At 37.0% G+C, this 288,358-nt stretch overlaps 4 protein-coding genes and 1 non-coding gene across 12 annotated transcripts in view; 1 reads left to right on the top strand and 4 right to left on the bottom strand.

Moving 5' to 3' along the window:
* GK5 (glycerol kinase 5) overlaps positions 1-19,325 on the bottom strand; it is an 84,883-nt gene extending 65,558 nt beyond the window's left edge. Inside the window, exons 1-3 of one of the 2 annotated variants that reach the window (XM_065942851.1) lie at positions 19,076-19,325; positions 7,386-7,479; positions 5,688-5,763 (exon numbers count right to left, since the gene is read on the bottom strand). In XM_065942851.1, the coding sequence (XP_065798923.1) occupies positions 5,688-5,763; positions 7,386-7,479; positions 19,076-19,222 (317 nt within the window). In that variant the 5' untranslated portion in view covers positions 19,223-19,325. The remainder of the gene's footprint in view (positions 1-5,687; positions 5,764-7,385; positions 7,480-19,075) is intronic. The other variant, XM_065942852.1, reaches the window with a different exon arrangement.
* A 21,074-nt stretch (positions 19,326-40,399) lies between these two features.
* On the bottom strand, positions 40,400-40,506 carry LOC136173833 (U6 spliceosomal RNA). The gene has a single exon (XR_010664313.1). It is a non-coding gene; the product is annotated as a U6 spliceosomal RNA (small nuclear RNA).
* A 12,846-nt stretch (positions 40,507-53,352) lies between these two features.
* XRN1 (5'-3' exoribonuclease 1) lies at positions 53,353-167,623 on the bottom strand. 4 transcript variants are annotated; one of them, XM_065942913.1, is made up of 43 exons: positions 166,998-167,623; positions 155,280-155,512; positions 148,134-148,231; positions 146,797-146,906; positions 146,594-146,704; positions 145,018-145,100; positions 143,707-143,794; positions 143,457-143,625; positions 142,507-142,574; positions 142,048-142,185; positions 140,385-140,451; positions 140,069-140,174; positions 132,860-132,949; positions 130,809-130,965; positions 129,150-129,269; positions 123,484-123,653; positions 122,351-122,471; positions 122,154-122,252; positions 118,179-118,282; positions 115,448-115,579; positions 112,402-112,564; positions 111,593-111,706; positions 107,242-107,340; positions 104,464-104,579; positions 103,830-103,976; positions 98,571-98,660; positions 98,051-98,186; positions 94,788-94,844; positions 94,523-94,655; positions 91,545-91,614; positions 86,214-86,421; positions 85,641-85,736; positions 78,897-78,999; positions 72,037-72,098; positions 70,551-70,661; positions 70,273-70,395; positions 69,667-69,826; positions 67,666-67,844; positions 65,889-66,002; positions 65,693-65,795; positions 59,148-59,186; positions 58,635-58,795; positions 53,353-58,163 (listed from the first exon to the last, which is right to left on the bottom strand). In XM_065942913.1, exons 1-43 carry the CDS (start codon positions 167,070-167,072, stop codon positions 57,864-57,866), a joined length of 5,223 nt encoding a protein of 1,740 aa, XP_065798985.1. In that variant the 5' UTR covers positions 167,073-167,623; the 3' UTR covers positions 53,353-57,863. The 4 variants fall into 4 exon arrangements, with proteins under 4 accessions (XP_065798985.1, XP_065798987.1, XP_065798988.1 ...); XM_065942915.1 differs by having other exon boundaries at positions 58,635-58,756; XM_065942916.1 differs by lacking the exon at positions 166,998-167,623 and adding an exon at positions 166,450-166,964.
* Positions 152,010-154,451, top strand: LOC136173483 (antizyme inhibitor 1). Its single transcript, XM_065943152.1, has one exon. The coding sequence runs from the start codon at positions 152,597-152,599 to the stop codon at positions 153,941-153,943; it is 1,347 nt and encodes a 448-aa protein (XP_065799224.1). The 5' UTR covers positions 152,010-152,596; the 3' UTR covers positions 153,944-154,451.
* A 387-nt stretch (positions 167,624-168,010) lies between the features above and the next one.
* Positions 168,011-283,137, bottom strand: ATR (ATR serine/threonine kinase). 4 transcript variants are annotated; one of them, XM_065942909.1, is made up of 47 exons: positions 282,964-283,135; positions 268,877-268,968; positions 267,592-267,741; positions 265,242-266,119; positions 264,196-264,374; positions 263,392-263,583; positions 262,174-262,364; positions 261,553-261,705; positions 260,663-260,855; positions 260,174-260,436; positions 258,264-258,454; positions 258,071-258,171; positions 257,712-257,883; positions 256,793-256,963; positions 255,009-255,203; positions 253,660-253,845; positions 242,978-243,070; positions 241,350-241,480; positions 239,843-239,986; positions 237,801-237,894; positions 236,680-236,805; positions 231,308-231,514; positions 226,643-226,756; positions 222,825-222,940; positions 220,043-220,163; positions 218,342-218,479; positions 216,487-216,697; positions 213,184-213,362; positions 209,426-209,590; positions 208,274-208,365; positions 203,187-203,278; positions 202,772-202,949; positions 201,216-201,395; positions 200,629-200,788; positions 198,676-198,855; positions 194,661-194,803; positions 186,700-186,797; positions 185,715-185,947; positions 184,625-184,759; positions 182,940-183,140; positions 179,070-179,213; positions 176,484-176,634; positions 175,731-175,887; positions 175,436-175,589; positions 174,032-174,183; positions 169,926-170,031; positions 168,017-168,705 (listed from the first exon to the last, which is right to left on the bottom strand). In XM_065942909.1, exons 1-47 carry the CDS (start codon positions 283,020-283,022, stop codon positions 168,532-168,534), a joined length of 7,935 nt encoding a protein of 2,644 aa, XP_065798981.1. In that variant the 5' UTR covers positions 283,023-283,135; the 3' UTR covers positions 168,017-168,531. The 4 variants fall into 4 exon arrangements, with proteins under 4 accessions (XP_065798982.1, XP_065798981.1, XP_065798983.1 ...); XM_065942910.1 differs by lacking the exon at positions 184,625-184,759 and having other exon boundaries at positions 168,011-168,705; XM_065942911.1 differs by lacking the exons at positions 168,017-168,705; positions 169,926-170,031; positions 174,032-174,183; positions 175,436-175,589; positions 176,484-176,634 and having other exon boundaries at positions 175,745-175,887; positions 282,964-283,137.
* Between the last annotated feature and the right edge of the window lie 5,221 nt (positions 283,138-288,358).

The raw sequence follows: 288,358 nt of genomic DNA, 5'->3' as shown, positions 1-288,358 counted from the left end.
GTATTATATCATCTGCAAACAGTGGTAGTTTTACTTCTTTCCTTCCAATCTAAATGCCTTTTCTTTTTCTGGTGTGATTGCTGTGGCTAGGACTTCCAATACTATATTAAATAGAAATGGCAAGAGTGGGCATCCTCATCTGTTCCTGATCTTATAGGAAACACTTCCAGCTTTTCACCATTGAGTATGAGGCCAAGTGTTGATAGGTCATATGGCCTTTATTATGTTGATGTTTGTTCCTTTTATACCAACTTTGTTCAGAGTTTTTATCATGAATGCATATTGAGTTTTGCTAAATGCTTTTTCGGAATCTATTGAGATGATCATGTGATTTTTATCCTTGATTTTGTTAATCATGTTAATTGATTTGCAGATATTAAACCACCTTTGCATTCCTAGAATAAATACTACTTGATCATGATGTATGATTTTTTTTAATATATTGCTGATTTGGTTTGCTCATATTTTGTTGTGTATTCTTGTATCTATTTCATCAGAGATATAGGCTTGTAACTTCTTTTATAGTATCTTTATCTGATTTTGGTATCAGGGTAATGCTGGCCTCATAGGATGAGGTGGGAAGTGTTCTCTCCTCATTAATTTTTTAAAACTGTTTGTTTGAGAAGGCTATAGATAATAACTCTTCTTAAAATTTTGGTAGAATTGATCCATGAAGTCATCTAGTCCCAGACTTTTGTTTGTTGGGAGTCCTTTGATTGCTGATTCAATACTAATAAACAATCTATTCAGATTTTCTATTTATTCCTGATATTGTCTTGGAAAACTGTGTTTCTAGTAATTTATTCACTTACTCTAGGTTATCCAGTTTGTTGGCATATTACTGTTTGCTGTATTCTCTTATGATTGTATTTCTGTGATGTTAGTTCCAATTTCTTTCTCATTTCTTATTTTCTTTACATTTGAGCACTCTTTTGATTTATATGTCTGACTAAAGTTTATCAATTTTATCTTTTCAAAAACTACAGCTCTTGGTTTATCTTTTCTATTTTTTTTTTTTTTTGGTCTCTATTCTATTTCCACTCTGATCTTTATTATTTTCTTCTTTCTACTGATTTTGTGCTGTTCTTTTTTTGTGTGTTGCTTTAGATGGAAAGTTAGGTTATTAATTTGAGATTTTTCTTATTTCTTGAGGGAGGCTTCTATCACTATAAATTTCCCTCTTAGAATCATTTTTGCTGTGTCCTATAGATTTTAGAAGGTTGTATTTCTACATTGTTCATTCATCCCAAGGTATTTTTAAAATTTCTTTATTGACCCAATGGCTTTTGGGTAGCATGTTTTCAGTCTCCACTTGTTTGCGTTTTTGCCAGTTTTATTCATGCAATTGATTTCTAGTTTCTTATTGTTGTAGTCAGAAAAGAGGCTGGACTTAATTTCAATCTTCTTAAATTTACTGAGATTTTTCTTGTGGCCTAGCATGTGATCTATCCTGGAGAATGTTCCATATGCCCTTAAGAAGAATGGGTATTGTGCTGTTTTTGAATGGAATGTTCTATAGATATTTATTAACTCCATCTGGCCTAATATGTCATTTAAGCCCATTCTTTCCTTATTGGTTTTTTGCCTGATCTATTCATTAATGTGACTGGGGTATTCAAGTTCTCTATTATTATTTTATTACTGTCAATTTCTCCCTTTATGTCTGATAATATTTACTCTATCTATTTAGGTGCTCTTGTGTTGGGTGTATAAATATTAACAAGTCTAATATCCTCCTCTTAGATTGAGGATCCTCCCTTTATCATTATTTAATGCCCTAAATAATGTCTTGGTATATATTTTGTTTTAAAGTCTACATGAGTCTGTCTGATATGAGCACTGATACCCAGGCTTCCCATTTCCACTTGCATGAAATATCTTTTTCTAATCTCTTCACTCTCAGTGTGTGTTTTAAGCTCTGAAGTAAGTCTTGTGTAGGTTGCATATACATGGACCTTGTTTTTTCATCCAGTCAGGTACCCTATGTCTTTTGATTGGAGCATTTAGCCTATTTACATTAGAAGTGATAATTAATAGGCACATACCTTTGGCCATTTCGTTACATGTCTTCTGGTTGTTTTGTAGTTCTTTGTTCTTACGTTCTTTTTCTAATCTCTTCTCTTTTGGTTTGATAATTTTTTAAAATTATGTTTGGGTTCCTTTGTCTTTGTTTTTGTGTATCTATTGGAGAACTTTGATCTGCAGTTACTATAAGGTTTATATATACATATCAACCTATAAATATATCTGCTTATTTTAGAATGACTTCCCTGGTGGCTCAGATGGTAAAGCATTTGCTTACAATGCAGGAGACCCAGGTTCAATCCCTGGGTCGGGAAGATCCACTGGAGAAGGAAATGGCAACCCACCCCAGTACTCTTGCCTGGAAAATCCCATGGACGGAGGAACCTAGTAGGCTACAGTCCATGGGGTCGCAGAGTTGGACACAACTGAGTGACTTCACTTTTCACTTTCTTTAGAATGATAGTCATTTAAGTTCAAACACATTCTAAAAGCTCTACTTTTTTAACTAACCAGCCCACAACATTTTATGTTTTGGTGTTATATTTTATATTTTCATGAATATCCATTAACTGTTCCCTGGTGGCTCAGACGGTAAAGAATCAGCCTGCAATGCAGAAGAACTGGGTTTGATCCCTGGGTCAGGAAGATCCCCTGGAGAAGAGAATGGCTACTCACTTCAGTATTCTTACCTGGAGAATTCCATGGACAGAGAAGCCTGGCGGGCTACAGTACATGGGGTCACATAGAGTTGGACACTGCTGAGTGACTAACATTTTCACATTAACTGTTTATTGCAGTTATAGTTGATTAATAGTTAACTTTGCAATTTTGTTTTTTAACCTTCATTGCTGCTTATTTAAGTGGTTCATCAACTGCCTTTACAGTATATTTACATATGTCAGTGAGATTTTTTTCCCTTCAAATATATTTTCTTATTTCTTGCTATAGGCTTTTCTTTTTCACTTAAAGATCCTTTAATATTTCTTGTAAGGCCAGTTTAGTGGTGATTAACTTAAGTTTTTGATTGTCTGGGAAACTGTTTTTCCTTCCTTTCTGAACGATAACATTGCTGGGTGGAGTATCTTAGGTTGCAGATTTTTCCCTTTCAGCGTTTTAAGTATATCATGCCACTTCATTTTGGCTTACAAAGTTTCTGCTGAAAAAATCAGCAGGTAGCACTATGCGGGTTCCTTTGTATGTGATTTTGCTTTTCTTTGCTGCCTTTAGAATTCTCTCTAATGTTTGCCATTTCAATTATGATATGTCTTCATGTGATCTCTTTGGGTTTATCTTGTTTGGGACTCTCTGTGCTTCCTAGATCTGGGTATCCGTTTCCTTCTTCAAGTTATGGAAATTTTCAGCCATAATTTCATCAAATATGTGATGAAATATTTTTATCTCTATCTCCTTCCAAGAGCCCTATAACCTGAATGTTAGTATGCTTGATGTTATCTTACAAATCTCTTAAAGTTTCCTTTAAAAATTGTTTTTTCTTTTTGCTGTTTTGATTGGTTGGTTTCCAATATTTTGTCTTCCAAGTCGCTTATGCAATCTTCTGTATTACTTAATCTGCTGGAAATTCTTTCTAGTGAAATTTTCATTTCAATTATTGTATTCTTCAGCTCTGACTGGTTTTTATATTTTCCAGTTCTTTGCTGAAGTTCTCACTTGGTTCCTCTATTCTTTTCCTGAGTTTGTGAGCATTTTTATTATTGTTGTTTTAAACTCTTTATCAAGTAAATTACTATCTCTGTTTCATTAGGGGTACTTTTGTTTGTGGGGAAGTTATTCTTTCGTTTGGAATATAGTCATTTGTCTTCTCACTTTTTGTTTCTATCAAGTTATGTGAAACAGTTACCTATCCCAGTCTTAAAGGCATGTCCTTGTGTGGGAGCATCCCTGTGCAATCTGCAATGTACCCAGTTTTTGGTGAGAGACCTGGACCTGAAGTAAGCAGTAACTGTGTCTTCATTTGGGGTGCATGGGAAGCTGTCACCTTAGCAGGGCATAGAGTTGGAATAGGAATGCTTAGAAGTGGAGCCAGATGTGAGCTGGGGCCTCTCCCAGGGTTAGGGCAGGCCCACAAGCAAAGGGGTTAGAGCTGTAAATCTGAGCCAGCACCTCTTCTCTCCAGTGTGATGGTGGTCACTCCTTTGGCCAGAGGCATGGCTGAGGCCCAAGGGGCTGGAACCTTAAATCTGAGCTAACTCAACTTCTCCCTGGTACAGTGGTTATTTGTACTTGGTTGGGAGCAGTGCTGGAGCAGGCAAGGCTGGAGCAGCAACCCAGTGCAGGGTGGGACGTGTTCTGGAGCAGTCCTGGAAAGGCAACCCCAGACCATGAGGTGTTTTCAATCCGCTCCTTCTGCACTGGAACTGGGAGCAGGTGAGTCTGTAGCATGCTCTTCAAGTCTGGAGTCTCGGTTTCTACAGCTCTCTGATAAGCCCTACTGGTTTTCAAGCCAAGCAGGCTTGTATTCTTGGTGCTGGACTTCAGGGTTAGGATGCCCAATATGGGACTAAACCCCTTGTTTCTTAGGGATGATGCACAAGCCTGTATCCCCCTCCTCTTCTGGGTCACCCACTAGGGGTGTAGATCCTGATTAGATTGCTTATCTTTCCTTCCTCCCAGACTCCACATGGTCCCTCCTTTAATAACCTTGGTTGTAGAAGAGCCTTTCTAATAGTCTTCAGACTGTTCTCAGAAAGTACTCAATAAGTAGTTGTAGTTTTGATATGTTTGTTAGGGAAGTTCAAGGTCTACCTATTTCACCATCTTAATCCCATACAATCAAATATTTAAAAATTTAAACTTCTTTCTCTTTCCCAACACTGAATTAAAGGTAAAGCTCTTGTGAATTCAGCTTGATTATAGTTCTTAGACTTACCCTTACCCCTTACATCCACCACTTTTCAGCCCCACTGCCCCAAGCTCAAGATGCCCTTTGGAGCCTAGAGCTCTGTAACAAATATTTTATAGTGATTTTGTTGTTTTTCTTAAAATAACAAGAAATACATGTTGAAGGAAATATAGGAGTCGTGGAAAGAGTATATTTTCTGGAACCAAAAAGATAATTTCGAATTTTGGCTTAATTTATTAATGAGTGACTGTGAATAACATAGTTTTTCTCTGAGCTTCAGTTTCTTTCTTTGTAAAATAGATGTAACAACTAACAAACTAGGTTTGTTTCTAAGGATACTGAAACCTGAAGAAAATATCACAAGTATTCACTGTATGGTATCCATTATACTATTATAATCGTGTTTAATTCATACATACCTCATATGCTGTAAGTATTTAAAATTAAATTTGAAATGGACTAAAATATAAATCATTTCATAGTCTTGTATATCCAAAATTTGTCAGGTTCTCCTGAATCTTTTTAGGTATAAGCTAATTTTTTAAAACTTCAATCCATGCTTTATCTGAATTGTATTGAAAGCAATAGTCTTTTTACTACTATTACTTTATATAAGTTAAGCCCAGGTGACATGCAGAGAGCTTGTATAATAAGCCAGAAAGTAGACCCAATTTCTTCTCTCTTAATCAAGCAACACTGTTCTTTCTTCACAAACTTTAAAACTCCCCAAACAGGTTTCAAAGCAATCTGTTCACCATGGCATGAACTTAGCAATAGAGTTCTTATCACACAATGCACTTACTTGTCCCATGTGATAAAAGTTGCTCTCTGTGTTGAAATGCCAAGACCAACAATTTGTTTCATTTCTATTCCTGCAGCTAAAAATGAAGATAGATAAAACACATTTAAAAGCCAAGGAAGTTTTTCTCTATAATAGTATCATATGGAAAAGAAATTATTTAATATAATCTATGAGAAAAGCAACTGGGTTCAGCATTTTAATAACACAATTGGAGCTAATAAATAAAACATTACTAGGATGATTTTGTAGTATTTTTTTTTACTTAAAGGGAAAAGAAGTTATAATCTAAAATAATAAAAATGGACTTTTTGCTTGAAAGATTAGAAAGAAAACAAACACTGTTTAAAGTAAGTTACATGCTATTTTCTTCTTGATAACACTAAAAAATAGGATCTTCATTTAAGCAACGATCAACTATAACAGAACTGGTTGATGGCAACAAAGGAAACCCTCATGGAAAGTAGCATAAATACTGAAGCACAGATCTTATTTACTACACAAACTCATGCTAGGATGCAAATAAAAACATGGATTTTGCAAAGTCCAAATTTCTTGAAATACAGCAGCTCACATGTTTCTGTGACATTCTTTTAAAAAAGCAATTTGTCCCACTGAACAAATTAGGGACAGCTTCAATTTGAGCTGTGTTCAATTTAAGGATGACACACCACCTCCTGTATAGTACTCCTTCCTAACCTGAAAATAGGAAATAACCAGACAATCCCCAGATGCAGGATAGTCTATTAAACTGATCTGTACTTTGGAAAATTGTCAGTGTCATGAGGACGTGATCTATACTAAAGGAGACTAGACTGACTACTAAAGGCAATGCCTCATCTTTGTTGGATTCTGGATTGAAAAAAAAAATATTCAAGACTGAGATAAGAGGGGAATACTGAGGATCAAGTATTAGAAAATATCACTGGGTTAATGTTAAATTTCCTGTGTGATGATTACATCATGTTTATGCAAGAGACTACTCCTTATCTTTGGAGATAACGCTTAAATTAAGTATTTGAGGATGACAAGTTATTACATCATAACCAACTCTCACCTCGGGCAGCTAATGTGAGTCTAGGAGAAAGCACACAAGTATTCTTCCAACTTTTTAAAAAAGGGTTTGAAATACTTCAAACCAGAAAAGTTACGAGAAGCAATTCAGTCAGAGAAATGAAGTGAAAGACCTTTTTGAAATTACAAGTCCTCTTTCGCCATGTTCTTAAAGAAGGCTGTACTGAGACTGTTCTTAAAGAGCTAAGATTCTAGACTCTGGCTGCAGCCAGGAGAACACTTGCCCTAAGAGGTTGCAGAGGAAAAAAAACAAAACAAAAACTTATTTTACAATAAAGGTAACTCAAATGTAAACTCCTGAGAGCAGGAACTGAGCATTGCAATTTTGTTTACAACTCTCTGATATTTTGTACGAAACAGGAAATGGAATGGGCACTGGCTACAACCTGGAATAAACAGTAACGTGAGCCTTTAATACTGCAGCTCAAAAAGACTTCAAGCAGAGGAGTTGCTGCTACCCTCCCTTGACAAAGTGGGTTCACTATAAACCACAAATGTCCTTCCTCCCCAAACTACTGGGAAGCTGCGACTCCAATAAAATATTGTATGTATAATTTAGGAAACCCACAAAATTCTTATTATATACAAAATACACATTACCATCTCTACTTTTATAAATCCAATTACCTTTGACAGATTCTTTTATTACAGCAACAAACTGAAGCCAGAGAGCATCAGGATCAATTTCAACCCAGCCAGCCTGAGGATAAAGACTTTCTACCTATTAAGGAAAAGAGAAAATTTAGTAAAAACAAATTAGAACAAGTCAATAGCATCCAGGCTGTAAGGGTACCAGTTAAAATAATTAAAAACAAGATTTTATTTATTACCTAATTCACTTTTATTGTTAAGATGGAAAAAAATATGAAATAAAAAAGGATGATACACCAAAAGAGCAGTTTTATTCAGTTCATGAATTTACAGAAAATTTATCTTTATTTCCCAGGCTTTCTACAATGAAAATGCATTATTTCTGTAATTAAAAAAAAAAGTCAAACTTAAAAAAAAAAAAAAAACCTGGACAGGATGCATGGAGCAGCTATTTGTAACCTCCAAAACGTATATAGTGGCAGGCAGGGACGGAAGATAAGAGTTAGAGTACCACCAAAGTGGTAGTGAGTTTCCCATTTTTCTTCTAGTATCACCTGGCCTAGACTCAAGGCAGCCTGAAAACCCAGAAGCAGGTACCAAGGTGCACTGGAAAAGCCAGGAGAATGTTGGTTACCACTCAGAGAGGAACAGAACAAATCTCTCACTTTTCTTTTTTACCCACCATCTTCACCCTTTTATATGCTGGCTATCTCACAGTGGCAGCTACAGCAGTATCCACAAGCACCCCAAATACTGAGGGAGGTAAAATTTCCTCTCTCAAAATAGGTGCTGGAGACCCACCAGGGTGAGGTGAACCCCCTATGGCTTTTTCCTCTTTGTGTCCTCCTGATGCCTAGCCTTGGACGTGGGCATAGGGAGTGCACTGCAGAATGGGATGGTGAAAGCTCCAGCCTCCAAATGAGGCGGCTCAGGGAACCACAAAGTCCCAGGAAGATCTCAAAGAGGGAAGAGCTTGGAACAGCTACTCCAGAAAGACGTGGATGAACTCCCAGGCTCTCCTGGAAGCTGCACATGTATGAATACACTCCTAGACAGCATTTTGTTGTTGTTTAAGTCGCTAAGTGTCCAATTCTTTTGCAACCCCATGGGCTTGTAGCCCAGGGCTTCCCAGGTGGCGCTAGGGGGTAAAGAACCTGCCTGTCCATCTCATTAGAACTGATTCAAATGAATTCTTTTTAACGGCTGAGTAATATTCCATGGTGTATATGTACCACAGCTTCCTTATCCATTCATCTGCGGATGGGCATCTAGGCTGCTTCCATGTCCTGGCTATTATAAACAGTGCTGCGATGAACATTGGGGTGCACGTGTCTCTTTCAGATCTGGTTTCCTCGGTGTATATGCCCAGAAGTGGTATTGCTGGGTCATATGGCAGTTCTATTTCCAGTTTTTTAAGAAATCTCCACACTGTTTTCCATAGTGGCTGTACTAGTTTGCATTCCCACCAACAGTGTAAGAGGGTTCCCTTTTCTCCACACCCTCTCCAGCATTTATTGCTTGTAGACTTTTGGATAGCAGCCATCCTGACTGGCGTGTAATGGTATCTCATTGTGGTTTTGATTTGCATTTCTCTAATAATGAGTGATGTTGAGCATCTTTTCATGTGTTTGTTAGCCATCTGTATGTCTTCTTTGGAGAAATGTCTGTTTAGTTCTTTGGCCCATTTTTTGATTGGGTCATTTATTTTTCTGGAATTGAGCTGCAGGAGTTGCTTGTATATTTTTGAGATTAATCCTTTGTCTGTTTCTTCATTTGCTATTATTTTCTCCCAATCTGAGGGCTGTCTTTTCACCTTACTTATAGTTTCCTTTGTAGTGCAAAAGCTTTTAAGTTTCATTAGGTCCCATTTGTTTAGTTTTGCTCTTATTTCCAATATTCTGGGAACTGGAGCCCATTATACAGAGTGAAGTAAGCCAGAAAGATAAAGAACATTACAGCATACTAACACATATATACGGAATTTAGAAAGATGGTTATGATAACCCTATATGCAAAACAGAAAAAGAAACACAGAAGTACAGAACAGACTTTTGAACTCCGTGGGAGAAGGTGAGGGTGGGATGTTTCAAAAGAACAGCATGTATATTATCTATGGTGAATCAGATCACTAGCCCAGGTGGGACGCATGAGACGAGTGCTCGGGCCTGGTGCACTGGGAGGACCCAGAGGAGTCGGGTGGAGAGGGAGGTGGGAGGGGGGATCGGGATGGGGAATACGTGTAACTCAATGGCTGATTCGTGTCAATGTATGACAAAACCCACTGAAATGTTGTGAAGTAATTGGCCTCCAACTAATAAAATAAAATTAAAAAAAAAAAAAAAAAAAAGAACCTGCCTGTCAATGCAGGAGACTTAAGAGATGCAGTTTCAATCCCTGAGTCGGGAAGATCCCCAGAGGAGGAAATGGCAACCACCCCAGTGTTCCTGCCTGGGAAATCCCATGGACAGGGGAGCCCGGCCGGCTACAGTCCATCGCGTTGCAAGAGTCAGAGACAACTGAAGCAACGTAGCACACGTGGACTGTAGCCGGCCAGGCTCCTCTGTCCATGGGATTTCCCAGGCAGGAGCACTGGGGTGGGTTGTCATTTCTTTCTCCAGGATCTTCCCGACCCAGAGTTCAAACCTGTGTCTCCTGCATTGGAAGGCAGATTCTTTACCACTGAGCCACCAGGGAAGCCCTCCTAGATAGCATAGCAAAGATGCTGAAAGCAGAACTTGAAACAAAAAAAGAAAAAAACAGATCACTGCCCAAGTCCTGGGGCTTTCTAGATGGTGCAGCTGGTAAAGAATCTGCCTGCCAATGCAGGAGACACGAGACACAGGTTTGATCCCTGGGTGGGGAAGATGGCAACCCACTCCAGTATTCTTGCTTGGAGAATCCCATGGACAGAGGAGCCTGGTGGGCTGCAATCCATGGTGTCGCAAAGTCAGACACAACTGAGCACGCATGCACGCCCAGGTCCCAGACTGACCTCTAGGTGGCATAGGACATATCTAAATAGCACTTCCAAGATCTTAAAAGCAGAATTAACAGTGAAATCAAAATCCAAGGAAGGCTGGTCAGACTGTGTAGCTCGAACACAACTGCATTAACTGCCTATTAAAGAAAAGTATCAACATTTGTCAGAGGCCTTATATAAGACTTAGAGGTTTATAACATGAATTCAAAATGTCCAGGATACAATCCAAAATTACAAGGTACATTAAGAATCAGAAAAATTTCAGCTCATATAGCAAAAGATAATAGATACCAGTATCAACATAACAGATAATTTTGACAAAAAAAAAAAAACTGGAGAAGGAAATGGCAACTCACTCCAATATTCTTGCCTTGAGAATCCCATGGACAGAGGGCCCTGGCGGGCTACAGTCCATGGGATTACAAACAGTCGGACACGACTGAGTGACTAAACTCAACTCAACTTATTATAAAAATGCTCCAAGAAGTAAGGGTGAATTCTTTTGAAACAAATAGGAACATAGAAAATTTTAGCAAAGAAATAAAAGACATAAGGAAAAACAAAAATCTCACCATTTTGAAATTAAAAATACAATAATTAGGGACCTCTGGTGGTCTAGTGGCTAAGACTCCATGCTCCTGCTCCCAGTGCAGCGGCCCTGGGTTCAATCCCTGGTCAGGGAACTAGATCCCACATGCTACAACTAAGAGTTTGCAACTAAGAAAGACCCATCACAGTCAAATAAAAATAAATATTAAAAAAAAAAAATACAATAATTAAGTGGGGGAAATGGAGAGATGTTGGTCAAAGGATACAAACTTTCAGTTATAAGATGAATAAGGTCTACGGACTTAATTTACAGTATGGTAACTAGAGTTAATAATAATGTATTATACACTCAAAATTTGCAAAGAGATCAGTTAAGTGTTCTCAACACACACACACACACACACACACAAATACAAATGATAACCTTGTGAGATGAAGTGGTTTAATTAACATTAATTATGTTATTTCATTAACAATGTATATGTATGCCAAAAGATCAATTTGCACACCTTAAATACGTACAACTTTTGTCAACTGTACCTTAATAAAACTAGAAAAAATTAATTAGAAAAAGAAAATGATTAAAACACATACTTGATCAGCTCGATGGTAGAATGGAGATAACCAAAGTCAATAAGCTTAAAGACAGATCAATAGAAATTCTCTAATCTGAACAACAGAAAAAAAAAAAAAAAAAAAAGAAGAAAACCTCAGGGATCTGTGGGACAGAGAAAATGGTCTAATATTCATGTCAGCAGAGGCCTCAAAGAAGAAAAGAAAGACTTCAGTGCCTAAACAAATTACTTAAGGGAAGTAATAGTGCTGAGAATTCCCAAGCCCAGTAAAAGATTTAAAATCTATATATTCAGGAAGCTTAAAAAATCCCCACCAGGATAAGTCCAAAGCAGTTCACAGCCAGGTTCAACATAATTCAAATGCTAAAAACTGAAAACAAAACAAAACAAAACTGAAAGCAACCAGACAGAATAAACACACAGAATAATAATTCAAATGACTGTGGACTTCTCATCAAAATGAAGACCAGGAGGAAGCGGCTCGACATTTTTAGAGTGCAAAAAACTTTCATCTACAATTCCATATCAAAATTCTAGGATTTTTAATAGATATAGATATGATCATTCTAAAATTTACATGGAAAGGTGAAAGAACTAAAATAGCCAAAACAATACTGAAAAAGAATAAAATTGGAGGACTCACACTATACAATTTGAAGGCTTACTCTAAAGCCATAGTAATCAAAATAGTGTAATTATAAAAACAGACAAATAGATCATGGAGCACAAGAGAATCCAGAAGTAGACCAACACGAATATGGCTAGTTGATTTCTGACAAATACACAAGGCAATTCAATGGAGAAAAATAGCAAAAAAAAAAAAAACAAAAAACAAACAAAAAAAAAGAAAAATAGCTTTTTCAACAGAGTTGGAATAATTTGACATCCATATGCAAAAAAATTAACCTCAATCTTAAAACACCTCACTTCTTACACAAAAAACTAACTCAAAATAGATCCCAGATGTAAATGTAAAACTGTAAAATGCTTATAGGAAATCACAGCAAAAAATCTTTGTGACTTAGGATTAGGTGAAGAGTTCTTAGACATGACACCAAAAGTATGATTAATAAAACAATAAAAATTGATAAACTGAGTTTCATCAGAATTAAAAATGTGTACTCTGCAAATGATATTGTTAAGAAAATGAAAAAGCCAAGTACAGACTAGTTGAAAATACCTGAAAATCATGTATTCAACACAGGATTTATATCCAGAATATATTTTTAAAAATTGCAAAACAACAGTTAGAAAATAATTCAATTAAAAAATGGCCAAATAACTTGAACTAGCACTTTATCAAAGAGTACATATGGATAGAAAATATGCACATGGAAATATTCAACATCACTAGGTAAATGCAAATCAAAACCACAGTGAGATAACACTACATCTAAAATAAAAAAAATACTAACAATATCAAGTGTTGATGAAAAACAGAATTCATAGACATTGCTGGTGGGAATGCAAAATGATAAGAGTCACTCTGGAAAAGTTTGGCAATTTCTTGTTAAGTTAAATATTCACCTACCATGTGACACAACAATCCCACTCCTACATATTTATCCCAGAGAAATGAAAATTTACATTCACATTAAAATCTGTACACAAATGTTTACAGCTGTTCTATTCAAGATCACCAGAACCTGAAAACAATGCAAATATACTTCAACAGGTGAATGAATTTGGTATATTCATATAATGGATTACTACTCAGAAATAAAAAGGAATGAATTACTGACACACATAATATATATGACTCTCAAAGGCATTATGTTGAAAAAAAGTCAGTCTCCATAGGTTACTTACTGTATTTTTCCACTTATAAGATATTTTCAGAAGGACAGAAAAAAAAACCAAACCATAGTCATGCAAAACAGATCAGTGGTTTTCAGAGATTAGGTGTGGGAGGAAAGTGACTATAAACGGTTGCACAAGGGTTTTTCGGTTACTTCCACACATGTGCTAAAACTCACAGAACTTATTAACCAAAGAAATCTCATCTTACTCTGCTAATTTAAAAAATAAGATAAAAAAGAATCTTTGGCTTCAGGTTAAAACAATGGCTTGAACATAAGTGTTTTATTTCCAATTCCTCTCAAGACTCCCATCAAACTAAAAACATGAAAAAGGTTTATGCAGAAAGACCAGAAGAGAGCAAGGAGGCTCAGACCAGGTTTTAACAAATGTCTTTAACACTATCAGTGAGTGGGTAGGTGGTACAGAGCTAAGTACAGAGGAGACAACTGAACACCTCACTACCCACTCAGATTATACATCTCTGCTCAACCCCGGGCAGAATCTCAGGTTGAACTCTGAAAATTAGAGATACCTCCGAAGAGTGGGATGCCAGATGCTGCTGAACAGAGGAGTGATTCAATCTTTATAAGGACGCTCAAACTCCTTGTCCAGTCAGATCCACTGTCCCTCCCTAACACAGCAGAAGGTACGAGATTTACTCTCTGGAGAAGCTAAACCAGAGACATTCTTTTTTTTTTTTTTTTTTTCAGAGACATTCTTTACTTGCAAATACTAGAGAAAAGTAAGACATGGTACTGAAAATATGAATGGATAAACAACCAAAGATCATCATTTAAGGAAAATCTCTAACACATAAGAAAAGGCCAAAATAAACAGAAAAAAGGGAACTGTGAGAAAACACTGACAATGTGGGGAGCGTGAGGGTGACACAGAGATGATACGAAAAAAGAATCTATATTATCAATCAATCAATATTATTCCCCAGTGAGCCCACTGGAAATAAACAGATTTAACAAAATCTATTCCCATTCTTTAGGTACTTCCCCAGTGACAATTGAATCCCAAAGGAAATCAATCCTGAATCAGTCCTGAATTAGAAGGACTGATGCTGAAGCCGATGCTCCAATACTTTGGCCATCTGATGCAAAGAGCCGACTCTTTGGAAAAGACCCTGATGCTGGGAAAGACTGAAGGCAAGAGGAGAAGAAGACGACAGATGAGATGGTTGGATGGCATCACTGACTTAATGGACATGAGTTTGAGCAAGCTCCGGGAGAGAGTGAAGGACAGGGAAGCCTGGCACACTGCAGTCCATGAAGCTGCAGAGTCAGACATGACTTAGTGACTGAACAACAATTCCCCTTCTATCAAATAACATTTCTCTTCTTTCCATGCAAAACTTTCATGACCACAGACTGTATGTAATGACTCAACTGTAATAAATACTTCCGCATCCTAAAAAATTCAATATGGCCATCATGTCAAGTCAACAACTTAAACTTGGCAGTGGCACTCCAGGGTCACGTCCCCCCACTTCACCAACCCAGACAGCTCACCATCACCAAACATGTCACAACAGTTTAGAAGATCAAACTGAAATACAAGATCAAGAATATATTCAAAGCTAAGAAGAAAACGTGTTCTGTTGATTAAAAACAAAAGACAACAACTAGTTCTTTTCAAGAATGTACAGAGGGAACACAGTATTGGAAAGTCCAGTGTTCTTCGGAGTGGTCTTTCTGTCCTGTTCTTCCAACCAAAATCTTATTATCTTTTACAGTTTCTCACAATGGCTTGATGTTCCAATGGGGAACATGATGAACTTTCTTTACTTTGAAAAACTAAAAACATCAAACATTCACATGTAGGATTCCCAAAACTCTGAACACTACTCTCGTATATAACACCAATATTTAAGAGTTCACAGAAAGATTTTTTTAACTTATGGGGACTTTCCTAGTAGTCCAGTAGCTAAGATTCTGTGCTCCCAATGCAGGGGGCCCAGGTTCGATCTTAGGTCAGGGAACTAGATCCCACATGCTACAACTAAGAGTTCACATGTTGCAACTTAAAAAAAAAAAAATCCCACATGTTGCAAGGAAGATTGAGGATCCTCAGTGCTGCAACTAAGAACAGTAGGGTCAAATGAATAAATAAAAATAAATATTAAAAAAGAAAGAAAAAAATACAGCTTATAGAAAAAGGCTACAAATGTGGGTCTCTGCTATTAAAAAAAGAATACCATAAGAGATAAAATTAAAGTCTTCTGAGAGGCCTTAGTACTAGCCTTCTCAAGTAAAAGTTCCTGTTTGGGATTTCCATTTTAATGAAAAGACCAATAAAGCCTATTTTGTTCATATCTCTAAAGAGTGATTTCTTCAGTTTTTCTTTCTCAAGCTATTTATTTGGCAGTACCAATCAAATCCTATGCTAAGTGTGGGTTTCTATTATATATTCTTTCCAACATAATTCAGCAGAGGTGTGATTTTCATTTGAGAAAACAAATACAAGTTCTGTGTCTAATCTATAGAGTCCCATGAAGGAAACTGATCTCCTAATATTTTCCTAATATGACTAAATGTAATTCAATTATTTATTCTGTACCCAAGAAATAATAAACTAGGCGCTAAGAAGCTGGATTTAGAAAAGGCTGAGGAGTGCTCGCTTCGGCAGCACATATACTAAAATTAGAAAAGGCCAAGGAACCAGAGATCAAATTGCCAACATCTGCTGGATCATAGAAAAAGCAAGAGAATTCCAGAAAAACACCTACTTTTGCTTTATTGACTACACCAAAGCTGTTGACTGTGTGGGTCACAACAAACTGTGGAAAATTCTGAAAGAGATGGGAATACCAGACCACCTGACCTGCCTCCTGAGAAATCTGTATGGAAGTCAAGAAGCAACAGTTAGAACCAGGCATGGAACAACAGACTGGTTTCTAGTTGGGAAAGGAGTACATCAAGGCTGTATATTGTCATCCTGCTTATTTAAGTTATATGCAGAGTACATCATGCGAAATGCCAGGCTGGATAAAGCACAAGCTGGAATCAAGATTGCTGGGAGAAATATCAAAAACCTCAGACACCCAGATAATAACACCTCTATGGCAGAAAATGAAGAGGACCTAATGAATCTCTTAAGGAAAGTGAAAAGGAGAGTGAAAAAGCTGGCTTAAAACTCAACATTCAGAAAACGAAGATCATGGCATCTGGTCCCATCACTTCATGGCAAATAGATGGGGCAATAATGGAAACAGTGAGAGATTTTCTTTTCTTGGGCTCCAAAATCACTGCAAACAGTGACTGCAGCCATGAAATTAAAAGATGCTTGCTCCTCGGAAGAAAAGCTATGACCAACCTAGCCAGCATACTAAAAAGCAGAGACATTACTTTGCCGACAAAGGTCTGTCTAGTTAAAGCTATGGTTTTTCCAGCAATCATGTATGGATGTGACAGTTGGACCATAAAGAAAACTGAGTGCCGAAGAATTGATACTTTTGAACTATGGTGTTGGAGAAGACTCTCAAGAGTCCCTTGGACTGCACGGAGATCAAACCAGTCAATCTTAAAGGAAATCAGTCCTGAATATTCATTGGGAGGACTGATGCTGAAGCTGAAACTCCAATACTTCCGGTCACCTGATGTGAAGAACTGAGTCACTGGAAAAGACCCTGATTCTGGGAAAGATTGAAGGCAGGAGAAGAAGGGGACAGCAGAGGATGAGACGGTTGGATGGCATCACTGACTCAATGGACATGAGTTTGAGCAAGCTCCCGTAGTGTGTGATGGACGGGGAAGCCTAGCGTGCAGCAGTCCATTGTGTGCAAAGAATTGGACACGACTGAGCAACTGAACTGAACTGAAGAAGCAATGGAGGCCAAGAAGACCATTTTTCCCAAAGAAATCAAGATATCTGAAGCAAAGGACCAGTTGCTGTTGGGTTTTTTTCTGATTTCTAATTCATTGTAGACCAACAATTTTTAAGACATAATTAAAACAACTTTCTAGGGAAAAAATGACATACAAAGTAAAATCCCAAATGTTTTATTACTATGGTCAACAAATATAAAATGACTTTGCTAAACTGCTACACAAGTTTCTCAATCTTAGTTTCTCTGTTGCAACCCCCACAGCCTGCAAACCACGCTTTCAAGAAGCACTGCTGTAACCTTGTATCAGTTTGAGAGGCATTGCTTTCAACTCCTTAATTTAAGATACAATGCTTCACCCTTGAAGGGCAAGGAATTTTTGTATTTTTATTTACTTACATACCTTTCCAGACACCAGTTTCAAGTCTGGGCAAACCATTCTAGTCTCCTGCTACTTAACAGCAATCTTGATTCATCTTTGAGATTCTTACCTCATTTCTAAAAAAAATAATAATAATTTCTCCCAAATTATATAGCAACTATGAAATTTGTTATCTTCTTACAATTTCTGTATCCCTTTGGTTCTATACACTTCAACTTCTTTTTAAAAAAAAAATCACTGCTTAAAACAAAAGTACTTTGTGTCTAGAATTATAAGGGAGACTATGAAAATATCACTGTGTTCTGATTAAGACTCATAAAGAGATAAGGAGCACATAGTGGCTGAAGCAGAAAATCCACCTTTCATCTGTCCTTTCAGGTGGGATTAGGGGTGGGGTATGGGGTGGGGTATGTGGTGGAGAGGTGGGCAGTGTTCATGCACAGGTGAACAGGTCTCTGTTCAGGTCCTAAAACCAGAATGAGGAAGTCCTCAAACAAACAAACAAAAATGCTCAAAGCATTCTTTTGAATGGACCTGCTCCTGAGCAACCCCTGCGGCTGAAAAACACTTCTAAGGGGATGGGAAGAGGGGTAGAAACCAAGCAAATGAGGGAGTCCAGTGCTGCTGGGAATGGATTAGGTAACTAACAGCTTCTGTACCCCTGAAATTACTAACATAAATATGTTGAGGGTCTTCCCTGGTGGGCCAGTGGTTAAGAGTCAACACTCCCAATGCTAGGGGCCTGGTTGGGGAACTAGATACTGCATGCTGCAACTAAGACTTGGCATAGCCAAATAAGCGCTTTTTTTTTTTAAGATATTGGTGTTGGAAAGAAGAGTAAATAAAAACATCATATGGAATTCACATTATTTTTTGTTTACTGGCAACTGTCAGAAATCAACACTTCATGGAAACAAGATCAGACGAATATCAATCTGTTAGTTGCCTTACTAGTAACAACTAATGACTTGGCAGTTTTCTCAAACCAGAAAAAGTTCTTTTCATGAACTGTCAAAGACGGAAAGGAGAAAGGTAATGACAACACAACCTTCAAAATTTGTGCGATACTTATATTCCTGGAAGTCAGTTGCTCTGCACTTTGAGAAGCAGTTCATGATGACAACTGAATGACAAACATAAAGTTAAATTCCATTAAGTCTTGAAAATCTCAAATGTAAATAAAGACAGGGTTGGAGGTCTATCAAGGAAGTACAGGAAAAACCAAGCAAATCAAAAAGCATCCTCTCTGGCTGGATACGCGTAGCCAGCCCTGCCCTGCCCTGTCACTCACCGCAGGGCCACCCAGGTAAGGCCAGAGAGCCGAATCCTCAGGTGAGCGGAAGCGAGTGAGTGATCCGAGGTCACCATGCGAGCCCCTAATGTCTTCAGCCAGGACCGAAAGAGCGCGCAGGTTTAAGGCTGGCCCGGGGAGGGAAGGCGGAGATCTGGCCGGTCCAGGCTCGCCGCTCAGGACCGGGGGCCCGCGGTGCCGCAGGTGGCCGCGTCCAGGCCAGATAGGCGGTGCAGCCCTCTCGTCCCCCCAGCGACCAGATCCCGGGTGCCCTGCGCGACCTAGACCCGCTGCCCCGACGCCCGCTCCCCGGTCACCTTCTGCGCGCTGGAGCCGCAGATCCGTGCCGCGCGGTCATAGACGTGGCAGCGAATCACCGAGCTGCCTACGTCCATCCCCAGCACGAAGCCTGCGCGCCGCGAGTCCGGCGCGCTCTGCTCCGGGATCGTAGGCTGTTCTGACATCCCGACCCGCACGCCTCTCAGCCGTAGCCGCCAGCTAAGCCGACGCGCTCTGAACTCCCGCACCTCAGGGCCCGAGCGCGCCCCGCCGGGCCACCGCCCCCGGTCCGCCCCTCGGCAAGATCCGGCAGCGGCCCCGCCCCGACGCCGTGACGTCACGGCTGCGCAATGACTCTTTGCAGGCGAGCCCGCGGGCGAGGCGGCCTCGCGGGGAGTGGAGGTGAACGGGAAAGTGGTGGGTCCTCGGAGTCCAGGCCACCCGGCTCCGCCCCGTTTTCCAAACACTAGCCTCTCTCAAAGTTACCTTGGCCCGTAGTTTTAATGATTTCCCTCCTAACTCTAAGCGCCCTGCGACAGTGCCCGCATTTCTTTTAACTGGTTACATATTATGAATCTATTAACGAAAATAGTAACCTGAAAAGAAAAAAATTCGGCCGAAGGTATTTATTCATAAACTGAAAGTTTCTCCCCAGGACTTATCCCCCAGAAAACCTGGTCAGGTTTGCTAAATGGAATAACACTCTAGAACTTCCCCAGCCCTCTGGTGGGGCAAAAGGGACAAAGTGCCGGGTGGCTGTTTTTACCATCAACCTCCACCCCCAATGACTGCTTTTTCAGGAGTCTGAAGGTCCCTCGGGGGGTCCTTTACCTTTCACTCGGGCTTTAAGTGCTTGGGCTCTTCCACGCATGGGGCAGGAAGGAGGCCTGTGGGAATTTCGAGTTTCCTGCAGCTCTGGTCACCAGCCTGGAGCCCAGGGGGATTACCATGTGGCGGTCCAGCTCCCAGTTACTTATCTGTGGACAGTGAGACAGTGTTCATGTCTTCTTCGGCTACTTTTCCACCAGCACTACAAAAAACCCAGTGCCTGAACATATTCAATATCTTTTAATAAAATTATGAAAGTAATATGGATATGTGCTCTTGGTGAAAAAGTTTTAACAGTGTAGAGTGGTATATTAATTAAAAAGCAAAAGATACTCGTTTTGAACCAAACAGTTCTTTTGACCAACTTGTCACGTTAGCCCACTTGCTTTCAGCCCATTTGACCAAATTGGGGTCTTTGGCCATATTACTTGAAACTTAGAACAAGCACCTGGGAGAGTATGGTTTGGGTTTTTGCCTTTGTATCCTCTTCTTGTCTCGAAAGGAGAAAGCTTAGTCCCTCAATCGTGCCCGACCCGTTGCAACCCATGGACTGTAGCCCACCAGGCTCCTCTGTTCATGGGATTTTCCAGGCGAGAATACTTAAGTGGGTTGCCATTTCCTCTTCCAGGAACCCTGTTCCTGCCTAATAGTACTAATTTGTTCCAAATGGTCCCATGTCTGCTTTCACCAGTGCTGGCCATTTGGTGAGTCATCTACTATGTTAATCCCCATATTGTAATTTGAAATAAATGACTAATAGGTCATGGAGTCCAGCCAGAGTTCTATTAGAAAGAGAACTAATAGGATAAAGATTGAGATAAAGATTGAGACATATTTTAAGGAACTGGCTCACATGCTTCTGAGGACTGGCAAGTCCTGGAACTCTTAGGGCAGGCTGAAAGTCTAGAACTTCAGATAAGAGTTGATTTTACAATTTGAGTCTAACGTCTGCTGACAGTAGGCTGGAAACTCAGGTGGTTTTCCTACCTTGCAGTTTTAAGGATAATTCTTCTTTGGGAATGCTCAATCTTTGCTCTTAAGGCCTTCAACTAATTGGATGAGACCAACCAACATCATGAAGGGTCATTTGCTTTACTCAAAGTTTATTGATTTATTTTTTTAATTTATATTTATTTTTGACTGTGCTGAGTCTTCATTGCCGTGCAGTCCTTTCTGTAGTAGTAGCGAGCAGGGTCTACTCTAGTTGCAGTGCGTGGACTTCTCATTGCAGTGGCTTCTTTTGTTGTGTATCTCAGGGCTTCCCTGGTGGCTCAGACAGTGAAGAATCTGTCTGCAATGTGGGAGACCTGGATTCGATCCCTGGCTTGGGAAGATCCCCTGGAGAAGGAAATGGCTACCCACTCCAGTTTTCTAGCCTGGAGATTTCCATGGACAGAGGAGCCTGGCAGGCTACTGTCCATGGGGTGGCAGAGTGGGACATGACTGAGTGATCTTTCACTCACTTCAAGGGCCCTAGGGGCCGCAGGCTTCAGTAGTCGAGGTTCCTAGACTCTAGAGCTCAGGCTCAATAGTTGTGCTGCACAGGCTTAGTTTCTCCACAGCATGTAGAATCTTCCCAGACCAGGGGCCGAAGCCGTGTCTCCTGCATTGGCAGGTAGATTCTTTATCACCCAGCCACCAGAGAGGTCCTCAGAATTCATCGATTTAAATGTTAATCACATCTAGAAAATATCTGACATCTAGGTTGATGCTTGTCCAAACAATTGGGCACCCACACAGTGTGCCCACTAGCCTGGTCTAGTTGACATATGAAGTTAACCATCACAGATATCCTTTCACAAGAGAAAACTGTTTTGTATTCCCTGATATGAATATTTAGTATATTTCTCAAAGTGATAATTCTTGGGCTTCTTGGACACCTGCACTTTACTGTGTGATCATTTTTATACATTCACATCAAATATCTTGAGTATTATCAAAGAATCACAGACTATGAAAATAGGGGATGCACGCGTGCTCTCAGAAACATGGTTTCTGGGAAGCTACTGCTTTTCTAAGAAGCCGTGGTGGTGGGGTGCGATGCACAGGAGGGAGGAGAAAGGAACTAGAAGTCCCAAGTCCATTTGCTGATCTGGCCTAGTTAGAGCTGAGAGTGGGAGAAGAGAGAGCTCGGCTTCCTTCAAAAGGGACGAATTTACCTTGAGAAGATGACAGTAGTGAAGAGCGCATTTATCTTCCACGTTGCAAGGACTCCTCTGTCTATGAGTTTAAAGGCCATAGGGTCTGCAGTGAGGCATGCTGTGCTAGTAGTGGTCGCTGGGATGTTCCTTTACGCCTGGACGAGGAACACTGAAAGATCATGCCCTAAGAGGTCCTAGGTTGACCACAGGTAAAAATGAACAAGATTCATCCCTAAAATGAATTAAAAGAAATCCTCTCCTAGCCCCCTGCAGATTGGAGAGTCCATCTTCCTGGGGTCAGGAATTCTTTGAAGCAACATTTTATCTTTGGGGTTTGAACAAAATCAACTTGTGGGCAAAAAAATAAATTCGTTGAAAACACACACACACACACATACACTAAATAGGGGCCTTAGAAACCACTTAGTCTTATGTTTCTTAGTCTGTTTCTGATCTTGAACAACTTAAAAAAATTTTTTTAAATATTTATTTAGCTGCACTGGATCTTAGTTGCAGCATGAGGATCTTTAGTTGTTTCATGAGGACTCTACTTCCTCAACCAGGAACTGAACCCCGGGCCCCCTGCATTGGGAGCTTGAAATCTTAGCCACTGGACCACCAGGGAAGTCCCTTGAACAACTTCAAGACCCTGGTGAATGCTGTCTTCTCAAGAACTTGCTTATATACACAATATTTGGCATGTGGTTTTAAGCAGGTGTGGGATAAACGAAATGTGAAGATCTCAGATTAAAAATCTAGAGCCAGTTCCCTAATCTGGACAGACCATTGCATAGGAGAGGCCTAGGGGGACAAAGGGTTGCTGTATTCCTTCCAAGTTCCTTGTTCTCTGCTGTCTGTTCTAACCCTGCTCTGTCCTCAGGAAAAGGAGCAAGTGGTTACAGGGCTCAGAAACTCTGAAAGTCCCTTTGCTAGTGGATTGGTTTATTGTTCTTCATTAACTGCGCGGAGTGGCATATGGAATCTTAGTTCCCTGACCAGGGATGGAACCCATCCCCCTGCGTTGTGAGCTTGGAATCTTAGCCACTGGACTTCCAGAGAAGCCCCTCGGTTCATTGTTCTTGATTCAGAGAATTGCTCTGAACTCTGTCACATGGTGGTGTGCATCTGACTCGGTTGCTGCTTCCCCTCCATTCTGGGCTCAGGCCCCAGAGGTGGCCACTAAGGCTTTCTTCCAGGCTCATTCTCAGCCACTGTCTGTCCTTACACTTTCTCGTCTGGTGGCAGGTCCAGAATTAAAACTTGCAGCAGCCTCCCACGCTCTTGGGAAACGTGGATTCATTCCTCAGGGCTGGACCAGAAAGTCTATGAGGCCACCATTCCTTGCCACTCCCTGAAGGGAAATGAATGGGGCTTTAGGGCTGAACCAAGGGACACCACCCTGCCTACGCCCCCACCACCACCCGATGCCCTCCTCCCTCCAAGGAAACTTGTCACTGTCCCTCCCTCCTAGGGTGACCAACTGTCCCTATTTGCCTGGTCTGAGGGGTTTCTTGAAACACGGGACTTTTGATGCTAAAACCAGAACAGTTTTCCTCACTACTCAGAGACTCTTGGGGTCCACAGGTGACTTCCTTTGGGATCCTGGTTACTTCGCGCTTAGGTGTCAGTCACTGCTTTTAGACAGTGAGCACCCTGAGCACAGAAACAGGTCCTTAGTCTTTTCCCCTCCAAGACGCACAAAGTAACTGCTGAATGAATAAGTGAACAAGTTAATATTTGCAAGTCCTTATCAGACCTTACCTTCTGCCTGATGTGGTCACAAGACGCAGAGAGCAGTGCGACCTTCCTAACGTCTGCACTTCATCTGGGCATGTTGTCATCTGACCACAGATGCAGCCCTTCTCATGTGGAGGGGGGCTCTGGAGCTGCCAGCCCTGAGCCTGGCATCTGGAACACCAGGACTGAGCTCCAGAACCCCACCTGAGCCTCCTTTCTCTTCACTGTTGTTCATGAACTCAGTCTAACTTGGGTTGGGCTCCTGCCTCAGTACCTCTGCTCATGACTGTGTCTGCAGTCCTGGCCGCAACACCTCTATCAGACACGGGTAGACTTGGGTGGTATGGCTTCATGTCCCCCACTTTGCAGAGGCCCCTGCCAAGGCCCTGAGCAGAGCCCTAGCAGACAGTTCAGTGTCCTGTGCTAAGTTATGGCATCTGCAAAAGTGGATTCTTTTTGTATTATTTTCTTAATCGGTGCCCTCCAAATTGTACAGGCTTCAATTCCCAGAGAACCATAATCCTCCCACCAGGGGGAAAATGGGGGAAGGGAGAGATAAATTGGGAGATTGAGACTAACATATACACACTGCTATATATACAATAGATAGCTAATAAGGACCTACTGTACAGCATAGGGAACTCTACCCAATACTCTGTAATGACCTATATATGGCAAAAGAATCCAAAAAAGGGTGGATATATGTATATGCGTACCTGAGTCACATTACTGTACACTCAAAACTAACACAATCTTGTAAAACAACTATACTCCAATAAAAACTGTAAAAAATGCCATAATCCTCCCCATCTTTGCAGAACCCTCAAAGCCTGGACACCCTCATCTGGACCCCCAGGTGGTCTGGAAAGCTGCCTGCACACACTCTGACTACCACAGTCCCCGATTCACCATTCAGAAATCCCCGAATACTGACATCAGCAAGGATGAAGGCTGTCCACCGTATCCAGACTACTCAGAACTGGCTTCCTCCATCTGGGCAAATATAAGATCCAGCCCCTGACAATTCTCCCCATTGTTCTGCTGAGGTCCTTGCTTGCCTGCTTGTTAAGCCCATTCACTCCCCAAAGCAGTCAAACTGGAAAGGTGGGAGGGGGGGAATCCAGAAATTCAAGTTCTCAGGCTAGATGTCCATCAAGACCTGAAAATAAAAGAGGACTTTGGGTCAGACCAAAATCTAGGGGAGAACTGGAAACTGAAATTGAAAAACTATACCAAAAAACACCAGCTAAAGGAAGTTAATTTTTTAATAAAAAAAGGAAAGCTTAGTTCCTTGCTTCCTAGCAAACAAAGTATAAAGGGAAACATAAATTTCATATCTGTGCAGAGAGAAAGAAGTCATGTGAGCAACAGTTGTGCCAGTCGCTATGACCTTACATGTACAATCCTGAACTAATTCTCTCCAGAACCCAGGGAGGTACACTGTGCTGTTACTCTGGGGAAAAAAACCACCCCCTCAAGGCTGCACGGCTTGTTCGTAAAGAAAGCAGGCTTCTTCCCCTATAGAGCAGGCCTTCAGAGAGCCTGAAATATCAACTTGTTTCCAGAAGTAAACAAGAACATATCCTGCCACCTGATAGGTCTGTACAAACTCCACGGCATAGTTGCCACCGTGTGAAAGGTGTCTCCTATCCTTAGCTGAGAGGGAGTTGAAAAGGTCCATGTCATGTCTAGACCTTGCGGGGGTCCTGGTGAAAAGAGTGGCCTCTACATGACTGAGCTGCTGGGAGCCTCAGAAAAGATTGCCATCTAATCTCTGGGAAACCAGAGCCACAGCTGCCACACCTGCCCAGGTATCTGGCCAACTCCATGCCCTTCTGAGGCATTCAGTGTAAGAAACATGAGCTGACCCATTTGTCTGTGTCTTATATTCTTCCCTCCTGAAGGGGATTAAGTGCCAGGAAACCTTTTCATTCACTCACCTGTCTGTATACCTTGTGGGAGGAGAAGGAGCCTTCTGTGACCAGGTTTCTATTTTTTTTTTCCTGTTTTAAAAAGTGTTTTGCTTATTTTTTTTTTTTCATTTATTTTTATTAGTTGGAGGCTAATTACTTTACAATATTGTAGTGGTTTTTGCCATACATTAACATGAATCAGCCATTACAACAAAAAGAATAAAATACTTAGGAGTATATCTACCTAAAGAAACAAAAGACCTATACATAGAAAACTATAAAACACTGATGAAAGAAATCAAAGAGGACACAAATAAATGGAGAAATATACCGTGTTCATGGATTGGAAGAACCAATATTATGAAAATAAGTATACTACCCAAAGCAATCTATAGAGTCAATGCAATCTCTATCAAGCTACCAATGGTATTCTTCACAGAACTAGAACAAATAATTTCACAATTTGTATGGAAATGCAAAAAACCTCAAATAGCCAAAGCAATATTGAGAAAGAAGAATGGAACTGGAGGAATCAACCTGCCTGACTTCAGGCTCTACTACAAAGCCACAGTCATCAAGACAGTATCGTACTGGCACAAAGACAGAAATATAGATCAATGGAACAGAATAGAAAGCCCAGAGATAAATCCATGTACCTATGGACACCTTATCTTCGACAAAGGAGGCAAGAATATACAATGGAAAAAAGACAACCTCTTTAACAAGTGGTGCTGGGAAAACTGGTCAACCACTTGTAAAAGAATGAAACTAGAACACTTTCTAACACCATACACAAAAATAAACTCAAGATGGATTAAAGATCTAAAAGTAAGACCAGAAACTATAAAACTCTTAGAGGTGAACATAGGCAAAAGACTCTCTGACATAAATCACAGCAAGATCCTGTATGACCAACCTCCCAGTGTACTGGGGGGAAAAAGCCAAAATAAACAAATAGGACCTAATTAAACTTAAAAGCTTTCGCACAACAAAGTAAATTATAAGCAAGGTGTGACCAGGTTTTTAAACACAACTTTCATGCTTGTGAACACCCAGAGGCTGAAAAATTCTGAAGCAATGCCACTGCTTTAAAAGGAGCATTCTGCCTCCCTTCCTCATGAAGTCATCCTGTTTTCACTCATGGTCAGAATCCTTTATTCAATGAGTTGTTGTTTAGTCACTCAGTCACGTCTGACTCTTTGCGACCCCGTGGACTGTAGCATGCTAGGCTCCTCAGTCCATGAGATTTTTGAAACAAGAACACTGGAGTGGGTTGCCATTTCTTTTTCCAGGAGATCTGCCCAACCCAGGGAACGAACCTGGTTCTCTGCATCTCCTGCATTGGTGGACAGATTCTTTACTACTGAGCCACTGCAGAAGCCTTTCTTCAACTAGGGACATTATAAAATATCAGATAAATGAGTTCTGTGAGTTAAGATTTAAACCACATTCAAGAATGGCTGAAAATTCTTGGATACAAATAAAACTTTGTTTTTGGAGGAAAATTCTGAATTTTTGGTAGAAGGCAATTTTAATTCCAAAATAAAAGATGATACTGTGGAAGAAAATGTGGAAAACTAGCTGTTACTAGATTTAAGGTAAGTTTTCAAAAATAAAACTATCCCAGCCTTTTGACTAAGAATAAGCCAAACTAAAGAAGGAAACTCCTCTCTACATACTGCTTAGCTTCTGTTGGCATTATTTTCTTCCCAAATTCCACAGGATTCTTTTTTTTTTGAAGTCATATTTATTGAGATGTACAGTTCGATGAATTTTGACAAACATATGCAGCCACTTAACCACAGCCACCACCATTAAGATAGAAAATGTCTCCATCACCCTAAAAAGCCCCTTTTGCACACAGTACCCCACATCCTTTGCTATAAGGTGATGTCATCTACATATGTAACTCAGAACTCTTTACTTTAGCTGATTGACCTCAGTCATTTTAGATGCACCCCATCCCAAAAAGAAGTTGCCAGTTCTTAAGAGCCAGATGTTTGACCCTAGGGGTTTTGGAGCTTCCTAGGTTGCTGTAGTGGTAAAGAAACTGCCTGACAATGCAGGAGACATAAGAGACACCAGTTCAATCCCGGGGTTGGGAAGATCCCCTGGAGGAGGGCATGGCAACCCACTCCAGTATTCTTGCCTGGAGAATCCCATGGACCGAGGAGGCTGGCGGGCTACAGTCCACAGGGTCACACAGACTTGGACATGACTGAAGCAACTTAGCACAGGCACGGGTTTTTTTTTTTTCAGACACAGATTTTTACCAAATGAAATTTTTATGTAAAATTAAACATAATAGCTGGAAAATTCCTGATTAATTCCTATGACTTGAGTGAATCCACACTGCTTGATATGATTCTTAGCAATGAACATTCAGTAGGCATGCTTACACTTTATCCTGTCAAGGAAGGAAAAGCCCTCTTTTGTAAACTCTAGATATTATGCTTTAATAAACTATTATGCTTAAATATTAAGATAGATCCTTTAATTATAAAAGGGATGAAACTCAGAATAAAATCTAATTAATTCAGAACACAAAGTAAAGAAAGTAGAAATAAAGCGTCATAAAGAGTAAACAGTAGATGCTAGGTTAACTGAAAAAGAATTGTAGTAGACTCTCATAATTTGCAGTAGTTATGTTCTATAAAGTTATGACCAACACTGAATTGGCCAATCCTGAATCATTTCTCCCAGAGGAAATACAAGGTTAGGCTCCTGCATTTTCTGGTCACATTTGCAACGGCTTGTCAATATGCAACCTTGTTCAATGTGTGTTTCCATTTATGTGTGTGTGCTCAGCTGTTCGGTTTTTAAAGACATGTTATTTAATATTGTCAATTCATTACCATTGAACTTAGAGTCAACAACACTATAACTGATGCCTGAGTGAAGTTTATCTAACACAAGTATTCTCCCTGCAGGGCTTATTGTGGCTTGTCTGGGCTGAAGAGAACTTCAGAGCATTTCAGTACTATACTTGGGGCCATTTTAAACATAAAATCACCAACAAAAAGCACAAGCATGTGAAAAAATGTGGCACTGAATAGACTATAGAAAGGACATCTGTTTACAGTATGAAGGCTGAAACAAGAAGGCAGAATGTCTTATTTGAGCTCAGCTAGAATGTGCACTCACTGTCTCTAAGTCTCTCCATATTTAGATTTAGTAACACATTTATTGGGCTTCCCTGGTGGCTCAGATTGTAAAAAATCTGCCTGTAGTTTGGTCCTTAGTTCGGGAAGATCCCCTGAAGAAAGGCATGGCAACCCACTCCAATATTCTTGTCTGGAGAGTTTCATGGACAGAGGAGCCTGGCAGTCTACAGTCCGTGGAGTCACAAAGAACTGGACACGACTGAGCAACTAACACTTTCATTATCTTATTTTCTCAGCAATGCTTTTCATATCTCAGTCAATTTTCATCTTTCTAGGCCAGTTTCCTTTTTCTCAGATTATACCAGTAAGTAGTGTCATGGTCCATGAGCAGCTTGGAAAAGAATTTCCAGACATGAGACAGAATGAGAAGAGAATAAAGTTTATTAGAGAGGGAGACATGGTTAGAACAGCAGGCTGGCTCAAGGGAAAGCTGAACCTTTTTGCAGACTAGTAGCCAATTGTTATAGCCTCAAGACAGAGAAAATTCCTACTAGAATGCTGGCATCAGGTCATTGATTAGGATGTTATAGGCCTTGGACTACAAAGAGATCCAACCAGTCCATCCTAAAGGAGATCAGTCCTGGATGTTCACTGGAAGGACTGATGGTGAAGCTGAAACTCCAATACTTTGGCCACCTGATGTGAAGAGCTGACTCATTTGAAAAGACCCTGATGCTGGGAAAGATTGAGGGCAGGAGGAGAAGGGGATGACAGAGGATGAGATGGTTGGATGATATCACCGACTCAATGGACATGAGTTTGGGTAGGCTCTGGGAGTTGGTGATTGACAGGGAGGCCTTGCGTGCTACAGTTCATGGGGTCGCAAAGAGTCGGACATGACTGAACTACTGAACTGAACTGAACTGAACAGGGTGGGTAATAAGTGATTGTTAGTAGCTCAGTCATATCTGACTCTTCGGGACCCCATTTACTGAAACCTGCCAGGTTCCTCTGTCCATGGAATCCTTCAGACGAGAATACTGGAGTGGGTTGCCGTTCTTTCTCCATGGGATCTTCCTGACCCAGGTCTTCTGCATTGTAGGTAGATTGTTTACTATCTGAGCCACCAGGGAAGCCCAGGGTGGGTAAAAAGGTGGGTACTTTACTTAAAATGGAGTCAGGGAACTTGCTGGTTTAGATCTGGCTCATGGCCACAGTTGTTATGGGGCTTGATCAATTCCAGAAATTTTTGTCCTGTGACCCTGATGCAGGGCTCCACACCTGTGACCTTGATATAGGTCTCAACAAGCAGTTCTTTCAGTGAGGATCTTAGAGGAATAACCCACATTAGTTTCTGAATATCTAAACATATATCTTCACTCTTAAAAGATAGTTTGACATAGTGGAGAATACTAGTTTCACACTGTTGGCACTCTGAAAATATTGTTTAATTGGCTTCTAGCTGTAATTACTAATGAGAAGTCTGTTGCCAGTTTAATTCTCATTGTTTTGTGGGGACTCCATCTTTTCTTTCTGGGGCCTTTAAGATTTTCTATTAAAACTCAATGTTCTGGTCTTCTTATGTGTGGTCTTCTTAGGTGTGATTCTTCAGATTGAGGCCCCGGCCTTTAGTTCTGGAAAATGTACTGCTGCTTTGTACATGTTGCCTCCTCCTATTCTCCGTAATTTCTCCTATTTGAGATTTGATTTTAAAAATTATTTTGACACAGCTTCAGACTTACAGAAAAGTTACAAGATAGCACAAAGAATTCCCATATACCCTTTACCCAGATTTCTGAAACATTAATATTTTACCATATTAAACTTATCTTTTTCTATTTATCTATTTACCTATATTTTTTTCTGAACTATTTGAAAGGAAGTTGCTGGCATGATGCCCACTTGTGTCAGACCTTCCTAAAAACAAGTATATTCTCTTGCATAATCATTGTACACAAAGCCATTAGCTAATCTAGTGTTCTTACTCAGATTTCACCAATAGTCACAACAGTGTCCCTCACGGAAAATGAAAATCCCACATTGTGTGTTGCATTTAGTGTCATATTTTTTAATCTCCTTTCGCTTGGGATGATTGCTGTGCTTTTGTCTTTAGAGATACTGACATATTTGAAAAGTATAAGGCAGTCATTTTGTAGATAGTCCTTCATTTTAAAAATAATTTTAAAATTTTATTTATAATATTTATTTGGCAGCACCTGGTCTTAATTGTGGCATGTAAAATCTGTTCCCTGACCAGGGGATCAAACAGGAGTATGTGAATGTGTTAGTCACTCAGTCGTGTCCAACTCTTTACGACCCCATGGACTGTAGCCCACCATACTCCTCTGTCCATGGGATTCTCCAGGCAAGAATACTGGAGTGGGTTGCCATGTCCTCCTCCAGGGGACCTTCCCAACCCAGAGATCAAACCTGTGTCTCCTGCACTGCAGGCAGATTCTTTACCGTCTGAGCCACCAGGGAAGCCTGGATCAAACCAGGGCCTCCTGCATTCAGAGCGCAGGGTCTTAGCCAGTGAACCACCAGGGAAGTCCCAAAAGTCCTTCATTTTGAGTTCATCTGATGTTTCTTTGTGATTTGATTCGGGTTATGCACTTTGGGCCAGAGCAGCACAAAAGCAACTTCTCTTCTTAAACAGGGCTGGGACTTGGATAAAGCAGAGGAGGTACCCAGTGCACAACATTTAAGGAGATATTCTTTCTTAGCTACATGCAAATACAAGGTCAGCCCTAAATGCCTCATTTCTCCCACCTGAGTCCAATCCTGCTTGCCAGTACATCATCTTAAGAAGTATGTGGTATCTATTAGTCTAATATGATGTTTGTTGGTCTTTTGATAATGTGGTGCCAGATTTCTTCATTATACAGAAATCTGAAATGAATAAATGTCTTTTACAGTTAATAAACATCTGATACGGAGATACTTTGAGACTATATCCTATCACTCTTCAAACTTTCACCCAGTAAGTTTAACATCCATTGATGATCCTTGCTTTAATCAGTGAAAAAAAAGTGAAAGTGTTTGTCACTCAGTCGTGTTCAACTCTTCGTAACTCTGTAGACTTTCAGGCTCCTTTGTCCATGGTATTTGCCAGGCAAGAATACTGGAGTGGGTTGCCATCCCCTCCTCCAGGGGATCTTCCCAACCCAGGGATCAAACTTGGGTTTCCTGAGTTGCAGGCAGATTCTTTACTGTTTGAGCCTCCAGGGAAGCTCTAATAAATTATTAAGATGGTTGCCAAATGGTGATATTTTAAAATTCCATCATTCTTTCTGCATTTATTGATTGACATTTTTACTTATTATTGTGTGTGTGTGTAATAAAGTTTTATTAAAGTATAAAGGAGATAGAAAAAGCTTCTGATACAGACATCAGAAGGTGCAGAAAGAGTACCTGCTTGCTAGTGTTAGCAATGGAGTTATATACTCTCCAATAAATCCAAAGAATGTCTGGAGGTTGTAAAGACCTCACCAGACCTACTCTCATGATTTACATTTTAAGATAACAGGATTAGCCAGAAGGTTTAATCCAGAGACTGTGCTCAGGCAGGATACACTGCTGTTATACAATCCTAAGGAATGTAGAGGGGGGGAAAGGTTGTCCTTTCTTCCTCCTTGAGAATTCCAGACCCTCCTCTCCTTGGGGACCCCTAGACTTCTTATCAACCTACCTAGGAAATGACTCTCTCATTCCCCCCTTTTCTTTTAGGAGAATTATGTTGCCAAGGGAAAGGGGTGTCGTTTTCATTCCATAACTACTTCCTGCTGTTTAGGGGCTTGGTCCCTAAATGGTTGAGGCAACATATTCTCCTAACCCTCATATTGATGGTCTCTGATCCGGGGGCCCCAAGCAATAGTTAAAGGAGGCTGTGGCACTCGTAGGAGCTTGGACAACCTTTTGTAACTTAAAAGCTTTTAGACAGTTAGAAAACCCCATTATACAGTTACAAACGTAAGGCAAAATAGTCATTAAGCCAAGTAAAAATCAAAATGAAAAGTCACATTATGTCCATAGTTGCATCAGTCCATCTTAGGGCTGTTAGATGTCATCAGTTTAAGAAGAGGCATCATATGCGATTGTTGTCGAAGGTGTTTGCAGATTTGAAGAAAGTCTTTTCCTTGAAATGGAGATGTCCACCATGGAAGCCTTTCACTGATGAAGGGGGGAGTGCTCCGCAGACCCAGCAGTTAGACTGATTATGAAATGCAGCGTAGGAGTGAGCCCAGGACAGGAAGGCGTTGTCTTGAGGATCAAACAGCAGACTCAGGATTTTTGGAGTCAGCAGAAGTAGGCTCACATAGAGATTATCTGGCCCATCTTTTGACTTGTCCAGACAGTCCCATTACAGAAGTGAATCGGGAAGAAAGTGGGCCAGGGGCTTCAGTAAGCACGGAGTAAGTTGCCCCAGTATCTAAAAGGAAATCGATGGATTGGCCCCCCCCACAGCTATTAATACCTGTGGTTCCTCAGGTGTAATTAGGATGGGAGCTTGTGTGGGGACCCCCAGGAACCTTCAGACCTTATTATCTTGAGAGTCCGACCCCTGAAACCTACGCCTCTGGGGGCAGTCTCTCTTCCAGTGTGGTCCCTTGCAGACTGGACATGGAGTCAGGGGCGGCTTAGATGCCTGAGGGCAATCCCGCTTGAGGTGCCCCTCCTTTCCACAGTAATAGCAAGCCGATCACTTTTCACCTGGGTCCCTCTGGGCATTTTTCTCAGGCTGTTTAAGAACCGGTTTTCAAAGCCATTGCGAGGGCTTCCGCCTGTTCCTTTGTCTTTTCCTGCCTTTCTTTCTTTTCCTCATATTCCCTACCATAATAGACGGTCTGAGCCAGTTGTAACAGATTATCTACAGACTGATTTGGTCCATATGCCAGTTTTAATAGCTTGTGAGGGGTTTCTGTCAGTCTATCTGGGAATTTACCAGGAGCTTCCTTCTCCTCCTGTTCTATGTTTGCCAATTTGCCATAGTTCAAAGGCTTAGCCTGCGCCTGCCTGAGTCCTTCAAAAATACATCTGACAAAATGAGTCTGATCCCATCGTCCTTTAGCTGTGTTGTAGTTCCAGTCTGGTTCTGTAATTGGGACCGCCTGATTCCCAATGGGGAGGGTGGTTATCTTGTCCTCCCTCTTCCCTACTGATTCATTACCAAGTCATTCATCTCCATAAGCAACCACTTTTCCCAAAACTTGGGTTTTTGAGTTGGGAGTCAATGTTTGTCCCAAGATATACATCACATATTTCCAAGTAAGATCATAAAGCAGAGTAACACCTTTAAAAGCTCTAATATATTTTTCTGGGTCCTCTAAATAGTCTCCCAGATCCTCCTTAATTCTTCGTATTTCTTGATAAGAAAAAGGCTTATTAACTCTCATAGACTGATTATTTCTCCCGGTGGGTGCTTCATGAAGAGGCAATAACTTCTGTGGCTGTTCCTCAGTCTCCCTGGCTGCTCTGCGCATATGATCCCAGGGATAGATTGCAGAAACCTGCTTTTCTTTATCTGTTTGTCTTCTGTCTTCCATCTCATCTAGCAAAGTAGGAGGACAGGAGGGAGCTGAAGGAGTCACATCCAAATCTATACCCTTAGGACATAAGTCTGGCATATTTCACAGAGAGAAAAAAGAGCAACACATATGCTACTTCTACCCATTTCCCTTGTTCTCCACAGAACAGGTCTAATTGTAAAACAGTTATTGTACTTCAGAGACCCTCCAACTGGCCACCATTTGCCGTCCTCCAGTGGGTACTGTGGCCATGTAGTATCACATAGGAAGACCAGGTGTGTCTTCTTTAAGCCCTGGGGATCAAATGTATCCCAGTTTTTCAGGATACAGTTCAAAGGAGTGAGGCTGGAATTGTTAGCTCCCGTCTTGTCCTTCTTCAGAATCTCAGATGAGCCTCCAAGATGAAAGATTGTTGCTTAACCTCTAAAAGATGCCGGGATTCTTGGCCTCTGGAGGAGAGGAATTCAATCTGAGGCCAGAGATGAGGCTTGATTGATCAGAACTTTTGTGTAATAAAGTTTTATTAAAGTATAAAGGAGATAGAGAAAGCTTCTGACATAGACAGCAGAAGGGGGCAGAAAGAGTATCCCTGGTTGACATTTTTATAATGGAAAAATTCGGGTTCATCAAACAACCTATATGTAACAATGAACTTCCTCTCCCAGACTGAATACCAAAATGTTAAATGAAACATGTGAGATTGAAAGAGGAGTCCATTCTTTCTTGCCCTGTTTCTCATCTGTAAGGTAGATATCCAGATAAATTTTCCTTAAGATCAAGGAAACTTTTTTTAAAAAGAGATATCGATATAAAGCCTAGTTGCACTCATGTTTCTAGACTAAATAAATTTTATCCTTGTTTATATGTTTTGTGGCCACTTATTTAGCACTTGAAAGTCCAGAGTCTATTCGACTGCTCTGCCCTGTTTTCCCGCTTTGAGAAACTGTGGTCCCTAAATGGGTTGAATTCAATTGATACTTACTAGAAGTTCGTTTTTGTGTGTTCCCTGATGCTTGGGTGTTTGCAATTTGATATATACGTGAAAATTAAATCCCTCAGTTGGTCATGTTGGCTGTGATTTTCCTGATTATGATACAGTTTGTCTGATGCAGGCAAAAAAACTGACTAGAATTATAGTGGCAAAGGCCTGTTTTTGATTAATTTTTATAGTATTAAAATTTAGCATTTATTGCTACAGCTTGATGGGCTTTTGCCCACATTTAAAATATGATTTGGAGGATTAATGAGGTTTAATTGAGGAGACTCATCGCTTCTCCATTGTATTTAGCATCTCTGGTTACAAGAACAATGTTGTTGCTACCTGTTTTGATAATAAGATAAGATTTGAATTTCAGTTTAATGTAATGCCTCCTAATCATAATATTCAGTTCTTTTTCTGAAAACTAGAATAATGTCATCTGAAAAGTTGATCCTTTTATGTAAACAAGGCACACATTTTGTTTAAGCATGTTTTAAAAAATACCACATGTTGGAGTAAGCAAACCTTAATCTTTTATTAAGTTAGAATTACAAATGCAGGCAGGCTTCCTTTATAGTTTATACTTTGCAGAAATTGCATTTTGTACAAACTGAAGGTTTGTGGCAGCCTCATTTGACCATATATAACAGCATCATTTTCCCAATAGCATTACTTTTAAATTAAGGTATGTACATTGTTTTTTTAGCCATAATGCTATTGCACACATAAGAGTCTACAATATAGTGCAAACATAACCTGTATATGCACTGAGATACCATAAATTGATATAACTCACTTTGTTGTGATACTTGCTTTATTGTGGTAGCCTGGAACTGAACCTGCAATACTGTTTTTATCTCCGAGGCATGCTTATATTGAAAATAAGAGGAAATTATTTGGGGGAAAAAGTTGCTTAATGGAGTTAAGATAGACAAACAACCCAGTTTAGTAAAGGGCAAGGGAGTTGAATTGACAACTCTGCAAAGAAAGTATGCAGATGGGTAACAAGCACAGGAAAAGTGCTCACCATTATCAGTTATTAGGAAGATGCAAATCAAAACTGCAGAGAGGTACCACTTCATACCCACTGTCATACTTAAAAAATGGAAAACAATAAGTGTTTGTGAGAATGTAGGGGAATTCGAAACTTTGTACATTTCTGGTAGAAATGTAAAATCATGTAGCTTCTGGGAAGAACAGTTTAGAGATTCCTCAGTATTCTACCTACCACCCAGAAATTCCACTCCTACAATTATACTCTAAAGAATTGAACGTAAGTATTTATTTATTTATTTATTTGAACGTAAGTATCTAAATAAAAACTTTTATGTGAATGTTCATAGCAGCACTCTTCATAATAGCCAAAAGATGGAAACAATCCAAAAATCCATTACACAGATGAAGGAATAAAAAATATATCTATACAATGGAATCATATTCAGTCATAGCAAAGAATGAAGTAGTGACACATGCCACAACGTGGATGAGGCTTGAAAACACTGTACTAAATGAAAGAAGCCTGACACAAAAAGTTGCTGTACTATATTTCACAAGTGTCTTGACCCAGTTTGAAGTCATGGTGAAAATTCTCATTTCCTCTTCGTGGGCAATTTGCTAAGCCTCCACCCTAACTGCTTCCTTCTGAGCCTCTGACACTCCTGGGGTATAAATGCACATTCCCTGTTGCCAGAGGTCCCCAGATACCCAACAGCAGTGACCTCTTAGACCTACATGATTTTTCAAAATTCCCAATTCCCAGGAAGCCCATAAAATCAAGTTAATCTCACCCTGCTTGTTTTATGTGAGATGTTTCCTACAGCTGCAGCTTCTTCCTACCCTGTCTCAGGTGCAAACCTAGTTTGGTCCTTCAGGGAAGCCTTCTCTCATTTAGAGCAGGAAGTAACGAAGTGTTCTGCCTTTCCTCTACCCAGAATGTCTTTGTGTTGTGTCCTGTCATCCAAAGAATCTATAGTTATACTTAATATCTTGTAATTATTATCCTATTTTTATGAAATATCCAGAATAGGAAAATCCATAGAGATGAAGATCAACTTCGTGGCTGCCAGGGGCCTTGAGGAAGGAGAAGGGAGAGTGGCAAGTAGGGTTTCCATTTGGGCTGATGGAAAACTTGTGCAGCCACACAGAGTAGCGGATGCCCAGCATCACACATGTCCTTAATACCCCTGTGTTGTAAACTTTAAAATTGTTAAAACGCTAAGTGTTGCTGTGTGTGTGTGTGTGTGTGTGTGCTTAGTGTATTTTACCACGATTTTAAAAAACTACAAGACAAAAATTAAGACCAAGTCAAAAAAAAAAAAAGAGATAGGCTAGAGGTACATATTTTAAAGTATGTCAGTTCCGGTGAGTGCAAGAAAAGAAAGTCTTAACTTCTTTGACGGTACACTTTTGTTCTAAAACTAGATTGACTCTGGGAATTCCCTGGCAGTTCACTGATTGACTTCGCCTTAAATGCAGGGAGTGTGGGTTCAGTCCCTGGTCAGGTAACTAAGATCCTGCACTTCACAGGGTCAAAAAAAAAAAAAAAGAAAGAAAGACTAACTTTAATGGCAATGCATTTATCAAAGAATAAATAATACTCCACATTCCAACAGAATGGCTAATATTAAAGATGACTAAAACAAAGTTTGGTGGACATGTGGGATAAATTGAATTCTCACCCATGGATGGTGAGATGGTATGACTACTTTGAAAAAATTCTTGCAGTTCCTTATGTTACTAAACATATGCATATCATATAACCCACAAATTCCATTCTTAGGTATTTACCCAAGATAAATGAAAACAAATGTCAACAAAAAGACTTGTATAAAGACATTCATAATAGCTTTATTCATAAGAGCCCCAAACTGGAAGCAGATCAGCTGTTTATCAGTTGGAGAATAAATCTCAAACTATGTTCTTCTCACAATGGACTACTATTGGGAAATAAAGAAAATCAAATTACTGATATACACAATAAGATGAATGAATCCTAAAACATTGAGTAAAAGAAACCTAGCATAAAGTGTGTATACTCTATATTGAATCCCTATTTTTATACATCTGAAACTAATAATATTGTTTATACTTCAATTTTTAAACTCTACTTCAGTTTTTTTTTTTAAGAAAACATACTGTATTTTTCTGTTGACATAAAGTTCGAGAGCTGACACAGTTAATTTTTGGTGAAAAAATTTCAGAATAATGGGTGCCTCTGGGTACTTGGGAATTTATTGGGAAAGGGTGCAAGGGAATTTTCTGTGTATGATGTTCCTGTTCTGTATCTTGGTGATGATTTACATTGCACATGTGTTTACTGTTTATCAGACCTCACAGCCCACTTAAGATTTGTACATTTCATGGAAATTTTACCTGTAGAGAAACAAAAATGAACCACAAAATATTGAATTCTATTTAGTGATACACATGCTGAAGTGTTTGGGGGAAACAAACTAACATCTGCAACTTACGTTGAAATGCCTACAACAATAAGATGGATTGGTAAATGGAAAGAGAGATGAACTGATGCATAGGTAATAACATAACAATAGTAAAATATTAATGGTAGAATTAGGTGATGTGTATATGAATGTTCAGAAGTTGTTTAATTTTTTACCTTTTATGTATGTTTGGAAGCTTTTTATAGTAAGATATAGGAGGGACTTCCCTGGTGGTCCAGTGGCTAAGACTGCACTTTCCCAATGCAGGGGCCTAGGTTCCATCCCTGGTCACGGAACTAGATCCCACATCCTGTAACTAAAACATCCTGCATGTGGCAACTAAGACCCAGTGCACCAAATAAGGAAATAAATAAACTTAACAAAACAAAGGTATTGGAGAAAATAGTAAAATATACATTGTCAAATCCACCCTTATTGTCTGGAGTCTTAAAATGTCGCAAGAAAATTGGACAAATATTCTTTAAAACTAGCCAAGTATCCCAAATTCTAAAAACTGTTTCTCTTTGTCTAAAAACCTCAGTGATCACCAAGAGCTGTTACAAAGCTTCTTTGTCTATCTGGACTGCACGGATTTTTGACAGCTGGGACAAATGTTCAGAGTCAAGCTTCTTCGAATCAATTACTAAGCTTTAATGGCCAATTACATTGTGAACTGATGAAACCCTGATGAAATTTGGTGAAATGGATCCTTTACTGCCTAAGGGTAACTACTCTTCATTGTCAGTCTCCATTTCCCTACCAGCCAATATCCAACTGTGGTCTTTGCAGCCTCCTGGTTTTTCCTCTTCCTCCTTTTTCACATCTGTTGCTGTCAGCTTTCTTGAGAAAGCGCAGAGATTACTGCTGAGTTGAGTGCTCTCTATGCAGTAATACTATACAATAGAAGATGACCGATTCATGATACGTAAAGGAAAGGTTCCTGAAGCAGATGTGTGGTGATCCTAGACCTGGCCCTGCTGCTTCGTAGGTGTGTGACCTTGGGCAAGTCACTCAACTCCTCTGAGCCTCACTTTATCAATCTCTGCAATGGATGAAGCAGGCTGAGAGGTTCTCCAGGCAAGTTTTAGCCCTAAAACTCACCTGCAATTCTTTTCTTGGCCAAACTTTAGCGCAGTTCAGTCACTCAGTCGTGTCCAACTCTTTGTGACCCCATGGACTGCAGGACACCAGGCTTCCCTGTCCATCACACACTACGGGAGCTTGCGCAAACTCATGTCCATCCAGTTGGTGATGCCATCCAACCATCTTATCCTCTGTCGTACCCTTCTCCTCCTGCTTTCAATCTTTCCCAGCATCAGGGTCTTTTCTAGTGAGTTAGTTCTTCGCATCAGGTGGCCAAAGTATTGAAGTTTCAGCTTCAGCATCAGTCCTTCCAATGAACATTCAGGACTGATTTCCTTTAAGATTAACTGGTTTGATATCCTTCCAGTCCAAGAGACTCTCAAACATCTTCTCCAACACCACAGTACAAAAGCATCAATTCTTCAGTGCTCAGCTTTCTTTATGGTCCAACTGTCACATCCATACATGACCACTGGAAAAACCATGGCTTTGACTAGATGGACCTTTGTTGACAAAGTAATGTCTCTGCTTTTTAGTATGCTGGCTAGGTTGGTCATAGCTTTTCATCTGAGGAGCAAGCGTCTTTTATTTTTATTTTTTATTTATTTTTTTTTAAATATGGAACGCTTCACGAATTTGCGTGTCATCCTTGCTCAAGGGCCATGCTAATCTTCTCTGTATCATTCCAATTTTAGTATATGTGCTGCCGAAGTGAGCACACACACAAGTGTCTTTTAATTTCATGGCTGCAGTCACCATCAGCAGTGATTTTGGAGCCCAGAAAAATAGTGTCTCACCGTTTCCATTGTTGCCCCATCTATTTGCCATGAAGGGATGCGACCGGGTGCCGTGATCTTCGTTTTCTGAATGTTGAGTTTTAAGCCAGCTTTTTCACTCTCCTCTTTCACTTTCCTTAAGAGACTCTTTAGGTCCTCTTCATTTTCTGCCATAGAGGTGTTATTATCTGGATGTCTGAGGTTATTGATATTTCTCCTGGCAATCTTGATTCCAGCTTGTGCTTCATCCAGCCTGGCATTTCGCAGGATGTACTCTGCATATAAGTTAAATAATCAGGGTGATAATATACAGCCTTGATGTAACCCTTTCTTGATTTGTAACCTGTCCATTGTTCCATGTTTGGTTCTAACTGTTGCTTCTTGACTTCCATACAGATTTCTCAGGAGGCAGGTCAGGTGGTCTGGTATTCCCATTTCTTTCAGAATTTTCCACAGTTTGTGGTGATCCACATAGTCAAAGGCTTTGACGTAGTCAATAAAGCAGAAGTAGACGTTTTTCTGGAATTCTCTTGCTTTCTCTATGATCTATCGGATATTTGCAATTTGATCTCTTGTTCCTCTGCCTTTTCTAAATCCAGCTTGAACATATGGAATTTCATGGTTCACATACTGTTGAAGCCTGGCTTGGAGAATGCTTTTGAGCATTACTTTACTAGCATGTGAAATGAGTGCAATTGTGTGGTTGAACATTCTTTGGCATTGCCCTTCTTTGGAATTGGAACGAAAACTGACCTTTTCCAGTCCTGTGGCCAGGACTGGAGTTCTCAAAATTTGCTGGCATATTGAGTGCAGCACTTTAACAGCATCATCTTTTGGTCAAACTTAAAAAGTACTAATTTCCAAATGATATTTCCCAAAATTGTAATGTTTCTCCTGTTGACTTTGACCAATTTTATTTTATTACTTTTTCTCAAGGTTTAACATGTACTGTGTAGATAGAGTTCATTCTCAACAAGGCTTGTTTATGAAACAGCAGCCCACTCATCCTCACATTTGTCCCTCCTCAGAAGGGACCTGAATAGTCCTCATCTAAAGGGCTCTTGCTGACATCTGACCATGCTCCATCTTTTTCTACACTTCTTTTATGCCAGGCCATTTGAAAGTGGGAGACACATATATGACATTTCACCCCTAAATACAACAGCGTGCAACTTCCAAAATTATGAACATCTCCTACATAACTGCAGCATCATTGTTGTACCTGAAAAAACTGACCCTAATTCAATGGGGTCAGGTCAATAACATCACTCATTTTCAAAGATACCCATTGTTTCATAAAATGCCTTAGAAATGTGAATTTTTCCTAACCTAGGTCCAGTCAAGGTTCACACATTGCATCTGATTGTTGGTTTTCTTTCAGCTCTCCCTGTCCTCCCTGCCCCTGAAGAGAGCAGGCCAGCTACCTGGCCTGGATAGATGCCATAAAGTTTCCCTCTACTAGAGTCAGCACAAGCATTTTTGGCAAGAATACCACATTGGAAATGCTTTGTCCTCCCCTGACATCATGTCAAGAAGCACGGAAGGTCAGTCCTTTTCTACTATTTTTGCAACTATTGCCACACTCAACCACATGCTTCAAAAATAGTGCCTGCCACTGTGAAGGTACCTACTCCCCTTTGTACTTAATAAGTCATCTGTGGAATGATATTTTTGAGACTGTGAGAACATCTAATTCAGGATTTTTAAATGACTAATTGTTCTTGAGGTGGTGGTTTCACTTGTCAAATGCAGAATTTTCCACCTATGGGCCATGAGAATAATAATAATAATAATGTGTTAGGGCTGAGAAAGATGTGAAAGATCTTCCCAGTTGATTTCTTTATTGTTCTATTTCATTTTCTCATAGGCATTCATACTAAATCTTTCATATTTCCTTCCATTAGTGACATATTTGATCAGTTTTGGGGCATGATTCTTTCACCATGGAAGAATATACACATATTTCTATCCACCACCACATATGTGTACTCTTCCCATCTTCCTAATTCAGTTATAACATGATGTTGTTTAGATCGTTATTTGGCTTCCATTATTACACCATATGTTACAATATGGTTATTATAGCCATAATCCACAGTTGACCCAGTGTATCTACACTATGTTCTATCTCTTCTGTTTACTTTTCTAGACTCACTCTTCATCCTTCTCCATCCCACTGTGTCTTCAAGGTTGATAGGCATGAACTCCACCAAAGGGGTTGCTTGCCCCAGAGTTGCTCAGTTGGTTTTGACCAATAGAAAGCACCAATAGGAACTGGAGAGAGAAACAATGAGGTCATAGTAGTTCTTCCCCAGATCCTGCATTGCTAGGTTGGCGTGCATTAGCTGCTTAGTTCTACAAAAGTCACAGTTCGTGTGGGGCAACACCCTCTGCATGATAGTCTCCTTGGAGTTGAGTGATGGCATGTTCCTTTTGCCTTTTTTGTCCTGGAGTGGTAGCATTCCTTAGGATTCCCAGGCGGCACAATGGTAAAGAACTCACCTGCCAGCACAGGAGACACAGGAGGCTTGGGTCAGGAAGATCCCTTGGAGTAGGAAATGGCAGTCACTCCAGTATTCTCGCCTGGAAAATTCCATGGACAGAGGAGACCGGCAAACTACAGACCACGGGGCTGCAAAGAGTTGGACACAACTGAGCATGCACATCCAATAACAATTCTTATGTTGTTATTAGTCTTTTTAGTTTTCTTAACCTACCTACACCTTTACCAGTTTTCAGTGTCTTTATTAAAGTCTCCTGAATTATGCTATTTTCTGCTGTACCTAAGCTATGATTATTTTCCTTTCCTGGAAAAGTTTTCTGTTTTCTTTGGAGTTAATATTTAATCTGATTTTTCTGTTTTTCTACAAGTTTATTATTAATTCAACCCAAATATCTTTTGTAATTTTCTACATCTCCTCTTAAGATGGTCAGAAACATCAGGAATTTTGTTTCAACTTCTTAAAGCCATCTCTTTTGGAGCTCTCTAACTTTTTCCAATTTGTACCAGTCAACTTCTAGACCTGATGGACAACTTTCATATTGGGATCTCACTTTGTTATCATTAAGGAATTTATCTTGTGTAAATTAGAATTTCTCTTTCCATCTAGTTTAAATCTTTAGTCTTGGCTTGCAGTTTCATGTTGTTTGTGCATATCCTCTAGTAGTTTCCTCAGAAAGGACACTTAAAAGTTACACTATTTGAGGTTTTTATGTTAGAAAATTTCTTTCTTATATCCTAACATTTTCTTGATAATTCAGCTAAGTATAGAATTCTATGTTAGAAATTATTTCCTTTCAGAATGTGGAAGAGATTGCTCCACTATACTCTAGCATCTGGCACTGTCTTCCAGATGCGTGTGTGAGTGTGTGTGTTAGTCACTCAGTCATGTCCGACTCTTTTTGACCCCATGGACTATAACCCACCAGGCTCCTCTGTCCATGGAATTCTCCAGGTAAGGATTCTGCAGTGGATAGCCATTCTCTTCTCCAGGGGATATTCCCAACTCAGGAACTGAAACCAGGTCTCCTGCATTGCAGGCAGATTCTTTACCATCTGAGCCACGAGGGAAGCCCACCTTTGAGATATCTTTGAATCATTATTATTCCTAATTGTTTGTATGTGATTTTTTTTTTCTTGAGGCTTTCAAGAGCTCCTTTGTCTCAATGCCATTGTGATAGACCTTAGCATATGTTCATTCATCGCAGGTAGTTGAGGAAAACTTTGATCTGAAGAAATCTCAGAAAAAACTTCAATCTGAGGTGGTTGAAAGGAGGAGTGAGTAGAGAATTACTAATTAATGAACATACAGTTTTAGTTAAGTTCTACATGAATTCAGCTTAGAGGAATAAGATCTAGAGTTCTGCTGTACAATACTGCATCGATAGTCAACAATGTCATGTTGTACATTTAAAATCTTGTAAAGACAGTAGATCTCATGTTGTATTTTTACTGTAACAAAAGAAAAAGCTGGGAGAGGAGCTAAGATGGTGGAGGAATAGTACGGGGAGACCAGTTTCTCCCCAACAAATTCGTCAAAAGAACATTTGAATGCTGAGCAAACTCCACAAAACAACTTCTGATCACTAGCAGAGGACATCAGGCGCCCAGAAAAGTCTTTGAAAGGAGGTAGGACAAGATAAAAAGAGAGACAAAAGAGTTAGGGATGGAGACCCGTCTTGGGAAGGGAGTCTTAATAGAGGAAGTTTCCAAACACCAGGAAACCCTCTCACTGGCGTGTCTGGGGAAAGTTTTTGAATCTCAGAGGGCAACCTAACTGAGAGGAAAAATAAATAACACCCACAGATTACATGCCTAAAAGCAACTCCCAGCAGAAAAGTACCCCAGATGCTCGCATCTGCCACCAGCAAGTGGGGGTTGACGGCATCCCCTACCAAGCTGCAAACAGGCTCCTAGGTTCTAACCAAAGACTTCCTGAGATTCTGGACGGTTGACATCCACCGGGAGGATCACGGCGGAGAGACCAGCTTCCCAGAACAGACACAAGGTGCTCCAGACCTGCGCACAGAATCTGAGGCCAGGACCGCGGAGGGGAGAAGGCGCACCGCACCCGGGAAGAGTGCGCTCAAGCTCCTGGCTGCCTGAGCTGCTCTGGCGGGGAAGGCACAAACGCAGACCCAGCCGAGTCTGCGCTTTTGTGGAGAACCCGAAAACTGGAACTGTCTGCAACTCAGGGCCCGCTCCCTGGAGAGCAGCCTGGAGCCTGAGCAGTGTGGACGGGGAAGGCATGCACGCCGCGAGCGGGGGCAAACCCAGTGTGGCCGGAACACTGCGAGTGCGCCCCGCACAGGCCAGTGACTTTGTCTGCAGCGCCCCTCCCTCCCCACAGCACGACTGAACAGCGGACCTAAACGAGAGACCACCTCCGCCCGCTTGTGTCAGGGCGGAAATTAGACACTGAAGAGACCTGCAAACAGAAGCCAAACAAAGGGAACCGCTTCGGAAGTGACAGGGCAACGGATTAAAATCTCTGGAGTTAACACTGACTACACCAGAAGGGGCCTATAGTTATCGAGAAGTGTAAGCTGGAACAAGGAGCTATCTGAAACTGAACCGAACCCATATTGCCCACAACAGCTCCAGAGAAATTCCTAGATATATTTTTACTATTTTTTTTAAATTAAAACCATTTTTTTTTCTTTTTTCCTATTTTTAAAAGTCCTCTAGGGACTTCCCTGGTGGTCCGGTGGCTAAGTTCCCAAGGAAGGGGGCCAGGGTTCCGTCCCTGGTCAGGGAACTAGATCCCATGTGCCACAACTAAGACCCAGTGCAGCCAAAATCATAAATAAATAAAATTATTAAAAAGTCCTCTATTATTCCTCTATTACTCTTTAATTTTCATTTTCATAACCCACTATAACCTTGCAAAAAAAAAAGACCCTATCTTAAAGCAAACTTCATATATATTTCCTAAATTTTTTGTTTTTAATATTGTATTTTTAAGAGTCTAACCTCTACTCTAGATTTTTAATCTTTGTTTTTCAGTATTTGATATCAATTTTGGACATTTAAGAGCCCAATATTCGGTACCCATTTTTACTCATGAGTGTGATGATTACTCTCTTCCCCTTTTGACTCTCCTTTTTCCCCCCCAGATCACCTCTATTTCCTCCCTCCCCCTTCTCATCTCAATTAAATTCTGTGAATCTCTGTGGGTGTTCTGGGCTACGGAGAACACTTTGGGAACAGACAACTTTGTAGATCTGTCTCTCTCCTCTTGAGTCCCCCCTTTTCTCCTCCTGCTCATCTATATCACCCTCCTCCCTCTCCTCTTTTTCATGTAACTCTGTGAACCTCTCTGGGTGTCCCTCACAGTGGAGAACCTTTTCACCATTAACCTAGAAGCTTTATTATCAGTGCTGTATAATTGGATAAGTCTTGAGGCTACTGGAAGAATAAAACTGAAATCCAGAGGCAGGAGACTTAAGCCCAAAACCTGAGAACACCAGAGAACTCCTGACTACAGGGAACATTAAGTAACAAGAGACCATCCAAAAGCCTCCACACCTACACTGAAACCAACCACCACCTAAGCGCCAATAAGTTCCAGAGCAAGACATACCACGCAAATTCTCCAGCAAGTCAAGAACATAGACCTGAGCGTCAACATACAGGCTGCCCAAAGTCACACCAAAGACCCCACACACATAGACCCATCTCAAAACTCACTACTGGACACTCCATTGCACTCCAGAGACAAGAAATCCAGTTCCACGCACCAGAACACCGACGCAAGCTTCCCTAACCAGGAAGCCTTGACAAGCCAATTGTCCAACCCCACCCACTGGGTAAAACCTCCACAATAAAAAGGAACCACAGACCTCCAGAATACAGAAAGGCCACCCCAAACACAGCAATCTAAACAAGATGAAAAGGCAGAGAAATACCCAGCAGGTAAAGGAAGATGAAAAATGCCCACCAAGCCAAACAAATAAGAAAAAGCTTTGAAAATGCCCTTCTCAGAACACTGTGATGAGAATTAAATGACAATACTATAAAGCACTTCGTCTGTGAGCAGCATTGTTACTTTTCCTTGGCAATAGGCCAATTCTTAGAAGAGGAGGACCTGCATAAAGGCAATAACCATGAGGATGGAGAGAAAAGAGCACCTATAGGAGATGACATTGCATCACGGCTTGAGAACTACATGTGGGGGTGAAGAAAAGGAGAAATCGAAGATGACTCATGTGATTGTGACCATGCTTATTTACTAGTAAAAAGTGTAGAAATAATCATATGATGATACTTCAGCCAAAAATGATGACTTCCTTCACTTAATGGCACTCAGAAAGTGTCATTGGAAAATTATCTTCTGACAACCCCAGAGATACTCTTTAAAAGTCCACTGATGTTTGATTAAGTTATAGAGGTGGGGGAAGTGGTTTGTGTGTGTTGAATTCAGGAAGCATTTATCTAGCAATGTTGGAGAGTGTGCATGCCTGCTGAGTCTCTCAGTCATATCTGTTTCTCTGCAACTCCATGGACTGTAGCCCACCTCTGTTTGCAAGAATACTGGAGTGGGTTGCCATTTCCTCTTCCAGGGGGTCTTCTTGACTTAGGGATCGAACCTGAGTCTCCTTTGTTTCCGGCATTGACAGCTGGATGCTTTACCACTGAGCCACCTGGGAATCTCTACCAATGGTGGACTACAGCTTAAAGAAGGAAAGCAAAGATCGCAAAAGCTGCATTAATCATTTGTCTCACAGCTTATTCTGTAATACATGCAGACCCTGGGGTTTTAGTTCCTGGATTCCTTGCTATGGACACCCGCATTTGTCTGATACAGTTAACTTGAGCTTTGCTTCATTTTCTCAGTCAAGTCTCTTTATGGGGACTCTACGTTACCCCTTATGGGTTTATTACCCCTTATGGCTTTTTTCTTTCCAGAGAGGAATAAATGAAATCAATGAGCTCTGACTAATATCTACTTAGGCAAGCATCTATGTGCTCATTCTCTAGAAAAGACATATTATTTTGCAACAAAATTCCCAATCAAAAGTCCCTCTTTGGCTGGAAATTGTCAGCTTACTTTTAAATGTTCTGATTAAAAAGAGAGAGAAAAAGAAAACTTTCCCTCAAGGGTCCTGAATGAGGTAGGAGCCTTGTGTGATAAATACACAGTCATCTCTTTGTGAAGGGAATAAAGACTGTATGCTGGCTGATTTCTGGCTTCTCTTCTTGCTCCTTTGAAGTTCTTTCCTGGAAACCTGGGTTTCCTGACAGCACCCAGCACATAGTAGGCCCTCAACTAACACTTATGGAACCGTATCAAAGCATCTCCTTCAGGAGGTGTTGCAGGTTCTCCCTTCTGCACTGCCAGCCCTGCTAAATCTACACCTGGTCTCTGCTGGCATTTCCTCCACTAATTTATTGTCTTCTGCTAGAAAGCTCACCTTTTCTGGTACTGTATCACTCCTTGCATCCTTTTTTTTTTTTTTTTTTTAAATAATCTTTCAATAGTATTTTTATTTATTTAGGTCGTACCATGTAGCATGTGGGATCTTAATTCCCAGACCAGGGATCAAACCTGTGCCCCCTGCAGTGAAAGCGCAGAGTCTTAACCACTGAGCCACCAGGGAAGCCTCACCTCCTTCATTCTTGGAGGAACACTTCTGCCTCAGCTATGTGTGGGAACACCCACTGGCCTGTTTGTACTTGTCACAGGCCCTATAACCCAAGTCACAGGAGTTGGAATGTATTCCTGGAAAGAACTGACCTTAAGCACCCCTACAGACAGAACTGCAACCAGAAGGCTGTATGCGCATTAAGTTTTGCTGCAAGTAGTCAAAGCCAGTTTTGAGATAATGTTGTTTTTTAAAATCTTGGTTCATTCATTCACTCTTGGCCACATTCTTTTAAAAATATCAGGTATGGAGGGCCACAAGACCTGGCAAGTTTGTGCCTAGAGATCTGTACTGTCTTTGCAGTCTGTCCAGCTGTACTGCACACTAAGGATCTTGACCACAAATTTTCTCTTGTCAAATGAAATAAAGATAGATATACTGTCATATATATGTTTTTCCAGTGGTCATGAGTGGATTTGAGAATTGGACTATAAAAAAGGCTGAGCGCCAAAGAATTGATGCTTTTGAACTGTGGTGTTGGAGAAGGTTCTTGAGAGTCCCTTGCACTGCAAGGAGATCCAACCAGTCCATCTTAAAGGAGATCAGTCCTGGATGTTCATTGGAAGGACTGATGTTGAAGCTGAAACTCCAAAACTTTGGCCACCTGATGCAAAGAGCTGACTCAATTGAAAAGACCCTGATGTTGGGAAAGATTGAGGGCAGGAGGAGAAGGGGACGACAGAGGATGAGACAACAGAGGATGTCGATGGACATGGGTTTGGGTGGACTCCGGGAGTTGGTGATGGACAGGGAGGCCTGGCATGCTGCGGTTCATGGGGTCACAAAGAGTCAGACAGGACTGAGCGACTGAACTGACTGTCATAAATAGTTGTTCCTGCCATCCCGGTGCTGCAAATGGTTGTCTCTCTCGGGGCTGTTGCTCCAGAGGTGTGAGTTGGATAGGGGAAGACCTGGATCCATTTTGAAAAGCTATCAACCATGAGGGCTTTCTTGAGTATCTAGATTCCTGATGGTGCTGCCTCCAGGGACCCAGGACAGTTTGCTTTTGGTCTGATGAGTAATCCATTCTCTTTGGTCTTCCCAACTTTAAGTACAATTCTAGGCCATTCTGAGTGATTCCTTCACTCAAATAGTCTTGGGTGTCCAGCAGGGTAGGTTGTTTTTCTGTAAAGGACCTCCATTCCAGGATAGAGAACTCTGCTGACATCTAACAAACTCTTTGGGTTCCACAGGTAGTTTGACCCCTGTGCCCCACTCATCCAGTTAGGTGTCCTATCAGTCATTTGACAACCTGAGCAGAGCTAATTGCTCAATGAGGTGCTTGAGGGAGCTCTGCTAATGTGGATGGATGGATCTTTAATAAAGCAAGCATAGTAATATGTTAATGGTATTATCTAGGTATTGGTTATGATCCCCTGGTAGCTCAGAGGTAAAGAATCTGCCTGCAGTGCAAAGGACACAGGAGACTCGGGTTTGACCCTTGGGTCGGGAAGATCCCCTGGAGGAGGAAATGACAGCCTACTTCAGTATCTGTGCTGGGGAAATCCTATGGACAGAGGAGCTTGGCAGGCTAGTCCATGGGGTCACAAAGAGTCGTACATGACTGAGCACATACAGGTATTGGGTATGTTGACATTTACTGTATACTATTTTAAACTTTGCTATCTATTAGAAAAGTTTCATAGCGAAACACTGGAAAAGAGAAAAAAAATCCTTTCAAGTGTCTAGCACTGTGAGTGGTGATCAGCTATCTTTAGCTGTTCTACTTGGTGTTCAGAGAAGCCTGTGGACCTAGGAAGGGGAACATCATAGTGGCAGAGCATGCCAAGATTCAGAGATATTTGTTGAAGGAAACAGACAAGTTTCAGAATGATGCCCAAAACATGACACCATTTACATGTGCAGATAGTGTGTGTAGCATCAAAAAAGGATACATACCTTCTTTGTGCAGGATACACATCACATGCTCACAGCAATTACCTCTAGAAAGTAGTGAAAAGATTTTACTCTTATTTGCTTTCAAAATTTGTAGGAAACTTAGCCATGTAATATTTAAATGGTTAAAAATTAATTTAAAAGGAAGAAGTAGACTAGAACATGAATTTGGGCATTCAACAGATCTCTTCTGAATTTCAGCTCAGGAACATATTGTATCTTCGGGCAACTCAGCCTTTTATCTTACTTTCCTTATGTGTGAAATGAGTTAATACTATTTTTATGTTACTATGTTTTGAAGATCGAAAGTGTTATATAAAGTGAATGGTACCTAGTGGATAGCCTGTACATAGTAACTGTTACTATCACTAAGCCTGGAGCACAAACCTTCAGTGCTATATTCATAGAGGCATAATGAATGATAGGATGTGGGAGAAAGTAATTCTCAGGAAGACTTGGAGCTCTTGTTGTGTTGTTTCTAGATCCAATATGCCATGAACTGCAGAGAGAATCTCTGGTAGAACATTAATGGGTCAGCCTGAGAAGGTGATGCTGGAAACTCTGATTCTACATTTCTGTTTCTCTTTGCTGTCCAACATGCTACACAATATAGGGAGTTTCTAAGAGTTAGTGAGGTTGTATCATTCTTCCTGAATGACTGAAACGGCTTTCTGTTTGTCTATCATTTCCACTCTCTCTAATCTGTTCTCTGCAATGACACCAGTTTTCATCTTGAAAGAAAACAACCCATTCTTAAAATCATGTGATGGCTGTTATGAGAATAGCATTTAGGAGTATGTCACATCCTTACCTTTTTTGCTTCAAAGAACATAGCTCTTTAGGAATGGGCTGCGGCAGCCACATTTGTGTTAGTTGATCTTACTTGCTTACATGGTGATGGACATCTGACCCAAACTTAGCTCATTCGGAGTTGAGATGGGGAAATGCTAGTCTTATGCTGGTTGCTGGAACTGAAGCAATGTTCAAAGGGAATATGGAAGCCTTGAGTGTTAAACAGAAAGGCAGAGGTGAGACTAGAGAATGAAGGTATCTTCTGATAGCTTTCTATTCTTGGTCCAGGCCCCTGTGAAGCTCAGGCATTTTTCTGCTTTTTGGTTCTAGATTTTCTGCATTCATATAATACATTCTATTCCCTCTTTATTTTTTTCTTGAGTTACTTTAAATGGGATTTTGTTACATCCAAACAACAAAGCTTGGACTAAGCTTTTGGTCCAAAACTCAAGACACTTTAGCATGATCTGCCAGTGGTATGGTCTTATGCCTACCTTCACCTCCATTTTCCCTCTGATCCCTCTTAATCTGCACTATATATAATTCAGCTCTGATCAATTTCCTTCCCTTGCTTGGCTCCTTTAAGTTTCAGTCCTCTAGAAGAGACCCTGATATCTTCCCAGTCTGTGAGATATCTCTTTCTTATATGTACTTGTTATACTTGTATTACACTTGGTGGTTTAATTTTTCCTTCTCTGCTAGACTTCATGGATGATCAAGACTAGGTCTAGGTCTAATTCATAACTCTATGCCTGAGCTAAACCCTTAAAAGATACCACTAAATAGCAAATGAAATGAATGAAATAATGTTTAAAATAAAACTAGAGAGAATTGGTATAGAAACTAGATTAGAAAGCCTAAGCTTTAGAGTAAAGCAAAGTAAAGACCATAGGATTTGCAATCAGACTACTGCAGAGGCGAAACCTGCCTACAGTGTAAGGTCCTGAGAATTAAGGAGACAATTTTCATAGACAAGGTAGTATATTGGCCTGTGATATTAAATCCCTAATAAGGATTTAATAAATAGTAGGTATATTTATTGTTCCTATATTTAGGAAGTCAGTGAAACATGGCTAAGACTCTTACCACTGTAGGAATACATGACTGCATAAAGCACCTCAAAAATCTAAAGGCAACCATTTCCTAAGCTGAAGGAGTTGACCTGGGATTACCCTTGTATGAAGGCTGTTTGCAGGCACATCAGAGAGTAAGCTCCAATTACCAGTAGGGCAAAGCTGTTTTACTGAGCTTCTTTTATGTATAAACTATAAGGACTGATTGCCAGCTCAGAATGTGGTTGTTTCTTAACAGCCTGCCTTTGAGAGGTCTAGGTTTCCTCAACAACCCAGAGTCCAGGAGCAGTAGCCCTTCAAGGTGACCTGCCCCCATCCCCAACTACAGATGCTGGAACCTGACCTACAGAGGGTCACACCTCAGAGCCCATGCCCCATGGAGAGTAAGAGTGTGAATTGGAAAGGAACACCTCAATTAAGGTTCAGTTCCCAAGAAGCCTCGTTGTACTTTCTGGATTGGATTCTCTGAGACAGTCCCGAACTCTTAAAACAAATGTCCTTTTCTTAAGCTAACGTGAGAGGATTTTGATTTGTTTACTGATTTTCAATTAAAAAAGTGGCACTAAGTACCCAGTGCTTTAAATACATTACCCATACAAGGGGTGTTGTTTTCTTCCCTTAGGACATGAAGAAACTGAGGCATAAGCATTACCTAACTTGCCAATCCTAATGTAATGACATATTTACAACTAGAGGCAGAGCCAGAGTGTCTGAACTGTGGCCATCAGAATCTCCAGTTCAGACTTTCTCCACCAACCATGCTGTCAAGTTTATGCTAATTCACACGGACTCAAAATGCCAATATAAAAGGATATGAGGTTTAAGTGAATCCTGTAATCTATTTTAAATATCACTGCAAACATAAGAACAAAAGCTTATGAAATCATTCTCAAATGTTTAATTAAAATCCATATAGCATTTAACATGTATAGATGTTTAAATTCTTTCAGTGACTCATATTTTAGAATCCTTTTACACAACATTTTGAGGCTAACTTCATGCCAAAAATCTACAAATGTACAGTTTAACACAAAAATACATTTGGAGTCCATTCCAATGCAAGTTGAAAACACTTCAATTGCAGACGATGTATAGATATTTAAAAAAGAAAAGCTACAAAATGAGCACATAAAAGTCTTCCCTTTTGAATTTTTAATAAAATACTGCTCTGTATAAGATCTAATGAAAAATTCCAGTTACTTATAAAATACTTATGTGAGGAAAAAAAAGAATTAAGATCTATATGCATGAATTATACTTACTTACATTGTTTAAATGAAAAAAATGCTGAACATGTTGATGATACAGTACACTATCTATTACTCATATATCAAAATAGATGCAAACACTCAAAGAAGCAATTGGATGCAGGCAAAAGAAAATATAAGACTTTAAGGCCAAAAAAGCCCCTAAGTTCCAAAACAAACAAAAAATTCACTCCTATTACTTCATGAGAAAACAGTATGAAGATTTGGCTCCAATTACTAAAACATCTACAGGCATTTAATTATTTGGCCTGGGCAATTTACTAGTACATCAACTGCTGAAATAACAGCAATATGTGTATTGTTGGAAAAAAATTAATTTTTATAGGTTTAAATATGTAAAACTTTATCTACTGGAAACCAGAGTCTCCATTACGAATTGCACTTGAGATGGCTGAATGCATTGATTGAGCAAGGCATTATTGTTGGTTCACTGAAACACACACAGAAACACAAAAGCAGCTATGGATTTCTGATATTCTTAACTATGAAGACTACTGTCTGTTTTCCTCTCTCTAAAAGATGCATCAGTGGTGTTGGAGATAAGTCAGTGAAACTCCAGCCTGTCCTCGTTCTGATCGTCATGGTCTCTTACTGCTCCCTGGCGGAAGATGGAACAATCTGAGGGAAATATGAGCCAGCTCTGTCTGAAACATATTCATTTCTAGAATTTTTAAGCATTATCCTAACTAGGAAAGGAAGCTCCTGCAAAAAAAGACTGCTTCACTGACAAAGCTTATTAAGGTGTACAGAAAGAACACTGCCAGTTTAAGTTCTGTCACTCTCTAGAAAAATGATAAGGGGACTTCTGTGATTGGTTTTTTTTTCAGAGGTAGAGAATGTCTGTTATTTCTCTCCAATAAATGAATTCCCCTCCCCAGTAAAAACACAATTTGGAAGCAAGATGGTACTAAGAAATATAGCAAGCTCAAAAAGCTGGGAAATTATACATAGTGGCTTTAAAAAAAGAGGCTCTGGACAATGAGATGAAGTATATTAGAATGAACTTTAGTGGAGAGGGGGACAATTCTAGCTATCTTAAACTAGACAATCACTATGATACTGTATGATTTACTAGTACAAACAGAACAGATGATTTGAAAGTGAGTAAACAAATCACTGCAATTCATCTATGTCCTTGAGCTAGGAAGAGTATAGTCTGAAAATGCAGTGAGGGACAGGTCTTATTTAACTGGTCTCCTTCCAACTGCCTCCCTATCTGTCCCTCCTCCCAAATCCAGATTAGTTTGAAATATATCAGTTTAAAACCAAAGCAAGTACCTGATCATGAAAAAGGAAATAAACAACAAAACCTGCACCAAGAGTTCTTCATCTCTCCCACCAATAGGAAAAAAAAGATCAAACTTTTGTTTTTCAGTTCTAAAAGAACTACTTATCCCTCTGAACAGCAAGGAAAGTCTTAAATTGAAACCAAAGTACATATAGAGGTGAAATTAATTTTTCAGGCAACTGAGTCTCAGATGTTTACAAACGAGCCTGCATGATGTTTAAATCAATTAATACAGTCTATCAGTAAAATTATAAGACTCAGGTAATGTATTGGAAATGGTGAAAAGGACTGCAAGGACCAAACTTCACAACTCACTTAATCTGCTCAAAAAAAAAAAAAGGGAAAACTTTATTGAACAAGGTTATCTAGAAATACTGTTTTAGTAAGGAGAGGAAAGTTTAAATAGATCTAACTGCTCTTGTGACGTGGAAACATGAAGCATTTTGGGGAACCTGCCCTTCTGTGCCTTACACAGTCCAGGGTTTCCACACAAAGTCCACAACAGATTCAACAGTTGAATAAGCATATTTCTAAATTTTGGGGTAGTCTGAGTCTGTGCCATCCACAAAGGGAAAATTGTTAAGTTTCCCAAATCTTTCAGTGGATCTAGACTCCTCAAGACTGTCATGAGATACAAACAGTCTCTGCTTCTTACATCCTCTCCAGAGAGGGCGCATCTATTGCTCTCAGGCCCACCTCTGGAATAGGTGTACAAAGGAAGAAAATATAGATGAATGCATGACACCATTTAGTCATTATGGATTTCTCTCCCATTTTAATCTCTCTTTAGTCTTGAGTTGCTTTAGGAGAAGAATGAAAAGAAAAACACTTTTATTGCCTATCCATCTAGAATTGTCAGTTTGCTTTGTTTGACTATTGAGAAAACCTCCTTATATGGGTTCAGTGGTACTATGCTTATCAAAGTTTCTCTTGAAGTTTTTGGAAGATGGCATGTGCTCCTTCTTCGGTGCTTTAATAAAGATGTGGGCTGTACCCTGTTTATATAGGGTGGTCACAGAGGAATGATGAGTGAGGCAATTCTTGAATGCTGGAGTTTGTACAGTTACATAAGATGGAAAATATCATACACTTTAAAGTAGTAGAGGTTAACATAATCTTATTGTCACAATTCAACTTTTTTGTATTTCCATAAAAGACATTTCCTTAAAAAAAAAACAACTTTGTGAGGCAAAAAGGACAAACTCTGAGAATTACTTGAGCCTCATTACTTCAGATCCTCCTACAGAGAAACATGTATTTCCAAAAACAAAATGTTGGGAACCAATGAACATCTAAATCTAGGAAAATTAATAGAAAACAAAATCACAGAAACTCACATGACTATCATAAATGACAAATAATGAACACTTATCTCATACTAAAGGCACTACTAATATACAAATATCCTATTAACACTTAGAGAAACTCTAACATTTAGCAGTTAGAGAAAGAAATTCATTTAACTCAATACTAGCATTTTAAAAAACAAATAAGACTAAGACTCATGGCAGTTTTCAATAAGCCAAATGAAACTAGATATAATAATAAGCAGCTCCATACAAAGATTGTGGTTCCTACTTTTAAAATACTTTTTAAAAAGTATGATAACTTACTTCCTTAAAAATATAAGCATATCACAAAAACTAAAGCATAAATATATATATATATATATATATATATATGTATGTATGTATGTATATAAATCCAGGCCCTGGTACCGCTGAGAAATTTTCATCAACTCTGATACAATTTCAACAGCCACAGACTGAATAACACACACCCACATATGACATGTACAGACAAAATGCCAGAGTCACTGCACAGTCCAGCATAAAGCTAAAAGTATCGAAAGAGAATGAGGACGGGCATTTGTCATGTAAATAATGCATATTATTTAGAATAATGCATAAAAATTTAGAATTTCATCATCCCAGGAAACACTACACATGGACCAACAACGGAGCTGTCATGTATGCTTAAGTGAGCAAGTAAAAAGCTAAACAAAAGGATAAAACACTTTAATTAATGACATGATTAATATTTTGTACTTCTATCAGAAGATTAATTTGTAATCATTATACCCTGTAGATTTTGAAACTTAATTTTTTATTAGAGGTTAACTAATGCTGGTTCTTGAATAATCTAAAAAATTGTAATTATTTCCTCAAATCTAGATCGCTATGTATAGTTCTAAGCAGTTAAATGAAATATTCTGACCAAAATTCTGAAATTGCTTTGGTACAAAACGGAGAATAAAGCAAAACTGGCAGCACCACCACAATGTGCTCACGTCACAACAGGTCTAAAGGACCCTCAGAGATAACAGAGCATAAGTTAAAATACCTATAAATAAGCGCCACTCTCCTGACAATTCTATTACATCATTAAAAAGAGAAATAAAATCTACATTCAGTAAATTATACTTGAGGCCCAATTTTCATGCTCCATTTAATTATCCCTCAATGATAGTGTAAAAAAAATGTTTATTATTATTGCAGTACCATGTCTAATTCATAGTTCAAGATGCTTTTAATGACAAGGTCAATGGTTAGAGTGGTACATGTGAATGCTCAGTCCACTGGTAGTTTTTTAACACAAGGTTTTTTTTTTACACCTTTATTGAGGTATAATTGATGTAGAACAAATTGCACATACTTAAGATGCACAATTTGATTTAGTCTTTTAAATAGCATGAAAGTGCCTGACAACTAGAAAATTAAAAAATTTAATTTAAATGTATTGTTTTAAAATAGTACATTGCAATTTCTCATGAGACACAGACATGGATTTATAAAAAGGTGGGAGGAAAGGAAAGAAATTTAATTCCAAGTACCAAATTTATTCAGAAGGTTTAGAAACGCCAAAATTGACAGCCAGTTTTCTTGATTTTCTTCTTGAAGAGCTTGGTGCTGACTTCTGGTGAGGCACACTATGGCCTGGGGAGGCAGCTGCAACTTGGAAAGAAGATGCAGGTTGAGGGATCTGAGAGGGTGGTAAGGAAGCTGATGAAGTCTCCTGTGGAATTCCTTTGGTGACATCAGAAGATGCTGACTGGCGAGTGTGAAGCGGGGTGACTTGATAACTCTGGGCCTCCTTATTCTCAAAGTTCTTTTTGTTTGCAACTCTTTTTTTAGTTACCTTTGAGGAATAAAAGAATGATTAATTCACAATGTAGGCAAAAAAACTAGTGTCAGGAAATACCATAAATCATGCTGCTAATACTTGTCAAGCACTGCTGACTTGTGACTTTCACTTCTAATCTCCAAACCAGACTTTAGAAATTCAAGGAATTTAGTTATGAATAAGATATCTTAAATTTATCCATAATTTCTGTATAAAGTAAATTTATATTCCTGAGTTTAAATGACTGTTTTAGAAAAGGATATTATTACTTGCTACAATTATTTATTAGAACACAGACTCAGACAGCAGGAACTAGGTTAGACGGTTCACTAGTGGTCAAAACATATTCTCAGCACCGACTCCAGTACTGATCAGGCTTCTACTTGGCACTGTGTATGATATCACTGAATAAATAAAATTTTATCAATAGCTTTTGAACAGTAAAATATTCTCTTAAAAATATAGCAATTCTCTTCTAGGTCTCACCTGTAGAGGTATGAACTGATTGTGCACACCAGCTGGCATTCCCCCAGCCATGGGCATGGTCCCAGCATACGGTGTATGATGGAAGGGCTTCCCAGGAACTGGCATTGGTGGTCCCCATGGCACTGAGCCAAAGAGATGAGATGATGAAGGCATGACATTAGCTATTAAAAATCATGGAAAAGCTATTTTAGTAAAATGGCATCATTAAAGCCCTGAAATTTAAGACCTCCCTTTGCTACTTTTCTTTTTAGCTTATTTCACTTTGGCAAAGAGTATACACTTAAGTTCTGTTTAACCTTGCTTACAACATTCAAAGTCCTCTTATGGACTGTGAACCACCTACATTCAGCTTATCATTATGCTGTCTGGCCTATGAAGGCCAATAGTACCTTATACTGATACAAGCCTTAGGAATATTTGTAATACTATTTAAAAAAAAAATAATAGGGTCATAAATCTGTCCCTTGGGGGAGAAAAGCCAGGGCAGAAAGAGAGAAATCTTAAGGATCTCACCTGCCCCCAATGCTAAGTTGCTTCCATAGTGATCCCAGCCTACAAAAAAAAACCAGAAAAGCTCAAGTCTTGAAATTTGATCACTTTCATATGATACACACAATCTTTCTTTTCCCTATTCTAACATTTGTAACTCAAGAATTAAAAAAAAAAATTTCACTGCTTGTTTCCTGCTGAAAGTGCACTGAATCAGTGGTTCCCAAAACTGATTTGTTTATCTGAATCACACGGAGCTTGTTAAATACAGATTCCTGGGCAAAGCTCCAGACCTACTAGTCAGACTCTGAGGGCCCAGGAACCTGTGTTGTGAATAAGCTCCACAGGTGATCCTTACACAGCCAGCACCAGTGCAGTATCTGGGACTCGCACACTGCCGCCAAGAGGGTCTGTGCTGTGCTCAAAGCTGCTTTTTAGAGAGAGAAAAAAGCAGACAGAATTTAAGACTATACAGCCTCACTAAAACTCAGCTACGTTTGAGGGAAGCTTGCGAGTATACCTTTAGATATATGTACTAATTACTTAAAACTAATTTATATATAGTTTCTGCATTTTTTTGATGTGGGTAATTTGTAAAATTTTTACTGAATTCATTACAATATTACTTCTGTTTTATGTTTTTGATGTTTTGGGCCATCAGGCATATGAGATCCTAGCTCCCCAACCAGGTATTGAACCTGCATTGGAAGGTGAAGTGTTAACCAACAGACTGCCAGGGAAATCCCCTGGATTCATTTTTGAAAGTGAAAAAGCAATCAAAATAGATTTTCTAAGTTATAGTGGACTTATTACCTTGAGTTATATGAAAACATCAGATTTATTGTGTCATAAAAATTCTATGACTAACCATTGTTCATACAGGCAAAGGAATGCCAGTGTAGTATAGTAACAAAATTGTGGGTTTTGTTACCAGGTAGATTTGCTTTTGAATGCTAGTACTGCTACTTAGTAAGTTATGGCCTTAGAAAAATTACATTTTTTAAACAAATCAAAGTAAAAATAATTATACACATAGGTACTGTAATAAAAAGGGCTTTCAACAAAATATAGCAATCATCTTGTCCATCCCAGGTTTAACTGTTTTAGCTATTTATTTGCACACTGTTCAATAATTTGCTTATACTACCAGCTGATTTTTCAACTTTAGGCATTTTTAGACTAAAACTACTATGATAGATCAAAATTCAGTTCTTTTATACCACCCTTCACTACTTGCCCTGTCCTCCCAATATATTATAATATTCGTTTAAAAAATATAGAGTTTGTGGTATGTCACTATATACATATTATCACTTCCAAGTCAAGTAGGGTACTCTGATTATTTTTTTTTCCTTGTAAAACTTAAAAAACTCTTTTAAGAGTAATTACCTTTTACAAGCACCTCAGTCTTTTATACACCTATCCTTCACGTTTTTTTCCAAATGCTGCCCATCTATCAGATCATTATCTCACCTGCCAAGACCTTCCCCTGCCCTTTCAATTGAAACCAGTTACTTTCTACACCTGCTGAGCAGCTGGCATTATGGAATTTCCATTCATTGCATAAGTATATTAGGTATTGTGTAGTTTAGTTTCATGTGTGTGTGTGAAAGTCACTCAGTTGTGTCTGACTCTTTGCAAACCCCATGGACAATTCTCCAGGCCAGAATACTGGAGTGGGTAGCCTTTCCCTTCTCCAGGAGATCTTCCTGACCCAGGAATTGAACCGGGGTCTCCTGCATTGCATGCAGATTCTTTGCCAACTGACCTATCAGGTAAGTCCTTAGTTTCATGGTTTTCTTTAAAACAAACAAACAAACAAACAAAAACTATTGCTTTGCTTTTTGGAGTGCAGAATTCAGTAACTTCTAAAGAACAGTGCATAATAAGTAAATCTGCTTGTCTGAAACGTCTTCATTCTACCCTTGCACTAGATTCACACTTTGGCTTTAGAGAGAAATCTAAGATGAAACTAATTCTGTCTCAGCATTTTGAGGTAATCAATGTTCAACTGCTTTCTAGCTTCTAGTCTATGTTCAATGATGCAATAACATTTTGATTTTTGATCTTTTATTTGTATTTTTCCTTCATCTCTGACCTCTCTTTATTCAGTTCAGTCGCTCAGTTGTGTCCGACTCTTTGCTACCCCGTGGACTGCAGGATGCCAGGCCTCCCTGTCCATCACCAACTCCTAGAATTTACCCAAACTCATGTCCATGGAGTCAGTGATGCCATCCAACCATCTCATCCTCTGTCGTCCCCTTCTCCTCCCACCTTCAATCTTTCCCAGCATCAGGGTCTTTTCAAATGAGTCAGTTCTTCACATCAGATAGCCAAGGTATTGGAGTTTCAGCTTCAGCATCAATCTTTTCAATGAGTATTCAGCATTGATTTTCCTTTAGGATGGACTGGTTGGATTTCCTTGCAGTCCAAGTAACTCTCAAGAGTTTTCTCCAACAACACAGTTCAAAAGCATCAATTCTTCGGTGCTCAGCTTTCTATATTGTCCAACTCTCATATCCATACATGACTACTGGAAAAACCATAGCCTTGAAAAGATGGACCTTTGCTGGCAAAGCAATGGCTCTGCTTTTTAATATGCTATCTAGGTTGGTTATAACTTTTCTTCCGAGGAGCAAGCATCTTTTAATTTCATGGCTACAGTCACCATCTGCAGTGATTTTGGAGCCCAAGAAAATAAAGTCTCTCACTGTTTCCCCATCTATTTGCCATGAAGTGATGGGACCAGATGCAACGATCTTCGTTTTCTGAATGTTGAGTTTTAAGCCAAGTTTTTCCACTCTCCTCTTTCACTTTCATCAAGAGGCTCTTTAGTTCTTCTTCACTTTCTGCCATAAGTGATTCATGTCAATGTATGGCAAAAACCACTACAATATTGTAAAGTAATTAGCCTCCAACTAATAAAAATAAATGAAGAAAAAAAAAAACACACAACAACAATAAAATATGACAATATCATAGAAGGAAAAAACAAAAGTGTGGTGTCATCTGAGTACCTGAGGTTATTGATATATCTCCCAGGAATCTTAATTCCAGCTTGTGCTTCATCCAGACCAGTGTTTCTCATGATATTCTGCATATTAGTTAAATAAGCAGGGTGACAATATACAGCCTTGACTTACTCCTTTCTTGATTTGGAACCAGTCTGTTATTCCATGTCCAGTTCTAACTGTTGCTTCATGACCTGCACACAGATTTCTCAGGAGGCAGATCAGGTGGTCTGGTATGCCCATCTCTTTCAAAATTTTCCACAGTTTTTTGTGATCCACATAGTCAAAGCCTTTGGCATAGTCAATAAAACAGATGTTTTTCTGTAACTCTTTTTCAATGATCCACTGGATGTTGGCAATTTGATCTCTGGTTCCTCTGCCTTTTCTAAAACCAGCTTGAACACCTGGAAGTTCATGGTTCATGTACTGTTGAAGTCTGACTTGGAGAATTTTGAGCATTACTTTGCTAGCATGTGAAATAAATGCATCTGTGTGGTAGTTGGAGCATTCTTTGGCATTGCCTTTCTTTGGGATTGGAATGAAAACTGACCTTTTCCAGTCCTGTGGCCACTGCTGAGTTTCCAAATTTGCTGGCATATTGAGTGCAGCACTTTCACAGCATCATCTTTTAGGATCTGGAATAGCTCAACTGGAATTCCATCACCTCCACTAGCTTTGTTCGTAGTGATGCTTCCTATGGCCCGCTTGGTTTCTCATTCCAGGATGTCTGGCTCTAGGTGAGTGATCACACCATCGTCACTTTCTGGATCGTGAAGATCTTTTTTGTATAGTTTTTCTGTGTATTCTTGCCACCTCTTCTTAATATCTTCTGCTTCTGTTAGGTTCATACCATTTCTGTCCTTTATTGAGCTCATCTGTGCATGAAAAGTTCCCTTGGCATCTCTAATTTTCTTGAAGAGATCTCTAGTCTTTCCCCTTCTATTGTTTTCCTCTACTTCTTTGCATTGATCACTGAGGAAGGCTTTCTTATCTTTCCTTGTTATTCTTTGGAACTGCATTCAGATGGGTATATCTTTCCTTTTCTCCTTTGCCTTTCACTTCTCTTCTTTTCATAGCTGTTGTAAGGCCTTCTCAGACAACTGCTTTGCGTTTTTGCACTTCTTTTTCTTGGGGATGGTCTTTATCACTGCCTCTTGTACAATGTCACGAACCTCCGTCTATAGTTCTTCAGGCACTCTGCCTATCAGATCTAATCCCTTGAATCTATTTGTCACTTTCACTGTATAATTGTAAGGGATTTGATTTAGGTCATACCTGAATGGTCTAGTGGTTTTCCCTACTTTCTTCAATTTAAGCCTGAATTTGTCAGTAAGGAGTTCATGATCTGAGCCACAGTCAGCTCCCAGTCTTGTTTTTGCTGACTATATAGAGCTTCTCCATCTTCGACTGCTAAGAATACAATCAATCTGATTTCGGTATTGATCATCTGGTGATGTCCATGTGTAGAGTATTCTCTTGTGCTGTTTGTTACGACCAGTGCATTCTCTTGGCGAAACTTTGCTAGCCTTTCCCCTGCTTCATTTTATACTCCATGGCCAAACTTGCCTGTTACTCCAGGTATTTCTTGATTTCCTACTTTTGCATTCCAGTCCCTATAATCTTTTTTGGGTGTTAGTTCTAAAAGGTCTTGTAGGTTTTCATAGAACCGTTCAACTTCAGCTTCTTCAGCATTACTGGTCAGGGCTTAGACTTAAATTACGGTGAAACTGAATGGTTTGCCTCGGAAATGAACAGAGATCATTCTGTCATTTTACAGACTGCATCTAAGTACTGCATTTCAGATTCTGTTGTTGACTATGATGGCTGCTCCATTTCTTCTAAGGAATTCTTGCCCACAGTAGTAGATATAATGGTCATCTGAGTTAAATTCACCCATTCCAGTCCATTTTAGTTCGCAGATTCCTAAAATGTTGAAGTTCATTGTTGCCATCTCCTGTGTGACCACTTCCAATTTGCCTTGATTCATGGACCTAACATTCCAGGTTCCTAAGCAATACTGCTTTTAACAGGACTGGACTTTACTTCCATAGCAGTCACATCCACAACTGAGTGCCGTTTTTGCTCTGTTTATTGTTTCCCTTTACTGCTGGTATTCTAAATCCCAAGGCAATCTGTGTCTCTTTTCATTTAGTGCTAAGCATCTGGTGGCTCTTTCAGTTTACAGATGCATGTCCCTTGGTCAGAAGAAACTATTTCTTTGATAACTTTCCTCCTTCCCATGATCTCTGGTCACTTTTTCTGGAACTCCAATTAGATAGGTATTGGATCTACGGACCATTCCTCTAAATCTCTCTTACTTTTTATTTTCCTCCTTTTATGTTGATCTTTTTCCTGAGATTTCTGTGGCTTTGCTTTACCTATTGAATTTTAAAATTTTTGCTCAACAATTTTTGTTCTCCAATTATTCTTTTATTGATGAATTCTTGTTCTTAATTTTTTTTTTGGGGGGGGGGTTCAATACTGTTTCATTTCATAAGAATGCTAACCAAAGCTGTCTCTGAAGTTCTCTTCTTTCTAACACTATCTCCAGGTCTCTTTCATTTATCTTTGTTTAACCTCTTATAGAGATTTTCCTAAAATGTTCAGTGGTTTCTCACAGTCTATTATTTCTTCATATTAAAGAGCAAGACATTAAAACTATGATTAGAAGCAGTATGTGTGTTGGGAGGGTTCAGGGCTAGATGACTTGAGATCCTCAGCTTCTCTCTAGGATGACTGAATAGAGAGCCAGCCTTTTGGTTGGGACATCCTCCAAAAGTTGGTGGGTCTTTCGCTTGGAATTCAATGAATTTCTCAAAAAACCATCCTCTAACTTCCTATCTGGGCTAAGGCTTGTTACAGCCAGGGAATAGGAACTTCATGTAGCCTCAGTTTCCAGCCTACTATCTCATATCTATTCTGTACCTGCTGTCTCATATGTATGGAGCTTTCTGGAGACCATACCTCCAGGCTTTTGCCTGAAGATGTTAACTGCTTGACTGTGTGGGGGAAGGCTCTGGGGAGGAGTTTCATCATTCTTGCTACACATATTGAACTGATTCCCTCTTTTCAGGCCATGCCTCTGATAGCGTTTGACACTTTCAAGTTCTGAATCTCTTGGGAACTGTGAGGGACAATCTGCTCATCTGTCGGTTTGTATCCTCTTTTATACACTCTTCAGTTGAGCATAACCCTACTCTGTTGCTGAAAAAAAAAAAAAATCGGTTTCTATTTCTCTTCTTTTCTCATCACAAACTCTTTTCAAATTCTAATGTGCTGATATTTCTTCTCTCATCTCTTTGTCCTTACAGGTTCACACTTAAAATAGTTCATTATTCAGTTTAAGGGAGTCTGGGCAAAGAGAAGAGATAACCAGTTTAATACTCCCTGAATTTCTAGATGAATCTGCAGGCTCTGGTTTCAGGCTTACCCCTTACAACTCCTTACATTACCGAGACATTTAGATCATTTTTTGGTTCCTTGAAGTGATGCTTCTTAAAAGAACTTTCTAAAAACAATAATTAAATGGTAAATATTTAGACAAGAAAGATACCTTACCAGTAGGTTGGGGGAAAACTGGAGGAATGGTTCCAGGTGGTACAGCTGGAGGATAACTTGGAAATATTCGTGGAGGCAAAGGGAAATTCACTCCTAAGGAGCCCTATGAAAGTATTTAAAGTTATAAAACAATGCAGCAAAAACATCTAGAGGGATTACTTAAAGATTTAGTAGAGAATTCATGGACAGTTCTCACCAATTGTTGTATAGCAAAAAGTGCAGCTTTTTCCTTGGCTTCATTTTCAGAATGGCACTGTGGCCCATGTACCAGTAAGCCGTTAGATAATTTTACCTGGCAAACTGTCATTGTCTAAAAAAAGAGAACAGGAATGTTTATTAAGTTATCTGTCCAGGAAGTTGACCTCCTCCTAGAAAGCTTAAACAAGGAGAATAATTTCATCTAACATTCTGTAAAAAACAATTTCAAGAATTCAAAGAAGGACTATAGCTTAAGTTTTCAGTTATGATGCAAAAACTTTAAAACTGTTCCCTTGTCTTTCAGTGTTTACAAAGTTAAAATGATCTCTAAGCTAGCTGAAGGGTCAGGAATCCTAGTGTAAATGAAAGTCAGCTAAACTTTCTTCTTTACATCTAGGATCAGGAAACTAGGTTTCCTATTTGTTTTTGTATGTAAGATTTTACTGGAGCACAGCCAAGTCTACTCTTATGGCTGGCCTATACCTACTATAACTGCAGAGGAAAGCAGTTGTGACAGAGACCATATGGCCCACAAAGCCTGAAATATTTACTATCTGGCTGTTTATGGAAAAAATTTGCTGACCCCTGCTTTCCACCATCCTTTAAATAGCAGACATTTTGCTAACATGAATTAACTGCCAAAATCTTAAAAACTCAGAAGTTCTGACTGATTTTATATTTACATTTGAATGACAATTCTTTATAGTATACTCTTTTCCTTTATAAAAAAGACTTTTAGAAAAATGCTTTTTCAAAAAGTACTCATATTTATGTAGTAGTATTACTAAGTACAGTATTATTACTATCATTATTAATATTATGTTCATATCATTATACTAACATAGTATTATTACCATTATTATTAACGGTTGTTTTAGGTAAGAATATGTCAAGAGTTTGGATGTAAAAAGGATAAAACAGATTTCCTGTAGTGGTTCTCAAGGTGTGGTATGGGGACCTCAGAGGTCCCTGAGACCCTTTCCAGAGCTTCAAACTATTTTTATAATAATACAAAAATGTTATTTGTTCTTTTCACTCTCACTTTCTCATAAGTATAGAGAGAACCAAACGTTTATTAATATAATTTCACATTCTACAATTGCACTAACTATAAAGAAAATACCATGTTTTAATGTTGTTTATCAAAAAATATCCACAATGATATGAAAAGACTATTAAAATTTTCTTCCTTTTTTCCAACTATTCGTGTGAGGTCAGATTTTCTTCATGTATTTCAACCAAAACCACATATTACAAGAGATGGATAGTAAGAAGCAGATATGAGAATCTAGCTTCTTCTATTAATCTAGAAGATGGAAAAGACTTGCAAAAATGTAGGGCAATAACATTCTTCTCACTAAATTTTTTCAAAAAGTCATTTTTAATTAACAACTTAAATTTTTTTTCATTTTTAATTTGGTAAATATGGATATAATACAAGTAAACAAAAGTTCTTTGGGGTTCTCAAAAAAAAAAAAAAGATGGGTAGTTTCTGAAACCAGTTTGACAGATGCACTGTACACCAAGACCCCTACCCCTATCATCACTCTGAAGAATCCTGCGAGGCAACCTGCTGCCCAAGTTCCTGTCAGTGTGACTGAGGGCTCTGGTTATGCATACATGGAAAAGCCAGAGGGATAAGTATTCATCTATGCTTCTCATAAAGTCAAAAATACCAGCTCCACTTTATTATTTCCAGCCGAGATTTTCAGTTGATTTGCTTAAGCTCAGTGATCAATAACTTATGCAAATAGAAGAACAGTAGTATACTATACCTGTGGTGTTCTCAGAAAGGAGAAATCTGGTTGTGGCATTCCAACAAGGGAACAAATTCGAGAAAGTTCAGTTACTGGTGTAGACACAGGAGGAATCTGGCCAGTAGGCCAGCAAACACTGTCCATAGACTGAACATTATGGTACTCACTAGCACTGTGAGGCTTGTTCATATAAGATGCTACAAAGAAAGAGAAAAGGACATATCTACATTAAATGATACTTCAAACTACGCAACTATGGCAGGGCTTTACAGAATAGCAAGTAAGACACAGTTAAAAAGTGAAAAGAGGAACTTCCCATGAAGCAAATGTAAAAACTATTTAGTCTTGCCTAAAATAACTAGAACTAAATGAAGATTTTTAGATGATTATAATTAATTATTGACATATAATTAAGATAAAGATTTAAAAATATAAGTTGATGACTGCCAAAAATTAACATCGTGAGAGATCAACACGTTGTAGGCAAAATCTAAACAAGCAAATGGCTTTCTTGAGCTGATTTATAATTAATTCTTAAGGTTTTTTTCTTTAATTTCTATTGGAGTATAGTTGCTTTACAGTGTTGTGCTAGCTTCTGCTGTACGGTAAAACAAATCAGTTATACGTATACATATATTCACTCTTTTGTAGATTTGTTCCCATTTAGTCACCACAGACCACTGAGGAGAGTTCCCTGTGTTAAAACTCTTAAGTTTTGAGGCTTCAGCTTTGGTTTTCTCAAAATCCATCTTACTTTTTGAGCCACATGGATCAATGTTTTTTGCTCTAAAATAGTGATTCTTGAATGTTTTTTTCTGAACTTAAACCTTCCAAGTGCCTTTATATAGAATATTATTTAAAAATTCTGAAAGATCACATTCTTTATAATCAAGAAACTCACCAACAGAACAAAAGCACACCCTAGTGGAGAATGAATCTAAACCTCTAACTATCATAGATTAAAAAATAAGTGGCTTGCCCAAAGTCACACATTAGTTCTGTTACATGGGCTGGATTCTGAGATTTTCATTCTAAGGTATATGATATTTTTTACTATACTGAAATATAGTAAAAGTTACTTGTTTTTGACAGTGGGATCATACTTACCTGATACTGTTTTAAAATTTTATTTTGCTCTATTTCAAGCATATATCTGTCACTATGATATATATTGTTTCCTGAGAGTTATTGGAATTTTAATTATTTATCCTGATACTCAGTGGATAAATGAAGTTAGGCTCTGATGTTGTTCCAGATTTTGATCCTTAATAAATTCAAATTGGCTTATTTAAAAATGCTTTTTACCTGAGAAACTTCTGTCCCCACCTACCATTATTCCTGGTGGACTTTTGAAGATAATTACAGAGACAAAATAATAAGTATAGTGGACACAGAATTAGGGGCGATGATCGACAACTAGTGAAGTCCAGTTGTGCGCCAGCTGTTATGCTGCAGGCTTCACAGACTTATGGTAAGTGCCACTTTCCAATGTGTGCCTCCATTAATTATTTTCAATTGATTTTATAGCTTCTTTTTTATGTGAGTCAAGTTATTTTAACATAACACTAATACCAACTATTGGCAACTAGGATGTGTTAGACACAGTGCTAACTGCTTTATCTATGTCATATAATTATTGCAACAGACATCTGCAATGTTATTTCACAGATAAAAGAAAAGGTAAATAATATATTTAAATTACATAATAATTTTTAAATTATTGAGAAAAAGCTAAAATGTAAAAACTTTTCTAGGTTTGGAATCTACAGGATGAGTATATGATACAATTTAAGTAGCTACAAGAAGATAATGAGAGATCTACTGGTTACAGTTATTTAATACATTGTTATGTAATGACATAAGCATAAGAAAACATACTCTTATTACCCTTCATTATACTTAAAAAAATAAAAGTAGTCTTATCTTTAAAAATTACAAGATTAAAAAAACAAATGAACTGAATTTTTGAAGCTGGCTATTAGCTTACTTAATTTCTTATTAAGTACTTAGTTTACTTACTCAATTTCCTATTTTGTTTAGGTTGTGAGGAAGATCCATATTCATCTCTTCTACTAGAGGAAACAGTGACTTCATTACCAAACTGTTTCATTTCATTCTTATGGTCCATACTGTCAGAGCTGTCAATTTTTAGAATTTCTTTAAGCATCCGAGTTCCCTTCTGCTTTGAAAATGATTGGTATGAGATAGTGGGGGTAGAGAGAAAAGTTAAACAGAGTTACAGAGCTTACTGATCCTCCTTTTAATAAGTTCTGTTGTTAAAAATTAAGACAATAACTACATTCAGATAAAGAATAAGGAAAATCAAGAGAGTTGAAAAAAAATCCACATTTCCTGGCAAAGAAATAATAATTATCATTCCTGCTTAATTTCTGACCAAATAGTCTGGGAACAATGTTTGAAAAACAAGGGGAAAAAAAAAGAAAAGAAAAACAAGGGAGTTATGGTGGCTAAACTGCCCAGGACAGCCCGGTTTTCCTCACAGGATGACAATAATATGCATCACATCAGTCTATGTAAAAGAAGGTGTCTTAACTGTTGCACAGGGTACGTATGGCCAACAATAATGAAATTACCATATTGTACAAGCTCCTATAAAATACGAACCATAGCAAATGACTGTGGTGACAAATGTTCTTCACTTGGAGGCTCTTCATGATGAGATGACTGTATTTCATTTTCTTTGGAGATATTCAAGGATGCTAAGAAGTTCTCAATTCCAGGATTAGGCTAAAAGAATGAATATTTTGTGCATGAAGTTTTGAAAGTACACGGACCTGAAAATCACTAAGAGTTTTATATACAAAAACGATCATTTAATTTTCACTCACTCGTCTTTCGAAGTGTTAAAGTGTGGAAGAGAAACTGAATGAATGGTCTTTTACCTTATCAACAGCACTTGGATGACCAGTCACAACCTTTTGATTTTCTGAGACTTCTGAACTTTCATTTCTCTTCATTAGCTTAATATTACATTTGGCAGGCCCTCCAAATGTCTATAAAAGAGTAAGAATGGGTTTTTGTGTAAATAAAATTATAGTTACTACTTAACAGTATTCTAAATAAATCACTGCAAACTTTTTGGAGTGTTATTTTTTCTTTTATATCATAGGAAAAAAGGGGGGGCCCATAAACTTGATGAGGGAAAAAATTACATCTTAACCTCCATTAATTTCTAAATAAGATTTAGCATTCCCTTCAATTATGAATGTAGGCAATAAACTATTAATACAATGGTGGTGATTTTAATGGCATTTCAATATAATTGGTTTTCTTTCAAATGTTATGTATTTTATTGTAGCATTAATACTATTATTCTCAGAAAGAGTCCATACGCTTCACCAAAGAGGCCCACAGCACTAAAGAGTTTATGAACTCCTTTTCTAGAAGAAAGGAAGTTATAGCATATGAGTTTCAGAAGGAGAGGGCTTTCAAAGTCATGTAATTCAACCCTTTATTGGTATCTGAAAATTATTGGGCTCCATTACTGACAACTGTTATGTGCCAAGATATCTGCTAAGATATCTTTTATAAATATATTATAGCTTATAAGAGATCTAACTTTTAAAAAAACTTTGTTATAAAACATAATATGTATATAAAATACACACATGAGAAGTATACATGTATATTTTTAGATTTAAAGTGTTTTTTTAATTATCAAATGTATATACACTCTTTATCAATCAGCAGAAACTCTTAATATAAAACATAAATGATCTCAGTTTTTCTTATTAACCTAACTCCACAGAATTAACTGTTAACTTTTCCATGTTGGTCTATATACTTTCACTGAATATACAAACATGCGTGCATGCTTAGCCGCTCAGTCGTGTCCAACTCTTTGTGACCCCATGGACAGCAGCCCGTATTTCCAAATAGTTTATAAATAAAATGTACACACACTCATACAAGTAGGCATGTTTGTATGTATTTATATAGGGCTTTCCTGGTAGCTCAGCTGGTAAAGAATTCCCATGGAAAGAGGAGCCTTGAGGGCTGCAGTTCATACGGTAGCAAAGAGTCAGACAAGAGTGAGGGACTAAGCACTAGCACCAGACTATACATAATGAATGAGAAGGACAAGTGATATATTTTAGTCTCCATTTTAAAGATGAAGAAATTGAGGCTGTGAAAAGTGCAGTGACTTGCTCAAGGCCACTGAACCATTACACGGCAGAACCAGAATGTATCTCTAATTCCAAGTCTTAGACTCGAGCTGTGCAACCTCCCATCCAAGGGACTGACAGGCTCAGCAACCACCTTGCCACACACATTATGAATCTGGTTGAAAGGGCTGCAAAGTTAAGGCAGATGCCACCAATTCCAATAAAAAGTGGGCTACTAGAAATTTGATTTTAAGAAGCTTACCTGCCTATTTGACATCTTCTGTGACCGACTCTCAGTTTTAGGACTCTTACACTCTTCTTTAACTAGGCAAAGAAAATAGAAATTCTGTTAAATGAAATTTGTTGCATACCTATTAAATTTACCAAATATTTACCACAGCAAGGCACAGTGATAAAAAATTCACTGAATTTCACAGAGGGAGACAAAGGCCCTGCTTTTGAGGAACTTGTAATCTAGATGAGGGGGAGAAAAGATACAGGCAACAACAAGGGAAAAAGAAAGGTGGCATCTAATTGAGTCTTGCAGACGGCAAGTCTCCAAAGGGCAGAATAGGGGGCTAAGTATTCCAGCAAAGAAAATAATAAGAGAAAAGACAAATAATAGGAGAAGCAGAAAGCAAAGAATATTTGTGGCACTCTAAATAGACAAGTTCTGCTGGAGGCTAAGAAGTATAATGCAGCTTAGTTGAACTAGAGGAGCAGGCTGCAGGCATAATCTGCCAAGGACTGAAGACTATGGAATTACACTGGAGGTAATGGGCATAATCACAGAAAAGTTTTGATCACGTAGGAATCTGATCAGAATTGTGCTTTAAGAAAATTAAAATATAGCAGTGGCTTATTATATAGAAAGAGTAAGAGACCAATGAGGAAGCTATGTTAGTATTCTTGTTAACAGGAAATTAAAACAGAAAGAAAATGAAAAAGGATAGATTAGAAGAGGAAGGAGGGAAGGGAAAAAGGATGAAGGAAAGAAAAGAAGGAAGAAAGAAAAAAAGGAAGGAGGAAGAAAGAGAGGGACACAAGAGGAAAGAGAGGATGAGGAAAGAAGTAGAGGGAAGGGATGGGAGGGAGGGGATGGAATGAGAGAAAAGGGAAGTGAGGCACAAAGATGAGAAGGGAAGGGAAGAGAGAGAAAGAGAGGGTAAAAGAAGAAAGGAAGGAGAGGAAGAATTCTTGCAAAAAAGGAGGAAAAGTAAAAGTAACATGACATGATTCAACATTAAGCCTTTGTTGAGACACACAAGAAAACTAATTGGAATTCCACATAATGTAAATGGCTTACATACTTTTATATAAAGAATAACTTGAAGAAAAATCACAAACATTTTAATTAACTATAAAATCTTGAAGCTTTAATTATCAGATTTATGGGGACATGAATCTATATTTAACTTAAAATGTAAAAGAAACAACATATAGATACTGGTGCAAAACAAAAACAAAAATCTGAACCAAAGTTATAAAACAAGAAAAGTTTTTTCAAAATAGTTTTTAGAAAAACATTTTATAAACACTATTCTTAAACTATAGGAAATATATAAATACATAAAATACCATGTGCATATAAAATATAATCAATTAGATTCAGGACTCGGCACTTGGTATTTCCTCTGCTGGAAAGCTCTTCAGCAAGCTGATTCCACTTCCCTTTCATTTGGGTCCCTATTCAAACGTATCCTTGGAGAGGTATTACTTGACTACCCAATTTAAAACAGCATCTGCATCACTCAATCTTCTTACTCTGCTTTATTTTTCATCATAGATTTATTATTACTACAGATTACAGAATTTATTCTTTGCCTATTGTTAGTCTCAACCTTAGAATATAAAGTCCATTAGGTCAGAAAACTTGTCTGACTTATCCCCAGCACCTAAAACAATACCTTGCACATAATACAACTGAATAAATAAATGAATAACAAAAGAGCCATATTTTGCACATGAAGAGCAATCTGATACAATTTGGGAATACTATGATCAAGAGAAGAGAAAAAGTAACTGTAAGATGAGGGTTCTCATCTGTGTATCTGTATTCCCTACTGTGCCTAAAACACAGTGGACTACTGAAATGAATGAAAAGAGTCAAAATATATAAAATATGTTAGAGAATATGAACAACAAAATACTCGCACATATTCTTAACAAAAATCTGTAATATAGTTTGAATTTATTTACATATTTATTTTACATTTTTTGGCCATGTCTTGCAGCATGTAAGATCTTAGCTTCCCCAACCAAAGACTACACTTGTGCCCCTGTAGTGGAAGCATGACGTCTTAACCACTGGACTGCCAGGGAAGTCCCTGGAGTAATGTAATAGGCAAGTGTTTATATACACAAAAAGGTAACTGGGTTACTCTAAATACAATTTAAATTTATCTCAAAATGTGGTTAGTGAGGTGACATCAGCAAAAATACTGAAGGACCTCTACAAATTCTTTCCTCCATAAAAGCAACAAGAAAATGAATATAAATATTACCAGAATCCTAATTTTCAGAATGATGGAAATTAATCAAAGACCTGCAACAATCTGGGATGTATTTCTTCAAGAAAAAAGACTGAATCTTAGTAAAAGCAGTGAGCTTTGTGACATTTGAACTTGCCCAACTCAGTTCCATCCCTTACTCTCCAGTTCCATGAAGCCTTGGAAAAAAAAACAGGTAGTATTTTTTTTGTGTGAAAATCCATACCCTGGCTGCTACTTGAGATTAGAATGAGGCTAGAGCTCTTTCAAAATGCTATTCCAACATTCTATGAGCCCAGTATTACCATGATACCAAAACTAAAGACATCACAAGAAAATTACAAATGTCTTTTATGAATACAGATGCAAAGATCCTCAACAAAATACCAGTGAATAGAATCTTGTAGTGTATAAGGAGGATTATACACCAAGATCTAGTGGGATTTATCCCAGGTATGCAAGGTTGGTTCAACATATGAAAAACAATCAATGAAAAAAAACACATCGAATACACAAAGGACAGAAACCATATGATCATCTCAAAAGTCAAAGAAACAGCATGTGACAAAAACTAACATCTCTCCAAGGTTAAAAAAAATCAACAATCTAGGAATACAAAGAAACTTCTTCACCTAATAAAGGGCAGCTATCAAAACCCCACAGTTAACATTATATTTAATGATGAAAGACTGAAAGCTTACCCTTAAGATCAAGACAAGGATGCTTACCCTCACCACTTCTATTTAACTGGTGATTTTAGCCACACAATTAGGCAAGAAAAATAAACAAGGCATCCGGATTGTATAGGAAGAAGTAAAACTACATTTGTGGAAGCCACAAAAAACTAGGGCTAATAAATAAGTTCAACAAGGTGGAGGAATACAAAATTAATATACAAAAGTTAGTTTTATTTCTATAAATAGTAATGAATAATATGCTCTCAAAATTAAGAAAACAGCTCTACTGACAACTGCGATAGAATAAAATACTTAGTAATAAATTTAACAAAAAATTCAAGACTTATACACTGAATACTACAAGACATCATTGAAAGAAATAGAAAGGCTTACTGAAGATGACAATACTACCCAAAGTGGTCTACAGATTCAGTATAATCCCTATAGAAATTCCAGCTGCCATATTTGCAAAAATAGACAAGCTGATCCTAAAATTTACATGGAAATGCAAGAGACCAGAACTTGACAATATAATCTTGAAAAACAAAGGTGGAGGATTCAAATTTTCCAATTGCAAAACTGATAACAAAACTATGGTAATGAAGATGGTGTGTTGTGTACAAAAATATGGAATGTAGATCTGTGAAATGCAATTAGAAACTAGAAATAAACCTATGTGTCTATGGTCAACTGATTTCTGACAAGGGTGCCAAGACAATTCAATGGAGTGCAAAGAAAATTCAACGAGCAAAGAACAGTCTTTTAATACATAGTGCTGGGACAACTAGATGTCTGTATGCAAAAGAGTGAATGTGGACTTATACCATATATGCAGTTATTCAAAAACGGAAAAGAGACCTAAATGTTACAGATAAAACTGTAATGCTCTTAGAAGAAAACACAGGTGTAAATTTTTGTGACCTTGAATTAGGTAATGGTTGCTTAGATGATTCCTAAAGCACAAGCAACTAAAGAAAAAGTAGAAATAGATAAATTGGACTCGGTCAAAATTAAAAACTTCTGTGCTTCAAGGACACTGTAAAGAAAGTTAAAAGACAACCACAGAATGATAGCACATATCTGCAAATCAAATATCTGAACAGCATATAGTATATAGAACATAAAAAGTACTTCATAGGATATGGAATATTAAAAGTACTCTTACAACTCAAGAACGAAAAGACAACCTAACTTTTTAAATTTTATTTTCAAGCAGTGTATTTTTAACTTGGATGCAAACAAACAACCAAAAAAAAAAAAGAGAGAGAGAGAGAGAAAGAAAATCCCCTGGAGACCAAAACTGTAAATCAAGGTAGGATTAGTTGATTTGTCCCTCTGGGCAGTGTTCCTGACCTGGTTTGATTTAAACTTCGCTTTGCAGGTGAAGAACTGAAGGCTCATAAGGAGCGTGGCATTTCACATGCATGTGACTTCTCAGGGGCGTGGTTTCCTAGGAGAGGTGATCTGAGGCTTTGAACTCAACTGCCACAGCATATGAAAGTGCAAGGTCATGGTTCTTATGTTCTCACACTAGTCCTCCCATTACTGTTATTACTACTATTGCTGCTGCTGTCATTAATAAAAGCACTGAGTATTCCTGATGGAACCCAGAACCCAGTGGCTGTTCCGAGGAGTCAATAAGGGCAGTTCAGCTGATTCAGTCTTTTCTGGGTACAAACACCCTTAAACTTGACCACTGTCCACTGAGGACGAGGCTATTGTTCCATCGTCCAGAAGAGAAGCCTGAGGCCCAGCATGGAGGAGCCCGGGCTTGGCCAGGATTCTTGAAAGCCCAGTGTACAAGGAGAGGGCAGGCTGCATCCCAATACACTCCTGCTCCTACCAGAATTCAGGGTGGAGTGGCCACAGGTCACCAAGGCTTGGCCACTGACACAGGCACTCCCTTGCCAGGGCTGCCACTGCTGGGGGCAGGGTACCAGGAGCAGTGGGGTACAGGTTGGCATACTTTCCCAGCTGGGTGCATGCCTGACTGGGGTGCACGCTTCTTTCAGGGTACCCACACTTGCCTCTGGCCTACACCTTCTGGCCTGAGAGACACATTAGCTGTGACCCCCCATCTTCCCCCAGACCCTGGAAACCACAAACCCACTCTTTATCTCTGTGGATTTTCTTGTTCTGGACATTTTGTAGAAATGGAATCACACATTCTATGGCTTTTTCTGTGTCTGGCTTTTCTTACCTGCATTGTATCTGGGGGCTCACCTGCTTTGCAGGGTGTGTCACCGCCAAAGTTTGAATTTGTACTGCCTACCCTGTGTCCCTGGGACCCCAGCAGCACTAGCACCTTCCCAAAGCCCAGGATCTGGAGAGGCACCCCACCACACCCCTGGCACGGAGTGTGGTGTTGCACACACACCCTGGGCCCAGTGGCTACTCACACCTGGTCCTCTAACCTCTGCCCAGAACCCTTTGTCCTTTCCTTTCCACAAGCTAACACTCACACACCCTCTTGGCCTCATCTCACATGCCTCCTCCTCAGGGAAGCCCTCCATGCAGGCATGGACCTCTGAAAGCTTGTCTCTTGGCTACGTCCACTCCCCCCACCTCGTCCCTATCTTGTAGGGTTTGGAATGACACTTCATCCTGCCACCCTCTGTGCCTTATCTGTCTCCTGGGTTAGGTTGCAGATTCAAGTGGGCTGGGTGTGTGTGTTAGTCACTCGGTCATGTCCGACTCTTTGTGATCCCATGGACTATGGCCTGCCAGGCTTCTCTGTCCATGGAATTCTCCAGGCAAGAATACTGGAGTGGGTACCTCCTCCAGTGAAGACAACCTAATTTTAAAATGAGCAAAGGATTTGAACGTTTCTCCAAAGAAGATAAACAGCCAATAAGCACATGAAAACACGTTCAGCACTATTAGTTACTAATGAATTAGAAATGAAAACCACAAGGAGACTCCACTTTACATTTACTAGGATGACTATAACAAAAAAGCTGGATAACAACACTCCATAGCAAGTGTTGTGGAGGATGTGAAGAAACTGGACCCTCATATATTGCTGGTGGGAATGCAAAATGGTACAGCCATTTTGGAAAACAGCGTGGTAGTTCCACAAAAAGTTAGGCATAGAGTTAACTCAGTTAACTCAGTAAATAAATAAAAGACTCAGTTATTTCTTAACTTCATATATACTCAAGAGACCTGTAACTATATGTTCACACAAAAGTGAAGTCACTCAGTCGTGTCTGACTCTTTGCGACCCCATGGACTGTAGCCTAGCAGGCTCCTCCATCCATGGGATTTTCCAGGCAAGAATACTGGAGTGGGTTGCCATTTCCTTCTCCAGAGGATCTTCCTGACCCAGGGATCGAACCTGGGTCTCCTGCATTGTAGGCAGACACTTTACCATCTGTGCCACCAGGTGTTCACACAAAAACTTGTACATAAATATCCACAGTAGCATTATTTATTATAACACAAAAGTGCAAATGACCAAAATAGCCATCAATGGGAGGATGGATCAACAAAACGTTGTATTCATATAATAGAAAATTGTTTCGTCCTAAAAAGGAATGAAGTACTGATATATGCTACAACATGGATGAATCTTGAAAAGATTATGCTGAGTGAGTGGAATCAGTCTCAAAGATCACATATTTTATGTTTCTATTTATAGGAAATGTCCAGAACAGGTCAATCCACAGAGGCAGAAGTAATTAGCAGTTGCCAGGGATAGGGGAATGACTACTAGTAAGTACAGAATAATGAGTATGACTACTAATAAGTATGATATTTCTTTTTGGGGTTATGAAAATGTTCTAAATTTAGATACTAGCATTGGTTGTACAACTTTGTGAAAACACTAAAAACACTGATTGAACTATAAAAGGATGAATTTTATGATATGTGAATTATAACAATAAAGCTGTTAATTTATAAAAATAAAAGGAAGCACTTAGCACCATATATATACTTTCTAACTAATAACTTACATTTTCTGTGAGGCTCATGTTTTCTCTGCTTAACGCTGTTGTCATTAAAGCCAGTTTTATGATGTTGAGTTACTTGACTTATTTCTTGAGGTAGAACTGCACCCTGAAAGTTAAAATTCTTATAAATGATTTAAATAAACTCTTAATATTAAAACTACTTCTCTTCCTCAATGCTTAACACTTTATTACTTTTTTGTAAAAATTATAGACTTCACCAGAAAAAGACTTAAGGAATTCAGAAAAGTAAAGAGAATTTAAGAAAACCATTCAAATTCTACCACCCTTGAAATAACTATTATTGACATTATGATCATCACTCCAGATACTTCTCTATGCACTAGATATAAAGGTACATAGAAAACAATCACTTTATAAAAATGCTTTCAACAGAAAGAATTAAGTTTAATTTTGTTTGAAGTTAATTCAGAAACCAACGATCAAACTTTAGTTGAATGTTTCTTCACAACAGAAATATCAGCCTCTAAAGATCTTTCTAAATTTGCTTCAAAGTAACCCTACCTCTAGAGTATGTGAGATGAGAGATGAGTAGGTGTTAAGAAGAGAGAACTGAACATGTTCAAGGTAAAGGATCAGTACTATTCTCTTGACTTCATTACTTTAAACATTTCCATTAATGAATTTTTAAAAATTTATTATTCCTGCCCCTATGTTATAAAAGTTGAGGATATTAGTCCTTCCACATCCCTTCCCCCAGCACCTGATCTTTATTAATTAATATTTATGTTGTCAAGGTATCCAAGTGCTGGAAGACTACTACTACCAGATAGCAAGACTGATTATAAAGCTACTGTAACTGAGACAGCACATGAATGGACAAAATTAGCAAAATGACATATGAGTAAGTTTCATATAAAGATCGTATCTAATCTTTTTGCTTTCTGATAGGGAGAAGAGGCGTGAAGGCAAAAAGAGACAGATAACTTGCCATAGCTGAAGTGGGAGGCAGAAGCAGAGTAGAGGCTGGAGATGTTCAATATAAATTAATCTTTCTATAATGATTAATTTTGCTTCTGGTGGACCCTATTTATTTTCTTCTGAGCACAGATGAATGAACACTGGGTATGAGCAAAGGCATCTCATGTTCTAGTTGGCAGTGGACATGCTCCAAAACAGTTGTGATATGCACCAAAGTGTGAAGGAAGGTCTAGTGAATTCACATGCACAGGAACATCTAGGGTTCTTTGGTCTTTAAGACTAAAGAAAAGGGCCAGGAGATTTCCATCTGCACAGCACAATGGCTGGTGGGAATTTGGGCTATAGCAGTTCATTTCAGGGAATTCTGATGCTAAAAAGGGAATCAAAATATCAGGATCAATAGATTGGTTTGAACAAATATTGTGTGTCTATTATGTGCCAGGCATAGTAAGATGTACTTTGCATCCATTATCTTAACATCATTATAATAATGCTACAATCATAAAAATGCTATGGTGTATTCAGATTCTATGTTACAGATGACAGAACTGAGGCTCAAAATGATAATGGTTATAGGAGAGCTGACATCTGAGCCCTAATTCTAAAACCCATGTTCACAGTATGATTTCAGAGAAAAAGTGCCATAACTTTAATAAGAAAGAAAATATTCCACTTTTAAGTGTAGTTTTTTGAATTATTCTGTTTGATGTCTATATGTCTATTTATGTTAGTTGTACTGTTATATTCTGCCAATAAAAACTTGAACGTTTCTTAAAAGACTTTTAAAAAAGCAGTTTTATCAACAGGTTCACAATAACACTGAGAGGAAGGTACAAAGATTCCCCTACCCCCCGCACCCCCACCTCCATACACGCATAGCCTTCCCCATTATCATCATCTCCCACTGGAGCAGTACATTTGTGACAACTGATGAACCTACACTGACACATAACTGCTACTTAAAGTCCATATTTTACATTGGTTCCACTCTCCTTGTTATATATTCTGTGGGTCTGGACAAATGTGTAATGACATGTATCTACCATTATACAGAATATATTCATGGCTCCAAAAGTCTTCTGTGCTCCACCTATTACCTCTCCCTTTCCCAATAATCCCTGGCGACCACTGTTATTTTTACTGTCTCTGTAGTTTTGCCTTTCCCAGAAGCTTGAATACCTTAAAAAAAAAAAATCATGTTGAGTTCTCTTGAATTTGCTTATTAGATGAATAGCAGGCTGCTTATTAATGCTTCATGGATATAAGGGTTATATGTGGTAGCTCATAATTCTTAGAATATAGAGGAGAAAAAACATGGGAGTGTTCGGTTGATATGAATAATGAAATAGCACCTTAATAACAGGAGATGCATACAGAAGATTCTATGGAAATACAAAATATCAAGTGTTGAGTTCCATCTAAAGGAAATTGGTGGTAATATGCCAGTAGACCTTTTGGCAGTGAGAGAGGAAAGAGAAGGAAGGAACAATACAAACATGAAACCTGAAATGGAAATTATCTGTTTATGGGAGAGGGAAAGTAAGGAGATCAATTTGACTGGAAGAGAGCATTTTACCAAACAGCTGGACATATTTTATATAAGAACTGTGCAGGGTTGGATTATAGAAGACCTAGATATTAGTTTGAGTTGAGGCTGAACTCCAGTAGTTTTAAACAGGGAGCCCTATACATTCTAGAATATTTGAGTAAAATTGTTTTAGGGTTTGAAAAGACCTCAGAGTTCATCTAAGTCCAATGCCTTAATTTTATACCTGAGGCCAAAGAAGCCCAGGGAAATTAGATTTGTGCAATTTGAGGCACAAAACCTGATTTCCTAATTCAGAGTCTAATATCAGGTTTATCTTCACTATACTGCCTCAGGGTATAAAGTGAGTACAAAACTAGGAATCTTGGACTTCCCTGCAGGTACAGTGGATAGGAAACTGCATGTCAATGTAGGGGTCATGGGTTCGATCCCTGGTCTGGGGAAGATTTCACATGCCGTCGAGCAACTAAGCCCATGTGCCACAACTACTGAGCCTGAGAAGCCACAGCAATGAGAAGCCTGCACACCACAACTAGAGAATAACCCCCGTTCACTACGACTAGAGAAAGCCCACGCAAAAGGACGAAGACCCAACACAGCCAAAAAATAAATAAATAAAAATTATAAAAAAACCCCAGGAGTTCTTATTAATTAGATACTTGACTCAATTATGCCATGGGGCCAACACAGGTGAAAAGATCTTTAGGAAAGATCATGTAGGTAGTACTACGCAAGAAGGGCTAGAAAGACATAACAAACAGGAAGCACAGACAGGAGGTTTATCTAGGGCTAGGGGCACAATTTAAGGTCCCGTTGTAAAAACTGAGAAGGGGCAAAAAGATTTGGGATCTCAATGCAAAAAATATTAGAAAGAAGCAAAAACTTTTAACTTCATGCTTTTCAGATTATATGCCCAGGTAAATGGTTATGCTGGAAAGAAGGTATAAGAGGTTTTAGGTGAGGTCAGTTGTGAGATATCTTAAAGTTGAGGTGATGGTGTAGCATCCATCTATACCCGTCTTCTAGAAAGTGGAGATACTGCTTGATCCTGATTGAAAGGTTGGAATCAGAGACACAGACCGAGTGCTAAATAGCAGAGAAGTAAGAGTCACCGTTAAGCAATGAGGCAACAGGGAAAACAAATCTGTTGTGTTTTGGTAACAGTCTCCAATGAAAGGTTGAAAGCATACAAAGAACTTGAACACACAGGGAAGGGAAAGAGGAGACTCAGGGTAATGTTTTCTCTTAGAGCAGAATTCCTTGAAAGAATTACCTATATTTGCTTCCTCCGACTTCTCTCTTCCTCTTCTCTCTTAAACCCACTCTTATCAGTATTTCACTCCTATCATTCAACGGAAACTGCTCTTGTCACGGTTCCCAATGGCCTTCATGTGTTAAATTCTGTATGTAGGCAATTCTCAGCTTTCATCTTAACTGATCCATCTACAGCTGATTACTCTATTATAACATCTATTCTTCACTTGGCATGTAGAAACCACCCTTCCCTGGCTTCCTTTCTGTCTCACGGGCCATTCCTTCTCAGTCTTCTTTTTAGTCTCTCCAACTCTTGAAGGGTGGAATGCTCTAAGTTTAAGTTACTGAACCCCTTTTCTATCTATATCCAAGAAAGTGGATATAGATAACATCAGTTCAGTTCAGTTGCTCAGTCATGTCCAACTCTTTGCGACCCCATGAACTGCAGCATGCCAGGCCTCCCTGTCCATCACCAACTCCCGGAGTTTACTCAAACTCATGTCCATCGAGTCGGTGATGCCATCCAGCCATCTCATCTTCTGTCGTCCTCTTCTCCTCCTGCTCCCAATCCCTCCCAGCATCAGGGTCTTTCCCAGTGAGTCAACTCTTCACATGAGGTGGCCAAAGTATTGGAGTTTCAGCTTCAGTATCAGTCCTTCCAATGAACACCCAGGACTGATCTCCTTTAGGATGGACTGGTTGGATCTCCTTGCAGTCCAAGGAACTCTCAAGAGGCTTCTCCAACACCACAGTTCAAAAGCATCACTTTTTTGGTGCTCAGCTTTCTTCACAGTCCAATTCTCACATCCATACATGACCACTGGAAAAACCATAGCCTTGAGTAGACGGACCTTTGTTGGCAAAGTAATGTCTCTGCTTTTTAATATGCTATCTAGGTTGGTCGTAACTTTCCTTCCAAGGTGTAAGCGTCTTTTAATTTCATGGCAGCAGTCATCATCTGCAGTGATTTTGAAGCCCCCCAAAATAAAGTCTGACACTATTTCCCCGTCTATAGATAACATATATATATATACATATCTTGGGTATATTTAAATATATGTATATATATATGCACATATATTCACATCTGCACATACATAAAACGACTTCCAAATTTCAAATTTATCTCGCTAGCCTGAACATTTATGACTTTCAGACTCAAATGTCCAACTCTTCATCTCCACTCAGATATCTAACTCTGATATCTCTTCTTAAATGTTTAACATGCATCTCAAACTGATCTTCCCCCACAGATCTACCAGACCTTCAGTTTCTCCCATCTCAGTTAACAGCCCACCTATCATTTTAGTTACTCAGACCTGAAGAGTCATATCCTTTAATACATTATTTCTCTTTTACCCCATATCCATTTCATCATCAGCTGGAAATCCCTTCCAAATATGTTAAGAATTTGACTACTTCTCACAGGGTCCTACTATCCTGATCCAAGTCAATATCAACTCAATCTTGATGATTTCAGTAGTTTCTGAACTACCCTGTTTCCATCTTGGTTTCTCTACATTCTATTCTCAAGGTAGCAGGCAGAGTGATAGAATTAAAATATAAGTCAAATCATGTCACTCTGCTGTGCAAAACCCTCTACTGATTCCTTGTCTGAGTAAAAGCCAATGTCCTTATAATGATCCAGAAGGACTTACTAGTATCTATCTGTTAGCTCTCTAATTACATTTCCTACAACTCATTGTACTGATTCAGACAAATGGTCTTCTTCCTTGTGTATGTCAGAGATCACCACTCCCAACAGGAGCTTTGACTTCGTCTGGAATACTCTCTCCTCAGATATCTATATATTCTACTCTTCATTTCATTCAAATCTTTGCCCAATGTTACTAGAACATTCCATTTAAAATTACAAAACCTAACCTGCCCTCTCCACTAAATTCCCTATCCTGCTTCCCTACATTTTTTTCTCAAACTTATATTATCATCTAATACCATTTATTTTTTTTGGTCTTATTTATTATCCTTTTCTCTCTACTATACTAATTGTATGCAAGCCCGGATTTTTGTTTTGTTTACAGCTGTATTCTTGGTGCATAGAACAATGCCTGGCACATGGTAGGCACTTAAATGTATTGAATGAATGAAAGAATGATTTAAAAAAGCACTCCTGAAGAATGAGTGGTTGGCAATAGTAAATAGAGGAAAAAAAGGTTTAAAAATCTGGATATGGGTTACATTTATGTAGAAAGCATTTATGAATGATCTAAGGAAAACTTAAAATATAGTATATTGGCAGAGGTGACTTGTGCACTGTCACTCTCACCCTTTTTTTTTAAATTTTAGATTTTTCCCCCCATTTTATTATTTATTTATTTTAAAATTGAAGTATAGCTGACCTAAAATGTTGTTATCACTCTCATTTTTATTTAAATTTCACCATCACTGCCTTTGCTATTTTCCCCTCTCTAGCACTGATAATGCCACCATCACTGGAGATATTAGAATAAATTAGGCCCTCATGGTGCAGGCCACCATGAGGGGACATTCCTTTTTGACTGAAGCTGAGAAGAAGGTAACTAGCAAAAAATGTAGTAGGAATTTGTTCCTTTTCATCTTCCTTTGTTTGGTGCCTGAGTCTCCTCTTTTAGCAGAATTTCTTTCCTTTTCTTAATCTTGATCATGCAATGTGAATTCGCTCATTCATATTTAAGACAACCAACTGCCAGCATAAAGCTATACATTCAAGTGGAAGAGAATAAGTTAATGAATGCCATTAAAGCCTTTATTAAATTTAAAATATAGTTATTATGATTTGTAAACAACTAGAAAAAATCCCAAACTGATTTAAAATAAAAATTTTCTATAGTCTTACTCATTGGTCCAAAAACATATGTGGCTGAAGAGAACTATGAAAATTTAAGATCAAAAGTGTTATTTCTCTTTTATGAGATTTCATAAGAAAAACTAATCACTGCATACCTAAAAGAGAAATATAAGATAAATTAAAAAAAAAACAAAATGTCCATTAAGCAAGGTATACTAACCTTCTCTTGTAGCAGTGGCTGAAAGTGTTGAACCTTTCCGGATCCTTGTAAGGACTGCCAAATGTTACAAAATTCATCATCATCTCTAGCAGGTACCTGAGGAAGTACAAAAAACTTCTTAAGGAAAACTGAAACATAAATATGCACCAAAAAGACTAGTAGTTACCTACAAGATTTGAGAGGATTTTTGCTTGTTTCCTTTGTTATCATTTACTTACCTGTTTCCTAATTAGTCTATAATAAACCTGTTATTTGGATTTAAAAGTTTGGTTAAAATTTTAGGCCATGAAATTAAATCAAGTTAAGTATCTCACATAAAACAATTCAAGTTCTGCCCTCAGGCAGATGAAACAAAGGAAATCACACATGAGTTATATGGTGGGCATTTGAAAACTGCTTTTGATAAACATGATATCGTCCCCTCCTTTTTACCTTTCAAATTAATGTCATTTCGTAGGGGATAACATAGATCATTTGGGTGATATAATTCAAAATATAAGAGTTAATCCATGAAGTAAATGTATAAAGAGAAAACAGTTATTTTCAAGCTCATTATTTAAATAAAAATCTTACTTGAGTAGGAACAAAAAGTGATTGAGGAGAATGGTTCAGGCCTCGCAAATGCCCAGATGAAACTGATGAATTTGAGCTATAGTGATTCACAGCTGGCTGTGGTTTCACAATGGCTGTCAACTTCTGATTTCCAGTTTCAGAGCGACTCCCATGAGAAAGGTTCACCAAGGCACTTGTTGGCAGTCGATAACCTCTACCAGGTGAGCACCTAAAAGTAAAAGGTTGTATCAGGGTAAGAGGGAACTAAAACTAAATGTGCTAGAGAAGAATCTCACATGAGAAGAAGCAAATAATTTCGGGTGGACTGTTCATAATTTAGTTAATAAATATTATTTGTATTTTCAGTTAACTGACTGATTTATGGTTGCACCAGGTCTTAGTTGCTGTGTGAAGGCTTTCGCTAGTTGCGGCAAGCAGGGGCTACCCTCTCAGTAGGCGGTGGCTTCTCAAAGTTGGGCAGCTCTAAGGCTGTGGGCTCAGCAGTTGTGGTGCACAGGCTTAGTGTCCTCCCCGCCCTCCTGCATGTGCAATCTTTCTGGACCAGAGACTGAACCTGTGTTCCCTGCATTAACCACTGGACCATCAGGGAAGTTCTGAATATTACTTTTAAATTCAGGAACTTGAAATTGGAGAAAGATCTCAATTTGTAAGATGATATATCTCTGGAAAGTTTTTGAATAGACTATTTAGTGCTATTAAGTGGGAGACAAAAGTTCCAGAGGTGTAGGGGAGTGTGTGTGAGCTAAGCTTGTCCTTGAAAAGGCTTGCAACAGAATAGCTTAGTTAACTAATGAATTAAATTTCAAACTTCTTTAAAAAAAAAAAAATAGTGGTTTATACAGTCTGGGTTATGAAGCTACCCAATGTGCAGCTAGTGTGGCTCTATTGATACAACAGGAAAAATGTTAGCTTTGATCACTTCCATTTCCTGATCAATTGTTGAGTTGAGCTCTTTTTATCCTCATCTTCCCATCTTAAAGTTCTAGACCTGGGAAGGCTAAGAGACAAGCATTTGTGATTTCTTCCTTCTTGGTCATGATAAAAGTGTTTAGATATTAAAATAAGCCCTCTGTGGTCAAAAGCTTTCAACTCTGTCACTTCTTTAGAATGTAATATTCTTATAGTCTGAGATCATGGGAAAGTAGAATTCTTTCATAAGAAATCTTTGTAAGATTTCCAGAAAATATTTTTGTGAGAACAATACTGTAAGATTCTGCATTTTGAAATGAATATACTGCAGGTAGGCAATCTTTTATATAACTTTCAATCAATCAAGAAATCCAGTGTCTCTACCTAGGAGGAGAAAAACAAACCCTGAGAAAGAAGTTAATCTTAAGAACATATTTCAAAAGTTATTTGGCTAAGGTTATTGGTAACCAACTGAAAATCAAAATCAGATATGGGATCCAGACTCTGCTGCTGCATTTAAAGGCACAGACAATGCCTTTGGCTAACAGGCACATTCAGGTTGCAAAACAATAATACCATTCTGAAGGTGATCACTTGCTGTAAGAACTGAAGATTGTGACTCTATGCAAAGAGATTAACTAAGAGTAATTCACTTTTAATTTTAATTACCACTAATCAAAACAGAAAAGAAACTAAACAAACTTCAGTTGAGTTTTCCAGCTGGTGTTTAGAAAAGAAAGGAAAACTGGAAAGGATTTCACTGAATCCTCACAATCACCTAGTGAAGTGTACACCTTCATTATGGATGAGGATACTGAGGGTCAGAATGCCTTTAACTAACCTACCCAAGGAAACACCAAAGTTGAGTGAGAGAGCTCACAATTTTAATATTCGATGGTGCCCCTCATTCTAACAATCCTTTTTTCTGTCACTTTAAACTTTCCATTAATGGCTGCCCAAAATAGACTTGAGGAGGTCTCCGCCATGGTAAGCTAAAAACAAACAATACAACCTTTTTGCTTTAAACCTCCTAGTTCAGTTCAATAGCTGTCATGTCCAACTCTTTGTGACCTCATGGACTGTAGCACGCCAGGCCTCCCTGTCTATCACCAACTCCTGGAGTTTACTCAAACTCATGTCCATTGAGTCGGTGATGCAATCCAACCATCTCATACTCCATCCAACCATCTCATCCCTTTCTCCTCCCGCCTTCAATCTTTCCCAGCATCAGGGTCTTTTCAAATGAGTCAGCTCTTCTGGACATCGGGTGGCCAAAGTATTGGAGTTTCAGCTTCAACATCAGTCCTTCCAATGAATATTCAGCACTGATTTCCTTTAGGATGGACTGGTTGGATCTCCTTGCAGTCCAAGGGACTCTCGAGTCTTCTCCAACACCACAGTTCAAAGGCATCAATTCTTTGGTGCTTAGCTTTCTTTATAGTTCAACTCTAACATCCATACATGACTACTGGAAAAACCATAGCCTTGACTAGATGGACCTTTGTTGGCAAAGTAATGTCTCTGCTTTTTAATATGCTATCTAGGTTGGTCATAACTTTCCTTCCAAGGAGTAAATGTCTTTTAATTTCTTGGCTGCAATCACCATCTGCAGTGATTTTGGAGCCCCCCAAAATAAAGTCTGACACTGTTTCCTCATCTATTGGCATGAAGTGATGGGACCAGATGCCATGATCTTAGTTTTCTGAATGTTGAGCTTTAAGCCAACTTTTTCACTCTCCTCAAGAGGCTTTTTAGTTCTTCACTTTCTACCATAAGTGTGGTGTCATCTGCATATCTGAGGTTATTGATCTTTCTCCCGGCAATCTTGATTCTAGCTTGTGCTTCATCCAGACCAGTGTTTCTCATGATGTACTCTGCATATAAGTTAAGTAAGCAGGATGACAATATACAGCCGTGTCATACTTCTTTCCTGATTTGGAACCAGTCTGTTGTTCCATGGCTGGTTCTGTTGCTCCCTAACCTGCATACAGATTTCTCAAGAGGCAGGTCAGATGGTCTGGTATGCCCATCTCTTTCAGAGTTTACCACAGTTTGGGGGGTATAGCTCAGGGGCAGAGCATTTGACTGCAGAGTTTACCACAGTTTGTTGTGATCCACATAGTCAAAGGCTTTGGCATAGCCAATAAAGCAGAAATAGATGTTTTTCTGGAACTCTCTTGCTTTTTCAATGATCCAGTGGATGTTGGCAACTTGACCTCAGGTTCCTCTGCCTTTTCTAAAACCAGCTTGAACATCTGGAAGTTCACAATTCATGTACTGTTGAACCCTGGCTTGGAGAATTTTGAGCATTAGTTTGCTAGCATGTGAGATGAGTGCAATTGTGCAGAGGTTCGAGCATTCTTTGGCACTGTCTCTCTTTGGGATTAGAATGAAAACTGACCTTTTCCAGTCCTGTGGCCACTGCTGAGTTTTCCAAATTTGCTGGCATATTGAGTGCAGCACCTTTACAGCATCATCTTTTAGGATTTGAAATAGCTCAACTGGAATTTCATTACTGCCTCTAGCTTTGTTCATAGTGATGTTTCCTAAGGCCCAATTGACTTCACATTCCAGGATGTCTGGCTCTAGGTGAGTGATCACACCACCGTGAATATCTGGGTCGTGAAGATCTTTTTTTGTATAGTTCTTCTGTGTATTCTTGCCACCTCTTCTTCTTTTTTTAAATTAATTTATTTATTCTAATTGAAGGCTAATTACTTTACAATACTGTAGTGGTTTTTGCCATAGATCAACATGAATCAGCCATGGGCGCACATGTGTTCCCCATCCAGAACCCCCCTCCCACCTCCCTCCCCATCCCACCCCTCAGGGTCATCCCAGTGCACCAGCCCTGAGCACCCTGTCTCATGCATCAAACCTGGACTGGTGATCCGCTTCACATATGATAATATACACATTTCAACGCTACCCTCTCTAATCATCCCACCCTCGCCTTCTCCCAGAGTCCAAAAGACTGTTCTTTACATCTGTGTCTCTTTTGCTGTCTCGCATATAGTGTCATCATTACCATCTTTCTAAATTCCATATGTATGTGTTAGTATACTATATGGTGATTTTCTTTCTGACTTACTTCACTCTGTATAATAGGCTCCAGTTTCATCCACCTCATTTAAATGCATTCTTTTTAATGGCTGAGTAACATTCCATTGTGCATATGTACCACAGCTTTCTTACCCATTCATCTGCTGATGGACATCTTGGCTGCTTCCATGTCCTGGCTATTGTAAACAGTGCTGTGATGAACACTGGGGTACAGCTGTCTCTTTCAATTCTGGTTTCCTCAGTGTGTATGCCCAGCAGTGGGATTGCTGAGTCATATTTGCCACCTCTCCTAAGTATCTTCTGCTTCTGTTAGGTCCATACCGTTTCTGTCCTTTATTGAGCCCATCTTTGCATGAAATTTCTCTTGGCATCTCTAATTTTCTTGAAGAGATCTCTAGTCTTTCCCATTCTATTGTTTTCCTCTATTTCTCTGCACTGATCACCAAGGAAGTCTTTCTTATCTCTCCTTGCTATTCTTTGGAACTCTGCGTTCAAATGGGTATATCTTTCATTTTCTCCTTTGCCAGTTATCCTAACTGCCAGTTAGCTTTTCTCCTCTTCAAGTTCAAACTTCTCAAGGGTCAGCTGTTTCTTGTCTCCTTTACTCCACTTGCTGTTCACTCCTCAAACCATTCTAACCTAGCCTAAGCGTCTACAATTTCACTAAAACAAATGACAAAGAGTTATTATGTCTCTCAATTCAAAGAATGTTTCTATTCCTCAAGTTATTTAAGCATTAAAAAAATGCAATCTGATCATGTCACCCTTCTGGTTTTGGTAGTTTCACACTGCTTTAAGGATAAAGACCAAGACACCACAATCCTTAGCATGTCCTGAAAGCAGGTTACCAATTCCTGCAGTGTGGTCCTTGTTCTTTTCCCTTACTCTAATCTTACATAGTTGCTGAGGCTGACACACCTGCATTCTTTTAGTCTTTTAAATAAGTGAAAATGTCCTCTGCTGCATATGCTATTGTTTTTCTGACCACCTGTTACTACTCTTTCAGTACCTAGTCTTCATGTCCCATTTTAAACATCACTTCAAGAAAGCCTTTCTAGAACTCTCAGAACAGATCACACTCTATTATAGACACCTGAACTATTAATACTTCTTCCCAGCATTTGTCACATTTTAATTAAAAATTATTGTTTTTAGTAAGTTAGTTATATCCCTTACTAAAGTGAAAGCTCTGTGAAGGTAGAAACCATGTCTGTCTTATTAACTGTTACAACCCTAGTAATAAGTATGATGTCTCATATGTACTAGGAACTGAAATTGTGGACAAATAAGCAAGTAATGTAAAGTCATTGGCCATATGGACATATTTACGAAGTGTAATTATCATCTGGAAATACAAACCTTATTGTTAAGCCTCCAGGAAATTCTTCATCAAATAATACTTCAAATAGTACATCAGCTTCTCTATTAGCTGTTTAAAAAAGAGAGATTGAAAAATCATATGATAAAAAAAATAAAATGTGAGTTTTTGGAGTTTTAGAAGCATTACAACTATCAATACAGATGCAAATGAAAAGAAGATAAGCTCACAGATTCCCTTACCGGTATTAACTTAAAGAAAAATAATACTATTTTAAATTAGATGCTGTGAGAATTAATTATATTTTTATCTGTTTTTTATATGTTGGAAATTATTCACAAAAAGAGAGTTAATAAAAGAGATAACTCTGGAATTTGTAGTTTAGAAAGTTTTACAGTTAGACAAAGGAAATGAAGATTTGAAGACATGGCAGTAATGAGAGAAAGAGAATGGAGAGAAAGGATATATTACTAGATAGAATTGGCAGGAGTTTGTGAACTGTATAGATAAAAAGATTGGAGATGGCAAAGATGACTCCAAGGTTCTGGCAGGAGATGACTTGGTAGATAAAGTATGTCATGATTGAGACATGATACATGTGAGGAAGACTATGGTACAATAAACCTTAAAGAGGAGCAGAGAAGAATAAATTTGGTAGACAGGATGATAGGATAAAACTGGAGAGTTTAAATTTACTGAAGTTCCAAGGTAAAGTGAACTCATTAGCTGTAACAACATTTGAATTCTAAGCCCAAACTAATCAGAGAGTCTATCACATAAGTTAAGAACGGAATCTCTCTCTCTCCCCACCTCCACCTCCACCCTTTCCATTCCTTTGGTTCTGATTTTCTGGAGGACTCTGACTAATATCATATCTGATACTGTGTTAACCCAGGGTAGGCACTAGGGGATATGTCCCTCATTCTCAGTCTTTCATTGTCCAATTGGAACCAGGCCTGCAGAGCTTTGAAGGCTATATCCTTCATCTGACACTTTTACCCAAGAAAGTGGGGCTCAATGAGAGGCAAGAGTCTCTTCTGTGAAGGTTTAAGATCCACTTTTCAGGTTTCTTTTCTTGTCTGAGGGAGGAGCCACTTACTGAAAAGATTATTGACCAAAGGATTGTTCACCCCCCTTTAGTGGAGATTTCTATGGAGATGAGGCATCAGGTGAAGGCAGTAAGACAAATATTCCCCTTTACATTCCATGTCCATGGGATGTATGCTTAATAAATGACAAAGCTTTTTCCACTCAGTGTAGATACAGCTTTAAAATTCTTCTCTAGACAAAATTCTAACTGGTCACTACTACTGACTGGGGTTGTCAGAAGAAAGGAAACTTCTGTTATCAGTACTAAGGTCTTTTCAGGACAACCTAATCAGACTAGACTTCACTAAGCTCAGAATTTGAACTGCCAATGCGTGAGGCCGGGCAGACAGCAGCAGGAGGGTTGCTTCATGACATGCATGTGCCCCTTACCATACCTAGCCTGGGTGTGTTAACCTACTTGACTTTCTTGTTTTCGTTTTAAGCACCAAAAAATACATGCAAAAAATTCAAAGAAGAATCAGGGAAGAAAATTCTGTTTTAGAGATAGACCCCAGGAAGATGTGCAAAATATGGAGAACCAGTGCTCAAAGTTAGAAAAGAATCAGGGGAAAGAGTTCAAATCCCAGCTCTGTCACTTACTTGTGTAAACTTGGGCAAGTCACTTAAACTCTTGGATGAAATAGTATCAGGACTTCCCTAGTGGCTCACTGGTAAAAAATTCGCCTGCCAACACAGCAGACATGGGTTTGATCCCTGATCCGGGAAGATCAGAGATGCCTCAGAGCAACTAGGCCATGCACAACTATTGAGCCTGTGCTCTAGAGCTGGAGAGCCACAACAACTGAGGCCATGTTCTGCAACTACTGAAGCCCAAGCACCTAGAGCTGGTGCTCCACAACAAGAAAAGCCACCACAATGAGAAGCCCACGCACCACAACCAGAGAGTAGCCCCCACTTGCCACAACTAGAGAAAAGCCCACGCAGCAACAAAGACCCAGCACCGCCAACAATAAATAAATAAATAAATAAAATTATAATTAAAAAAAGAAACAATATCTACTTCTCACGTGGACGGGAGGGTTAAACATAAACGTGCCCCGCACCTGCACACCGTTGCCAATAAATAAGTAGTTCTCTTAGGCTCATGGCCTGTCTGCTCTTCCGTCTTTCTGGAGAGTGAGACCAGGACTGAGTGCCTGAGATGCGGAAGGACAGAGCTGCCGGTGCCCTAGCCTCTAGGTACCTGATATGTTCCTTTGTGTTGGGTTGACTAGTTTTAGAATCTATATTGCAAAGCTTCTCACTCCAGGCATCCCTTTGAAGAATTTTTAGATTCTTAGCTAATTCTTCCCTTTTCTTTCCATACTCATTTTTCCTTTTGTAAAAAACACAACATAAAATTTATCATTGAAACCATTTTTAAGTGTACAGTACTATAGTGTTAACTACATGTACATTGTTGCACAATGTATAGATTTCTTTTATATACATAATCTAGTTGTATTCATAAAATTCAAATTAACATGCAAATCTTTTAACTGTAAATAAGCTCATACATCATGTTTGTTTATTTCTCTGCAGAAATCAAGTGATTACAAGGACTATTAAGGCAAAGCCCGGACACGGTAAGATGAAACCCAACAAAATGTTTGTCTTAGTTTCATGAAAACACATATATGTATTAAAATTTAGATAATTTTAATGTGTTACACATAAGCTACCAAATTTTCAGCAGTCCTTCTCCAACTTTCACATCTTTTAATTATTTCCCAGATGATTATACAGATGGAAAAGGAGAACTTCCTTTGAAAACTGAAGCTGGAAAAAATTAACTAAAACATAAAAGGATTTAGTGTTTTTACTGAGTTACAGTTGCTTTCTGCTTGTATATAAGACATACGGTATATATATATATATAAGACATACAGTATAAATGCAGATGGAGACATATCAAGTATTGAGTTATTACCCCCTTTAATTCCTATGATGGTGCCCCGAAGGCCAACTGGAACGGAAAAGTTCTCTCTCACATTTACAACACGGTCAAAGAGACGAAATTCTGCATCCCGATCAGGAATAACCCCATGTTGCTGTTCCAAAGGCTGAAAAGAAAGATGTAAATATAATTATCAACTCTCATTTAAAATTTTTCTACTAATATACTGAAAACATTTTGTTCCTTCTGTACTTTCAAAGCAAAACAACAACTTTGAATTCTCTGAGAGGAAACTTACTCTGTATAGCAAATGGGGCTTCACTGTCACTCGAACTTTCTTATTATTCTTTCTTTGCTGAGGAAAAAAAATTTTAAAAAAATTTTAAAAATAATAAAATTAAAACCTATTATTTAGTATTTGCACATGCCTAAATTTTAAAAAGCCAAAAGAAGTGAGTAATTTTAAGACTTTATGACTTTTTTCAGATGCAAGCAAGGATGAATAAATTAATTCTCGAATCTTTTTAAAGTAAAACTTATTTGTTAACATATAAGACATATAGAAAAATTTTTAATATGATAAAAAAATGACGGGCTTACTGACAAGTTTTCAGCCCAAGGCAGATGCCTACTGAAAACAGCAAGAAAGAAAGATATGAGAAGAAATTTAAAGCAGTTTAAAAGAACTGTGCCTGGAAGATTGCATATGAAAATACAACCCATATGCTTAACACATCCCTAGGCATTATTACTCGGAGAAGGTGATGGCACCCCACTCCAGTACTCTTGCCTGGAAAATCCCATGGATGGAGGAGCCTGGTAGGCTGCAGTCCATGGGGTCGCTAAGAGTCAGACACGATTGAGCGACTTCACTTTTACTTTTCACTTTCATGCATTGAAGAAGGAAATGGCAACCCACTCCAGTATTCTTGCCTGGAGAATCCCAGGGACGGGGGAGCCCGGTGGGCTGCTGTTTATGGGGTCGCGCAGAGTTGGACATGACTGAAGTGACTTAGCAGTAGCAGGCATTATTACTATCAATAAAATTATAGCATTGATTAGAAAATATGGCATTCAAACCTGATTATGAGGCAAATTAACAAACAAGGGCATTTTCACTATAGGTCCCAATCCACAGCTACTGAATAAAAAATTATGGGGAATAACTACTCAAAGTGTGATCACTTGGGAGCTTGTTAGAAATGCAGAACATCAAGAGCTGCTCATCTGAGAGCTACTGAATCAGAACCTATATTTTAACAAGATCCTCCAGTGATTCATTTAGACATAAAGTTTAAGAAGTACTGCTCTGAGGGTGGAATCCAGAATGTATGTTTTTTAAAAAATTTCTCCAGTAATTTTGATAATTAGTTGAGTTTGGGAACCACTGTCCACTAAAAAAACTATGGATACTTTTAATCATGACCCTGCATTAAAAAGAAAAGTTTAAATTATATTCAGAATGTTAAGTTCAGTTTTTAGTTTTTCTCCTTCTTTAATTACCTAATAACACTATAAAACTGAAAAGGGGAAAAAAATCACTCATAACTGCTCTTCCTTGACTCGTTAACAGGTTTAAAAAAAAAATCTTGTCTTATCTATATGTACACACATTTTTAAAATGCTATCATCAAAATGACAGACTACAACTTTGCATGTGTATTATCAGTTTGCAAAATAAGGGGAGAATGTGTAAAACATTTTATAATGCTCTGCATCCAAATGGGTTCAGATAAAATTTGGGGACTTAAAAGTTATAAACTTTTGTTAAGTGGAAAACTCATTTCAAAAGTAATGCTGGACAAATAGACTTTACATTGAAAGACAATTATTAAAAAGAAATGCAGATTTTCTATCTTCAACTGAATATCATTAACCTTTCAAAATATCAAACTCTTGGCTCCAAGCCTTATGTTATTTTCTCAAGAGTCATCTAGTGGTGATTTTTCAGGCTGTATTCACAGCTCTTCAGCACATGACAAAAGAATTCAAATAATAACAGCTAAGTATTATTAAACATCAGCAATGGCCAGGCATTATTACAAGGAGTTTATATGTATTAATGTAGGTAATTTTTTTTTTTGAGGACTATATGAGATGGCACTATTTTATTCTTATTTTACCAGTCAGGAAATGCAGGCACGGAAAGGTTAACTATCTTGCCTAAGGTTTTAAGCATTGAAAGAGGGATGGGGGACCAGGGCTTCAGACCCAGTTCTTAACTTACTCTGCTGTTAGTTCAAACAAGAGAGCACTGTGTGAGCAAACAACATTATTTTAATAAAAAGGCAAATGTGTGAAAAATAAAATTGTAGGCTTAGAAAAGGAACATAATTAACCCATCTTCTATTGCATCAAGGCAGAGAATCAAAATCGGGTGGAGAGGGAGGTGGGATGGGAGACCGGGATGGGGAATTCGTGTAACTCTATGGCTGATTCACATCAATGTATGACAAAACCCACTGAAAACTAAAAAAATAAAAAAAAATAAAAAATAAAATCAAGACATAAAAACGGAGAGTTTAAGTGGAATTTCAAAAATACACAGTAGTTGAATGAATTTATCAGTTGGAAAGTACATTTTAGGAGTGATTCTGTAAAAGTGAAATAAACGTAATTTTTATGTTCTATAAAAAGATGGGAACTTCCCTGGTGGCACAGTGGACAATGATGAGAACATGGGTTCAATCCCTGGTTCTGGATGATTCCACATGCCGTGGAGCTAGGCATTATGTTCCACAACTACTGAGCTCAAGTGCTGCGACTACTGAAGCCAAGCGCCTAGAGCTTGTGCTCCACAACAAGAGAAGCCACCACGAGAAGCCAGTGCACTGCAACTAAGAGTATCCCCCACTCACAGAAACTAGAGAAAGCCCATGCACAACAACAAAGACCCAGTGCAGCCACAAAATAAATAATTAAAATAAAAATGAATTGTATCTTTAAAGAACTCAGAATAGGAAAGAACTGAGAATTAACCTTATTTCTCAATCACAAACTTTTTATTGACTAGACTCATAAAATATTAATTCTTAAAATCAGAAACAGTCCATGGAATTCTCTAGGCCAGAATACTCGAGTGGGTAGCCTTTCCCTTCTCCAGGGGATCTTCCCAACACAGAGATTGAACCCAGGTCTCCCACACCTGCAGGCGGATTCTTTACCAGCTGAGCCACAAGGGAAACCCAAGAATACTGGAGTGGGTGGCCTATCCTTTCTCCAGTGCATCTTCCTGACCCAGGAATTGAACTGGGATCTACTGTATTGCAGGCAGATTCTTTACCAACTGAGATTATCAGGGAAGCCCTCAGAGACACTACAAGGACATAAAAATTTAAACACTATGGGCTTTCTTATATTGACATACATTTATATTTATGTAGACAAACTTGATGGACACTAGAAAAGGCTGGAATACTTTTTAAAATTATAGAATAATTTGATATCATTTAGAATCACTAAATATATGTTTTATTTGACTGATACAAATTATTCATAGGATAACAAATAGTTCATTTAACTTCAAATCTCATCAGTAATCTTCACTATTGAAAATCATACCTTGCACTTTTCAATTTCTTCTTCAATTTTCTCTACAATAGCTGCATCCAGAATTTGTAAATCGCAAGAAGACCGAGACAAAGTACTGACAGGATGTCCCTTTAGCCAAGTAATAATTTCTTGAACTTTCTCAGCACTATATTAAAAACAATAATTTTTTCACATTAATTAAAACTTTCTGAGGACTTATATAAAAAGCTTGATATAAACTTTCTGAAGGCTGTGAATTATAAATGATATAAAATATTTAATTAACCACTATACTTAACTGGGACTAATTATAAATCTAATGTAAATATGGACATTGCTTCTCAGTAATTAACAAAACACAAAAATTAGTTTAAAAGTACTTTACTGATATAAATGAAAGAAAAAATCATTTTAAGATCTTAAAGCAAGAACAAAACAATACAAAATCCTCCCCCAAAAATAATATAAATTCTTGAGAAACTAACTACTACTCAACAGTGGAACCACTAAATTGAGCTATGAGGCAATTAATCTCGTAAATTTTGCTTACCCATTCTCATTTTCTCCAGGCCAAATGTCATCTTCATAGAATACATCTTCTTGGCTATTTTTGGCTATATAACTGAATAGTTCTGGAGCTCTAGCCAAAGAAACAAATGATAGCATTGCTTTTAAAAATATACATGCCAAATTTCATAAAAACTTCTGAACAAATAATTCTGCGTCTTAAGGGGATATATTAAATATATTGAGAACTGATTACTACACACACATAAGGGATAGAGAGTAAAAAATTCAAAGTATTCACAGGCCCTCAAAAAAAGATGATGGAGAAATAACAATTTATAAATATAATAAACTATTACAAATACTTATAAACTTCAGTCACTGATTCTGTCCTCCTTGGACTATAATGACAGGTGATAAATATACAAAATAATATGTACAGGTTCACAATAAAGCTAGAGCACTTCACAATAGAATGAATGAAAATCCATTAAAAGTTTCTTCTGATATTCTTCAAAATTCCATTGTTCCCTGAACACTGTAGCAGTATTTCCAAATACATATACCAGACGGAATATATGTGCTTAATTTTGCTCCTTACCCAGCCCACGATAAGAATAGTAAAGGATAAAAAAGGGCATGGACCTAGAAGACAGATGAAGAAAGAAGCAGAGAATCTGAGAGCATATGTTAGCTAACAAAACTTTAGAAACTGAAAACTGAATAGAGAAGTGTGAAATGATTTGATGGATGGGAATAAGCTGTACCCTAAGCCACCAGAGTGGGAAGTCAACAAGAAGTAAGTTGATGCGAACTGTGGAAATCTGCAAAAGCTCAGGAGATATGAACTCTGTATGTTTTAATGCCACACTATGGGGTGAGGTTTATGAGGCTTTTAGTTGAAAAATCTGTATAATAAACAGTTAGGCAGTCATCTCTACCTCAGTGTAACTCCTGTAGTTTATTTTTGGAGAAGTTGAACAGGGGCTGCTCAAGCTTTGTATATTCCAGGCACAGGAAATTGGATGCGAGGGGCATGAGGAGGAGAGGATAGGTGCTCTACTGAAAACAGGGCATAAATGAAAGTATAACTACTATATGTGCCACTAGGAAGCAGGCTAGGAAGTATAACATCTTTAAGAAGCAGACCCTGAGATGAAGATAAACATGGAGGAAGTTTATTAGTGTGGTCTGTGAAAATAACACCTGTGGAAGGGAAGGAAGCAGAACTGGGCACATGTAGAAGTTGGGCTGTGGTTCATTCTTAATGAACTCCTTGGCCAACAGCTTAAAGATCTCAAACCAGGATGGCTCCCCAGACTTATTCTGAACTGGGACAATCAGGATGGCTGAGCCTTTATATCACTGTATTTATTTTTTTAAACATATCTCCTTATTGATGAGGTACTGGATATGACGCTATTGCAGGAAAGGGATGTAACTGTACGTGAGGCAGTTCTCTTCTGCCAGGCAATTTCTGCAGAGGTCTTACTGCCGAGGGCTGAGAGACAGCAGCATTCCTGCCGCCCAGGGAATAGATTTTCAGTCCTGAAGAGGCATCTGGGGGTGTACTACAGAATCCACTATGTAATGAAACCCCATTCCTCTGGTTAATTTCCAGAACACTTGAAGTTTGTTTTGTTCTCCACATCTGTGCTCCAAGTAAAACATTGGAGAACACATTTCTGGGAAAACTACTCAGCCCAACAGAAAAGATATACATATAGGTAGTGATATTTGGAGATGCTCTGCCAAAATAGCCCAGTCCCACTGAACAAGGCTAATTGAAGTGCATTAAATTTCCAATCAGTTTTTTAACACTGCACACTAAAATATGGTAAGACACTAAAGAACTACCAGGCCAAAAGAAAAAGAAAAAGAAAAAAAAAAAAAAGCTTCAAAACAAACAAACAACCCCTTCCCACCCCAAATCCAAAACACTTTAACATGAAAGGAGAGATAAAATCAAAAAGAAAAGAAAAAAAAGAAAAGCAATCTGTAGAAAACAGAAAATATTGAGAACAGAAGAAAATCTAGATTGCTATCATTAGATAATAAAAGATATTTCATTTATTATAAGAACAAGATGCTATATATTAGGAATGTCAGAGAATGAGGACACTCTTTTAGAAATTAAAAATGGTTAAATAAAAATAAAAACCGGTGTCAGTTAAAGGTGAAGAAATCTCCCACAGAGTAGAACAGGAGTATAACAATATAAAAAATGGATAAGAAGAGAGAAGAAAATTAGGAGAATTAATCCTGTAGGTCTAACATCTATCAAAAGGAATCTTGGAAAGAAAACAACAACAAAATGGTGACAAGGAAATTATCAAAGAAATAATACGAGAAAGTTTTTTGGAATGGAAGGGCATCAGTTTCAAGTCTGAAAGGGCTGAACAGCAAAATGAAAGAAAAATGACACACCATCGTATTATTAAACAGCTTTGGTAAAGGAACATTCTAGAAAGGTTTCAGAAAATGAAAATAGATCATCCATAAAGATTCAGAATCAGAATGGCACAAGACTTCTTGACAGCAAAGCAAACAAGAGAATGGAGCAGTGCTTTTCAAATTCTGAATGAAGAGAATCTCCAATTCAGGACTCTAGACCCAGGTGAGCTATCAATCAAGTATCAGGGAGGTTTGAAGAAATGTCCAGACGTGTAGGCTTTCTCAGGAAGCTACCTGCAACTTTTCAAGTTGAAAAGTCAAGAAAAAGCAGGCTAAATAAAAGAAATGTGGAGGTAAATGGAAGAAATAATCTAAATTTTCAGATGGTAATTTGGTTGAAATGTATCCCCTCCATCCCTCTCAAATAAGAGTTGAAGTTTCAACTCCTAGTACCTCAGAATGTGACTTTACTGTGAGGTAGGGTTTTTTTTTTTTAATGTCTTAAAAAAAAAAAACTGAAGTACAGTTGATTTACAATGTTGTACCAATCTCTGCTGCAAAGTGACTTAGTTATAAACATACATACATTCTTTTTTTTTTTTTTTAAATTATTTATTTGGCCATTCCGGGTCTTGTTGCGGCAGGCAGGGTCTTAGGTTGTGGCATGTGAACGCTTAGTTGAGGTATGCTGGGATCTAGTTCCCTGACCAGGGAGCGAACCTGAGCCCCTTCCATTGGAAGCCTGAAGTCTTAGCCACTCAGCTATCAGGGAAGTCCCTACATACATTCTTTTATATTCATTTCCATTATGGTTTATCACAGGATATTGAATACATGAAGTAGGGTTTTAAAAAAAGTAATCAAACTAAATGTCATTAGGATAAGCCCCAATCCAATATGACCAGTGTTCTTATAAAAGGGGAAATTTGGACAAAGAGATAGACACAAAGGAAAGATGATATGTAGCAAAGGAAACCACAGACCAAACAAAAAGATAACCCACAGAATGGGAGAAAATATTTGCAAACAAAGTGACTGACAAAGGATTAATCTCTTAAATACACAAAAAGTTTACATAGCTCTATGTTAGAAAAACAAACTACTCAATCAAAAAATGGGCAGATCTATGAGAAATAGACATTTCTCCAAAGAGGACACACAGATGGCCAAAAGGTACATGAAAATATGTCCTACAGTGCTAGAGAGAGTGTGGAGAAAGGGGGCCCTCCTACACTGCTGGTGGGAACGTTAATTGATACAGCCACTATGGCAAACAGTATGGAGGTTCCACGAAAGACTGAAAACAGAATTACTATCGGCTCCAGCAATCTCACTCCTGGGCCAGTATCTTAGGAAAAACATAATCCAAAAAGATAAACGCACCCTAATGTTCACTGCAGCACTATTAATTTACAACAGCCAAGACAGGGAAGCAACAGAAATGTCCATCGGCAGAACAGTGGATAAAGAAGATGTATACATATATTCAATGGAATATTATTCAGCCATAAAAAGGTATGAAATAATGCCACTTACAGCAACATGCATGGACCTAGATTATCATACTAAGTGAAATCAGACAGAGAAAGACAAATATAATATGGTATCATTCATATGTGGAATCTAATTTTAAAAAAATGATACAAATGAACTTATGTATTTGTACACTATATAAATGTACAAAACAGAAACAGACTTTCAAAAACAAACTTATTGATTACCAATGGGGAAACGTGGGGGACAGGGATAAATCAGGAGCTTGGGATGAACACACATACACTACCATATGTAAGATAGATAACCAACAAGGACAGAGCAGCCTGGCAGGCTAGAGTTCATAGGGTCGCACAGAGTTGGACACAACTCAAGTGACTCAGCATGCATGCATAACCAACAAGGACATATTATATAGCACAAGGAACACTAGTCAATGTTCTGTGATAACCTGTAAGGGAAAAGAATGTAAAAAAGAATGAATATATATATGTTTTAATATAACTGAATCACTTTGCTGTACACCTGAAAGACAATGCTGTAAATCAAGTGCACTCCAGTAAAATTAAAAGAAAAAGATGGTATTAAGACACATAGGGAGAAAAACCATGTGAAGACGGAGGATTGGGGTAATACAGCTACAGGCTAAGGAACAAAACTTGTGAGGCTACAAGAAGCTAGGGGGGAGGCATGGACAGTTCCTTCCCTAGCACCTCCAGGGGAGGTATGGCCCTATCAACACCTTGATTTTGGACTCTGGTCTCCAGAACTGTGAGACAATAAATTCTTGTCATTTTAAGCCACGCAGTTTGTGGTACTTTGGCAAAGCAGCCCTAGAAAACTAATGATTCTCAAATATGAGAGAGAAATCAGTGAAACAATGGAGAGAACATTCAATCATTTAACAGAAATAAGAGATATTTCCTGTAAATCTTTGACACTGAGTAAAATCAGTAAATCCTGGTACTCAGATTTCTCACTTTTATAATGAGGAGTTGAGACCTTTTGATTTCTCAGACTATTTCAGTAATAAAAATCAATAATTCTAGGATAGTAATCGACTGTCCAGCTGGAGTTTTAAGAAAATTCACTATGCCAAGGGTTGTTGTGTTTATACATATTAATTTTATTACTACTGACACAGACATTTAGACTAGTAAAAAATTTATGACAGTAAATTAAGGAAATTTTTAATTAAAAATTAAATTCTCATTATCCTTTTTCACTATGAATAATTTAAGTACAGTATTTTCCCACTCTATTTTAGTTAATGTCTATAACACTCCATGACATTAAATTAATTTATATGTATCATGTTTTACTAAAGGAAACACTTTCCTTATCAGCAAGGGAAAATCCTTACCACATTCTTATGTTTTTGGATGCCTCGTAGGATCCTGCCATAGGAACTTACCTCTCCAAGTACTCTGCAAGAAGCTGTTCTGCCGCAGATGAATACATCCATTCGTTTCCAACTTTCTTAGTATATCCAGGTACCTCCTCATTTTTTTTGTTGAATTTGAGATTCAAACCCACATTTGCTTTATGGTCTCCATGAGGGCTGAATTTAAACCACACACACACATACACACAAAAGTTTTAAAATTTTGTTCAAAGAATACAAAGCTTGCTTTCAATTTTTAGAAAAGTTTTCTATGTTTTAGCTATCATGGTTATTTCCAAAGTAGTAGAAGTAGAAAAACTAGAGGAAAGGCTTCAAAACCCAAGTTATCAAAGCATATAAATAGATTATATAATTAGAGAGGAGAATGAAATAGGAAAATTCAGGGAAATATATTATGAGATTCACACACACCTTCTGATACCTTTTTTCAAGGTTCAATTTGTTAGCTGCTAAAAATAAGAACTGTCTTTCCAACCACCTACAGCACGTGCCATTTAGATGAAAGATCACCATCAGAGGATTTATACGTAATTTTTAAGGAAAATTCAAAGCAATAAGAGAAAATAAATACTGAAATATTAACCATTTTATTTTTATCATTTTTTTCTGCCACTTTAAGTAAATTTCTCTAACATAAACTTACTTTCTCCTAGATCCTCTTCCAATAAAAATACTTCCTGTAAACCTTGAAACAAGGTATCCACTCACTCCAAGGCGACTGGCCAACACATATCCTGGGTTGTACTTTATAGAATATTTCTTTAAATATAAAAACAAAAAAGTCAATTATGGAAACAAAATGCATTAAAGCAGTATATCTTTACCTTTAAAATCTGGAGACAATCAAGACACCACTAACATTTTGGATTGTGGCAATGAAAAGATTTTTTTAAAAGTAAGTGACCTATTTTCCCACCCTACCCCCAGCTTTTTTTAAAGAGGATTTCTAGGTAGAATTTTTCTGCTCTTTTCTATCCTTAAAGGACAGGATTCCCAAGGATGAATGAAAGGGGGAGGAAATAACACAGTTTGTGAAACTGTCTCAAGACATAAACTCTACTGTAAGTACTAAATGGCAAGTTCTATAGGTGAGAACTAATTTTAAAAAATTACTTTTCATATTCTAAGAAGGACCCGGTAAAGTACCAGGGACAAAATGAGGTCTTGATAATTACAACACTGAATTAAAACATGAGTATGTCATCAAAATAGTTGCTACTGAGCAAGACTGAGTGCCCTTCATATGTGGATAAATGTAACATTTATTTCTCCTAATTTTTAATTGTCATGTGAAAATAACAAGTATGTAGAGGCTCATAATAGCATCATTAATATAATTCAGTCAATGAAATGTAACCTTTATTTATGTATTTAGGGGAAGAAACTATGAAGATAATCAAATTAAAAAGAAGTATCAGATCATATAATTTTTAACCAGGAGGCAAATTACTCACACATTCAGTACCAACGTGGGTAAGCTATAACATACTAACATCATGTGTGCAATAATACACACATACTTATTTTATATAAATTTCATATACTATATTCTTGTAAATGAATATATAAATACAATAAATGCTATATTTATTAATAAATTATATAATTATTTTAAATTCTTATTTCATGGGAATATAAGGATAGTTTATCATCAGTAAAGTGAAATTTCCAGGGATTTGTTAAGGAATTATTTTCCACCATTATTTTTCTTAATGATCATGTCTATAATGACCCCTAAATGAACAAACTCTTTAGGCACTTGAGACATAGAGTCACTTTTTTTAAAAAAGTCACTCAGTTGTGTTCACTCTTTGTGACCCCATGGACTATATACAATCCTTGGAATTCTCCAGGCCAGAATACTGGAGTGGGTAGCCTTTCCCTTCTCCAGGGAATCCTCACAACCCAGGGATCGAACCCAGGTCTCCTGCATTGTAGGCGGATTCTTAACCAGCTGAGCCACCAGGGAAGCCCAAGAATACTGGAGTGGGCAGCCTATCCCTTCTCCAGCAGATCTTCCCAACCCATGAATCGAACCAGGGTCTCCTGCATTGCAGGCAGATTCTTTACCAACTGAGCTACTAGGGAAGCCCCACAAAGTCACTATCACAATACATTAATATGCTAGTAAAGAATGCAATTTTTCCATCAAATCATTATCAGATTTAGAAATAATACAAACAAATCAAGTAATGCTTTCCAGAATAGAAAGAAAGCATTAAGGCAGTAGTTCTCTATCAGAGATCGTACTGCTTTTTGAATAAGCATTTGAACAACAACTAATGACACAGGCTACAAAGTACTTAGTGTCCAGGGACCAAGGATGCCAACTGTCCTGGCATATACAGGGCAGTTCTCTTTAACACACAGTTGACCCACTCAAGAAAAGAATTAGTACTCCTTTTGAAAAATGCTGGGTTATAGTATGGTTAAAATTAATTAAATCACCATAAATATCCTAGTATATGTAAAATAAGAAGTAGAAAAAGAAAAGGTTTGAGTGAAAGTTAAAGAAGGCATGTAAAGAGAAAGAAAATATACTGGAGAAGGCATGCCTGTACCCTTAGAACTGGGCGGGCTGTTTCAGATCTAGAAAAAGCCAAGGATGAAGCAACACAAGTTCTACCTCCACTGACTCTCAAACAAAGGTCTAGCTTCTTCATTTAAAGGTTCACTTTCCTGATTTCCTGACTACGACTTCTGAATTATTTCTCCAAAAGAGACCCCATGGCAGGATTTTAGGGTCTTCTCTGCTCTTCATAAAGGTTCCTCATGTGTATGCTGATAACTAACGCCTTAAATTCATTTCTTAGGAAATAAAGTTTTAGATTTTATCACTAGTGAAAATAAAATATAAGTAGCAACAGTTGGCTAAATGTGAATTAATTTCAGTCAAGTTAATTATCTAATCAATCAGTATGAACAAATGACAGATATCAGGATTATCACCTTATTTTAAAAGGGAAAAATAAAAGAATGTCATGAACTTAAATGCAGTTTCTAATTTTGTCCAGCGACTGTTCATCTTTAGCTGAATAGAGATGCATAACCTTTGCAAGAAAGTCATTTGTCACTTGTAACCAAAAGTTCAGGCTTTAACTATGAAAAGCTTTAAAAAACGGGTCTATTCCCAGAAGGTATACTAATCAATGAGCCACTTACAAGCTTGAACAAAATAACCCATAACAACTATTACAGATTAATAATAGGATTTCAGCAGTTTTTTTTCACCCCAAAGATCTGCATGAAGTTTTGAGCACAGATGCCATACTTATTTCTAAAAAATACTACAGGCAACTGTGAAAGAATTTAATCAGTGTTAAATAAAACATTTGCAATAACTCAAAGGAAGTACCAAAAATATCCTTCTAACATTTTAAAAGTTAATTCTAAATTAAACAATATGGACTATCATACTCACATGCTGGTTCTGTATTAAAGCATCAAGATTGGGTTCACATGGAATGCTGAAAACCACACGAATTCTGCCTTCTGTAATCACATCCCCTGAATCCTGAACCTTAGAGTGAAAAAAAAAATCACAATATATTTGAGTCTCTTTCATTACATTTTATTTACTTATTCTTCTACTTATTTGAACAGTTTATTATTTCTGAAATACAGTAAAACAAGGTGGATAGTGGAAATTTTCTTGGAACTTATAAGTGAATGTGCTTATATTATAAATTTGAGTCACTGTACTTTGCTTTAACCAGTTGTTAACCAGTCTTTTTATTAAAAAAAAAAAAAAACACAAAAAACTAACTTCAATTTGCAAATAAGTTCCAACTACCAAAAAGTTGCAAAAATAATAAGTCGAAGAACATTTACCCAGATTCACCTAATTATCAGCATTTTACTAACATTTGTGCTCTATGTGTATTTGTGTGTTTCCATACTCAGTCATTAAGTTGTGTCCAACTCTTTGTGACCCCAAGGACTGTAGCCCAACCAGGCTCCTCTGTCCATGGGATTTCCAAGACCAGAATACTGGAGTGGGTTGCCATTTCTTTCTCCAGGGGATGTTCCTGACCCAGGAATAGAACCCAGGTCTCCTGCTTGGCAGGAGGATTCTTTACTCCTGAGTCACCAGGAAGCCCCCATGTGTGTATTTACATACACATAATTATTTTCTGGAAATTTCTGAGGGTGTATTATATATATCATATATGGGTTTCCCTGGTGGTTCATGGTAGGGAATCTGCCTGCAATGCAGGAGACACTTGGATCAGGAAGATCCCTTAGAGAAGGGAATGGCAAATCACTCCAGCATTCTTGCCTGGAGAATTCCATGGACAGAGGAGCCTGCAGGCTATATACAGTCCAAGAGGTTGCAGAGTTGGACATAACTAAGTGACGAACACTTTCACCATGTGTATATTTCAGTTCAGTTCAGTTGCTCAGTCGTGTCCGACTCTTTGCGACCCCATGAATTGCAGTATGCCAGGTCTCCCTGTCCATCACCAACTCTAGGAGTCCACTCAAACTCATGTCCATCGAGTTGGTCATGCCATCCAGTCATCTCATCCTCTGTCGTCCCCTTCTCCTGCCCCCAATCCCTCCCAGCATCATTTCCAATGAATCAACTCTTCGCATGAGGTAGCCAAAGTATTGGAGTTTCAGCTTCAACATCAGTCCTTCCAATGAACACCCAGGACTGATCTCCTTTAGGATGGACTGGTTGGATCTCCTTGCAGTCCAAGGGACTCTCAAGAGGCTTCTCCAACAATACAGTTCAAAAGCATCAATTCCTCAGCTTTCTTTACAGTCCAACTCTCACATCCAAACATGACCACTGGAAAAACCACAGCCTTGACTAAACGGACCTTTGTTGGCAAAGTAATGTCTCTGCTTTTTAATATGCTGTCTAGGTTGGTCATAACTTTCCTTCCAAGGAGTAAGCGTCTTTTAATTTCATGGCTGCAATCACCATCTGCAGTGATTTTGGAGCCCCCCAAAATAAAGTCTGACACTGTTTCCACTGTTTCCCCATCTATTTCCCATGAAGTGATGGGACCAGATGCCATGATCTTAGTTTTCTGAATGTTGAGCTTTAAGCCAACTTTTGCACTCTCCTCTTTCACTTTCATCAAGAGGCTTTTTAGTTCCTCTTTACTTTCTGCCATATGGGTGGTGTCATCTGCATATCTGAGGTTATTGGTATTTCTCCTGGCAATCTTGATTCCAGCTTGTGCTTCATCCAGCCCAGCGTTTCTCATGATGTACTCTGCGTATAAGTTAAATAAGCAGGGTGACAATATACAGCCCTGACATACTCCTTTTCCTATATGGAAGCAGTCTGTTGTTCCATGTCCAGTTCCAACTGTTGCTTCCTGACCTGCATACAGGTTTCTCAAAAGGCAGGTCAGGTGGTCTGGTATGCCCATATCTTTCAGAATTTTCCACAGTTTATTGTGATCCACACAGTCAAAGGCTTTGGCATAGTCAATAAAGCAGAAATAGATGTTTTTCTGGAACTCTCTGGCTTTTTTGATGATCCAGTGGATATTGGCAATTTGATCTCTGGTTCCTCTGCCTTTTCTAAAACTAGCTTGAACATCTGGAAGTTCACAGTTCACGTATTGCTGAAGACTGGCTTGGAGAATTTTGAGCATTGCTTTACTAGCATGTGAGATGAGTGCAATTGTGTGGTAGTCTGAGCATTCTTTGGCATTGCCTTTCTTAGGGATTGGAATGAAAACTGACCTTTTCCAGTCCTGTGGCCACTGCTGAGTTTTCCAAATTTGCTGGCATATTGAGTGCAGCACTTTCACAGCATCATCTTTCAGCATTTGAAGTAGCTCAACTGGAATTCCATCACCTCCACTAGCTTTGTTCATAGTGATGCTTTCTAAGGCCCGCTTGACTTCACATTCCAGGATGTCTGGCTCTAGGTGAGCTATCACACCATTGTGATTATCTGGGTTGTGAAGATCTTTTTTGTACAGTTCTTCTGTGTATTCTTGCCACCTCTTCTTAATATCTTCTGCTTCTTTAGGTCCATACCATTTCTGTCCTTTATTGAACTCATCTTTGCATGAAATGTACATAATTACTTTTTGGAAATTTCCGAGAGTGTATTAAATACATCACACCTGTAACCACTAAATATTTTGGTAAATAAGGATATTTTATTATATTACCATAGTATAGTTATCAAGTACATAAACTTACAACAAATACTTTAATCTACTGCCTGGATATCAATTTTGTCTGTTGACCTAAAAATGACTATATTTAAAGAAAAGTCTTTTTCTCCCTCTACTACAGGACCAAGCAAGGATCAGATATTGCATTTTTTGTCATATCTCTTTAGCCTCCTTTAATCTAGAATTTACCCAGAGTGCCTTTTATACACTAACCTTTCAAAGAATACATTTCATTCCTCCCTCTCCACTCTGTGTTTTAAAAAAAAGTTCTACAATTTGGATTTTTCTAGTGCTTTTTTGTGATTAGGTTAGTGTTATATATTCTCAGCCAGAAGAGTACACAGAGAACACGTCCTTTGTAGGCTACCCCGTCTGGAGGTACAGAATATTCATCTGCCCCTCAATGATATTAATATTAATCATATAATCAAGATGTTGCTCAACTTCTTAATTATACAATGATAGTTTTTTGTTTTCCCTGCAAATAAATAAACAACCTATGGGGAGACATTTTCTAAGACCATGAAAATATCTTGCTCCTGGATCAAAGGCTCCCCTTAGATTTATCTTCCAATGACTGTCGCCTGATCTAACCTGAATCACAATGCGTATTAAATGGTGGTTTTCGAACTCCTTCACTCCCTCCACAATTATCCTTGAAATAATACTAGAAGCAAAAGCTCTTCCCCTCCTCATTTATCTATTTCTTATCATTATGGAATCATGCATTCCTAATGTTTTATAATTAACATGTACTCGATTAGTTTAGTACTTAAACAGTCCCACATTTGGCCAGTTGGAGGCTCTTCAACCTGGTTCCTGTGTTTGTGTGATATGCTCACATCATTCTTGTGAATACTTTCTTACTTTCCCACATAACTAGAGGTTCTAGGCTCATCTTGAACTTATTCTGCCCCAGCCCTGTATTCAGCCTTTTCTTTGAGAAGCCTCATTCCTTTTATTGGGATATGGTGTTAGAGATCAAGATCAACATGTTACATGGTACCACGGTGTCTTTGCTCCAATTCTTAAAGCAAATAGAGCCAGAAAATATATCTATGTGTGGAGACATATACATTTATGCATCTACAAATACACACACACAGACATATACACACACGTGCCGATATACATACCTATAAACCTTTAAAGGTATTTTAGTAATCATGAGTTCACATTACTACCTCCAATTTTAATCTTTCCTCACACGTTCTTCCTTGCATTTTCCTGTTCTATACATGCATGTACCTCTTCTCATGTGAGAGGTGGAGTTCCCCAAAACATCAACATGTATATAAATTCATCATAATTTACATCTAAAATACACAATAATACATCTAAAATAATTTCAGAACTGCCTCATGGATACTACCACAATAAATAAATCTACAAAAAAAGAGATCAGAATCTGAATTCTTTTTCCATCACCTCCTGATCTCAATGTGCTCAACACTAAAAATATACAGCCAAATACTGTGCTTATAAATTAGATGAATAAATTTTTTCTTATTTTTCCCCTTCAGTATTACATTTTCACTTTACATCTAAATGAAGAGAAGTTAAATAATTGTATGAACTTGAAACCAGGAAGAATTTTAGTCAGTAATAATAACAGAAACTAACCTCTCCAGCACACCCATAGTAGGGTGTCCCCAGCATAAAGACCATACTCCTAGGAGGAAACAAGTCGCCCAGTGTTTTTATACTGGAGAAACGGGAGTCAAAAGCTCGGATGTCCTATGTAGAATGAAGCATAAAAGTGAGTCATCATGGTCAAAATTTCTGTAGATTGCATATCAAGATTTTTGTCCTATGAGATTATGACTATGTGGTCTACAAATGTCAAATGTAAAGATTTTCTACGTAACAATACTAGAAATGAAATTTTATCTCCTTATATGCCAGCCACTCTTCTAGGTACTTCACACATTTATTAGCTCACTTCATCCTCAAGACAACTCTCTGTAGCAAAGACCATTACTAGACCCACGCTATAGATGAGGAAACTAAAGCATGGGAAGAGGTGATCTTGTCTTAGGTTATACAGCTAAGAAAGAAACTCAGTCGGTGCTCTTACTCACTATGCTACACTATTTCCCCCAAATTACATTATTGCTACATGCTTTTAGAAAACTTGGTCCCCTCACAACATCTAAGATCACAAACACAATAGCAATAAATGTACTAGTTTACTTAAAGCAAGATTTTTTTTGAGGATAAAAATAAATAAATACAAAAGACAAGTTTCCTAGACATACCCAGAATGAGTACCTGAGCATGTTATAATCCTTTTAAAGACCATAGTATCTTGCAAATTACATTAAATAACAATATCAATTATATATTGCTGCATATTAATATGATTTAGTCTTTTTTTATACAGTGTACAACAGTGTACATTAAGATAGGATGGAGACCTGATGGAGACTTACTTTGACAATGGTTTGATAAACAAATGGAAGAACTTGTTTTGACCACTGTTTCTCTAGACGGACTTCTCCATTTTGATTTATTTGATATTTACGACCTGTGAGTAACTGACCATATACAACTGCAGATGTTTCATTTATTATTATTCCTTTTCTTCTCAGGTAGCTCAAAGAAGAAATGAAAAAGAAAGTTGTGTATGAGTGTATATACATTCTATAATGATAGTCAACATCAAACCACCAACTCATAATCAAATGCATAAATAAATTTTAAATAAATGTGCTAGTAGTTCTGAGTACCTAATAAGACTTTTTACACTATTCTGTGGCTACCCTTCCCAAAGTCTGTAAGATTAAATAAGAACTCAGAGAGTTATAAGAAACTCCCACGTTTCATACCCACTCGGCTGGCTCTAACAAAAAGCAGCAAAAACAAGAATGGTGGAAAGGATATGGAGAAACTGAAACACTTGTACACTGCTGATGGGAGTGTAAAATGGTGCAGCCACTGTGGAAAACAGTTTTGACAGTTCCTCAGAAAGTTAAACACAGAACTGCTAAACAGCCCAGCAATTTCACTTCTAGGTATATAACCAAAGAACTGGAAACAGTTCTAAATATTTATAGACCAATGCTCATAGCAGCGCTATTCACAATAGCAAAAGGGTGGAAAGAAACCATATGTCCACCAAAAGATGAACGCATAAACAAAAGGTGACACATACATAAAATGAAATATTTGGCCATAAAAAGAAGTAAGTACTGATATATACTACAATGTGTATGAACCCCTTAAACATGCTATGTGAAATCAGCCAGATAGAAAAGGTCACATATTATGTGATTCCATTTATATGAAATATCCAGAACAGGTGAATCCAAAAAGACAGGAAATAGAGACTGACTGGGAGAGGCATTCAGTGGGTCTTTTCAGTCTAAACCAGGGGTTGGCAAGCTATGGCCATGGGCCAAATTCAGACTGCTTCCTGTTGTTATAAATAAATTTTATTCATTTATTTATTTAATGTCAATGGCTGCTTTTGTGATACAACAACAGAGTTGAGTAGTTGTAACAAAAACCATAAAATCCACAAAGTCTAAAGTATTTACTCTCCAGCCTTTACAGAAAAAGTTTGCTGATCCTTTCTCAGCTTGATCTTTTAGCTCACTGATTCAGTCTTCAGTATGCCCATATTTATACTTAGAACACCTACTGAACTAATTATGAAAATCACAATTTTAATTTTTGTATACATGCTTATACTTAAACATATGTATTATATAATATGTATTATAGTTACCTACATAGTACATAGTTTAATAACATTACTATATATATTTTCTATAGCAAAATTTAAATTATGGTAAAAAAAACCAGATGTGTTCCCTATCCTTATGGAGCATACTATCCATGAAAAGAATCATTAGAGTAATCACACTCATAAATCTATTAATATGATTCTATTTATGTGCTATAAGAACTGCCATATGACCCAGCAATCCCACTTCGGGTCATACACACTGAGGAATCCAGATCTGAAAGAGACACGTGCACCCCAATGTTCATCGCAGCACTGTTTATAATAGCCAGGACATGGAAGCAACCTAGATGCCCATCAGCAGACGAATGGATAAGGAAGCTGTGGTACATATACACCATGGAATATTACTCAGCCGTTAAAAAGAATTCATTTGAATCAGTTCTAATGAGATGGATGAAGTTGGAGCCCATTATACAGAGTGAAGTAAGCCAGAAAGATAAAGAACATTACAGCATACTAGCACATATATATGGAATTTAGAAAGATGGTAACGATAACCCTATATGCAAAACAGAAAAAGAGACGCAGAAGTACAGAACAGACTTTTGACTCTGTGGGAGAAGGTGAGGGTGGGATGTTTCGAAAGAACAGCATGTATATTATCTATGGTGAAACAGATCACCAGCCCAGGTGGGATGCATGAGATGAGTGCTCGGGCCTGGTGGGCTGGGAGGACCCAGAGGAGTCGGGTGCAGAGGGAGGTGGGATGGGGGATCGGGATGGGGAATACGTGTAACTCTATGGCTGATTCATATCAATGTATGACAAAACCCACTGAAAAATAAAAAATTTTAAAAAAATGATTCTATTTATGTGCTATAAAAGATAATTCAGAATAATGTGAGCTATGACAAGGGTATTTAACTTATACTACTGGGAGGCAAAAAATGCTCTACTTTTCCCTCTAACAGCTATGTTTATCTCCTTTTATGCTGGATAGCTTTTCATGGTCATTTAAAATTTTTCCTGTTTAATAATTTTAGAATAAGGATATTATGGCCTGGTATTAGCTCTTAAATTACAGAAGAGATATCTTCTTGAGTTCTCATTTATCAGTAGATGCTATTACAGTTTAAACAGGACTGATGGATATACATTTATAACAACACTTTATGTGCCACTGCCAGTTTCTATTACTCTATCTTGATTTAGGGAATTCCAGTGTTTGGATGAAAAAAGAGAAGTACTATTAAAGTGGGCTCACGGGACACAAAGCATCCTGAAAATTCAGCGCTAGCTTCTTCAATACTTAGTTGGTACAGAACTTACATTTCTGAATTCAGGGGCATAAAGGGTTTGGATATATGGAAGACAGAAGAGTAGGGAGGAGGGAAGGGTGAAAAACAAAGGAGAGTATTCCGTCTTATTCTTATTACTTACATGTGGGCAAGAAATTTATGACCTTGTGGTTAGTTAAATTAATGCTCAAATTCAGGCAACTTAGTAACTGTGTATTCCTAGGGTAAGTGATTATGTCTTTCCTTCCTTCCTTCCTTTATTTTTTGGTACATCGTGAAGTATTTTACTGACAAACTGGACAAGGTTGTAACTGCTGCTAATTAGATTTTATTTTAAATTAGAACTCATTACTTTTTTAATATATAAAATGAAGATGCACTCAGTATTCAGAGTAACCACAGTGTTAAGTGAAAAATCAGTTAAAGAATAAGTACACTAGACCACCACATTCTAGTTCAATGACATTAAATACTATTTATAATACTCACTATTCTGAAATTCCTTGTACTTCCTTTGTCCAATTACATTGTTCTTTGTCGCCGAGATGGACCACTTTAGACGGTGGTGCAGTTCTTCCCAAATAAAGCTTCTGTGTTCCTGGAGGTTCTTCCAAGTAAAACCTTGAAAATTAAAATAAAAATTAAATTACCCCCAAATTTGTGGTTTAACATAGAGTTCCAGTAGTGTGAGTCTTCAAAGTGAAAAGATTTCTACATGGTATAATAGAAAGAAAAAAAAAAGCCTCCTTTTTTAAAACTGCAAAAGGAATTTCAGAACAAGGACTTGTAAAATATTTTAATCAAAATTTAAAAACAAATAGTATTCTTTCTCTTTAAGAAATTAAAATACATAATAAAATACAAATTTTTAAAGAATTAATACTCTCAAATTCAATACAATATTTTTGCTAAAAAAAGTTTAACTTGATCCTAATCAAGCCACCATACCTAATTCCCAGTTTACAGGAAATACGTGGGATGGAGAACCAATTTAAATGACACTAATAGGAAACAACTACGTAAATTCAGAATTCTACAAAATAACTGACCTGAACTCTAAGAAAAAAAGGCAGGAAAGTAAGTTTAGCTAGGTCTTAGGATAAAAAATTAATATACAGGATCAATTACATTTCTGTATACTAGCAGGGGAAATGGAATCTTAAAATATAATACTATCTATGGTCATGTCCGACTTTTTCAACCTCATAGACGGCAGCCTGCCAGGCTCCTCTGTCCATGGAACTCTCCAGGCAAGAATACTGGAATGGGTAGCCATTCCCTTCTCAAGGGGATCGGCCTGACCCAGGGATTGAACCTACATCTCCTGCACTTTAGGCGCATTCTTTATCACTGATCCATCTGGGAAGCCCAATACCATTTATAGGTGCTTCAAAAATTTTAAATACTTATGTAGGTATAAATCTAACAAGATATGTACAGGTTCAGTATGCTGAAAAAACAAAATAGCGATAAAAGAAATCAAAGATTAAAATAAATGGAGCGATAAAAGGAGATTCATTCAGATCAGAAAATTCAACAAAGATGTCAAATCTCCCCAAATTATAAGTTTAATACAATTCCTATCAAAATCTCTCAAAGATTTTTTATAGATATTAAAAAAATTCTAAAATATATATGGAAAGGCAAAGGACCAAAAATATCTTAAATAATTTTGAAAAGTAAAAAAATGGTGGAAGGAATCCTCTACCTAAGGTTAAGACTCACTACATAGCTACAGTAACAACACAATGTGGTGCTGGCATAAAAAACAGACACAGAGACAAATGGAACAAAATGGAAAACCCACAATGTAGATCCATACAAATATGCTCAACTTATTTTTGACAAAGATGTAAAAGCAATCTAATGGAGGAAGGAGAGTTTTTTCAACAAACAGTGCTAGAGCAAGCAATTCAATATACATAGGTAAACATATGAAACTTGACCTTATACCTTATATAAAAATTGATACAAAATAGATCATGGATTTAAGTGCAAAAGGAGGAAAAACTATAAAAAAATTTCAAGATAATCTTTGGGACTTAGGGTTAGGTGAAGAGTGCTTAAACCAAAAGCATGATCCATTAAAAAAAAAAAAACAACTAATAAAAAACTAAACTTCAACAAAAAGGCAGGGGAAGTGAATTCTGGTGATTAAAAAAGAATCCTCAAGATTCATATTAGCGTTGACTTCTCACCAACAAAATTAAATGATAAGACAAACTGAGATATGTTTGCAGAGATTTGAGGAAAAAGATTAGGCTTCTAATTCTAAACCTATGTGGGGGAAAAACAACACAAAAAATCTTTTGGATAAGTAATAATCCAGAAAGCATTAACATCCTTACATTTTCTCTGGAAAAAAAATTACTTTAGGAAGTTTTAGACATGAAAAATAAAAGAACAAGATGTCAGGCCCAGTTTACATGAAATAAACATAAAAGATGCCAAAGAATAGATTGTCTAAATACTCACTGATAAAATAATTGTGAAATTTAATAAAGTGTTAAGAAATTGTCTTTAGAATAGAAGATATGTGTTTTAAAAATTACATATTATTTAAATGAAACCTGGGAAGGGTATGGAAAAGGTAAAGTTACCTTTACCTTTTTTGATATTCAATCTTGTCAGAAATAAATATATTTGCTAACAATGACAACTGGTAGGAAAGAATTAGGCTATGGAACTTTCAAGCTATTAAAAGGAAAAGAAGGCAAAAGGGTAAAAATAATATATGCATCTAAAATATATGCATCTCAAGGGATGTACAATAAACTGTCAACAGTGGTTGAACTTGAAGTGTGTGATTAGAGAACTTTCATTTCCACTATAGAGTGTAAATATTTTACACATATTGTATCAGTTAAAATGTACGAATCCTGCTGCTGCTGCTAAGTCGCTTCAGTTGTGTCTGACTCTGTGTGACCCCATAGATGGCAGCCCAGCCCACCAGGCTCCTCTGTCAATGGGATTCTCCAGGCAAGAATACTGGAGTGGGCTGCCATTTCCTTCGCTAAGGCATGCATGCATGCTAAGTTGCTTTAGTCGTGTCTGATTCTGTGCGACCCTATGGACAACAGCCCACCAGGCTCCTCTGTCCACAGGATTCTCTAGGCAAGAATACTGGAGTGGGTTGCCATTTCCTTCTCCAAAATGTATGAATAAACGCCATCAAATAGCAAAGCATACACACACTTTCAAATTACAAATAAAATCTTACTTAGTTTCTCCATCTGATACACCAACAACTCTAGCTTCTTCAAGATGAGGCCAATTAACAAAGACAGACTTCCCAAGCACTGACGAAGCTATATTTTCTACACTCTTAAAGTAAAAGCAGAAAAGTTCATTATTGTTTTAGGTCCAAGAGAAAATTTTACAGAGGCAAAATTAAATAATTAAAAACTGATTTGTGTTTATAACTGTGTACTTAAAATCTACAAAACCCCACCTTAGTAATATAAAAATATTTGATCGCTCGAGCCAATTATTCCCTGCTAGTAACTGCTCTTCACAGCTTTATTTCAAGTTAATTATTCTATCCAGTCAAATTTTGTTTTTTAAATTTTTCTTCTTTAAGATGTGCCTTTATTTAAGCTAACTACTCTTTTTTTTTTTTCTTTCTAGTACATTTTCAAGGATTTCTGTTCCTTTAGAGTTTTGGTTTTTTTCCCCCTTTCCTTTTTTTTTAAAAATAGTTTTAAGTTGTTTTTACCTATCTGCCTTTTTTTACTCTTTATAATTTATTATGAATCTGTGGAAGTTTACCAATATAACCTTCCCCTCTGCCAATCTCTTATTAGATGGGAACTATGACCAACTTAAGCACTTTTCAACAGTATAAACATCACACTAGGAAGCTTGCCTCCTCATTTCTTCAACGGCATTGGCAGTTATTAGTGATGTGTAGCCCACTGATTTTTTTACTTGGTGAGAAAACAGATTTCAGTAACTTCAAACAAAAGAACACTAACCTATAATGTGAGTATTACTGCTCATGATATAGCCAGCATTAATAGAAATATTGTCACCAAGAAACTCAGGTTTTTAGTTCTGCTTCTAACTAGCTGAGCCAATGTCTGCTTTTCAATCTCCTTAATTTTTTTTAATTTGTAAAACTAATGAGCTGGATTAGTTGCTTTACAAAATTCCATCCAGTAGTAAAATTCTATGATTCTATTATTCTCATGATTATCTGTTTATTTTTCTCATGGGAACTGAAAAAAGTGAAAAGAACAGCACAGATGTCTAGAAAAGAGCTATTATTCATTATTTCATATCAGAGAGCATAAAAAGAATCTAAGAAATGTGATTTCATTTGTGATTGGTATGATTAAATAAGAACACTAGACTTATCTCAAGTTAGAAACCACGGGTTCAAAATTGGGTTCTAGTTCTTTTCAGCTATAGAGTGTTAAGCAAATCCTTTAATCCCACCGAGTCTCAGTTTTCTTTTGTGAGAAGCTATAACATCTATCTCACAATATTCATTTAAGGATAAAATAATATGCACAAAAACCTTTGTAAACCATAAAATGCTGTACAGTCAGCCTTTTGTATCCATGGGTTCCATATCTGCAGACTCAACTAACCTCTGATGGAGAATACTTTGGGGGAAAAAAAACAACTTCAGAAAGTTTCAAAAAGCAAAACTTGAATCTGCCAAATGTTGGCAACTACTTACATAGCATACAAATTGCATTTATAATTATTTATACTGTACTAGGTAATATAGGCAACAAAGATGATTTAAAGTGTAAGGGAGAATATATGTAGGTCATATGCAAACGTGATAGCTTTTTTTTGGGGGGGGGGTACATGGATGTAGCTGTTCCACAGGCATGTGGAATCTTCTTGTATCAGGGACTGAACCCACTTTCTCCTGCATTGGCTAACGGATTCTTTACCAAGGAAGCTGCAACACCATTTTATATAAGAGACTTGAGCATCCACTAGATTTTAGGATCAATTGAGAGTCCTGGAACCAATGCTCCATGGATACCAACTGGTTACTGTATAAATATTCTGTATGAAAAATATCTTAAATAAAAATTCTTAAAAGGAAACATTACTACTATTGGTTAGACAACAACAACTCTGTAGTAGAAACTGAAGTTGAAATATAAATTTTCATCCCCTTTTTATTACACTTGATCATTATAAGCAAATATTTCTTTAATAATTAGAGATGACTATTTTTAGACTTTGGGAGATAATTTTATTTTATTTATTATATGTAGACATTTCTTACTGTGAACATATAAAAGAATGACTATTCTGATAAAACAAATTTCAACATTATTAGAATTAGGCGCCCTTGTACTTTTCCTTTCTATATATCTAATTTCATTCTCCCACACTTCCTTCATGTGGAGGAAAAGTTATCCTACTTGCCCAGATTAATCCTTTCACTTAAGCCCTACAGGAAATCCCTTATTTCTTCACATCCCTTCCCTCCATAGTGACTTTAAGACCTCCGTTGTTCTTCAGCTCTACTGCTCTGCTTAACAAGCTGCCTCTTCTTTACCTACAGCTATGTTTCCAGCCTTTTCAATGAGAAACTTCTGAACTAGGGGCTTAAGATCTGCTTCCTTTGCTTTCCATCTAACTAGTTGCAGACTAGTACTCAGGAACTGGACTTCTGCCTCCAACAACCTACTGGAATGGAATTCTCAAAGTCCAATAATGGTGACCAAAGGACCTAGTTTAATTCACTAGGTCTAATTTACAGACCTAGTTTTCACTCTTCTTGAACTGCATGTACCATGTACTCATGCTTTTGTGATACTACTTAACTTGGGAATCATTCTCTTTCTTCTCTGAGCACTGTCACTTTTACTGGCTCCTTTTCTACCCTTTATACCTGTATTTCTTTACAATGAGGCCTTGAATCCTCAGAATTCCCTTTTATTAGGGAAGTCAGCCCCAAGGCCCCAGCCATCACTTCCCTGCTCATGACCTGCATATCCCTATTGCCCTCCAAGCCTTAGCTCTATGTATTCAACTGTGTATAATCATCTTTCTTGACTGAAAGTTTTTCATCTGAACCACAGAACACAAAAAACAATCTGACTAGGGATTTTATCAATTCTCCTAAGGATGATACTTAACTAGTACTATTCCAAATGCATAAAAACTAATTTAATTTTTATAAGCAAATGGATGACTTAGGGCATTAGGGCTTAAATCTCTTGTGGAACCCTGCTAAGAAAGGCTGACAGGGCAGCTCCAGATAAATGTTCTAGGACCAACTTAAAATTCTATTACTGATCATTTATCCACTCAAACAAGTGCCTCTCCCATTTTAACCTCTTTATTCCAATAAACAGTTTAACTATTTTTCAATTGATTAGTCTGATATTTAGAGTCAGTCATAGTTAATATTTTCTTTTTCTTTGCATCCCCTATTTTTGAACAAATGACAGAACTTGTGAATTTAGTCTTGTTCATCTAGATCTATTACCACTTTCATAGTTTATGTCTTTATTATCTAAGGCTTCTATAACCACAACCTCAACTTACAGGCTTTTCCATTTTCTTCCATTTCTCTTTTATGCAATTTAGTCTATTATGCTGCTACCAAATTAATTTTTATGAAAATACCAATTTCAAGATAACAGTCACGAAAAAATAAGTCCAAATTCCTTAGCCTGGTATTCAAGGTCCTCCATAATCTGGCCTCAATCTGTTTTTTCAACCTTATCTTCTACTATTTCCCAATACAAGTCCTCTGCTTCAGTCAGGTTTATCTATTCCTTCTCCTCAAATACATCACATTTACTCTAAAAAAAGAAAAAGTATTAAAAATTTCAGACATACAAAAAGGTTAAAAAGATAATGTGTTACTATCACATTTACTTTTGACTATAATTTCCAACTCATGTTATTTTTTTCAACTGGCATACCCTTCCCCTCATTTTTCCTCTGTGATAATCTATTAGTACCCTGCTTAAGTCTATTCCCATCTATAGATCTGTATTTAACTTAAATTCACACAGCTCATCTTTTCAAAATTCTTCCAGAATTTTTTGCTCATTATGTCACAATTATACACATCCTTTAATCTGTGTAAATGTTTCTTTACTCTATCCTTATTTCCTGTGAATTTCTGGAGTCCTACATGTTATACCGCTTTGGCAAACACGTTGCAGCTAGAACACTTTTATGCATAATATACAATAAAGAAAATACTTACAAGCTCATCTGACTCAGCATTCACTAAGATTTCCAACATCATGTTTTCTCCACGACTGCTTTGCTGGAATACTTGAACCCCACTTTTCTTCAAAAAAAACTTTAAAAGAATTCATAGAATTTAATTTTTAATTATTTTTCCATAATTACTTCACTTTCAATAAAGTAAAAAAAATTCTGAACTAAATAGTCACTGACTTTGTGTTTGATGTGTTTCAAAGTAGGAAATCCACAGAAATATAATGCCTTCTGGTCAACCTTGGTTATTTTGTTCTTGCTTATATCTATACGCCAAGCATCTAATGATATTATTTTATACCTGGAAAATAAATAAAGGTATTTGATTTAAAATTCATACATTACAAGCAATCACAGTTTTTCAGCATCCTTTCAGTATTTTGCAAGAGTTATCCTTGCTTTTAAACAGGAGAATAACAATTTGCCCTTTAAGACAAAGAAAATATACAGCAGCAGATTCTCCGTTGTTACTAACTCAGACACAACGATGACTGTAACATACTGAGTGGAAATTTTCCCATTTATTTAAAAATACATATAATATATATATGCATAAATATATAATATATATAAAGTATATAAATTATACATGTATATATGATTTTCATACTAAAGGAATATATAACACATATTACAAACCTCTACATCCTCCATGTTCCAAAACCCAGAATGGAAAATAAACACTTTATAATGTCTATTTCATCTTTCTCTTTAAGAAAAGGAAAAATCATAATAGAGAGAAGTTTACTTTATCTGCAACTCAACTTCCATCTGTGTATTACTGCAGGGAAGATGAGAAAAGAGAAAAAACAAGGAAAACATTTTAATGAAGAAGAGAAAGAAGAAATGGACTGAAATGGATTTGAGGTAAGAAAACAGAGGAGCTCTTTTATTTCTTGTTTTTCTTCTTTCCTGTTGGGTGGTTAGGGAATGTAAAAGGTAAAGTCATAGCATGTCAAATAATGCTGGGAGCAGACACTGGCAATGAAAACAAAAATTCACACATTTCTTGAGGAAGAGAAGATATATACACTGTGGGGAATGCCAGGGGCAGTAGGGTAGGGAACAACTTTAACAGAAGACAGAAAGAGAGAAGCAGAATTGGATCAAAGCAGAGAACTACAGAAACAACTGAGACAGACAGAGATGCTATGATTCTTGGAAAGTTGGATGTAATTCATTATCAGTTGCATACAAATGTCATAAATTATCTGTTAATTCTCGAAATAGATATTCAAAAGCTTTTTAAAAGTTAATTTTAATATTATTTTTTCTGCACCCTCTGTTTTTGAAGAATTACCACACAACATTACCTTGCACAGCATCGCTCTACGGGAGGAAACTTTTCTGGCCATGGAGAGGGGTAGGTGAACTCTGTGTCGCTGTCAAACCAGCACATTAGGCACTCACTATGTTGATTTCTTTTTCTCTCTTCTTTTTTGAGGGAGTGGTTACATGTCTCCATGGCTTCTAACAATCGCTTCTGAATATAAATATTGAAGAGAGGGGTCAAAAACATAAAAATTCTGTAATCTTAACACATAGAATGAATCTTTTCCCTCAAAAAACAAATTTACTATTTGTGCTCTTAAAAAGCAAAAATCTTAGTAACAGAATTCTTTTCAACTTAATTACATGAAAAACTGATGTGCTATTCTTGTTTCTAAGGGCAATAGAATATTTCTTGTCACTATAAGTTCCTCTGAAAATATTACTCCAACAGCAGCCACTAAAGTGTGGCTAAGAACAGCAGAGAATCAAAATTTAAATATGAATTTGTCATAATTCACTGCTCCTTAATCTCTCACATTGCAAATCTGCATTAATATAGAAATGTTCATCTTTATGATTATCTTTTATATTTAATGCAATTCCAATGAAAATCACAATGGTTTAAAATATATTTTTCAAAGGAAAAATGATGTTAGTGTTCATACTGGAAGAATAAAGGTTGAACTGCAAAGTTATCAAGAACTCGTCTTATGAGGTCCCATCACTTTTTACAAAATCACCTATAAGCAAAACACTTAAGTACGGACACCACAAAAGACCCACAGACCAGAAGAACAAAATAAATAGTTAAAAAACAAATCCAAATATATGTCAAACATAGTACACCAGACACTTTTAAAATAATGCTTTTGTCCAGTTGGAAAAAAAAAGCACACATATATTTCAATATCATACTATATACAAAACAAGTAGTAATGAGACAACAAAGTATTAGAAGAAAATCTAGAAAAGTATTGATAATTTTTTTTTAAAGTATTGATAATTAGTAGTGAAAAATTCTTAAGTAAGGCAGAAAAAAGCCTAGCCACTTTAAGGAAAAAGACATTTTTAAGTAAAAGAAAATGTATGTGATAAAAGAGGTCATGAACAAATCAACAAGCAAATGCCACACTAGGAAAAAATATTCCTAGCATACAAAGAGCTGCTCAAAATAAAAAAAAAAATGAGGGAAAGGATATAAACAGACAATTTATAAAAGGGAAAATGCAAAAGACAAACACACATAAAAATATATCAAATTAGGGATCAGATAAAAATAAACTTGAATAATAATAAAATGGCATTCTTTATCATCAGTAGACTGGTCAAAATTAAACAGTAACATTCAGGACTAGAAAAGCAGAGAAGTAGGTACTCTCAAGTACTGATGGTGTGAATTAGACCAGTCTTTTTGAAAAAGAATCTGGTAAAATTAATTAAAACAAAAACCATACACTCCCATTAACCAAGCATTTCTGCTTTGGGGATTCTACCTTATAAAAATAAAACTACCAATACATAAGAATGTATTAACAAACAAAAAGAAAACATAAATACATAAGTACTTTTATCATAGCATTGTGTACAATAGCAAAAACACGAAGAGTTGTAAGAATTTGCAAAATCAGTATGGTGTGTTCCCATGTACTTTTCACCCAATGATAGCATCTTACACACAGCGTTGTGTGTTGACACTGGTACACCATCACTACAGACTTATTAAGATTTCAGTGTGCTTAGTCGCTCAGTTGTGTCCGACTCTTAGGGACCCTACAGACTGTAGCCTGCCGGGTTCCTCTGTCCATGGGGATTCTCCAGGCAAGAATACTGGAGTGGGTTGCCATGCCCTCCTCCAGGGGATCTTCCCAACCCAGGGATCGAACCCAGGATACCTGCATTGCAGGTGGATTCTTTACTGTCTGAGCCACCAGGGAAGCTCCAGATTTCACTAGTTTTTATATGTAAATACTGTGATGAGATGGCTGGATGGCATCTCCGACTCGATGGACATGAGTTTGAGTAAACTCTGGGAGTTGGTAATGGACAGGGAGGCCTGGAGTGCTGTGATTCATGGGGTCACAAAGAGTCGGAGACGACTGAGCGACTGAACTGAACTGAACTGAACTGTGTATGTACAGCAGTATGGAATTCTTATGAAAAGTGCAGATTCATGTGTGTGCGCTCAGTCGCTCAGTGGTGTCTGACTCTTTGCGACCCCTATGGACTGTAGCCTGCCAGGCTCCTATGTCCACAGGGTATTCTTCAGGCAAGAACACTGGAGTGGGTTGCCATGCCCTCCTCCAGGGGATCTTTCCAACTCAGGGATCGAACCCAGGTTTCCTGCATTGCAGGCGGATTCTTTACCATCTGAGTCACCAGGGAAGCTTCATGTAACCACCTCTAAAACTGGAATACAGGACTGTCACGAAGCTTCATGTAACCACCTCTAAAACTGGAATACAGGACTGTCACATCACTGTAAAGAAACTCCTTCACATTATCCCTTTATACCCATACGCATATATTGCTCAGTCATGTCTGACTCTTTGCGACCCCGTGGACTGTAGCCCGTCAGGCTCCGCCATCCATGGGATTCTCCGGGCAAGAATACTGGAGTGGGTTGCCATTTCCTCCTCCAGGGGATCTTCCCGACCCAGGGATTGAACTCAGGTCTCCCGCATTGCAGGCAGACGCTTTAACCTCTGAGCCACCAGGGAAGCCCTTATCCCTTTAGAGTCACACCCTATCCCCCAATGATCTGTTTTATATTATAATAATTTCATCATTTCAAACATAATACATAAATGGAACCGTCTAAGATTGACTTTTTCAGTCAAATGAACTTTTTCCCATCCATTGTTTATAGAAATAGTTCTTTTTATTGCTGAGTAGTATGCCATTTTATGAATGTACTACAGGTTTTTCTAAATCCATTCACTCATTGAAGGATATCTGAATTTTTTTCCAGTTTGGAGTTATCACAAATAACTTGCTCTGGACAATAATGTACAGGTTTTTACAAAAATATATAGCCAGTTGTTTCAGTACCAATTGTTAAAAAGCTTTTTCTTTACCTATTGAATAGCTCTGATGTCTTAATTGAAAATTTATTCACTGGTCAAGTATAGATCTAGGTTGTTTGGCCTCTATTCTGTTTCACTGATCTATGTCTATTATGATGTAGGAAACATACTGCCTTGATTACTTTAGCCTAAAGGTAAGTCATGAAATCAGATAATGAAAGTCTTTCAGTATTGTTCTTCTTACAGATTGTTTTGGCTACTCTAGATACTTTGCAATTTCATCAAAACTTTAAAACTGGACTTTTGATTTTTATACAAAAATTTGCTGCATTTTTGCTAGGATTATGTTGAGCCCAAAGATCAATATGGGAAGAGGTTATGTCTTAACAATATTAAATCTTCTATTCCCTGAACATGGTATATTCTTCCATTTATTTAGGTCTCCATAACTCAACACTATTTGCAGTTTTCAGTGTGCATGCTGTTAAATTTATAAATGTGAATTTTATATTTCTTAATGCTACTGAAAGTAAAAGTCTTTTTAAAAAATTTATATTTTCCAATTTTTTGTTGCTAGTATATACAAACATAATTGAATTTTGTATAGATTTTATAGTTTGTGACCTTGTTAAATTTACTTATTGTTAATACTATCTTTTTGAAGATTCCTTAGAATTTTCTATTTTTGTAGTAATGCTATGTGCATATAAAAACAATTTTTCTTCTTCCTTTCTAATCTACATGACTTTATTTCTTTCCCTTGACTTAATACAGTGGACTCCTAGTACAGTATTAGAAAGAATTGATTAGAATGAACATCCTTGTCTTAAACTTGATTTTACAAAGAAAACATTCAAAATTTTACTATTAAGTATACTGTTAGCAGTGCACATGTGTGTGCTAAATCACTTCAGTTGCATCCAACTCTTTGTGACCCTATGGACTATAGCCCACCAGGTTCCTCTCTCCATGGGTTTTTAAAGCATGCATTCGGTTTTGACTTCCCTGGTGGCTCAGACAGTAAAAGCATCTGCCTACAATGAGGGAGACCCGGATTTGATCCCCGGGTCGGGAAGATTCCCTGGAGAAGGAAATGGCAACCCACTCCAGTACTCTTGCCTGGAAAATCCCATGGATGGAGGAGCCTGGTAGGCTACAGTCCATGGGGTCGCAAAGAGTCAGACACAACTGAGCAACTTCACTTCTTTGGTTGAGGACGTTTCCTCTTATTTCTAGTAGTTGAGCATTTCTATTAAAATTGGACGTTGAATACTCAAATGTGGTAAATCACATTGAAAACCAACACTGTATTTCTAAAATAAATCTCATTTGGTTAGGAGTATTATCCTTCTATATTACTGGATCCCATCTGGCTTGACTTTGTTAAAAGTTTTGCATCTACTTTAGGATGGATATTATCAAGTAATTTTCTTTTCTTGTAGTATCATTGACTATTATGCTGGCCTAATATGATATACTGGGAAGTGATTATTTCTCTTCTATGTTCTCAAAGTTTGTATAAAATTGGTATTATTTCTTTCATGAAGGCTTACCAGAATTCACAAGTCAAGACATCTGAGCCTAGAATTTTTCTCTGTGAGACGATTTAAAATTATGAACTAAATGTCTTTAAAAGATATAGGATTACTTAGATTTTTTTTTTTTCTGTCAGTTTTGTTGAATCGTGTTTAAAGAACCGTATTCACTTCATTTAGGTTGTTAAATTTGTTGGCATAAAATAGTTCACAATACGCCTTATCGATTTTTTTCGTAACTATAGGATTTATAGGACACCTCTTCTTTCATTCTAAATTTATGTGTTCTCCCCTGGTGCTCTAGTTTTTTTTAAGCCTTTTTTGATATGTCTTTCTAGGATTTATCAATTTTATTAATCTTTCAAGAGGATCAACTTTTGGTTTCATTGATTTTTCCCTATTGTTTGTTCAGTTTCCATGGATTTCTGCTCCTGACTTTTTGTTTTCTTCATTCTGCTTAGTTTGGATTTAAATTGCTCTTGTTTTCCTAGCTTCTTATGGTAGGAAGTTTAATTTACTTCAAAATATTTTCTTGTTTAGTATAAGCATCTAGAACCTGAAGTTTCCCTTTTCGGCCTTGCTTTAGTTTTATCACACAGATTATGATATGTGTTCTCATATCATTCATATAAAACATTTCAAATATTCCTTTAAGTTTCTTTAATATATGGATTATTTAGAAGTGTGTTATTTGATTTCAAAATTTTTATAAATTTTCAGAGATCTGTTGCTGATTTTTAACTTAATTCTATGTGGTCAGAGAACATTCACCTTATGATTTCACCCTTTTAAATTTACTGAGATATTTTTATGCCTTACCAAATAATCTTGGTGAACAGTCTTTCACTTAAAAATGTGTATTCCTTAGTTGCTAAGTATACTGTCCTACAAATATTAATGAGGTTAAGTAGGTTTATAGTGTTATTTAAGTCTTTCATCTTTGGTAACTCTGTTCTGAAGCCTACTTGGTCTAATATTAGTAAAGCAATGCCAGCTTCCTTATAATTAGCATACACAGAAGTTTTGATGCACAGAACAAAGATGAGAATAGTTAAAACTCATTAACACAAATGGTGATTAAAATCCACTGCTCATTCATTTATGTGAAGTAATCTCTACAAGTGTATATATAACCATTTAATTACTGACCTCATCAATAAAAGGTATTAGTACCACAGCTTCCCATTCCTGTTGTTTCCCATTTAGGTCAGTTTTAAAATCAGGTGGATAATATTCTATAATTGGTGAGTCGTCACTGGTCATCAAATGCTGTGAAAACATAAAATAGTGTAATAGAAATGTAAGAACTAATATCAGTGTAGCTTTCTGTTAATATATTTATAATATTTGTTTACCTATTACAATATAAAATTTATAAGCAAGGCAAAAGTAAGTTTTCACATCTTAGATATGCTATAGTATACTTGTTATATTTTGATTTTCAAATATGAGACTTCTAATTTCACTGCCACTCATCACTTTCTCATTCCACTAAGCTAGTTATATAGCCAAACTATCCTTACTCTGAATTTTATCATTTCTATCTTCTACAGTCTTTTCACTCTACAAGGCTCATCTAAATTCTGTTTTTCCATTCAGATTTCAGTTCATTTCACACACTCCATTTTTAATCTTAGACAATTTATTTTCATGTCATAATCAACTAATTTTATTAAGTTATATAACTGTCATCTAAGATAATTTAAAAAGAAACAGAAATCCAAAAATACAAGAATCTCCTTACCACCAGTAGCAAAGATAGAAAGTCCAATAAGACATGTTTTTATTAGAGATTTTATAACAGAAGTAGATAAAGAAACCTAAAGATATCCTCTAGGAAATGAATATAGAAGATCATGGCATAAAAAATTTTAAAGAAATAAAAGCATATTTCTCAGAGTAATATTCAAAATAAAATAGTCAGTATGTCATGGGTACAGAAGAATCAAAACATATGTGGCTATAAAAACCTGCATGGCTATATTAGTCCTGAGTGGTTTAATATCAATTCTTAATGTATTGAAGGTAGGAAAAAAAGCATCAAAGAAACTAAAGGAAGGAAGGCCATGGGCCAGGATGAAGGACAGGTTAAGTTTCAGAAAGATTTAGAAGGAAGCTGGACACTGTTCAAACAGCGAAGGTATGTGGTATGTATATATTTATGTGTGTCTATTTCAATTCCTGGCACCAGACCACAGAGTTAGAACAGATTGATGCTCTAGAAGAACTAAAATGAAGTTTACCCTCAAAATCAGTTTAGTAGGCTTAGTGTAATTTTGGTGACCCAATCACCACTGAAACAGCTTTCTCCTGTTATAGGAAGTACATTAATCAGAGAGAAGTTTTTTATTCCATAATTTGATAAATGAAATTCTTAAAATCCAAATATAAATGGAAGTAGCAATTTTGTTGAGATAAACAACTTATCAGAATAATCCATATTCTAATAGGTAAAGGGTAAAAGAGAACAGAAACGAAATCTGCAATATCTGGACAGAGTAGATGGCTTTAGATTTTGCCAAGCTCAATTTACTTTCATCAGTGCAGAGACAACTGGAGATGTGCTTAAAGATACTGAAAACAAAGCTGCCATGCTTTGAATGGTTTATGAAATGTGTTTGCATTTTTAAAACAAAGTTAACTTTAAATCAAGGAATTACTTTTCAAGAGACTTAAGGAATACTATATTTGAAACTGAAAATAAATATATTTAGCTATTAAAGAAATTTGGGTATGATGTTTCTAGGTTTGGAGGAGGAACTCCTAAATATTAAAAAGAACACAAATACATTTAATTCTATAACCCACCTGGTAGCATGCAGGGAGTAAATTTTTGCTAGCTGCTGGAAGTACAGCAAGAAGCTGTTCAAATGGCTTAAAAGGTTTTCCCAGTTCAAAATGGATTTTGAGTGTACTGATGTTGCGGATATCAGACAGGAAAGGTGCATAATGGTATGGATAAAACCTGTAAGACAAAACTGAGCTCTAAACAATTGGCAAACTTTATGAAACAGATCAATAGTTAGTACATACTTTTCAATATTCTATTTTAACAGCTGTGCCTCTGTGCGTGTGTTCAAGTCATGTCCACAAACAGCAATAATTCTAAAGAAAAAAAATCACTCATAATTCTGCCACATGAATATAAGAAATCAGCAATGTTGAAAAATGTAGATTATTTGATGACAACAAGTATTTTATTTCCTTAATTTTTAAAGTGCAGTTTGTATTTCAAAAATTTAGATGTATGTAATTGAAGGGTATATATATTAATAACACATATAAAAATAATTTATTTTTTATATAAATAATACAATGACTCCAGTTTCAGAAGTATTGAGGGTGAATCTTCCAAACAATAGATTCTCAGAATGAACTAATGAGGCAGTCAGAAGACATTCAGTTACTTCATGTGGGCCTGAGCTTCTCTCATGAAGACACAGGGAAGTCTGAGCTCATATGGTTGTTACTAGTCAGCTCTAAGAATCATCATCTTTGAATTAGTGTGTATACATATATATTGTGTTCGTGATAACGATTAAACCATTTGTCACTCATGCATACCAACTTTTGTTTTTAAAATCTTCCCATATTTAACATGAAGAAATATTTTTAGAAATTTCAAACATATAATTTTTTTTCATTTTTTGTTAAAAATTAAAATTTTTTAAAAAGCCAGTTACCCTAAATATATAATTTTAAAAAAATTTAAAAATAATTTCAATGTTCTTAATGTCTGACTAAAAACATCAAAATAAAAGCCAACAAAATAATTTTATATTCCACAATTATGGTATACTTCAAAAGAATGGGAAAGTTTAGGAGGCAGAATTGCATGTAGAACAACAGACTTTGGAAATCAGATAGGCATGTACTTGAATACTGGTGTGTGACACTGGAAAGGTTATTTAATCCTCTGAGCCTCATCTATCAAAAGCAGAAAATATTTACTTTAAACAGCTTTGAGGACTATATGAGCACACGCTTTACAAGTGCTTGGCCTCAATGCCTGGTAATATAATAGGTATAACTTACACTCACTCTCTTAAAAAAGGGCAAAAAGGATATTTTTTGTCACTAGAGTGCTCTTCAGAGATGCCCTGAGAATCCTGTTAGTTATTGAAGATATTTTTTAAAGGCTATTAGTAAGCAAAATTCTATTAATAATTAATGCCACATTATTTTGCACTGGTATGTTTTACTGTTGGTGCTTTAAAACAGAGCCTAGAAGGTGCTCTGAAAACAAAACAAAACAAGCTATCTCATCACTTGAAAGTGTCTAGTTTTCCTTGTATCATTTTTTGACTTGTTTTCTATTTCGGTGGATGGTTTGGAAATGTAGATGGCACTTGCTGGAATAGGAAACATGAGATAAATAGAGAATTATTACTATTCCAGGAGAAGTAAATTCTTTTCTCCTTTCTTCATTACCCTTCCCAGTCTAACATTCATATAATTCATTCTTCATTACTCCTAACAGAAACATTTTTCAAACATATAAAGATGTAGAGAAGAATATAATAAACAATCCCACTTAACCATCACTCAGACCCAGTAATTGTCAAGACTTTGTGACACTTCATTCATTATGATAGAAAATTTAAATCCTTAGATTAACAGAGAGCTTTTTATTATGGGCCATCTACTACAGTTGGAAGTATCTTTATTATAAAAGGATCTTTTTAAAATATTACAATACTAAAAAAGATTCTTTTTCCTTTAAACTTGGCTGTATGTACCTTTTTAAAAATACCATTAATATCATAAATAGAAGTAAAAAGGAGAGATTGTCAAATGAGCTTACAGTAGAATGAGTCATTATAAAATACAAAACTTTATTTTTGTTTTTATTCCCTCACCAGCTCCAGGACTGAACGCCATGATAGTAATAGTGCAAAATCCACTGTATCGCCTGAACATAACATGCAGCTTGATCAGCCAGAAAGTCACTGAAAACAGAAAAGAGTATTTTCATTTTAACATTATTTCCTGAAGACAGGTCATTGTGTTTAAAACATGGTATCTCCTAATATCACATTCTGCCTCACACGTTTTATTTAATCAATGAATAAGCCAGAAACTGCAATCAGAAAAAACTCTAAAATATTATTGTAAAAAATTCTATCATACAAGATTAAAAATTTGCCTTAAAGTTTTCCTAAACCAACTATTTGATTACTTAAACCTGCTGTGCATACTTACAGTCAATGTACTATATCTTTGGCATCAAGTTTGAAGGTTTAATAAAGCTTTCTAAACAGTGGCACTACCACTTTGTTAAATATTCAGAGTGTGACGGAAAACAAAGATGGAAATCTTATTTGGCAGGATGTCTGAGCGAATCACAGGAGGAAATCAAGAAGATTTTAAAATCTGGTTAGAGGAGCTAGAACGTATTTTGAAAAGTGTTATATTCACTGAAAAATATTCCCTTTAATGTCTTTTTCTCAAAAAACTATCATTTAAGGTAAAATAATCACACACACACACAAAAGAGCACCCTGAGGACTTCCCCGGTGGTACAGTGGCTGGGAGTCCGCCTCCTAATGAAGGGCACAAGAGACTGATACCTGGTCTGGGAAGATCAAGGCTATGGTTTTTCTAGTGGTCATGTATGGATGTGAGAGTTGGACTGTAAAGAAAGCTGAGCACTGAAGAACTGATGCTTTTGAACTGTGTTGTTGGAGAAGACTCTTGAGAGTCCCTTGGACTGCAAGGAGATCCAACCAGTCCATCCTAAAGATCAATCCTGGGTGTTCATTGGAAGGACTGATGCTGAAGCTGAAACTCCAACACTCTGGCCACCTGATGTGAAGAACTGACTCATTTGAAAAGATCCTGATGCTGGGAAAGATTGAGGGCAGGAGCAGAAGGGGACGACAGAGGGGAGATGGATGGATGGCATCACCAATCAATGGATATGAGTTTGGGTAGGCTCCGGGAGTTGGTGATGGACAGAGAGGCCTGGCCTGCTGCAGTTCATGGGGTTGCAAAGAGTCAGACACGACTGAGTGACTGAACTGAACTGAACTGAAATGGGAAGATCCCACAGGCTGGGGAGCAACTAAGCCTGTAAGCCACAACTACTGAAGCCTGCAAGCCCAAGCCTGTGCTCCACAAGAGAAGCCACCACAATGAGAAGCCTGTGCACTGAGATGAAGAGTAGCCCCCGCTTGCTGCAACCAGAGAAAGCCCGTGATCAGCAACAAAGACTCAGAGCAAATAAGAATAAAATTAATTAAAAAATGAGCACCCTAGGTAAACCCCAAAGTGGCTATAAAACTTGTTAGTGTTTGTTGGTGGAGGTTTACCATCTGAGCCAACAGGGAGGCCCTCAGGCAGATATTTCTAAGTGAAATTGTAGATCTACATATTTCTGGAAGTTACATTTTTTAAATGAAATGAATGACTATTATAAAAGAACTGTTTCATTATTGAAAACTGAGACAATGATGAAAAGTGTTTTTATTACCTTATAGTAATTTTGGTATGCTGTGGTATGTAATTTTGGTATGACATTTTGGTATGTTTTTCTCAGTCTTTTTATCCCCAAGTTTTTCCTTTTTAAATATAAATGACAGTATACTCTGTATATGATTTTGTATCCTCTTTTAAAATTTATATTTAATAATTTAATAATAGAAAGTATCTTTCTAAATTTTTATTAACTTTTCGTAACTACCAGTTTAACAGTTCTCTATATTCTGGAAGCACTAGAGATGGCAGAGATAGTGACTGTAATGAGGAGAAAGTGGAGACAATTATGATGAACCTTCTCACTGGACAAGTATATTGTTTCTAATTTTCTACTATTTAAAAAAATTTCCTTGTGTATAAAGATCATCTGTGTCTAAGTTTATATTTTTATGATAGATTAACAATTAGAATTATTGGGTCAAAGGCTTTTAGATACATACCTTCCAAAATATTTTTTAAAAATAATTTCCATTTATTTATTTTTGGCTGTGCTGGATCTTCACTGCTGTTCAGGCTTTTCTCCAGTTGCAGTGTGTGGGCTTTTCATTGCAGTGGCTTCTCTTTTTATTTTTTTTCTTTTTTTTTTAAATATTATTTTATTAGTTGGAGGCCAATCACTTCACAACATTTCAGTGGGTTTTGTCATACATTGACACGAATCAGCCATATAGTTACATGTATTCCCCATCCCGATCCCCCCTCCCACCTCCCTCTCCACCCGACTCCTCTGGGTCCTCCCAGTGCACCAGGCCCGAGCACTTGACTCATGCATCCCACCTGGGCTGGTGGTCTGTTTCACCATAGATAATATACATGCTGTTCTTTCAAAACATCCCACCCTCACGTTCTCCCCCAGAGTTCAAAAGTCTGTTCTGTACTTCTGTGTCTCTTTTTCTGTTTTGCATATAGGGTTATTGCTACCATCTACCTAAATTCCGTATATATGTGTTAGTATACTGTAATGTTCTTTATCTTTCTGGCTTACTTCACTCTGTATAATGGGCTTCTCTTTTTACAGAGAATGGCTCAGCCGTTGCGGTTCCCGGGCTCTAGAGGACAGGCTCAGGAGCTGTGGTGCATGGACTGAGTTGCTCTGCATCATATGGGAACTTCCCAGATCAGGGATCAGACTCGTGTCCCATGCATTGGCAGGTGGACTCTTTACCACTGAGCCACCAGCAAAGCCCTCCAAAATAATTTTGCCTACTTATATTTCCATCAGAAATCAAGGGAAGAAATCTACCATCACTCCTGGACCACTGAATATAACAACTTAAAAAGATTTGCTTATTTGCTAGGCAAACAAACAGTATCTCATTTTTATAACCTCATATTTTAATAAATAAAAAGAAAAGGAAATAAAACAGAAGAGTAGTCCCCTAGCAAATCAAGCATTTAATTGCAGCTACTATACTTCTCTATAACATAATCAAGGAAATATTAAGAACTAAGGAATAAAGAATTAAATGCATAACTATTATAAATATTTTATTTCTAAGTCTCAAAAGTCCTACTTGCTAATAATATCTGACAAAACTTCAAATGACCTGATAGCTGTGCTACAATTTCTTCCTCTCTAGCTGCCAGAGATAAGTATGAATACAGGCCTTACACAAAGACTATGTCTAGACTAGAAAGCAGTCTGAGTAAATGGAGCAACACGGAAATCTTGGGTCTTTTCTTGGGCAGTCTCTAGGAAAGATTCTTAGTATTTTATTTTTTTAAAAGTAAAAATAATAGTATAGAAAATATCTAAGTATAGTGTATATAATAAGGGTACAAAGAATTTTATGAAACTTTATCTCACTGACAGAAAAACAGCCTCATTTCATGGTTAAGGATGGGCTCCGGGGCCAGATTGCCTGTTACTTATAGTTTGGCTTTGCCATTCATTACCTTTGCATATCACCTGGAGCAAATCACTTAAATCTCTCTATTCCTTAACTTCCTCTATTTTAAAATAATAATAATAATTCTACTTAAAAAACTGTTGTGAGAATTACAATTTAACATTTTCACATTATTACATATATTTATATATGCTTATATTTTTAAATTATAAATGAGTTAATATTTTTTAAATGTTTAGGATAGTGCCTGGCACTAGACCAATAGTCAATATCAAGATCAGATTGATTATGTTCTTTGTAGCCAAAGATGGAGAAGCTCTATACAGTAAGCAAACTGGAGCTGACTGTGGCTCAGATCATGAGCTCCTGAGTGCAAATTCAGGCTTAAACTGAAGACAGTAGGGAAAACCACTAGGCCACTCAGGTTCGACCTAAATCAAATCCCTTATGATCATACAGTGGCAGTGACAAATAGATTCAAGGGATTACATCTGAAAGAGTGCCTGAAGAACTATGGACAGAGGTTTATAACACTGTACAGGAGGCAGTGACTGAAAGCATCCCAAAGAAAAAGAAATGTAAAAAGGCAAACTGGTTGGTTGAGGAGGCTTTACAAATAACTGAGGAAAGAAGAAAAGCAAAAGGCAAGAGAGAATGGGAAAGATATACCCAATAGAATGCAGAAGTCCAGAGAACAGCAGTAGAGATAAGTAAATGAAAAATGCATAGAAATAGAGGAAAACAACAGAATAGGAAGGATGAGATCTATTCAAGAAAACTGGAGATACCAAGGGGACATCTCATGTAAGGACAGGCATGATACAGGACAGAAATGGTAAGGTCCTAACAGAAGTAGAAGAGATTAAGAGATGGCAAGAATACACAGAAGAACTATACAAAAAAGGTCTTAATAACCTTGATAACCGTGACTGTGTAGTCACTCAATTAGAGGCAGCCATCCTGGACTGTGAAGTCAAGTGGGCCTTAAGAAGCATTACTACAAACAATGCTAGTGGAGGTGATGGAATTCCAGCTGAGCTATTTCAAATCCTAAAAGATGATGCTATAAAAGTGCTGCACTCAGCATGTCAGCAAATTTGGAAAACTCAGCAGTGGCCACAGGACTGGAAAACGTCAGTTTTCATTCCAATCCCAAGGAAAAGCAATGCCAAAGAATGCTCCAATGACCAGATAATTGTGCTCATTTCACATGCTAGCAAGGTTATGCTCAAAATCCTTTAAGCGAGGCTTTAGTATACATGAACCGAGAACATCTAGATGTACATGTTGGGTTTCAAAGATGCAGAGGAACCAGAGATCAAATTGCCAACATTTGTTGGGTGGATCATGGAGAAAGCAAAGGAATTCCAGAAAATCATCTGCTTCATTGACTACGTGAAAGCCTTTGACTGTGTGGATCACAACAAGCTGTGGAAAATTCTTAAAGAGATGGGAGTACCAGACCACCTTACCTGTTTCCTGAGAAACCTGTATGCAGGTCAAGAATCAACAATTAGAACTGGACATGGAACAACGGACTGGTTCAAAATTGGGAAAGCAGTATGACAAGGCTGTATATTGTCATCCGGCTTATTTATCTTATATGCAGAGTTCAGTTCAGTTCAGTTCAGTTGCTCAGTCGTGTCCGATTCTTTGCGACCCCATGAATCGCAGCACGCCAGGCCTCCCTGTCCATTACCAACTCCCGGAGTTTACCCAAACTCATGTCCATCAAGTCGGTGATGCCATCCAGCCATCTCATCCTCTGTCGTCCCCTTCTCCTCCTGTCTCCAATCCCTCCCAGCATCACGGTTTTTTCCAATGAGTCAACTCTTCTCATGAGGTGACCAAAGTATTGGAGTTTCAGCTTCAGTGTCAGTCCTTCCAATGAACACCCAGGACTGATCTCCTTTAGGATGGACTGGTTGGATCTCCCTGCAGTCCAAGGGACTCTCAAGAGGCTTCTCCAACAACACAGTTCAAAAGCATCAATTCTTCGGCGCTCAGCTTTCTTCACAGTCCAACTCTCACATCCATACATGACTACTGGAAAAACCATAGCCTTGACTAGATGGACCTGTGTTGGCAAAGTAATGTTTCTGCTTTTTAATATGCTATCTAGGTTGGTCATAACTTTCCTTCCAAGGAGTAAGCGTCTTTTAATTTCATGGCTGCAATCACCATCTGCAGTAATTTTGGAGCCCCCCAAAATAAAGTCTGACACTGTTTCCACTGTTTCCCCATCTATTTCCCATGAAGTGATGGGACCAGATGCCATGACCTTAGTTTTCTGAATGTTGAGCAGAGTACATCATGTGAAATGCCAGGCTGGATGAATCACAAGCTGGAATCAAGATGGCCAGGAGAAATATCAGCAGCCTCAAATATGCAGATGACACCACCCTTATGGCAGAAAGTGATGAGGAACTAAAGAGCCTCTTGAGGAGATGAAAGAGGAGAGTGAAAAGCTGGCTTACAACTCAACATTCAAAAAACTAAGATCATGGCATCTGGTCCCAAGGCAAATAAGGGAAAAAAAGGAAGCAGTTACAGATTTTATTTTCTTAGGCTTCAAGATCACTGCAGACAGTGACTGTAGATATGAAATTAAAAGATGCTTGCTCCTTGGAAGAAAAGCTATGCAAACCTAGACAGCGTATTAAAAAGCAGAGACATCACTTTGCCAATAAAAGTTCGTATAGTCAAAGCTATGGCTTTCCAGTAGTCATGTATGGACGTGAGATTTGGACCATAAAGATGGCTGAGCGCTAAAGAACTGATGCTTTCTAACTGAGGTGTTGGAGAAGACTCTTGAGAGTCTTGAGAGTCCCTTGGACTGCAAGGAGATCAAATCCTAAAAGAAATCAGTCCTGAATATTCGTTGGAAGGACTGATACAGAAGCTGATGCTCCAATACTGTGGCCATCTGATGTAAAGAGCTGACTCACTGGAAAAGACCCTGATGCTGGTAAAGACTGAAGGCAGGAGGAGAAGGGGATGACAGAGTTTGAGATGGTTGGATGGCATCACTGACTCTGTGGACCTGAGTTTGAGCAAGCTCCGGGAGTTGGTGATGGACAGGGAAGTCTGGTGTCCTGCAGTCCACAGGGTTGCAAAGAGTTGGACACAACTGAGTGACTGAACTGAACTGAACTGTTATAGAGGGCTGTAGTTCAGAATGTGAGCCACCATTTTAGAGGTCAAGCTGTTAAGGAACTTTTATACTAGTTCCTAACCTGAGGCTGAGCCAGGTAGCCTTTGAGATAAGTGTGATGTGAGCTTTAGAAGAAATGAAGCAAAACACTAACCATTTTCTATCTGGCAATTTTTATCATAGGCATACAGCTGAGACTTGAACAATGCAGAAGTTAGGGACGCTAACCCTCTTGCAGTAGAAAATCCACTCATAACTTTAGATAGCTCTCTGTATCTGCAGTTCCACATCTATGGATTCAACCAACTGGGAAAAATGTAGTACTGTATTAAGTCTTCAGTAAAAACAATCCACATGTAAGTGGACCTATGCAGAGCAAGCCCATGTTATTCAAGGGTATACTGCATAATACATGCCAATGAATATTATCTTCTCCAAAACCACAGTAGTTGAAAGGTCTACAATAATTTGCAAAACAAAAAATCCTTTCTTCCCATTACCGTAACCATCAAAATCATGCTGTTTTCTGTAGAACTGCAAAGTCTACTTTTTCCTACTTTAAAGTAAAAGCAATGGCAAGAACATACTCAGAAACTACGTCAACTCCCATCTTTGTCATGTAATATGTTCTTTTATATTGCCTAAACTCGGTTTCAAATAGGTCATCATCTTCCATCTCTTCTTCTAAATTATCTGGAAAAAAGATAAACAGATAGTGGCTGACAATTAAGAACATTCCATTTTTCCATTTAATGCTTTGATAAATACACGTCAAAGTAGATGTTTATAGACTATCATAGAAATCTGTTTCATCCAATATTACTGAATTAGTCCCAGTAATGGAATATAATAACTATTCTGTCAAAAAAAAACAACATATATTAAAATACAGTTTGTACTCACCCTTAGAAGTTACCACTTCTTCTCCACTTTTGTCTAAAGCAGCCCAACATATGGAATTTTCCTGGCCCTATTAAAAATTATATATCAATATAAAAGCAAGATATGCTTCAAGATGAGACATTTAACAGAAAGATTTACAAAATATTAAAGATAAATGAATGATCTTTAAGTGACATACTGTAAAAGTTTATTTTAAAAATAATCCTCAAATGCTGTGTAAATGTTTTTGGTTTTATATCACTTGTTTCCTGAAGCTAAAATCTTTATTATTACAACTTAACATTTAGGCTCCTCAATGATAAGTAACAATGCTCACCAATACAAAAGAAAAATATTTTTCTAAGAAAAAAACATTTGAAAAACATTTCATTTACTTAGAGAAAAGTACACAATCAATATCAAATCCTTTCAACTTCAACACTTTTATATGTCAAATTCCACGCTACTGTTAACAAGAAACAATCTGTTTATAACTGAATCCAATAATTACAACTATTACCTATTTTTTATATATCTGGTTCCCATCGTTCCTGTAACTCTACCCTCCACTTCTATTTTCTTCCACGCAACTCATCTGCTTTTCTAAAGTTCTTCCATTTCATCACATTGTTCATATCCTGCCCATCTATTTTTCCACTCTTGTGATTTCATCCTTTCTCTTCTCTATTTTCCGATTGCCTACCAACTGCCAGTGACTTTCACTAGTTCTTCCAATCTAGGGTCTCTGCCAAATTTCTTGTCTGGGCTGTTCCTTCAGTTTCTTTGTTTTACCTGTGTCTCTAAAGTTAACTACATACCCCCAGACGACTTGTGAAGTTTAAGGAATGAGCTGAGGTGGGTGGAGCCAGGGAATACTGATATTTACGTTTGGAGTAAACATCCCCCAAAAGTTGCAGAGCCTGTTTTATTAAGATAAAAAACAGAGTAGAATGCAGACTGCTGCTAAGTTCCACAGAGGAAAAGCTAAGCAGTTAGAAAGACTACACTAAGATCAGGATAGCTGCCCTTTCTGGAGCAAGAGCTATTAGGCTTGAACTTAAATAGAAGCAGTACAGCCGAGAGACTGCAGAAAGCTCAACAATTTCACCAGAATCCAATAACTATGGACTGGCTGAGGAAAATTTCCGAAGAGGTTTATTTTCCAAGCTAACACACATAAGACATTCTTTACGGCTTACAAAAGGTGTTTTACAGGGTACTAGCATATTCTAAGTGGCTCTATTATTCATTTATCAAGCACCTAACATTTACCATATATTATGACACTGTATTTTATATATGATTTTATATATAAATTATTTCTAGAGAAAAATAAGTGATCTTATAACATTAAATGCTATTATAAATATCCACATTTTTAAAGAGATAACTAATTTTCTGGGTTCTTAAAATGTCTCTACACTTATTAATAGAATGGAAGAGCAAAAAAAAATGCAATGCTTTTCAATGGCAAAAATAAACTGCTTTTCAAAGATCAGATTTAAATGATGGTATCTAATACAGAAAAAGAAACCAAGCAATTTTTAAAATGAACATAAAGGAAAAGAGGAAACGAAACCAAAATGAGGAACCCCAAAATCATAAGAAAGAAAATGAGAAACAAGGAATATCAGTTTTACCTTTACAGGTAAAAAAATGAAAGGACACCTAAAAAAATGGACACCTTTGATTTTTTCTTTTCCTTGAAGTTCTTGGCTTCTTCTGCTGCAACACCTGCTGCTTCATTGAGGTACTTGTTACCAACTTTGCTTTCAAACCACTTGAGGTCCACAAAAACTTCACTGAAGTGTTCTCGATCAAACTATACAGAAATATTTAAATTTATTTTAAAATAACTTAAGTATGTCTAGAAGAAAATAAAACAAACTTTTAACAATGACTGCTTCTAGGGCATGGGAAATCAGAAGATATTACTTTTGATGCATACAGGGACTTTATTTACTACTCTGAAAACTAAAAATAAAAAGTGAGTAGAAATAAAAATAATTTAGATGAAATTATTCATACAAAATAACCAACTGGAGTAGAACTATAGAAATTTTTTCTTCTGGTATTATGTAATTGGTTACTGACCATTTACAGCTACCCTGGGACAGAAAAACAAAAACTTATAGTTACTTACATCTGATAGTTTCACAAGGTATTTCTCAAATCGAGGTAAGTTGAGATGCCCACTTTCATTAATATAACCTAAACGGAACAAAAAATGAATTTGCACTAAATGTTGACATTCAAAAAAAATAATTTTATAAATTCCTTTTTTTACAAAACGTTGAGTTTCGATTAATCAAGAAAAAACACAGTGCTGGACCATATAAGTGACCCTAGTTTCTACAGACTTGATGTTACTGTAATACACAATATGTAAGAATTGAAGCAAAATAGAAAAAGTTTCAGGTTTACATAATAAGAATCCTCCCAAATTTCCAAACACTGGGGTGACAGTTAATTAAATTAAGTAAAGTTCTAGAATTGAGGTCATTTATTTGATATGGTAACTTAAGAAGAAAAAGACAAATATCCTGCTACTCGATTGATTGATTGATTGATTCACTGTATGGTTTGCAAGATCTTAGTTCCCTGGCCAGAGACTGAACCTGTGCCTTTGACAGTGTATGTGTGGCGTCCTAACCACTGGACTGCCAGGGAATTCGGCTGTCTGCTTTATTCAGCATCAGCACTACCTGTCAGTTTCCCACTGTAAACTTAAAAGTCTCTCCCTGATAGTAAATACTCTGATGTTTATCCATTCAGAAAACTGAATTTCTACAGTTAAATATGAAAAGAGTTAAGTGAAACCAACAACCTCTGTAGGCTTTTGTAAGCTATTAAAGGTAAGAGATTAGTTAGGTATCTATGAATAAATGAGATTGCTTAACTTGTGTCATCTTCTCTGTTTGTGAACCATTGAAAATTGCAACTTTAGAACTTGGTGCCTTAGACTAAAAGAAACTCCAAATTCTTTTCCTACTTTAGCTGTGCATGCAATAATCTAATAAACTGAGTGACATTTCCAGGGTTAGTTGAGTTTTAAATTAAAGTAGCCTCAAATGAATATTAAACTTTTCTTACCCCCAAGTTCTGGCAGGATGGTAATATATGTTCCATAAAGAAGAGGCAGTGCATCATGATTAATATGTAAATGAGGTAGATGAGGGATAAAATCATTGCCAACAAGAAATCCCATCAAAATCCAATCATCTATTATCCTTTCAATATCATATTTAAATGTGATCTTGTCCTATAGCAATATGAAGAAAAGAGTCAAATCCTTTGGAAATTTCTGCATGTTCACCTCTGATCTATTTATGTTAATACTTACTTTTAATGCTGAAAACTCATAGTCAATATACTCTCTCATTAAAGACAAGTGTAGGAGGTGAAATGTGGTTTCTTCTGGTGCGCATACCCTGTAATTAGTCAGATGATCAACACAGAGTTAATTATATTTTTAAGGTTCAAGTTTAAAAGTGTGGCTTAAAATAAAATTTATCACTACAGTATAATTAATTCTTGTCATTAAGGCATGTAATTTATATGTAAGCTGCAGGGTAATGGTAAGATAAAAACATAATAACAATTATAATAGATATAAAGTTCAAAATAATTGGTTTACAGCACGCTTTCTGTGGAAGGACTCACAGAATTAAGAAAGTCTAAATAATAAATAACAAATGTGAGAAATCAATGGGATTTGTTCTGGCCCACTCAAGGATGGCCACCAGCAAAAAGCATACAGATGAGTGAGTACATACACTTTTATGTCTACTGCAGTATAGGCTAAGGCTTCAGTGGTGCAGCACTGTTACTTTCTCCTCTTACCTTTCCCTGGCTTGGTCCAGGGCTCTATATTCCTCGCTGTTGGCTTATATTCCAAGATTAATTACAAGTAAGAATGTAAGTTTTTTAGAGCATATTAAAAGCATTTATCCACCATGAACAAGTGGCATTTTCACAGGAATGCAAAAATGGTTCAACATAAGATAAATCAATGTAATACACCATATTAATAAACAAAGGAAAAAAACCCACATACTCATTCAACAGAAAAAACCTATGTCAAAATTCAACACCCTTTCATGATAAAAATACTCAGCAACGCAGAAATAGAAAGGAATTTCCTTAGAATGATTAAGGGAATTTATGAAAAATCCACCACTAATCAATGCTGAGAGACTGAAATTAACTTGACATGGATCAAAGACTTAAATGTAAGAGGTAAAACTTATAAAACGCTTAGACTAAAATGGGAAAAAGCTTTATGACATTGGATTTGGCAATGATTTCTTGGATACTACACTAAGAACTGTACATGACAATGGACATGAATTTGAGCCAACTCTGGAGACAGTGAAGGACAGGGAAGGCTGGCGTGCTGCAGTCCATGGGGTCGCAAAGAGCTGAACATGACTGAATGACTGAACAACACTAAAATGTATACACAACAAAAGAAAAATATAGACCGGAACTCATCAAATTTAAAAATTTTGTACATCAAATGACACTATCAACAGGGTCAAAAGGCAGTCCACAGAATGGGAGAAAATATTTACAGATCATATGCCTGTTAAGGGATTACTATTCCTAATTTAATTTCTGGTCTACCTTCCAATTTATAGGCAGTATGATTTACCTTTGCATCTTTTTGCCACCAAATCGAACTTCTTCTCTTAAAAGAGAGAAATGTGCCTCATGACTTGTTAATCCAAGCATAATCTGTTGAAAAATGATTAAGAAATGCTTTTATTCTCTCATTTTTTATAGCATCAGGTTCACAAAAGCAATCAACAACATTTCTATATAAAGAAGAACATGCTTATTTAAGGAAAATAATTAGCAAGTTAAATATATAAACTTCAAAATATGATCCATTTATAGGTGATGAATGGGGTAAATTGTGTGTACTTTCCTAAGAAAACAATGTTCACCTTAGACTCACATAACCTTTACAACCACACCACTGCATCCCTATAATAATAATCTCTCTTGGTTTTTATTTCTTTCTACTTGCCATGGGGGAATGGGAAGGAATTAGAGGCAATAGCATTTCCAAATCAGAAAAATACAGGACTCTTCTGAAGGTCAGGATACCTTTAGAAGGTGAAAACTTCGGAAAAAAAAAACTAGGAAAGGATCTTTTCAGTTAATATTCTCACATAGTATTCTAATCCCCAAAGTAAGTCAAATAGTTTAGTGAGACATATCAACCAACTGCAATGCAGAGTTTAATTTAATCCTGATTCACACAAAATAAAACATTTATGAATCAATCAGGGAAATGAGAATGCTAAATGGTTTTCTATATATTAAAGAGTGATTTATTAATATTGTTTTATATGGGATAATGACACTGGAGCTATTTTATTATTTTTAATATTCTCGATCATGAAATATTTATAGATTAAATAATATAATGTCATATACTTCAAGAATCCAGAGGAGGAGGAGGAAGGATACAGATGTTAGGAAAAGGAGCTGAAAGTAATCGAAGGAGGAAGGAGGACACAAAGACGTTCATTATGCTCGCTCTTCTATTTTTGTTCATTCTTGCAAATTTCTGTAATAAGAAGTTAAAAAACGTCTAGCAGGGACTTCCCTTGGTGGTCCAATGGTTACGAATCCACCTGCCAATGCAGGGGACACAGCTCAATCCCTAGTTCGGGAAGTTCTGACGCTGCTGTGGAGCAGCTGAGCCCTGGAGCCACAACTACTAAGCCCATGCTCTACAGCCCATGCTCTGCAACAAGAGAAGCCATTGCAATAAGAACCCTGCAGAATGCAATGAAAAGTAGCCCCCACTCACTGCAATTAGAGAAAGCCTGAGTGCAGCAATGAAGACTCTGTGCAGCAGCAACAACAACAAAAAAGTCTAGCAAACTTGGGTTGCGGAGTTATCAGGTGGTATTAAAAACCCTGTATTAAGCATGAAAATAAAAAGGGTCCTCTACCCAGAACTCGACAGTGAATTCACGGCACTAGGGTCAGTCAGGTGTGAATACTAACTATATGCACCTGTTGATCATAAAAAAGGCAAAAGAACACCTTTTCCAAATGTTTTGAACTTTGTTAACAGCATAAGTAGCAATTATTATCATGTCTCTAATATCTCTTTCCATAACCAGAAATCTGCTAATATTAAGACTAAGTTTCCTAAACAGATATTTATCATAATGGCATAAAACTACAATAACAATAAGCATTTTACCTACCAAGTCAGCATCTAAGCCATAAAGACAGTGCCTGGTGTTTGGATCATGATCTGGCTTTGCCTTCTCGGATCTGATAAACTCCATGATTTTATGCTCTCCTTCTCCAGGAGTCTAGATATAATGTTAAAAAAAAAAAATGCAGTAATATGCTACATTTCTCAAGATTCAGTTGAAAAACTGTTTAAATAAGAAAAGATAATAACCTCATGGCCTGAGAAGTAGATGGTAACTCCTTGCCACGATTTGTCTGTAGAAATTTTCATATTTACAAAGTACTTCAGATGTTCATGTAACCTGGCCATGAATTCAGTCCCTTTAAATAAAAGGATTTTAGAAATTTAATCTGAATGAGATATAAAAACAGAGTTATCAGTGATAGCATGAAACTGGATATGGGTGGGGAGGTTGAAAGCTCTCTTGCTTATCTTGAAAAGCAAATCATGTTGCATCTTTCCCGAGGAAATATCACAACTATTTCCAATTTCACTACTCAGCCCTATATGAGGTTAATGTCAGATATAGAAAGTCGAAGAATTTTACTACTGCCTTGGGACTATACTTCAAATATTTTCACACAAGGGCAGAGTTTCAACTATCTAACAAACTTCAATCTTCTATCTCCTCTGCTGGATTCTAAAAGTTTTTGTTTTCTTTTTGTAAGATTGCCAATAACAACAACAACTGTTATTATTACTACTTTTTTTTTCTTTTTTTTTCAGTGGGTTTTGTCATACATTGATATGAATCAGCCAAAGAGTTACATGTATTCCCCATCCCGATCCTCCCTCCCTATTACTACTTTAAACTCAAAAAAATTAGTATTAATCTGGAAACAGAGTATACAATGATTATGTTTTAGGAAAAGCCTAGATGATCAACAGTCAAAGGCAACACAGTCTTAAACCACATAATGATAAACTGCTTATTAAATTGAGCACTGTCATTAGGGCACGTAATGAAAGAGAAAACTACCACAGTAAGAAATTAATGAGAAGGTACAATTTTAAGACTTTTCTTCAATGTGAAGGGTTATAATGATGTTAGACTCTAGGAAGTGCAGACTATGCTGTTGCATTTAAAATTAAATTTGTAATACTGATAATTAATCCTTAAAGTCACAGAAGTCTTAACCACCTCTGAGGAACAGAACAGTAAGCATTCTAGATAAGGAAAATGGGTTTCTTATCCTGAATAAAACAAGCTGGCTAGATGAACCTGGGTGAGCTACAACCTCACCGAGTCAGTTCTCATACAAATAAATGTCAAGAGTAGTAGGACTGATCTTGTAAGTTCGTTCTAGGTCAGGAATTCTGTGCATGTGGGAGAATCCTGTCCATAGTTGCTCTTATCAGCATCTGTAAATTCCTACAGTGGGTCTTCATAAGGGCATTTATAACCAAGGTGACCAATCCATCTTATGAAGTGACATAACTGGGAAAATATAACAAATGGAATTCTAAGGACAAAAAAAAAAGAGGTTACAAAAGAAAATTAAATTTACATTTTAAATTTTCTAGAATTTTTCTCTCAGTGAATTTACCTGGTGTAATGCAGTTGGAATCAAATCTGGCCTCTGCAGGAAGAGTTTCTCCTTTTTCTATTGCCTTTTTAATTTTGTCTTCAGCCTCCTTTGCTGACCTTAAATGTTAAGGGGGAAAAAAGAGTCCTCAACTTTCTGGGAAAAAAAGAGATCTCTACATACAGTAAATTGTCATTTAGAAGCTTTTGTAACTAAAATACTAATTCATCAATTTTAAGTTCAAAACATGTAAGTTTTGAAATGACTATAACCAATAAAAATGAGCCTCAGATTTGCTTGTTTTATTTATTTAAAGAATTAAGTTTTTCAGCTATGGACTATAGAAGCAGAACATTATAATGGTATAAAACTGATATAGAATGATATAAATGATTATAAAATAATTCTTTTATCATCACAAATACACATATTGGTTCTAGAAATAATTTCAAAAGTATAGCATAAACATTCATTATGCACACTACATTTAATAACATCAAACAAGAAGTACGTTACTAAAATGATCTCTAAGAATATTACATAAAAATAATTATAAAATTATAATGTACACCTTTGGATTCCCTCATGAAAATATCTAAAATGAAAGCCTAATAAGATTAATGACATCAGCAGCCAAAATGATTTCATTTTTGAGGCAACAGAATTTACCAGGAAGAAGATGATTATTTTAGAGTCTGACAGAAATAGATTTGAATATCAGCATCCCAATTCCAGTATGGTTTCTCTGGTAACTCATGTGTGGCACACAAATATGCCACAAGGCACATAATTTAGTAAGTCCTGCTTTATGTACATTTTCTACAGCCCTGTTACTAGTTCTAACTACTGTGCTCTGTTGAATTCTATTTCTGTGATAAACTCTTCTTTGTTTGAAAGAAGAGTTCACCTCTCTCTCACCAACCTCTTCAATATAACAAAAACTTTGAAGATAACAATTCATTTGTAATCTCTCCAATAGAAGCCATTCTTTCCTCATTTCTCCTCTTCTCTCAAGAAATGATTATTCAATGTTACTATGTGATAAGTTCTTGGGCTACAACAAAAAAGAAATGATTCCTCTTCTTAGAGTTTACACACTAGACAGAGTATAAGAAAACAGTGAAGAGATAGTCGCTCAGTCGTGTCCGACTCTTTGCGACCCCATGGACTGTAGCCTGCCAGGCTCCTCTGTCCATGGAATTCTCCAGGCACTAGAGTAGCCATTCCCTTCTCCAGGGGATCCTCCAGACCTAGGGATCAAATCCAGGTCTCCTGCATTGCAGGCAGATTCTTTACTATCTGAGCCATCAGGGAAGCCCTAGAGTATAAGAAATAGATAGTAATTAAATACACTGTTTAATGTAGCTGTAATACAGAGAATGTCTGGGACAGGAATCAGGTAAAACTACTATTCTAGGTAGAAGATTATGAAGGCCAGACTGATGCAGTAGCAGTAAAGATGAAAAGAAGTAAATAGATATGACTTAGATGTGAGGAATGAGGAAGAGGGAGAGGTCCAAATTTCTCTTGGACTTTGGAGTTGAGCAGCTATTTGCATGCTGCTTTCACAGAAATAGGGACATAGAAGAAAGGCAAGTTTGAGGCAAAGGTGAGTTCAATTCTGAATATGTTAAGCCTGAAATATATCTGTGGTATCCAGAAAGAGTCATTTAGCAGGCATTTGGATATATAGAAGTTCTGAGAAGAGATATCCACCAAAAGATAATTTGGGAGTCAGTACAGTTTCAGTAATTAAAGCCATTGGATAAAATCTCTCAGGACATAGGACAGAACCTTAAGAAACATCAGTTGTTAAGGAAAAAAAAGGAGGGGAAGAGAAGATAAAGATATTAAGAAGGTAGAGTCGGGGACCTCCCTGGTGGTCCAGGGGCTAAGACTCTGTGCTCTCAATGCAGGTGGCCAGGGTTCAGTCTCTGGACAGGGAACTAAATTCCGCATGCCACAACTAAGGCCCAGCACAACCAAATAAATAAACTTTTGTTTTTCTTTTTAAAGGTAGTGTTGGAGGGAATTCCCTGGTGGTCCAATGGTTAGGACTCAGTGCTTCCATTCCTGGGGCCCAGGCTTGACTCCTGGTCAAAGACAGTAGTTACCTGAAGGTTATAGGAAAGAAGTTCAAGAGAGAAATAATGGTCAACACTGCTAAATACAGGAGATAAATGAAGCAATATAAAAACAGAATTATTCTTTAGATCTAGTCTCTTTAAGAAATTTATTTGTAATTTTGTAAGGAAATTTCAGTGGCATGAGGGGGATGAAAGGAGCAGACTTAAAAATGAGTAAGAGATGTGTAGAGATTATGATCAGAGAATACGAATGAAGGAAACAGTCACTACGGAGAATGAGATAGGGCTAGCTGGGGGACTTTGGGGAAACATGGAGCGCGGGATGCCACCACAGTATTGAGTAAATGCTTGTGGTGGTTATGGTGAATTGGCCCTCAACATCCACTCCTTTCTTCTAGTTCATCTTCTGAGGTGGGAAAGCTATAAAAAATTAAACTCTCAGGTTTCCTTCAGCTAGGTTTCTGGATGTGACTTAGATTTTGTCAGATGTTTCCATAAAACATTTGGAAGGGAGAAGTTTGGTAAGTGTACATGACAGTTGTGGCACTGGGGGTGTAGGCAGGGGTGTGTTTTACCAACAGCAAAAGAGATTTCAATATTTAGCAACTTTATAAGTGCTGAGAAGCAAGGTGCAGGGCATCTGTTTTTTTTTTTTTTCCAGTATAGATATGGCAGGTATATTGGGGCCTTGGAACTAAGAGATAAATTTATGGCTTCTTTATTGTTGAATTACAACTAAATTGACCCCTTCATGGATCACAGCCTTGTCATGGTGAAGGGACTTACATAACTTGATGAAGCTATGAACCATGCTGTGCAGGCCACACAAGACGGACGGGTCACAGTGAAGAGTTCTGACAAAATGTGGTACACTGGAGGAGGAAACAGCAACCCACTCCAGTATTCTTGCCTAGAGAACCTCATGAATAGCACAGAAAGGCAAAGATATGACACTCGAACAGGAGTCCCCCAGGTTGGAAGGTGTTCAATATGCTACTGGGGATGGGTGGAGGGCAATTACAAATAGCTCCAGAAAGAATGAAGCAGCTGGGCCAAAGTGGAAATGACACTCAGTTGTGGGTGTGTCTGGTGGTGAAAGTAAAGCCAGTGCTATAAAGAACAATACCACATTGGAACCTGGAATGTTAGGTCCATGAATGAAGGTAAATTGGATATGAGCAAGGAGATGGCAAGATTGAATAGCAACATCTTAGGAATCAGTGAACTAAAATGGACAGGATTGGGCAAATTTAATCTAGATGGTTATTATATCTACTACTGGGGGACAGAAATCTTTTGACTTTCACAATGATTTTATAAGTACCCAATTCTCTGTATTATATCCCTTTCTGCTTAAACCAAACGTCTATTACCTGTAACTGAACAGTGACTGATACAGTGGGCTTATACAATCCCTTTTCAACACTAGATTTTCTAACCCAGCAGCTCCCCAAAATTAGCTTAACAATTATCAGGAGAATCTGGTAAAAAAAGAAAAAAAAAACAGTTTCCAGGGCACAGTTTTTGGAGATTCAGATTAAAGTCTTGGGTGGTACTTGAGAATCTAAATTTGAGTAAGAGATGGCCCCTGTCTTCAAGGAGTTCATTGTTTCAGTATCTTCAGTGTCTTTTCTCTTTTGATATTTAAATCTCTATAGTTTACCATCCTCTTCCCATTCTCAGGGCTAAACTCCTCCGAAGTCCTCTCCCAACCTTCCTTGATCTTTTCCACGTTTGATTCAACAGAGCCCTTTCTCTCCTTTACCTACGACTGTGATAAAAGGAAAGGATCCACACTCGCTGGCTCTTCGCTGGGTTGCTGTGTTTCGTTTTTTTCTTTTTTTTTCCTCCGCCTTCTCTGCCTCTTCTCATCCTTTCTCGCTCTCCAGCTCTGCGGTGTGACGAGGCCGAATCCTCTCCGCACCCAGCCCTCTCGCCTTCCTTCTTCCTCTGCCCGCGCCGTTGTTCCATTTCTCTCTCTCGGCCGCCGCCGCCGCTGTTGCACAGCTGGTGTCGGTGCCGCGCTTTTCCCCCCACGTCGTCCCTGCAGCCTATGGCCCAGGCCGCCTTGGGTATTTCTGCTCAAGGTAACCACATCCCTCTTTAAAAATTCCGCCGAAAAAGAGAAGACGCTTTACCCGACTCTTTGGGCCGTTATCTCACGGCGAACTTTCTGACCAAGTATACAACTACCCAGAGGGCCTAGGAGAAGTGCTGTATAGAGAACAGTTCGACTTTAACGCTGAGCCACCTTGGGAACCTAGCTGATGATAGGGGGGTTCCATCTCCTAACTTGTCCATTTTGTTGCATATTCTAAGGACCCAGACGTAAGGCTTGGTGGCCCGTCTCTTGTTTTTCCTGGTTTATGACTTTCGGCTTTGTGGAATACGGCTGAGATGAAAGGATTTATTGACGATGCAAACTACTCCGTTGGCCTGTTGGATGAAGGCACAAACCTTGGAAATGTTATTGATAACTATGTTTATGAACATACCCTGACAGGGAAAAATGCATTTTTTGTGGGAGATCTTGGAAAGATTGTGAAGAAGCACAGTCAGTGGCAGAACATAGTGGCTCAGATAAAGCCATTCTACACGGTGAAGTGCAACTCCACTCCCGCTGTGCTTGAGATTTTGGCAGCTCTTGGAACTGGATTTGCTTGTTCTAGTAAAACTGAAATGGCTTTAGTGCAAGAATTGGGTGTATCTCCAGAAAACATTATTTACATAAGTCCTTGCAAGCAAGTGTCTCAGATAAAGTATGCAGCAAAAGTTGGAGTTAATATCATGACATGTGACAATGAAGTTGAATTGAAGAAAATTGCACGTAACCACCCAAATGCCAAGGTCTTACTACATATTGCAACAGAAGATAGTATGGGAGGTGAAGAGGGTAACCTGAAGTTTGGCACTACCCTGAAGAACTGTAGGCATCTTTTGGAATGTGCTAAGGAACTTGATGTCCAAATTATTGGAGTTAAATTTCATGTTTCAAGTGCTTGCAAAGAATCTCAAGTATATGTACATGCTCTATCTGATGCGCGATGTGTGTTTGACATGGCTGGAGAATTTGGCTTCACAATGAACATGTTAGACATTGGTGGAGGCTTCACAGGAACTGAATTTCAATTGGAAGAGGTTAATCATGTTATCAGCCCTTTGCTGGATGTCTACTTTCCTGAAGGATCTGGCATCAAGATAATTTCTGAACCTGGAAGCTACTTTGTGTCTTCTGCATTTACACTTGCAGTTAATATCGTTGCAAAGAAAGTTGTTGAAAATGATAAGTTTTCCTCTGGAGTAGGAAAGACCGGAAGTGATGAACCAGCCTTCATGTATTATATGAATGATGGTGTTTATGGTTCTTTTGCAAGTAAACTGTCTGAGGACTTGAATACCATTCCAGAGGTTCACAAGAAATGCAAGGCAGATGAGCCTCTGTTTACAAGCAGCCTTTGGGGTCCATCCTGTGATGAGCTTGATCAAATTGTGGAAAACTGTCTTCTTCCTGAGCTGAATGTGGGAGATTGGCTTATCTTTGATAACATGGGAGCAGATTCTGTACATGAACCATCTGCTTTCAATGATTTTCAGAGGCCAGCTATTTATTACATGATGTCATACAGTGATTGGTATGAGATGCAAGATGCTGGAATTACTTCAGACACAATGATGAAGAACTTCTTCTTTGTGCCTTCTTGCATTCAGCTGAGCCAAGAAGACAACTTTTCCACTGAAGCTTAAGCAGGCATTAACGCTTCTGTAGATCTGAAGTTGCAGGTTAATAAGCTTGTCTGGTCTACATTCCAGTGTGGAAAAAATTTGAACAATCTTAGTCTGTTAATTCTCTTGGAAACAAAAACTACTAGTAATAGCTATTTGGGACCAGACAAAATCAGCTCTATAATTCACTGGGGGTAATTGGGAGATTAAGATAATGTATCCAGATTTAAACCTACCAGTTTGCCCTACCCCTTAAGCGTTTAAAATAAAATATGCAACAAAATGGATGACTTAGTGGAGATGGAAGCCCATTAATTGGGTTCCCCATTAAACCGTTTACATACAAGTACACAGTTTTTATACTAAGGATTCGTGTTAAAAAGTCTTGTAAAGTTAATGTCTTTCACCCAGATATATCAAATGTCAGTGGAAGACCAGTGTGACTTCATTAGATACGTTTAGTGTATTTAGAATGTGTAAATTTGTGCTTTGAACTGTAGTTTAATAAATGTAAAATTGCATCATAGTATTTGTTGTATTTGACCTAATGTAACCCTTGTATGATTGCAATAAAATTTTGTGTAGATTTTAAAAAAAAAAAAAAAAAAAAAAAAAGGAAAGGATCCATTATGCTATTGACCTATCAAACTCACTAGACTCAGGGTTTCTTTCCTTCACCTCCAACAACCCTCTTAACTTTACTTTTGCTACTCAAAACAAGGACACAGCATGTTTTCACTGTTATTTAGAAATATCCCACAGGTACAGGATTTTTACTTTAGCACTGTTTTTCTGTGTACAACCCTTTTCCAACCTTTTACTTCTCTTACTCCCCAAGTTATCCAAAGGGTTGATAATACTTAAGTGTCCTAACTCAGCTCTCTTCTACTCCCTAATCACCTTCCAGTTTCATTTGCCTTTCTATTCAGAGGACCCATATTCAAGCAGAGTCAGAATCAAGCCCAAGGTCAAATTAAATGTCAGTGACATCCTCATTAGCACAATCTCTCATTCACTACACAGTTCCATAGCTCAGGATGAAATACTATAGGAACTTTACTACGACTATTCCAAATAACTAAGTTTTGAGAAGTCTGAAAAATTTGTGACAGAGAACAGAATAACTTTATCTAATCCAACATATACCCTGAGAAATAACATGTCATTTGAATAATTAATTTGTTTACTTGGTAAAATGTGCCATGGTAAGTGTGAGATACTTCCATTTCTGCAAGGGATTTAAGCAGAAAAGAAACATGAAAAGGAGACGCACTGTGTTAAGCCAAGCCAGTTATCTTTAAAATATTATATTTTATTAATCTAAATGACATTCTAAAACAAATCATAAATGTTTTACCTAAAACGCCTCCCACGCTGTTGGTTCATCTTTGCTCGAGGAGCCACACCATCAACAGCCATGAAGAATACTTTCCTGGGTTTAATAATGCGGAACAACACCTCCAAGTAGTGAAAAATATCAGTGAAGATTTTATCATCTGAAATTCTGAAGTGAACATCATCATCATTAGGATGGGAACACTGATGTATAATTCCATTCATATCCAGGTATAAGTTATCAAATTCAGGAATCTAAAAAACAAAAAAATGACCAAGACCATTATTATAATCACATATACATAAGCATCTGATAAAAAGCAGGATATAGGGGATTATTCTGATTATATAAAAACTCAGTAAACACAGTTGAATAAATAAACAAACAGGAGGAATAAGGAAGACAGAGACATATTATGTGGTTACACTATGCACCAAAAGCTTGATCACATTTACTGCCAGGAAATTATTTACTTATTTAAAATATGATAACCTGAGAATACATCAAATAAAGTACTTGATTGATCTGGTACTCAAAATATTAGTCTCCTTTCTTCCGTTTGAGATTAATTTCTAAAAGCCTCAATTTTCTCTATAAATGGGTAACATGATACATATTTATATCAAATGGCTATATGCACATGGTCATAAAAGGTTTTACAAGCAATTTAAAGCCTCAATGAATATTTGGTTTCACTGAAGTGTGCGTGCGTGTGTGTGTGTGTGTGTGTGTGTGTGTGTGTGTGTGTGCGTGCACGTGCGCACTCAGTTGCTTCAGTAGTGTCCAACTCTTTGCAACCCCATGGACTGTGGCCTGCCAGAATTCTCTGTCCATGGAATTTTCCAGGGAAGAATCCTGGAATGGGTCGCTATGCCTTCCTCCAGGGGATGTTCCCAACCCAGGGATTGAACCTGCATCTCTTATGTCTCCTGCACTGGCAGGCAGGTTCTTTATCACTAGCACCACCTAGAAAGCTTTCACTGAAAGTAGAATCACTAATTTAGTTATATTAATTTAAAAAGCTTACATTATGCCAAGAAATTTAGGAAATTTTGAAAACTGATTTTTCATTCATGGATTAAATAATTTCTAAATTTTGGCTAAGAGGCATCTCCTATTACAGAAAGGCCTTCATGGTTCTGATTCTGATCTACTTTTCCTCCATTTAAATATTTATGAGCAAGGCTTCCCTCATGGCTCAGACTCAGGTAAATAATATGCCTATAATGCAGAAGATCCAGCTTCCTTCCCTGAGTTGGGAAGATCCCCAGGAGAAGGGAATGGCAACCACCCCAGTATTCTTGCCTGGAGAATTCCATGGACAGAGGAGCCTGGCAAGCTATAGTCTGTGGGGTCACAAAAAGTTGGACACGACTGAGCAACTAACACTTCACTTCAAGGCAAACTAACACTTTACTTCAAGGTGAACGCTCTGAAACAAATATACAACACAAAAAACTGAAACAGGCACAACTTTATATCTAGTAAAATAAAGAAACGTGAGAGGAGCCTGCCTTATATGCTAATGAAGAAAGGTAGTTTGGATTTTCAAATATAAAAACATAATGGGCTTTCTTAAACTTAATGAAAACTATCTCTGAAACAAATATTCAAATTTTACCACAGGCATAGGTAACAAAGGGGCTTCCCTGGTAGCTCTGCTGGTAAAGAATCCACCTGGCAATGCTGGAGACCTGGGTTCGATCCCTGGGTTGGGAAGATGCCCTGGAGAAGGGAAAGTGCTCCAGTATTCTGGCCTGGAGAATTCCATGGACTGTATAGTCCATGGGGTCTCAGAGAATCAGACACTACTGAATGACTTTCACTTTCACTTCACTTAGGTAACAATATATTTTCTTATTATTGAGAAAACAGTATGCCTTTGAGTTTTAGGGGTAAAGTTTTGGTCTTTGAATCAATGAACACCACAAAAACATATTTAAAAAATACCCCTTTACATAAGATTGTACTAAGTATTACACAAAAAATAACTTAAATGCTCTTACTGAGTAACAGGTTCAAATGAAATGGCAGTTGCGACCATGAGGTTCGAGATGCACGTTTCAGCTTTACTGTTTGGGGCTTCCCTGTGGCTCAGTGGTGACGTCCTAACAGCGCAGCGGCACAGGCCCCTTCGATCCCGGCCTGGGAAGACCCCGCCTGCCTCAGGACAGCCACGCCTGTGCCCCAGAGCTACCGAGCCCGCACGACGCAACCGCTGAAGCCCCTGTGCCAGGCCGCGTGCTGCGCAACAAGGAAACCACGGGGGGAGAAGCCCGAGAACTTCAACCAGAGAGGCGTCCCCCTCACTGCAACTGGAGAAGGCCTACCACAGCAACAAAGCCCAACACAGCCATAAGGAAATAAACGTAAAAAAAAAATTACTGTTTCAAGAAATCTAAAAACCTCAACCAAAATCTCAATGTGATTATTTTTTTGGAGGGGGTGGAGGTACTTTATAAAATGATTACAAAGTTTCCTTAGGAAATAATCAATCAGGCATGCATATTAAAGGGAGAGTAATGACAGAAAACCTGCCCTATATGATATTTTAAATTAAAAAATAGTTTAATTGAACCAAATAGTTTTAGCTGTAGTCCAAGGAGACACAGAAATGTAATACATAAGAGACATTCCAAATCAGTGAAAAAAAGGGATGGGACACCTAGCTAACTACTTGGAAACAAAACTGTAATTCAACTTATAACAAAATAATGTCAGAAGGATTAGACATTTTAATGTGAGAAATATAAGTCAGAAAATTATATACAAATACATTGGTAGTTTTCAGGTGGGGAAAGTCAGAAATCATAAATCAAACAAATGATGAAGTTGGCTACCTGAAAACGTATTTTTAAAATCTTGTAGGGTTAACAAGAAAGTGTCATAAACAAACTCAACTGAAAAATGACAAAATGCAGGAAGATGCTTGCAAATTAGGACAAAGTCAATACTTCTAATATACAAAAAAACCCCTAAAATATTAAGTAAGAAAAACATTATATGTTAAAGGCATGTAAAATGCAAAGCAATTCAAAAGGAAGAAACATAAAAGTTTAAATCACATGAAAAAAATGTTCAACATACCCGATTTCTAATTAATATGATACATCATTTTTCCCATAATGTTTGCAAAAGACTAATGTTACCCAGTATAGGTAAGGGTTTGGAGAAATGCATATTTCATGTTAATAAAAGCAAGAGCTGGCATTTATTTAGTACTTATTAGGTGTCAAACATTGGGTTAAACACATATTCATTCTCTCAAATATGGTTAAAAATCTTAAAAGATATTTAGATTTCCCATTTTACATTAGAGGAAAATCAGAGTCAGAAAAGAGAGGTGGCATTTACACACAACAGTCTGGGATGGTAATATAAACTGGTATAATGAACATGAAAACATATATCAAAATCTGAGGTGTGCAATCTTTGACTCAGGATTTCTACTATTAGAAATTTATTCTGAGAAATAATCAGAAATGTGAAATGTGCACAAATATATAACTACAAAATTATTCACGGTAGTATGCTCAGAAAAGATAAAAAATGAAAACAATGCCTAATAATAAGGAAAACTGAAAATGGTACATTAACACAACTGAGTATTACAAAGCAATTACAAATTATGACATTATTATTCATATTTGGTACGGGATAATGTACAAAATGATTTCCAGGTGGCGCAGTAGTAAAGAATCGGCCTGCCAATGAGGGGATCTGAGAGATGTGGGTTTGATCCCTGGATTGGGAACATCCCATGGAGGAAGGCATGGCAACTAACTCCAGTATTCCCTGGAGAATCCCATGGACAGAGGAGCCTGCTGGGCTACTAACTGGGCATGCACACACAAATTACATAATATATATGGTCAAGTGACAAAAGTAGGTTATAAAACAGCAGGTAAATTATTCTCCCATGTTTTGAAAATACTTATCTACATGTGTATCTGCATAGAAAAGTTAGAAGGATATAGAAACAAGATGCTACTAGTCTTTAATCCTGGATGATTAATCTCATTTGCTCTTTTCTTTCCTCTAGACTATACACTGGTCTTCCCAGGGAGCCCAGACTGTAAATAATCAGCCTGCAATTTTGGAGACCTGGGTTTGATCCCTGGGTTGGGAAGATCCCCTGGAGAAGGCAACGGCTACCCAATCCAGTATTCTGGCACGGAGAACTCCATGGACAGAGAAGCCTGGCAGGCCATAGTCCATGGGGTCGCAAAAAGTACAAGACAACTGAGTGACTTTCACTGACTGACTGTGACTATATGATACCTTTCACATCTTTCTGCATTATATGAACTTTTATATAATGAGCACCTTTATAAACTGAAAAAACCGTAATTTTCCTTTTTGACAAAAAATTTTTAATTCCCTTAGGTTTCAGATTAGTAAGAAAGATATGGAATGATAATCATCGGCCAATGTGGTGAAGAAAATGATCACACACAGAAGAATCCTGTTCTTTTACTAAGACATAATATTGCAAGTTAGAAAGTATCTTATACTTTCTTTCCCCTCTCCTTCTACTCTATATCTAATTAGCCATGAAGATTTCATTTTGTTTTTAACATCTTAAATGTTCCCAGAATATCACCTTCCTACCCATTCTCATTGTCTTAGGCAACCCAATCTTTTTCCCCATCCCCAGATTCCCCACCTTACTTCATACCTTCAGTTTTCCATCTGTAGTACCTGTTTCTAGTTTTCACACCACAGCTTAGCCATTTTCCTAAAGCATAATCTGATCACATGGCTGCCTTTTTAAACTTATACTACAAATTCTTTTCTTTTTTTTACTACAAATTCTTAACGTCAGAAAATGTCCTATATGATTTGGCTGTTATCTCTCCCACCAGTTGCCACATTCCTTTCTGTTTCCACATATATCCTACAAACTAAAGGCAGTAAATTACTCAGTTCAGCTCAGTCACTCAGTCGTGTCAGACTCTTTGCGACCCCATGGACTGCAGCACTCCAGGCTTCCCTGTCCATCAGCAACTCCCAGAGCTTGCTCAAACTTATGTCCATCAAGTCAGTGATGCCATTCAACCATCTCATCCTCTATCGTCCCCTTCTCCGCCCGCCTTCAATCTTTCCCAGCATCATGGTCTTTTCTAAGGAGTCAGTTCTTCGCATCAGGTAGCCAAAGTATTGGAGTTTCAGTTTCAGCATCTGTCTTCCAATGAATATTCAGGACTAATCTCCTTTAGGATTGACTGGTTTGATCTCCTTGCGGTGCAAGGGACTCTCAAGAGTCTTCTCCAACAACACAGTTCAAAAGCATCAATTCTTCAGTGCTCAGCTTTATTTATGGTCCAACTTTCACATCCATACATGACTACTGGGATGTATAGCTAGTACATCTAGCTTTGACTAGATGGACATATGTCGGCGAAGTAATGGCCCTGCTATTTAATATGCTGTCTCAGTTGGTCATAGCTTTTCTTCCGAAGAGCAAGTGTCTTTTAATTTCATGGCTGTAGTCACCATATGCAGTGATTTTGGAGTCCAAGAAAATAGGCTCTCAATGTTTCAATTGTTTCCCCATCTATTTGCAATGAAGTGATGGGACCGGATGCCATGATCTTAGTTTTCTGAATGTTGAGTTTTAAGCTGGCTTTTTCCTCTCCTCTTTCACTTTCATCAAGAGGCTCTTCAGTACCTCTTCTCTTTCAGCCATGGGGTGGTGTCATGTGTTTCTGAGGTTATTGATATTTCACTTGGCAATCTTGATTCCAGCTTGTGCTTTATCCAGCCTGGCATTTCGCATGATGTACTCTGCATATAAGTTAAATAAGCAGGGTGACAATATACAGCCTTGAAGGACTCCTTTCCCAGTTTGGAACCAGTCTGTTGTTCCATGTCCAGTTCTAACTGTTGCTTCTTGACTTGCATACAGATTTCTCAGGAGGCAGGTCAGGTGGTCTGCTATTCTCATCTCTTTTAAGAATTTTCCACAGTTTCTTGTGATCCACACAGTCAAAGGCTTTGGCATAGTCAATAAAGCAGAAGTAAATGTTTTTCTGGAATTCTCTTGCTTTTACGATGATCCAGCGGATATTGGCAATTTGATCTCTGGTTCCTCTGCCTCTTCTAAATCCAGCATTAACATCTGAAAGTTCTTGGATCACATACTGTTGAAGTCTGGCTTGGGGAATTTTGAGCATTACTTTACTAGCGTGTGAGCTGGGTGCAATTGTGCAGTAGTTTGAACATTCTCTGGCATTGCCTTTCTTTGGGATTGGAATGAAAACTGACCTTTTCCAGTCCTGTGGCCACTGCTGAGTTTTCCAAATTTGCTGGCATGTTGAGTGCAGCACTTTCACAGCATTATCTTTTAGGATTTGGAATAGCTCAACTGGTATTCCATCATCTCCACTAGCTTTGTTCGCAGTGATGCTTCCTAAGGTCCACTTGACTTCACATTCCAGGATGTCTGGCTCTAGGTGAGTGATCACACCATAGTGATCATCTGGGCTGTGAAGATCTTTTTTGTACAGTTCTGTGTATTCTTGCCAACTCTTCTTAATATCTTCCACTTTCTGTTAGGTCCATACCATTTCTGTCCTTTATTGAGCCCATCTTTGCATGAAATATTCCCTTGGTATCTCTAATTTTCTTGAAGAGATCTCTAGTGTTTCCCTTTCTATTGTTTTTCTCTATTTCTTTGCACTGATCATTGTGGAAGGCTTTTCTTCCTATTATTATTATTCCTTCCTATTTCCTTCTCCCTACTATTCTTTGGAACTCTGCATTCAAATGGGTATATCTTTTCTTTTCTCCTTTGTTTTTTGCTTCGCTTCTTTTCACAGCTGTTTCTAAGGCCTCCTCAGAGAGCCATTTTGGTTTTTTGCATTTCTTTTTCTTGGCGAATCCTCTTGATCCCTGTCTCCTATACAATGTCACTAACCTCCTTTGATAGTAAGGGGTGGTGGGCGGTGGCTGCATGGCGCTGGAGCGGTGACCAGCCAAGAGGAGATAGCCCACGTCCAAGGTCAGGAGCAGAGGTCATGAGGAGATACCCCACGTCCAGGGTCCCAGCAAGACGGCAGGCACCGAGTGAAGGTGTCAGAGGGCAGACAGACAGAAACCACAATCACAGAAAACTAACCAATCCAATCACATCACCACAGCCTTATCTAACTCAATGAAACTATGACCCATGCCACGTAGGGTCACCCAAGACAGATGGGTCATGGTGGAGAGTTCTGACAAAATGTAGCCCACTGGAGAAAAGAATGGCAAACCACTTCAGTATTCTTGCCTTGAGAACCCCATGAACAGCATGAAAAGGCAAAAAGATAGGACACTGAAAGATGAACTCCCCAGATCGGCAGTTGCCCAACATGCTACTGGAGATCATCAGAGAAATAACTCCAGAAAGAAAGAAGAGATGGAGCCACAGCAAAAACAACACCCAGTTGTGGAGTGACTGGTGATGGAAGCAAGGTCCGATGCTGTAAAGGGCAATATTGCATAGGAACCGGAATGTTAAGTCCATGTATCAAGGCAAATTGGAAGAGGTCAAACAGGAGATGGCAACAATGAACTTTGACATTTTAGGGATCAGCGAACTAAAATGGACTGCAATGGGTGAATTTAACTTAGATGACCATCATATCTAATACTGTGGGCAAGAATCCCTTAGAAGAAATGGAGTAGCCCTCATAGTCAACAAAAGAGTTCGAAATGCAGTACTTGGATGCAATCTCAAAAACAACAGAATGATCTCTGTTCATTTCCAAGGCAAACCATTTAACATCACGGTAATCCAAGTCTATGCCCCGACCAGTAATGCTGAAGAAGCTGAAGTTGAACAGTTCTATGAAGACCTACAAGACCTTTTAGAACTAACACCCCAAAAAGATGTCCTTTTCATTATTGGGGACTGGAATGCAAAAGTAGGAAGTCAAGAAACACCTGGAGTAACAAGGCATATTTGGCCTTGGAGTACAGAATGAAGCAGGGCAAACGCTCAGAGTTCTGCCAAGAGAATGCACTGGTCATAGCAAACACCTTCTTCCAACAACACAAGAGAAGACTCTACACATGGACATCACCATATGGTCAATACCAAAATTAGATTGATTATATTCTTTGCAGCCAAAGATGAGAAGCTCTATACAGTCAGCAAAAACAAGACTGGGAGTTGAACTCCTGATTGCCAAATTCAGACTTAAATTGAAGTAGGGAAAATCACTAGACCATTCAGGTATGACCTAAATCAAATCCCTTACGATGATACAGGGGAAATGGGAAATAGACTTAAGGGACTAGATCCGATAGAGTGCCTGATGAACTATACTTGATCAGCTTATACTTAAAATTGAGTATAGTATCCTTATGTTACTCCATAAAGTACTACTGTGAAAAATTGTGATGGGAACCTAATTTCCTTTCCTTTAAAAGTCATGTTTCTTTTTTCTAGGTGACAAAGCTTTTTTCTCTTTTTTCTTTTTAAAGTCCATGAATTTTACTAGAACATACTAAAACATGTCTTGATGTTGGTCATGTGTCAATATTCTTGGGTACATGGTATATTCTTTCAACATAATTTCAATTTGTTTTCTAACTTCAGGAAAGTTTTCTTTAATTATAGTTTTCATATTTTTCTATTATTTTGCTTTGATTTTCTTTTTCAAGAATGCCTATTATTTGTGTTCTTTGACTATATTTATCATTACTTTCACTCGAATCTTTTTTATCTTTTAAAATTTTCTTTTATTTCCACCTTCTATCTTTTTTCTTATGGTTAATTTGCTTTTTCCTTGCTACTAGGCTTCATTTCTGACATGATTTTGTCATTTACATCTAATTTTCTCTAGGTTCTATCATCTTATTCCTGAATTTCTGTAATTGATTATATGTTGTTTTTCACGTCTTATATAATTTTCTTAGTGCCTTTTTAGCTCATTCTGAAGTAGGAGGTTATAAGTTTGATCTGTTTTGTGTGCATCTTTATTGCAAGCTTTTATTATGTCTCTGTGTGTGTGTGCTAAGTCGCTTTAGTCGTGTCTGACTCTTAGCAATCCTATGGACTGTAGCCCTCCAGGCTCCTTTGTCCATGGGATTCTCCAGGTAAGAATACTCGAGTGGGTTGTTATGTCCTCCTCCATAGGATTTTCCCAACCCAGGGATCGAACCTGGTCTCTAATGTCTCCACTGGCAGACAGGTTCTTCATCACTAGGGTCACTAGGGTTATTGCCTGTACGAATGTTATTTTGTTCCCCTTTCCCCCGTAAGTTTGCATACTATACACCCTTGACATTTTTCTATTGTTTATCTTTATGTAAATTTAATTTTTCCTGAACTTTTGGAAGAACGATGCATTTAGAAAAACTTTAAAGCTTCCTCTTCTGCTACTTTGGGATAGTATTAAAAATATGGTGGTTTGCTTGGTTTGTTTTCTAAGATTTCTTGACTCTGTAATTCTTCCCCACTTTTATCTTCACTTTCTTCTCTTATCTCTCTTGTCCCGTTTGTGATAAAATTTTATTTCACTCCTGGCAGTTTTTCTTTAGGGTAGGCTGTGCCTTAGAATGGTGCCTTGGCAAGTCAGTTTTGAAGGTTCACAGGAGTTAGTCTGCTCTTGCCGTTCAAAACCCTTCAGTTACAGCTACTGCTACTAATAGGCCTGGAGAGTCTTAGTAAATATCCTGGAGTTCCATTCTCAGGTTCATTAGATGTTGCCCCATTTTCTTCTTCTCCCTCTTGTAGAGATGCTAATATCAACAAGGTCTAGAGGTTATTGGTAGTCTGTCCCCACTTATTTTATCTTGGAATTCTTGGGGATACCCTGTCACAGGGTTTTCTTGCAACTGTTTTATCAATTTAAATTTTGCAATCTAGTATCTGTTTCTGTTTTTAAATAAGTTTTCAGAGAAATCAAAAACTATGCCCTGTCATTACTACCATCATTTTACTAGAACCCTCTCCTCCATCCAATCCCTTCCCCCAAGGACTAGCTTTTGAACTACTGTGACTTACTTAGCACTACCATCTTTTAAGTACTGCTTGAGAGAATAGCTAGTGATTGCTTTTTGAAAGACATCACTTTGATGAACAAAGTTTTAAACCTATTATTAGTGCTCATGTTATAAAACTGCCTGAGAGCTATTATTTTTGTTCAGCAACAAAATTTCTCAAGATGGAGAAAATCCAAGATCCTTACATCAAACCAAATTCTTTGCCAAAGGGTAGGGAGGTAAAATAATACTGAACAGATTGCATATTATCAAGTTAGTCTGAATGTCTTAATTTAGAGAGAAAGTGACTGATACATGGCAGATACTCAAATGTTTGTTGAGTGAAGGATCCAGGAAAAACCTAAGTTAGTTGTCACTATTTTCATCCTCTTCTCTGAAAGAAATGTTTTCCTGTCTAACTCAAACTACGTTTCAGATAAATTAAAGACAAACTACCATTCTGCAAGTTTTGGTAAGCTTTTCCTCATATACCAAATCTGATAGGAATCCGACAACAAAGAATACCTCTGGGAAGTTTAACCCTACCTTCACACTTATAGTATTTTTTAAAAAGAATAAATAATAATTTAAGAGATTAAATCATAACACCAGCATGATGGTGTTCACTGGATTATTTCCCCTCATATTAAACAATGCTATCATCACAACTAAGTCAATTAGCTATACAAATTATAAAAATAATTTTTCCCCTGTAAAATGTAAAATGGACAAGAGATCTACCAAAACCATTAAATAAACACAAGCAACAAACACTAGCCCCAGATTCTAGTTTATCTAATATACTATTGTCGTTCAGTTGCTAAGTCGTGTCGGAGTCTTTGCCCATCTATTGCAGCACTCCAGGCTTTCCTGTCCTTCACTATCTCCCGGAGTTTGTTGGCTTAATATTTTTTGCCACAGTTCCAATACATGAACTACATTTTTGAGGCGTGCACATAAACTCTGCTCTGGGGTCATTATATACCGAATAAGACGATTACAAGTATTAGTGCTCTTATAATCTGCTCCTCTTTCCGTTCTCCCTACTTCTCTCCCTTTCCCCCCCTTTCTCTAACACTAACACACACACATACACGCACGCACATACACGCACAATGAAGCCTTCAAATAAGTGCCCTGGTCCCGTCCAAATGTATTTTTATTTCTTTCGGAACGGGGGGTTGGTACGGTTCTTGGGGTAATAGAAAAAATGTACCGAAAGGCATCATAAATATGAACCATCAGCCACGTCAGAAAGTCTAGGCGTTGGGGGTAGGGCGGGATGCAGCTCGAGATAAGGAAAAGTAAACAGGGGTATTCAACGGCTGAGGCCGTTAGTAATTTTCGTAGGTTGGTCTGCTGGCTCTGGTGGGGACCCGGGGGAGGCCCTAAGAGAACACCCACTCCTCTTCGAAACGTCCAGAAAGAAAAACGAAACCTGCAACTTCCTGGGAAGGAAGGCGAAGCACTCCGGAGAGCGTCGCTCCCCCGGACTTGATGTCGGAGTCACGCAGGCCCTGCCCCGGCAGGAGCTGTCAGAACCGTCGCATCCCCGCGGCTCTGCCCACAGGAGGGCGACCTGCGCGTTCGCTCCCACTCAGATCACCAGGGTGTCCTTAAATGTCCTGCTCCCCTCCCTTCGGCGCTCAGCCAGCTGACGACGAGCAGCAGGAGGCGGCTGGGATCCCAGGTCCCAGGGCGGAGAGAGGGCCGCCGAGCCCCGGGTCCTCCGCCTTCTCAGCCGCTGACCCCGTGCTCACCCACCTGATGCTCCTTCACCACTTCGCTGAGGCAGGGATATCGCTCCGAGATCCATCGGTAAAACTTGGGGACTCCCATTTCGGCCGTCAATATTAACTCCAGGCAGGGCCAAACCGAAACCAAACGCCCCGCCGGGGCCTACGCAGCCGCCTCCGGCCGTCGCTCCGCGGATGACAACACACCGCCCGCCTGACCATAGAGAGCGGCCGCCGGGCCTAGAGCGGCCGGCTCCGAGGCCGCATCCCCGGGGCGGGGCTCTAGTCCCGGCCGAAAGGCTCGACGCAGAGCTTCCTGGTGGGTTACTCGGCTGAAACCCAAAGCGCGTTTGAATACGCGTGCGAAATTCAGTCATGAGACTGTCCGTTGATGGAGCCGTGCGCTATCAGTGGATTTGGAAATGGTGTGGAAATCCCATGAGACGACTGTAAGAATCCTGGCTCTTTCCGTCTCTTACAAATCTCAGTGGTTTTCAACATGCATTTGTAAAGGTCCGATGATTTATTTGGTTTACTTTGTGAGCGGAAATTTTTCGAGATTACAACAGTTTCTTTTCAAAACTTTCTTTTTTCAAATTACTTGCTTAAAATAATTTCCTAATACCCCTCCATCCAGCTTACTCTACAACTCTTTCCATTATACTTTCCTTGAATAGGAAAGTGTATGTTTAGTTTTGACATTTATACCTCTTGGGTTACCCCCGTCACACTTAAACTATACAAAAGGCAGAATTTTGTAAGGTGAACTTAAGTGAAATTACCTGTTATGAAAAGTTTTCCATTTATTTCTGTATAATCTCATTGCTTTGTAATTACCATGAGTTATTTTACATCTTCTGTAATAAAACATACCCCCAAATTTATTATTAAAATTGCTTAGATTTTAAAACCTGTGAAATGTTAAGTACTGCTTTTCCCCCAAACTATAGGATTCTGCATTCTGGTGCACTTTTAGTACGGTAGTATCTTTAAAATTACAGATTGTTTTCATATTCATGCTAATTGACTAACTTTTCTCTCCCTATCATATTTTAGACCATACCAAAAAATAAAAAGGAGTTTTACTAAGTGAACTTAATAATGTGCTATTTATGTTTACATCTCTCTTACTAGGCAATTCCCAGAGGGCAGGGCAAGTATTGTTAGCTAGCTCTGTGCACAAATATAGCACAGTGTTAACATAAAGAGTATTTATTCAATGTAATTTTTTGTTCAAATGAATCCTTACGCTAGCACTTATAATCAGTGAAAATTGTGAAATGAAATTAGGCTGGCTTGTTTTTTGCAAATATCTTTTTAGAGCATAAAAACATACAATATTCCATTTCTCCAGTTATAATACACAGTATATATTAAGAAAACAGTTTATTTTGTAACAACATATATTATTTTAAATATTATTAACAATCAGGGAGAAATATCAGTTACTCTGAGAATATAAACATATGTTGTACTTTGGAATTGAATAGATACAACCACAGATTAACACACCAAATGCATTAAATTTAGATTATTAACATATTCTTTAAAGTAATTCCATTTTACATATATGGGGTCCAACCGAGGTACATCTGGCATAGCAAATTTTCATCAGTAGCTTCTTGTATAAGGTAATGCACGTGTCCTTCGATAGATAATGGCAGCCCTGTCACTCTATTTCGGGTCTTGATTACACCTTGCAGTCGCTGCTCGATGTCAAGAACATGAGTCTTGGCCTAAAAGGAAATGGAAGATCATAAGAACGAAGGACCCAATGACATGTGGATATATGTTTATAAACTGGAATTACTGACTTTCTGTTATTTAACAAATATTAATGCCATTTTACTGACCTTTACTGCTTTTATAAGAGCAAATAAGACAAAAGAGAGAAGAAACAAATATGATAACTCGAGCTACTGATCTTAAAACTTGCAATGTTGACCTAATATCAACTGCATGGATGTTTTTCAGGACTAAGTGAAATATCAATAATCTCTTCCACATTAGAAGTCTAGAACAATAATATAAAAAACCTACCCTAAAAAGTGTTTAGGACATAAACATTTGAATATTAATATTCTAGGAATAGCAATAATACTCTGATGCCTAATATTTTCCATTAGTATATGCAAATGGGAGTTCTACATGAGCATCTGGAATCCTACACATTTCTCTCAATCAGAACAGCATATCAGAATGCAAGTGAGAATGATGTTATTAGAATAACAATTCTCAACCCATTCTAACTTATTTAAAATAACTATCTGGAAAATTTGAGTCTTCAACCAATATAGTCATCTCACTGCAGCCAATGATTCAACCAACAGTGGATTGAAAAAATTCAGGGGAAAAAAATTCCAGAAAGTTCCAAAACAGAAAACTTGAATTTGCCATGTACCAGCAACTATTTACATAGCATTTACACTATATTTATAACTATTTACATGGTATTTACTCTGTACTAGGTACTATAAGTAATCTAGAGATGACTTAAAGTATATGGGATGATATACACAGGTTATATACAACGCCATGTCATTTTATATAAGGGATTTGAGCAATCCAGGATTTTGGTATCCACTCCAAGGGGGTCCTGGAACCTATCTCCAATGGAAACCAAGGGAAAAAGGACTACTCTGTTAGTAGAGTGACTTCTACATATTGAAGCTGAGACCTGCTGCTCTATAAATTCAGGCAATTTGTGTTCACGTTTTTCCCACTCTTTATCATATTGTGAATTGTTATGATTAAACAGGCATATCTTGAACTACTTTTATTACATGATGGATAATAGTGTTAACATTAGTAATGACAAAACTTACAGCATTGTCATACTACATGGAGAACTAAATTTCAGCGTATTCAGTAGTCAGTCACTGAAAGTATTTAGAATCAGTTTCCATTTGCAGAGAAATACAATATCAGTTCATATCCAGCTACACCTTCTACTAACCTTTTCATTGACAACTTCCCCTGTTTCATTCAGTGCTGCTTTGGAATGCCCTTTCACTGGTTTACTCCATTCCACAAGAGGATCATGTAGAAAAGTCTTTAAGACACTAAAATGGAAACAAATATTATGATAATACAGTGTTGTTTTTATAAAAAAGAATTCTCATTAAAGTCAACACTTAGGTGAAGGGTAACTGAAGGATGAGAAAGCTAATCATAATACTTTACTAAACACATTACTACTATTTCAGAAAATGCTGTACTTCCTTTTTCAGAGAATTTGCCTTTGCCTACACATAACCAATGTATTCTACCATAATGCCTGGTAGACAGTTCTTAAATAAAAAAAGTGGGTAAGTAAGCTTTAAATGTTTTTCTAAAAAACTACTTCCCACAACTAACATTATATATAATGGTGAAAGACTGGCTTCTTTACCCCTAAGGTTAGGAACAAGACAGGATGTAGATGTCTCCCCACTGCTATTTGATGTTGATCTAGCTAGGACAATTAGGTAAGAAAAAGAAAAGGCACTGAGATTAGATTGGAAAGAAGTAAAATTCTATCTACAGATGACCTGCTGTTGTAGAGAGAAAAATCTTAGGGCATCTATAAAAATAACTATTACAACAAATAAATGGGTCATGTAAGATTGCAGGATACAAGATCAATATATAAATTTAGTTATGTTTCTATACACTAGCAGTGAACAAACATGAAATTAAGAAAAAAATTCCTTTCAGAATAGCATTAGAAGGAATAAAATACTTAGGAACACATTTTTAAAAAGTTAACTACAAGATTTGCAAACTAAAAATTATAAAACATTGTTGAAAGAAATTGAAGAAGACTTAAATAAATAGAAAGACTTATCAACTTCATGGATCAGAAGACAATATTGTTAAGATGGCACTGCTCCCTAAATTGATTTACAGATTTAATGTCATTCCTATCAAAATTTAGGCTGGCCATTGCTGAAAATGACAATATGATCTTACAGTGTATATGGAAATGCAAGATACTTGTAACAGTTAAATAATCTTGAAAAAAAAAAGTTGGAGGATTCACACTTCCTGATTTCAAAGTGAAAGCGAAGTTGCTCAGTCGTATTGGACTCTGCGACCCCACGGACTGTAGCCTACCAGGCTTCTCCATCAGTGGGATTTTCCAGGCAAGAGTACTGGAGTGGGTTGCCATTTCCTTCTCCAGGGAATCTTCCAGACCCAGGAATTGAACCTGGGTCTCCCTCATTGTAGGCAGACGCTTTTACCATCTGAGCCACCAGGGAAGTCCTTACTACAAATCTACAGTAATCAGGACAGTGTGCTGTTGGCATAAGGTCAGACATACAGATCAATGGAATAAAACTGAGAATCTAGAAATAAGCCTTTGCATGTATGGTCAATTTGTTTTCAACAGAAGTGTCAAGACAATTAAATAAGAGAAAAATAATCTTTTCAAAAATGGTGCTGAAACAACTGGATATATATATTTAAATGAATAGAGCCCTACTTCACTCTAGATGCACAAAATAACTAAAAATGATCAAAGATTTAAATAAGAGCTACGTGGAGAAGGAAATGGCAACCCACTCCACTACTCTTGCCTGGAAAATTCCACGGAGGAGCCTGGTAGGCTACAGTCCATGGGTTTGCAAAGAGTCAGACATGACTGAGCAACTTCACTTTCTTTCTTTCTATAGTTCCTTTTGGAGAAGGAAATGGCAACCCACTCTAGTACTCTTGCCTGGAGAATCCCAGGGATGGAGGGGCCTGGTGGGCTACAGTCTGTGGGGTTGCACAGAGTTGGACACGACTAAGCAACTAACACACACACACACACACACACATATACATACTCTGCAAATATTGGTGCATGAGGTATGCAAACATGTTTACTTTTAGAAGTAAACAGCACAAAGTATTGTAAACAATCCCCAAAAAAGCCGTTTTGTATTATGGTTAGTTTTTTTTTTTTGTATCCAGCAAATAGTTGCATTTTAATTGCAACCTGAAATTGTCCTTGTAAGAAGAGATTTCATCCGTTCACAATAAACCACAGTTTTGGTGTATTTTGTATATTTGGGTTTTAAAAAAATTAAATAAGAGCTAAAACTGTAAAACACTTAAGACATACATGTGACTCTTCATGACTTTGAATTATACAGTAGTTTCTTAGATATGACACCAAAAAGTACAAATAACAACAACAAATGTAGATAAATTAGTCATCAAAGGTAAAAACTGTTTTGCTTCAAAGGGCATCATCAAAAATGAATCAGCAATTCATGTATCAGAGAAAATATTTGCAAATCATATATTCATGAAGGTCTGTATCCAGAGTATTTAAAGAACTCTCACAATTCAAAGACTAATAATCCAATTTTTTAAATGGGCAAAGGATTTAAATAGACATTTGTCCAAAGAATATATGCAAGTGATCAATAAATACATGAAAAGATGATCAACATAATTGATCATTAGGGAAATGTAATCTGAAACAATGACATACAATTTCACACCCACCAACATTGTTATTGTTTAGTCGCTAAATCATGTCCGACTCTTTTGTGATCCCATGAACTGTAACCTGCCAGGCTCCTCTGTCCATGGGATTTTCTAGTCAAGAATACTATAGTAGGTTGTCATTTCCTTCTCCAGGGGATCTTCCCAACCCAGGGATCAAACCTGCGTCTCCTGCATTGGCAGGCGGATTCTTTACCATTGAGCCACGTGGGAAACCCCAAATAAAATAGACAATAACAAGTTCTGGTAAGGATGTGGAGAAATTGGAACCCTCAGACACTGCTAGTAGGACTATAATGTATTACATCTGCTTTTCAAAACAGCTTGAAAGCTCCTCAAAATGTTAAGCTTAGAGTTAACTCATGATCAGGATTCTACTCCTAGGTATAACCAAAAGAAAACATGTATCAACATGAAACTTGTACTCAAATGTTCACAGCCACAGTATACACAATGGCTAAAACAATCCAAATTTTAACTGATGAACTGATAAACAAAAGGTGGTATATCCATATAATAGAATATTATTTGGCAATAAAAAAGAATGAAGTATTGATACATGCTACAGCACAGATAAAACCTTAACATTATGCTAGTGAAAGATGACACACATGAAAGGTCACATTGTGTGTAATTCCATTTATATGTGAAATATTCAGAATAGGCAAATCTATAGAGACAGAAACAGTGACAGATTTTTTGGGTTCCCAAATCACTTCAGACAGTGACTGCAGCCATGAAAAGACACTTCTTGAAGGAAAGCTATGACAAACCTAGACAATGTATTAAAAAAGCAGAGACATCACTCTGCCCACAAAGGTCCTTATAGTTAAAGCTTTGGTTTTTTCAATAGTTATGTATGAATGTGAGAGCTAGACCATAAAGAAGTCTGAGCACTGAAGAACTGATGCTTTCAAACTGTGATGCTGGAGAAGACTCTCAAGAGTCTCTTGGACTGCAAGGAGATCAAATCAGTCCATCCTGAAAGATCAACCCTGACTATTCATTGGGAGGACTGATGCTGAAGCGGAAGCTCCAATACTTTGGCCTGATGTAAGGAGCCGACTCATTGGAAAAGACCCTGATGCTGGGAAAGACTGAGAGCAGGAGAGAAGGGGGCGGCAGAGGATGAGATGCGTAGAGAACATCACAGATTCAGCGGAAGTGAATTAGGGGAAACTCCAGGAGTTAGTGTAGTCTGGCGTGCCATGCGGTTGCAAAGAGTAGCACACGATTTAGCAACTGAACAACAACAAGAAATAGAGACAGAAAGAGATCAGTGGTTACCAGGAGATGGTGGGGGAGTAGAATTGTGGAGTGACTGCTAATTTCTTTCGGAAGTGATGAAAATATTTTATAATTAGATAGTAATAGTCACACAATCTTGTGAATATACTAAAACCACTATCGTATATGTATTAAGACTGAATTTTTTGTTATGTAAAATCTTATCTTAATGAAAGGTATCATTAAAGAAAAGCTTCAACCAGTACAAAGTAGCTTCTGTATAAAGAAAACATACTTAAGAACCAATAGTCACATCCAAAGTGACTATTAAATTGTTTACAGAATATAAAGGATTACCTCATTAAAGGTTCTCTCTGATCTCGCATTAGTCTCATTGTAACTTCACAAGCTCTTCGAAAAAGACCTTCTGTTCCCATCGGACCCATTCCATTAACCATATTATGAGTCAGGCGAAATGGAACAATTTCTGGGACCTCAAAGGTTTCTCCCTTAAAACAAGGCATTTCATTAAAAAGTAAAAATGCTGTAATTTTAAAATATGCAAAAAATTTGGAGCTTCATATTTAGACTCTTAGCAAAAAGCAAACATACTCTCAAAATATTTATATTTGCAACTTACATTAGTGGCCTATATCATGAGTCATATGACTACCTCTGCTTTTGAGGAACTGAAACACAACTCCTTGGATAAGATTTAGAGGATGGGTAGATTCATCTTTCACTGAATTACTAAAGTGAATAGCATTATAGAGAAATATTTATGATTTATTATTTAGCCTTATATTAACGGGGCTTCCCTGTGGCTCAGACAGTAAAGAGTGCAACACAGGAGACCCAGGTTCAATCCCTGGGTTGGGAAGATCCCCTGGAGAAGGGAATGGCAACCCATTCCAGCATTCTTGCCTGGAGAATTCCATGGGCAGAGGAGCCTGGTGGGCTATAGTCTATGGAGTCGCAAAGAATCAAGACATGACTGAGCAACTCACACACACACATCCCTGAGACAGGAAATGTATATAACATGTATTATGATGAAGTCCATTCTCTAACCTGCCTTTCCTAGAGTGTTTTCATCCCTCTGGTCAGTTTCCCTAAGGTCCTCTCTTGTATGAATTCCCTATACCAGTGGTTTATCTCTGATTTGTTTTCTGTTGAGTCTGTGGCTTTTCATGGTTTCCAAACAGCAGATGGCAACCCATAGAGAATCAGGATGAAGAAAAGAGTGGGTTTAATTACCAGTTTGCCTTTCAGGATCATAACATTGGAAAATTGGAGGGTGGCCTTAAGGGGAGTCCAACTACCTTCATTTATTACCAAACCCCAGTCTGGACCTACAGAATCTGAATTTCCTGGGATGTCTCCTAGGTATTTGCATTACAAAAAATTTCTTAGATGATTCTGATGTGCTGCCAGGTTTGGAAACAATCACATAAATTACTATCTCTTTAAAACTGAGTCTTAGTAAAATGAACTGTTCATTTAAGAGAACTATGAGTCAGAACTTAGATCTATACTTTTGGATTTATAATTTCAGTGCTTTACTTTTACTGTATCACTCTTTTGAGTTCTCTCCAACCTAAGTTGCTTTACTGAGGGATATGGGATCCACTGACTAAAACCAACTCACAGTGTCACTTAACTGAGACTGTAACTGCTACAAATTGTCTAGGAAGAACAGCTGTTGAGGAAAGGATATTAGGAGAAAACATACAATTAACTATGGTAAGTCATATGACATACCTTATTGAAGAGACAGTTGAAATCCACATGTACACATTCACCAGTCAAAGAATCAAAGAGAATGTTTTCACCATGACGGTCTCCAAGGCCCAGGATATAACCGACCATTGACATAACTGCGGTGGAACGACAGTATGCTGATCTGCTACTGTACCTAAAGGAAATATAATGCCTATCAAATATCCTTGTATCATATGAGGCAACATACATACATACATACATATATATATATATATATATTTTTTTTTTTTTTTAAAGCTAGCCCTAACAGTATATTATATTCTTGGTAACTAACCATGAGGTAGGATCAGGGAATGTTCTCAGAAACCACTCATGAAAAACAGGAGGATGCCTGGGCAGGAGAAATTCTTGGAATACTTTGAGTTTTTCAGACAAAGCTGCTGATTTTGGTAGCATACACTGCCGAAGTTCCTTCCCTGTCATATAAACTCCTGCAAGGTAAAGTGATTTCCATTAATCACACAAGCCAAATGGAAAAAGGGGCAATTTTCTTTTGGTGAAAATAGGACAGGAAAATATCTACTTTTAATCAAATTGTATTCAATTTTATTCAAGTTATTTTATTCCATGGGTTATAATCTAATACTGTCACTGTTTATTTTGGTGCTTAAATTAGTCGAGGTTTGGCCTGTGGGAGAGTCTAATCCTAGTCTAACACTCTGGTTTCATTCTAGCTTTATCTTTCCTTTTCTTTCTCTAATAATGTAAAACTAGCTCTCATTAACCATAGTGTATTTATTTACTTACTCAAGTTCAGTTTACACATAAAGTAGTTTAAGTTAGCTAACCAATAACTCCTAAAAAAACATTTTCATATACATATTTGTAAGCTATCTCAAATCTTTTTGTAATAAATAAAAAGACTTAAAACACAAGGAAGGAAGGAAGGAAGAAATGTCTTAAGTATTTCTGTATATAGTACCCAGAAATTTTACTATGGCTTATACCCCAAAAATGTACAATGATATATGTTAATAATCATTATACCTATATTGTATGTTTATACCATAAGAATTAATTTTAGTACCCTTTTCTTTATATAGTTTGGTCAGAATAGGTCTCAAACCAGCAGTGTTGTTGACCCATTCAATAATCCCACATTCATCGTTCAGTGGAATAACTGCATATGTTCGAATATGAAGTTCTCTTCTACGAGATTCTGCATCTTTTCTTAAGCACTATTAAAAAAAAAAACACATACACTTAAAAGTTAAAAATTTCTAAATGTTAGGTCAAATCTATCTAAAGATTTTTCTTTTCATAGCAAAAGAATGTCAATAAAAGCTTACTATATAGTATAGATGAATAATTCTTCAGAATGGTAGAGCAAGAAACTATTGGGACAGTATCCATAATTTATTTCCAAATCATTAAAAATGCCTTGGGTAAGTACTTCTTTAAATTATTCACTATTAATGTGACAACAATACAGCCTTCAAAATTATTATAATTATGACAAATAATGACAAAATAATCTTTAAAAATTGCTTCCAAGATATTCCTGAAACATTAAGTCCTTAGTCACAGAGAATCTGTTTAATTTTATCCAAAAGATGCATGATCAAAAAAATATGAGTTTTACGATATCCCCATATAGCTTCATTTGAAAAATCATCTAGCAGAGGAAAGCTTTTCACATCTCATCTGCTTAATCCTAAAATATACTAGGTAAGGATAAACTGTTATTTAATTCTGGAACTGTATGAAATGAACAAACTATGCACAGATCTATGATTGTAACCTGTCAAATTCAAAAACACAAGCAACTGATCAAAAATACATTTTTAAGTGTTAGGAATAAATAGGCTACACAAATGTCAGCAAAATAGTATGGCATGAGAGTCACACAGCAAGATCAGTAATATGGCCTCCTAGACCAAGATAATGAGACTAGTTTTTTACCATCAGGCTATTTGACCATGTTAATGTGGGGGAATGGTAATGAAACAACTTAATTGGTAACAAAGCTGATTAAGCTAAATTTATAAATGAGATCCAGGCCACTTGATACTCCCAACTAGAAAAATACTCAAGGAGCTTTAGAACAAACACACTGATGGTTTAATATCAGTAAATTAAGTTACCAAACAACATTTTAAATAAAGACTATTCCTTCCCTTCATAATACCTTTGAAATGGGTTTTTAATATGGAATTAGTTTTTAAACTACCTTTGGTTAAACAGCACAAATCATAGTTCTCCTTAAAAAAACAAACAGAACAAAACAAAACTCATCTGCTGCTATATGTTTTCTATGTTAAAGGTCCATAACTTTTCCTGCTAATAAAAGAGGTACCAGTAAAATGTAGGAAGGGGATAGAGGGGAAGAATGAAGAGCATATTAAAAAAAGGTAAGGTTTTCACAGTATGGTTTAATTTTTTACCAATATAAAAATAGATGCACTTATAAAAACCTGGCTAGAGAATAATTCAAAACACCTAAAGACCATACATTTATAATAACCTTTTAATGAGATTTTTCATACCATCTCTGAGACAGAGATCAAGCACTTACCAATAGCACTGGAAAAAAAAATAATAATGATCACCTTTAAAAAGAGTACTGGTAAAAACAGAACTAACATTTTTTTCTAGCACTGAAACATAAAACACAAATAAATCTGATGGAAAAAGTACATTACAGATAATTTAAACATTACATAGAAAATATTATCCCTTGTTAATATGTCTTTTACTTTTTTTTCTCAATATAACAAAAGTATCTTACTTTTAAAAAATTAAGTGAAACCAGCAATTCCACTTCAGGACACATTTCCAAAAGACAGCAGGGACTCGAATAGACATCTATATCTATCTATGTTCATGGCAGCATTATTCACAACAGTCAAAAGGTAGAAGCAACCCATGTGTCCACTGATGGGTGAATGGATAAATAAAATGTGGTATACACATTCAATTGTATATTATCCAACTTTATAAAGGAAAGAAATTCTGACATGCTATATATAACATGGATGAACTTGACGACATAATGCTAAGTGAAAAAGCCAGCAATGTAGGCTTCCCTGGTGGCTCAGATGATAAAGAATCCACCTGCAATGTAGGAGACCTGGGTTCAATCCTGGGTTGGGAGAAGGGCATGACAACCCACTCTAGTATTCTTGCCTGGAGAATCCCCATGGACAGAGGTGCCTGGTGGGCTACAGTCCACAAGGTTGCAAAGAGTTGTACACGACTCAGTGACTGAGCAAAAAGGACAAATACTATTTGACTCCACTTATATGAGATATCTAGAGTAGTTAAATTCAGAGACATAAAGTAGAATGGTGGTTAGCAAAGCCTGGGCCAGGACAGGAATAGAGAGTTTACTATTCAATAGATACAGAGTTTCAGTTTGAGAAGATGAAAAAAGTTCAGGAGAAGGATGACTACACAATAATGTGAATGTACTTAATACCACTAAATTGAACTGAACACTTAAAAATGATTAAGATGGTAATAAATTTTATGTTAAGTATACTTTATCCTGATAAATTAAGTGAACATGAAAAAGGCAGTATAGTTCATTTCTTCTTCAAGAGGAATCTACTTGCCCATATCTCATTGATAGTAATTATGGCAATTCTAAAATAAAAGCAAACTGTATCCAAACCTTATTAATCAAGGAATTGAATTCCATTAGTCTGCAATCCTTTCTCAAGTCATCTTTTGGCTTACACATCATAATGTAGAACTTTCCATCAGATCCTTTTAAAGAGATCTTCTTTGGTTTTTGAAGAGAAGCAAGAATTTCTACCTGAAAGATGATGAGTTATATATAAATTAAGGTCAAATTTTTTGCTTAAATTTCTTTTTTTTTTTTTTTTTTGCTTTTTTAAGAAAAATTATTTCTTTTTAATTGAAGGATAATTGGTTTATGATATTGAGTTGGTTTCTGCCATACATCAACATGAATCAGCCATAGGTATATGCATGCCCCTCTCTCTTGAACCTTTCTCCCCAAAACTTTTTGTTTAAATTTCTATGTGTATTATATTGTGTAACCTCACATAATTAAAGGAAAATATAATAACCTGTATTATATAGAAAGTTTACTATTTTATTAATTTATCTTTATCTATGATCTATGAAGAGAATGGTTGCCCATAAGTAGAGACACATTTTCACCCATTAGACATGCTACTGAAGTAAAAGGATTACTTTGTCAGCAATGTAAGCTCATATTATCCAAATTTAGGCAGCCTCTTAAAGCAGCCAGAATGTTTAAATGATTTTTGAAACATTTTCCTTAGAACTATTCTGTAGAACCTAAGACAGTTTTTAAATGCCTTTAATGGTAAGAAATCAGAAAGAAATGGCAAGAAATCAGATTGATTATATTCTTTGCAACCAAAGATGGAGAAGCTCTATAAAGTCAGCAAGAACAAGACCGGGAGCTGACTGTGGCTCAGATCATGAACTCTTTATTGCCAAATTCAGACTTAAATTGAAGAAAGTAGGGAAAATCACTAGACCATTCAGGTATGACCTAAATCAAATTCCTTACAACTATACAGTGGAAGTGACAAATAGACTCAAGGAATTAGATCTGATAGAGTGTCTGAAGAACTATGGATGGAGGTTCAAGACATAGTACAAGAGGCAGGGCTCAAGACCATCCCAAAGAAAAAGAAATGCAAAAAGGCAAAATGGCTATCTGAGGAGGTCTTACAAACTGCTATGAAAAGAAGAGATGCAAAAGGCAAAGGAGCAAAGGAGAGATATGCCCATTTGAATGCAGAGTTCCAAAGAATAGCAAGGAGAGATAAGAAAGTCTTCCTCAGTGATCAATGCAAAGAAATAGAGGAAAACAATAGAATGGGAAAGACTAGCTATCTCTTCAAGAAAATTAGATACCAAGGGAACTTTTCATGCAGAGATGGGCATAATAAAGACAGAAATGGTATGGACCTAACAGAAGCAGAAGATATTAAAAAGAGGTGGCAAGAATACACAGAAGAACTATACAAAAAAGATCTTCATGACCCAGATGATCACAATGGTGTGATCACTGACCTAGAGCCAGACATCCTGGAAAGTGCAGTCAAGCAGGCCTTAGGAAGCATCACTACGAACAAAGCTACTGCTACTGCTGCAAAGTCACTTCAGTAATGTCTGACTCTGTGCGACCCCGTAGATGGCAGGCCATCCGGCTCCCCCGTCCGTGGGATTCTCCAGGCAAGAACACTGGAGTGGGTTGCCATTTCCTTCTCCAATGCATGAAAGTGAAAAGTGAAAGTGAAGTCGCTCAGTCGTGTCCGACTCTTAGCGACCCCGTGGACCACAGCCTACCAGGATGCTCCATCCATGGGATTTTCCAGGCAAGAGTACTGGAGTGGGGTGCAATTGCTTACTCTGACGAACAAAGCTAGTGGAGGTGACAGAATTCCAGTTGAGCTATTTCAAATCCTAAAAGATGATACTGTGAAAGTGCCGCATTCAATATGCCAGCAAGTTTGGAAAACACAGCAGTGGCCACAGGACTGGAAAAGGTCAGTTTTCATTCCAATCCCAAAGAAAGGCAATGCCAAAGAATGCTCAAACTACTGCACAATTGCACTCATCTCACTAGCAACGTAATGCTCAAAATTCTACAAGCCAGGCTTCAACAGTACGTGAACCATGAACTTCCAAGTCTTCAAGCTGGATTTAGAAAAGGCAGAGGAACCAGAGATCAAATTGCTAACATCCGTTGGATCATCAAAAAAGCAAGAGAGTTCCAGAAAAACACCTATTTCTGCTTTACTGACTATGCCAAAGCTTTTGATGTGTGAATCACAACCAACTGTGGAAAATTCTTCAAGAGATGGGAATAGCAGACCACCTGACCTGCCTCCTGAGAAATCTGTATGCAGGCCAAGAAGCAACAGTTAGAACTGGACTAGAACAACAGACTGGTTCCAAATCGGGAAAGGAGTACATCAAGGCTGTATACTGTCACCCTGCTTATTTAACTCATATGCAGAGTACATCATGAGAAATGCTGGACTGGATGAAGCACAAACTGGAATTAAGATTTCTGGGAGAAATATTAATAACCTCAGATATGCAGATGACAACCACCTTTATGGCAGAAAGCAAAGAACTAAGGAGCCTCTTGATGAAAGTGGAAGAGGAGAGTGAAAAAGTTGGCTTAAAGCTCAACATTCAGAAAACTAAGATAATGGCATCCAGTCCCATCACTCCATAGTAAATATGTGGGGAAACAGTGGAAACAGTGACAGACTTTATATTTTGGGGCTCCAAAATCACTGCAGATGGTGACTGCAGCCATGAAATTAAAAGAGGCTTGTTCCTTGGAAGAAAAGCTGTGACCAAGCCAGATAGCATATTAAAAACAGAGACATTACTTTACCAACAAAGGTCCTTCTAGTAAAAGCTATGGTTTTTCCAGTAGTCATGTATGATGTGAGAGTTGGACTATAAAGAAAGCTGAGTGCCAAAGAATTGATGCTTTTGAACTGTGGTGTTGAAGAAGACTCTTGAGAGTACCTAGGACAGCAAGGAGATCCAACCAGTCAATCCTAAAGGAAATCAGTCTTGAATATTCATTGCAAGGACTAATGCTGAAGCTGAAACTCGGAGACTTTGGCCACCTGATACGAAGAACTGACTCATCTGAAAAGACCCTGATGCTGGGAAAGATTGAAGGCTGGAGGAAAAGGGGACGACAGAGGATGAGATGGTTGGATGGCATCATAGACTCAAGGGACATGAGTTTGAGTAAACTCCAGGAATTGGCGATGGACAGGGAGGCTTGACATGCTGCAGTCCATGGGGTCGCAAAAAGTCTGACATGACTGAGCGACTGAACTGATACTAATACTGAATGGTAAGAAATGTTGATCAATAGAAAGTAATTTGATTTTTGACAAAAGAACTCCTTCAAAATCAGGTCCAATTAAAGATGTAAGTTAATAAGCTGAATAATATTCTTAAGAACAAAGCATGATTATAAGTAACAAGAATGATTTCATTATGTGGCTTAATAGCTGGATCTGAAGCTAACAGTTAAAACAGAAGTACTAGAATAAATCTAGAGTTTTCAAAAGTATTTATTTTGAAGTACTTTGGTACTATTTCTCTAAGAGAGCAACAGCAACAATAAATCAAGCTCCTCCTAGCTGAATTTCACTTCTTTCCAAAACATAAATTACAAACAAAATTGTGTTTTGTTCTCTTTCTCTCTCCATTTTTAGGACAAAGAAGAATTTAGAAAAAGAAAATTATGGAAAAATAAAGATTTTAGTCATACTAAGAGAAAATGAACATCTGAAAAATCAAAATACTAGATTGAACGTGGGATTTTTATCACTTAATTTTGTTCCATTAGTATAATAGAGTATTAATTTTCTGTATTTCTAATCATTTTTTTCTTTACAAACACAAAAAATTCACTTAGTCTCTGAGAAAAACAGTTTTAAACTTAATTTGCAATTTTTTAACAATCTTAAAAACACAGCAACATAAAAATGCAGTTTACCGTATCATCAAAGCCTGCAATATAGGCCCAATGTCCAGGAAATGGCTCATGGTTAGCATGGGCACCCGGGATTGATGGAAGAGTAGGTATCATGACTGACTGTAAAGGAATGAGGATTTCACTAAACGTTGCTTCTTGTACCAGCTTTTTAAGCATTCTAAAGTGAGTGCTCATGCTCAGTGTGGAACTACTTCCATCCACCTGGGGGGAAAAGTAGTACATTTTAATTTCTCTGTTTACCTTCAATTACAGAATGCTTAATTTTACCCAGAGAAAAATTTCACTTCTATAATATCTTAATTTCAATGGCTCAGCAGTCTGTAGTTTTCTAATTTAAAAAAAAATACATCATCTCATTTAAACCTCTTTGTACTCCTTGACCTCATCAATAATAAGAGTACCTACATTATAGGATATTAAATGACAAGATAATAGTGGCCTACAATTTGTTAGCACACATTACAAATTCCGAAGGGATCCTTACATCAAACTTTTTTTTGTACCAGATTTCATTTGGTAGCAAAAAGGTACCTGAATTTCTCACTTAGTGCAAATATTAACATGTTTCACTGCAGAAATAGTTATGTATCTGATTATGGGATACCCTGTCAGATTACCCCTAGTGATGATACTTAAAAGTATATGTATTATAATACCTTTAAAAATCTTAAAAATCCTGAGTTTCTAATGTATCTGGCCATAAAGATTTTACATAAAGAACTAGAAGTTTGTACATGTAAAGCACTTAAAAAAGTGCCAGTGTTTTATAAATGCTGGCCATTATCATAACATTATCTTTCACAATGTCAAGTGCATCAGAGGTCACATAGGATTAATGCAGACAGCCAAAACAGATTACTCTTTCAAGATGTTTATTGAAGGGAAGGTGAGAAATAGGGTATTTTATATTTTCTCACCTGTAAATAGATGATAGAGTGAATATTTGTAAAGTGAGGTCTAGCTATTTATCTTATAGTCTGTCCCTCCTTATAAATACCTTTATCCTCACTTTTACCTTTCCTACATATTCTTTAGGTATTTTCCCCTCCAATTCCTTAGGAAGAACAGCAGTTCATTCCTATAAGTACATCCATATTCCAGTCATACACCTACTAAAAAGGTAGCTATTACACTAGATGACAACCATCTGTGTGGTTTCCCATGTGACCATGAGTATCTCAGGGCAGGAGAACATGTCTTATTCATCTTTGTTTCCCTTAGCACAGTGCCTATCCCCTGGAAGATTATGAAATGTGTACTAACAAGAATGAAACTCAAAACTTTCCTCTTGCATGTGTAGGTTACTGTATATGAATTTTGAAAGTTTGAAGATATGACAGAAAACAGAGAGAAAACTCTGGATATTTTATATACTTGTATTTCATATCTGCCACTTTAAAAAATTTCTAATAAATACAGATAATTCACTCTCAGAAGAATTTATAAACTTTTAGAAATTTAGAGAATATTTGAGAGAGGGTATAAGTTAGAAATTAAACAAACAGTTTCATTAAGATAAACTGCACATATTTAAAGTACATGGTTTGATAACTTTTGATGTATGTGTATACTAAGATGTGAGAATTTGAATTTAACTAATCAAAATAAAACCCACTAAAATCATATGGAAGTTTTGTATAAAGTCACCCAACTTGATTTATAAGTAGTAAGATTTATGATAGTACCGATTTGTTGCACAGTTCTAGAAGTTTATCTGTTAGGCGAGTTGCATCTCCAACAAACTTTTCTAAGGATTTTTTCATTTGAATAGCTTTATTTAGGATTTCCTTGCATCTGTTTACACGCATGGGATAAGAAGACTGTCATAAAAAAAGTTCAATTGTTAAAAGATTTTTAAGAGATAACAAAATCTTTTTTTTTAAGAGAACAAAACTTTGGTTGACAAAAATCAGCTTAAACAATATACATGATGAAAGTTTACAGTGATACAAATTTCCTAGAAATCAATTTGGCAATACTATCAACAGCCACAGAAAAGCTGCTCCTGTGACCTGATGAATCCTCCTCCTAGGATCTACCCTGAAGAAATAATCAGAAATTAGAATAAATACAGGTGTGTCCAGATGTTTTGTAACAGCAAAGAAAGTGAACAACCTTAATAATCCATAAGAGTTGAACATAGATGGGTAACCATTATAGAATTTTACAAAATTTAAAAAATTGTGTCTTCAAAGGAATATTTAATTACATGGGAACATGATTATGGTAACAGTCTTAAGTGAAAAATATGAAATCATATACCTATGTAATTCAAATTTAGTGCTAAAATATGCAGAGATAATAAAAATACAAAAATACATCAAAATATTAATGATCTAAACAGTGAATTTTAATTATCTTTTTTTTAATATCTGTATATATTCTAAATCTCCTAATACACTAATTAAATATATTTACCAACTTGTACATTCCTATTAATAATGCACTAAAAACTTTCTAGTAACTTTTAATTTAAAAAAACTTGAAAAAAAAAACTGGTTACCATTTTACACCAAGCACTAACAGTTTACTATACTTTCATAAAGAAAATGCATGATAAATCCTTTGATCTTAAACACACTATTTACTTAATTTGATATATATTTCTGAATTTTATAATGAGAAATAGTGCTACAATTTCTTTTTAAAAATACTTAAAATGTATTTCTTGCTACAAATCTAATATAAGAGAAACACCCTGGACATGTATCAGCATTAAATAATCAATGCCACATAAAATGGAAAAAGACAATGGCTTTGTGTTTAATATATCACCTTTGACACAGCTGTCATCATCCACATTGCTTGCTGAGGATAGGCCAGAAGCACTTTGGCTATAATTTCCATCAAGACAACAAAAACTTCATCATGAGAATGACAAATTCGGGAGATCAACTGTGAAAAGGCAGTCAAAAACTGATACGGAGCTAACTGATTTGTGTGCTCTGTGATAACTTTGTTTATTTTAACTAAATCATTTCTCATTTGTACACGATCAGAGCGGCCAGCTGGAAAAAAAAACACAAAAATCAAAGTTAAAAATACCAGCAAAAAAAAAACACAAGAAACCCCAAAACAGTGTCTCAGTTTCACAGAAAACAATTTTGCTTTAAAAACAGATTTAAGATATATGTTATTCCCAAGTCCAAAGCTGCAAAACTTGCCAATTTGTGAAAAGATAATTTTTCTGTCCTTGTAGGAAACAATGGCAACTCACTCCAGTACTCTTGCCTGGAAAATCCCATGGACGGAGGAGCCTGGTAGGCTGCAGTCCATGGGGTCGCTAAGAGTTGGACATGACTAAGCGACTTCACTTTCACTTCTCACTTTCACGTACCGGAGAAAGAAATGGCAACCCACTCCAGTGTTCTTGCCTGGAGAATCCCAGGGACGGGGGAGCCTGGTGGGCCGCCGTCTATGGGGTCGCACAGAATCGGACATGACTGAAGTGACTTAGCAGCAGCAGCAGCAGGAAAAAATATTTAAGTTCACTGAAAAACTCAAGGCCCATTAATTTTCACTAGAAGCAAAGAAAACAAGCCACAAGCCATAGTAATTTTTAAGGTCAACTATTTGGCTTAAACTAGTATTTTTCAATATGTATTAGGTTGACCAAGGAATGAGAGAGGCTTTGCAACTGCAACAACTTTAAAAAGGCTTTGTTTAGTCTTTCTCCTCTTTTTTAACACTTGATTTCTTGCTCACATGTAAATTATAATTCTTCTCAGTCCCTTAAAATTTTTTATCAAAAAAATCATACCTTTTTCCCATTCGTATGCCTTAGCACCAAAATCAAGCCATAATGATAACATTCGTGGCATTGATTGATATATGAACTGATTTCCATACTGTAAAGATCTGCAATTATATAGAAAAGGTATTAACATAGTATTAATTTTTATATCATATGAATTAAAATTTAAAGACTCTACCACTTAAGGAATATACTTTTTATATTAAGGAAAATAATTTTTGCCCATAATTGTAGTATCAGTATTTTTCCTCTCTTCCCATTTGACTCATCTCTTCCCATTTTTTCCTTTATAACTTCCTCACTAAGTTCTACATTACAGGGACCAAAAATAACTCAGGTATTGACCAAGTCAAAGTCCTGTCAATACTTGTTTCAAATTGTCCTTGGGATTTGTACCTTTATTTGTATTCCATGGCCATAAGCGTAGGTTAGGCCTAATCACTTCATTTCTGGGAAACCAGAGTAACTTCGTCTTCCTAATTCGACATTTCTTCCTTTCAATAAATTCCAGACTAACATTCCTGAAATTCTAGCTTTATTATACTTCCTCCTCTTCAAAAACAGGAATCAATTATCTATATATAAGACTATATGAATGACTCTGCTGAGGATTCAAATATATACAACCTTTTCTCTTTAAAACTTTGCAGTCTTAGTCTCTCATTATTCACCAGCATACATCTTCTATCAAAGTCTGATTTCCTCATGATCCTCTCAGCAAACCATGCAACCCTGTCTCTCTGCCAAATCTGTGAAAAGTTAATACAGGCATCAGTTCAGTTCAGTCGCTCAGTCGTGTCCAACTCTTTGTGACCCCATGAACTGCAGCATGCCAGGCTTCCGTGTCCATCACCAACTCCTGGAGCTTGCTCAAACTTATGTCCATTGAGTCAGTGATGCCATCCAACCATCTCATCCTTTGTCATCCCTGTCTCTTCCTGCCTTCAGTCTTTCCCATCATCAGGGTCTTTTCCAATGAGTGAGTTCTTCACTGACCAAAGTATTCACTGGCCTAAGTACTGGAGCTTCAGCTTCGTCCTTCCAACGAACATGATTGTCTTCCTTTAGGATTGACTGGTTGGATCTCCTTGAAGTCCAAGGGACTCTCAAGAGTCTTCTCTAACACCACAGTTCAAAAGCATCAGTTCTTCAGTGCTCAGCTTTCCATATGGTCCAACTCTCACACCCATACATGACCACTGGAAAAACTATAGCTTTGACTAGATGGACCTCTGTCAGCAAAGTAAGGTCTCTGCTTTTTAATATGCTGTCTAGGTTGGTCATAGCTTTTCTTCTGAGGAGCAAGTGACTTTTAATTTAATGGCTGCAGTCACCATGTGCAGTGATTTTGGAGCCCAAGAAAATAAAGTCTCTCACTGTTTCCAGTGTTTCTCCATCTATTTGCCATGAAGTGATGGGACCACATGCCATGATCTTAGTTTTCTGAATGTTGAGTTTTAAGCCGGCTTTTTCACTCTCCTCTTTCATTTTCATTAAGAGGCTCCTTCCTTAGTTCTTCTTTGCTTTCTGCCATAAGGGTGGTTGTCATCTGTATATCTGAGGTTACTGATATTTCTCCTGGCAATCTTGATTCCAGCTCATACTTCACCCAGCCTGGCATTTTGCATGATGTACTCTGCATATAAGTTAAATAAGCAGGGTGACAATATACAGCCTTGAAGTACTATTTTCCCAATTTGGAATCAGTCTGTTGTTCTAGTCCAGTTCTAACTGTTGCTTCTTGACTTGCATACAGATTTCTCAGGAGGCAGGTAAGGTGGGCTGGTATTCCCATCTCTTGAAGAATTTTCCACAGTTTACTGTGATCCACATAGTCAAAGACTTTGGCATAGTCAATAAAGTAGAAGTAGGTGTTTTTCTGGAACTCTTTTGCTTTTCCTATAAGTCAACGGATGTTGGCAATTTGATCTCTGGTTCCCCTGCGTATCTCAGAAATATTTCATGTTTGGTACCAGACCACTGCGACAAATTAAATATCATAGTAGAGTAAGTCAAACATTTTTTGGTCTCTCAGTGCATATAAAAGTCACGTTTATACTATACTGTATAGTCTACTAAGTGTGCAATAGCATGGTTGACTATAATGTTAGCTGTGGGTTTGATGTATATGGCCTTAACTATGTTGAGGTATGTTTCTACTATAACAACTTTATTGAGACTTTTTATCATAAATGGGTTTTGAATCTTCTCAAATGTTTTTCTCTACATCTATTGAGAGGATCATATGGTTTTTACCCTTCATTTTATTAATGTGATGTACCAAGTTAATTGATTTGTGGATGTTGAATCATTCCTGCATCCTTGGAATAAATCCCACTTGATCACGTGTTTAATCTTTTTAATGAAATATAGCAGCTGATTTGCTAGTTATTTTATTGAGGATTTTCGTGTCTATGTTAATTAGAGATAACAGCCTGTAATTTTCATTTTTGTGTGTTGTCATTGTCTGATTTTGGTATCAGAGTGATGTTGGCCTCATAAACAGTGTTTCTTCCTCTTCAATTTTTGGGAAGAATTTGAAAGGGATAGTGTTAAAATCTTCTTTGAATGTTTGGTAGAATGGACCTGTGAAGCTGTCTGCTCCTGTTTCTTCATCATTCAGTCTTGGAAGGGTATATATGGTTCTAAGAATTTTTCCATTTCTTCTACTTCATCCAATTTGTTCAAACAGCTGTCCATAATATTCTCTTACAATCATTTGTATTTCTGTTATATCTGTTGCTATTTCTCCTCTCTTATTTCTAATTTTGCAGAGGCTTCTCTCTTTTTTTCTTGGTGAGTCTAGATAATGGTTGGTCAATTTTCTTTACCTTTTCAGAGAATCAGCTTTTATTTTCACTGACCTTTTCTGCTGTCTTTTTAGTCTCTATTTCATTTAATAATTTCCACTCTGATATTTTCTTCCTTCTATGAACTTTGGGCATTGTTTGTTCTTCTTTTTCTAGTTCCTTTAGGTTGTAAGGTTAGATTGTTTGAGATTTTTCTTGTTTCTTAAGGTAGGCCTGTACTGCTATAAATTTCCCTCTTAGTACTGCTTTTGTTGCATCCCATATATTTTTGGTATACCATATTTTCATTTTCATTTGTCTTCAGGTAATTTTAAATTAAATTAAATTTAAATTTAATTAAATTCTTCTTTGATTTCTTTGTTGACCTAATAGTTGTTCAGTAGCATGCTGTTCAGTCTCCATATACTTGCCATTTTTTCACCTTTCTTCTTGTAGTTATTTCCAGTTTCATACCATACCTTTGGGATAGATACTTGATATGATTTTAATCTTCTTAAATTTACTGAGCTTGTTCTGTGGCTCAAGATATGGCCTGTCCTTGAGAATGTTCCATGTGCACTTGAGAAGAATATGTATTCTGCTGCATTTGGATGTTCTGTACAGATCTATCAAATCCACCTTCTTCTGCTGTTGCCTTGTTGAATTTCTCTATAGATGATTTATCCATTGATGCAAGTGAGACGTTAAAATCCCCTGTTGTTATTGTGCTGCTGTCAATTTCCATTTGCTTGTACTATCATCTTCCATTCCTTCAATTTGAGCTTATGTTTGTCTTCAGAGCTGATCTAGAGGCAGCATATCATTGGGTCTTGTTTTTTTAATCCATCCAACCACTTTGTGGCTTTTGGTTGGTGAATTCAATCCATTTACATTTTTGGTGATAGATGAGGACTTAGTACTGTCATTTTAGCTTTCGTTTTCTGGTTGTTCTAGATCTCTCTTTTTTTTTTTTTTCCCTTATGTGATGTCTGCCATTTTGGTTTAGAGGTTTTCTGTCTTTCATAGTTTCCTCCTTTTTTATGTTTCATGCTTGTACTCTAGATTTATGTTTTGTGGTTCTCATGGAATCTGTATGAAACCTCTTATAGATAGGATCTGCTGGTAGGATCTTATCTTCATTTAACTACATAGGATCTGTCCTTTCCTCTTTCCCTTTTGTATTTTTTGTTGTTTCAAATTATCCCTTTTTATGTTGTGAATCTGTCACTGAATTGAAGTAACTATAGTTGTTTTTTCAACTATTTCCCCCCTTTAACTGCTATGCTACAACAGAGTGAGTATTTAAAAACCTATTGTAAAATAGATGGAGAAATATACCATGTTCATGGATTGGAAGAATCAATATAGTGAAAATGAGTATACTATCTAAAGCAATCTATAGATTCAGTGCAACCCCTATCAAGCTACCAATGGTATTTTTCAGAAAACAATTTCACAGTTTTCATGGAAATACAAAAAACCTCGCATAGCCAAAGCAATCTTCAGAAAGAAGAATGGAACTAGAGGAATCAACCTGCCTGACTTCAGGCTATACTACAAAGCTGCAGTCATCAAGACAGTATGGTACTGGCACAAAGACAGAAACATAGATCAATGGAGCAAAATAGAAAGCCCAGAGATAAGTCCACACACCTATGGACACTTTATCTTTGACAGAGGAGGCAAGAATATACAATAGAGAAAAAACAATCTCTTTAACAAATGGTGCCGGGAAAACTGGTTAACTATTTGTAAAAGAATCAAACTAGAACACTTTCTAACACTATACACAAAAATAAACTCAAAATGGATTAAAGATCTAAATGTAAGACCAGAAACTATAAAACTCCTAGAGGAAAACATAGGCAAAACACTCTGATGTAAATCATAGCAGGATCCTCTATGACCCACCTCCCAGAGTAATGGCAATAAAAGCAAAAATTAACAAATGGGACCTAATTAAACTTAAAAGCTTTTGCACAATGAAGGAAACTATAAGCAAGGTGAAAAGACAACCTTCAGAATGGGAGAAAATAATAGCAAATTAAGCAACAGACAAAGGATTAATCTCAAAAATATACAAGCAGTTCATGCAGCTCAATTCCAGAAAAATAAGTGACCCAATCAAAAAATGGGCCAAAGAACTAAACAGACACTTCTCCAAAGAAGACATACAGGTGGCTAACAAACACATGAAAAGATGCTCAACATCACTCATTATCAGAGAAATGCCAATCAAAACCACAATGAGGTACCATCCCACGCCAGTCAGAATGGCTGCTATCAAAAAGTCTACAAGCAATAAATGCTGGAGAGGGTGTAGAGAAAAAGGAACACTCTTACACTGTTGGTGGGAATGCAAACTAGAACAGCCACCATGGAGAACAGTGTGGAGATTCCTTAAAAAACAAAATAGAACTGCCATATGACCCAGCAATCCCACTCCTGGGCATACACACCGAGGAAACCAGATCTGAAAAAGACACGTGCACCCCAATGTTCATTGCAGCACTGTTTATAATAGCCAGGACATGGAAGCAACCTAGATGCCCATCAGCAGACGAATGGATAAGAAAGCTGTGGTACATATACACAATGGAATATTACTCAGCCATTAAAAAGAATACATATGAATCAGTTCTAATGAGATGGATGAAACTGGAGCCCATTATACAGGGTGAAGTAAGCCAGAAAGATAAACACCAATACAGTATACTAACGCATATATATGGAATCTTAAAAGATGGTAACCGTAACCCTATATGCAAGACAGAAAGAGACACAGATGTATAGAACAGACTTTTGGACTCTATGGGAGAAGGCAAGGGTGGGATGATCTGAGAGAACAGCATCAAAACATGTATATTATCAAGTGTGAAACAGATCGCCAGTCCAGGTTGGATGCAAGAGACAAGTGCTCGGGGCTGCTGCACTCAGATGACCCAGAAGGATGGGGTGGGGAGGGAGGTGGGAGGGGGGATCGGGATGGGGAACACATGTAACTCCATGGCTGCTTCATGTCAATGTATGGTAAAAACCACTACAATATTGTAAAGTAATTAGCCTCCAACTAATAAAAAAAAAAAATGAAAAAAAAAAAAGCATCATTTCTTCGGTGCTCAGCTTTCTTTATAGTCCAACTCTCATCCATACATGACTACTGGAAAAACCATAGCTTTGACCAGACGGACCTTTGTTGGCAAAGTAATGTCTCTGCTTTTTGGTTTAATTACCTCTTAAATCCTACCTTCTTCATGAGGCCTAACAAACTTCTGCAGCAATTCAGTGCAAAGAGCTATATTACTTTTGATATCATGACACCAGAGGCTTCAGTTTTTTACTTCAGATTTGCCCCAAATACATGGCTCCTGGACTTGTTTGGCTCATTTTTGGTATCTTGCTAATATCAAGAAGATATTTCTAATATCTCTACCATTTATTTTGATATTCAATCACATTCTACTATGTACCATTAGTTAAACATTTTGTGTGCTAATCTTTCTTTATCCAGTTGGACTGTAGCTCCTTGAGGGAAAACACTAATGATATTAGTAATAACATAGTAATTCAGTCACTCAGGGGATAAGCATCAATAGATGAGTTTATTTACACCTTTAAACACACAAATGTTTTATTTTAACTACTATGGATAAAATATGTTCTAAAATAGTCTTACATTTTTTTAGCCCTGCTTTTTAAACTGTACTTTTAAAAATCTCACATTACCTAATAGTTTTAAGCAGTCAAGGACTCTAAATAACTCATTGTTTTAGAAGAAATGTGTTAAATAAATTCTGTATATCAATCACATGATACATGTCAAAACTAAAGAGCAAATGAAAGGCATTACTCATTTTAGAAAAGAAAAATGCATTTAATAACTATGCTCTGCTTATGCTTCCATTTCAAAATGGCAAAATGCCAGAAATTCTTCCTCAATAATAAGCTATTAGTAATCAATGATAAATTAAATTAGGTTTGAATTTTATAAAACTTGAATTCCAAGGAGTTCCCTGGTAGGCTTAGTGGTTAGGATTCCAGGCTTTTCAGGACTGCTGTGGCCCTTGTTTAATCCCTGGTTGGGGAACTGAGATCCCACAAGCCATGCAGTAGGGCCAAAAAATAAACAAACAAAAAAACAAACAGCAACAACAAAAACCCCTCTGAATTCCATTTTGGGAAGAAAGGCTTTGCCAAATCTTACAATCTTAACACTGACAATGAATAAACAAATACTGCCTTAATTCCTAAAAATACTGAATTGAGAAACCAAAATACCAAGTAATAGGTAAATTTATGTAGGTTTATTGCTCTGAAGTAGGTTACTTTTCAAGGTAAAGCAATGGTACATGAGTATGATAAGAAGAATGAGTAGAATGTTATTATTACTTCTCAGGAATTAACAATTTGTAACAATATAAACTGTAGGCATGAGATAATATACTATATGACTATAATACACTAATATATGAAATTCAGTTACATTTTACCTGTTATCTAGTTTAAAGATAAGCTCTTTCTACAAGTCTAGTGTCAGAACTGGGCTTCCCAAGTGGCACTAGTGGTAAAGAACCTGCCTGCCAATTTAGGAGACATAAGAGATGTGGGTTCTATTCCTGGGTCGGCAAGATACCCTGGAAGAAGGCACGTCAACCCACTCCAGTATTCTAGTGGAGAATCCCATGGACAGGGGAGCCTGGCAGGCTACAGTCCATAGGGTTGCAAAGAGACAAACATGATTCACATGACTTAGCATACACAATGTAAGAACCACTTTTATATGTACTACTACTTAGCAGAATGGTCTGGAAGGAGACATTTCACTGCAATTAAATACAACCGTTAAATACATTAGAATTAGGATCTTCTAAAATTCTAGGCAAGGGGACTCAGAGGATGAGGGTCCAGAGTTGAAAGGAGACAATTTTCATTGTATGTTCTTGGTACTACTGAGCTTTAAAAACACATGAATATATTACTTACTCCATTAAAATAGTTGTTATTTAAAGGGAAGGGAAAAAATTGTATAAAGAAAAAACTTACATCTCATCTAAAGTGATAGTCTGAACCAATGGTAAAGCAAAAAATATCCTACGTATGCAAAGATCTGTGATAACACAGTATCAACAGAACCATCCTGATCTATTTAATCAGCAAATATGCAGTTCTTACTCTCACCTTCCGAAGTGAAGAAGTATATATCGAATGAGATCACCCTGCTTTTCCATCTTGTTATCTGTGACCATGGGCATCAACTTGTCATAGTACTTGGCAAGGTAGAAATGTCCATCCTCCCACTCTGGCAGAAACAAGGTCACATCCTGTAGAAGAGAACACAGAATACTCACTTAAGAAAATCCCCCATTATGCTGGTAAGTAAAGCATCAATAGATAATTAGGGATCAAAAGTATGAAACCCACATCTAGTCAGGGTAAAGTTAAAGGCAGACTGACACTTTGGTGTAAATAAGAGCTACTTTCTTACAAAGCTCTTCTCAGGATGGCTGATGTTCTGATGGGTTGCCTGCTGACCAGCATGTCATGATAATTAGCTATGTAGGGGGAAAAAAACTCCACTGGCACTCTATATAATACATCAGAATAATTTTCAGATGGATTAAAGTATTTCATATATGTGTGCACATGTTTATTTTTATTGTTTTCAAAAAAACCTCAGAGAAAGAAGAAGTAATATCAAATCTCTGAAGAGGACAGGACTTTAAAAGCAAACAGATATGGTTAAAAAAACCACATATCTTATTTTTCTCTAAGATCTCTCATAAGTTATTGCTCCCCTCTTCTCAACTACTTCATAACCAGGCTTCTAAAAAGAATTCTCCATCTCACATTCATTCCTCAAACTGTTTCTTTTCACCTTCAGTCAACACCACTCCACTAAAGCAGCAACTTAAACAGATACTTTCTGATTCTGAACTCACGTGAGCTCTCTTCAGCATCCTGCTGTTGGCTATGCCATTTCTCCTTTGAATCCCTTTCTTCCTTTTGCTTTTGTGAGGCCACAACCTTCCAAGTTTTCTCCTACCTTTCTGGCCACTCCTTCTGAATTGCCTTTGTCATTTCCTCTCCTTTTCCTTTATATTTGTATATTTGTGTGATTTATTAATTTTTCAATGATATTATTTAAAATGCGATGAAAAATACATAGAATAGCTGAGTAAAAATTAAATAAAGCTGTGCTCTTAATTCAAGAACATGGTTTAGGCCAGGAACCTTTAAATAAGATCTTAAATTTTCTCTTAATTTAATCCTAAAACCTTCCAGATACAAACCTGCTTGTGGACAGAGGAGAGAATGACAGGACTAGATGGATGGAACAGAGATGCTGGATTCATGTGCCTAAAACTGGCCACAGGGACAAGGATTCCAGTGTGCTTTTACCATCTAGTCATGAAAAGTGTGACAGTGTTACTCAGTCGTGTCCAACTCCTTGCAACACCATGGACTGTAGCCCACCAGGCTCCTCTGTCTAAGGAATTTTCCAGGCAAGAATACTGGAGGGGGTTGCCATTCCCTTCTCCAAGGGATCTTCCCAAACCAGGGATCAAACCCAGGTCTCCCGAAATGCACAACTGAATAACTGAACAACAACAATTGCTATACATACAGTATTCCATTAAAGGAATATGTTATAATTTATCTATTCTATAAATGAATGACAATTTTACTTCCAGTTTAAAATCTACAAATAATGTTGGTACAAACATTTTTATTTCTTTGTATGTGTCATATGCAGACATGTTGAGCATTGGTAAAGTGGCTATCATAGTGTTATCCCCTTTAGGAGAAAACATCAAGCTGTTTTCCAAAATGACTGACAATTTATATGTCCATCAGCACTGTATGAGCATCTAAATGCTCCACAGTCTTTCTAACCCTTTAAAATATCAATCTTTTACATTTTAACCATTCTTGTAGGTATATAGTGTTAGGTCATAATACCTTTAAAACTGAACTACAGTTGATTTACAATATTTTATTAGTTTTATCATAATACTTTTTAAATTTACATCTATTCTTATCTACTCAATGAGCATTTTTTTTTTTGGTGGGGTCATTTATATATTTACTTCCGTGAAGTTTTCTATTCAACATTAAAATTGAACTATCTGTATTTTTATTGCCTTTTAAGAGTTCTTATTATATTCTGGATATGAGTCTCTTGTCATTTATATACTGGAAAATATCTTGTAATCTACAGCTTGTCTTTACAGTCTTTAAAAAATATTTATATTAGGGGCTTTCCTGGTGGTTCAATGGTAAAGAATCAGCCTGCTAAGAGATACTGGTTTGATCTCTGATTTGGGAAGATCCCACATGTTGTGGAGCAACTAAGCCCATGTGCCACAATTACTGAGCCTCTGCTCTAGAGCCCAAGAGCTGCAACTACTGAGCCCACATGTCACAACTGCTGAAGCCCACGTGCCCTAGAGACTGTGCTCTGCAACAAGAGAAGCCACTGCAATGAGAAGCCCGCACACTGCCACTAGAGTCACCCCTGCTGCTGTACCTAGAGAGAAACCCACACAGCAATGGAGACCCAGCATGGCCAAAATAAATAAATAAAAGTATTCATAATTATTAATAAATATATATTTATTTTAAATTGAAATACAGTTGATGTATAATATTATGTTAGTTTCAGGTGTACTACACAGTGATTTGACATTTGCATATACTATGAAATGATCACTATAAGTCTAGTAAACATCTGTCCCCATACAAAATTATTACAATATTTTTTACCGTATTCCTTACACTGTATATCTTCATGACTTATTTATTATAACTGAAGGTTTGTACCTCTTAATCCCCTTCATCTATTCCCCCTCCACCCACCTCCCCTCACTCTTGCATTTACCTTCTTAATGATACCTTTCCATGAACAGAAATTAATAATTTTAATTTAGTCAAATTTATTAATTGTTTCCTTTTATGGTTGTTGCTTTTGGTCTGTTTAAGATGTCCTGAGCTACCTCTAGGTTTGAAGATACTCTCCTATGTTCTATTTTGGGAAATTTATTATTTTGCCTTTTACATTTAGATCTATAACCTCCTTGAAGTTTATTTTTATGTTATAAAGAAGACATAAAGTTTGATTTCTCCCACATAAGATATCCAAATGACACAACACCTTTATTGCAAAGAGTATTTCTCACAATTGTCTAATATCATCAAGAATACATTTCTGAGTTCTCTCTACTGTCCTACTGGTTGTCTAACCTTACCTGAACACAACATCATTTGGAATTCTATACCTTTATAATAAGTCTTAAAAACACATGCTGGTTATTCTTGGTTGTTTGCCCTTCCAAACTATAGTTGTCACACTTAATTATTTTCTACCCTGCTCTGTGTCCCAAAAGACTGACACTGTTGATTTATATCAATGGGCCTACTTGCCTTCTGAAAATTGTTTTTCTTATAGTTTCCTCATGATTATTCCTGCCTTAGCAGCTGCTTCCATCTGGACTTTACACACAGTTTTAGTTATATGTACGTATATTGGTATTTAGTTAAAGAATCTAGAACTTTTCATTTAACTCCTTTTTCTCAGGTAGTCTACCTCACAATTCTAGCCATCTGTCTTATTTTATTATTCTTTATCTTTTATATTCTAAGTTTTTAGGGCTTATTTTTTTGTTCCTTTTCTAATGCCTTGAAATTGATTCTTAGGTCATTAACATATGTAAATAAAATTTCAAATTCTCTTTAAGAATGGCTTTAGCTGAATCCAAGTTTTGCTATGTCTTATTTTTATGATCATTCAGTTCAAAGTATTTTTAAATTTCTACTGTAGTTTTTTCTTTGACCCATGGGTTACTGAGAAGTATCCCTTTTGTAACACCATCTATGTAAGTCTTACTTTCTAGTGAGGAAGATATTCATTGTGTTCAAAAGTTTTCAGGCTAGGATATGGTTAACTTTGGGGAGGAGGGTGAAAGGGTAAGTTGAGGAGTGCTAATACTCTACTTCATGACATGAGTGGTGGTTTCATGAGTATATTTATTTTGTGATAATTCCTCCAACTATATACTTACATTACATACTCACTAAAAAGTCAAAAAAGCTTCCTGGCTATTTTTCTACATGTTCTTCCATATGGAATTTAAAATAACTTTTCTGTTTTCAAAAACAACAAAAAAGTGAGAAATTGCATTATACATACACTTACCTTATATTTTTTCATAATTGCATTGCTTTCAAAGTTAGCTGTTTCTTCCATAAAACGGCCCACTAGTAGCGTAGCTCGACCATGGATTAACATGTTCTTACCCTCAGGTGGGGTTTTATTTTCAGGAAAACATAACTCAACACCCTTTTGAAGAACAATTAGTGCCTGGTGAACATCACCCTGAAAGAAAAAAGGCAATAAAAGATTTTTAACTTAGGAACAAATTTTCATATTCTGAAAAGTAAATAATATTGTTAGAATTTACAGTTCATTAGGTATTGTATGTATAAATTTGTTTGTAATTTCATGTTCATCTTGCATTTTCCTTCTATGAAAGTAAAATCCTAAAAAGAAATTATTGCTTCATTTCATGTAGAACTCCTATATTCATTTATTCAATTTTTTTTTTACAATCAAAGTATAGGGCACTAAAGATATAAGTAGATGGTTAGAAATAAACATAAATATGTCAAAATCTCCAGCTTAAAAAAGTTCATTGTCAAGTGAGGAAATAAACTATAAAACAACAACACAATGTGCCAAATGCAATTAATAGAAGGATATACATGGGTATTATGGAAGTGTCTGCTAAATCTACCTAAAAATATAAGAAAATAGAGTTGAGCTATGGTCAGGCAGGATAATCAAATGAGGAAAACCTGAATTAGATCTTAAAGAATGAACAGTAATTTTCCTGGCAAAGAATTCAGTGAAGGACTTTCTTGGTAGAAGGAACAATGATTTTAATTGGGAGAAGGCAAGTAGTCTGGTTTTAGCTGAAGACTAAAAGGTTTGTGAGGTAGTGACAAATGAAGCCAAAGAGGAAGTGTGGACTCAATGAGAAAGAGCCTTGTGTACTTAGTAGAGTTCTGACTTAACCCTAAAGCTGCGAAGAATACTTTGAAGGATTTTAATGGGGGAGCAGTGTGCACTTTAGAAAGAGGATAGACTGTAGTAATGAACACCAAGAAGTGGTGAGATCTCAAGAAAAAAAAAAAAAACCTGTTACTATTGTCAGAGGTTGTAAATGCTAAGGGCACGAAGGAAAATAGTAAAGATAAAGTAAGAGAGAAAGGATTCAAAAGATATTTTTAAGATACATTTAGTCTTCCATTAGATGTAGAAAGTGAGGGAGAGGAAGGGCCAGATTTCTGTCATAGATAAGAGGATGTGCCAGGGCTCTACTTAGATGAATTGGGAATATGGGAGGGGAAAGAGACACTGAATTTTACATACTGAATTGCATTTTGAGCATAATGAGTTTAAGGTTCTACAATATACACATGGATCATCATTAGTTCTGAAAATGATAAGATACTGACTAATGCAGGCTCTGCCTGCCATAAGCTATGCCTCTGTTAATTCTAGACTGGTGGCAAGCATGAAGAGATATAAGGAAGAGCCATTTAAATCTGGGGCACAAATTTTTCAAGGAGTTTAGATATTTAAAAAAGTCCCCTTCCTATAATTGTAGCTTTAATCTGAGGATTGCTGAGAATTTTTGTTCTGAAGCTAAGCCCTTCCTGACAGACTAGATTACAAGTGAATTTTCACAGCAACGCTGGCAAGTCTACACAAAACTAATTATCTGCCAAGAATGTAAGTAAGGACAGGGTTATGCTCACTTAAATATTTTTTAAGTACCTACTATATGCACTCATGTAAACATATAGAAGGTAAAATCCAAGTAAAAATTGGTCATTTCCCTCAAGAAAAAAATGAAAGACAAGATGAAAACTGAAAGAACTGCATTTTCAGTCTTAAAATGGGAAAATATTTGGGACTTCAGTACAGAAGGAAGTTTCTTCCAAATGATGGTAGATAAATGATGCAGAAAGGTGACAGAAAAGGAAGGTTCTGAATTTAGATGAGGGATCTTCTCTGTCAGGACTTTGTAGGAAGTACCCAATCTACAACAGAAGATATATATGATGATGTGCCCTTGGCCATTACCTTGGACCATAGCCACTTTGCTCTTTCCACATATAGTTCAGCGAGTCGTGAATCTCCAGCATTGAGGAGAGCATTATAGGCTGTCTGGTGGTGACCAGCCTTTCGAGCTACTCTGGCACTCTGTAGCCAGCATTCTCCAACCATTTCACTATAATCTGGTCTAATGAAACGTGACAAAACAGAGGGAAAAGAGCATTTTTAAGTATATTCAGTAATTTAATTGTACTATCCCTTCCCAATATGGAACCCTCTCAGTGTATCTTTTCAAAGGAATCAAGATTAATTTGTTAAAAGACTAATTTTCATTTTCTTAGAGTTCTCCATTGTTATCAATTACAAGGCTATGAAGATTTTACTACTGACTTATACCTGTACCTCCCTCAAGTGTTTTTAATACCCAAAAATATGATATATAGCACATAAAAGTAATTTTTAAGTTCTAGGTTCAACTATATAGTGCAGTCTTGGCAATTGACAATAGAAAAAACAGATTCAGAGACAAATTAGGAAAGACAAATACTCCAAATAATATGAAAATATAATACTAAATACACAGTAACTGACATAAAAAAAAAAGTGTGTAAAACCTTTTGTTGAGGCTTAATAAAGCTCTCCGGAGAGCCAGAATAGGCTCTTTCGCTCTGTAGGAATTCTGGGTCATTTCTAGCCGGGCTACCCAGTTTAGTGAGTCTTCTTGAATACTGTCACCTGGAGACTGGTGAAAGAGTGGCTTGATGCTATGCTCCAACTCACACAACATGTGCAATCTGAAGACAGACAGAGCCTATATTAATATCTTGTCATATATTTAGTTAAATTAATCTGACATATAAAGCATATACTTTAACCATGAAGAATATGGAATGTGAAGTTTTCTTTGGAAGAACTTTAACCGATATATATTCTTGATATATAAACACTAACATTTATAACGTTTCAAATTGAGTATAAACACCAATTTATGTTGATTTGAATATTTAGTGCTATGCTATGATTCCCAGATTACCCTAGTTAAACTGGAGAAGGATATATAAAACTAAATTCAAATGTATGAAAGCCATTTTAATGTATAAAATTCAAATGTATAAATATAAAGAAGATAATGTTGTTTAGTTGCTAAGTTGTATTCAACTCTTTGAGACCCGATGGACTGTAGCCTGCCAGGCTCCTCTGTCCATGGGATTTCCCAGGCAAGAATACTGGAGTGGGTTGCCATTTTGTTCTACAGGGGATCTTCCTGACCCTGACCTGCATCTCTTGCTTGGCAGAGGATTCTTTACCACTGAGTTACCTGGGAAAACTCAACATAAATATTTGTGTATATTGCTGGTGCTATTGTAAGAGGACCTGGTATGGTAGATGCCAGTAAAAAATTGTGAAATGAATACAATTTTAATTGCTAGTTTTCCTCAGGCTGATGGAAACATTTGTGATGCATTCATACCAGCTTCTTCCCATTTCTATGACAGCATTCAAGCATACAGTTGAGTAGCTACAGAGCTAAATTAATCTCAGTGGTCCAATCTCTGGTTTCATTAAGCTGTTATCAAAGGGGCTGATACAAATTTTAATAAATTTTTCTGGACTAAAAAAAAAAAAACTGCTTATTTTTCAGTTCCTACAGTTCAGTTATAACATGTTTTATCATTTTCTTCAGGTAAATTAACAAACCTAAAATGTTTTCCATCATTGTCTTCTCTACCTCTAAAAGGCAATATTACTTGTGAGTAATGTAATGCCTACATTTAAGGGGGGAAATTTGAGCTGGGAAATGTCAAATGCATTTCTAAATGAGAAAAAGGAAAAGGAACCAAAAGTACTGACACCAATGTGCCAGGCAGAGTAGGTGTCTAGTTATTTAGGCTATAAAGAAAAGAAACTATGACACTATACCAGGATAAATGTAAGATCCTTTTACAACTTTTTAGCAGTCTCATAATTGCCTTTCTAAGTAAAAGGATATACATTAAAAAAAAAAAAAAACTATAGATAGGGTGATTATGAGGTTAAAAAAATGCAAGAGCCATTTTGTGTAGCTATGCATGACACCAAACATACTACCACTTATATAGTAAGCACAAAATTCCAAGTCAGTCATAGACACCTACAAACCAGGAATATAAAAATGGAAACCTCAAAATACCTAACAATATATTCATATCCACGTTGATAAGAGCCTCTTTCAAAGCTTGCAGCTGAAAGCGGCACAATTTGCTCTGCTCTCACTAGTTTCAATGTGTCATAAAAAACTGTGATATCTCTTTTCTTAGCTGATAATAATAGCTGTCCCAGTCTGACACTCCATGTTGTAGATTTCCCATCTGAAAAACAATTGACAAAGAGTCAAGGATTGCCATGATAGCTGGTCCCAGAACAAGCTTTATTTCATTTGGTAAAACAGTCAACAGAAATTTGGAACAGATGCTTTCATTCCACTTTGAACTAAACAAGGCAATCATAAGAAAAGCTGACAGATTAATTACAAATATTGCTTCACTACTTAGGTCTGAATATTTATGTCATATTAAAACTGGTTATTTTTTAAAAAGTAATTGTACCTTCTGCCAAATAGTTTTCTACTAAATCCCACTGTGACAATTTCCAAGCTGCTTCCACCCTGTATGTGTTTAATTCATCTGTCCATTCAGACCTATTAAAAGAAATCCATATCAATTAAACACTTATTTAAATATAAGGTGGTATTTACAGACTTTTTATTGGTTTAGATACTCTATTTATTATATTTTGTACTTAAGTATAAAATAATTAATTTCTATCTGCAACAATCCCAATTTTAATCTTTCCAGTCCCCAAAAATGTTTTTTCAATAATTACAATTGAAATTGTATTTTACAGCAATTACAATTGAAATTTTCAATAATTACAATTGAAATTGAATTACAATTTCAATAATTCAATTATTTTCAATAATTACTTCTGATAGGGCCATTTAAAAATATCATTTTTGACAAATTTGCCATATATTAAATCAGAATTAATGCCTGGATAATTACAAAGAACAGTTGTACGATTAGCTGCAGGTTTAACGTTAACAAAGAGCACGAGGAAAAAGAGCCAACTGAACATATATGTATCACGCTAAGTAATTCTAATAACCTGGGATTTTGAACTAAATTAAAGACAAAAACATAGAAACTGGTGGTGTGGACTGAGCATTAGGGAACACAGGACACTCAGTAAGAGCATAACCAAGTTACACATTATGTGTCAACAGTATAAAAAAAGATACAAAATTAGCTACCTAAAATACTTCTCTATTCTTAAATTATTTTCAGTTACTTTAAAATTGGGGTTTGTAAAAGCAGTATGATATAGGTTACTATTTTTTCTAAGCATCCTACTTATGTGATACTAAGATGGCTAGTGATATTTAGTGATATTTAGATCATGACTGTATAGAAGAAGCTACACTTTCCCCATGTTTCTTCTTTATTAAATCATATTATGTGAATACCTGCTATATGTTAGACCTTAGGCCAGGCACATTTTTCCATTTAATTAGCTAATAATACCAAAATGTACCCATATCCCCATATTATAAATAAGGTAACAGATTCAGACAGGCTGGGATCAATGCCCTTAAAAGCCCTCTTTGTTCTTTCTGTGGTAAAAACACATAAAGAAAGCATAACAAACAAATCAATTAATTATTTCAAAAAATATAAAGTAGTAGCATACATACTGAATTTTTTCTAATTTCTGAATACAACCAAAAATGATTTAGAACAAAGCTAAAAGAAACACAATAGAAATATAACTTTCAAAAATCCAACTTTGAATAACTTCACAAGTTTATTACAACATGCTGAAGTATCAAAAATTTTAGGATCTAAATCTGAGTAGAATTAGCAAGAGCTGCTCTCTAGAGGGGACTGTTGTTTTTGTTCAGTCACTAAGCCATGTCCAACTATTTGCAACCCCATGGACTGTAGCACATGAGGCTCCCCTGTCCTCCACCATCTCCCAGAGTTTGCTGGGAGTACATTGAGTTAGTGATGCCACCCAACCATTTCGTCCTCTGTCATCCCCTTCTCCTCCTGCCTTCAATCCCTCTGAGCATCAGGGTCTTTTTCAGTAAGTCAGCTCTTCACATCGGGTGGCCAAAGTATTGGAGCTTCAGCTTTAGCATCAGTCCTTCCAATGAATATTCAGGACTGATTTCCTTTAGGATTGACAGGTTTGATCTTGCAGTGCGAGGGACTTTCAAGTGTCTTCTCCAGCAACACAATCTGAAATTATCAATTCTTCAGCTCTCAGTCTTCTTTATGGTTCAACTCTCACATTCATACATGTCTATTGGAATAGCTTTGACTATATGGACCTTTGTCAGCAAAGTGATGTCTCTGCTTTTTAATATGCTGTCTAGGTTTGTCCTAGCTTTAATTGCAAGAAGCAAGTGTCTTTTAATTCCATGGTTGCAGTCACCATCTGCAGTGATTCTGGAGCCCAAGAAAATAAAATTGCCAATGCTTCCACTTCTTCCCCTTTTATCTGCCATGAAGTGATGGAACTAGATGCCATGACCTTAACCCAGAGGGTCACACCAAGCACTGTACCAAATGGCCATAAGGATCAGGCTGTGATAACTTACTTCCATAAATGCATTAAAAAGATGACTATGTACTGCTGTATTTAAAATGGATAACCAACAAAGGACTTACTGTACAACAAGGGAACACAGCTCAATGTTATATGGAAGAGTGGATGAGAAGAGAGTTTGGGGGAGAATGGATACAGGTATAATAAGCATGGCTGTGCTGTCTACCTGAAACTATTGTTTCATTGTTAATTGTTAATCTGCTTTAGCCTTGTTAATCTGCTATACTCCAATACAAAATTTAAAAACAGAAAAGACTGTGTACTTTACACAGTCAATAATTTTGGAGAAATATTTATTTAAACGCAAGTATTCTCCCCAAGAAAAACACATCCCCTCAATGACCACTTGCACCAGTAATATAGTATCCTTCGTTGAATACTGAAGCTTGCCTTTTCACAGACCAATGATCAGGAGGCTCTATGTACCCCAGATCCAAAAAGAAGAGCATGCAGTGTGCATCATAAGGAATTAAGACACACTGTTTGAGCCACGACAAACTTTCCCAAATTCCTGAAACCCTTTTATTCATCAGGTCTCTCAAATAATCTGGAGAAACAAGTCTAAAACATATATCCAATCTTTCCCTGCTTCTATAAAGCTTTTTCCCCCCATCATTTTATAAATTCTACTACTTTGAAACCACATAACTAAGACTGAGTTTCTCTGCTCTCAGACACCGTAGAACAGTGGTCTTTAAAATCATAGTTTGGAATTTATAGAACCTGTATTTAGAAGTACTGCATGAACTAACTAAAAACAGTGGCCTGTGCTCTTTGGTAAAGTAAGATGATCCCATCCGTTTGACCAGATATCACTGTCCAGACACTCACCTAGAGCCAGACATCCTGGAATGTGAAGTCAAATGGGCCTTAGGAAGAATCATTAAGAACAAAGCTAGTGGAAGTGATGGAATTCCAGTTAAGCTATTTCAAACCCTACAAGATGATGCTGTGAAAGTCCTGCACTCAATATGCCAGCAAATTTGGAAAACTCAGCAGTGGCCACAGGACTGGAAAAGGTCAGTTTTCATTCCAATCCTTAAGAAAGGCAATGCCAGAGAATGCTCAAACTACCACACAGTTGCACTCATCTCACACGCTAGTAAAGTAATGCCCAAAATTCTCCAAGCCAGGCTTCAGCAATACGTGAACCATGAACTTCCAGATGTTCAAGCTGGCTTTAGAAAAGGCAGAGGAACCAGAGATCAAATTGTCAACATCCGCTGGATCATTGAAAAAGCAAGAGAGTTCCAGAAAAACAACTATTTCTGCTTTATTGACTATGCCAAAGCCTTTGACTGTGTGGATCACAACAAACTGTGGAAAATTCTTCAAGAGATGGGAATACCAGACCACCTGATCTGCCTCTTGAGAAACCACATGCAGGTCAGGAAGCAACAGTTAGAACTGGACATGGAACAACAGACTGGTTCCAAAGAGGAAAAGGAGTGTGTCAAGGCTGTATATTGTCACCCTACTCATTTAACTTATATGTAGAATACATCATGAGAAATGCTGGGCTGGAAGAAGCACAAGCTGGAGTTAAGATTGCCTGGAGAAATATCAGATATGCAGGTGATACTACCCTTATGGCAGAAAGCAAAGAATAACTAGAGAGTCTTTTGATGAAGGTGAAGGAAGAGAGTGAAAAAGTTGGCTTAAAGCTCAACATTCAGAAAACTAGATCATGGCATCTGGTTCTGTCACTTCATGGCAAACAGATGGGGAAACAGTGGAAACAGTGGCTGACTTTATTTTGGGGGGCTCCTAAATCACTGCAGATGGTGATTGCAGCCATGAAATTAAAAGACGCTTACTCCTTGGAAGGAAAGTTATGACCAACCTAGACAGCATATTAAAAAGCAGAGACATTACTTTGTCAAGAAACATCCATATAGTCAAGGCTATGGTTTTTCCAGTAGTCATGTATGGATGTGAGGGTTAGACTATGAAGAAAGCTGAGCGCCGAAGAATTGATGCTTTTGAATTGCGGTGTTGGAGAAGACTCTTGAGAGTCCCTTGGACTGCAAGGAGATCCAACCAGTCCTCCTAAAGGAGATCAGTCCTGGGTGTTCACCGGAAGGACTGATGTTGAAGCTGAAACTCCAATACTTTGGCCACCTGTTGCGAAGAGCTGATGCATTTGAAAAGACCCCAATGCTGGGAAAGATTGAGGGCAGAAGGAGAAGGGGACGACAGAGGATGAGATGGTTGGATGGCATCACCGACTGGACATGGGTTTGGGTAACTCCGGGAGTTGGTGATGGACAGGGAGGCCTGGCGTGCTGAGGTTCATGGGGTCGCAAAGAGTCGGACACGACTGAGCGACTGAACTGAACTGAACTGAACTGAACACTGTCCTGAAAAGTCATTTGGGGTCTGGCAAACATATTAAGGAAAAAGGCTTTCAACTGGCAGAGCCAAGGAAGTTTCAAAAGCAAAACCAACCTTCCTAATTATTCTTTATATTAAAAGAAACATGCATGACTTAATCTTTGCCACATATAAGTACTTTTTGGGGGGTATCATTTGGTTTGCTATAAGAAACCTATTTTCTTTAGGAAAGGAAGGTTGTTTTCATTTTTATTAGTCTTTTAGGGGAAAACAACCCTTAAATTTTAGAGTGGTATTCTTTAATTCAGTCACAAAATTTCCCTCTCTCCAACACATAAAATAACTGGTGCTGATTATGTAGGCAGAGCTTAGATACCCTTTGGAAGTATGAATATGAACTCCACCCATAGTAGGTAAAGACAGGCAGGTTCCTGTCATAAAGCAGATTTAATTCAAAGATGATTGTTTGCACAAAAGATAAGCTGTTAAGTGCTAGACTGACTTACGAGAGAGAGAGTAGGACAAAATATTTTTTGGTGCTTATGTCCAGAACCATGAAAACAGAAAAGATTTCATTACTTTAGTAAACATTATTTCAATCCAATCAGTCAATTTAAAATTTCCCATTTCAAAACAATACAAAAAAAATTCTTTTAAAAAGCATTACCTGAAAAAAAAAAAAAAGCATTACCTGTTAGCATGTACTCCATTCACCTGAGTGATTACAGTAGACAGTTGACCAAGACCTAACATGGACTTCACAACACCATGATAGTGAATGATCTGGAAATTTAAAAGTATTTAAAATAGCAATTGTTACTTCAAATACATCTTAGGAACCAAAAAGTGTTTAAACTGCTAGTCCTTAGAAAATGCTATCTTCTTCACTGAGCCTACCTTTCTTAGTTTAACAAGTGACTTGCTTGGCTATATGGCAGAGTCCTCTGCCGATGTCCTATACACATCTGAATTGGTTTTTTTTTTTTAATTCAGACAACCTAAAAAATATCTCAGATTGAATTTATTATTTTTCCCAGATAAGGTCTAATTTTTGGCTCAGAACAAATATAAAAGTAACAGTATTTCTTAATACTTCGTTTAAAGACTGTCATTATTTCGCATGTAAAAATTAAACTCAAAGGTTACAATATTATTAGTATAGATTTTAGGCTATAGAAACTGAAAAGTTAAATAGGATTATGAAGTAGTCTTTAAAATTGAGAACAAGATTGTGAAAAATAAAGGACCTATACACTGAACTTCTGAGAAAATGAACAGGCCAATTATGACAAAAAATGAATACCTAAGATTAGAGAGATTCTAAGCCAATATTGTAACCCAATGATTCTAAACCTCTTTCCTGTTCTAATATACATGAGATACATGATGTGCCCCCATTAGTAACTGTAGCTCAGTGATACTAAGGGATCATTTCAGAGACTCCCAGATGGTGATGGGGCATGTGTAATCTGAAAAAGTTTCTTATGCTATAGAGAATCACTATTATTATTAAAAATTGGTGCAAATCTTATACTTTTAATAGTAAAGCAAAATTACATTAATTTCAGAGTAACTGAACATACAGCTTAAAACTAAGTATATTCCACAATAAATTTCATTCATTTGGGGGATTTGTAAGGTCATAGAAATTTGGTACTGGAAAGGATCTTTGAGATCATCTAACATGTCTGTAATTTTATCAATCAGGAAACTCAAGTTCAGAGATGGTTAAATATTTTCCAGACACAGAGTGACACTGGTAGAGACAGTACTGAAATTAAGGTTTCCAGAGATTCTAGTTCATAGTTCTTTTTATTATGTTGCCTTTCATTTCTTTTCTTACCTCGTCTGGTTCTAACTGAATAGCCCTGTCATAACAAGCAGTGGCATCCCTCAGTAAGCCGATGCTTTCATGTTCAAGGATCTGTTCTTTCAGAGATGGTTCTGCCTTTCGAATTGCGCTTACTCCAGCCACTCCATCTGGTTCATGCATAGCAGCATATAATTTCTTTGTTCAATCATTAAAGAAACAATGAAATAAGAAAAAAGACACAACTAGAAATAAAACCACCCGTTCATGTAAAAAAGCATATAAGCATTTTTTTTCCTCAAAGCAGCAAAAAATATTTGTTTCAGGGTAGATTCACATTAAAACTGCAAACTTATTTCAAGTCATTTTGTTCCACTTAAATATACCCATATTCCACTTAAATACAAATCTCTACTAGTAACTGCTAGTGACAATGAGAACTGTAAAGACTCTCAAGGTCTTGAACTCTTGTAAAAATCCAATCTATAATAAATTCTGTTGAGTATAGAATATAAGTTACATTCTAAAATTTAAAAATATTTTAAACAAGCATTTAATATATTGGTATTAACATACTTTCAAGAAACACACTGATGCTTCGAAAGACTGAAGGCAAAAAGAAGAGGGCAACAGTAGATGAGATGGTTAGATAGCATCACTGACTCAATGGACATGAATTTGAGCCAACTCTGAGATATTGGGAAGGACAAGTGAGCCTGTTGTGCTGCAGTCCATGGGGTCACAAAGAGTTGGACACGACTTAGAGACTGAATAACAAGAAACACAAGACACTAAATCTGGGTTCAAAGGAGATATTCAGGCTGAAGATAAAAATTTGGGACCAGTTAGCACAAAGATGGAAGGGGAAAGGATGAAATGATTTATGAAATGAACAGAGGGAGAGAAAAGAGGACACTAGAGTACTTTTATATTTATAGATGAGGAAGAACTAGCAAATGAAACTGAGAGGAGACTAGCTTGAAGAAACCTAGAATATGTGGTATCCCAGAAGTTGTGGGAGAAAAGACAATATCTTAATAAAGGAGTGGTCAAATGATCCCATGAGGTTAAGAAAATGAGGACTGGGAGGTATTTATTGGATTTGGCAACATGGAGGCCACCAATTTTCTTTCTTTTTAAACTTTTATTGGTGAATAGTTGCTTTACAACGTTGTGTTAGTTTCTGTTGTGCAACAAAGTGAATCAGCTATGTCGTTGCTGTTCAGTCACCCAGCCATGTATAACTTTTTGCAAATGCAGGGACTGTAGCACGCCAGACTGCCCTGTCCCTCACCATCTTCTGGAGTTTGCCTAAATTCATGTCTACTGCATTGGGGATGCCATCCAGCCATCTCATCCTCTGAAGCCCTCTTCTTCTGCCCTCAATCTTTTCCAGCATCAGAGTCTTTTCCATTGAGTCAGTTCTTCACATCAGGTGGCCAAAGTACTGGAGTTTCAGCTTCAGCATCAGTCCTTTCAATGAGTATTTAGGGTTGATTTCCTTTAATATTGACTGGTTTGATCTCCTTGCTGTCCAAGGGACCCATAGGAATCTTCTCCAGCACCACAGTTTGAAGGCACCAATTCTTTGGCTCTCTGGCTTCTTTATGGTCCAGCTCTCACAACAGTATGTGACCATGGAGAAGACCATAACCTTGGCTATAGAGACGTTTGTCAGCAGAGTAATGAATCAGCTAACCATATACACATATCCCCTCTTTTTAAGATTTCTTTCCCATTTAGGTCACCACAGAGCAGAGTATTGAGTACAGTTTTCTATGCCATACAGTAGGTTCTCATTCAGTTCAGTTGAGTCGCTCAGTTGTGTCCGACTCTTTGCGACCCCATGACTGCTGCACACCAGGCTTCCCTGTCCATCACCAACTCCCAGAGCCTAGTCAAACTCATATCCATCGTGTCAGTGATGCCATCCATCTCATCCTCTGTCATCCCCTTCTCCTCCCACCTTCAATCTTTCCCAGCATCAGGGTCTTTTCCAATGAGTCAGTTCTTTGCATCAGGTGCCCAAAATATTGGAGTTTCAGCTTCAGAATCAGTCCTTCCAATGAATATTCAGGACTGATTTCTTTCAGATTGACTGTTTGTATCTCTTTGCAGTCCAAGGGACTCTCAAGAGTCTTCTCCAATACCACAGTTCAAAAGCATCAATTCTTCAGTGCTCAGCTTTCTTTGTAGCCCAACTCTCATATCCATACATGACTATTGGAAAAACCATAGCTTTGACCAGATGGGTGTTTCTTGACAAAGGAACGTCACTGCTTTTTAACATGCTATCTACGTTGGTCATAGCTTTTCTTCCAAGGAGCAAATGTCTTTTAATTTCATGGCTGCAGTCACCATCTGCAGTGATTTTGGAGTCCCAAAAAATAGTGTCTCACTGTTTCCATTGTTTCCCCATCTATTTGCCATGAAGTGATGGGACCGGATGCCATGATCTTAGTTTTCTGAATGTTGAGTTTTAAGTGAACTTTTTCCCCTCTCCTCTATCACTTTCATCAAGAGGCTCTTTTTCTGCCATAACGGTGGTGTCATCTGCATATCTGAGGTTATTGATATTTGTCCAGGCAACCTTGATTCCAGCTTATGCTTCATCCCATGAACAGTATAAAAAGGTTCTCATTAGTTGTCTATTTTATACATAATAGTATATATATATATATATATATATATATATGTCAGTGATTTTCTTAGCAAAAATAGAGTCAGATGAATGGAGAAAGAACTCTTATTGGAATGCGCAAAGAGTAAATAAGAAACAAAGGTCTATAGAGAAGATGGGCAATTCTTTTAAAAACTGGCTATGGATGGAAATAGAAAGTTGGGAGGTATCTGAAAAAAGATACTGTAAGATCTTTTCAAGGGAATTACCAAAAAATTAAAATAGGTGATACCAGAACATGTCTATATACCCTATGTACTCTGGTTGAGAAAGAAAAGTTAATCATACTGGAGAAAGAAGGAATATCTGAAGGAGTGAAATACTTGAAATAAAAAATAAAAGTAGAAGAACTGAATTTTGGCAGGAAGGGATTCTTCCTTAGGAACAGAATAGAGAAGAAAAAGAATGTGGTGCAGAATCCAATGAATTTTCAGATTTGGTAGATTTGGCTTCTATTTTCCTAATGAACAATAAAACAAGGTCATCAATTGAGAGTAAGTGAAGTGAGAAGAGACATGAAGAGAAGGTAAGAAATAGTCATCATGAAGAGAGGGAAAGTAGTCTTAACTAGAGACACATAGACTTAAGGCAGTGTTAAAGAGTTCTGCGGAAGTTTGAGATTATGAATGTAAAGGAAAACCAGTTAAATATTCACTGTGTGATTTTTCTCTAGTGATGTTCAGCTGCTTACATGCAAACAATGGGAAAACACATGGGTGAGTTTATTCAGGATTGGAGTCTTACAAAGTGAATACAACACAGAGGGAGAAAGACATGGGAGTTGAATGCCCTTCTAAAGGAATGACTTTAACAATTAAGGAGAGACTAATGCTAGACAAGGAGGCAAACAAAGACAGGAGAGACTGTCACCAAAAGACTACAAGCTACTTATTTTCCAGTTCTCTCACAGCATTCTGTTTTTCAACCTGAAAAGAAGCCCACCAATCTTGACGTCTTATTTAATTCACTGTATTACCCTACTGGTCCTAACTTTCTTTTCTTCCATACACAATCATAGTATTATCATCTAAACCAATAAAATGAACAATCTAAACATAAAAGACTAGCAATATTAAACATTATTATTAAGTTCACTATATTAATTTCAAACCTGTAAAAATCCAAGATGCTCTTGAATGTTTTGCTTCTTTTCTGTAATAAATGATTCAAAGTGCATTACAGCTCGTGTGTATGCTTTGGAGCGAAAGGATGCTACTGCCAGAGTATCCTGAGGTATGAGGTCTAGAAAACGAGTTACACTCTGATAGTCTTCATAATCCACAGTAGACACTAGATCATAAAAAGATAATTGAGTAATTAAAGACTTAGAAGATAAAATTTTAAATGTATACATTTAAATTTATTCTAAATTTATTCTATTTTATGAAATAAATTAATCTACATGTACCAGTGTATCTTATTGAGAATGTAACTACGAGCAAGAGGACTGCTCAGAGGACTCTTGCTCCAACAGCAATTATTACTTACCTTACCTTAAACAGTCATTTAACTTATCTGGACTTCTGTTTCTATGGACAGAGGAGCCTGGGGAGCTAAAGTCCATGGTGTTGCAAAGAATCAGTCACGACTGAGCAACTAACACACACACTTTCCTATAAATATTAGCATCTGTTTTGCTTTCCTTAAAGGTTATAAGGATCAAATGTAAATTCACATTAAATGTTGAGGATATATAAAGATGATGCAAAAGATCTAGTGTGCAAAGAATCCTCCTGCCAATGCAGGTTAGACGTAAGAGATGCAGGTTCAATCCCTGTGGTGGGAAGATCCCCTGGAGGAGGGCAAGGCAACCCACTACAGCATTCTTGCCTGGAGAATCCCATGGACAGAAGAGCCTGGCAGGCTGCAGTCCAGAGAGTCGCACAGAGTTGGATACGACTGATGTGACTTAGCATACATGCACAAAAGATACAAAGATGAGTTTATTATTAATAACTATAAAAACTGATAAAAAAAAAAAAAAAAAACTGATAAAATATGAGTTGGGAAAAAGCAAAATTATGGAAATAGCTTTCTTTTTAAAGTTTAGAATTCTTTATTAACAATCTATTTCTTTCCTGTGTTGCTATATCTACAACATTAACTATTAAGCTGGAAATAGAAAGTAAAAGTGCCTTTCAAGTAAAATCACAAATACTTTAAAATGGTAATTTTTTTTAAAAGAATCTAAGAAAAGACCTAACTGAAAAACATCTGGACTAGCTAGTTTAAGAAGTCTTATTTAAAAGCCATAGCTTTTAATAATGACTTATAACAGCATGTAGAAAACAGAAAACAAATTTCATAATCCAGATAATAAATTTAAATGAAATTATATTTAAAATAAGTTTCTTACTTCCATCAAAATTTGTAATTCATTTCAAATTATGAGAAATGTTAAAGGTATTATACTTTTGAAACATTACAAATGTTACTCTTAAAAGCTAGAATTTTCATTACAATGTTAGTAAGAAATGATAACAGTTTGTGCTTGGTTTTTTTAATGTACCATTTTCACATGCAGAAACAGAAAACAAACATTTAATTGTAGAGTTAACATAAAACATATCAATATGTTGTAGAGAAAAAAAAGTCATATTGTAGAGAAAAACATTCCTCTAAAAAGATAATTATCTGTCAGTCCAAAATATCCTAAAAAAAATAAACTATTGTGCTTAACAATAGTTTAACAATTGTTAATAGCTTAACAATAACAATAGCTTAACAATAACTATTGTGCTTAACAGGAATGTATGTGTTTCCACTGATAGAGGAACGAGAAGGAGATGCTCACAAGTGGAGAACTTAATAAAGGCCTCTTTAAGGATCTTAGTCAGTTTTTCCAATTAGTCTCAAAGCTTTGGGGGAAAATCATGTTTTCTCACTAAAATGGCTGAAGTACAGAGAAGCAAAATGATCATATACTTTACCCATTTGCCACAAGGATGAAAAGTACAAAAGTTTAAAGACATTAAGTGTACCTATTAATGTCTGAAGAATGTAATTCATCAAAATCTTACCAAATGATTATATCATAGGGGAAAGTATCATTTTAGACTCTAATGAGATTCCTCTTTTAGTCACCTTAGTGGGAGATGTAATATCAAAGGGAAAAAAATATCATGTTAGCAGGTGTAACAGGGTATTAGTGTTGTAATATATACTAACCATATTTTCTTTTTTTGGTGAGAGAATCTGTATTTTATTTTCTTGTATTGGTGTTTTTTTAATTGTACATAATTGCTTTACAATGTTGTGTTAGTTTCTGCTGTACAACAAAGGGAATTAGCTATATGTATACATTTATCCCCTCCATCTTGGAGAGAATCTTCAGACTCAAATTAAAAGATATAACAATGCTGAACTGAAAGAAACTGTAAAGTGTGAATATTGTTTGTAAATTAATTCAAACAAATTATTTAAAAATATGACATTCATGAGATAATTAGAACTTCGGAAACTGGATATTTGATATTAAGGGATAATGACCAGTTTTTTTAGGTATCATATTTGCAAAGAGTCCTTACCTTTCAGAGCTACACTCTCAAATATTATAGATGAAATAATGATACCTAGGATTTGTTTACAAACAATACGGGGTAGATAAGTACATAGCAGTACAGATTAACAATATTACTAATTCCTTTTATTATTAATTAATTTTAATTGGAGGCTAATTACTTTACAACATTGTGGTGGTTTTAGCCATTTATTGACATGAATCAGCCATGGGTGTATGTGTCACCCTGCCCTGAACCCCTCTCCCTCCTCCCTCCCCATACTAAGCATATTTGGAGAGGCTGTTGGATACCAAACACTACCAGAGACAGGGAAAAAAAGAATAAAATAAGTGAAATGAATTAAAAAAAAAAATAGGTCATGAAATGAATGAAAGTAAAATCTTTGAAATGTAAAACTTAAATGTGAAAATGACTACAAAGAGTATCTCATAAGTAAAAAAAGATAAAGAACACTTATATACATACACATATATGTATACATACAATGTATACACACATTGAGGGAACATGGAATAAATGAGTTAACAGTGAGGAGTGGGTTAATAACATTAACCTAGCATTTATTTCACACTTTACAATTTACTATATATAATCATCAACCCACTTAATCCTCAATCTTCTAGGGGAGATAATATAAACCTTACTTTATGCAAAGAAAAATTAGGTATATGTTTTGCTTAAGGAACTGAGAGTAAGAGTTTAAAGAGAGGCTTTCTTACTATAAAGTAACCACCTTTTCTCAGACAAGGCCATCTCCTGGGGAGGTAGGGGTAAAAGGCATGCAAGAAAATATAGGTCTTTTAAAATCTTATGCTTAAATTATAGAATTGATATAGGAAGGAGCTAACTGGTTAATAATAAAGAGAAGGAAGTATATAGAACTTATGACTTACCCACAGAGTCCACCTTATCTCTATTTGATTTGCCTTGTGCAAATTTTTCAGCATTCAGTGCCTGAAACTTGTGCCTTGCCCATTGTGTGAGATGGTCAAGCATGGAGAACACAGTCTGTGTACTGAGTTGACACAGATCAGATGCACTGTCTTGGGTACTTAAGGTATGATGATCATCATGCTTTAGAACTGCCATAATTTCTGCATAAACCTAAGAAGAACCGTTTTATGGTTAATGATCTATCTACATAATACCATTTTACTATTACCTGATATATAAGGTTGACCTTATAAGGTTGATATATAAGGTTGACCATTTTAAGGGAATAATTTTCAAAAGAAAAAAAATCCATGATGGATTAATAATAAATTATCTTTCTCATTAAAATTAAGCCAATAAAATGCTTCTCTGAAGAGAAAATATACTGTAAAAGAGTCACAAAAATAGACTTGGCCAAGATGGTTGAGACTATCCAAGCGCCTGTGAGAGATTATGATGTCTTTTTCGTGCTTTATCCGCAAACAGACACTTCAAACAAAAGGAAAGCCCGCTGCTCACTGTGGCAGTTTCTAGGATGTCACTGTCAAACAGGCAGGTAGATATTCATGTGCAAAGCCCTGTGGTAGGATTCAGACATTCTCCAGCTATGGGTTCTGCTCCAAGGAAGCCCCCTTGTGTGTACACATGATGTGCACACATGAGCAATACAAGGTAGCATATGATAAGGTGTAAATAGAGTGACAATATCATGGAGCACTTAAGCAATGAATATACACAGGTTCAAGGGAGGCAGTCATGAGAAGTTAGGGTACTAGCCTGCAGTTTGATTTTCTTAATTAAGGTGGGCCCTTTTCTCAAAGCAAAACTTTTTTGCCTCCAAAATCTGATCTGTGTTAATTCTAAGGTCCCTTGTACTCAAAGAGTCTGTGTTTCCATGTCATTTAACCTCTCTGTGTCTTAATTTCCTCATCAATAAAATGGAATTACAGACCATGCTCTGTAATGATACACCAATTCTAAAGCAAAACAAAATCACTCTGCAAAGTTGCTTTGTTGCTTTACTGAATCAGATCAAAAGGGCACAGAGTGCCCTTCTTTTCATTTTCTAAGGTTTCTTGGTTTTGACAGTAGGAAATCTGTCAAGCTTGAACCTGCAAGCCTCTTAAGGCCTTTTAAACTAAAATGATATATTTGAAATAAAAAGTTAATAGTGACTTTTGTCATATTTTGGATTTGTGCCAAATGCTTAGTATATTAGTTAATATTTAAGAAAATAAAGCAGAGTTCCTATTAAAACAAACAAAACAAAAAACAAAAAAAGAGAGTCACAAAAATAAATACAGTATCTGCAGAAATCATTTCAGAGTAATTGAAGGGCATGTACAAACAAAAAAAAATCAAAAGAAAATATGTTCATGATACTGGATAAGAGAAGGCACCGCATAAAAGGTTTAACATTAAAAAGTTATAAAAGATATACAAATTTGGCACTTATATTTAAAATTTCTCATGGCAAAAGATATAAGCAAAGATTAAAAAGAAAACCATAAACTGGAAAAAAATTTTCTACAACACGACTGGCACAAATTGGTATCCAGAATACATATCAAACTCCTACTAATTATTTAAAAAGGCACACACATACACAACCCCAAATAGGTAAAGGATATGAACTAGGCATTAAACAACTCTTTGATAAATAAAAGCTTAAAAAAGGATTTTGTAAGTGTTTAGATATGTCATTACATAGCATACATTGATCTACATTTCCAACTAATACATAGCCTTTTTAATACTAACTACATTTCCCAAATGTTTGTACAAACAGAAACCAAATAAAATGATGTATCTCACCTCTTGTTGATCTTCTTGATTACACCCCAACAAAACATATACTAAAATATGTGGAAGAAGATAGATGGTCACCTTGAAATCATGCTTCATCATAATGCTACAGCAGGTGAAGATTTTACTGGCAAGATCATGCCGAACCTATAAACTCCAATGGTTTAGAGACAGTGAGTAGTTTTGTACATTTTATTCTTTTGATTAACACCAAAACACAACATGTGAGCTAGTCTATCACTGTAGAGTAGGTATTCTCCTATGAAGAAAGGCACTCAAGTAGGGAGGATTTAGCTCACCATCCCTCTGGTCAAGTGTCTAAACTGCTGAGACCCCTACAAGAGCAACATAGCTACTTAGGCTGCCAACTATCTCAGCAAAAATGGTCTTTCCCCCCTAGACTTCATTTTAAAATGCATCACGTTTTGTTACAGATTAATTTTGCTAATCACATTATCTTTTACTTAGCTACATTAAATTTAGTATATTTATTCCCTGAACAAATAGATGAGGAAAGTAACCAGAAAGTATTTCCTGGGCCAGCAAATTACACACAAGACCACATTTTTATTAAGTAATCAACAATGATTAACTATAGGAAAGAAAATAAAAGAAATAAAAAGTTTACATTACTTGGTGTTAGAGTCAAATTTTATTGGTATGATCCAACCCTCAATTTACCAGCATTAATGTTCTCCTATAAAAGTTTAAAGGTTTTTCCTTCTTCAAATACAAATCCTTCACTTAAAAAAAAAAAAAACTAAATACAGCTACATAAAATATTCCACAGCTGACGGTAATTAATTTAATAGTATTAATTTAACATTTCACATATCATATTTTCGGTATATTCACTAAAAAAGAGAAAAACTTTATTGAAATTATCAGATATAATTTATTATAATGCTTTAAAACACTAATAGAAATATGAATAAACAACAAAAGTTGTGAAATTTAAATACACATTAAACATTTTGGGGGAACACAAAGGTACTTTTTTTCTGTCAGATATGTAAAAATTTCATATTAACGAAAATATCAGGAACATATCTCTGTTTTTCCATGAAATTTCATTTTTAAAAAACCTTTACTTTTATTTGGGCTTCCCTGGTGGCTCAGCTGGTAAAGAATCTACCTGCAATGCAGGAGACCTGGGTTCGATTCCTGGGTTGGGAAGAACCCCTGGAGAAGGGAAAGGCTACCCACTCCAGTATTCTGACCTGGAGAATTCCATGGACAGGATAGTCCATGGGGTCACAAAGAGTCAGATACGACTGAAGAACTTTCACATTCACATTACTTTTATTCCGGAGGAAGTTCACATAATGTATTCTCTTTTAGAAATGGCCACTGAGGGATAATATATCTTTTTATTACCTGATAAATCTTTTTATTTATATAAAAAAGTCTGATAAGGCATTTATATTCTTTTAAACAATATTATTTAAAACATAAAATGATAGGATGTAATGTAATAAACATTTTATAAACACACTAAGAACACAATTATTTGTTTGATTAGAAAACTTTCTTCTTACTCAGAAACTGTTACAAAGAGAAACTCTCTATTAGTTAACGTTTTCTACAAAAATTTCTACCACTAACAGCACAAATATTTCAGTACCTACTGTGTGTGCTATGCATTCAGATAAATGTTCTCATTTCCTTTACAATTTCTATTCAGTTAAATTCTGGACAAGGCTCTCTTACCTTTGTTATAAGATAACCTGCCCAAGACGCTGACCATTCCGCAAAATTATTACCTAATTTACTTAAGTAAATTGGCTTCTTTACTCCAGACCAATCTGTTGATTTCTGAGAACTCTTATATCTGTAATTTAAAAATTATTTATTAAAAAATAAATATATATCCATCTGTCTAGAACTTTAGCATAAGGAATTATATCAACTCTTTTGCTGACGACCCCAATACAGCCTTGCCTTTACTGAAATCTGACGAGACGCCACTTTCCCTAAAGCCTTCTTAGTGACGGGGTGATAGGTCATCCTTGAACGCCCCAAGCACATCACTATTTGAGTCTGCTTCTTCCCTTCCTCAACGCTCCTTTCAGACCCTTCCAGCCCCAGCCTGGAACAAAAAGATCTGTTCCTTTGAGGTTCAAGTCATCCACATATATATACTATACCCAACTCAGCATGGACATCTACCAACTCACTGATAAATTTAGTAGATTGCTCAGCATTTTCCTTCCTCCCCAAGTCTTGTCATCCTGAGTGACTTCAATGTCTGGTTGGACCATCTAGTCAAACTGAAAACTTCTCAATGACCTTCTCCTCTACTTCTTTTTCAGGACTCCCTTGCCAAAACAAAGAAACTTCTTCACTTCCAAAATGTACTATTTAGACCCCACTTTTCGGCCACAGTTTCCCAAAGTTCCAGTTCTTTCACCCAGTTACTGACACATCTGTTCTCTCTCACTGAGATCTTCTGTCTCTTGATTCTGCTAAACTCTTTTAATCTATAATACCTCCTTTTCATTTACTTCTTTCCCTAACCAGCTTGGTTTCTATGGTCCTTCACTTCAAGCATTCTCTTAGTAATATCCTCTATACACTCCACTGCCACACTGTCTTTACCAGGTGGAGCCATCCACCAAGCTTCAAATCTTGAATCAGTCTAAATGCTTGCCCTCACTGAAATGATATCAAGGCCACTGCACTGACAGAGGAAACATCATGAAATTGCTTATGAGATCAGTACTACTACATATCTTAGTTTTCAACCTCAATGGACTTCTGTGCTGCCCAGAAATCCTATATATTCCTTATCAGCTCTCTCTTCTGTTTTCCACAGTGGCTATTTCAAATGATCATTATTCTCCTTACATGACCTATTACCACTGAACTGCTACTTTCAGCCAATAATCTTATCTCTTATACCTCTTACTTCATGGAGAAAAAAGAAACCATTAACACAACCCCACAGCTAAATTTGTAAATAAGTTCTATCCATCATTTTATCTTCCCCTATTACAAAGAAAGAGACTTCACTTCCTTTAATCACCCATGAGATATATGGCTAGTATATTCTGGATGCTACTTGGAGCCTTATTTTATCAATTATCACTTCTCTCTCTTATATAACTTCAACATGATTCTATTTGCTCCTCAGCACTAACATTTAAACCTGTTCAAACAGGTCTCATCTTACACATGTATTCAGCAATTATTGAGGTGAGTGGGTTCCTTTTTAATCACCAGTGTAAGGTTTGGAAATGACAAATATAGTTAATGCCCTACACTCAAGGTTCTCAGCAAACATTATGTATTTCACTATATCGTAAATTGCTAAAAAATGAAAAATCCAGTGTCTCTCAGTTAACCATCATTATTTTGAACCATCATGAATATAATTCTCTGGATGATTTTTACAGGTTTTATGCTAAACTTAGAAAACGATGGATATTGGGGAACAAGTAAGGCTCTGTCAAGTCACATCCTGATATTTTCTCCTAAAATTATTTCTGTGGCAATTGTGAACCATAGTTCACAGATCTATCTATCTAGTTCACAGAAACTCTTAAGCATCTACAAGTGCTATAAAATACAGATAAAGAAATGGAGAAGTATAGAGTTCTCAAAAAAGAAAAACCAAATTTTATTTTATCTTAATAAACTATATCTTTAAATAGTACTATTCATGAGAAATAAAATGATGTTTAAAAGGCTTCTAAATATTAAAAGGTATGTAGCAAATAAGTATACATACTTAAGGGCTCTTATAAAGAATTTTACTATGTGCCTAGGTTCTGTACTAGAATTCAAAAGCTAATTTATCCAAGGTCAAATATCCAATAATTTTGGGACTTAGACTACCTAAAACTAAAGTTTCTAACTAAAAATAATTAATGGACTTCAATCAAAGTTGAAGTTTTAAAAACAAAGTTTTTAAAATGGTAAAAAAAAAAAAGGTAAGAAATTTTTTTTTTTAAGAAGAAAATATTTTCACAGGGCTTCCCAGATGGCGCTAGTGGTAAAGAACCCGCCTGCCCATGTAGGAGATTTAAGAAACACGAGTTCAATCTCTTGGTCAGGGAAGATCCCCTGGAGGACGGCATGGCAACCCACTCCAGTATTTGTGCCTGAAGAATCCCACGGACAGAGGAGCCTGGCAGGCTATAGTCCAAAGGGTCACAAAGAGTTGGACACAATTGAAGTGACTTAGCACATACACATCAAAAGTTTCAACTCATACTCAATTTAAAGTAGATTTTTTCCAAAGTACTACTGACAGTTGAATTAAAAGATAATCCTTTCAGCTTCAATGAATTTGTCTAAATATTCAAAGTTATAGAATTTAAACAATGAGCAGATTGTTCTCATTTTGACTAGATTATAAACATAAATCATAATGAAAAAAATTAGAACATATTAAAAACACTTTTAATGCTAAAAAGTTATATCAAAAGTAACATTTATTTTATAAAGTTAAAAACAATTCTATCAAAATAATACTAATGAGTTTACAGACCTAGTATTTAGATGTGGTTCCAGTATTTCCCGAACATGCTCAGGAAATCGCCTCCACAATTGGTGACCGGGGCCATCAGTTTGCATCTCTCTGCAGTCATAAATGGAAAGTAACTCCTACAAATATATATTTTACAATTGTAAATCATCAATGAAACAGATACATCTTTACATCCACCAACATTCTACATACTACAGCTATAAAAATACATAGAAAAATATATAAAATTATAACATTTTGCAATTATGAACTTGCTTAGATTTATCTCAATGCTTAAAACCATTCAGGTGACTTACTCAAGGTCACAAAGCTGTGGTAGTACCAATAATGGAACATGTAATTTGCATGCTACATATAACATGTTCTAAAATGACAGTTATTTGGAGGAAAAAATTTGAATCTTCTATACTTGCAGGATTTTTAGAGTGTGACCTTTTCTGAATTTTAATTCAGTTCAGTTCAGTTCAACTCAGTTCAGTCGCTCAGTCGTGTCCGACTCTTTGCGATCCCATGAATCGTGGCACACCAGGCCTCCCTGTCCATCACCAACTCCCGGAGTTTACTCAAACTCATGTCCATCGAGTCAGTGATGCCATCCAGCCATCTCATCCTCTGTCGTCCCCTTTTCCTCCTGCCCTCAATCCCTCCCAGCATCAGGGTCTTTTCCAATGAGTCAACTCTTCGCATGAGGTGGCCAAAGTACTGGAGTTTCAGCTTCATCATCTGTCCTTCCAATGAACACCCAGGACTGATCTCCTTTAGGATGGACTGGTTGGATCTCCTCCTTGCAGTCCAAGGGACTCTCAAGAGTCTTCTCCGACACCATAGTCCAAAAGCATCAATTTTTCAGTGCTCAGCTTTCTTCACAGTTCAACTCTCATATTCATACATGACTACTGGAAAAACCATAGCCTTGACTAGACGGACCTTTGTTGGCAAAGTAATGTCTCTGCTTTTTAATATGCTATCTAGGTTGGTCATAAGTTTCCTTCCAAGGAGTAAGCGTCTTTTAACTTCATGGCTGCAGTCACCATCTGCAGGGATTTTGGAGCCCCAAAAAATAAAGTCTGACACTGTTTCTACTGTTTCCTCATCTATTTCCCATGAAGTGATGGGAGCAGATGCCATGATCTTAGTTTCTGAATTTTAATTAAAGTACTATAAATCCAAAATAGTTCAAAAATTCAAGGTATTTCAAATTCTAGATATAATTTTACTGAGCTTAAAATTCTGAAAATAAGATGCAAATGTTAAAGACCAATTTATTAGTCAAATCCAGCAATGAAATGGTTATATTTTACTTTCCTGAAAATAAAACAAGTGGGATTTTATAGATGAAGAAAAAAACTTTTCTAATATCAATCTTTAAAACAAGACAAATGTTAGGATATTATCTTTTATCACCTACTATTCTTTCTTTACAATTCCACTATAAAGGACCATATGCAACAGATATATTCCTATTAATAACAATTATAAACACTAACAGAATATGTACTTTATATTTAGAATTAGATCAATCAAAAGGTACAAACTTCCAGTTATAAATAAATATTAGAGATATAATGTATAACATGATAAATATAATTAACACTGCTATATGTTATATATGAAAGCTGTTAAGGTAAATCTGAGTTCTAATCACAAGGGAAAACATTCCTTGTGCTAAAAAAATTTAACTTTTTAAAAATTTAATTTTGTATTTATATGAGATAAATGAATGTTCATTAAACTTGTGATAATCATTTCATGATGTACCTAAGTCAAATCATTATGCTATGCACCTTAAACTTATACAGTACTGTATGTCAATTATATCTCTACAAAGTTGGAAGAAAAAACAAACAAAAAACACTAATATACTTACAGTTGTACATCTTGCTTCATATTTCACTGAGAAAATAAGCAATCACAAGAGACCTCTACAACTTCCATGCTAATATCTCCCCAGCGTGACAATACCACATCAGTGCTTATATGCTCTGCTTCCTCTCTTGCTACTAAAGATGAACTGTTTTTGCTTTTAATTAAGGCTATTCTTCCCACTTGTACACTGTATTCCACATCTCTTTACCTAGTTAAAATAGTGTTACATCAGTTCTCTTCTATATCATCACTATTCTCCCCTCGCTGAACTGTTACCAAGCACATGTAAACACATTGTCATTTTTTCCATCTTTACCCCTATTTCCTCCCTAGCTGCAATCTCATTCTTCTGCTCTCCTTGACAGCAACACTCTTCAAAAGAATTTCTGTAATTTTTCTAATTCCTCTCCTCCCACATGTTCTTAAAAATACTCTAATGAGGCTTTCTAAACTACACTGAAACTGCTTTTTTCAAGGACAGCAATGATCTCTATGTTACTATAGCCAATGGTCAATTGTTAGTTCTGAAATTATTATACCTACAGAATATGGTCAGCATTTAGATCATTCCATACTTCCTGAAGGGGCTTCCCTGGTGGCTCAGACAGTAAAGAATCTGCTTGCAATGTGGGAGACCTGGGTCATATCCCTGGGTTGGAAAGATCCCCTGGAGTAGGAAATGGCAACCCACTCAGTAGTCTTGCCTGGAAAATTTCATGGATGGAGGAGCCTGGTAGGCTTTCAGTTCATGGGGTTGCAAAGAGTCCAACATGACTGAATAACTAACACACACACAGACATACTTTCTGAAACACTTTCTTGTCTTCCAGAACACCATCTTCTTCCACCTTATTGGTAGCTCCTTCTGCATTTTCTTACTTTTTCCCTCTTCTCAGTGACTCCTCATTATCCAGGTCTCAGTTACTAGAACCTTTTTACCTATACATACTTCCTTAGAAACACAGTTTTAAATACCACATCTACTATGAACTACGAACACCTCCAATTTGTATCTTTAACTCAGGCCTCTAATCATGAATTTCAGACCTGAATATCTAACAAAATAAAAAAATATTTTAATTGAAAAAATATCATGAAAGGGGGCAAAGAAAATCAAACTGGAAAAGTGTTTGTTACATGTATGGAAGACATAGGATTAATTTCCACTACATCCAAATAGGTCTTAAAAGGTCAATTAAAAAAATAGACCATTACCAAGTGAAAAATGGGAAAGAGATCATTTAGAGAAAATTCACAAAAAAGCAATAAATATGTAAAAGATGTTATACTGCTCTTATAATTAAGCATAAATTAATATGAAACAATATCATATTTTGTCTGTCACACTGGCAAAGATTTAAAATTTTAATTAAAGGCAGGTTTGTCAAGGGAGTATAAAGTGGTGAAGCTTTTTTGATAATCAAATGTAAGCTCTGTATTTGTTCTGAGATTTTAATTTCAAGATATCTATATTATTGATATACTCACTCAAATACTCAGAAATTGTATATACGTTTTCTAAATAATTTTTTTGTAAAAACAAGATATTGAACAGAACCTACTTATCTTAAGTTTTTCAAACAAATTACAGTATGTTATATTGAATATAAAGTCACCGAAAAGAATGAATTAGAGCTATATGTACTGACATGGAAAATTACACAAGATATACTGTTAAACACAAAAGAAAATCAACAAATATGATCTCCTTGTTTGCTGGAGAACACATATATATTTGTATATAAATAGAAAAAATGTCAAAGTACGTATAATAATCGGTTAGGAGGGTGCATTTCTGTACTCTTGAAATTTTTGTCAAGAACTTGTATACTTGTATTACTTTGATAATAAAAATGATAGTTAAAAATTAAGAGTTCCTAAAGTATAGAATTTACAACTTTCTTAATAGAATTTAATAACATAAAGCCAGTAAGGTCTACATACACTCTTACCTGAATGGCATAAGCAGCTGAATCTTGAGCTCGGCTGTTATCTGCATACGCAAGGTAAGCTCTTGTTAGTTCCATCAATAATCCATAGGCAAAATTTGAATCTTCTACTCCAGTCTCAAAAAAAAAAGAGAAAAAATTATAGGATAATTTGTATACATTTCCTTAAATTGTACAGTGCATACCATGGTGAATTTAACTTAGTTACTTAAGTGAATTTAACTTAGAGAAGGAAAGCTCAGTAAGGTTCAAATGAAGTTTCGTACCAAGTCTAAAATATAATCTGTAGCTAAGAAGCCAAATCTAATGCTTTTAGACTATTTTTAAAGTGTTAGACTCATTCGATTTTTACAGAGACAGCAATTTGCATATTTTGGTTTTTTCACTCTTAAAAAGAAAACTTGTTCTACAGAATTTCCTAAATTGCATTCTGTAGAACCTTGATCACTTGAGAAGCTTCAAAAAATAATTTTAACATGCCCTTCTATAGGAGATTCATAATGTTCTCCATTATGTTAAAAGTTCTGTTTAATTTTGTTTTATAAGATTTCCCACATTCATTTGACCATGGAAACATTTTTATATACACACTATTAAAACATCCTGGGAAATTAGTTTCTCATGGAGACACTGAGCAATTGGGTTTAAATAGTAAAATTTAAATAATCAATTAGATTTTAAGTATTTGTCACAATTATGTTAGAAAGTTTATTTAAAAGAATGCAGCACTCCAGACTAGACTTCAACTTTATATTTTTTGGCTAAAGGTCTCTGCAGTAGTATTAAGGAATAAACTCAGAAATCACCTAAATTATCTAGTTTAGATCAAGTTGCCACTAAAGACAAAATGGGTCGGCGGTGGTCTGCTGCAGGGACAGGGGCTCTGGGTACAGTTGACTTGGGTATGGCATTGGCCTCTTGGAGGAGGTCGCCATTAACCCCACCACAGAGCTGCCAGAACTTAAACCGGACTGAGAAATAGACTCTTGGAGGGCACAACAGAACCACATGTACCAGGACCCAGGAGAAAGGAGGAGTGAGCCCACAGGAGACTGTCCCGGACTTGGCTGTGGGTGTCCGAGAGTCTCCAGTGGAGGCCTGGGTCAGTGGTGGCCTGCTGCAGGGTTGGGGGCACTAAGTACAGCAATACATGCACAGGATCTTTTGAGGGAGGTCACCATTATCTTCATTACCTCCACCACAGTTTGGCGCCAGGTTCCCTCCACCCATCAACAGAAAATTGAATTAAAGATTTACTGAGCATGGCCCCACCCATCAGAACAAGATCCAGTTTCCCCCACAGTCAGTCTTTACCATAAGGAACCTTTCATAAGCCTCTTATCTTTCTCCATCAGAGGGCAGACACTCTGAAAACCACATTCACAGAAAACTAACCAATCTAATCACAGGGACCACAGCCTTGTCTAACTCAAGGAAACTATGAGCTATGCCATGTAGGGCCACCCAAGACAGACGGGTCATGGTGGAGAGTTCTGACTATGGTCCACTGGAGAAGGGAATGGCAAACCACTTCAGTATTCTTGCCTTGAGAACCCCATAAACAGTATGAAAAGGCAAAAAGACAGGACACTGAAAGATGAACTCCCCAGGTCGGTAGGTGCCCAATATGCTACCGGAGATCAGTGGAAACCTAACTCCAGAAAGAATGAAGGGATGGAGCCAAAGCAAAATTAACACCCAGTTGCAGATGGGACTAGTGATAGAAGCAAGGTCCGATGCTGTAAACAGCAATATTGCATAGGAACCTGGAATGCTAGGTCCATGAATCAATGCAAATTGGAAGTGGTCAAACAGGAGATGGCAACAACAAACTTCAACATTTTAGGAATCAGCAAACTAAAATGGACTGGAATGGGTGAATTTAACTCAGATGACCATTCTATCTACTACTGTGGGCAAGAATTCCTTAGAAGAAATAGAGTAGCCCTCATATTCAACAAAAGGGTCCGAAATGCAGTACTTGGATGCAATCGCAAATATGAAGAATGATCTCTGTTCATTTCCAAGGCAAACCATTGAACATCACAGTAATTCAAGTCTATGCCCCCACTAGTAATGCTGAAGAAGCTGAAGCTGAATGGTTCTATGAAGATCTACAAGACCTTTTATAACTAACAACCACAAAAGATGCCCTTTTCATTATCGGGGACTGGAATGCAAAAATAGGAAGTCAAGAAACACCTGGAGTAACAGGTAAATTTGGCCTTGGAGTACAGAATGAAGCAGGGCAAAGGCTAATAGAGTTTTGCGAAGAGAATGCATTGGTCATAGCAAACACCCTCTTCCAACAATACATGAGAAGACGCTACACATGGACATCACCAGATGGTCAACACCGAAATCAGACAGATTATATTTCTTTGCAGCCAAAGATGGAGAAGCTCTATACAGTCAGGAAGAAAAGACTGGGAGCTGACTGTGGCTCAAATCATGAACTCCTTATTGCCAAATTCAAACTTAAATTGAATAAAGTAGGGAAAACCACTGGACCATTCAGGTATGACCTAAATCAAATCCTTAACGATTATACAGGGGAAGTGAGAAATAGATTTAAGGGGCTAGATCTGATAAACAGAGTGCCTGGTGAACTATGGACAGAGGTTCGTGACACTGTACAAGAGACAGGGATCAAGACCATCCCCAAGAAAAAGAAATTAAAAAAGGCAAAATGGTTGTCTGAGGGGGCCTTACAAATAGCTATGAAAAGAAGAGAAGCAAAACGCAAAGGAGAAAAGACGAGATATACCCATTTGAATGCAGAGTTCCAAAGAATAGCAAGGAGAGACAAGAAAGCCTTCCTCAGTGATCAGTGCAAAGAAATAGAGGAAAACAATAGAATGGGAAAGACTAGAGATCTCTTCAAGAAAATTAGAGATACCAAGGGAACATTTCATGCAAAGACGGCTCAATAAAGAACAGAAATGTTATGAACCTAACAGAAGCAGAAGATATTAAGAAGAGGTGGTGAGAATACACAAGAACTGTACAAAAAAGATCTTCATGACACAGATAATCATGATGGTGTGATCACTCACCTAGAGCCAGACATCCTGGAATGCGCAGTCAAGCAGGCCTTAGGAAGCATCATCATGAACAAAGCTAGTGGAGGTGATGGAATTCCACTTGAGCTATTTCAAATCCTAAAAGATGATGCTGTGAAAGTGCTGCACTCAATATGCCAGCAAATTTGGAAAACTCGGCAGTGGCCACAGGACTGGAAAAGGTCAGTTTTCATTTCAAGCCCTAATAAAGGCAATGCCAAAGAATGCTCAAACTACCACACAGTTGCACTCATCTCACACACTAGTAATGTTCAAAATTCTCCAAGCCAGGCTTCAACAATATGTGAACCATGAACTTCCAGATGTTCAAGCTGGCTTTAGAAAAGGCAGTGGAACCAGAAATCAAATTGCCAACATCCGCTGGATCATCGAAAAAGCAAGAAAGTTCCAGAAAAACATCTATTTCTGCTTTATTGACTATGCCAAAGCCTTTGACTGTGTGGATCACAAGAAACTGTGGATAATTCTGAAAGAGATGAGAATACCAGGCCACCTGACCTGCCTCTTGAGAAACCTGTATGTAGGTCAGGAAGTAACAGTTAGAACTGAACATGGAACAACAGACTGGCTCCAAATAGGAAAAGGAGTGTGTCAAGGCTGTATATTGTCACTGTGCTTATTTAACTTATATGCAGAGTACATAATGTGAAATGCTGGGCTGGGTGAAGCACAAGCTGGAATCAAGATTGCTGGAAGAAATATTAATAACCTCAGATATGCAGATGGTACCACCCTTATGGCAGAAAGTGATGAAGACCTAAAGAGCCTCTTGATGAATGTGAAGGAGGAGAGTGAAAAAGTTGGCTTAAAGCTCAACATTCAGAAAACAAAGATCATGGCATCTGATCTTACGAAGTCATGGCAAACAGATGGGGAAACTGGAAACAGTGAGAGGCTTTATTTTCGGGGGCTCCAAAATCACTGCAGATGGTGACTGCAGCCATGAAATTAAAAGACACTTGCTCCTTGGAAGAAAAGTTATGACCAACCTAGACAGCATATTAAAAAGCAGAGACATTACTTTGCCAACAAAGGTCTGCCTAGTTAAAGCTATGGTTTTTCTGGTAGTCACGTATGGATATGAGAGTTGGGCTATAATGAAAGCTGAGCACCGAAGAACTGATGCTTTTGAACTGTGGTGTTGGAGAAGACTCTTGAGAGTCCCTTGGATTCCAAAGAGATCCAAGCAGTCCATCCTAAAGGAAATCAATCTGAACATTCATTGGAAGGACTGATGTTGAAGCTGAAACTCCTATACTTTGGCCACATGATGCGAAGAGCTGACTCATTTGAAAAGACCCTGATGCTGGGAAAGACTGAAGGCGAGAGGAAAAGGGGACGACAGAGGCTGAGATGGTTGGCATCACTGAAACAATGGACATGAATTTGAATAAGCTCCGGGAGTTCATGATGGACAGGGAGGCCTGGCGTGCCACGATTCATGGGGTCGCAAAGAGTCGGACACGACTGAGCGACTGAACTGAACTGAACTGAAGGACAAACTGAATAGTTTCTTGTAAATGGAAAGCAGAAATCCCATTAGGAGAGAGAACTCTTCTTTTCATTTCAAATTATCATAACTTACCACAAATGTAAAATCTTTTCCTTGGGTGTCAGTGGTTGAGAAATCTAGTCGACCTGGATCTATTGCCCCCAATTCCCCTAAACATTCCCCACAGAGCAACCGAGCTTGAGAGTTTGCATCTTGGCAACCTTTCAAGAGCACTGTCACTAACTGTGAGATAACAGGTTCCACTGTTTCACTATCTGTTGCATATTTGATCAGTTTTTCCTAAAATAAAAGTAGAAAGAAAGTTTATATGTATCTTCTACATACTTTCCTAACTAGAAAGCTTAAAAACATTAAGGAATATCTGATAAATATTGACAAAATTAAACTCGTGTTCTGCAATCTTTTCACTGAGTTTTTGCTGAGTTCACATACTATAATTCACAATATGTTCTGTAGGATTAGAATCATTAAGTGTGTTTAAGAGTTTTAATTATTAATCTACTAAATAAATAGGTACTGAGTATTATTACATCAGTATACAGAAGTAAGACATGGTTTTATTCCAATGAGTTCACAACCTAAAGGGAAAACAGACATACAAACAAATAATTAAAATATCATACAATATGTGCATTAACAAATACGTGTACAAGGTAAGAAGCAGTGAAAAAGATGAAAAAGAGCCCAGAGTAATTTTTCAAGCATAATAGGTATTTCAGTAAATAATTCAAGAAGGAAGAGTTATTAGTTCAAATAAGAAAACTGAAGAGTACAAAAAGCAAGTACAGGAGAAAAAGATACAGGAAAAGAATTTGATGGGGATGATTTTTTTTTTAAAAGACACAGGAAAAAAAGGTAGGTTTTATGAAAAAAACACGTTGGTTCAAGTAATCTTTCTTCATCCACCTCCTGAGGATGCTGCAATAAAAAACTTAGGGATAAGAAGTGACTGCTCTCAAGCCAGGTAAGATTTAGATATTGTATCTTTTTAACCATTTTAGAACTACTTCATTTACATAATTTTCCTGCTAGCAAAAGTAATGCACATACAAGCATTTCAAACTCCACATTAAAACTGTGATTCAAATTAGAGTAATATATTTAGAAAGAAAAATAAAAAGACAACTTTATCTCACCTAGAATCTTTAATAGTAGCTCACTTAAAACATTATAGGTTAATTCAGGCATAAATACTTAAAAGAGATGAACCAGTAACCAATAAACAGCAAAACTAATACAATTATAGGCATTTATTACCTTGCTTAAACTAGACAGTAAGGAAAAGAACATTTTAGTTGTAAAAGATAAATGTAGTTCATACTAAACATATAAATGAGACACTAAAAGAAAGATAATTTTAAAATATACTTATTTAATACGTTCTTAAGAATGTTTTACTTTACTTCTAGGTTACATAAACTGGGTTTGTATTTTCAACAAAAATTATCCAATCCCAAAAGAATTATGTGTTCAATGCATCTATTTAGAAAGCATTTTTAATGTATGAATCCAATTTTATCATTTTCCAAATACCTAACCAGTTTTCAAAAAAATCCATGTTTGCTCTAATTATTTGAAATGTTACTTTTATATCATAAATGTCCATATATGCTTGGGTCTATTTTCAGACTTTGTTTCTTCCCACTGGTCTGTTTATTCATGTATCAGTATCACACTTTTATATTTTTCCTAGCTATTTTTACACATCTGTTCTTTCATCTGAACATTAGTATGAAGTTTTCTGGTTTAAAAAAAACCAACTTAGCATCTTTGGGATGGCATTAAATTTATATATCATACTAGGGAGAACTAAAATCTTCATAATATTGAGCTAACTTAATAAATAAGGGGTATTTCTGTTTAAATCAATTATATTTTTGCATCTATCAGAAGTGTTTCAAAGTTTTCCTTACTGGTTTATACAATTTTTGTTACGCTTATTTGTAAGTATATTACCTCTTTCTGTTACTACTACAAATTGGGTTTTCCAACAAGTCTTCTACCTACTACTGCTAGTTATATGAAGATTATGATTTTTATATTCTCTTTACTGAATTTGTTTGTTGTCTGAGTTAGTTTATTGATATTTTCTATCGTTTTCCAAGTATATTACATGGCATCTGTAAATAGGGCTAGTTTCATGTCTTTTCGAAATCTTATGCCTCTGATGGTCTTCTCTAATCTAAGTTCATTGGCCAATACTTCCAACTGAATATTAAACTGCAGTGGAGATAATGAGCAAGTTTGTTGTTAGTGGGAAGGTGTCTTATTTCCTCATCAAGCATGCATGTGTGTATACACACATGTGTATGTTGTACACATATACATATATATGTATATGTATACATTTATGATATATCAAAGTACTATCCATCAATTCCTATTTTCTTGTGTGCTTTTATCTGAAATGGATGTTATAGTTTGTCAAAGGCTATTTCAGCATTTATGAAAATAACAGCATTATATTTTCTGTTTAATTCTGTTATTAGTTCCCTCATCATTTTCCCTCAATCTCTGAGCCCCAGGCAACCATTAATCTATCTTCTCTAGTTTAGTTCCTCACAAGTATATATATTCATAATGTATCTTCTTTGTAAGTTCTGTATCTTCTCTTGTATCTTTGTGAATTACAGGGTTTAGCATTATAAAGTGCCCCCTCTTTGTCACATTTGATACTTTTTGGTTTCTATTCTACTTTGCCTAGTGGCAGAATCAGAATTCCTACTTTCTTATTTCAATTTATCTGTCATAAATTTGCTCCTTCCTTTACTTTTAGCCTTTCTAAATAATTTATTTTATATGTGTGTATTACAGAGTTGTTTTCTGCTTTGTAAAACAATTTGTAATTTTTTTTCTTTTAAGGTCTTTTCACATTTATTAATATGATTGATATGTTGGGCCTCAATTCTATCAGCTTTTTAAAATTATAATACTATATAAATTATAATCAGTTCCTAAGATTTAATTTCTTTTGGTACAAAAGAAAACTTATACTTTTGTTCTAGAGATACCCTTTATATAAATAGGCTTCCCTGGTGGCTCAGATGGTAAAGAACCAGCCTGCAATACAGAAGACCCAGGTTTAATCCCTGGGTCAGGAAGATCCCTTGGAGAAGGCAATGGCAATCCACTCCAGTATTCTTGCCTGGAGAATCCCATGCCTTTTAGAATTATAATACTGTATGTATTATAACTAGCTTCTAAAATTTAACTTCTTTTGGTATAGAAGAAAATTTATACTTTTGTTCTAGAGGTATCCTTTATATAGAGGTATCCTTTACATAAATAAAAAAGTATCTTTATTTAATCTTCTTTAACCAGTTTTAAATAGTATATTTTGACTCCCAGTTATTGTCTACACAAAAGGGACTAAGCTCATTTTACTTATATCTTAGTCTCTTCTTCTCTCATTTAAAAAAAATGTATACTTTCTATCTTATTAAAATCTATAGCACTTACGTAGAATTCTCCTGAAGTTGTCCCCATTGTTGTTAAATATATAACTAATAACCATCAGTTCTTTTGCCAAAGTCTCTCCAGTCATCTCTTTATGGAAGGAAGCCATTCTCTAGCCCATCTCTTAGGAAGGGCTTGCTTGTGAAACTTTTATTTCTTCAGTTCTTATATGTTAAAACCCTGTTTATTATTCATGATACTGTAAGGACAGCTTGCCTTATTCTTTATGTCCTTTACATTTTTGAAAATGCTGCTATCCTCTAGGTCTATTCTGTATATTACTGTTGAGAATAATGATACTAACTTACTTTTCTTGCCCTTTTAAGTGATTTTTAAAGAATATTCTTTTACCTGTAGGTCCTGAAGATTTCTTATTATTAAATTCTAAGATATGTCTCAGAGTTGACTATGCTGAGGTCAATTTTTACAGGTACACAATGGGTCCTTTCAATATACAGACTTAGGTCTTTTATTTACAGAAAAATTACTTGGATTATAGCTTTAAATATTAGAACTATTATTTTATTTTTCTTCTTTACAAACTCCATTTGTATGTGAAATCTTTGCCGAATTTCCATTTCATCTGCTTCTCTGATCCTCTGTACTCCTTTCTCTAACCTCATTTTTGTTCTCTTGATTATTCTCCTGCCTTTCTTCAATGCTCCTTCCTAAAGTTTTAGTCACATATACTCCTCCTGTATGCTCCTCATAATTTAACCTTCATTTCTTCAATTTTTTTCTTCAGTTCAGTCACTTCTTGTTTCATATCTTGGTTTTTTGCCCATTTTTCTTTTTAAATTCTTCATTCAATTCCTCTTTTTTTTGGGGGGGGGGCATGCCAGATAGCTTGTGATATATTAGATGATGTTACCTGCTTGTCACAGTTGGGAAAGAAATCATTTTTCTTGTTTGTCCTAGATGTTTTGGGTCAGTGTGCTGATTATATTTTCTACTGATAATGCAGAACTACAGTTAGAAGACCGTGATATCTACATTCAAAGAGATTCAAGGCTCCTCCATGTGGTAGCATCATGTCCACACTGGTTGCTTCCCACCTTGGGTATATACAAGCTCACTGACCCAGAAGAATGTACTTGCTACCATCATGTGTATCTTTTATCCTGAGAAAATGCTTCTTTCTATCATGAAAACAAATACAACCCAGCTTGCAATCCACTAACTCCTGAGGGTCTTAGGCCTCACATCTTATCATAGGAGTTCTTGATATGCAAAAATGAAAACTTCATTGAAAATTTTTTTCCATTTTATAGATTTACAGTGATCTGATATTTTAAATACCAAGTCTCACTCTCACTAAGGTTAGGGATAATCTATATTATGCTGACAAGGAAAATAATAAAGGTCACTGGCCTCATAAAAACTTAAAATTTAGCTTTATTAAAACTAACAGAATTAATTCCATCAAATTCAAAAATGGCAAAATTATTGAAATTTTACATGGAAGATATCTACAGGAAATACATGAGAAGACGCATATAAACTGCATACATCCTTCCTTAGGAAGGTGTAGTAACCTAAAACATAACTGCCAAATCATGATCCTTCAAAAAAAACAAGAAAAAAAATATGTAAACCTCTTCAGCCTTAAAGGGCATCTCATGAATTTACTGATTCTAGGTCAGATCTGATAATCTTGGTAAAATAAAAATCACTTTTTTCATTGAACCTACTGAATCTCAAGCAAATATGCCTATCGTTTTTTCTTGAAAGCCACCCTTTCTTTCCTGTAGCTCTTTAATTATATCTTAGGCTTCCCTGGTAGCTTAAACTGTAAAGAATCTGCCTGCAATGCAGGAGACTCGGGTTTGATCCCAGGGTAGGGAAGATTCCCTGGAGAAAGGAATGGGTACCCACTCCAGTATTCTTGCCTGGAGAATCCCAAGGACAGGGAAGCCTGGTGGGCTACAGTCCATGGGATCGCAAAGAGTTGGATACAATTGAGCAACTGACACTTTCACTTTTCATACCTGATTTTTATACAAGGTTTCCTTTAAGCTCGTAAGAGCATGAATACGGACGTCTACATTTTCATGCTGAATTGCTTTCATGGATAGCTGAAGAGTTGTCTGAAGATCAGTACTCTCAGAGGTCTCCTATAAAAAGAGCACAGAGAGATACACCTTATCATTTAACTATATCAGGAACCATTTCAGAAGGTCTGGATTTCCTACACCATTACCATTAAAGTAGTTAAACGGTACCCCAATTGAATGCAGTTTTAAAGAGTAATTTCTATCTCTTCTTTTGTATAGCATATCAATTTTCAGTAATTCTCAGGGAAAGGGATTTTCTTCTAAAATTTTTAGTTTTTAGAGAAAAATTTTATATCAGCTAAATAAGAATTTATTTATCCAAAATAAATCCTTCTTGGTAAGAAATTCAAGTTTCCCTTAATTTAAAAAGGGCTACATAAAAGCCTTGAACAAGGTCTACAGATTATGCAAATAACTCACTCCTTATTTTGACTACTTACTGTCTTATGACTGATGATTTACCCAGTAAAAAAGCATATAAAGTATTCAAAATCAATCTTGGGATCTGTAATAAATACATTTTCTACTCTGACCCATGCTCAGGTGTCCCACTTTCTGCCCTAAAATAAAATCACCAACAATCTTTTTTAAATTTCAGAGAGTTCACTAAACTTCCAGATGTTGGAATGACAGATGATTCTCCTTCTAAAGCTCAGAATTAGTCAGACCTGACATATCTATACCATGGTTTATAGCACAAAGTAATTGGCATCGTCCCACAGCATTTTTTTTCCTTTACTCAGAGTATGCCGCTATGGTCACTTCTTTTAGGGACTGTAAGTAAGAACATATTGATCTGGGTATGGATGGCACAAAAACTGTATCCTTTGCTCTCTGTTCTATCTAATTCTATATTACATCTTTGATCCAGATGCTAAAACTTCCTTCTAAAAATCAGACTCAAGATAGGATTATACAGTAATCAGAAATTAGGCATCAGAATATGACTATAATAGCCCCAGACATCATTCTAAAGAATCTCTATTCAGTGTTTTAGCACTTGGAAATAATTTTGTGTGAACGATCTCCTAAACCATACATAAAAAATTGAATACCTTTCTATATTCCTGTAGAACCGCTTTTATCTTTTTTAATTCTTGATGATCAGGTAAAAAATATATTTCATGAAGAAAATCTTGCACAGCATCCCTAACAGTCAGTTGAAAGAAAAAGAATTATTTACCAAATATGAACACTAAAAAAAAACCACAAAGCAGAGGTTGAAACTAAAGCCAACTTAATTCACACTTAAAAGTGCTAACTGATTGTTGACAAGTCGAGGATGCTCAGCCAATACTGGCAAATAATCAAACCGGAGAAAATCACCCTGTAGCAGTCTGCTACATTAGTGGCTCTGAAAAATCTCTGTCTTGATATACACTCCCATGTAGAGTCACTTCAGCTTCAATTTGGGCTAGGTGTGTGATTTGTTTTAAAAATTAGAATGTGGAAGAGATGCTGAACTGACTTTGGGCCTAAGTGTTAAAAAGGTCTGGCAGCTTCTGGTTTTGTTCTCATGAGAGTCCTGAGTCACCATGTGAGAAGTCTGGTCACCATCAAGGACAAGCTACATGGAGACAGTGAGAAGCTCTGAGACTAAATGGAAAGAGGGAGAAGTCCAGACAAGTCTACCTGCTGGCTGATTGCAATGACCACTGGTAAGAACAGCCAAGGAATTGACCAGATGAACCCCAGTCCAGACTGCAAAATTATGAGTACTAGGTTTTGAAGTGGTTTATAATGCAGCAATAGAAACTCAATCCCAAAATATAAATTCTCACAAAGATATATTAGAGAAAAATACGTAAGTAATTCTTACTGGAGGTTACTATTTTTAACATGCTTCAAACATACAGCTCTAATATTTCTAGGTCCAAATAAAAGGGTTTCTAAATTCTATCTTTACTAACTCATGCAACAAACACGTATTAAGTAACTTCTATGTGCTACTATTTCCTAAAAACTGGGGATGTAACAACCAAGAAAATTGCAATAATTCCTTCACTCAGAAACTTAAAGTCTTCTCTCTAGTAGAGTGAAAGAGAATTGCTTCATTATATGAAAAGGCAGAGAAATGATTCCTCTATAATAAATAGCAAAGATAAACTATTTGCATAATAATCCAAAAGGTATTTGAAAAGTGATCTAGATCAGTGATAATGTTGTTCTACTATGTTCAGAATACCAAAAATAGAAGTATTTTAATTGGAAAAAACTCCATTAACTTTTTATTCTTTATTTACTCCTTGATTGGATAGTTCCTGAAAATGACTAATGGAAGTGCAATAGCATATGGATAAGTAAGTAAATAGTACTTAAATTCTAATTTTTCAGAAGCAAAGGAACACTGATATATAACAGTATGTGCAAAAATGAAAAACAAAAATAAAAACAGGTGTACAGAAAGACATTCCAAACTAAAGAGCATCCTAAGTGAAAAATAAAAATGGAAAGGAGTAATGCAATATTCTTGCATTAGCAATGTGGATTGACTACAGCCTGGTATCTGCTTTGAAAAATCTTGGCAAAGAATTTTAAGAAATAAGATGTAGCCAGATTTTAGAAAGCTTTAAACATCCAGATAAACAATTTGGAATTCAGAAATGGAGAATCACAGAATGTCTCTCCATGATGGAATGATAAAGAGATGTTTTAAAACATGAATAATACAAAGAAACATAATAAAAACTTAAACGAAGGGAGGCTGGTTAAAGGGTTATTGCAATGAATAAGGGTTTGAAATAAGGCAAGCTGTAGAAACTATGTGATTAGCCCTCCTAATCTTTTTCATGCATTCAACTGTCTGCCTTTTAACTGTGAGAAGAAAGGTAAATTTAGCTTCACCTCTTTCAAAACTGATGAAAAATAATTTTGAGCTATTATTGATCTACTAACTATTAACCTAAAATATAATTACAATAAAAGCCATGTCACAACTGAAAGCCAGATATGTATTGACTTTAAGCATGTCAATTACTTCTATTTATTAATGGACTCTAAATTAAAAAGAATGTGAACAGTTTACCACAGTAATCCTAATACCTTGATACAAAAATGCAGTAATAAAAAGCTGCTATCTCTATTTCAGTTACAATACCTGTTTTCAATTATGAGGTAGTGAAATATAGCTGCAGTTTCTTTAGGCTGGATGTTTATGAGTGGTAACAAAGCTACTATTACATGACTGAGAAGGGAGCCTAGATAAGCATGATCCAGGCAACGAACAAAGCAGTCCCAAGCTCTATGTGGAAAAAAAAAAGTTAAAAGTCACATGAGTTAATTATTAGCTGAACAAACAATGGTAAATACAAAGAATAAGACTATAAGGCAGCTGTAAAGTAAGAAAGATCAGTCAGTATACTGAAATCAAGTGACCTCTATAACACACTAAGTCGAAAAAAGCAAGAAGAAAAACAAAGCTTATAATATGCTACCTTTTGGGGCAGGATAAATATTTTTAAAAAAAAGCATCTGTGAGTGTGTATGCATTTGCTGATACTTTTAGAAAAGGGGGGACTACACAAAATAAAATTAGACACATCTATTTTTGAGCAATTTAGGAACGATGGCTAGATTCTCTGAGTGTAACTTATTACACAAATCTGAATTTAAGACAAAGTAAATGTGTTATGTGATTTTTAAATTAAATAAAATAGAAGAAAAAATCAACCTCTAAAAATATTAGGCAAACTGAAACAACTGAACATCACAATACCAAGTAGATGGCACAGGCACATAGGAAAGAATTATTTTACATGACTTTAAAACATGACTTTATTCTTAAAAAAATTATCTTTCATATTCTTTTCCATTATAATTTATTACAGAATTCTGAATAGAGTAAAACATTATTCTGACTGTACATCTCCAGTAAAATTTAGTCAAGAACAAAAAGAAACTTTAAGAAGCTTAAACTGCATTCAGGAGTTTTATTGTTAGCAGTAATACTGAAATTAAACTAAATTAGCAATCAGCCAAATCCTACATGCCAAAATCTCAATGGCCGAAAAGAAGTGTCGAGAGGGTGTTTAAGGGATTAATCTATTTATAGGACTTACTTAGGGGGCCATACAATCAAATGTGTGACATTTTATTTGGATTTTAATTCAAACAAGTCAACATCTTTGGGGAAAACATCTCTGAGACAACTGGGGAAATCTGAATTTTAGACGGTATTAAGGAAATCCTTATTAATTCTGCTAAGTATAATAATTTATGATGGTTACATATTTTTAAGATGCCCTTATCCATTAGATACCTCTAAGGTTTTAGAAATAAAATGATATGATATTGGGTTTTCTTTAAAACATTCTAAGTAACAATAAGTAGAAGTAGAAGGATTAAATAAAATAAGATTAACAAAGTTGCTAACTACCGAGGTTGGGAAGTGAGTATGCAGCGGTTCATTATACTATTCTATTTCTCAGGATATTAAAAGATTTCACAGCAAAATGTTTTAAAAGAAGTAAACACATTCCCTTTTCAGTGCAAATACCTCTCTATATTACATCTGGTTTGAACCCAATTTCCCTCAAAGGGATAAGAATTCAAGTTAGTGTTACTGGGAGATGCAAAATATCTAATGAACTCAGGTCGCCATTTACCTGCAACACAATTCAGGAAAATCATCCTTGAATCGAAGGCCAGTTCTCAGCGTGGTCATCATCTTCACCCTCACAGAACTGACATGTTTGGGTCCCATCAATTTCATTAAAGACATTAAACTGTTCAAGGCCTGAAAAGTAAGTAGGGCTTCAAAATAAAGCCACAAACACACTGGCAGGAGCAGATGAGCCCTAAGGACAAGTGCTTTCCATCCTAATCTCAGTGTATGTCTATTCTCTGACAACACAAAGCCTAATGGTGGTAGTTTATTTTGTTCAAGTGCTTATGTAAGAATTACAATTTGAAAAATACAAGTTGGGTTCCTTGCTTTTTATTTTCCTGCTTTTGAAAGTGATTTGTTATTTTGGTCCTTGTGGTCCTCTTAAGCAGTAATTTTCATTTATTAAAACCATAATACCTATTTTTTTCTCCATATCCATCTTAAGCAGCTATGCAACACATGCATTTATGTCCTAACGGTACTAAATTCAAATGCTCTAATTTAGTAAAACAGGTAACTAATGACATACTCAGAAAATAGTACACACATTTTATTGTGTGGAACACAGAATCAGACTTGTATGAACAGCTTCAGATTCTAACAAATGGGTAAAGAAACACTCTGGTCAACCTTAACTATGTGGAAAAACACGAAAGCTCTTTATGTTTTAAAAAACAAACTCTAGTTTTCTTAGACTTGAGGTTATCCTTTCACTTGGGATAACAATAAGAAAGATTTTACATAGACAGAAGTAATTTTGGGGATTAAATTCACCAGTTTACACTAAAAGAACAAGTATTTGTTGCTGAAATTTTTATAGATTAATATTGTACCCCGTCTTTCCTAGCTCTTTAAGGTCATTAAGAATGTGGAGTATAGATTGGAAAAAAAGCATCTATTCATGGGCTTTTATTATAATTTTACTGACTGCAGAGTGGGAAGCAATAAAAATGAAAATTTAATCAGTATCTAAAATACTATCCCAAACTACAGACAAAACTTTCCATTTGTGATAGCAATCATAATGAAACTACACTGAATGCGTTTAAATATATACAGATAAATACAGAAGTTACTTTACTTTCTAAAGCCCAACACTTTTGGTATTCGAAAACACCATGAGACATGACTCACATGAGACCAATTTGGGTTAATGAATTTAATGATGCAACTTTTGTTGGTGCTGTCAGGGAATGCTGGTCTCTTTTTTTCCCATCGACCTAGATATTGTGATGATGTAAGCCTGAAGCTGCTGGAGCCATCACCTGGCACTTAAGTTAGAGCTAATCCAAGTAAATTTGAGTTAAGTGATTAATTCTGAGAATAAAATACTGAAAATCAAGTTATGCCATAGGCTATGTATTATCTTTATACTTTTAGTTACATAGGCAACAAATTACTTCAAGTCACTTTGGGTGAGTTTTCTGTCCCTTATAAACAAAAGAACAGTAAATGATAACATTTTCTTTTCAGATTCCTCAAAAGCATATGTGAGTTGTTCAGGAATACAGAATATCATGTTTGACAATTTTTTTTCTTTCACTGTTTGCAGCTAGAAGCAGATATCTCCTACATATTCTATATGAATTCTGTTCTGGCCCTTTGTAACCAACTACCATCACCTACCATTTTCTTATCTTCAATACCAACACTGGAGCTTAGTAACTGCATATTGAAAAAAGCCAAAATGCCCAACAACTTGGGTTGCAAATAATCAGCCTAAGGGGAAAAAAACCAACACATAAAAAAGGTATTACATAGTTTCATACAGACCAAATTTCATAAGTCAACCATTTATTTAATATCATTTCTGTTTTATCTAACTACATTAGAATACTGGAAATAACCAGTGGCAGAATTACATTTCCCCCAAAGCATATATTTTCACATGTAATACTTTAAAAATGATAATATATGAGATAATATATGATTAAATAGTTCTGTACCGAGAGAAAATCATAAGCTTTTGAATTAGAGTTGAGCTATGGTAGAATCCTCAGGATCTGACTCATGTCAGGATCCAGGGTGGTGAGGATATTTATCCTAAGGGGAAGAATAGAAAAAGACAAGTGAACGTCCTTATTTAGAGCATTTAGATAGAGCATTTAGAGCTAAGGTGGGAAAAACAAGTTACTTGAACAAGGAACAGGTACTCTGCCAGAGGGGCTTTTCCCAGGTGCCACTAGTGGTAAAGAACCTGCCTGCCAATGCAGGAGACATAGAGATACAGGTTCGATCCCTGGGTTGGAAAGATCCCCTGGAGGAGGAAATGGCAACCCATTCCAGTATTCTTGCCTGCAGAATCCCTGTAGAGGAGCCTGGTGAACTATAGTCCAAAGTGTCACAAAGAGTCAGACACGACTGAAGCAACTTAGCACACATGCACACGCATCCTGCCAGAGTGACGGTCTGCCATAGCAGTCAATATCCCCTGAGGAAATAGTAAAAGGGCTACAAACCTTGGGCATCAATAGCTACAAGATAGGTATCACTAATTATGGCATTTGGGGTCTCCTGAAGTGGACAGGGTTAACTCTTTCTTGCAAGAGGGGCATAGAGGACAGGGTATGGACTTTAAGTCAGCCAAACCTGGGTCCAAATCCCAATTTTAAAACCTCGTATTTAGAAAGATGGTAATGATAACCCTATATGCAAAACAGAAAAAGAGACACAGATGTACAGAACAGACTTTTGGACTCTGTGTGAGAAGGTGAAGGTGGGATGTTTCGAGAGAACAGCATCGAAACATATATATTATCCAGGGTGAAACAGATCACCAGCCCAGGTGGGATGCATGAGACAAGTGCTCCGGCCTGGTGGCACTGGGAAGACCCAGAGGGATCGGGTAGAGAGGGAGGTGGGAGGGGGGATCGGGATGGGGAATACATGTAAATCCATGGCTGATTCATGTCAATGTATGACAAAAACTACTACAATATTGTAAAGTAATTAGCCTCCAACTAATAAAAGTAAATGGGAAAAAAAACTTCCTAGTTTATGATGTTGGATGAGCTACTCAGCTCTTCTGAGTCTATAAGATGGGAACAATGAAAGTATCAACTGCATAAAGCTACTGTAGAGATTAAATAAGATAATATGTACTAAATGCTTAGAATACAGCAAATGTTAAATAAAACTTAATATTATTACAAACTGGGACTGTGAGTATTCTGCAAAGAAGAACTTTCCTCTCTATAAAAAGTCTTCAACAGGGGGCTTCCCTGGTGGCTTGGGGGTAAAGAATTCATCCGTCAGTACAGGAGACAAGGATTCAAGCCCTGGTCCAGGAAAAATCTCACATGCTGTGGAGCAACTAGACTTCTGAACCACAACTACTGAGCCCACGTGCTGTAACTACTGAAACCTGACAGCCCGTGCTCCGCAACAAGGGAAGCAACTGCAATGAGAGGCCAGCACACCACACTGAGGAAAAGCTTCTGCTCACCACAACTAGAGAAAAGCCTGCACAGCAGCAAAGATCCAGCAGAGCCAAAAATAAATAAACAAAAATTTTAAAAATCTTTAACAAAATTAGTTAGGACAAGGACATGAGTAATGTGCATGTTTAAGCTACCACAATAAACACAATGAAGATGTGATTAAAAAAAAAACAAACAAACAACTTCATATATTGGCAAGAAAAGGGACCAAAAACAAGGAGGGGAGCTGGGGAGAAGCAGCAATTAGAATATTTTCCAACTCCAGGAAAAAACTGCATTGTTTGACACTGAGGTACCTAATTCAAGTATCTTTAGGTCACACACGCTACCGGGTTGGGTGCGGAGGTAAGAAAGGTGTACACTAGCTCACTGTAGAGAGGAAGCTTAGTGTCCAACACTTTCTCCAGATTAAATGTTGGGATAAACTTTTTTCTCTTGCAGAGCACAGAGAATCATCTGTTTACCAAAGCCTAAAACTGCACTTAATTTACAAACTTCCAATTTGGATTAAGACTCAAGTTTAATATGTCATAATTCGCTAACTGCAAGGTTCTAGCTCATTCCTAAATGAAAAGTTGATATAGGTGATACTCACATAAACTATGTCAACATTCTAATTTTAAAGTTCTTACATTTAGACAAATAGTTCATTTATATGCCATTCACCAAATATTTATTATGTATGTCTAGAACACTCTGCTAGGTACAAGTGTACAAGATAAGCAGTCATTTTCTCCCTACTAAGCTTACACGGGAGACTGATAGAAGATGATGACATGTAATAATTAAGTATGTAAATGAGTTTGTAATAAGTGCTATAAAGAAATAGACATGGTCACATGAGAGAGAAAAACTGGAATGAAGTGATTCGGAATTTAGATGGGATGATCAGGAAACTCTGAGATCTAAAGAATGAGAAACATCCAGGAGAAAATTCCAAGTAAAGAGACTATCTACTGCAAAGGTTGTGAAGGAGGAAAAAGCTTGACATCTTTAAGAAACATAAACGATACTGAAACATAGGCAGGAAGGAAGGTAAAAGTTGTATAATATGTGAGGGTGGAAAAGTATGCACCACGTAGAGCCTTATAGATTAATGAAAATCCCAGAAGAAATTTAACCAAGGGAATGAGTTTAAGCTGTCAGAAGAGTATTTCAACTGCTGTGTAAGTAACTGATTAAAGACGTAGGAAAGAAAGAGCAAAAAGAGAGAATAATTAGGAAGTTATCACAGTTGTCCTGGAGAAACATGATGGTCACTTGTATAAGGGTGGTGGCTGCAGATAAGGAAAGACAGACTTGGGGGACAGACTTGAAAGGACTTGTTGATACTTAATTTTAAAGGATACAGGAAATGGAGGGCTCATGAATGCCTTCCAGGTTTTGATCTGAGGAACTGATATCCGAGGACAGATATTGTAAATATTGGTACCATTTCCTGAGAAGTAAAGAGGAACAGGTCAGGGAAGGAAAATAGAGATTTTTATCATTTGGGCTTCCATAGTGGCTCAAATGGTAAAGAATTTGCCTGCAAGGCAGGAGACCCAGATTCAATCCCTGGGTCGTGAAGATCCCCTGGACAAGGAAACCAGTGGCAAACCACTCCATTATTTTTGCCTCGAGAATTCCATGGACAAAGGAGCCTGGCAAGCTACAGTCCATGGTGTCACAAAGAGTCAGACATGACTGACTGACTAACATTGGGGAATAGAAATGTAATGTTTGGACTTGTTTGACATGTTTAAAAAGACAGGCAAACATAGATGACAAACAGGAGGTTGGACAGTCTCGGTTTGTCAATTTCCTCATCCTCAGATCCATTCTCTGTCCTTTTCTGCCTGCCTATCTCTGTTTATTTCCAATGCAAACCATTCAATATCACAGTAATCCAAGTATATGCCCCAAACAGTACTGCTGAAGAAGCTGAAGTTAAACGGTTCTTTGAAGACCTATAAGACCTTATAGAACTGACACCCAAAAAAGATGTCCTTTTCATCAGAGGGGACTGGCATGCAAAAGGAGGAAGTCAAGAGATAACTGGAGTAACAGGCAAATTTGGCCTTGGAGTACAAGCTGAAGCAGGACAAAGGCTAACAGAGTTTTGCCAAGAAAATGCACTGGTCATAGCAAACACCATCTTCCAACAACACATGAGAAGACTACACATGGACATCACCAGATGGTCAATACAGAAATTAGATTGATTACATTCTTTTCAGCCAAAGATGGAGAAGCTCTATATAGTCAGCAAAAACAAGACCGGGAACTGAAGGTGGCTCAGATCATGAACTCCTTACTGTCAAATTCAGACTGAAATTGAAGAAAGTAGGGAAAACCATTAGACCATTCAGATATAACCTAAATCAAATCCCTTATGATTATACAGTGGAAGTGACAAATAGATTCAAGGGATTAGATCTGATAGACAGAGTGCCTGAAACTATAGACAGGGGTTCATGGCATTGTACAGGAGGCAGTAATCAAAACCATCCCCAAGAAAAAGAAATGCAAAAGGCAAAATGGTTGTCTGACGAGGCCTTACAAATAGCTGAGAAAAGAAAAGAAGTAAAAAGCAAGAGAGAAAAGGAAAGATATGTCCATCTGAATGTAGAGTTCCAAAGAATAGCAAGGAGAGATAAAAAACCCTTCCTCAGTGATCAATGCAAAGAAATAGAGGAAAACAATAGAATGGGAAAGGCTAGAGATCTCTTCAAGAAAATTAGAGATACCAAGGAACATTTCATGCAAATATAGACACAATAAAGGACAGAAATGGTAAAGACCTAACAGAAGCAGAAGATATTAAGGAGAGGTGGCAAGAATACACAGAAAAACTGTACAAAAAAGATCTTCACGACACAGATAATCATGATGGTGTGATCACTCACCTAGAGCCAGACATCCTGGAATGCGAAGTCAAGTGGGCCTTAGGAAACATCACTACGAACAAAATTAGTGGAGGTGATCGAATTCTAGTTGAGCTATTTCAAATCCTAAAAGATGATGATATGTAAGTGCTGCACTCAATATGCCAGCAAATTTGGAAAACTCAGCAGTGGCCACAGGACTGGAAAAGGTCAGTTTTCATTCCAATTCCAAAGAAAGGCAATGCCAAAGAATGTTCAAACTACCACACAATTGCACTTATCTCACACGCTAGTAAAGTAATGCTCAAAATTCTCCAAGCCAGGCTTCAACAGTATGTGAATGGTGAACTTCTAGATGTTCAAGTTGGATTTAGAAAAGGCAGAGGAACCAGAGACCAAGTTGCCAACATCCACTGGATCATCGAAAAAGCAAGAGAGTTCCAAAAAAACATCTATTTCTGCTTTATTGACTACGCCAAAGCCTTTGACTGTGTGATCACAATAAACTGTGGAAAATTCTGAAAGAGATGGGAATACCAGACCACCTGACCTGCCTCCTGAGAAATATGTATTTAGGTCAAGAAGCAACAGTTAGAACCAGACATGGAACAACAGACTGGTTCCAAATTGGGAAAGGAGTACGTCAAGGCTGTATATTGTCACTGTGCTTATTTAACTTATATGCAGAATACATAATGTGAAATGCTGGACTGGATGAATGACAAGCTGGAATCAAGATTGCTAGGAGAAATATCAATAGCCTCAGATACATAGATGACACTACTCTTATGGCAGAAAGGGAAGAACTAAAGAGCCTCTTGATGAAAGTGAAAGAGGACAGTGAAAAAGTTGGCTTAAATCTCAACATCCAGAAAACAAAGATCATGGCATCTGGTCCCATCACTTCACGGCAAACAGATGGAGAAACAGTGGAAACAGTAAGAGGCTTTATATTTTTGGGCTCCGAAATCACTGCAGATGGTGACTGCAGCCATGAAATTAAAAGATGTTTGCTGCTTGGAATGAAAGCTATGACCAACCTAGATAACATATTAAAAAGCAGAGACATAATTTTTGACTTTGACTGTGTGGACCTTTGTCAGCTAATTGCTGGGGTGAAGCAGCAATTAGAGTATTTTCCAAACCCAGGAAAAAGATGCATTGTTTGACACTGAGGTACCTAATTCATGTATCTTTAGGTCACACACGATACCAGGTTGGGTGAGGAGGTAAGAAAGGTATACACTAGGTCACTATAGAGAGGAAGCTTAGGGTCCGCCTAGTCAAAGCTATGGTTTTTCCAGTAGTCCTATATGGATGTGAGAGTTGGACTATAAAGGAAGTTGAGAGCAAAAGAACTGATGCTTTTGAACTGTCGTGTTGGAGAAGACTCTTGAGAGTCCCTTGGACTGCAAGGAGATCAAAGAGTCAATCCTAAAGGAAATCAGTCCTGAATATTCATTGCAAGGATTGATACTGAAGCTGAAACTCCAATACTTTGGCCACCTGATTGTGAAGAACTGATTCATTGGAAAAGACCCTGATGCTGGGAAAGGTTGAAGGCAGGAGAAGGGGACGACAGAGGATGAGATAGCTGGATGGCATCACCGACTTGATGGACATGAGTTTGAGCAAGCTCCAGGAGTTGGTGATAGACAAGGAAGCCTAGTGTGCTGCAGTCCATGGGGTGGCAAAGCGTCAGACATGACTGAGCGACTAAACTGAACTGTACTGATGTGCCTGGGAGGCCAACCAGATTTCATCACTCAAGATTCCTTTTCCTCTGGGTTTCCGGCTAAATTCAGTCAAGTGGAGCCACCAATAGGAGAACACAGGGCAGGAGTAGAGAGTGTGAATTTTATAACTTCCTGCACTATGTGGGTTGTGAGGTGCTTCTGGTAGTGGTTATATTCCTCCACGACAAGAGCCCTTCCCAAGCACCATGGTTCTAGCTCTCTGGTGATACCATTTCTTCTTGCCCAGGAGTAAGGGGAGCATATGTTTCCTGCTGTTTCTAGTCTTGGGTTTCTTAACATTCCCTGCTAGTTCTCTTAACCTTGCTTATGTCAATGAAAATAGCCCCTTCATTAAATTATTTTCAATGAAACATTTGTGTGTGTGCCATCTGTTTCCTGCCAGGACCTAACTTGCATTAAGTCCACAAGCCCAAAGTTCAAGAGAGTTCTGGACTAGAATTTCAATTACAGAATCATCAAAATATAAATCATATTAAAGAACCAGAGGAATTCAGATTCCCTCTCATTTAAGGAGAGAATATTTATAGAGAAAAAGACCCAATTACATAGTACTGAATCTAACATATAGAGAATAAGTAGACAAAGTACGGATTAAGAATGAGTGGACAATCACCAATGAATGAATATATGAATGAATATTATACACACACACACATATATGTATATACAATGGAATACTGTGCTTAGTTGCTCAGTCATGTCTGACTCTGTTATGCCATAGACTATAGTCTGCCAAGCTCCTACGTCCATAAGGATTCTCCAGGCAAGAATGCTGGAGTGGGTTGCCACACCTTCCTCCAGGGGATCTTCCCAACCCAGGGATCCAACCCAGTCTCCTGCACTGCATGAGGATCTTTAGTGTCTGAGCTACCAGGGAAGCCCAAGAATACTGAGTGGGAAGCCTGTCCCTTCTACAGGGGAACTTCCTAACCCAGGAATTGAACCAGGGTCTCCTACATTGGATTCCTGACCAGCTGAACTACCTGGGAAGCCCAGTGGAATACCACTCAGCCATAAAAAGAATGAAATAATGCCACTTGCAGCAACATGGGTGAACCTAGAGATTATCACACTAAACGAAATGTCAGAAAGAGAAAGACAAACACTATATGCTATCACTTATACATGGAATCTAAAATATGGCACAAATGAAGTTATCTATGAAAAGAAACAGATTCACAGACATAGAGAACAGACTTGTGGTTACAGGAGTGGGAGAGGGATGGACTGGGAGTTTGTGATTAGCAGATGCAAACTATTATATATAGAAAGAATAAATAGCAAGGCCCTATTGTATAACATAGGGAACTATAGTCAGTATCATGTAACAGACCATAACAGAAAGGAATATGAAAAAGAATAGATATATATGTGTAACTGAATCACTGTGCTTCACAACAGAAATTAACAAAACATTGTAAATCAACCATACTTCAATAAAATAAATTAAGAAATAAAGAATGAGTGGACAGTGAAGCAAAAAGAAAATCAAGAAAATATGGTATCACAGATGCACAGAGGAAGGGATGGTCAGCTGTACTGAACACCAGTGAAAGTCGAATAAGACAGAAAAAGAGAAGCAACCACCGGATTTGATAGCTGCTGCTGCTGCTAAGTCACGTCAGTCGTGTCCAACTCTGTGTGACCCCATAGACGGCAGCCCTCCAGGCTCCCTGGGATTCTCCAGGCAAGAATACTGGAGTGGGTTGCCACTTCCTTCTCCAGTGCAGGAAAGTGAAAAGTGAAAGTGAAGTCGCTCAGTCATGTCTGACTCTTCGCAACCCCATGGACTGTAGCCTACCAGGCTCCTCCATCCATGGGATTTTCCAGGCAAGAGTACTGGAGTGGGGTGCCATTGCGTTCTCCGGGATTTGATAGCAGGAAGATCATTTTTGACCCTGACAAGATGAAAATTTCAGTAGAATATTTCAAACAGAGTCAGAGTTGAATGAGTTAAAGAATGGTGGTAAATGAGAAAGCCAAGACAGAAACCTCTCAAGATATTCTGCTGATAGTACTTTGAATATCTTCAAAGAATGAAGACAATCAAAAGAAAAAAATAGTAAGTCTGAGATTTATATGTTTTTTCTACATGAAGAAATAAAGCAGTAATATGATTTCAGATACAAATTTAAGACAGGGAAAGACAAAAAGGAATATTTCCTAACCTGCCTTAAATCCAACAAAGAATTTAAATATAGTTTAGAACTGATAAAGTTAGTATGTTGTGCCAAGGAAGGGACAGTGCCACCAGGGGAGCTATGAATGTATTCTGATCCATAGTTAAAAGGTAGTGAAGAAAAATAAACAGCTTGACCCAATGAAAAAATAAAACCTAAAATCATTTGAAAATGTATATTTTTCATTCTGATATGTATGCTGTGACCATGCAATTTAAATAAACAGTCTTTTCAAGACAAAAATTCAAATTTAAAATTTAAATAAATCTCTAGCATTTGGGAAATACATAAAACACCTGTTTTTCAACAGTATTTTTCACAGAACTAGAACAAATAACTTCACAATTTGTATGGAAATACAAAAAACCTCAAATAGCCAAAGTAATCTTGAGAAAGAAGAATGGAACTGGAGGAATCAACCTGCCTGACTTCAGACTCTACTACAAAGCCACAGTCATCAAGACAGTATGGTACTGGCACAAAGACAGAAATATAGATCAATGGAACAAAATAGAAAGCCCAGAGATAAATCCACCAACCTATGGATACCTTATCTTTGACAAAGGAGGCAAGGATATACAATGGAAAAAAGACAACCTCTTTAACAAGTGGTGCTGGGAAAACTGGTCAACCACTTGTAAAAGAATGAAACTAGAACACTTTCTAACACCATACACAAAAATAAACTCAAAATGGATTAAAGATCTAAATGTAAGGCCAGAAACTATAAAACTCCTAGAGGAGAACATAGGCAAAACACTCTCCGACATGAATCACAGCAGGATCCTCTATGACCCACCTCCCAGAATATTGGAAATAAAAGCAAAACTAAACAAATGGGACCTAATGAAACTTAAAAGCTTTTGCACAACAAAGGAAACTATAAGCAAGGTGAAAAGGCAGCCCTCAGATTGGGAGAAAATAATAGCAAATGAAGCAACAGACAAAGGATTAATCTCAAAAATATACAAGCAACTCCTGAGGCTCAATTCCAGAAAAATAAATGACCCAATCAAAAAATGGGCCAAAGAACTAAACAGACATTTCTCCAAAGAAGACATACAGATGCTAACAAACACATGAAAAGATGCTCAACATCACTCATTATCAGAGAAATGCAAATCAAAACCACAATGAGGTACCATTACACGCCAGTCAGGATGGCTGCTATCCAAAAGTCTACAAGCAATAAATGCTGGAGAGGGTGTGGAGAAAAGGGAACCCTCTTACACTGTTGGTGGGAATGCAAACTAGTATAGCCACTATGGAAAACAGTGTGGAGATTCCTTAAAAAACTGGAAATAGAACTGCCATAAGACCCAGTAATGCCACTTCTGGGCATACACACTGAGGAAACCAGATCTGAAAGAGACACGTGCACCCCAATGTTCATCGCAGCACTGTTTATAATAGCCATGACATGGAAGCAACCTAGATGCCCATCAGTAGACAAATGGATAAGGAAGCTGTGGTACATATACACCATGGAATATTACTCAGCCATTAAAAAGAATTCATTTGAATCAGTTCTAATGAGATGGATGAAACTGGAGCCCATTATACAGAGTGAAGTAAGCCAGAAAGATAAAGACCATTACAGCATACTAACACATATATACGGAATTTAGAAAGATGGTAATGATAACCCTATATGCAAAACAGAAAAAGAGACACAGATGTACAGAACAGACTTTTGGACTCTGTGGGAGAAGGCGAGGGTGGGATGTTTCAAGAAAACAACATGTATATTATCTATAGTGAAACAGATCACCAGTCCAGGTGGGATGCATGAGACAAGTGCTCGGGTCTGGTACACTGGGAAGACCCAGAGGAATCGGGTGGAGAGGGAGGTGGTAGGGGGGATCGGGATGGGGAATACATGTAACTCCATGGCTGATTCATGTCAATGTATGACAAAACCCACTGCAATGTTGTGAAGTAATTAGCCTCCAACTAATAAAAATAAATGAAAAACAAAACAAAACAAACCCCTGTTTTTTCAATTCCATAAAGCTACAAAAAGGAGAAAAACAAACCAAAAAACCCAAATAATGTATTCCTTACCATAAGCTCAGGTGATGTGATATCTCTTGGACCTTGATATGGATCATCACTAGATGCAAATGAGGCAAGTATTGACAAACCATTGAAAACCTGTTGATAGTGTTCACCAATACGGAGCAATAATTCATTATGCAGTCCTTGGAAATCTTGTCTCAGCAGGCTCCCCAGTTCAATTTCTGTTTCATTCTAACCCAAAGATTCATTAAAAAAAAAAAAAGTTGTTTTTTTCCTCCATACTAACATCTTAGAAATAAGTGTATTGATTTTAATACACTATAGTTAATCAGGAGCTCTGGATCAGGTGACAAGAATTACTAGTGATATTAAAAAGGCATTGTAAAAGGATTCTAATCTTGACTTTTCCTGGTAGGTTTGCCATGGACTACAGGTAAAAAAGAGAAGTGATCAGGCTTTATTTTGAAACAAAATTTTTAAAAGGGAGGTATAGTTTTTTTATTAAGTTTTAAAATGTCATTACATTCAAAGAAATGTAACCCCTGAGAAGAAAATTAGTGGCTCTGCCTCTCTCTGCCTTAGCTTTCTCATCCACAAAATGGAAAAATAATAGTACTTTATCTCACTGGGTAGCTGAGAGGAGTTATGCAAGTGAAATAATCCATAAAAATTGCTTAGCAAAGTTTCTGACACGTAAGCATTGGAATGCTGTTACCATTCCACTTTCATAATACAGATTTTCTTTCTCAAAATGAATAAATACAGTTAATATTCAAAAAGACTCATGAGAAAGAGATCCATAGCTGGCATATCATGAAATACAGGAAATAAATGAACATTGGAGAAAACAATAGCTACATATGCATATCTGACAGGTTCTCTTGTTCCCAGGTAGCCTCTTATTCGTCAGATTTCATTGCTACTACACTACTACAACGCCAAAAAAAGCAGCATTGGCTATAATTTTAAATTTGAAAACTAGCAAGAAAGTGGGCCAAACTGTAATCAGAGCACTAAGTAACTAAATTCAATGCTGTCATTATACTACAGTTGAACGATATTGCCTCTTCTGACAGATATAATTATCTATCATTAGTCATTGATAGTTCCAATCAATTAATAAATTCTAAAATGAAATTAGTTGTGAAGCTGATCCATGAATGGATGGCTATCATATACCATCATGGTAAAACAATAAAAAAAATAACAAAAGAATAATTCTATTTAATACTCTCCTTTGGCCCAGGACAATACTTATTTATGTACCACTTGAACTTATATTACCCTAAGATAGATTATAAACTACTCACTCTACTTCCATAAGAATGTCACAACAGCTTTCCTATAATGCTAATTTATACAAAAGAGTAAAACATATACAAATATTCAATTACCTTTAGATAATGAAGGGCACGTTCTAATTCATCCTTGGAACAGGAACAGACCAAATGGGAAAAAATATACTTGAAGTTATTTATTAAAATCTCTCTACGATTGACATTTAATTGTTTTCCTAAAGTTCGAATGAGAGCAGAAGCTGCAGGGCTTGCTTTGGCAGCAAGGTCAGGTAGCAACACTTGTAATGTCCTCTGAAAAAGAAACACTTACAATTACCAAAGAGCACATCTGACCAGGTGATAAAACATTCACATGAGCTATGTACAAAAACACTTAAAAATACCACTCAAATTTGGAGTCCACCTACAACACATCTGAGTTCAGATTTACCACTTACTCACTCAACAGACATGTACTAAGCATCTACCATGGCACAGGCACTGCAGATACAGCAGTGAAAAATGGGCAAGGTTCCTGATGGCATAAAGTTTACACTGGAGGTGGGGAGAGACAGAAATAAATAAGCTGATATTCAAGTAGCAAAGAAAATAATTTCTCATTAGTACATATTCATGCTCTTAATTAGAGCAGAGGTTCCAAGCTTGATCTATTATTTGAGCTAACTAGTATTTAGACAATAAACAAGAGGAGCCATAAATACAGTATTTTAACTTCTTCAAATTAAGAAGTTGATGCTACAATATTAAAGAAAACCTTTTTAATACACTGCCATCCCAACATGGCAACAAATCTATTTTGATTTTGGTCTATTTCCTTTAAGATCTTGTTCTTAAATAATATACAAAATTCCAAACATAAAATGATTGGCCTTTCATTTATTCACATATCTAACAAACAACTACTGCATGTCAGTGACTATTCTAGGCTATGAAGATGTGACAGTAAACAAGACCCAAGCCCTCCCCTCAGAGGCTCTTATACCTTATTTGTGTTATGTCTTTCAACTTAATGTTAATCCAGGAAGACTGGACATTATAGGGTAGTTTCTACCAAGTATTTATAATTATTGTGTTACAGTGCATAACATTTTATGACCTAATTATTAGATACTTAAGTTTCTTCTCAGGGTTTTGTTTATTTGATACTTGGAAAATGCTGCAATAAACCTCTGAGCTTTGAGGCCCCCAGATGAAATTACTGAATGAAAAGGTAAAAATATCTTTGTGGTCCTTAGTGTATAGTATCATAGTTCCTTCTAAGCTTTGCCCAATTTACACACGATTTAATTTTGTTAAAATATAAAACACAGTAGGGAAAAATTTTGCATAGATCATTATTATAATTTATTAACTAATAATAATAAACTTTGCCTTTGGGAAAACATAAGATAACCTATACCATCCATTTTTGAAACCTCAGCCCCACTAATGACTTTTCAAAGTCTTCCCAAACCACTACATACTACAAACTCGATTATCTGAATTCACATGTCATCTATAGCATTAGTTTGTACTTCCACTCCTTAGGGATAGATATGATCATATTAGACTTTGCATTACCGATGAAACCCATCATAGCACTAAAGACATAAACGCTTGGTAAACTGAATTAATTAGCATTAATTAATTAGCATTAACTTTTCAAGATAACCATAAAGAGCAATGACTCAAAACAACACATATTTCACTTTTATAACATAAGTAATATTATCATATCAAAGTCAAAAGATAACATGTAAATTTGAAAATCTATGGTCCTCATTATACTTGCCAGATAAATAAACAATGCCAGATTTTCTTAAAAAATAGAGAGAGAATGGAATAAACACAAAATACTGAACTGAAAACCTCAATAAAATCAACTGTAGTATGCAACATACAGTAAGGAAACGATTAAGATCAGGAAAGTCAAAAACATTGGCAATTTCAGACAAGGTATTTAAAGCCATTTCTCGCTGGTGAGCCACATCTTGTTTTCGCATCTCGGCATTCTGGCATGGAGTACTAGGAAGTGCCGTCATCTGACTGGAGTGGAGGGATTCTACCAAAAACTAGAGCAAAATGATGTCAGTTTTTACACAAGGAAGAACATTTAGCTATTATGTTTTAGGCTAACATAAAGGCCAGTATCAGAGTTCTAAACATATTACCTGACTAGTTCATTTAATTTTTATAACAACCTTAATGAGGTATATATAAACACCCTTTTACAGATAAAGTAACCAGGCGTAGTTAAACTGGAATATGTTCTTAAGGACTACACCACTAGCACAGAGCAAAGCCTGTATTTTTACATTTCCCAACTTTTCAGACTGAACCTTTCTTGAATGAACCTTTCTTAAAACAAAGTACCTTATCCATAATATCAAAGCATAAAAAAGTTTATCACTCTATTAAGGTTTTAATTTATGTAACCGGAATCATACTATGTATAATTATAAAATGCACTCTGTTTGATGACTAAATTATAAGGCAACTTGTTTTTGGAAAAAAAAAAAAAGTTTATCACTAAAAGAAAGACTAATAAAAAAAAAGACTTCTCTTAATAGATTAACAATAGAGTGTAATAATTATTATAAGATGATCTTTTTCCCCTCTCCCATTTATAGCCTAAATCTTCAGACTAGGATGCTAAAATATAAAAATGACAAGATGTAGGGTCTTTTAAATAAACCAAATACATCATTAAAAAAGAAATATCTCTCTTAAAACAAGAAAAGTAAAATATATATATGTTCTTTTTTTAGCTTTTGCAAAGTACTGCTATTTTCTTTAGTCAAGGCCAGTGCTGAATCTCACCTGACAGATGGGTTTCTTATACTGGCTGAAAAAGCTCTGCAGTTTAACACTTTTAGCCGCAGCCAGTGCTCTAATTTCTGTGTACGCTGCTCCAGAGACAGACGCTGACTTGGATAATAAACAATGCAATAAGTGCAAGAGGGCAAAAGGTACCAAATCTCCTTTTGCTGCCCTAAAATTATTAAAAAAAAAATTATTATCAATGTCTTGAAAATAAAAATCTATAAATAAATGCAAACTGTTATCACACTTCTCTCTGTAACATCACAACTCTCATATCACCATTTCTAACAGCAGGCAAACAAAAAAGGTGAATGGCCAAAATAAATAAGGAAGCATACGAAAGCTGCCAAACTTACCTTCCAATATCCCCTGTTGTAAGAATCAAGGTATCCTTCAATTCATTATTTCTTGAGATCTGAGCGTGTGTATATGCTTCCTTCATCCTTAGGACAAAAAGCTAGAACAATAATATTAACTAGTTAAAGAAATTTTTAGAACCAGGTTTATGAAAATACATAAAAATAAAAATTTAAAATAAAAGTCATCAACCTCTTTTATAAATCCATCCTCAGCATCCAAGGATTCCAATATATACTTGATATTTCCACTAAAAGCCACTCTAACATCCTTGTCTGGATCTTCCATTAAATTTAATAAAGCTCCAAGAACCGTTTTTACGTCTGTTTCATCTTCTCTAAAATCAAGATGCTTACAAAGATGATGCAGATTTTCTATGAAAGCTAAAAACAAGAGCATATAATACCTAAGTTAACACATTAAATTTAAAAGTTGTACTATAAAAATATTGCCAATAAATAATACACTACAAAGAACGTTAAGTTGTCTTATAAAGTCAATATTTTGTGTTTAAATTTGTAAAGCATATAGAACTATGGAGGATTAAAATGAATACTTGAAAAACTAATACCTATAAATTTAAATTTACTTTAGGGATTTCACTGGTGGTCCAATGGTTAAGAATCTGCCTGCCAATGCAGGGGACATGGGTTCCATCCCTAGTCGGGAAAGACCTCACTTGCCACAGAGCAACTATGCCAATGCACTACAACTATTGAGCTTGAACTCTAGAAGCCGTGAGCCACAGCTTCTGAAGCCTGCCCTATAGAGTCTGTGCTCCACAAGAGAAGCCACCACAATGAGAAGCCTGCACACCTCAACAAAGGATAGCCCTGCTCACCTTAATTATAGAAAGATGGCATGCAGCAAGAAAGACCCAGCACAGGCAAAAATAAATAAATAATCTTTTATATTAAAAAAATTTATGTTATGTTTTTAGTAGAAGTTATACGTAATTTAAATCTAAAATAAATTCTGAAATTTTTAAAGTTATAAAATGATTACTCACTCAGATTTTTTAAATTACTGGGATAGACTTAAAAGCACATTACCATAATCTAAAGAAGTGTGAATAAAGGGAAAGCTTGTTGTTTTTGTTGTTTAGTCACTAAGTCATGTCCAACTCTTTTGCGACCCCACAGACTGTAGCCCACCAGGTTCCTCTGTCCACAGGATTTCCGAGGCAAAAATACTGGAATGGATTGCCATGTTCTTCTCCAGGGAATCTTCCCCACCCAGGGATCAAACCCTCCCGCTCTGGTAGATAAGTTCTTCACCACTGAGCCAGAGAGTTTCTTGGACTGTAAGGAGATCCAACCAGTCAATCCTAAAGGAAATCAGCTCTGAATATTCACTGGAAGGACCAATGCTGAAGCTGAAACTCCAATACTTTGGCCACCTGATGTGAAGAACTGACTCATTGGAAAAGACCCTGGTGCTGGGAAACATTGAAGGCAGGAGGAGAAGGGGACGACAGAGGATGAGACAGTTGGATGGCATCACTGACTTGATGGACATGAGTTTGAGTAAGCTCTGGGAGTTGGTGATGGACAGAGAACTCTGGCGTGCTGCAGTCCATGGGGTCACAGAGTCTGACACAACTTAGTGACTCAACAAGAATAACCACCCAAAGCAAGCCGTCATCCAAGTATGTGTATACATTTCATGCTCCCAACAAATTCATACACCATTACCATTGGAAAGTGGTAAAGATATAATCTATACTCCTCAGGGGGCAAAGTATTGGATTATTTGAAGTTCTGAAGGTCCAAAGCAGTGGCAGGGGACACATTAAGAAGGTCCCTGGGATCACTAAAGAGATACAGGATACTGAACCTCACAGTATTGAACCAAACAATAGGTATGTCCCTTACACTGTCCAATCACAAGAGCATTTTAAAACTCTAAAAATTACTTCCTTTGTTAGTTCTGTGATACAGTCTATCAGACATCCTGTTTATGAATAATTACATAAGCACTGAATCTATCAAGCAAGTCTAATTTTTTAAGGCTTCAGGCTAACTCTACCATTGTTTGTTTGTTTTTTTAAAGGATCTTAAATAGGTTTTAAAACATTAAATAAATCATAACAAACCACTTACCAAGTTTCACTGGGCTAGGTGTTTTTTTTTTCAGTAGGAAAAGGAATGGCTTGCAAACAGAAGCTTTTAGTCGAGAAGATGAACATTCATGTTGAGAAGCGACTTTTAGGCTCTTACATAAGAGGTCAATATGCCCATATTCAGAGAAAGGTTCTGTTAAAGAACTTGTCAAATAAAACTTGCCATGAAGTGTACAGACAAGCTGACCAAGTACAGATGCAAATTCTTTTTTGACAATGTCAGAATCATCTTTGACTTTATCTCTGGGGGGAAAAAAAAGGACTAAATCTTTTGTTTTATTTTGTGGTCTAAATAGTCTTGCTTCATTTGGTGCAAAAGTACTGATTAAACAAAGAACAGAAGCAAAAAAATTTTAATTCTAAAACTAAAAGCAACATTTGTTCTATATATCCAGCAATAAACATAAATTTGTATATATGAAATCTGTCCAATCAAATTGTATACTCAAATTAAAATATTAATACATACACAAGAATCTTGGGAACTCTGTTATAAGGACTCTGCTGCTGCAGTAAGATAAAGAATCCATTAATACAACTTGTCCGGATTACTTCATGAGAGCTCTGCAGGGCCCAGCTGTAAACTGCTGTTCTCCACTCAAGGTGTATTCTTCTTGGAAACAGAGTTAGAAGAAATACACATTGTGATTGGGCCTGTGGTGCTAAAAAAATTAAGCCTATTAATCAAGATTTCTAAGTGTTAATTTTACATACACACACCATATATATTTATTTCTTATTGTAAAATCAAATAACATTTAAAATACATACAGCATTTAATTAAAAGCTCCTTTTCCATATATCAAGCACATGCACTGAAAAAGGTCCATGTATAATCCTACTAGTAACAGTGAAATCTAAATTGAAAATTACACCCATCAAATACCAAAAAATATATACTTGTTTAGGTAGTTACATCTTTGACTTTTTTTTTGGCTACACCATGCAGCCTGTGGCATTTTAGCTCCCTGACTAGGGATCAAATCTGGGCCCTCCACAGTGAAAGCACAGTCTTAACCACTGTACTGCCAAGGAATTCCCTCTCTTAAGATAGCAAAAAATTTAAAATTTGATAATGCCAAGTGCTGGTGAAGATGTGAAACAAAAGGAACTCATATTTTGCTAACAGCGATGTAATTTGGAATGACATCTTTGGAGAACAATGTGCCAGAATAGAGCTGAGCATGCATAAATCCTACAATTTATCCCTTTCTACATGTCTAACTCCTTTTTGAATTATTAAAAAATGTACCTTATTTTGTAATTATTAAAAAACAGAAATGATAACTGTTAGAAGTCTTATATAGAGATAAGTTAAAACAAAACAAATCACACATATAGAATTTTATGACCACTTACAGTAGCTATCTGAAATCCTCTGGCTTAATGTTAGAAGACTGGTGGTAAATGTGGTCAACTTTAAAGAGTCATCATCAGAATGGAAACAAATCCATGGAAGTGAGAGCACTCCACATAAATCTTCCAGGATATGATCTTCAAATGAAGTGTTTACTACAGAAACACATAATAGGTGATTAATGGTATCTTTTCCTTAAAAGATGTCTTCTTTCAATTAAAAAAAAAGACATTCTACACATCAAATGGAATTACAACAAACATTCAATAAACAGGGGTTCTTAACATAACGATGATGTTCTGAGGTCTGTGAATCCAAAGGAATTAAATGTGACTTTATGAAAATATGCGATTATATTTTTAGGAGAATCATAGCATTCTTTAGATTCTCAAAATAAAATTTAAAATTTGTAAATAATTTCTACTGACTGAAAAAGAATACTAAAAGTATTATACAAATAAATTTAGAACTTATATAAATTACTGATATGCTTAACAGAACTGAAATCAAGAATAAACTTTTGGGCATTCCCAACACTGGTTCATTTAGGCCTTAGGCAAAAAAGAAAACTTATTTCCATACTGATTACTGGTTATTTTGATCCATTGCTTTTTTGTACTCACCTTGAATATACATCAAAGAATCATATATTTTTACCACTTTGTCAATAGTTGTCTCCAGATCAGGTTTCTGAACAGATTCTAACAAAGTTCTACAGCTCCTAAGCACTTTTGTGTAAAAATCCACAGACATCCAAGTTATCCTTACTGAAGGTTTCTTCTTACACTTCTGTTGACAGTCCTTGAAATTATAGCTGCAGTTAAAACATTTTTTAAGACAATTAAAATGAATTTTATTATAGTCAAAACTAATATTGTAGTAAGCCAAAAGAAATTGTGAGTATAAAACTAACCTAAAACTTTAAACCAATTCAAAGTAAATATGCATATCAATTAATATATCATTATTATTTTAAGTTTAATCTCTTTATGTCAGTCTAAATCACACATGATTTGATAATTAACGTTAATCTATGCTATTTAAATGTGATACCACCAGGCTTTAAAACAACAGAAGATATAGCTGTATAAACCCTTTCTTAACAATATGAAAAAGCAGACTTTATCCAAATTAGCTATTACTTTAAGTTATTTCAAATTCCAAATTTAGGGCAATCTGAATTAATACAGCTTCTTTAATCTCCTTCATAACTTTGTATTAGCTAGTTAAGAGTGACTCAGGAAAATTAAAAGATTGAAAAAAAAAAAAAAGAAAAAGAGTGAGTCAGGAAACACAGAATAAATGATCATATTAAAAATGATCAAGGAGTGTTGGTGTATAACATGGCAGTAAAAAAAGACTAAATCTTCATAGAGGGTTCACACTTTATTTCTTCTGATAGAGTAATTAACCTATATTAAGAATGCTAAACTAAAAATATCTCTAATGAGTTTTAAATTCCTACTTTTATTATCAAAGGGAAAAGTTCTTTTGATGAAATATTTGGCTTGAAGAGCACTGAATTTTGAGTTGTATAAAAAAATATTCTACCTTTCCACCCCAGAAAGTTAGTTCAGGCTTCAGACAAAAAGGAGCCTCAATTTTGAATGTGTAAAGAGGACATAAAAACACTTACTTCACAGAATTGTTGTAAAGATTAAATAAGATACATACAGTACTTAACATAGTATCTGGTATTTTGCAGACGCTCAATACAAAACAAATTTCTCTTTCACTGAAAAATTTTGTGTTCTAAGGTCACAAAAATCAAGTGAATAAAGAGGTCTTCCAAAACAATAAATTTAAATGTATTACATCCAGAAAATACAAGTTGTTTTTACCAGTCCATGTTTTGATGAGAACAATGAACAGTACACAGAGCAGTCAGTTGTAGAATGACAGCAATTCCTTCTAAAACCTCAATAATAGGATGCTTCACATTATTGGATTCAAGGAAAATTTGAAGGTCCTCAGCCTTCTGTTTCAGTGCACTCCATAATAGGCTCTTTTTGTTCATATCCACATGTTTAATTCTGTAATTAATTATAACCAGAGTGTAAAGATTCATATTCATATGAATTTATATAATCTTGTTTGTACATGAAAAATATTTTAAACAAAAGACAGCATGTAATGGCAACCACTGACATTTTGTTTGTTTGTTTTTTGCTATACCATATGGCTTGCGGGATCTTAGTTCCCCAACCAGGAATTGAACCCAGGCCATGGCAGTGAAAGCACTGAGTCCTCATCACTGGACCACCAGGGAAATCCCTACAACTACTGAAATTTATAATAACTTTTACAGTTGGCTAAAATATGGGAATTCTTTGGCTACATTACAAAAAAAATAATTTGTTAACATTTTTTAAATTGTTGATAGATGTATAGTCACAGAGATTTTTTAATGTATTAAAAAGTCAAATCAGGCAAGTAAATACTTTTAACTAACCATATTTAGTCATGGAATCTTTTATACTAAAATAGACTACAAGAACTATTAGACTTTTCAAGCACTCCTTCGACTACTTATAGAAAGAACAAATGTTCTTCGTGTATTTAAGGCAAAGCACTTAAATAAAGGTGATTTTTAAGTCACTAAAGTTTTATTAAGTGGCTAAATACAAAGTGAATGAAAGTCTTACTCCTCAGTCTGTTTTGGTGCTCTTTTGGAAGAGTTTAAAGATGAGCTGAGTCGACGCCTTTTGGGTGACAGTCCACTGCTATTACTGCTGAGGTTTTCCTGTTGAATTTGGCACTGAACTTCATCAATGATTTCCATACTTTCCATTTTTAAGGCAGCATAAAGTGGGCCCAACAAATACTGAGCAAGCAAAAATAATTTAAAAAACTATTTCTTAGAAAATAAGTTTATATGTATTATTCATAGGTAGCAAAAATGCATTAGGTATTAAGAATCCAAAGAAGGTAAATTATTTTCAGAGTCTCATCAAACAAAACAAAAACCTAAGTTAATCTAATTATTTCACAGTGTATACATAGACACATATATAGCTCTCTATCTAGAACTATGATTCTATAGTTTTAGAAGGCCTAAGACAAACCCTTCTATAACCTGTTTTCCCTTGACCAAAATGCCACAAAGAAAAATTCTACAAGGAAATGACTAACTTCTTTTATACAACAAATCTAGCAATATTTACAGATAAAGTAAACTAAAATATTTAATCAATTTATTGCATAACTATTGTATCACACTCCCACAGTTCAAATAGAAAAAAAGGCATAATTTGGCATGACTAGTACTATATACTCATAGGTTTTCTAGAAGTGATTGATTATAACCTGTCAAAGAAAAAGTTTAGGTGAGTGCTCAAAGTTTTTGCAATGAAGTTGATACCTTGAATTCAATGAAGATGAATTAAAAGGGGCCCCCTTTTAATTAATAATGCAACAAACACGTTAACTCTTCACAAACTCTACTTTAAAACATTCTACTCCATTGGCAATTTATTACCAACATAGTGAACAAATCTTTCTGAAACCAAGTTAAAAATCTGTAATAGGAAGCCAAAATAGATTATAAAAAGTATCCCATTCTGAATGTACATTATTATAGATATTCTAGCAACCAAGAAAAGATATTCTATTTCTTCTTTATTACTCTTGCACAATGCATACACTTAAGGCAAAAATATATGCTTAACAAGTAACCTTAAAAATGACTTACCTCCACATCTGCCTGAACTCCAAGCACATCTACAAGAGCTTTACAAATATTTCTCACATAAACCTTCCTGACTTGTAAAGCAGATTCATACCCAGCTGGCACATATTTAAGGAAATACTGCAGTAAGTGGCACAAAGCTGCTTTTAGCAAATCAGACTTGAGCTGCAAAAGCACACCATCTTCAAACATGACACAGAGTTTTTCTAGCAGCATATTTAAGTAGACAGGCTCAATATTTCTATAAGCTTCTGTTTCAGAAGAGAACAGGGTCTTTATCAGTTTTGATAATGGCTCTTCATAGAGTTTCAATTGGTCAGCATCCATTTCTACTAGTTGTTTTAATAATTCCAAAAATGAGCTGAAAAAAGTGCTGGCTGGTTGTGCTGGTAGTCCTCCAAGCTCAAAGAGTTCACTTAAAAGGCTAATTGCTAAGGATTTAACTTTTGGACTCCCATACTCTAGCAGAACACAACCTATCTGCCAAAGTAAGAGTTCCTGCCTTCTAAAAAACACAATTGCAATAATACGAATAAGAACCGTCAATAAAGTGACTTCAATAAACTCTAAATTTTGCATGTTCATGAGCTGCAAAGGAGCTGGCTGTAAATATCCTACAAGTTCATCAAACTGACTTAAAAATCGGTGAACTACAACTGGCCATTCCACAAAGTGTTCTACTGCATCTCTTTTGTGCAGGTAAATCAAGTCTTCAAAAAGATGTAATAATTCCTTCATCAGGACTCCAAAAATAGCAGGACTCTTGCTTTTAAAAAGAAATAATAATGCACAGATGACTTCACAGATTTTTTTGTGTAACATATGACAGGATGGAGTGGCTGCAATCCGCAGAAGTCTTGTTATGATCCAATTACTGAATTCTTTGAAATAAACAGAAAAAGATATTAAATAAATAAGTATATTAGAGTGCTACTTAATTTGCTAAATGCTTGATTTATTTTTAAAGTATAAACTTCATTGACAAAATAGTCTAAAACATTCCCTACACAATGGAAACATAATAATTTAGAATGCCAATTTGGAGTCAGACAAGATCCTAGCTTTCCACTTAGTACTTGTGTGAACTTTTCATTTCTCTAAACTTCTGTAACTTCATCTTTGAAAAGGGGACAATGACACCTACTTTATATGTTACCCTGACCAAGTAAGATAATATACATGGAATTTTCCACATAGTGCCCAAAGTTAACTAAATGCTCAATAAATAGTTATCATTCCCAACAAATGTTATTGAATGGTGACTCTGCCTCAGATGCATAAGAACAAATCAGTCATAGTCTTGTTCTCCTAAATCCTACAATATAATTTCTCGAACTTTTAAACTGCAACTAAGAGATGTATTTTATATCACAGTGTAGCATAAATATGCATATTATTTTATTTAATAAATGATACAAGTTTCATAAAATATTACTTATTCTGCAATGTACTATGATATTTCTAGTCAATTATATTTCATCTTCAATACCCACTAAATGGCATATAACCTGTTGTTTAAAAGTCAATGTAGCAAAGAATATAGATTAACAAGTATTTATAATGTATTAATAGTTTAATAAGTACCATGACAGAAGAAATGTAGAGCACTTTGTATCAACAGAGCATAAAGAAAGAGCAACTAAGCTAGTCCTAGCATAGACCATCAGTAATGGTCAGAAAAGATTTTTTAGAGGATATACTATCAAAGTTGACTCTTAAGATTCAAGCAAAAAAAAAAGATTCAAGCAAAAAATTTTAAAATACTCTATGCATTGTACAGAAAAAAAGATATTTGCTTTACATCTCTTTATGATGAATCCAACAAAGGGACAAAAGTAGTGAGAATAAGGAGAAAAGCCTGGAAAAAAGTTTCAACATCCAGAATGGGAGTAGTAAGCTTGTTCTGAGAGGGCCAAATATGAAATATTTCAGGCTTAAGGGCATATGATCTCCATGTCAACTACTCAGTTGCCTTTGAAGTAGCTGCAGACAATACATAAATGAATGATCATGGCTATGTTCCAACAAAACTTTGTTTCCAGAAACAGGCAGCCAGCCTATGAGTTATGGTTTGCTAATGCGCGATATAAAAAGACATTATCAAAAACAGAAAAAGGAAAACTGCTCAAATGTTCAATGGCATATAAACATATTCAGTTACTTCTGCTCCATTCGTATTTAGTTCATAATAAAAGAAAACAAGGATGTATGAAATAAAACCATTTTGCTCCCTCAACTTACAGCAAATTTGACCAAAATATGCATAACAATGTGTTTGTGACATTTCAGAAGAGCAGAAGAGGCAGAATTCATAAAAGAGATTGCAAATGAATGTACAAACAGGAGAGCTTACCAATACAACTGCCTTTGGCTTCATTTTGCCCATGGTTTCCATTCACATTTACAAACATAAGTGGGGAGGACTTCATGATATGCTGGATGAAATCAAGCAACATCACAGAGGTTGGCTGAGAGTCAGTTTTCTTCACAAGTTCCAGAGCAACTGAAACAACAAAAGATTCATTTTAAAGAGTCATAACAAATTAAATGGCAGTCTTTTTGTTAAGAAACTAGTCTCTGGTGACAAGAATTATGTCCAACACAATGTTTATGATAAATTCATGGGATTAAACACTACAATCCCATCTTCCTAATTTTAAATGTTTAATAATTACATGTATCCATCTATCGTATATCCATTTACCAAACATGTAGGCTATAGGCCTGTAATATTCTTGGCACTGTGTTAAAACCTGAGGATTAAAAAAAAACCCTAACAATCAGGTGAGGGAGTCAGACAAATAAACTAGTAATTGTATCAATAATATGATGTGTTAACTACACTAATCCACAATAAATGAAACAAAGGTCTGCAAAGAGCCTGTGAAGGAGCTGATTCTCAGATGATGAGAAGTTGGTCAAACAGACAGGGTAAGGACAAGTGGTCTAAACAGATGGAGTACCATATAAAAACACATTTTGCAAGTACTCAGTAGCCCTTTGTTATTTTTCAGGAACTCAAAATTTTACTGATTGAAAAAGAAAGGCTAGATGACTATTGTAATTCTTAAAATATATGTCAAATTTGGAGTTAAATTTATAAATCATGAGCCACATGCCACTCCAGATTATCCCTTCCATGTAATTTCAGCAGACATGGTACATATGACACCATCTTACCAAGTTGGTAGTATTTGTCTTTTAGATTGTCAAAAACAGTAAATAGTTGATTCTTATTTACCTTATTTACCTGGACAGAATCTTATTACCTTTCATAGACAAAGTGGCCAAATTTTATACAGAGTTTCTTAAAATGACATCTGCTTTTTTTCAACCACTGACATAAGATCTATCTAAAAGAGAACTGGCCAAATACTTTTATTTAAAATAATTCATATATCAAAGAATAATCAATGGCAAGAAGTATCTAGATAACAAAGAGGAAAACAGAATTATTTTAAAAGTGTAAATCACATTATGTAATAAGTAATACATACTTTAATACGAACAACAACAAGTAACTATCATAAATCCTAACTATATACCTAAAGCTACACGGAGAAAAATGCTATTATAATGTGCATACATGAAAAAGAAAACAATTCTTAAGATTTGTATCAGAAATAATTGTTTCTTACCAACATTTACGTCTGTAAGTATTCGGTCAATGAACTGACATAGAATTTGTCTTGGCTTCTGTACAACAGTACTGTATTCCTCTGGACTGGCACTAAAACACAAATAAAATGCTTTTAACCCTTAAAGGGATGATACCATGGATGATACCACTCTAACGGCAGCAAGCAAAGAGGAATTAAAGACCCTCTTGATGAGGGTGAAGGAGGAGACTGAAAAAGCCAGCTTAAAACTAAATATTAAAAAAACTAAAATCATGGCATCCAGCCCCATTACTTCATGGCAAATAGAAGGGGAGAAGGTGGCAACAGTGACAGATTCCCTCATCTTGAGCTCTAAAATCCCTGTGGATGGTGACTGCAGCCATGAAATCAGAAGACAACTGCTTCTTGGCAGGAAAGCTATGACAAACCTAGACAGTGTGTCGAAAAGCAGAGACATCACTCAGCCAACAAAGGTCCATACAGTCAAGGCTATGGTCTTCCCAATGGTCACGTAGGGTTGTGAGAGCTGGACTGTAAAGAAGGCAGAGCACCAAAGAATTAATGCCTCTGAACTGTGGTGCTAGAGAAGACTCTTGAGAGTCCCTTGGACAGTAAGGAGATCAAACCAGGCAATCTTGAAGGAAATCAACCCTGAATACTAAGGACTGATGTTGAAGCTGAAGCACTGGTATTTTGGTCACCTGATATGAACAGCCAGTTCTCGAAAAGTCCCTGATGCTGGGAAAGACTGAGGGCAGAAAGAAAGAGGGTGTCAGAGGATAAGATGGCTGGATAGCATCACCAATGCCATGGACATGAACTTGGGCAAACTCTGGGAGATGACGAAGGACAAGGAGGCCTGGCATGCTGCAATCCATGGGGTCACAAACAGTTGGACACAACTGGGCGAATGAACAAAAACCCTTAAAGAGACTCACAATTTCATCTGTAAAAAATTCTCTAAAGTTGAACTTACCAAATGTGTTTAGTTTTAATGTTGACACTGATAGTATTCTGCAAAGTATACAATCTGCAAAGTCTAGACCTGTCTTGCCCAATATGGTAAATCTTTATCACATGCTATTGAGAACCTGATATATAGTTAGTCCAAAATGAAATGTGCTACAACTATGAAATACACATTGGATTTGGAATATTCACTACCAAAAATATGTAATAATGCATTAATAATTTTATATTAATTACATGTTAAAATGATAACATCTGGATATACTGAGTTAAATAATATATTTTGGGTTTCTTTAGTTTCTTTTATTTTAATTGAAGCATAATTGACTTATGACATTGTATTAGTTTCTGATATACAGCAAACTGAATCAGTTATCATATCTTCTTTTTCATATTATTTTCTATTATGATTTATTACAGGATATTCAATACAGCTTTCTGTGCTATACAATAGGATGTTGTTGTTTATCCATCTGTATATAATAATGGCATCTGCTAACCCCAAACTCCTTGTCCAACTCTCCCCTGCTCCCCACCTTTGGCAGCCACAAGTCTGTTCTCTATGTCTGAGTCTGTTTCTGATTCATAAATAAGTTCATTTACATTTGTATTTTAAATTACACATATAAGTGATATATACAATATGGTAATAATATATATTGCTAAAATTAATTTCAGCTATTTCCATTTTGTAATGTAGCATTTTGTAATGTGGGAAATTTTCAATTATATATGTGACATCCTTCATGTTTCTATTGAATAGATCTAGACTTCTAGAAAAATCAAAAGACAACAGTTTCTTCAACAAAGAAATTCCAAAGGAAAAAAAGAGAGAAGAAACTTATAATGAAGACTTAAGAGCTGTATCGACCAAGTACAATGGCTGATCCTACACTGGATTCTGAATCAAGAATAAAAACTAATAGCAAACTATAAATGACAACTGGGGAAATTTGAGCAGACTAGATATTTAATGTTTTTAAGAAATTAAAGTTTTAGGTACGATAATGATATTGTGGTGTCTAAAAAGTTTTTACACTCTAGAAATAAATAGTGGTATTTATTGATAAAATGATGTCTGGAATTTGCTGCTAAGTACTCTGAGGAGAAGATTTAAATCTATTAAGAAATCTATTTAAATCTCTTGAGAAATAAGGGACTAGATCTGATAGAGTGCTTGATGAACTATGGACGGAGGTTCGTGACATTGTAGAGGAGACAGGGACCAAGACCATCCCCAAGAAAAAGAAAAGCAAAAAAGCAAAATGGCTGTCTGAGAAGGCCTTACAAGCAGCTGTGAAAAGAAGAGTAGCAAAAAACAAAGGAGAAAAGGACCCATTTGAATGCAGAGTTCCAAAGAATAGCAAGGAGAGATAAGAAAGACTTTCTCAGTGATCAGTGCAAAGAAAACAGAGGAAAACAATAGAATGGGAAAGACTAGAGATCTCTTAAGAAAATCAGAGACACTAAGGGAACATTTCACGCAAAGATAGGCTCAATGAAGGACAGAAATGGTAGGGACCTAACAGAAGCAGAAGATATTAAGAGGTGATGGCAAGATTACACAGAAGAACTGTACAAAAAAGATCTTCACGACCCAGATAATCATGAGGGTGTCATCACTCACGTAGAGCCAGACATCCTGGAATGTGAAGTCAAGTGGGCCTTAGGAAGAATCACTATGAACAAAGCTAGTGCAGGTGATGGAATTCCAGTTGAGCTATTTCAAATCCTAAAAGATGATGATATGAAAGTGCTGCACTCAATATGCCAACAAATTTGGAAAACTCAGCAGTGGCCATAGGACTGGAAAAGGTCAGTTTTCATTCCAATCCCTAAGAAAGGCAATGCCAAAGAATGTTCAAACTACCACACAATTGCACTCATCTCACATGCCAGTAAAATAATGCTCAAAATTTTCCAAGCCAGGCTTCAGCAATACGTGAACTGTGAACTTCCAGATGTTCAAGCTGGTTTTAGAAAAGCAGAGGAACCAGAGATCAAATTGCCAACATCTGCCGGATCATCGAAAAAGCAAGAGAGTTCCAGAAAAACATCTATTTCTGCTTTATTGACTATGCCAAAGCCTTTGACTGTGTGGATCACAATAAACTGTGGGTAAGTCTGAAAGAGATGGGAATCCCAGACCACCTGACCTGCCTCTTGAGAAATCTGTATGCAGCTCAGGAAGCAACAGTTAGAAGTGAACATGGAACAACAGACTGGTTCCAAATAGGAAAAGGAGTACGTCAAGGCTGTATATTGTCACTGTGTTTATTTAACTTATATGCAGAATACATCATGAGAAACACTGGGCTGGATGAAGCACAAGCTGGAATCAAGATTGCCAGGAGAAATATCATTAATCTCAGACATGCAGATGACACCTCAGATGTGCAGATGACACCACCCTATGGCAGAAAATGAAGAAGAAGTAAAGAGCCTCTTGATGAAACTGAAAGAGGAGAGTGAAAAAGTTGTCTTAAAGCTCAACATTCAGAAAGCTAAGATCATGGCATCTGGTCCCATCACTTCATGGCAAATAGATGGGCAAACAGTGGAAACAGGGAGAGGCTTTATTTTGGGGGGCTTCAAAGTCACTGCAAATGGTGATTGCAGCCATGAAATTAAAAGACGCGTACTCCTTGGAAAGAAAGTTATGACCGACCTAGACAGCATATTAAAAAGCAGAGACATTACTTTGTCAACAAAGGTCCGTCTAGTCAAGGCTATTGTTTTTCCAGTAGTCGTGTATGGATGTGAGAGTTGGACTATACAGAAAGCTGAGTGCCAAAGAATTGATGCTTTTGAACTGTGGTGCTGGAGAAGACTCTTCAGAGTCCCTAGGACTGCAAGGAGATACAACCAGTTCATCCTAAAGGAGATCAGTCCTGAGTGTTCACTGGAAGGACTAATGTTGAAGCTGAAATTCCAATACTTTGGCCACCTGATTCGAGAAGCTGACTCATTTGAAAAGACTCTGATGCTGGGAAAGATGGAGGGCAGGAGGAGAAGGGGACAACGGAGGATGAGATGGTTGGATGGCATCACTGACTCAATGGACATGAGTTTGGCTAAACTCCAGGGGTTGGTGATGGACAGGGAAGCTTGGCATGCTGTGGTCCATGGGTTCGCAAAGAGTCAGACATGACTGAGCAACTGAACTGAACTGAACTGAACTCTGAGGAGAGGAAGAGAGCCATGAATTGATTATTATCATTATGGGAAGTGGGAAATCTATATACTATTTTTTATTTTATGTTCAAAACTTTCCACAATAAAAATTCAATAATAAGAAAAAATAAACATAAGAGTCCTAAGAACAACCAAGAAAAAGTAATATTAAAAGGAGATACAATAATTAATCAGAGGAAGAGTATCCTAGAATCCTGAATGAATTCAATTTGAGTTCTATAATTTTATGTAAGTAACCAAGCCAGTCCATCCTGAAGGAGATACGTCCTGGGTGTTCACTGGAAGGACTGATGCTGAAGCTGAAACTCCAATACTTTGGCCACCTCATATGAAGAGTTGACTCATTGGAAAACACCCTGATGCTGGGAGGGATTGGGGGCAGGAGGAGAAGGGGACGACAGAGGATGAGATAGATGGACGGCATCACCGACTCAATGGACATGAGTTTGAGTAAATTCCGGGAGTTTGTGATGGACAGGGAGGCCTGGCATGCTGCGATTCATGGGGTCGCAAAGAGTTGGACATGACTGAGTGACTGAACTGAACTGAACTGACTGAACCAAGGAATAGAACATAAGAATATAATAGAAAGTCTGTGTTCCACTACGTGACAAGGAATCATAGAGTCATTCATGTAATCAACAAAACACTTACTGAGTGCCTATAATGTACCAAAGAACTCATCAGAAGCTACTACTGGGAAGGTAAAAGATAGTTTAATGGAGGAGACTGATAAGTCAATCTAGCCCTCTATTCAGGCCAGATTATGACGCTAATCACCAAAACAGTTAACACAGGTGGAAACACAGGTATGGGGAGGAAAAAATTCCAGTTTCAGAAATAGCGAGTTTAAGGTCTCAAGGGAACTAAGTGGGATGTCCAAAAGACTGCTGGAATTACAGTTATAGACCTCAAGTGAAACAGGATATAGACTAACTAGCCTAGAGATATAGACTAAGTTATTGATATATAATAGTACATATGAAGCAAAGCTAAACATACTGTATTATGTCATATTTCACATGAAATAAAATCAGGAAATTAGACCCTAATTTTCACATGAGGAAACTGATTCTTATGCAGATTATATAATCTACCAGTATTAGAGCTAGTAGTAGTGGAAGCCTTGAATAAGAATGCAAATGTAGTAACAGGAAAGCCAAAGACAGAACCTTAAGTTAAGGTTAGAGGAGCCAAGGGGAGAAAAAAAAAAGGGTCAGAGAAACAGAAAAGTCATGAGAAATATGTTCTAGAATCCAAGGAGAATTTTAGGAGGGAGCTGTCAACAAGATCAAATAAAAGTAGTTTAAATGTCCTTTGCATATATATTTAAATGGTAAAATACATTTAACATAAAATTTACCATCTTAACCTTTAAGAGTACAGTTCTGTGGCATTAAGCACATTCACGTTATCCTACACCATCACCACCATCCCTCTCTAGCACTTTTTCGTCTTCCCAAACTGAAACTGTACTCGATAAACAATTATCTCCCGACTTCCTCCTCTTCCTCCTACAATTCTGTTTCTATGAATTCGACTACATCATACAAGTTGCATTCTCTATTTGTCCATTGTGACTGACTTATTTCACTTAGCATGTCTTCACAGTTCATGCGTGTTGTAACATGTGTCAGAATTTCCTTCTTTTTTAAGGCTAAATAATATTCTATATACTGTGTGTATATATCACATTTTATCTATCTTTCCACAGACACTTGAACTACTTTCACCATTTAGCTATTGTGAATAATGCCCCTACAAAGGTGAGAACACAATATCTGTTTCATTCCCTTTCAGTTATTTTGGGTATATACATAGACGTGAAATGCAAGATTGTAGGGTAATTCTACGTTTAATTTTTTGGAGAAACTGCCATACTGCTTCCACAATAGCTGCATCATTTTACAGCCCTACTAACAATTTACAATTTACTTATCCTCACCAACACTTGTTATTTTGTTGGTTTTCTTTTTTTTTAAATAGTACCCATCCTCATGGAGTTACAATGATATCTCTTTGTAGTTTTGATTCACAATTTCCCAGTAATTAGGGATGTTGAACATCTTTTCATGTGCTTTTTGCCCATTAGTCTTTCTTCTTTGGAGAAAGTCTATTCAAGACCTTTCTTTCTTTTTAAGTCTCATGCTCCACTGACCCTCTCCTCATTTTTAAGTCAGGTTAATTTTGCTGTTGCTGTTGATAATGAGTTGTAGTTCTTAATATTTTTTGGCTGATAACTCCTTACAGATATATGATTTGCAAACATTTTCTTCCCTTCCATGGGTAGTCCTTTCACTCTGCTGATAACTGTGCTGTGTAAAATTTTTAATTTTGATAATTTAAAATTTATTTTTTGATATGCTGTCATGCTTTTGGTGTCATATTCAAGAAATCACTGCCAAATCCAATGTCATGAAGCTTTTACCCTAAGAGTTCTAAAAGTTTTACAGTTTTTACTCTTTCATTTAGGTCTTTGATCCATTTTAAGTTAAATTTTTTTAATGTCCTTTGGATTTTAAAATTTTAATGTAGAGGTAAAGGCAGAAGTCAGATTTTAAAGGGTTGAAAAACAAATGAAATGTGAATATTGAGAGGAGCATGCTCTTTCTAAATAAAGCTTGACCATGAAATGAAAAGAATTGGAGTTGGTGCTAACTAAATGAATACATGAGATCAAGACAATTTTGTTTTGTTTCCCTCAAGATGAAGAGACTTGAACAACTAATTTTTGAAACTTGGCTTTCCTTCCTGGGATCCAAGTTCAAGTAGAGATAATCCTTGGACAGTATGATTATCATTAATCATAATGATAATCATTAATATATATTTATTAATATAGGATGAAAGGATGAGTAAAGGTACTAATAATATAATAAATTCAAAAGACAAAGCAAGATGCCTTGCTTCAAGGAAGTTGCTGAGGAGAGGGGAAGAATGCACATAAATAATTTTAATCAGTACACACCTGCAGCAGGAAACAACTAACTCTGCCTAGAGGATTCATGGAAGGCTGTGTATAAGTGATGAACTTACTCCATCACTTCTACTGGCAAAACAGCTGAGGATATATTCGGTAAGCTGGTTATTTACAAAAAATAAAATTAAGTATTTCATATAAATAACTTATAACATCTACATAGTACTGTAAATAGGAGAAGGCAATGGCACCCCACTCCAGTACTCTTGCCTGGAAAGCCCCATGGACGGAGGAGCCTGGTAGGCTGCAGTCTATGGGGTCGCTAAGAGTTGCACATGACTGAGCGGCTTCACTTTCACTTTACACTTTCATGCATTGGAGAAGGAAATGTCAACCCACTCCAGTGTTCTTGCCTGGAGAATCCCAGGGACAAGGAAGCCTGGTGGGCTGCGGTCTATGGGGTCGCAAAGAGTCAGACACGACTGAAGTGACTTAGCAGCAGCGGCAGCAGTACTGTAAATGTACATATATTTTCCCACTTAAACAATGCTAACAGAAAAAATGAGAAAGGTAATTATTTTCTTGATTATTCAATCACAAAGTCCAATTATAATTGATTACATACAGGACCCAAGGCATCTACAGTTTATAACTGCCATGATGGAAATGGTCCTGATACATAGTAAATAGTCCAAAAAACTTTGTTGAATGAATCGATGGTTCATAATATTCTTTCTGAATCTTATGCCTCCTTCATCCTTAATGTATAATCTTTTCCGAACCTGTGGAATATCTACCAATAGACCATAGGATCCCAGAGGTGGGAGATTATGTTTCTCTGTGAATTTCTGCCCTACCAAGAGACCATAAGCTGCTGCAGAAGAGAAACTGTGTTTTAATTCTCTTTGCATCGCCTACATCCCACCTAGAATTGTGTCCTGTTTGACAAAAAACCACTAAGTAACTGAAATAATAAATATTTACAAATAATGTAAACCCTAGGCACACAGAATCAAAGAACAAGTAGTTGTATTTATACATGAAAGAGAAAGAACTTTGTGTTATTTATCTTATTATTTAAACCAGACCTGGCCAATAGAAATATAATGCAAGCCACATGCATAATTATAAATTTTCTAATAATCACATTAAGAATGTAAAGAGAAACAGGCAATTTTCATCACAATAATATGTCAAAAATATTATCTGAAAATGTAATCAATATAAAAATTATTAATGAGATTGTCTATACTCCTTTTGGGAACTTACTCTTTGAAATCTAGTATCTCATATTTATAGCATATCTCAATTTTAGATTAGACACATGTGAAATGCTCAATGGCCACATAAAGTTGGTGTCTATAGTATACTACAGGATATCACAGATTTAAATATAACCAAAAATTTTTCAAGTCTGAAATTACAAGGTAACATGACTTGTCTTAGACAAAATCAAGATTTTGTCATAAACCAAGTGTAATTTGACAAGTGTCACTTCAAAACGTGAAAGAGGAGGTCTGTGGTGAAGAGGAACTAGGATTGTGGGTGGTGGTGAGAGTTTCCTATAAAGTCTAAGTTTGTAAAAAAGACTATGCATTCATGTGTCATTTGCATAATTTTTAAAAATCAGTTTATAAAGGTGAAGTCATTATCATTTATTATATGTACTATTAGAATAAAGAAATTCATGGGAGGGTAAGCATTTCTTATTTTGCAACCTCTACCTTAGAACTGAGCTGAAGAGGGTATACTTTTTCAAAAGTATACAATAATATTTGGGTGGTAATTTTAGTATCACATGGAGTTTGGATACATTTAACAAACACTGGAACACCTTGCCTGGGGCAAGCATCAAATGCTAGGAAAACCAAGATACCATGTATTTGCCAAGTTGATGATTTTGAAGTGTGGTGTTGGAGAAGACTCCTGAGAGTCCCTTGGACTGCAAGGAGATCAAACCAGTCAATCCTAAAGGAAATCAGTTCTCAATATTCATTGGAAGGACTGATGCTGAAGCTGACGCTCCAATACTTTGGCCACCTGATGTAAAAGGCTGACTCATTAGAAAAAACCCTGATGCTGGGAAAGACTGAAGGCAGGAGGAGAAGGAGACAACAGAGGATGAGACAGTTGGATGGCATCACAGACTCGATGGACATTGAGTTTGAGCAAGCTCCGGGAGCTGGTGATGGACAGGGAAGCCTGGCGTGCTGCAGTCCATAGTGTTGCAAAGAGTCGGACACAACTGAGCAACTCAACTGAACTGATGTATCTGCCCTAAACCAATGAGTAGTTTAAAGGACAAAAAAGTAAAAAGGCAATTTTAACACAGTGTGGTTAAGAGTTAATACAGCCAAGACAGAATATAAAAGAGATACTAAGTCCTGAGCAGGACCTGGAGGAGTCAAGGCTCCTTGGAGGAGTCAAGGCTCCCTGAAGGAGGTGACACAAAGTAGAATCCCTAGGGGGCTAGGCAGGTAAAATAAGGTAAGGAAGGGGGGTATTCCTGGGGAGGAAACATGTGTAAAGGCTCAGGAAAAAGAACATAAGCTGCTCTAGAAACTGTCAGAGGGTCTGAATGGCCAAAGACCAGGGAGACATTATCTGGAAATGAAGCTGAAGAGGGACAATAAGGTCAAAGCTCAAAGAACCGACTAAGGAGTTTGAATTCTGTATGGAAGGGGATGGGACAGCAAAAGGTTCTAGGTAGGTGAATGAATTTACATGTTTTTAAAATATGAATTCAATTATGTTAATTCCATGGCTTCCTATTGAACTTAAATTCTACCCTATAAAATGCTAAAGTATCTGGCCTCTGCGTACCTCTCCATCCTTAATGCTACTGTCCTCTTTGCTCCCTATGTTCCAGGCTTCTTCCTCTTCTTTACAAAGCAGGCTTATTCCCACCTAGGGATCTTTGTATTTCCTATTCCATCTCAGACATTTCTCCTCCCAGTTTCACATTATGAGCTTTTTCTCCCACATTATGAGCGTCTTCTCACCATCTAAACCTTCTCTAGTGGCTAATGTTGCTGCTCTCCAGTCCCTCATCTCCCTCCCATTGTCTCATTTAACATTTTAATGGGAACTATCACTACTGGAAGATATTTAGTGATTACAAAGTAATTGTAAACAGGAAAGTCAGAGAAGGTTCTTGGAAATGATATCTGAATGGAATCAGCCGGTGTTTAGATAGAAGAAACAAGTGTAAAGGAATGAAGGCAGGAACGACCTTGGTGTACTCTAAAATAAGGCCAATGTCATTGGAGTAGAGAGGGCAAGGGATGAATACACGGCTGTGAGGTCAGAGGTAGGCAGAAGCCAGATTATGGTGGACCTTAGAGGCTCTGGGAAGGAGTTTGCATTTTATTCTAAGTATGCTGGAAAACCAAGGGAAGATTTTGAGCAGGGGAATAATGTTATATAATCTACAATATGATTCATGGTTGTAAAAATCACTTTGGTTGCTGAGAAGGAAATCCACTGTGAGTGGGTAAGAGTAGAAATGAAGAGATTAACTGAGAAATTACTTTAATAGTCTAGATAAGAAATTATGGTGATAGCAGTGGAGATGGTGAAAAGTGTTTTTTTAAAGGTAGGGTGGACAGGATTTGCTGATGGATTACTAAGGCATAAAGGAAAAAAAATTAAGGATAACTCTCAGGCTTTTGGTTGGTAAATTTATAATAACCTGGGGAAGGAACAGATTTAAGAACAGTAAATCATAAGTGTTGCTTTGAATATATTAATTTTAATTTCTGGGTGTAGATGTTGAGTAAGAACCTAACATATATCTTTGGGCTAGAGATATAAATTTGGGAGCCTTCAGCATATGCATGCATGTGTGCTAAGTCACTTCAGTCATGTCTGATTCATTTTTGATCATTTTTGATGCTATGGACCATAGTCCACCAGGCTCCTGTGTCCGTGGGATTCTCCAAGCAGAAATAATGGAGTAGGTTGCCACGCCCTCCCCTAGGGGATCTTCCCGACCCAAGGAACAAACCCATGTCTTTTACATCTCCTGCATTGGCAGGTGGAGTCTTTACTACTAGCACCATCTGGGAAACCCCATCCGCACATAGGCAATATTTAAAGCCACGGGACTAGACAAGCTGCTGAGGAATAAGATGGAATGAGGGGTTTGTGTGGTTAAGAATCCACCTTGCAATGCAGGGGACACTGGTTTGATCCCTAGTCTGGTAAGATTCCACAGGCTGTGAAGCAACTAAGCCCATGTGCCACAACTACTGAGCCCACACACTAGAGCCCATGCTCCAAAACAAGAGAAGCCTCTGCAATGAGAAGACCTCACACTGCAACTAGAGAGCAGCCCCAGCTCGCCACAACTGGAGAGAGGCTGTGTGCAGCAACGAAGACCCATCACAGCCAAAAATAAATAAAATAACAATAAATGAATATTAAAAAGAAAAAAGATGGAAAGAAGACTAAGGATATAGCCTGAAAGCACATACAGAGTCAAGAACGATGCCCAGATTTCTGGTTTGGAAAAATGAATGAACATGATATCATTTACTGAAATATCCCTACCTCAGCAAATGAGAGAATTAAAAAAAAAAAAACTTGGGGAGGTTGGGATATGTGGAGAATTTGTATTGGATACATTGAGTCTTAATTGTACACAGGACATCCAGGGAACAAGTGGGTTACACTAACAATTGCCAATATACAGTTGCATTTTGGTTCTGCAGGAAGGAAATATGGTTTGGAGACACACATCTGGAGTCATCAAATAGCAGATGGTAGTCAAAAGCAGCAGAATGGATGAGAATACCAGAAAGACTATGCATAGAAAAAAAAGTTCAACCAGCAAAAAACAGGAGCAAAATTTATCCCTGAGAGACAGAGGAGGAAGAGACTACACATTAAAACAGTAACAACTTACTTTTTTCAGAAATGTAACTACTGTGATCAATTAAAGGGGGGGGGGCGGGGAAATGGGGCAATAAAGCTTTGATGGCTTGACTCTGCAAACCTAGCTCCAATAACTGCTTTCTCTTTGACTTTAATTCTTCAATTTTCATGACTCCATTTCTTAATCAAGTGATAGTATTTGCTCCATTCCACCAGATCATGGAGATACTGGGAGACTGAGTAAGCTTGAATGAAGCAGTTGCAATGAAAAAATCATGATCATTAAGAACTATTACTAGACAATTCTCTATGTGTCAGTTTTTCTACTCCTTCTATTAGAATGGCTACAAATGAGTAAAAGGTAACCTAAGTACTGTTGATGAAAGAGAGTATAAATAAATCCAAGATACTATTTTTTCATTAACAAGTATTACAGAGGAAGACAGAAAAGGGAAGAGAAGTATTAATCAGTAAGTTCTATATTAAAGCCAGGTGGGGAAAACACACTGACCTTCACACTGGGCCCGAAAGATGAAATCTGTATATCAGTTTCCCATATGAACACCTGCCTTCATCTTATTTTAGAAAGGCAGATGTTACTTTACAAAATGTTAACACAAGTATGCTTGCAACATTCATGCAAAGTGGGAAAAAATTATACACACAACAACACGATGATTCAGTTAAGACAAGTATGGTCCCTTCATTTACATACTCCTATTTACGTAACTGAGGAAGACTAAATGTTAATGTCTGCAGGATGTACAAGTGGAGACAGACACAAATGTATGGCAAAAAGAAAAGGAATTAGATATCCCATGGGATGAATGTCAGTTGTGGCTGTGTGCTAAGTTTCCAAGCAGTTTAAGAAATGGAAAAGCTTTCGTGTCAATGTATGACAAAACCCACTGAATTGTTGTGAAGTAATTGGCCTCCAACTAATAAAATAAAATTTAAAAAAAATAAATAAATAAAAATAAAAAATAAAAAAATAAAAAAAAGAAATGGAAAAGCAACTATTCCAATTGACAGTTCAACTGCAGCAGTGGTACAAGCCCACTTATTTTCTATTCACAGTGTATTACAAAAATTAAACAAATAAAAACCCTGTCTCTCGTCTTCAGGTCAGGTTTAGGAAAGGCTATGTGTGTGATGAATGGGGACAGCAGCCACTGACATCTGTCCCCTCTCTTTCAGCAGCTCGTTTACAGAATTTTACTTTTACTTGGGTGGTAAAGAATCCACCTGCCAATGCAGGAAACATGGATTCGTTCCATTGCTGGGTCGGAAAGACCCACTCCAGTATTCTTGTCTGGAAAATCCCATGGATAAAGGAGCCTTGGTGGGCTGCAGACAAAAATGTCATCGACAGAGGAGCCTGGCAGTCTGCAGTCCATGGGGTCACAAAGAGTCAGACACGACGTTTACGGGAAATAACAACTTGCAACTGGAAAATTAAGCTATCTTCAAATTTTGGCAACAATCTGTGAACATTTATGTTTTGTGAACGTTGTGGGAGATCCCTGGGATTGCTGAGTAAAATAACGTTTTGAAGAGTGGATGATCAGTACGAAAAGGTCCCATTTCCAGAATGGCCTATGGTTTCATTCAGAAACTTTTTCAAACAACTGGGCTTCCTTGCACAAAATCAGAACGAGTGATTTTTCTTCCGACGGTAGTTTTGGGTCAAAAAGCTAAATACCAATACCAAATACTAAATACCACCAGTGATCATAAAGCATAGGAACTAGGGGAAGTGCAGGGGGCAAGCACCCTATCTAAGGGACGAGGCTTTCGAGAAGCAGATGAGTGAAGGAAAGTGACAAGAAAGTGATCAGAAGGCACCTTCCCTCCCGAGGCTGAAGCAATTCCCTGGGGGCTCGGGATGGGGGGTGGGGGAAGAACTCCCGCCCGCGGCTGAGGTAAAGTGGGACCAACAGACGACCCGTCCCCTCCAACCCGCATCCCGCAGGTCTGCGGCGACTCCCTGCGCCCCGCGACCTTTCAACGGCCTTTCTGAGGGAGAAGCGCTCCAGTCAACCCTGGAGCGTCTCTACAAGGGCCGCGGCCGGGGTTGAGGGGATCGGAGCCGGGGCGCGCGCGACCGGTGAGGGGGAGAGCACGTTAGACTCCAGCCTGGCCCTACCTGCCCAGCTCCCGGAGGGCTGGGATCATAGACGCCAGTTCCAAGCCATGCTCGCCCATCCTGAGGACTCGCGGCACTCTTCAGTTACAACCAGGCGGGCTCCTCGCGTCTCCACAGCTACTTCTGGTGAGGAGGCGCGGCGCCCGACGGAGCCTCACGGGGCCCAAAACTCCTCCCGGAAGCCGCGGCCGGTCAGCTCTCTAGGTCTGCGTCCGTTTCCGCTTAGGACCCGGGGGAGGCCTGGAGGCCGTGAGGGGGCGTGGCGAGGGGCGGGATGCGCTCCGGTCAGGTTTCCCGGGTAAGGTTCTCGCTGAGCCTGGAGCGCCCAGCAGGCGAGATTTGCTAGTTTTGGTTTGTAGCTGCTCTGCTCTACCACTCCCAGCCACAAAGGCTCAGAGGAGCCTGACCCCTGAATCTGGGGGCCACAGGGGCGTGGTGGGGACCAACCCAGAATTCCTCGCATCATAAACTTGAAAACAGGCAATTCAGCAGCTAAAGGCCCGGAATTAGATCGCAGGTTTCCTACCCATGGAGTCACGCTCCCAGGTTCCTCATTTTCTACCACTCTCTTGACATCCGTTCTGAGAGATACGGGGCAGAAATTGGGCTCCTCCTTCTTTTTGTTTCAGCAGATTTCACCTCCCCGCCCTCCTCCGTCAACTAGACGTCTCCCTTAGGTTTCTTTGAGGATTGTCGCAACTTTTAATATTGAAAAAGAGGGTTGAAATGTATTTATTTGTGTCTCATAAAGTAAGCAACAGTACTATGTATTTAATATATTTATGTCACCGTTACGGGCATCTATTACCTGTGATTTAATTTTTAAAGTAAAATCAGTGACTTTTGACTGTGGATATTTTCTAGCTCAACCCAGTTTGTTTATGAAAAAATGGTCATAATAAGAGACTGTTAATATGTCAAAATTATGTATTTAATCAGACAAGGCGAGCGGTGTGCTTACATTTGTTACTTCGCAAATGAGAATAATCATTATACAGTATCTTAAAAAAAAAAAAAACTCAAAGTGATGGAGTGAGTCAAATGCACTCCTGCCTCAGGGATTTTTGCATTTGTTGCACCCTTTGTCACCCTGCTTATTTAACTTATATGCAGAGTACGTCATGAGAAATGCTGGACTGGAGGAAGCACAAGCTGTCATCAAGATTGCCAGGAGAAATATCAATAACCTCAGATATGCAGATGACACCACCCTATGGCAGAAAGTGAAGAGGAACTAAAGAGCCTCTTGATGAAACTGAAAGAGGAGAGTCAAAAAGTTGGCTTAAAGCTCAACATTCAGAAAGTTAAGATCATGGCATCCGGTCCCATCACTTCATGGCAAATAGATGGGGAAACGGTGGAATCAGTGGCTGACTTTATTTTTCTGGGCTCCAAAATCACTGCAGATGGTGATTGCAGTCATGAAATTAAGACGCTTACTCCTTGGAAGGAAAGTTATGATCAACCTAGATAGCATATTAAAAAGCAGAGACATTACTTTGTCAACAAAAGCCCATCTAGTCAAGGCTGTGTTTGTTTTTTGTTTTTTCCATTTATTTTTATTAGTTTGAGGCTAATTACTTTACAATATTGTAGTGGCTTTTGCCATACATTGACATGAATCAAGGCTGTGGTTTTTCCAGTAGTCATGTATGGATGTGAGAGTTGGACTGTAAAGAAAGCTGAGTGCCAAAGAATTGATGCTTTTGAACTGTGGTGTTGAAGAAGACTCTTGAGAGTCCCTTGGACTGCAAGGAGATCCAACCAGTTCATCCTAAAGGAGATCAGCCCTGGGTGTTCATTGGAAGGACTGCTGTTGAAGCTGAAACTCCAATACTTTGGCCACCTGATGTGAAGAGCTGACTCATTGGAAAAGACCCTGATGCTGGGAAAGATTGAGGGCAGGAGGAGAAGGGGACAGCAGAGGATGAGATGGTTGGATGGCATCACCGACTCAATGGACATGGGTTTGGGTGGACTCTGGGAGTTGGTGATGGACAGGGAGGCCTGGCGTGCTGAGGTTCATGGGGTCGAAAAGAGTCAGACAGGACTGAGTGACTGAACTGACTTGTCTTGACTTCTTTCATGCTGAAATGTCCCTTGAGAGCTTCATATAGACTAGCACACTTAAACTCACTCTTTTCTTCTCCATCCTGATTTATTTCTTCATGACACATAGAACCAAATTACATACAGTTTATTGGCTGTCTCCTCCAATTAGAATATAAGCTCCTTTGAGAGCAGGATTTTGTCTGTTTTATTCACTGCTGAGTTATCCCGGGATCTAAAACAGTGCCTCGTACATAGCTGGTGTGTACTAAATATTTGTAAAATAGTAGAATGCTTCACAGGGAACTCTACTCAACTCTACTCTATTCTACTGCATGGGAAAAGAATCTTGAAAAAAAAAAAAGAATGGATATATGTATATGTATAACTGATTCATATTGCTGTTCACCTGAAACTAACACAACATTGTAAATCAACTATACTCAGATTAGAAAAAAATTTAAGTAATAAAAATAGCCATTAAAATAAAAAGAAATGGAGAAAAAGAACACAGCAGGCCTCACCAAAGGAGTAACCCATTCTTAATGAAAGTCCTCTAACAAAGTCAACGTATTCTTGGTTTATCACAAAAATTCACTTACAGGACAGTTCACTGTAGATGATATTTTGCTAAAGGTGGTATTTGCAGAGGGAGATGTAGAGCCAGTAACTGTTTTGTAAAAGTTTAAGGTTAAATTTTAGTCTTATTTTAAAAAAAAAAGTGGAATGCTATAGTGGGAAGAACATGGGATTAGGCTTTGAGGCCTTATGCAAGTTCTCTTTTCATCTGCTAGAAAACTATAAAGTTATTCAGTAAAGTTACTTAACCTCTCTGTACTTGTTTTTCCATCTATAAAATAAGATTAATAGTACCTATCTTGTAAGATTACAGTAAATATTAAATAAGAGGTGGTAGTGTCCTACAGCAAAATACCATTTTTTGTTCTTTAAAAAAATTTTTAATTGACGGATAATTGCCTCACAGTGTGGTGTTAGTTTCTGCTGCACAGCAAAGTGAATCAGCTATGAGTTTGTGTGTATATATCTCTCTCTCCTCTCCCTCTTGAGCCTTCATCCCACCTACCCCTTATCCCACCCCTCTAGGTCATGACAGAGCACCAAACTGAGCTATAAAGCAGCTTCCCACTACTGTCTGTTTTACACATAGTAGTGTATACATCTCAATGCTACTCTCCCAATTCGTCCCACTGTCTCCTTTCCCCTCTGTGCCCACAAGTCCATCCTCTGCCTCTGCATCTCTATTCCTGCCCTGCAAATATGTTCATCAGTGCCATTTTTCTAGAGTCCATACGTAATATATGGTATTTGTTTTTCTCTTTCTGACTTTGTTCTGTGTGACAGATTCTAGGTTCATCCACTTCACTACAACTGACTCTATTTCATTCCTTTTTATGGCTGAATAATATTCCATTGTATATTGTATATACAACTTCTTTATCTAATGTGTACTATATATACAACTTTATACAAGAATACCATTTCTTGGGTAAAATGAAGTATGAATTCTGAAGATGATAAGTGGAAAAAAGTAAAGTGCAAAGAGATACATAGCAATATTAAATTACACACCATTTTAAAACCAGACTTTGTGTGAGTGAATCATGTATGCATACATGTCTGATAAAAGTATAGAAACATGGTTGGGGAGGATATACATCAATTCCTAGAGAATAATACCTCTGGATAGGGATAGAAGGGAATGAAATGATAAGGTTTCAACACATTTGTGAAGGTTTTCTTTTAGTAGGATTAGATTAATCATGATAAATTTGACATTTGTTGTATTTGAGTGACCTTTGACCGCTCCCAAATTCTTCCTTCTGTTCAGCTGGTTCTCTGAGCTTTATATGTCATATGTCGACCTTTCTGCTGCATTTTTTTCTTGAATTTTTCCCAGGCATTTTATTTTTGTTTACATTTTTATTATGGCAATTTTCAACTATACACAAAAATAGTGATGTTGGAGAAGACTCTTGAGAGTCCCTTGGACTGCAAGGAGATCCAACCAGTCCATCCTAAAGGAAATCAGTCCTGAATATTCATTGAAAGGACTGATGCTGAAGCTGAAACTCCAATATTTTGGCCACATGATGCGAAGAACTAACTCATTAGAAAAGACCCTGATGTTGGGAAAGATTGAAGGCAGGAGGAGAAGGGTACAACAGAGGATGAGATGGTTGGATGGCATCACCGACTCAATGGACATGAGTTTGAGTAAACTCCAGGGGTTGGTGATGGACAGGGAGGCCTGGTGTGCTGCAGTTCATGGGGTCGCAAAGAGTCAGATACAACTGAGCAACTGAACTGAACTGAGACAGAGTAGGATAAGGAATGCGTCCCCCCCCCCCCCCCGCCCCCGGCACCCCGCCCCATGACCATCCTCCAACTCAACAACTAGCATCATATGGCCAGCCTTTGTTTCATCTATAACCACCCCTCTTGTTTTGTCTCTCTCTGATTGGATGATTTTAAAGAAAATCTCAGACAACTCATCAATTTATCTGTAAACACTATTTTGTGTCTCTTAATGATAAGGACTCAATTCTACCTCCTGTAAGTGTCACACCCATCCACTTCTCTCTCAATCCCAGTGCCGTATTGCCATTCTAGTTTCAGACCATCGGATGTCTTATGCCCAAATTACTTCAGTGACATTCTTGCTTGTCTTTCTTCCCTTGGGCTTGTTTTTTCTCCAATCTATTCTCCTCACTGAAGTGTTCCAACTTTTTTTGATCAACTGTATTATTGAAAACATTTGAAATATGTACACTGACATATGCATATTTATTAAGCACATATATTTAGAGCTATATTTATGCTATATATTAAGCACATATATTTAGTGCACATATATTTAGTCCACTATATTTAGTGGACATAAGTCAACTATTGATTGCCTCTTGTCTTCCTCTCATCCTCTCCCCCTCTGTCTCATTTGGGGTAGTGGAGTGTGTGGGGAGAGAAGCAGGAAGCAGAGAAGCTGAGGTGAGTGGGTTCCTGCGTCCTTGGGACCTTGGTTTCCTAACCCCAGCATCTCAGGTCAATTGACAATAGGACACCTACCAATGTCCTAGAAGTTTCAGCCAGCCTGTGTATACTATTATTCTATAATAATTATAGAATTGTCCCCACTGATGATTAAACTTCCCTGTTGGCTCAGACAGTAAAGAATCTGCCTGCCAATGCAGGAGATGCTGGTTCGATCTCTGGGTCAGGAAGATCCCCTGGAGAAGTGAATGGCAACCCACTCCAGTATTCTTGCCTGGAGAATCCGGTGAACAGAGGACCCTAGCGGTCCCTGGGATCGCAGAGAGTCTGACATGAC

Source organism: Muntiacus reevesi, chromosome 8 (assembly GCF_963930625.1).
Source record: "Muntiacus reevesi chromosome 8, mMunRee1.1, whole genome shotgun sequence".
NCBI lineage: Eukaryota > Metazoa > Chordata > Mammalia > Artiodactyla > Cervidae > Muntiacus > Muntiacus reevesi.
This window is presented reverse-complemented; position numbering and strand designations above follow the sequence as displayed.

Excerpts from the sequence above, each read along its gene's own strand:
- LOC136173483 (XM_065943152.1), top strand. The coding sequence starts at position 152,597 with ATGAAAGGATTTATTGACGATGCAAACTACTCCGTTGGCCTGTTGGAT.
- XRN1 (XM_065942913.1), bottom strand. The coding sequence starts at position 167,072 with ATGGGAGTCCCCAAGTTTTACCGATGGATCTCGGAGCGATATCCCTGC. Across the intron at positions 91,615-94,522 it reads CATCATAGGAATTAAAGGGG|CTAATAGAGAAGCTGATGTA; the intron begins GTAATAACTCAA and ends TTTTTTAAACAG. Across the intron at positions 67,845-69,666 it reads TAAACAAAATAGGAAATTGA|CATCTTATATGAACAAGCCT; the intron begins GTAAGTAAACTA and ends CTTTCTTTGTAG.
- ATR (XM_065942909.1), bottom strand. The coding sequence starts at position 283,022 with ATGGGCGAGCATGGCTTGGAACTGGCGTCTATGATCCCAGCCCTCCGG. Across the intron at positions 179,214-182,939 it reads TTGCAGGCTTTGATGATACG|GTAGAAATTCTTGCTTCTCT; the intron begins GTAAACTGCATT and ends ATCATCTTTCAG. Across the intron at positions 174,184-175,435 it reads TCAACTGTCTCTTCAATAAG|GGAGAAACCTTTGAGGTCCC; the intron begins GTATGTCATATG and ends CCTTGTTTTAAG.